This window comes from Cokeromyces recurvatus (genome assembly GCF_025118155.1).
Source record: "Cokeromyces recurvatus strain NRRL 2243 chromosome Unknown BX663scaffold_30, whole genome shotgun sequence".
NCBI lineage: Eukaryota > Fungi > Mucoromycota > Mucoromycetes > Mucorales > Mucoraceae > Cokeromyces > Cokeromyces recurvatus.
The window spans coordinates 1-263,900 of NW_026251416.1; the positions used below are offsets into that span (position 1 = coordinate 1).

Sequence of the window (263,900 nt, forward strand, 5' to 3'; positions counted from 1 at the left end):
CCTGCTTTATCAATATTAATTCGAATATCAAAAAGGTAACTTTTTTGATACATTTGTGTTTAACTTTTATACGATAATATTAAAAATATCCTTCTTTTTTTTTTGTAGCAATCAAAAGAAATACTGAAAAAGAGCCCAGTGCAAATAGCGTATCAAGAGTTCCTCCAACCTGAAGATAATCAAAATGATGACATCAATAAAAATGAAAACTATTCAAATAATAGTAATTCTAATGTTGCAGGATTACCAAAATCAAAGAAAAGAAAACGCATCAGAACTACAGATCTGCGTGCTGCTGGTTGGGAGAACAAAGTTAGGATATTAAATGAATACTTGTAAGTAAAAAAAATAAATAAACAAATAAAAAAAAAATACATATTCATGTTAATCATTATCATGCTAGTGGTACGAAAAGTGTTTTAAATCTAACGAAATCATCAATCATACCCAAACGTCTGAAGTCTTCGGTTGATGACATTTGTAAGCACTATCGCCTAGTATTGCCCACACTGTTGAAGAATAAAGAATATAGAGCTTTAAAATATATTAGTAAATGTCATACAAAAGAAGATCTATACCAATCTGTTAAGGAAATTGATCCTTTTTGTGATGAGTCTGAACTTCCCTTCATAAAATTAGCTATACAAAAGCTGTAGGTATTACGAATGTATTAGTAAAGGTTTAAAAATACTAATGAAGCTTTAATTTTTTTGGATATCAGATGCTACCTATGGCACCATAATATATTAAAAGGTGACCATAACGAAGATTGGTACCGAGTAAATGTTTACGGTGACCTGTTTGATCTTATTTTCTGTGGACAAACAGGCTATGAAACTAAAAGGTATAAAGTAATAACATTAAATAAAGAATAAGCAAATACTTATCATTATTTTTATTAGGGCGGAGTGTCATTCTCATATCGTAAAATCACTAAGGGCAATGGTGTTATAGAACAAGCTCTGGATATAATCATGAGTAATATTATAATAGATGAATTACATAATACAGGATAAAATATAAGCCTGAATATGAAATAAAACTCTGTATATAACATCTTGTAAATAATATAAAACTTATTGACATCCAATTGTCTAGATGTATCAATTATAAGACATCGTATCATTTCTAAATATTTATTTTTATAACCTTGATAAAGGATTCAGGTCGTCTTTGATCCAATAAAATAAAACATAAAAGATATCAGGAACATATACTCAGATTAAACAATAAATTTTTTATTTAAAACTTGATCAGATCATTATAACACCCAATAGATAATCCATAGATCAGTCTCTTGAATCAACAAGACGTATATCCGAATACTAATACTGTTTCATGACTCATGTTCTTTGGCGGTTATTTTTATTTCTTTGATTCAGGATTCATTAATATAAATACAAGCAGTTGTTTAGACACAAAATAATCTTGAACTTCTTTCTTTAGCTTTTCTTTTAACTTTATTTATTGAATAAAAAACAGTCTCAAACTATACTTCCTTTTGTTCCCTTTCTCTCTTTTTATTTTGTCTTTTATCTTTTATTTACCTTCCATCACAAATGGGCTTGCTAGATTCGGACACAAAGAATGTCAGACTAGATTTTATATTTTCGCATAACGGTGGCTTGAACGATGCATTTTACTGTGAGGATAAACCAAACTCAAACACTTCTCAAGATAGAGAAAAGACCAAGAACTTAAGAGAACAAGCATTGACTTTTTGGATGTCTCTCTTACCTTACGAAGAATGCATTAAATATATCACAGCCGTAACCTGCCAATTTAATAAGCTCAAACTGCAAATTATCGGTACAAAGCTTATTGCAGGTGTAATACTTCACTCAGTCTTGAAAGTAGTCAGAATTCCAAATACTGATCAAGAAGGAACTTCAGTTGCTGAATATTTAGCTGCCGTTATATCATTAGTGGTATGAACTTTTATACTGAATCTATTTCTTGAATATAATTTCTCATGTATTATTTGTATTTTAATTATAGAGAATAGTAATTCAAAACTTTGAAATAATTAGGCTAATTACTGACATAGCTAAAGAAGACGATTTAGTCTTCCTTTCTTCTACCCTGACTCCTGATACATGTTATCGAGAAGATTCGCCATACTCACAAAGCTCACAAAGCTCAAGCTCAAGCTCAAGCTTATTATCTCAAGATTGGGAGACCGGGGAGAGGAAAATCCGAATAATGCAAAAAATTGATGCTGCCATTACTGATTTTAATGAAAACAATGAATATTTGACTTATTCCTGGGAAGATATTGTCTATCTTCAGGATAATAATACTTCTGTATAATTGTTCTATTTTTTATTTTTATGTCTATTACCATTGCTTAAATAAATGCTTACATATATTATCAGTAGCTAGTTTTTTTTTCTTTTATTTTTGAATCTACTTTCATCCACGAAAACATTATCATCTACTACTACATTACCAAGAGGAGAATAAGAGCAGGTTAATAATTTAACACCTTTACCCAAAAATTTTTACTAGTCTTTACACCACCACATCCTACATGAATAGTTGATTTCCAAACAACAACACAGTATTTTATGAAATGCCTGGATGTTCAAAAGTTGTAGAAGTAGTCGTTTACTTTATAATACAGTTTGCTTCCATGCATACTAGATAACTAACGATCATAAGGGTCCTAGCTAGATTTGAATTTGAATTTATTACTTTTTATTTTTGAACGTAAAAAGCTAGCTTGAGACTCCATTGTCATGGTGGGGGATCGTAGTATAAGGTTTATTGGATCCTCTCTAAAAATAATTCAAATGATGCTTTTTGAAGAAAGAGCCATAGTTTGTTGCAAAAATGCAACCCAATAAAAGAACTGGACTGATAGAATTAAGAGTTTCTCTAGCATTTTTATTACACGTAAAATATATATATATATATATATCGAACAAGCAGTTATATAATGCACGTTATTTATATATTCGACAGATCAAACTATCTGAATATGAATATATATTTTTGGCAATTTTTTTTTTGGGGGGAAAGGGGAAAGAATTTAAAGACATGCCAAATAAGGTAATTTAGGATGCTTATTTCTTCTTCTTTTGACGTTGTCTGTCAATTTTTTGCTTTAATTGCAGTTTTTTTGTTTGTACGAATAGAGAAACAATTGCTTTCAATATCCACATCTAAGTGATAATAGAATTTTTAATATTTTACAAAATATATGTTTTGTATTAATTTACCAGCGTAATTAAGCTATTAAGGATTATAGGAAACGAATAAACTGAAACAATAAATAATCCAGAAGTATTGAAATAAGGGTCCTTTGAAAACGATTGCCAGTGTTTTATTCCAAAATCATTTAAAGGCTTTGTTAATGTTGCTAATCCCACTACAATGATTTATTATTATGTTAATATAAAATTGAAACATATAAGAAGTGAGATACTTGCATAAAATAAAAAAGTAGATAGATAGAAAGTTATGATTATTTCTTAAAACGATAAGTATAATAAAGCAAAGGATATGAAAGCCTATTAAGCTTAGTATCCAAGGCTGAGTCCAGTCCACCTTTTTAAGTATAAAATCAATATGAAAGTAATATTAGAAAGTATAATCTAATTTTACTGCTTTAACAAATGCAAATGTTTGTTCTAAATCAGATCCTAATAAGTTTTTGTTACGCAATTCAGATTGAATAGCCAGTAAGAGATTACTTAGGTAATCTTCATTATTTGACATGTTGTTTGTGTTTGAAAACAAAAACGAAAAAAAAAAAAAAAAAAAAAAAAAAAAAAAAAAGAGGGGGAGGAAGGAAAGATAAAAGGACAACCACAGAAAATAACAACATTTAAAAAATGGTCACGTGCGTGATCTCGTTTCTTGAAAGCCAATCAAAAAAATCCACATAAAATAAAAAAATAAAATAAAATAAAGAAATTCTTGATAATCCACATGAATATTTTATTTTACTCTATTTATTTATTTTTTTTTTTTGACTTGCAACTATGAAATTAAAACATCATCGTTACCTTATTGCTTGTATCCTTCCATTTTTATTACCTTATTCTGTATTTGCGGATAGTAAAAGTGTTCAACAACATTTAGCTGAAGGCAACAGTTATCTAATAAGTAGACAATTCAATAATGCCTTACTAAGCTTTGATGCAGCCATTCGTAAGTCGGTCATCATCTACCTCATCTTGCTTATTTATTTAATTTTAAATTCTAATAGACAAAGAACCTGATAATTATTTAACTTATTTCAAGAGAGCTACTGCCTATCTTTCTTTGGGACGTTACAATGCTGCGGTGGATGACTTTACAAAAATCTTGGACCTTAAACCTGATTTCCATAAAGCTTTATTAGAAAGAGCTCGTATATATGCCAAAGAAGGAAGTTTTGATTTGGCCATTCAGGATTTGGAAAAATATTTATCTACTTATCCAACTCATACAGACACTGAACAATTGGTAAGTTTGAATATTCAGTATACATTTTTTTTTCTTAAAAAAATATGTATATATACATGTATATAATGACTTATAAATGGATTAGCTTCAATCAGTTAAAGAAGCTCAAAGTTCAATAAAACAAGCTGAAATTGAAAAAGAGAATGGAAAGTTCGAAACATGTATTACTTTAGCAAGCACTGCATCTCGTATTTCACCTTCTTATACTTATGCTCGTTTATTAAGAGCTCAATGTCATATTGCCCGAGGAGAAATTGAAGAAGCTGCAGGTGATTTTGCGTAAAGTATACATAATATATATAGAATTATTTTCCTTTCATCTTATTCAATTATCTTATTTTATCAATAGACGAGCGGCACAATTGAATCCATCTGATCCAACTATTTTAATTTTATTATCTAAAATCAATTTTTATTCTCTGTCAGAAATGCAAGGCGCTTTGACACACATTAAACAATGTTTACATTATGACCCAGAACAAAAGCAATGTAAAAAACTATTTAAAAAAATGAAAAAATTGGAAAAGACAATACAGTCAGTTGAAAAGGACATTGAGTTAAAGAAATATGCAACAGCAGCTAATCGTCTTATCGGTACTATGAATCGTGAAGGTATTTTAAAGGAAGTAGATTCAGACTATGACGAACTTGTAAAGGAATTAAAGACAAATAGCTTACCAAAAAGATTACATTTCAAATGTTATCAGATGGCTTGTAAATTATATGGTCAACAAAAGGACGATGAAAAGATCCATTTATGGTGTTCAAAGACATTAGAGATTCAAGATGATGATGTGGATGCTTTATCATATCGTGGAGAAGTTCTTTTGAAACGAAAAGAATTTGAAGCTGCTGTTCGTGACTTGGAAAAGGCAAATGAGATTTCAGGTGGTCGTGATCATCGTATTCGACAATTATTACAACAAGCTCATCAGAGATTAAAGATGTCAAAGAAGAGAGACTATTATAAAATCTTGGATGTTTCACCTGATGCAGATACTCGAGAGATCAAAAAGGCATATCGTAAAAAGGCACATGAGTGGCATCCTGATAAATATAGCGGTGATCTTGGAAAAGAAGAAGTTGAAAGAAAGATGGCAGAGATTAACCAAGCTTATGAAGTTTTAAGTGATGCTGGTAAAATAATGAATTTGTATAAATGTATACATATATATCATACTGAATGATATGGATATTTATTTTAGATATGAGGCAACAATATGATAATGGATTTGATCCTTATGATCCTGAACAAGGAAGTGCAGGTGGCGGAAGTGGAGGTCATGGACCTATGGGAGGTTTCCCATTCCAATTTACTCAAGGAGGATTTAGCTTCCAAAATGGTTTCCCATTTGGTGGTGGAAGTAATTTCCCTGGTGGAGCTGAGTTCAAGATGCATTTCAACTAGAATTATGATTATAAACATTTTCTTACTAGGAATAAAGTTAGCAAATTAATGATTTATCTTTTAGACATTTTAACAAAGATTCCATTTGTCAAGATGGGAGAATGATGAAAGAAAAAATTTTATATAAAAAGAATGACTTTTATTCTACTAATCCAGTCAATTTTATAGTTAATGTATTTTTCTTTGCAATACAATTTTGTAAATGCTCTTTCATAAAATACATTGAAAGATGCTTCTCAAGTATTGACCTTGAAAATAAATTATATTTTTTTTTTGTATATGTATTTATATAGTGATGAATAGTTATACGTCAATGGAATAATATACTATAAAGTTAATAACGTCTTTGAAAAGTAATTTTTAAATTTTGTGGAGCAATGATAAACATGCCTGCAGTAATAATTTTATCTTTATGGATAGAGTCATCAGGCAAGTTCCAGACATATTTCCGCACTATGATAGGATAAAATAATTCATATTGAATAGTTATAACTTGTTATAAATACTTTTTTTTTTTTTTTTTTTGATTATCATTACTTACATAACATTAATAGCATAACTCGTTGCTCAACTAAACTAAAGTTCATACCAAGACATTGTCTTGCCCCGTTTCCAAAGGGTAAATAAGTCAAGCCTTCGCCTGATTTACGCACATCTTTTCCATAATTTTCATTAAATCTTTCGGGATCAAATTGATCTGGATTGGTCCAGTATTTTTCGCAGTGATGAATATTAAATATATCGACAGTAATGCCTACACCCTTTGGAACAGGTACACCTGATGGTAAAACTATATCTTCTGAAACAATACGAGGAAGCACACCGATAGTGGGTCCATTTAATCGCAAAGTCTATACATCATATTAACAAAAGATGATTTCTACTTTATATGTATATATTATTCCTTAGGTACCTCTTTTATAACTTGATTAATATAGACAATTTGTTTGAGCTGATCAGCAGTAGGTAAAATATCAAACGGTTCATCTCCAAGGATTCGAATTGCTTCATCTCTTGCTTTTTGTTGAATATGCTTATACATATTGAAATAAATAAATGAAACAGCTTTCTACTTTTTAAATAGTCTTACTTACAGGGTATTTTGCTAAATAATAAATAATAAAGGAAAGAGCATTCGTAGTTGTCTCATGTCCGGCTAAAAAGAATAGGCATAGATTACTCTATATATAATATAATACAAGCCCTCTTAGCATAACAAGTAAACAGTAATAACAATATGATTCATATTAGAAAATATACCTTTAATTCACCATTTGTAAGAATGCCTTCACCTCTATTTTCACCTTCTATCATCAAACTTAAAAGATCACGTTCATTTTCCTCAAGGTCTTCATTGGGCTGATTATTTTTCATATCCTCTCTTTTATTTAGAATCACATGATCAATCATTTTTAAGAATTTATCCATTTCAAGATGAATTCGTTTTCGTTTTGGAAAGAGACCTAATAAGGTTGAATCTAATAAAGGAAATAAAAGGTAAAGAGGATCCTGAATTCCTTTATTAATCATATTATAACTATTGACCCATGGGTTGTCTTTTTCCCGGATAGCGTTAAAGTCAAATCCTTTATATATATATTTATAATGTTATCAGTCTGTGCATATTCTATAAAGTTCACACATCTATTCTTCTTACCAAAACCTGCTTTTCCAATAGCATCCAAGGTCCATCTCTCCATCAAATCAGTGACTTCCACAGTTTCTGGCATGTCATCTACTACTTTAAACAAGTCGACAGTTAATTTACCAAATAATTTTACAGGCATTGAACGCCGAAAAGCTGGGTTAGCTATCATTCTTTGTGATTTCCAAATATGTCCATTTGAAAACAAGATATTAGCACTATCCATAAATTTTCCTGTTAATGTTCTTTTCCCAGCTCCAGCCATCATATTTGCCTTTGGAAATAGGTCTACATTTAAATGATTAAATAAAACTGCGTGTATGTACGTAAAAAAATAAAATAAAATAATAGAGATATCATACCATGTTTCAAAAGTATGAATTTAGCATCAGCTGGATTTGCTATGTGAACTTCCCATCCTGTTCTTCCTGGTCTCTATATAAAAAAAAATGCAAGTTTAATTTAAATCTTATAATGGGGGGGAGGAAAGGGAGAAACAACATGCATACCAAGTAAACATTGTTATTTTTCGGGGAATTGATATAAGGAAGAGTTAGCCTATATGATCGATCCCAATAAGACTCTTTATTTTTGATAGATTTGAATAATTCAAAATATCCCTGATAAGGAATGTGCCTAAGCCTTTTTGGAGGTTTTAAAATACGCTCATTTATAACATATATAATGGATAAAATAAATGCAGTTGTACTAAAGAATTTATTTCTTGCAAAAAAGTCAATACATGTTTTCAGTAAAGAAGCCTCTTCTACAATCAACTTTTCAAATAGTATCATAATATAATGGAAAAGAAAAAAAGGAAGAGGAAGAGGAAAAGAGAAAAAAAAATGTAATACTATAATAACGTCATCTTTGTCCTATTAGTAAAGTCCAAAAAAAATGAAAAAAAAAATTTTTTTTCTATGAATCTGTTCATAATAGATTTTTTTTTCTTTTACTTTACTTTACTTTACTTTAATAAAGTTTATCTTCATTTATAGATTATCATATATCTAGATAATAGCTAAATTGTAAAGATAATTTCTGTTTATTTGAGATATTTATTTTATGAATGGTTTAATAAAACCTAAAATGTGGGAGTATAAAATTCAATTCTCTGTCCATTCTGTTGATGACGCGGGGAAGAAAAAAAAAATGAAACTTTGTCTCAAATCTTAAAATACATATCATCGTTTTGATCAGCATTTCTATTTTATTAGCCACCAAGTACGTCAAAAAAAAAGGGACTTAAGGGTAAACTTTAACAACTAACTTTTGTTGGGTTTCTAAATATATTGTCTACTTTTTTTTTATTATGTCTAGAACACATACTATTTTAACAAATACTTTTGATAATATTTTTCTTAAATGAAAACAACGAATTTTAGACCAGAATCTCCTCCCCCCACAATTATTCTTTTCTATTCAGAAAACACATTCTTCTTATAGGTTTATCTGAAGTGAAACATTTATTAGTTCGAATAATAATAATAATAATAATAAATATGTTATAGATTATATATATACATATACATATACGTATTAATATTTATGTGTGTGTGTGTGTACATAAATGTATAACTTGTTCGATGTTATTTTTTTTATTCTTATCATTTAAAATAGTCTATAATAAAGAAATGCATTAGAGGAGATAAGAGTTTATGTACATATTAAAATAAAATGAAGCTATGCATCCTTCTCCCAGGTCTGGGGTTATTACTATTCGGAGAAAATGTTACTCCTTCTAGTTTTTTTTTATTGCTTAAAGGAGGATAGAATGATGATATAAAAATTCGTTGGGTCGGAATGGAAGAAATTTCTTTTCTTAATAATATACCTTTTTTTGTTAATTAAAATGTATTTTAACAACAAGAAGGTATAATGATAATATTTTTTGAAGTGGAGAATTAAATGGTGATACATGCTTAATTTAGTATCCCATTTGAGATATTCATTGTAAAAAGAGAAAAACCAAATGATGTAATTGTATTTTTATTCTATTAATAAATATATCCATATCTTACTGTTGGTAGTAAATAAAAAAATGTGTCCTATCTTTTATTGTTGCCCTGTATCATAGTAACAGAAAAAAAAAACTATAAAAAAAGGTTTCCATGGTTAACTTTACATACGTTGGTATGACGACAATAGCAGTATTTTAATTGGCTATGACGATAGCTGTGTTGTACAATTTCAATTAAATCAAAACGTGGCTAAAAACATCTTCTGGTTATTATTATTTTAAAACTTTGCCTCCATTAAAAAAAAAAAAAAATTTTTCCACATTTTCCCTTCATACAATTTCTCTTCCTCCAACCACCTCCCCTTTTTTTGTTTTTTTTTAATTCTCCGCTGCCTTCCAATGTTAAATAATATAAAAAGAAATGATTTTGATTGTTTTTATTTTTCCCTCTTTATTTCTTACTCTCTTTTTTTTATTTATCTTCCCAAAAGAACACACACATTTATATTTTTTACTTTAATGACTGGATTTATTATAATATCTAATTCTGGAAAGAAGATTTCTTTAGAACATGCCTCACATCCTTGTCCAAGATGTAAAAATCCAACTTCAGTACAATTAACACGTTCAGAGAAGTCATTGATAGTCTTAAATAAACGCATCACAGATAATTCAACTGTGCGGTATGAATGCTCACAATGTAGATGGAAAAACCAAATGTTACCGTATGATGGAAGAGAGTCAGCTGAGTTACATCGTTATTTATCCGAACATTCTGCAGAAGACTTTTTCTTTGGTGAAGCTTCTACTCCTTCTTCTTCTTCGGGAGCGTCTCCTTAAAATTGACCACTATTATTTTAAGAGGAAATTATACATATACCAAAACACTTTTTTTGTATCTCCCTGAAAATCTCTTCTCCGCTTTTTCTTGCTTTCTCCTTATCTACTACTATTACTACTACTACTACTACTATTAATATTAATTCGTATACATATCATCATTGCATATTATCTTCTTCCTTCTTTTAATTATTATAGACTTTTTAGATTATTAATTAAAACTGTATATAATCATATAGTTTAATATACATAAAGAAATAAAAAAAAAATAAAAAATATAAATGCCATTCTATATAATGATCTGATAAATAAAAAACATTGGTTCATTCTAAAAAAAAAAAAGGTTGCACGCTTTTTTTAATTTAGAATTCATACAGCAGAAAAAAAAAAAAATTTGGGCCAATCAAAATAAAATTTGGGACAGCGATATTGAAAATGGGACAACCAATGTAAAAACAGGACCGTCGAAGTTTTCTTGGAAGGTACACTTTTTTTTTTTTTTACTATTATTTTACCGATATAAGATTTTATCAGGCATAGTCTATTACAATAGAGTTTTTGTTTTCAGCAGTTCCTGATTTTATCTCTATTGTATGTATCAAAAAAAAAAAAAAAAAGCGACTCGCCATTCTGTTGCAAGAAACCACCCTGACAAGATTAAAACGAGATGTGAATGGGTTGAAACTTGGCTCAAAACCGATATGGACAATACCAAAAAAAAAAAAAAAAAAAAAATGGGGTTTTTATTAATGAGAGCGCATTCGATATCAACAGCAAGATCAAATCAAGACACTCCTGTTATAAAATACTGCACCTTTAACACGAACAACCAATCATACAATTCTCAGTAAAGCCTGTATGCTTGAAGTGGTTAACACGGAAATTTTTTGTTCCTCTCGTAACCAAAAAAAGTGAATGTCGTATGGGCTTGGAAGAGAAAAGTGACCATGGTGAAAGCAAAAATTTCGGACGAAACTAACACTAACCATTATACCAGTTTCGTTGAGAAAACGATGAGTGATATGGACAAGTATCCTTAGTGTAAAGAAAGTTCCTATATGATTATGGATAATTCACCTATCATGTAAAGAATGGTGAGCACAATTAATATAATGCCTATTCATCATGAGTCTGTTAGTGAATTACTTGCAAACATAGACAGGAGTAAGTATGAGCCTACGCTTCTCTAGAGAAAGAAAGGGCGGTTTAAAAAGAGACGACTTTCTTGTTACTTTGGCAATATCCAAGCATAATATGAGGAATTTGTTCTATGGACGATGTTGTCTCAGAATTCTTTTTTCATTACTATGACCCCCCTCCCTCTTACTTGGAGATCTTCTACTCCTCATTTCGACCTACATCCTATTATAATTAATAATGCTTATAAAGCAGTAGAAGATGTTACTACACTTGCACGCACCTCAGTAACTTTCTGTCATCAATCGAAGCAATGATTTACTGTCTTGGAAGCAAATATTACAAGAGATACTTCAAACTCTTTTTTTCCTAAATAAAATAAAAAGAAGGTTTAGATAATCAGAAATTTCATGTAGCCTCTGGGAAAAAAAAAAAGCGCTTTTGTACACTTAAAAGAAACTAACGTCTGTCCTATGGGCTCATTCTTGCTACCTTGCCACATGGTCAACCAATTCCCTTAGAAGTTGCTCATCAAAGATGGAAAATTTACTATATTTTGCCCAATCGGCTACTCTGAACCTTATTGTTAATTCTTTAAAAAAAACACATCATAACACTTGAAGTTATATGTCAAACAGTTTTTAGGTGTGTCCCTTCTAGGGTATTAAAACGCCTAAACTTATAAAACTGTTCTAATACCCATAATAAAAAGATAGTTAAAAGATATGGCAACTGTTGTAATTGCTGCAACAGCGATTAGATGTTTATTCAGGTACGTTCTTCTCTTTCTCAAGTAGCTTATCGAATCCAGTATTGTTATGTCATCAAATTGTACTGTTGAGAATGACCTATTATTTAAGCGGGGGGGGGTTTTTTTAAGACTTCATAAGAAAAGAATGTAATACGCGACAAATAATATCTTGTACGATAAATGGAGAGAAAGAGTAGTGGGCAATAGAAAAAAGACATGAAAGTAATCAGTAATACTGAGTAGTGAAATTAAAGTTATCTTTATTTGAGGTGACAAGCGTCAGGGTACTTATTTGTTTAGTACTGTTGAGTGTTTTGCCCGTTATTTGAACTGAATGTACTTCAAAAATACGAGATTTTTACTGAATAAATGAAACAGAACAAGCGGATTAGTTCAATGATACAAGTAGTCTAAGGATCAATGGAACTATCTATTAACGAGGTAGATGCGTGGTGTCATTGTCCTGATTAGGAGCACATGGATTTAAACAATGTTTTGTTCATAGACATGGTATTTCAACATAAACTATTACAAATTATCCGACTAGCTCAAAGATGTATAGCTCGTATACATCAATGCATCAAAATTTTGCAAGTTGAGCTTGTATAGTCTGTCACAAGAAAAAAAATAGATACAACGAGATTAGCATGTATAGACTCTATCTCTTTCACACATATGGCTTTGTAAGAGGTCAAATACATACTCATTCTAAGTCATACTTTTGCTATCCAAGATGTACACTATCACCGCATGCTGGCAAAAAAAAAAAAAAAAAAAAAATACTCATGGGGTCAATAAAAAGTAGTAGTAACTTTATTTAATCTTTTTCTGAATCTTCTTTTAGAGAAACAGTACGATTAATAACAATATGTTTCAATCCTTCTTTAACTTTGCCTGACTTGATTAATTCTGCATCTAAATCTGTATCTTTATCTAAACAGAAATAACCTGTACGAGTAAATTGCCAACGCATACTTTCTTTGTTTTTTCCATCTGTCTTCTTCACCCAATCCGCGATATGGTCATACATACCCACTTCGGCAATTGCACCCTTGACAATTTCCAAAGAGAGTGGGTTAAGATCATTCAAATATCCTCCTTCAACTGTTTCAGGATTATCATGTTTAAAGAGTCGTTCATAGATACGAACTTCATCCAACTTGACAGGTGAGTTATGCTTGGCTGATTCAGCTACCCAATGAATATAGGTCTTGGGCTTCTTAAATTCACCTTCATTTTCATAAATACATTCAATTTCAATTACTTTACCATCCGCATCCTTCTTATAGCTTGTACAATGAACAGGATGTTTAGCATACAAAAGACCCACTGATTTACCAGGTGCAAGACGATAGTATCCCTTCGCATCTTCTTCACGGAAATCAGATCGATCAATATAAAATACTTTAGTAAATGGTACCTTATGTTCTCCCATAGATGGATCTCTAGGTTTATTAGGTACAATTACTTCTTCAACATAATCATCAGGAACATTTGTCAAAACTACACGAACAGGATCTAAAATGGTCATTAAACGAGGTGCTGTCTTATCAAGATATTCACGAGTCTTATTATCAAAGCGTGAGACTTCAATCGTTGTTTGACTTGTAGTTACACCAAGTTCAAGTACAAAGCTATTAATAGCTTCAGGGGGGACACCACGTCTACGAATACCCACAAGTGTATAGAGTCTTGGATCATCCCAGTCACTCACGTAATTATTATTAACCATCTTAAGAATCTTACGCTTAGACATGATAGTACCTGTAACATTCAAACGACCATATTCCCATTGGACAGGCTTATAGACTTCAACAGCATCACACAACCAATAATAACTTTCTCGCGATTGTCTAAATTCAGTGGTACAGAGTGAATGAGTAATGTTCTCAAAGGAGTCAACCAAGCAGTGAGTGAAGTCATAAGTAGGATAAATACACCATTGATCATGTGTTCTAAAATGAGGTGTATACATCACACGATAAGCAATTAAATCCCAAAATTGAGGATTACCATTTGTCAAATCCATCTTCATACGAAGTGTAATCTCTCCTTCTTTATAACGGCCTTCTTTCATCTTCATAAATTGATCCAATGTTTCCTCAACCGGTCTTTCACGATGAGCACAAGCCTTACGCTCACCATGATCTTTACCACCTCTATTAGCATTAATTTCTTCAGGTGTACATTGACAAGTATAAGCTAAACCCTTTTTAATCAACTTGACAGCTAAATCAAATAACTCTTGGAAATAGTCACTAGAGTAAGTAATCTTAAAAGGTTCAAATCCAAGCCATCTAACAGTCTCAAGAATGGATGTAAAGTATTTCTCTTCTTCAGCTTCGGGATTAGTATCATCATAACGAAGATAAGTAATACCGTTATGAGCCTTTGCGTAACCAAAATTAACGTTAATAGCCTTTGCATGACCAATATGAAGATAACCATTAGGTTCAGGTGGGAAACGTGTGATGACCTTACTACCTGTTGCCTTGAGGTGCTCCTTCATCAAATCAGGATGAATTTGTGGATTTTCACCGGGCTTATGTAATTTACCAAGTTCACCTTCAAAGAAGACCTTGGAGAGATCAGCCTTCTTCTCAGGTGCGGCGGCTTTCTTGGTGGCTTCAGGAGTCACCTTCTTGGCTTCCTTCTTTTTCTTTTGAGGAGCATCACGTTCATCTTTAGGTCCCAAAAGAGCAAGATATTGAGCTTCAACTTCATTCTTTACTTTACCACCATCAGCCCAACGAAGAGCCTCCACTTTTCTCATATTGGAAAGTGTAGGACCTAATGTCTTGTAACGATTGGCAACAATATTTTCTTTGTTGGCTTCAATATATTCAGCTACTGCTTGACTAATTTGTTCAGAAGTAATGACAATACCTATAAGTCGCAAAAAATAAAAAAAATAAATAAATAAATAAATAAAAATAAAAATAAAAATAAAAATAAAAATAAAAATAAAAATAAAAATAAAAATAAAAATCTATCTATATACTATGGAATTAATCAAAACATACCAACACCACAGGCAGCATCAAATCCTTCTTCCTTGAAATCTACTTCGCAAAACTTGATGGCAGCTAAAAATGGTAAATTTTATTATTAAATCAGTAAATGTCATTTGATGACTAATTTATATTATATTACCAGAAACTTGATCTGTTGTCTTCAAATCGCCGTTCATAATTTTCTTGGTAATAAAAGAAACATGTTCGAGAGCATTCTTGGTGACAGTTGTAGCTAAACTATACAACAAAATACCCTTTTCCTTTTCACAACCTGATTCACGAACACCTGCTTCATTAATGACTGACTCAAGAGTAGGTGCTAATTTCTTATTTTTGGCAGTATCTTTTGCCTTTTGCTCGGAAAGACCGATTTTAACAAAAAGGGGAACTAATTCCTCCATGTTTAATAGAAAAAGAAAAAAAAAGGTATGAGGAAAAAAAAAATTTTAAGTAAAAAAAGATCAAATTACCTTTTTTTTTTTCAAAGATTTTTAAAGATAAAATTTGATTGGCTTATTCAAGCAATACTTTTTTTTTTGACATGTAGTAGATTTAGAAGAAGGGATAATATTGACAACAAATATACATAATGTGATCACCCTATTTGACTTTAAATAAATACCATTGCTTGAGGAGTATGTATCTTTTTATTTATTTTCATCCTTTAGTTCTGAACTATTAATTATTTACTGTGGTGGGTGTGTTTATAGTATTATAATGATTCTCTTAACATCGTTGGATTTAATTTCATCTACTGTAAATCATAGCTTTTAGAGTCCTGTATTCTTCTTTTTTTTTTTCCTTTTTTTTTTTAAGAAAAAAAGAATTCAAATCCTGTATTTTAGATAATAATAATACATTAGATATCATAAAGATGATTTTATTCATAAAACATTGACATCAAAAGTTATGATGAGATAACTGGTAAGGAAGACTATTTCTATTCATTTTGTGTATTATTTCTCTGTAGATTTAAAGATTTACTGGTTACAAGGCTACTTTTATCTTATGATTTCTATAGTGTTATATCACCACAAGCCACAAGGGTTTCATGTAGTGTACAAAGTAACTATCTATAATCACCTTACTTTGAGATCAATAGTAGATGATATATATCTAGAGCTTATTAGACAAGACAAGTCCTATGATGAAGATAAAGTCTAAAACAAATGTTGAATGCTGCTGTATTATTATGTAAATCTATTTATGTCTATTATTATTATAAACACGTGCATATATTTGTACGTGTTTACTAGAATAACAAAGTAGCTATACAGTTGTTAAAAGCTTCATATTCTTTTATTTATTTTAGAGAAAACAAGAAGAGTAAAGTTAAAATCACTAAATTCTGTTATTATATGCTTATAAAACATATCTTCTGGTAATTTTAGTTGCATATCTTTTTTTTTTCTTGCAGTCATTTTAATAATTTTAATACAAATATATTTGGATTTATTAATTTGTTTTTGGTTTTCTTTATATATTTATACATTTGCATGTATATACATATAATTAAGCAGAATTTGAGGGAGGAGGTGGGGGAAGAGATGAATCTGAAGGTGGAGGTGGAGGTGGAGGATAGTTTGCATCAGAAGATGGTGGTGGTGGTGGTGGTGGTGGCGGTGGAAGAGTTGCGCCCTAAATAACAATAATAAAATGATTAGAAAAAAAAAAGATTGTTTACAAAATGATGTTAATACTTTACCCATGGTTCTGTTCCTTGATCTGGTTGCTGTTGTTGTTGTTGCCAAGGAGCAGCAGTAGTAGTAGCAGCAGCAGCAGCAGCAGCAGCAGTATTTCCTGCTGGAGGCTGAGTCTGATCATAATAACCATTATAACTTCCATAAGGATTATAATAATTTGAATATCCACTTGCTTGCCAAGGTGCGTTATTACTAGCTGGTGGTGGACCATAACTATTAGCCCAGGGAGGTGGTGCAGTACTAGTGGCTCCTGTTTTCATTTGTTGCCATGGTGGTGCTGTTCCAGCAGGTCGTCCTTGTTGCCATGGTGCAGTAGTTTGTCCTGGTTTATCACTACTAGGCACCGTTTCACCTAACTCTGCCATCAAATTCATATACTCACTATCTAATTGTGAATCACGTTCACGAGCTTGATTTACCAACTCAGGATTATTTCGTTGAGTACAATCACGAGCAATATGTCCCATACCACCACAAATGTGACAATTTAATATAGATGTAATATTTTGTCTTTCAGGACACTCAAATCTACGATGTCCTGAAGCACCGCAATTCAAACAAGTTTGATTCTCGTCATCACGTAGTGTACCATTCAATGCAGCCAGTTCACGCAATTGGTTTCTTTTAAGTTCATTTTGTCCTTCAGGAACTGAAGCAGATGTTTCAATTACTTTTTCAATCAACTTGACTGCCTTTCTCACTTTTTCTTCACTATCAGCTGTTACCAAACAATGCAAATCCTCTTCTTGGCCTGCATTAGCAGCGGCATCTGTTCTTGTTTTGCCCTCCTTAACTGAGCCACGACCACGAATACTGATTTTAGCACCAGATTCAGCTTCCATACTCTTTAATGTATTTCCACGAGGGCCAATTAATTGACCAATGAAGTTAATTTCAGGGAATTCCTTTGCGGGAATATAGACTTTTTCTTGTGTTTTTGTGGGTCGTTTATAGTCAATAGGAGGTCTAAAGTTTGGAATTGTTCTGATGGCAGTCTCAATCAACTTATGACGTTCATCTTCTAATTTCTTTTTGTATCTTGCTTCTCTTGTATTCACACGTTTACCATCAGCATTATAAATAGGTTCAGGAGAGGGTGATCTAAACAAAATCAATATTACTTTAATAATAAGGCTTATATAAATGTATATAATGAATTTACCTTGCACGTTCATGTGGAAGAAAATCATTAGTACGTAACTTTCTATTTATCTCTTCAAGTCTAATTTGTACTTTCAAAAAAAAAAAGAAGATAATTTAATACATGAATGAATAGATAAATAATAGTTAAGAACCTACATAAATACTTGTCAGACATATCTCTATTTGCTTTAGAAATAGTTGTAGGCAATCCAGGAATGATGACTTTTTGTTGTTCATCACCCCAACGACTCTTACGTTTTCTCTTGGTTGTGGAACCATTTGAAGGTGGTGTACCTACTGGTGATGAAACTATTAAATTAAATATTATTTATTAAAAATGACATGTAATTGTGTGTGTCATGGGTATTTTACATACCAGGTGAAGAAACAGGCTCATCCTTTGTTTGTTTATCTTGACTATGTGGTTCATTAAAACGTCTTTTAGTGCCAAGTGGAGTGACATTAGACCCTATAAATAATATATATTTATATTAGAGTCCCCTTTCTATTCTTCATTTCCTTTTTTTTTTTTTTTTTGTTTTATACCTGTTGGCTTATACATTTCTAAAAATGTGTTTTGAAATGTATATATAAAACAAACCAAATTTTTTTTTTCTTCTCCCTTTTTTGCTTTGCAATTTTTTTTTTTTTTTTTTTTTTTTTTTTTTTTTTGTTATTTTTTTTTTTTCCAAATTATTAGGTTAAATCACAAGTCACGTTTTTCATATAGGACATACAATAGAGCAGTTGTGTATCACTTTGAACAGGGTCAATCAAATTTCTGTCAAAAGAAAGAGGAAGAAGAAAAAGATGAAGCTAAGCTTTATGGTGATACATGTCCTCATGCTTCTTAGATGATATGAACAACCTAATACTTGTTTTGAAATAACAATTACAGAATGTAAGCTATTTTATTACATAAAGATTTAAAATTAAAATTAAAGTCTATTATCAGTTACTAGATTAAACTAGTAACTAGAGCTAAATAGCTTCTGACTAATACATATAATTATTATGTAATGAATGAGTCTATAAAGAAGAGAGGGAGGAAAGGAGGGGGCTTATTATTGTTATCGACTCTTTCTTTCACATGATCATTTTAAATCTTAGAACTCAAGTAGTTTCTCCGTTATTTTCTTTAACAGTTTTACTTTTATAGAAAAAGAAAAAAAAATATGCCATATGGTATCTTTTATCTTTACTTGGTAATCCTTCCCTTTTTTCCGATTAGATCATAATAGAATTTTCAGAAGCAATTAAGTTCTTTAGTGTAAATGTGTGTTAGGACAAAAGCAATTTTATGTCCAATTAGGTTTATTGCTTTAATCAAGCACGTGATTCGTTTCAAATTAGAAATTTATGCTTTCTCAAGTTTCTGTCAAAAATTCTGTAATTTGAAATTGTATATACATCATCGAAATCAGAAAAAAAAAAAGCACACACACACATATGTTTATAAAAAAGATTTAGCAAAATAATTTTATCTTCTTTTTTTTTTTCTTCTTCTTCACATTAGAATATAATATCAAGTTTTTTTTTTCTACACATATATATTTATATTTAATTATTTATTTATTTTTATATTTGTATGATGATTAATAATAATGTAGTAAATCACAATATGAATAGTAATAATGATTTATCATTTGAAACAGAACAAAATGGTGAATATAGTCACCATGATGTAGCACAACAACAACCTCCACAAACCACCATCAAATTTGATGAAGAGAAAAATAGAGAAATGAAAGAATACCAAGTGCAATATAATGAAAAATATTCACAGAAACCGTTAACAAGGCAATCAACAGGCCAAAGCTCAACGGATTTTGATACCAAGTCAGTTCGTAGTGTGTTGATGCACAAAATGAATTTGATAAAGAGAAGAAGAAAGAGTATAGATGAATCAGAAAGAGTAGAGGGTCCTCCATATCATACAATGGATCTTGATACTGTAACTCAGTTATTGAGGTCTGATCTAGAAGATGGTTTATCTGAATCTATGGTTGATGAAAGACGTTCTGAATATGGTTTTAATGAAATGGAAGGTGAAGGTGGTGTAAGTCCCTTGAGGCTTTTGCTTAAACAATTCTTGAATATTATGGTTCTAATTCTTTTGATTGCAATGGTAAGGATATGAATGGATGAATGAATATATGAATAGATAGTTATATATTTATATATATATTTTTTAGATTGTTTCTTTTGTATTTAAAGATTATATTGAAGGTGGTGTCATTTGTGTCATCATGTTCCTTAATGCAGCAGTTGGATTTATTCAAGAATTTAAGGCTGAAAAGACAATGGATTCTCTTCGTCAAATGGCTTCTCCTACAAGTCAAGTTATTCGTGGTGGGCATCAAAAGACAGTTCCTACTCGTGAATTATTACCGGGTGACATCATTATTCTAAAAACTGGAGATGTTGTAGGCGCTGACTGTAGAATTATTGAGTAAGTTAACTATACATATACATACATACATACATACATATATATATATATATGCAAAGTATATCTTACATATAGTATTTAGATCTTTTAATATGGATGTGGATGAAGCTCTGCTAACGGGTGAAAGCATACCTGTCAATAAAATACCTGATGTCATTCAAGGTGATGATGTACCATTGGGTGACCGTGTTAACATGTCTTATTCAAGTACCGTTCTTACAAAAGGTCGTGGTAAAGCCATTGTTACTGCTGTGGGCATGCAAACTGAAATTGGTAAAATTGCTAAACGTCTCTTGGATTCGGGTGATAACTCCAAGACGCCCCTTCAAAAATCTTTAGATCGTATGGCTTTAGTTTTGTTAGCTGTGGCTATTATCTCACTTATTATTGTCTTTGCCGCTGCAAAGTTTCATATCACAAATGAAGTTGTCTTGTATGCTATCTCTACCTCCATCTCTGTGATCCCTGAGGGGCTAGTGGCTGTTGTCACATTAACTCAGGCGTTTGGGGTATATGGCATGGCTAAAAGTAAGGCCCTCGTTCGTCGCTTAGCTGCTTTAGAACTCCTGGGTGCCGTTACAAATGTTTGTTCTGACAAGACAGGTACGCTAACTCAATCGAAAATGGTCATGACACGACTTTGGAGACCAGATACAGGGTTTTATTCTGTCAGTGGTATCGGTTTCGCTCCTGAAGGTGAAGTCAAATCGGAATCAGATAATGCCACGATTATGACAAAGGAGAAGATGGATCATGGATTTCAAATGATGGTCAATGCAGCTGCTCTTTGTAACATGAGTGAAGTACGTAAAGATAAGGCTACTGGCGATTGGTCCGGTATTGGTGATCCCACTGAGGTTGCCCTTCAGGTCTTTGCTCATAAACTACAAAATGGTAAACCTTCGTTAATTAACAAAGATAATCCTACTAGATGGAATTTAATTGCTGAATATCCGTTTGATTCCTCTATTAAACGTATGACCGTCCTTTGTCAATCACCTAATGGTGCAACAATTGCCTTCCTAAAGGGGGCCACTGAACGTGTCCTGAGTTGTTGTGTCGGTATGCAAATGTCAGATACGAATGATGTGCACTCGATGTCGCCTAAGGAAATTGAGGAAATTGTACTCCCCAAAGTCGATTCACTCGCTCGTGGTGGTCTTCGTGTGTTATCATTAGCTATGCGTCGCATGAAACATGAGGATGGATCTAATATTTCATCAGATACCTTTGTACGTGAACAAGTCGAACAGGAGATGATATTCTTGGGACTGGTTGGTATCTATGACCCTCCACGACTTGAATCTAAAATGGCCGTTGAACAATGTCATAAAGCTGGTATCACTGTTCATATGTTGACGGGTGATCATATTGCTACTGCTACTGCTATTGCTCGTGAAGTTAGTATCATTCCTGCTGACTATGGACTCAAGGCAGAAGATGATCAAAATCAATCTTCTAAAGAGATGAATCATCATTCTTATGAGGGTAGTAAAGGCACTACTACTAATCTCGTTATGACCGCTCAACGATTTGATAAATTAACAGAAGAAGAAATTGATGCCCTACCTGAACTCCCCCTCGTTATTGCCCGTTGTAGTCCTGATACAAAAGTGAAAATGATTGAAGCCCTCCATCGTCGCAAGCGTATTGCTGGCATGACAGGTGATGGCGTCAACGATAGTCCCTCCCTCAAGGAAGCTGATATTGGTATTGCTATGGGTGAAAATGGTTCAGATGTAGCAAAGCAAGCTGCTGATATTGTTCTTGTTGATGATAATTTTGCTACCATTGTAAAGGCAATTGAAGAAGGTCGTCGTGTTTTTGGAAACATTGCTCGTTTTGTAGTCCATATGGTCTCTGGAAATGTGGCTGAATTAACGCCGTTATTGATTGGTTTGGCCTTTATCGATAGTTCAGGCAGCTCGGTCTTCCCGATGACACCGATCCAAATTTTATTCAATAATATCTTGACTAGCTCTCCACCTGCCATGAGTCTAGGCCTTGAACCTATTCATAATGATCAAATGCTTCAGCCTCCTCGATCAAAGAAGGAAGGATTATTTAGTCGTTCAAACCTTGCGGATATTATCTTTTATGGTTTCTCCATTGGTATCATTTGCTTGTGTAATTTTATCATTGTCCTGTATGCCTATGGTACGGGTAACCTTGGTGTAGACTGCAATGGTGAATACAATGATACCTGTGATGAAGTCTTCCGTGCACGTGGTGCACTCTTTGCAACTTTAACAGTGATTGTCTTGTTACATGGTTTTACATGTCGTGATCTTCGTAACCCTACTTGGACATGGTCTGCTCTCAAGGGACCCAAAAATATTTATCTTTATTGGTCTACCCTATTTGGTTTCATCTTATTGATCGTTGTCCTTTATGTACCTTTCCTTAATACAAAGGTCTTTAGACATAAGCCTATTACTTGGGAATGGGGTATGACCGTTGCATCTGTCATCCTTTATATTGGTATTGCAGAATCCTACAAGTGGATCAAACGAAGATTTTTCTAGAAAGTTCACAAGATTGGCAGCAAGTATAATAATAATATATACAAGACCGACATACAGAATAACAAAGCATTGCATATAGCCGCATCCTTTTTTATTTATTTATTTATTTATTTTTTTATCTTCATCTTTATTAGTGGAGATTTAGATAAGGTTATTGATTATAATAATCTCCATTCATAATAAATAAAATCGCTATTATGTGCATAATATATTCACCATTTTCTTCTTTTTTTTTTAAAAAAAAAATTAAGGCTTACAATATTGAGAATCATCTCATACTATTGATACACAGACGGCGACTCTTGTAAAAAATACATATACATGTATATCATCTTGACTCAGATCTTAAACTTGTTGCCTTTTTTTTTTTTTGTTTTTCTGTAATGACTTATTACAATACAACAACCTTTTTTGATATTATCCAATAAAAATAATTAAATTTTCCTGAGTCATTTAGTATTGGTATACAAACATGTCAATCAATGGTTATGCAATTTAAAGTTCCGACTTTGTATAAATAATTGATTCCTTTAATCCAAATACTCTAATCCCTCTCCCCCCCTTTTTTTTTAAAAAAAAAGAAAGAACATCTATATACTTTCTTCTTTAGACACATACACATACACACACACACACACACACACACACACACACACACGCATACATACATACATACATACATACATACATACATACATACATATAGATATACATACAGATATACAATCATGAAAGAGAAAACAGAAGATAATAATGAACAACCTGATTACCTTCGTATGGTTTTAACTGCTAGAGTTTATGATATTATTAAAGAGACTCCACTTCAAGAAGCTGTTAACTTGAACTCAAAGCTTGATAGCAAAATCTTTTTAAAACGAGAAGATCTTCATCCAGTCTTTTCATTCAAGATTCGTGGTGCTTATAATAGATTAGCTCATCTAACAGAAGAAGAGAAAAAGAGAGGTGTTATTGCTTGTTCGGCTGGTATGTTATTTTTGAAATATGCATATATATATATATATATATATATATAAATATACGAAAGAAAAAAAAATGAGTCTTACCATTTCTTACCCTCCTTTTTCCTCCACCACCACCACCACCACCACCACCACCCCTTTTTTTTTACGCGTAAATTAGGTAATCATGCACAAGGTGTAGCTATCTCTGCTCAAAAGTTAGGTATTAAAGCTAAAATTGTTATGCCTGTTCCTACTCCTGCCATTAAGGTAACATCTATATTAATTGTAAATAGTCACTTTAAAATCACACACATATTCACTTTTTATATATGTATATAGTGGCGTAATGTTCAACGATTAGGAGCCGAAGTTGTCTTGTTTGGTAATGATTTTGATGAAGCGAAAAAGGAATGTGCACGATTAACTCTTGAAGAAGGACTTAAAGATATTCCACCCTTTGATGATCCTTATGTTATTGCTGGTCAAGGTACGATTGGTATGGAAATCCTTCGACAATATAATGTGAATGAGATCTCTAGCATCTTTATACCTATCGGTGGTGGAGGATTAATCGCTGGTATTGGCTCTTATGTCAAACGTATTGCTCCTCATATTAAAATCATAGGTGTTGAAACATCAGATGCTTGTGCTATGAAGGAAAGTTTGGATGTAAATCATCGAGTTCTTCTAAATGAGGTAGGGTTATTTGCAGATGGTGCAGCCGTACGTATGGTGGGTGAAGAAAATTGGAGACTTGCCAAAGATTTGATTGATGAAGTCATTCTTGTTGATAATGATGAAGTATGTGCAGCTATCAAAGATATATTTGAAGGTACAAATATATATATATATATGTATATGTATAGGCTTTGAAGATACACAGTTCTCTAAAGTATATTACATCTATCTTTTTTTTTTTTGTTTAAAAAAGATACTCGCTCAGTATGTGAACCTACAGGTGCACTTTCTTTAGCAGCTATCAAGAAATATATTCAACTTAATCCTAAAACTAAAAAAGATGTTCATGTGGCTATCGTTTCAGGTGCTAATGTCAACTTTGACCGTCTTCGATTCATTGCTGAAAGAGCTGAACTAGGTGAACAAACAGAGGCGTTTTGTACGGTTGTTATTCCTGAAAGACCAGGCAGTTTTATCCGTATGATCGATCAAGTGAATCCACGGGCTGTCACTGAATTTTCTTATCGATATAATGACCCTGATAAAGCCCACATCTATATCTCTTTCAAGGTCACGAATCGAGAAAGAGAAGTGAGAGAGGTGATAGAAGGATGGCGTAAGGAAGGCATGGAAGGTGTTGATGTAAGTGATAACGAGTTGGCAAAATGTCATGCACGCTATATGGTGGGTGGAAGTCGACCGATGAATGAACGTGTGTTTAGATTTATATTTCCAGAACGACCTGGTGCTTTGACAAAGTTCTTGGTTGAAATGAATTCTTCTTGGAACGTGTCATTATTTCATTATCGTAATCATGGTGATGGTAAGTAACATTCATTATTATAATCATCATAGGCCAATCTATTGATATTTTTTTTTTATTCATTTATTTATTTATTTTAGATATGGGTAAAGTTTTTGTAGGTATTCAAGTTCCTCCTGAAGATACAGACCAATTTAATGAATATTTAACCAAGCTTGGATATCAATATAAAGAAGAAACAGACAACGTTGTTTATAAATCATTCTTATGTTAATTACAGTTAAATAAAAATAAATAAATAAATTATAGAACTATTGTACATAATAATAATTTTAAGAGAAGGTATCACCTTACATGTATTTTTTTTTTTTTTTTGTTAAAAGTATTTATATGAATAAATTTATTTTATTTTATCATTTAATATTCTCTTTTTCCAATAATCAAACACTCTCTTCCCCTCCTCTTCAAAAGTTCTTTTATATATCACTTATTGGGTGTTTATATTCTTAATAAACTACATTAATGTCTTCTTTTTTTTTTTAGCCTATTATACAAGACACGTCTTTTTTTTAATATTTAATTAAAAGAAATAATTGTTTATAATACCACGCGTAACGCGTCTTACTGCTACTTATCCACTGTGGTAATCATCTAAAAGTGGCTTAGCCAATCAATTTTAAGTGGAAATTTCAAAGTGACAGAAAAGTTTTTTTTTTTTAGGGCAATCTGCAGATTTTTTTGTTTTTGTTTTTTTTTTTCTTCCCTTTTAATATTTATCAGTAAAAAAAAAAATGTCTTTCACTCTCGAAGCTCCTTTGGCCTTTAAGATCCTTGATAACTACTTTGAAAACGTTTCTTACGTTAAGGGGTAAACAAAAAAAAAAAAAAAAAAAGACAAAAAATAAAAAGATCATTATTAATGAAGATTTAATTTTAAATAATTTATTATCTAGTGTTGAAGCTTCCGATGCTGATGTCGCTGTCTTCAATGCCTTGCCCGAAGGTCCTTGTGCTAAGACCTACCCTCACTTGGCTAGATGGTATGCTCACATTGCTGCTGTTAAGGGTTTGAACACCAAGTGAGTATTCCTTATGTACCGCATGTTAATGATTCAATATATATATTTGTATATTAATTCATCTAATTTAAAATAAATAGGGATGCCGCTGCTGCTGCTGCTCCTGCTGCTGCTGCTGCCGCTGAAGAAGAGGAAGACATTGACCTCTTTGGTTCTGATGATGAAGAAGTTGATGAAGAAGCTGAAAAGCTCAAGGCCCAACGTCTTGCTGAATACAATGCCAAGAAGGCCGCTAAGCCTAAGCCTATTGCTAAGACCACCGTCACCCTCGAAGTTAAGCCTTGGGATGATGAAACCAACATGGATGAATTGACTGCTGCTGTCAAGGCTATCAACATGGATGGTCTCCTTTGGGGTGGTCACCAACTTGTTGCCATTGGTTATGGTATCAAGAAGCTTCAAATCAACTGTGTTGTTGAAGATGATAAGGTTATGATGGATGACTTGACTGATGCCATTCAAGATTTGGAAGATTACGTTCAATCTGTTGATATTGCTGCTATGCAAAAGATCTAAATAAAAAGTAAAGAAAAAGAAAAAGAAGGAAAACAAAACAAAAAAAAAACGGGAAAAAAAAACTTAATATATAAATTATAATAAAAGCTTCTCTATTTGTATAAATTATAACGAAATATGTATTATTTATAAATTTGCACACATTTATTGGAATGGAATTCACATGTAAATCGATATATGGCTTGCCCTTATTTTTCTTCCTTCCTCCCAACGTCCTTTTTCCCCTTTTATTTTATTTATTTTTTTTTTTTTTTTATTTTTTTTTATTTTTTTGTATTTATTTTACTTTTTTCTACATTTTTTGTCCTTTTTTTTTATTTTATTTTATTTTATTTTATTTATTTTACGTTATACAAGAAAAATGCTTTTTAATAAGAAAAATGCTCAAGAAGATAAGTATTGGATTGTAGATGAAGTATTATCTGCAACGAATTATTATCAAGTACTAGGAGTTCGAAAATATGCATCTTCTAAAGAGATTAGAAAGGCCTATATTAAGGTAAATGATTCTATTCTATAATGTATATATATATATATATAAATAAATAATTATTATTATTTGATAGAAATGTAGAATCTGTCATCCTGATAAATTTGTACCTGCTTATCCTAAAGCAACTGAAAGTTTTCAAAGTAAAATAGTACATAAAATAATGAAGAATGTATACTAAAAAAAAAATATATGTATATTTATATAGTGTTAGCTATTGCTTATGAAACACTTAGTGATTCAAGAGCTAGAATGCGATATGATATATCACCAAAGAAGTTTTCTTATACTACAGTGAAGAATCAAAAGACTGATGCTCATGCTACATTTCAACTTTTATTGCAACAGGTATTTATTTCCTGTAAATACACGCACATAACAAGGAATGTATTGATATATAATATGTATATATAAAACACAGGTCTATGCTGAATTATTAAATGGCGAATTTGAAACTATAAAAGCATTTATACGTTCGTATTTTATTTTATTATCCTTTCTAGCACACACACATATAATGTCTTGATAATTATTATAGGTACCATAAATGGCACATTCTCTGGTATACATATTTCAGAAGAATATATTAATCAAATGGAACGTGGATTTGAAAGATTACGTGAATTTCTTCAATGTATGCATTTATTATGCACATATTTTAAAGATAGCTGTATACACACACAAATAGATTTATATATTAAGCTCACTACTTTTTCTTTTTGTAGCTACACACTATTATTTCAAATTAATTCGATTTGAATTATTAAAGTTATATGAATTACAACTGGAATTTCGATCTCTCTCTTATTTTAGTTTATGGAAACGTATGAAGATAGCCTTGGCTATTTTAAAGATTATAGTACGATTACCTATGATGATCAATGAAGAAGTAAAAATGAGAGAAGGATCTTCAAAGGCATCTTCGAATAATGATACCAACACTGCTACCATGAATAATGATTCTACTTTCAAAACGAACGCTAAGAACCATCCTAACACTACTGATGCTACTTCAAATAGTAGTAACAATAATAATAATAATAATAATAATAATAATAATTCCACTAAGAATCATGATCGTACTTTCTTCAATAATACCACGAATCATGATAAACAAAATGAAGGACAAAAACGAATGAGTAAATCTTTATATAATTACATTAGATATGCTTTACATCTAAGTAATAGCGTATTAGACATTGGTGGAAAAATCATGACTAGATTATTATGGTAACGCAATTCATTATTAATACTTTTAAACTTTTATATACAAATATATATAAAAAGTTTGTTACAATAAATCATTTTATTATTATTATTATTAAATAACAAGATGCGTACATAGAATGATATCCTTTTACCACTAAAAAAAAAAGGACATTATATATACCATCAATCAAAATTGAACTACTAATAAAGATGTATGGGTTTTCATGAAAGAAGAAAAAGTCAGTAATTAAGCATTTAACTTGTCTTCTTTACTTTGCCCAACAAAGATATTGAATGAATTCATAACTTTTTTTTTTCCTGCTATCAATACTACTGTCTTTGATAATAATGGTCTACAAGTCATAACAGTTTGATTTTATACATATTGTATATTTTTTTTCCCCTCTTAAAGACAATCATATACATATCAAGCAATCATTACAGACATTGGTAAAAGCTAGTAAATACACTTTGTATGGGTGCACAGACATTTCATTTTGAAGAATCAATCTTTTTTTTTTTTTTTTTGGCTGATGTTACACTGCATACTTAATTAAAGATATGAGTACAATTTGCTAAAAAAAAAAAGTATCTTGTAGATAAAAAAAAAAAAAAAACTCTTTTCCTTGTCGTAATACACTTTGAATTACGGGATTTAAAATAATCAACTAGTCTGATTTGGACTACAAAAGAAAAATGATTAAATTACATATTTCTAAAGAGTAAATCGCGGTTTTGAAGGTATTTACTTGCGAGTACTATTTTTTTTTTTTTTTTTTTTTTTTTTAAAAAAAAATTAATTAACAGTCTAAAGATGAATGTTATAACCACTACGGGATTTTATATTAATTTAAATATAAAAAAAAAAAAAAAATAACTAATAAAAAAAGAATGACATAAACTTTTTTTTTTCTTTTTTTTTTTTTGGACTAAGAAATTGTAACTAAATACAATGAAGAAAGAGGACTTTTATATAAATACATAGTTCATATAATTTAATACCGAAAATATGCATTTTGATGCTCGACTTGTTTTAGATATATCCGTAGTAATTCATTGTTACAAAGAATATAGATTGAGCTAAACGTACCTGGCGGACCAACAAGAGACGATTTGCACAACTTGAGTCACAAGGACCATGAAAGATTATAAATGAAAATGACTTCTTTAAAATTAAAAGACCTTAAAATTATAGTACTTCCATTCACAAGCAGTTAATAATAATAATAAAGAACACAACAATTATCCTTCTTCACCTTGCTCAGATACATATGTATTTTGATCTGTAATTAAAAACAAACAAATCTACTAAACGTAGTCAGATGGTTGAACACAAAGACTTTCTTTTTTCAAAAAAAAAGTAAATCCTTATCATTGTCATGTTCTAATTCTCTATCTAAGAAAAAAAGGACTTTCAAGTCATGATTTGAATAATAGATATTTCAATAAGGAAGTGCTTATTTCATCCTAAAAGTAAAAGCATAATGAACAAGGGAGATAACATGCCCATTTCTGCAGACTTGGTACTTTTAAACCCGTCATTCACACTCCTGTAACGGAAACTATAGTAGTAAATTTTCATACTTTCTATACCTTTTTTTTTAAAAAAAAAACACGAATGAATATCTCACAACAATCAAATTGTAATAATAATAAATTACCAAGGTAAACTACAATTAAGCTAGATCACTCTTTTTCTCTTCAAAAAAAAAAAAAAAAAAAAAAAAAAAAAGAATAATTAAAAAATGATATATTAAAGTTTGTCTGCCTGTCGTACGTTTTTTTTTTTTAAACGTATAATCATTATTTAAACAAGCTTATATATCATAGAAGGTTACAAAAAAAAAAAAAAAAAAAACGAATGTTACCTGATTCTATTTTTCTTTTTTCTTCTTTAATTATTAAAATAATATCAATATCAAAAGAAGAGACTCATCACCCCTCCCCTCCCCCTCTCACCTATTTATATACATGTGTGTTAGTATGTATCTTAGTTGCCACTCTAGTGTAGAAGATGGGTCAAGTAGGATACGACCAACTCCATTTGCGGGTAAATGCATATTGAATTCAAGGTCCTTTTTGGCTACACAACAGTGGGAGATATGACAATTTTTTTTTAATTAAGATGTATATCATAGATACAGGCATAAAGAAGTTGAATGATAAGAATAGAATTCATGATGAATAGAACATAATTTTGTATAATAAGCTCATACACTTGTCATATTAACAATCCTATTTATTTCTTTCATACTATTCAATCTTCATCATTTTATGGAATCAGTTCCGGTCGGAATACAATTTAAAATTAAGGCATATAAATACATTAAGAAAAAAAAAAAAAGAGACAGAGACAGAGACAGAGAGAGGCAGACAGACAGACAGTCAGACAGACAGAGATAGAGGAAGATCCATTCCTAGCACAAAAAAAAAAAAAAAAAAAAAAAAAAAAAAAAAAGTACAAGTGGGACAGTTATGGTGCATGAGAAAAATGAGAGCTTTTTCAGTGTTCATATTTTGCTAAAGGTGGAAGAACTTTTTTCTTTCTTTCTTTCTTTCTTTTTAATTTAATTTTATTCCTTTCTTTTCTTTATATTTTAGAAAAACTAACCCCTTACACTCACTTGTACACACCCCCATACCAATCCTTTAAATAATACAGTTAAAAAACAAAAATGGATAAACAACTTCAATGGTCTTCTGAATATCTTCATGATCAACATTACATGTCAAAAGAACTTGAACAACAAGCAGGATTAATTTATCCTGGTAAGTCAACTTCCCCCCACAATTTATATAAATATATAGATTCTTTTTATGTGTATTAAATAATAATCATAATGAATTAATTAGTCTCACCTTTCTATGCTACTACTTCACCCTCTGCCTCACCTACCATGATCTATGGTAACGAACCTTTCATGTCGAGTCCTTCTTCATTTAATATGAGCCAGCATGGTCCTGGAAGTCCTGATTCAATGCTATCTAGCTACCCACCTCAGCTTGTAAAATCTTGTTCTAATTCTACAAGCAGTAGTTATTTATCTGAAACAATCGCAAAGGCTTCAGCGTTACCAGAATCCTTTTATCCTGAATTTCTTCAATATTCAAAGGAATCATTTGAACAACGTAATCATAACAATAAAAAACGCACTCGATCAGAACAAGCAGAGCAGAAAAAGATAAAAGATCAGGAACGCCCTACACGTAAACAAAAAGTAGAGTAAGTATCCTATCCTATTCTATTCTATTCTATAGGATGACTGGAAAGGAGAAGTCTAACATGATTAGAATAGACAAGTAGTAGTAGTAGATGAAAATGCTTCTGTAACCGAGTTACGACGCCAAATTCATATCCAGTCGGAACAAAAGCGCCGTGCTCAAATTAAAGATGGCTTTGAAGATTTACGTGCAGAATTACCTGCTTGTCTCAACAAGAAAATGAGTAAAGTGACATTGTTACATAGAAGTAAGTGACCAAACAAAGTAATATACATGTATGTTTTCTTACTCATTTTTTCTTAATCATAATAAGCTGTTCAACATATTCAACATCTAAAATCGACTCAAATGACAATTTTAGCTGAACTTGAACGCCTTGTACAAGAAAATGAGCAGCTCCGAAGGTGAGTAACAAAAAAAAAAAAAAGAAATAGAATAAAATTCAATTCAGCTAAAAAAAAAATTTTTTTTCTTTTTTTAGCTTTCAACAAAGTGTATTACAAAAACAAGCACTTGAAAACATGTATTCTATTGGGAATATGTAGTTAAATTCTTAAAGACCTTTCTATATAACAATACAAATACCCATACACATTAGAAGTTTTTTTTTTGGCATCTCGGGTTATATATTCTTAAAACTGAATTTATACCCACACACACACACACATACACATAAATATATTTGTATATTCATTTATATTTTTATATTTATACACACGTACACACAAATCTATACTACACAATATAATCACAAAAAAAAAAAAAAAAAAAATCGAATTTCTTTTTTAGATTATTATGTAATACTCTTTTTTTTTTTTCATCAAGAAAATAATTATATATATGATGCTTTACCACCCCCCTCCCTCCCCCATTTATGACGTTAATTTTATGCTTAATAAAAATCAAAGTTTTATATATATTTATGGATGTGTGTATAAAAGAATAAAACTATTCTTCTACTGTAAAAAAAAGTACAAAGAAGGATAAGAAAAAGGAGGGACGATGATAAGTATCTTTCTTTCTACCTCCTTTAATAATCATTTCTAATCTTTTATAACAGAAAGAAAATAGACTTCTTTCTTTATGACAATTGAATACTTTTTTTTTTGTCTTGGAAAACTAAAGGTTGATTATCCTTTTCTTCTAATTTATATATACATATTCAAACTCTGTATTTCTTTAATGGCTTACATTAAAAGATTGTCTTATTATAATGGGTTGGCCACAAGTATAAACTCTTTTTATTAAAGAAGAATACCAAACTTTATTTTTCCATGTAAACAATGGATCCAATAATTTCATGTTGAAAATGGTCTACATGTTTATAAGAAAAGAATTTGCCAATCTAAATAAAGAATCCTTTTTATATATATATATATATATGGTGAAATTTATTATAAATGAGTATAATGTACGTGTAAAAAAAAAAAAGAGAGAGAGAGTGTGTGTGTGTGATAGAGATAGAGAGGAAATTATTAAGAAGGGAAAAGAGGTATAAAATGAAAAATAAACAATTTCATTTTAATTTCGTGATTTGGGAATTTCAATAGCCAAAACAATAGCCAAAATAATAATGATGATTACAAAAATACCAAAACAAATCCATTTCTTACGACGAGTAGCCTTTGCAGAAGCCTTTGCCTTTTCAACATACTGAACGCCTTGTTCTAATTGACCTGTTGTCTCATATGCGCTCTGTTCGATTGTATCTAGAATCTTTGATTGAGCCTCTAACATTTGTTGCATTTCCTCAAATAACACTGATAGCTCTTGAACACTCTTGGCCAAACGACGAATGTCTTCATGACGTTCTTGCACGGCATCCAACGTGTTTTGAGCATTATGACGTCTATATTCTGAACCTACTGATTGCATCAATTGTTGAGCGAAAACGGCACCTGATCCTTCCTCAGCTCTCAAGACAGCCTCTTGAATTTCCTGTGGTGTAGCGTTGGGATTGGCAATCTTGATTTGTCGTTCGAGTTGTTGACTTTCAGCTTTCTGAAATTCGACAGCAACTCGACGATGGTTCTCGATAGCCTCCATAAAGGAGCGAGTCACAGCACTAAACGCATTCTTTCGCATAGCTAAATCAGTATGACGAGGCGTAGGCTCAATCTCTTTTAGTTTCTGTTTCACTTGTGACATGATGCTTTGAGTTTCGTTAGTCAGGACATCAAGTGATTGTCGGTTTCGAGCTAATTCTCCAGCATCAGCTGTTTGAAGCATACTGGATTGTAACATCTGAATACGGTTCACATTTTGATTGATATGTGCAATACTTTCTTTTACATTAGAGACTTGGTCAAGAAAACCTTGGACGGATGTGATATCGCCCTTTGTTGATAAAAGGGGTCGCATCTCATAACCACCATTAGGGTCTTGAACAGGACGACCATCTTGTAAATTACGAGAATCACGCTGAAGTTCAGCAAGTCTATTAACACTCATTTTTTATTTTATATAAAAGAGTGAGAAAAAAAAAGGGGGGAAAGAGAGAGAGAGAGAAATAATGATAATAATAATAATAAAAAAAAAAAAAAAAAAAAAGAAAAAAAAAAAGTAATAACGAAATGGCGATTAATAAAAGTCGGGGTTAGATAATCTATAATTAAAGTTGAACCTTTAAATTGGAAATAAATGGGCTTGTTTTTTATTTTGGGCTTTAATAAAATGATGAGAACTGTTATCCAATAAAAATAGAGCCAAGAGATTTACTCCCACCAAGAAAATAAAAAAAAATAAAAATAAAAACAAAAAAAAGAGAGAGAAGATCAAACAAACAAACAAACACACAAAGAATGGCGTTGTTATATGTGACGATTTACCTATTTTTGCAGTTTTATTTATATTCAAATTTACGATACAATTTTTAGTATGAAAAAAGAGTCAAATTCCTTTAAATGGGAAAAGAAAGTAATGCATACAGCAACCAATGAAAGATAATTTTATCATAGACTATGTTGTTGTTGTTGTTTTTATTATAGATTGATTTTGTTCATCAAGAAGAGGTAAAGACCTTCTTCTTTGGAATAAAAGAGATAACGTCAAATTACATATTAAATGTTTGTCACACAATTCTCTTATTTTGTATTCTTCATGGTCATTCATAAAAGAAAAATAGAATGCTTTATTCAATTCTTTAAGAATTGTATTGAACTGTTACCTATTGTTTGACAAAAGAAGCTGATTTATCCTTTAACATTAAGATCAGTAAAAGGCAAGAAAATGGAACTCTCCTAAATTCCTCCCCCTCTTTTTTTTTTGTATGTAGTAAAGCTTAAAATACATGCCTATTCTAACTAATCATGTTGACAATAATTGTACCATTGTCTTTATAGTCTATTTGTAGCCCTGAATATACATATCTAACTTTTTTTTTTTAACTATAAAAATGATTATTTATATGAAATGCACTAAATAGAAGCCTGGGGGGTTATAGATATACTAACTATAGTCTTGTTTTTCAGACTGATTAGAGGATTGAGCATAGAATAAACTATCATTATTTTATATATGCAGATGGTAGTTTTGTTGACTAAGGATATGAAAAGATAGATCATGATGGTTTTGAAGACGTTTTTATGTACATCTTAAGAAAGAAAGAAAAGCATTTTTGTGTTTTAATATAACTTTGCAAAAGTATTTTGTAAGGTGAATCATGGTCAAGTTAACTATATAGATATATAACTTTACGCTTTCTTGATCATACGTTTTTCTTTATGTATAACAAGCTCAACTTTTAGCTTATTATACACTTCCCTTTCCTTTTTATATAGCAATAAAGACTTTAATATCTCTATTATGAATACAAAAAATAAATAAATAAGTAAAGAAGAAATGTGTAGAAGGGGATAGCAGTTGAGTGGATTTTGGACTACAGAGAGTTACTTTGTACAAATTATCTTTTACTTAAAAAACAAAAAAGACGGGGTAAAATCTTTTTAAGGAAATAATAAAAAGTCATTATACTGGATCAGCCACTTTAAAGATAAAGCAAAAATAGTTTAATGATAGTACATATAAGGAAAATTGTATTGATACAAATATAGATAATTGTTGCATATGTAATAGATATAAAAGGAAATAATGATAATAGCTCTTTTATTTTAATTTTCCCTCCCTCCCATTTATTATTATTATTATTATTATGTGTATTTACAAAAAAAAGGGGGAATTAGATAGATATATAGGTAAATAAATAAATAAAATACAAAAATATAATTAACAATAGAAATATACAAATTTTTTTTTTCTTTTCTTTTTTTTTTTTTTATAAATGAACACTGGCAGTACAGCCATTTTCCATACGTAAATGTCTATTTAATGCATCCATTCTAGCAAAAGATTTATGACAATGATGACAAGCATAAGGTCGAATTCCCCAATGTAATTTTTCATGTCTATTACGATCATGTTGTCTAGCAAATCTTCTTCCACAATGAGAACATGCATAAGGTCGTTCTGTTGTATGAGTTTTCATATGAGACGTAAGATTATAAGGACGAGTAAAAGATCGTCCACAGTTATCATGTTGACATACATACAAAGCACCTTCTACAGGTGTCTTTTTATTACGTTCTGTAGATACCACTTCCTTTTTAGAGATCTTATTCTTTATACCCTTACCACGACCACGACCGCGACCACGACGGGGTTTATTCGTTTTAATTATCATCATTTCTTCAGGAGGAGATTCTTCTTGTTTCATAACGTGTTTTAAATTAAAATTATTTAATGCAGCTTCATGTTCAGCAATAAATTGATCTACGAGATCAATACTAGGAATTTCTTCAAAACTAGTTGGAGCCATAAATGAGGGCATATCAAGAGGAGGTACCATCATCATATTCAAAAGACCTTGTTCTTGAAAATTACATTCAGGTGTTAATAGTAACAAATCATTATTAGGTGATTCAATTGGACTAGGATAAAATGGATATCCTTCTATTTTTCTTGCAGTATCAAATAATGAAGTATCAAAAGGATTATAATCTGAAAGAGGAGAAGCAAAGATATTTTGACTATAAAATGCAGTAGTATTATTCATATGTAATAATAATTATATAAATGTATATATTTAATGAAAAGAAGAGAGAGAAAGAAGGAAAAAAAAAAAAGACACAAATACTTGAAAATGAATCTTGTATTTATATACATCAGAGTTTTAAATGTTTTTCTTTTATTCTTTCTTTCATTCTTTCTTGCTTTTTTAGTGTAACAAATCGTAAATGTTTCCGATAAAGTTGTACAGTTTAAAAAAAAAAAAAAAAAAAAAAAAAAAAAAAAAAAAAAAAAAAAAAGAGAGAGAATTATTTTCATATGATCAAAGAAAGAATAAAATGAAATAAAGTAAGTAAAAATAAATAAATAGTTTATATCTAAAAATAAATCAAGCATAACGAGTCATCAACTGTTATAGATGCTCTGTAGACAATTTATAGACTTTACTTTTACATACGTCAAAAGTCATAACTGAGTACAAAAAAAAAAAAAAAAAAAAAGGTACCATTTTTTTTTTAGAATAAAGTTTTTATTTAGCAAAAGTTTGTACTTGTATAAAGAAAACTTACAAATTTATATATATGTTTATGTATACAACAGTAGTAAATAATATTTTACATATTTGTTGTTGTTATTGTTGTTGTTATTGTTATTATCATTCTATCAACTTGTTAAAGTAACACTGTTTTTTTTTATAAATATCTTGTATCTATAGTTACGACTTACTTTGCCTCTTATTATTGTAAGCCACCTCCAGTTTCCTTTTCAAGACTTGTCTCTATATCACGTATCTATGATGATTGTTGTCAAAGCACGTTATGTATACATATATGATTTAACATTCATATTCTCATAGACTATTCATAATCTTATCTCACTCACTCACATACACACATACTCGCATCAGCTTATTAAAGATATTATATATACAATAATTGTCATTTTAGATTATTTATTTATTTAATAAAGAGATAAAATAGTTGAATTTCCCTTGTCATATGTACTACTACAATGTTTGATATTCTATTTATACTATCAAAGTAACTTTTTTTTTGTTTCATGACAGTGATGATTATAGCTTGTTCCGAATATGCATTGTTGATCCTAAACATAAAAAAATAAAAATAAAATAAAATAAAAAAAAAGCTTGTATATTTTTTTTAATAGTGGGTCGATTTGAGTACCTATGCGTATAATAGAATTTAGCAGATACCCTATTTTATTTTATTTTATTTTATTTCTTTCTTTCTTACTTATTTGTGTATCTATTGCACAAAAGAAGAGAAAAGAAAAAAGTCTAAACTTGTTGTATAACGATTATAACGTGGGCATACGTAAAGAAAATAAGCTGGCATAGTTTATTATGAATCGATATATGAAAACTATCCTTTTATATATAAATATATACATTTATATAAATATAATAATAGAAGGAATGTATGTATAGAAAAGAATAAATGAATTAAAAGATAGAACAGAAATAGAATAAAATATTGGTTTATTGATAAATAATAATAAGAAGTTGCATATATATTAATTACATAATATAATTAAATATAAAGCCTCTTTTTTTTTTTTTTTTTTTTTTTTTTTTTTTTTTTTTAGTATTAAGTTTATGGATTATGCGCCTCATTTTTTAAGTTTATTTCAAAAAAAGGAAATCAGATATGGCTGAATTATTTTTGGCTTTTCGTTTTACATAAATAATAAGCCCAGCCAACAATAGATCATATTGTGACTAATTCGTCTAAAGTTTACCAAAAAAAAAATATATTTAAAAAAAAATCCCCATTTCTTTACGTAAGCAAGGCTCGAAAGGGGAAGGTGATTGAGTATTGAATAAAATCGCTTCAATTACTTCTTTAGGTGATTTATTTAAATGCTTCTTGTAATTTTGTTGTTGTTAGCAATACATCGATTCCAGAGGTTTTTTTATTATTTATTTATTTTTGCCCAATACTCTTCAGTTGGATACAGGAACGGGGACTATAGGAAGGTAAAAGTTTAAATCTTTTATTCTCCTCTACAGATGATCTCAGTCATTTCTTTTTATGTTATAAGACGACAGCTATCAAAATATCCTTGTAATTCTATTTATTTTCATTGGAAATCCTTGATGCACTTGTTTAAAGGAAAACGAAACAAGTAAGCACCTTTTACATAATCATCGTTTAAAGTTCTTTAGATCAGAAGAAACTTTTTTTATTTTTGAATACAAGTGCTGCTACAACACCGCATACCTTTCGATCAATTTCTTTTTTTTTTTCAGTCTATAAAGAGTTGTTTATTGCTTGAAGAAAAGAGTTTTTTTTCCCCTTTTATTCATTTGTTTCATGTTTTGGCTACTAATCATCTTTAGATTAGCTCGCTAGATTTGATGTATTGTGGTAAGCTTTGGTTTGTTGGGCTAATTTCTAGAAAAAAAAAAGAGCATCTAAATATTTTATAGATTAAGGACAGAAATATCAAGACATACCTTTAAAGCCAAAAAATATATATATATATATATATATATATCCTAGAGATGAGTTGTTTGTATGGTTTTCCCCCACGAGTATGCTGCCTACTTTTGACTTATATATATATACATATATATTCTCTCCCAATCTTGAAAGCAAGAGGGTTAAATAGACTGTTTTTAATAATCTTGATCGAGTCCCTGAGAAAGAGATTGAACTTATGTAAGCAATATAGACAACAGCAACCATTAGGAAATTTTAAAAGAGCGAATTCCTATTATTAATACGTTTAAAATTGAATTATTATTATTATTATTATTATTTTTTCTTTGATACAATCTGTAACAAATTCAGAATAATGAATCCTGCAATTGTCCATAACAATGTAGGCTCCATGTTTTCCTCGCTTATCTAAAATATTCATAGTTTGTTCGATAAATTTTAATACATGGTAGGCGAGAGAATGATTATGGAAAATTAAAGTCTAGAATACGAGATAGAACAGTACCTTTGTATATACTCTACCACCTTCAAACCATTTTACATATATAGCGACCTTATAATTCGATTATTGCTTCCAAAATGATGGGTGGTATATCTTCAGGTACTGTTTCGTGCCCAGTGCTGTTCTTTTAGATGTTGTCCTCGTCAATTTATCATATTTTATAATCACATATCATGATGAAGTCACTCATGATCGTGTAAATTTATAAACCTTCGATGAAAATGTTGCCTTTCACTTCTTTATTCTTTTTTTATATTTCGCCATTTTCTCCCTAAATGATCTTTATTTTTTTTTATATATTGGCCTTAAATGAATTACTTAAAAGTAATAACTTTAAAAGCATCTGTTTCCGGTATACAATGGAGACGCGAACTCATACCAAGGCCAAAAGATCTTGTATCAACCGTTAACATACTTGTTTCCCGTTTTTTTGCATTGAAAAAATTTATATTCATCAATGAATTGGAAAGAATCGAGTTTTTTTTTTTTTTTTTTTTTTTTGATCTGGAAAAAACACGCTGAAAAGGACTTTTACATTAAAGTGTTCCTGAAGCTCACCAAACAAAATCGTAAACCTTCTAAATCAACGAAAACTAAAGACTATAGAGATTTAATACAAAAGTATAAAAACGAGTATTGTATCTTAACCAAGTACGACCCCATCGAGTTGAAATACGCACAACAAATAGCAGCATATGAGTGCGCGAAGATCGACACAGCGTACAAAAATTCAGTCATATTACAATTTGGAAATCGTTTCCGGATGTTCATTAACCATCTTACACAACAAGAGGCCAAGATAACCAAGAGGAAGCGAGAATTAAAGAAAGCCAAGAAAAGAGAGGATAATATCAAGCAAATCTTTTCTGACGGAATCACGAAGCCCTTAACCCAATTGAAGCTTTCCTTTGCCTCCTGTAATACACAGAGTATGCCAGCAACCCATTTGGACGACAAGGGTCGTCAAACGTATTAAAGAATTCTTTGGTACATATGGATCACGTTGCGAATTTATGAAAGCAAGTATATATTATGACTGTAAGGCACAGCCTTTGAAGCACCTTAAAGCATATTGCAAGATGGCAAAGTACTGTGAAGAATTAGGCTGCAAATCATTCATGTGTTTTCCGCTCCGCCGAATGTATGTGCCATGCTATATAACGGTTGATGCGTTGATCGTGAACAATCATATTCTGCGTAATACAATTAGATTTAATTTAGACAAAGGCTTCATTTGGAGCCAAATAGTCAACCTCTCATCGAAGGGCATGAAGGATCAAGGTGCTTCGAAATCCTTGAAGTCTCGCGGAATGATTCAGTCTGATGGGGGTAGGCGTGTCGATGTTAAAACAAAATAAAGAGAGTACAAAGGGTGGTATGCGTGGTACCAGACTAAAAGAAGATGATAACTTTCGATACATACACCAGTTGTCCAAAACTGAACTCGAGGAAACTACCGGAAGATGTGTCCTTATTGATCCTGGACGGAGAGATATGCTCTATTGCATGCAGGAGAATAGTAAATCTGGAAAAGACAAACACACTTACAGATACACCAGCAGCCAGTGTGCGGTTGAGATGAAAAAAAAAAATTGGGAAACTGCGCGACATGAAAAAAACCTATGTCAGTAAAGGAGTATGAAAACTATCTATCAAGATTTCCAGCATCAGCAATCAAAGTAGACAAGTCCTCTGACTACCTCAAAGCATGTTCTATAGTCGAGGATCCACTTCGAGAGTACTACTCAAACGAAGCTTCATTTCTTTCTTTTTTCTTTAAAAAAAAGAAAAAAAAAACGTATTAATAAGGTCTTCACAGATGCCTCAATCAACAATGTTTGGAGTCCTTTTCGCATCTGGAACCGAGAAGGGCTTGACTGCCCAACTCGGTTCAAGAGACAGTCTTTGAAACGCCCCTTAACCCAACAATCAACAAGTCTCTTCCAGAAAACTTTTTCCGCCATATGCCACCCAATGAAGGCCGCAAATCTCCCTGGGGGATGGATATTGATATAGTAAACCATGATACAGATGAGTTCTTTTTTTGATTCGTCCAGAAAAAAACTAACATTGTCTGAAGTTAGTGTAAAAACTGTAAGGTGTACAAATGAAGAATGAAGAGTAGAGTAAACTAAACTATTATTTATCCCATTGGATAAAAATAAAATCTTTTTTTTTTGTCGTTTTCTTTAACAAATAAAGTAGTAACCTTGTATCAAAGTATATACATAAAAAAAATAATAATAATAATGATTGGGCCTTCTTCTCCTCCTACAGTCAATTAAGAATAAACGTAGGAATCATCAAGATGTGCTTATTTAAACTTTAGTTTGTGTGACGTTTTTGTTGTTTATTAAAAAAATAAAAAAATAAATAATTTGTCCCCCTCAATAATTGTTTATTCATTTTTTTTTTTCTTCTTTTAACGAAATGCTTAGATCCTTTCAACAACTCCGTCAATCATTAATAACATGCCCTAAAAGTGTATATCTTAAAAGATATCAACCCCTTCCTAGAATATTACCGGCATATCATTATGACAAATTATATAAACCCCATACTACAGCCATCTGTCAAAGATTTTCCTTTCATACAATTCAGCCTCAATTTAAAGAACAACCACCATCTCCAGAGGATGAAAATGTATATAAACGTCAAATGCTAATTGGATTTACTTGTACAGTTTGTCATGAACGTTCTCATCATACCATGTCAAAACACGCATATACTAAAGGTGTTGTACTAATTCAATGCCCTGGTTGTAAGAACCGACACCTGATTGCAGATAATCTTGGATGGTTTAAGGACAATAAAACAACAGTAGAAGATTTAGTAAAGGAAAAGGGAGAAGCCATTCGCAAAGTAATTGTAGATGAACAGGGAATTGAGCGTTTAGGTGATTTAATGGAATGGTTACCCGAGATTACTGAAGAAGAAAAAATGAAAAAGGAGCAAGCTAAACTATTAAAGACAGAAACACATAATAATAAAGGAGAATAGAATGGTTTACATGTATTATTATATTCTTATCATTTCATGAAAATCAGAGTTTAGAGTAGAGTAGAGTAGATAGCCTTAAAGGACAAAAAAAAAAAAAAAAGAGGGGATTATATACAAATAACAATAAATATATCAATCAAGTAAATTTGGGGGTAACAGAATAAAGTCAAAAAAGATCATTTATAAGTCAATAACATAAAATAGAGTTGTTGTATTCTTTAAAACGGTCTATATTGATTCAAAGAACCATTATTAACAAGTATACATACATGTGTATTATGTCTATTAAAGCCGTCACTAATAGCTTTTCTTCGATTCAGGTGTGGATTCTTAAAAGCAGTCAGCTTCCCAAGCATTCGTACCATGATAGCACTACACGGTGTAAGAGTGGGGCTTAAAACTCATTTCTTTTTATTATAACATATATCAAACCTTGAGAGCCAAAGAAAAAAAAAAAGGATATGAGATCTCTTTGTCTCTTTAAACTGATAACTTCATATCTGTATTCAGCCAGTCTAAAAGAAACACAAATAAATAGATAGTCTGCGCTTGGATTAAATAACTAATAAGCAAGACATCTTTAGTGAATTAATCTTGTGATGTGATCTTCAATATATAATAACTTAATCCTATTGCATTGGATGTCGGATAGATAATTATGTACTGAATGAACTGATTATAAACCTGATAGATAAGAGCTGTCAGAATGCTCTGTCTGATAAAATAGATGAATTAACTTTATATGATACATTATTAAGATAAGAATTTTCCGAACGAAAGCCTGCATGTAGTATTATGCAATTAATACCAATATACTATTTCTTATAGAACTTAATAGTCGCCAAAAACCACGCCTATTTACCCAGATGTCGAAGCTGTTATACAGCAGAAAAAACAACAAGCAGAAGAAGCAGCAAAAGCAGCTGACGATTTGAATAAGAAATCTAAACAAAGAAGAGGTAATGTAAACTAACTGTTAATAAGAAAAACAGAAAAACTCAAACTGTTACAAGATATCAAACGCAAGGATACGTTTGAAGAAAAAAAAAAGTCGATTTCAAAGAGAGCACGCAGCTCAACACCTTTAGACCCAGACGTTACATGTAAATCTTGTGGTATTAGTGGGCACTCCTCGACTAGAAGCAAACTATATACCAACTATAATTTTACTTTACAAGAGCTAATTCAACAAAAACTTGGTACTCAAAATGAAAGATACACAGTATCATTGCCTCTCAAATCATTCGTACTGGCACCGAGTAATGATATATTTGAGAACGCTCTTGAAAAAAATCCAAAATATGTCTGTTTATCTGCGGAAAGTTATCTTTAGGGCACAATTGTTTGTTGATGATTACATTTTTGAAACGCCCAGAAAGCTTGACTAATGACTTTTTCCGTCAAAACTTCTGGTACTCTGTGTGTCGACTTGTTAATGGAAACATGAATATTAGCGAATTTACTCAAAAATACTCTCCTCAAATTCCTTTCTTTGAAGAAACGTGGACTGAGCTTAATAACATTGAAGGAGTTAGCTTGAGAATAGAAGTTGAAGGTTTAAAAAACTATGGCCAAGTTTTATTCACTGCTTGCGAAACTGTTTCTACATGTTACAATAACTACTACATGGAGAATTTCGAAAATATAGTTTCAAATTATTTTATATACATGCTCCATGGTGCATTTTCTGTAAGTAAAAAAAATTAAACATATGGTTATTTTTGCTACAATGACTAAAACTAACTTTTAATAGGGACATGAGAATGTTTGTGATCAAGTCTATCGTATATGACCATGTTTTAAATGACTTGTTTTCTTCTGTACCAGTACATATAACGGCTGGCAATATCTCAAATTCTTTAAACGAACAGACACAAAAGAGAGTTCGTATTTTTTTGAACCCCCTAATGCTGAAGATCAGGAATAGGCTGCCTTCACTTCCTGTGAGAAAAGAAATGCTGAATAGTGCTCCATTCAACATTATGCCAACTTTAAGGTATATTCGTGAAAAATATTAAATTAGTAATTGCTGAGATTCAGCAGCAAGCATCTTCAGCACAGCCACCAGTAGTTCAACATCAATAGCCTGTTTTACAAGAACCAGAGTCGTCAAATCAGCCATGAAAAAGACCCAAAAAGAAAAAGAAATCAAAAAAGAACAAAGACTCAAAAAAAGACAGAAGCAATAATACACAGTTCCAGCCACCTATAACATTTAGCTTGTTCCCTAATCCTAGTTTAAAATGGTGCTTTTTAAAGATAGATAGTCAAAAACCTGGTTAGTGTATTTAACAGAAGAATTTCACGAAGATAGCCTGAAGAAACGCTTTTTAATTATACCCAAAGAGTTTTCTTTGAACGTTTTGATTTTAAGAAGTTAAAAGTCAACAGGTAATTTTATAATGGGTTATAATTAATATATGTGTATTAATTTTTGTCTCAAATAGTCTCCAAGAATTGCAGAGCTTACCAGAGCAGAAAGGGAAGATATTTCACAATAGTCTGTACACAGATGGCTATACCTGTAGATTATCTTTCTGTCGCAAAAATTATCTTGGCTCAATTACGGATAAGGTTTCGCTTAAGTTGCATAGCTTTACAAACGAAGAGGTTAATCATTATTTTCGCCCTTGCACTGTTGATCCCAACAGAAAGGATGTATTTACGTCATACCATGGTGCTAATGACATAAGGCGCTTATCATCAGCTGAATATTACGATATGAATGGTAATATTAATCATCAAAATCAAGAACAAGAGAACAAGAGAAGATTTGAATATTGAGCAAATTGAAACTAGTATACCTTCTCCAAAAACTGCAAGTCTGGAACGTTACAGTGTATATATATCATACATGTTACAGAATTTTGATACACTTTCAAGTTTTTATAATTTCTACACTGCGAGACTAAGATGGTGTAATCACTTTGGGTCTTAGCGAGCAATAGAAAATGCTGTCAATATTTTGATCAATGGATCAAAAAAATATAATAAAAATAGAAGAACACAAGAAGGAATAGACGGAAGAGAAAAAAGACTTCGACTAGATACCAAAGCAGCCAATCCGATTCCCATCCTACAAAATTGGGAACAAAAAATTAAGGTACAACACACATTCTTTTTATTTTACTTCTGAAGCATTAACCATTTTTATATCTTTTTTGAAAGAAACTATAAAGAGAAATTTGAGAAAGGTGACCGCAAAAAAATGCCTATGGTTGTATTTGGCGAAGGGTTTAAAAAACAAGTCTCAAGTGAAATTCAAAGGTTTAAGACATGGTGTTGTTAAAAAACTATACCGACAGTTAAAGTTGAGAGAAAAGCTCGGTGAGCTATTACTTTTGGGCATTGATGAATATAACACATCAAAGGTAAAACACATATGTGCTTATATTACATGAGCAAGACTAACTTGTTTTATAGACTTGTAACAGTTGCTTACAAAAATCGGTTGAAAAATGCAAGCATGGCGAACGTAAAATCCATCAAGTATTAATATGCAAAAATTGTAATATCTATTGGAACCACGACTTCCTGGCTAGCAAAAATATGTTCACCATTACTCAATCTATTTGGAATGGGAACAATCGCCCGAATATCTTTCAATGACAAAGAACCACCTCCAATGTGGTTGCTGCATCTTCACCGGTGACAGCTTAAAGATACCTGCAGATAAGTCTTTACGAAAAGAAACAGCAATTTTTTTTTTTTTGAATTCTGTCTCCATTTAATTTCTCCTTTGTCCCATTTTTGCATCTGTATTTGAATTTTCTTTTTTATTCATCCAAAAAAGGTAAATAAACTATCTGAAAGTTAATTTTAATTCGTTAAAAAAAAAAAAAAACTAACGTCGTCTGAATTTCAAGTGTAAAACTGTATAGTACAGTCATCAATGCTACTTTATTTTATTGACTCCTCTTTTCCTTATATATCTTTTTTTTTCTTTATCTATTTATCTATCTATCTATCTACAAATATACATATACACATATATAAAATAATAATGACAATGAAAGGCTGTATTCCATGCATAAATGTTAAGCATGCAACCCTTATTAATAATTGTTATCCACCATTAAAAGAAAACAGTACAATACCTCGTTCTTCTGACTTAAGTTATCTTACTTTTTATGCAAGTTCAAGACCTGCAAAATTAACTAAAGTCGGCTCTTTTCTTCAAAAAAAAGTTGAAAAAAGTATTCGAAAGGGAAGAAAAAGGTAAATAATAACAATAACACAAAGAAAAAAAAAAGGGTGTCTTATTGTTATTATAATTGACAATGCATATTTTAGTCAAAATCTTGTTACTTTACACATAATTAAAGCTCTAATTCAAACTTGTCATCGAGACTTGAACATTTTCTCAAAATACATTGTCAAGATTTTAAATCAATTACTTGATACAAGAGATTTAGAAATTATAGATCTTAGTTGTGAAACTGTAAATTGAATGACCATTGTTAAAGAAATAACCTCAAGCTTATACATTATGTATATAGTTTATTATATTTTGTAGTTATCATGATGGTACAACGTTAAGTGTAGATTCAGAGCTGACAACAGATTACGAAAATCTTTTAAGAAAGTTTGCAGTCTTTTGTAATTATATGAATGAAGATTCTGCATTATCATTAAAGTAAATATTATTTGCTTTTTTAATTATTGGTTGATATTGATTCTTATTTTTATTTTATTTTATTTAGAATGCGATATATTGGGCATCGAGCTATTCAAGCAGCTGTAACATCTAGCGCTTTATTAGCTTCTAACTTTAAAATACAATTAGACATTATATTTCCCTCGTTAATTATGACTCTTGCTTCTTCTCGAATATCACTCGAAAAAGTAGAAACAAGGTATGTATGTGTATGTATTTTTTTATAAATGAAACTTTTGTTGACTTCATTATTATAGTGGTTCCATCGATATAAGACATTCAGCAATAAACAACAATAAAATAAATGATCAAGTAAATGAATTATTGGCTACACATACAATAACCCTTTTATTCAGTAAGATAACAGGGCCCTTGATTCGAATTTCATTAACTCCTTTATTTAAGTGAGTAATACGAGCTAAACATGCAATAATTAACTATCTCATCTTTTTTTTTTTTAATAATAGATATTTAAATGAAAATCATAAATGGTGGCCTCCTCATTTAATAGTTAAGATTATAAAAATATCTTTAAATTCAGTACAGGTAATATTTATACATATCAAAGGTTTTATTCGATTATTAACAGCTATCTTGCTAGTCTCAATATCGATATTTATTAGTGTCTGACTTGATGACTCAATTGGAATTAACTGGAGATATGACTTTGAACGATAAACATGCTTCCTTAATTTCAGTTCTAGATATGATTTTGAATGCAGATGTTCCTCTTGTTGGCATATCTGTATTGGAAATCTTAAATTCACTTTTCAACTTTCTCATTAAAACTACTCAAAATCAGTCATTTAATCCATATAAACAAGATGATGACGATAAGACACATGTCGGTTTAATCCAGTATAAAACTGTTTGTTCAATTGCGGGTTTAGCATCTCAGATCTACTATGAAAATCAATTAAACGATATTATCGATTATTTAGTATCCAAGTTAAGGCCTAATACTTCGTTAGAATATGTGGATGATTTGTTACTTTATGATTATCGATTTATTGTTTTCAGTTGTTTGGAACAAACTATAGTCGTTCCAAAGCATCCAGTAGCACTTGTTATGAATAATGGTGATGATGATAATGATAATAATGAACTATCAAGAGCTTCAGTGAATCCCAGTTCTGCATTAGAAGCTTGGAACTCATCTCTTGATTTATTACATGACGAGAATCCAAGAACTCGAATGATGTTTTGTAAATGTTTAAACCAATTTTTACAACACCTTCCTTCTAAAGCAAACCCATCAGATAAACATAAGACACATACAATGATTTTGAAACAGGATGCTTTGTTTATTGATCGACTGTTGAATGCAATGTTAAACTGGGTCTTGATTTCTGACTTTAATACAACTGATTTACGATTCTTTTATATAACTTTATGTATACTTGTTCGTAAATTTGACATAGATGCTATGATCTTGATTGTCCCATTCGTCTTTAAGGTACAGCAATTAATCCAGGAAAATCAAATCACATTCACAGTAAGGCAATACGCTATTGAATCGAGTTTAATAGCATGGTTTATCATGATTGCTCATTTTTATCATGTTGAATCATTGTTGGATTACATGAATAGACTTCAAGAAAAACGTAATTTCGATGCAAACGAAGACTTAATATTAACAGAAACTATAAATGAAGCAGAGTTGGCTAAAAATGAGCTTGAATTATTTTCAATTCATGTCGAGTCCAAGTCAAATAATGTATGGATAGATCGCAATAAAGTTGTAGAATTGCTTTCCAAAGAAGAAACCTTGCGTGATGAAACAGATAGAGATGAATCAGAGATAGAAGCCAAATTATTGACTGAATGGGGTGCACATCATATTATTAGAAATAATCAAAGTGTACGATCAAGGTTATTATATGAAACGAATGAGTCTAAACCAAAGCTGTCAAGTCCATGGGAACATACTAATGATGAGGTGACTAACTTGATTAAAATCATGTTTCATCATAACGGCCTTTTTTTACTTATACAATTTTTTATTATTATTATTATTATAGCTTCATTCACTTAATTTAGAGGATAAAAAACATAATATACGTGTCGCTAATTTGAAAGAAGCCCTTACTGCAGGACAGTCGGTTATAACAGATGATGTAGATACTGATTCTTCGACTCAAAGTAATTCATTCTCATTACACCAATCACCTATTACGACAAAGTCAAAGACAGAAGTGAATGCTTTATTAACAGAATTGAATCTATTTCATATTGAGGCACCGAGTAATATATCTCTAGTTAATCCTCCATATAAATCTACTTGAAGAATGATGACTCTGTATATAACTTCCCTTACTACTACCTATTTAATATAAATTCTTTAAACGTAAGTATCAGATTTAGGTCTATTTTAATGAAAAGGGAAGTGAATTCTCCTAACTCCCCCTCTAAGTCATTGTAAATATCTTTTTTTAAACTTAACAATATATGCATTCTTAATTAATATATATACTCTTTCCGACTTGTGAGTATGAATATATTCTATACATGCATGCTATTATACCGTCCCATTTGTTCTTTATTAAAAGAGAAAGAGAGATTGTATCTATACTAGCAAGATATAAAAGAGGAAGGAGCTATTCGAGAATATTAGTAGTTTAAAATCCCGATGAAGTGGTCGTTTATTATATCCTATTTCCCAAAACAGTCCATCTCTCTCTCTCTCATTTTGTTTAAATTTTACTAAAGATACAATAACATAAGGATGTATTGATTTATAACAAAGAATAAAGTACACAATAGGAAGGAATATATTCTATTTATTACATATTTTGGAAGAAGATTAAGTATTCATCTAAAGTTATATGTAAACAAAGACACATTCTCTTCTCGTCTCTCTCTCTCTCTCTCTCTCTCTCTCTTTTTCTTATTATTATTAACTTGTAATGAAACAATGACTAAAGTAGTAGTTAATGGTAGTACGCGCTTTATATTTCTACCGTCAATTGTAGTTGACTGAGTTATTAATACAGACTTAAATCAGCTAATAATGCAGCAATTGATTATCGTCATCGCTATTATGTAAGGTATTATTGTTATTATTTTTACAATAATAGTAATAATATCAGAACCTTATTCATATATTATAATAGGTAACACATTTTTCACTAGAATAAAAAAAAAAGATAATGCTATTACCAAAGAAAAGAATATGAAAGCATATATGAGGAAGAAAAAAATAAACACGTTCTTAACGGAAATTATAGAAAAGATCTAGTGTTCTGGCTCAAACAATTTTATTAAAATAACCAAGTTTTTTTTTTTTTTTTTTTTTTTTTTGAAATGCCTCCCCATCAGTTATAAATATGGAACTGTAACACAGATAGACTCTAAGCTAAAGCCATTTATACAACAATAACTTACTATAAACTACCTTTTTTTTTTTAAGAAAAGAAAAAGAGGGGGTAAGAGAGGGGAACATGTCTATAATTAGTAGTAACAAGTTTGACAATTGTTCTGCTGGTATGGTAGATGAATAAATACAGGAGAAGAAGAAGAAGAAAAAAAGTATTTATATAAAAAAAAAGAAAAATATTCTCGAAGAAAAAAAAATGCTACGTCAAGATGACAGCTGCCTTGGAAAATACCAGAAGTTTAAAGGGGAAGTAATGTGAATGGACAGGAAGAAGTATTTTTATTTATTTTTTATCCGTACAGGAGATATTCTGTGGCAATGAATAAATAAAGTTATCATTACCTGTACTTAATTCTGGAATATCAAGCACGCTTTAGAATGTACGATCCAATAAAAAAAAACTTCCCCGTGTCAAAATGCTTAGAGTGGCGGATAGAAGCAATTTTTTTTCTCTCTTCTCTTTTTTCTTATAAATAAAGGAAACGTGTGTTCAATATTTTTACTATCATTCTTCTTCTTTTTTTTATTTATTTATTTATTTATTTATTTATTTATTTATTTTTTCTTTTTAGAAATACATAATGAAATTGTTTAGTCTATTTTCTTTACTTATCTTTGGGTATTTTATTCCTACCTCTTTAGCCTCTGATGATATCTCACTTCGAACGATTGGTGCACCAAATACTTTAGATTATAAGGTCTATTTCGGTAATTTGACTATCCATATACATATTTATCTTTATAATGAGTAATAATACAAATGGATATGTTTAGAAAAAAATGGTACTATTATTTCACCATTTCATGATGTGCCCCTATTTGCTGATAAAGAAAAATCCTTATATAATATGATTGTTGAAATGCCTCGATGGACAACTGCTAAAAATGAGGCAAGTATTTGTACATGTCTATGTCTATTTCTATTGTATTCCTTATTAGCTTTCTTCTTCTTCTAGATTAATAAAGAAACACCACTAAATCCAATTATGCAAGACGTATCGGATGGTAAGCTACGATTTGTACATAATTTATTTCCCTTTAAAGGTTATATTTGGAACTATGGCGCTTTTCCTCAAGTAATAAATTACACTTTTTATATATATATATATAAATTGATGATATTCATCTATTGTTGTTTCTTCTTAGACCTGGGAAGATCCTAGATATATCTCACCTTATACAAATTCCAAAGGTGATAATGATCCAATTGATGTGGTCGAGCTTGGCCAAAATGTAGCCACTGTAGGTGAAATCAAACAAGTTAAAATTTTGGGTATTATTGGATTATTGGATCAAAATGAAACTGATTGGAAAGTTGTAGTGATTGATCATGAAGACCCATTAGCAGAAAAGTTGAATGGTATAATACCTGATCAAAGAATAATGATAATATTAATATCTAACGTTTTTTTTTCTTCTTTTTTTTTTAGATATTAATGACGTGGAAACTTATATGCCTGGTTATTTAAACGCAACTAATTTTTTTCTTATAAATTATAAACTTCCAGGAGGAAAGAAAAAGAATGAAATTGCATTTAATAGCACTGCACAGCCCAAGGTATGTTTCTATAAATATGAATAATATCATTTTAAGGAGTAATATCGAATCTAAACAAACAAACAAACAAACAAACAAAAAACGTACATGCAGGAATTCGCTACTCATATTGTATTAGAAACTCATGAGCTTTGGAAGGCTCTTGTTAATGGTACTACAACTGAAGATGAGATTCAAACGTAAGTCACCATTGATAATGATTACTAAAATGATATGAATGAATTTGATGTATATCATTCAATATAGGATAAACACATCTGTTGATGGATCTCCATATAAAACTACCCCAGATAATTATACAATCGCTAGTATTCCTCAAAACAATACACTTCCAGCTGCTCCAATTATGAAAGAAAATGATATTTGGTACTTTATCGATACCTTACAAAACAGAACTGAAGAAAATTAAATAGATAAATAAAAAGAAAAGGTTTTTTTTTATGTCTGTGTATTTCAGTATTTTAAAAATTGTGTAATATACAAAGCTAAAACAAAATAAAATGAAGGCAGTTTTGGATAACAAAGTCTAGGACATTTATTCAATAATTAATTATATCTACCCATAATACATAACATCTTTATATCTACTATAAATTTAACAAAAAAGTATAATACTTTTATAACTATAAATGAAACGATAACATAATGTAATAAAAATAAAAAATGTGGTATTAGTCAGAAGGACTAAACATTCTCTTTTAGTATTTAGTTGAATGTTTAATAATATAAACACATGCTTCTATTTTATTTTATTAATTAAAAACAGTTGATTATCTCGTTGGCGTACTAGAGTAATAATCTTACCATAGATTTGATAGATAAGTTTCTATGTAATTGTATAGATTATTCGTAGATTAAGCCAATTTGTAATTAAATATTTTATGTAAATTTGCATTTGTAAAAAAGGTCAATCGTACCTACTAAAAAAAAATAGATAAATGTATCAAGATAAAACTAGGACTCTATTACCTGATCTCGATGTTAATAATTGATAAAGATATAAATGACCATCTTTAACAGGAAAGCAGCTTTCTAGAAGAATTAGCGCTGTATCTTTCCTTGTTATATAGTTTTATTAATTCAGTTATAGATAATTTGAACAAACATAATATGTATCTCTTGTTATTAGCTTATTTCAGACCCACCCACTCACCCTAAACACACAAAAGAAGAAGAAAAAAAATTAAAAAAAGGAACTGGAATTGTTTATGACTCTTTCTATATTTCCCTGATTGAAATATGGTCGTAATTCTTACAATTAATAATAACATACTTACTTCAAGAATGGATCAAGTAGCTTATAATATAAATGTGGCAATTTGCTAAGAATGTATATAATATGCATAATTGTTTTAATAATAATATGAATTGTAAAAAAGTTCAATATATTAACTTGGCTATATAGAGCCGATAGTATCATAGACATTTATACCTCAAATAGTATTATCAGTAATTATATTTCAAATACATTAGTAGATTACAATAGTTCTGATAATATCAACCTTTTTTTTTCGATCACATTAGTATAGAGATAAAGGAGCTACTTGTACATAATTTGTTAATTAATCTCATTATTTTCCATATTAAATCTCTAAAATATAGGGAAAATTTCAAGCCCTATCCGCTGTCATTTTCTATTATACTTTTATATCGACATTATACCTTTTCATTACGACTGATGAATATATAAATGTGCATTCTTGATATTAGCTAATGTTACATCTAAAGAAGTACGAAGAGAAGAAAATATGGCTAGGCATAATCCAATATATATTTTATCTGATCTAATATTAATTTTTTAGTAATATATTTGTATATGTATATAATCAGTGTTTTAACAATAAATGGTATTATTATTATGAAAGCTTGAAATTTAATTCTAACTTAAAAATAGTTGATTAAACAAACATAACTTTTTTTTTGTCTGTTTCTTCAGATTATGTAGAGTAATGAAATACGAAGACTTTATTATAACGTATAAATGTCTAAAGTCAATTTTAATCAGATTTATATAATTGAGGAATTTTCATATATTGATTATTATAGCTTGTTATTTCAGCATAAATATGAATTTGATTTATCAGATTTACCTAAATTGAAAGTCCGTTCTCATAAGTCCTGAGCCTTGAGCTTTTTTTTTTTTTTTTTTTTTTTTGGAGTCAGAAAAGACTTGTTTCATTTTTTTTTTAATTTTATTTTATTCTCAAGAGCTTTAGTTTTTCTTCTTCTTCTTCTTCTTCTTTCAATATATTTCTTACCTATTGTGTAAACCATCTCTTTCTTCATCTCTAAAAGAATGGATGATCAGTGGGTTATCAAGGGCCACATACTGGGGCAGAAAATGTGCTATAATCCAGAGGGCTGGGTATAATTATTGAATAATAATTTTTATTTATTTTTGTATTAATAATCCAATTTGTTATAGGGACCTTATTCAGCTATTAGAGAGCCTGACTTTACACCATGCTTTGAAGACACGTAAGGATAATAAAAAAAATAGAACTGACTTACTGTACGGGTTTTACTTACTTATTTATATATTAGTGTTATCTTATTAATACCCTCAATTTATGTCTTCATTGCTGGATCTATTCGTATCTGGAATTTATCGAAGAGACCATCATTATCTAAAGATTTTACAAGGAACTGGCTTTACTTTATTAAAATGGTATATTTGCAAGATATTTAGTGTGTAACTTGTGCTCATTTCTCTCTCTCTCTCTCTCTCTTTCTCTCTCTGTTTGTTTGTTTGTTTTGATAGACAACTCTGCTTATCCTCTTGTTCTTGTCGATGGCAAATTTATTATTCTCTATTCAAGAAGCATTTGCTATTATTGATAATGCTCAAATTTTAGCACAAGGATTTAATGTGTTTATTTTGGTAAATCAGTTAACGAAAAAAAAAAAGGGTTAGTATATGTATTTAACCTTAATGTTCTATTTTTATTTTTAGGTATTCGTCATGATACTCCATCATCTGGAATATACACGCAATAAGGTTTCATCTGGCGTTCTATTATTTTATTGGCTTTTTGATATTATTGTGGGATCTATCAAATTAAGAACGATGATTATCAGTCACGGAGAGACAGGCAACCATCCTGACCATTTCGCAATGTACTTGATAAAATATGCTTTGAGTGTTATTATATTTATTTTAGAAAATGTATCAAGACCTAAAAGTCAATATATTATATTAGAGGAAGATGAGGTAGTATATACATATAAGAGCCCCTTCCTCTTGATGTACATGTTCAAGTTTATTTTGTTATTTACTTTTTTTCTTTTTCTTTTTAGATGGTCTGTCCTATAGAAAAGACAAATATTTTTGGTAGACTAACATTCAGCTGGATGACTCCATTAATGCAATTGGGTTATAAAAGTCCTTTAGTCATGGATGACTTATGGTAAGACAAATAAGCTTGTAACAAGGTAGAGGAAGTGGAAAATAACAGTAATCAATAGGAATTTAAGACATGATGATGAAACTGCAGTTATAAGTCAAAAATTCCAAAAGAATTGGAATAAAGAATTACAGAAAGAAAAGTAAGTTAAAAATAATAAAGAAAAAAAAACTTGACTTGATTTCTATGTAGAATTATTATCCATTCATCTAAATATTTAATATAGGCCTTCTCTTTTCCGAGCTTTATTTAAGACTCTAGGTGGTCGATTTATGTTTGCAGCTGTAAGTTCATAAGACATGCATGTTGTTATTATTGTAATAATAGTCTTATATTCGCTTCTTTTCTTTTTTTTTTATTAGCTATTTAAAGCAATTCAAGATATTTTACAATTTCTTCAGCCTATTTTGTTAAAGGAGCTTATGGGTTGGGTTGGAAGCTATTTAACTGATAATCCAGAACCAAGTTACAAAGGTGTTTTTATTGCAGGTAAAGTTTAATGACTGAATTATTATTATTATTATTCTGTATCTAGCTTGTGTCCTCTTCCTATTCTCCCGCCCCCTTTTTTTTTCCACCACTAACTAAACAACTTGTATATAGTTTTTATGTTCATAACTGCATTCACACAAACTATGTTTTTGCATCAATATTTCCATCTTTGTTTTACAACAGGTATGAGAATCCGTGCAGCTTTAGTTACAGCAATTTATCAAAAGACACTTGTATTAAGTAACGCTAGTCGTCAACAATCTACGGTCGGAGAGGTAATAATAATAATAATAGTAATAATAGGGCTTACAACAATAAGATTGATTACTAATATGAATGAAAATAGATTGTCAATCGTATGAGTGTAGATGCTCAACGTTTGATGGATTTGTGCACCAATTTTCATATTAGTTGGAGCGGTCCCTTCCAAATTATAATTGCGCTTTATTTATTAAGAAAGACAATGGGACCTAGTATTTGGGCAGGTGTAACTGTTTTAGTACTCGCTGTACCTATGAATATGCTTATTGCAAAAACTATGCGTAAATATCAAAAGATTCAAATGGGCAATAAAGATGCAAGAGTTAAATTAATGGTAAAAAAAAACCAAAAAAAAAACGGAAGCAAAGTATTAATGCATTCTATTTATTAGAATGAAATTTTAAATGGTATTAAAGTTATAAAGCTTTATGCATGGGAGACACCTTTCATTGAAAAAGTAAGTTATAATATATATATATGCATATATGTATCTCTAATTTATATATAAATAACTGTATTATATAGGTTAATTTTATTCGTAATGATTTGGAATTAACCATGCTTAAGAAGATTGGCTTATTAGCAGCTATGCAGACCTTCACTTGGACCTCAATCCCCTTTTTCGTCTCCATCCTTACATTTGCGGTCTACGTCTTTACGTCTTCCACACCATTAACAAGTCAGATTGCCTTTGTTGCCATCTCCTTATTTGGTTTACTTCAGTTCCCTATGGCCATCTTTCCTAATGTCATTACATCCATTATTGAGGCCTCTGTCTCCCTTTATCGTATTGAAGATTATCTCTCTAGTGAAGAAATCGATCCCTTGGCTATTAAACGAGAAGATTTTAGAAAGATGTCTAACTGGAATCCCAGTATCCCCTTGGTCGAGGTCAGACAAGCTGATTTCAAATGGAATAAGCATGATTCTAAAACGGATCTAACTAATATCAACTTGGATGTTAAGAAGGGCCATCTGACAGCCATTGTCGGTCGTGTCGGTTCTGGTAAATCAACGTTGATAAGTGCTATTTTAGGTGATAATGTCAAAGTGGCTGGTGATGTAACGCTACGTGGATCTATTGCCTATGTTCCACAACAGCCCTGGATCATGAATGCTACCTTGAGAGACAATATTGTTTTTGGACTTCGTTGGGATCCTAACTTTTATGATCAAGTCCTAGAGGCTTGCTCTTTAAAGCCAGATCTTAAAGTCTTGGCGAATGGTGATCTGACAGAGATTGGTGAACGTGGTATTAACCTATCTGGTGGTCAAAAGGCTCGTATCTCCTTGGCTCGTGCATTATATGCTCGTGCGGATATCTATTTATTAGATGATCCCTTGAGTGCCGTTGATGCTCATGTTGGACGTCATTTGTTTGACCATGTCATTGGTCCTAATGGTTTATTAAAGAATAAGGCACGTTTATTAGTTACACATGCAATTGCATACCTTGATAAGGTTGATCAGGTCGTCATGCTGCGTAATGGTAAAATTGAAATGAAGGGTACCTATGACGAACTCATGGAGGAAGAGGGAAGCGAATTGTATAAGCTTGTACGTGAATTTGGTAACCAATTGCCTAAAGAAGAGCTGGGTATCATGGACAATGATGATACAACCGCTACATCCTCTGTTGTTGATGAGGAAGCATTAGAGGCTATGGAAGGTGAACTCTCTGCAAGTCTTGGTCACTGTGAGGAAGAGGCATCTATAAATCGAGATATGATGCGTCGTCATGCAAATGAACGTAGAGTAAGCTTGAGTAGTTTGATTAGTGAAGTATCCACACTCAGACGTGGCTCGATTGCATCCTCTATTTTCAAGAGTCAACGTAACGGGAGAGGAGGTCATGTATCAAGAACTGCTGGCCAATTGATAACAGAAGAAAAGAGCGCTCAAGGGAAGGTATCCTGGAGTGTGTATCAACACTATGCTAAAGCTTGTTCTACGGTTGGAGTCATTGCCGTCTTACTCCTTCAGTGCTCCTCTCAAGGTGCACAGGTTGGATCAAATATATGGCTTAAATATTGGAGTGGCAAGAATTTAGAAGAAGGTACGAATCGTGATATTTGGCTTAACTTGGGTATTTATGCTATTATTGGATGGTCTTCTACGATTTTTGCCTTTTCACAAACGATGATTATGTGGGTCTTCTGTGGTATTCGATCTGCCCGATTTCTTCATAATAGTATGTTGAATACCGTTCTAAGGACACCCATGTCCTTCTTTGACACAACACCTTTAGGCAGAATTTTAAATCGCTTCAGTAAGGATGAACATACGATTGATGAAGTGCTACCTAGAAACTTTAATATGTACGTTCGTGTCCTGGCTCAAGTTCTTGCCACGGTCCTTATCATCACTTTTTCAACGCCTTTCTTCTTAATTTTGGTTATTCCGTTAGCCTTTGTTTATATGGGTGTCCAAAAGTATTACCTTGCTACCTCTCGTGAATTAAAGCGTTTAGATTCAGTTGGTAAAAGCCCTATTTACTCCCATTTCCAAGAAACGATTCAGGGCGTCTCAACAATTCGTGCTTATGAACAACAACGTGTATTTATCTATCAAAATCAACATAAACTAGACACAAATCAGCGTACTTATTTCCCATCCATTTCCTGTAATCGATGGTTGGCTGTTCGTCTCGAGTTCTTGGGTTCAGTCATTATATTTGGCTCATCCTTATTTGCTGTCTTTGGAGTCCTTTATGGTTCTAAATCCTATATTGATCCTGGTCTTGTCGGTTTAAGCGTTTCATATGCACTTAGCGTAACGCAAGCATTGAATTGGGTCATTCGTTCTTACTGTGATATTGAAACAAATATTGTTTCTGTGGAACGAGTCAAGGAATACATTGATTTGCCTCGTGAAAGATACGAGGCTACTCGAACTGTAGATCCTATGTGGCCTACAAAGGGACATATTGAATTTAATGGTTATTCAACACGCTATCGAGAAGGACTCGATTTCTGTCTTCGAGAATTATCATTTACGATTGCACCTAAAGAAAAGATTGGTATCGTTGGTCGTACAGGTGCAGGCAAGAGTTCATTAAGTTTAGCACTTTTCCGTATTATTGAAGCAGCTAAAGGAAATATTCTAATTGATGGTATTGATATTTCTTCACTTCGACTTTTTGATCTTCGATCAAGATTAACCATCATTCCACAAGATCCAGTCCTGTTTGCTGGTACAGTTAGAGAAAATTTAGATCCTTTTGGTACACATGATGATGTTGAAATTTGGCAAGCTTTAGAAAATGCACATTTGAAAGAACATGTTGCAGCCATGGAAGGTCAATTGAATGGTGTTGTAATAGAAGGTGGAGATAACTTTTCAGTTGGTCAAAGACAGGTACAAATATGAAATAAAATGCAAATGTCTTTTTGTTTTAACTTTTTTTTTTCCACCTTTATTAATAGCTTATTTGTCTTGCCCGCGCTTTACTTCGTCATACAACAATTTTAATCTTGGACGAAGCTACAGCAGCAGTAAGTATTTATTCTCATTTGAATTTTAATTATTAATTTTTTTTTTTTTTTGTATTTTTATTTTTCACTAGATTGATGTTGAGACAGATGCTATTATTCAAGAAACTATTCGTAAACAATTTGCAAACTGTACAATTTTAACCATTGCTCACAGAATTAATACTGTCATGGACTCAGATAGGTAAAAATTCCTTTCCTTTATAAATATACTTGATATTAATTCTTATGAAATATATAGAATTCTTGTATTGGATAAGGGAATGATTGCTGAATTTGATTCACCAAAGAATTTATTGACAAACAAAGAATCTCAATTTTATTCACTTTCAAAAGAAGCTGGCTTAGTTGATTGATAATTAGATTTTTTCCTTTTCCTTTCCCGAACCCTTTATTTCTTTTTATGTCATTAAAAATAAAATAAATATTTATCATGATATGAAACAAGCATTTTATGTAAATAAAAAATATAGTCATGCAGCAGCAATAAAAGAAAATGTTACTTTGAGAGTTGAATGTTTCAAAAATAGAAACACTTTTTATCCTACTTTTGCATCTCACGTGAATAATAATAATATAAAAAAAATTAATTTTTTTATATAACTTCTTTTTGGTAAAGAACAAAAGAACTAATGTAGATCCCTTCTTCTTCTTCCTTTTTTTTTAAGAAAATATTTTAACCCTGGAATATACAAAATTAGTTTACTTGGAATAAACAAAAATAGGATTATGATGATGACAAAAAAGAAACAAAATCAGACATGTATAAATATAGTATTGCTCCCATGTTTCGTTCTAATCTGAAGACAGCAATATTAAAGGAGAAGTTACTAAAAATAATTTTAAAAGCACCAATAAGTAGTAATGATGCAGTAGTATTATTCTCATCAAATAATATCGTTCTTTTAAAAATAAAAAAATAAAATAAAATAAAAAAAAAATTTTCTAATATTAAAGCGTCTTTATTACTTGACATGTAGTGTAGCAAATGAACAAAATAACGCAAGTACTATTCATCTTACTTGGTTCAGAGATATTTATTCTTTTTTACTGTATATTTTCTCTTATAGAAAATTGTTGTGCTTAATTAAATATATTCAACTAGAAAAATACAACAAAATATTCTCATATCTAACTCTCTTTTTAAAAAGACTCTCTTATGTAATTAAAACTAAGCTAAGTCGGAGATATTATCTTACCTTCCAAAATAAGTCAATTTGTCTATTCTAAGCTTTTGTTACTTAAAATAAAAGTAAGACATACTATAACAACAACAAAGAAGATAATCAATAATACTTTTTTTTTTTTTTTTGTATATAAATAGAGAGCCATTTTTACTATTGTTTGGTTTTCTTCTTATTATTTAATTAAATAGCATAGCTCTTATAACTTCAACTTATATTTAAATGGCTTTTACTTCTCGTACTTTCTCTCTCTTTATACTCATATTCGCTGCTTTGGTGTGCTTAACTATGGCTAGTCCTACTATAGCTAAATCAAAATCTAAAAAACCATGCACATTTACATTCAATGACAATTATAATACAAGTGGTTTACCTCGTAATATTTTCCCTAACCTTTCTAAACTTAAAGGCAAGTGTACAGACAACCTCCATGATGGTATTCGTTATCTTCGTGAACAAGGTTCTGGTAAAAAGATGCCCAACTAAAAAAAAAACAAAAAAACTCCGGTTCCTATATGCTTCTTGCTTGGTTTTAAATGTAACATTACATATAAATTGTATATAATATAATAAATATAAATTTATATATATTTATTTCTGTATATTCCTGCTTAAATAAATAAATTTTGAATTAAATTTCGAAAGTAAATCAAGTTTTTTTTTTTTTTAAGGTTGTTGGTACTAAATAACTTTATGCAACGTATTAGTGAAATAAACTCAAGTTACAGTAAACAGTGTCTCAAAAGTATGAATGCTAATATGTATAGTGAATATGTATTTATAGTCAACAAATAATCGAATAATTACATTTCTAGAACATAGCTTCATTATTTTATTTTATTTTTTTAAATTCACTGCTACTCAATAAAAAAAAAACAGTTAACTATGTGCCTTCATTACCTGTCAGTTCTAGTCGGTCTTTTAAAAATGCCATGTGACATATTTTTAAGATTTTGTCCATGTAAAAAAATGATATCACAAACTTTATTTTTATAGAATTAATATCGCTACTTGATAATGGATTCTTACCTTGTATTTGTAATATATAGTTTAAATAGTAGCCTATATATATATAATTTATTATTATTATTATTATATGTATACAAACAAATATATATGTGTATATATATTATATTATATATAAGTATATATATTCTATTTATAGGTATATATATTATACAAATAAGTACATATTATATATATAAGTATATATTATATATAAATGTATATATTATATATATAAGTATATATTATGTACATATAAGTATATATTATGTACATATATGTATATATTATATATGTATATGTTTGTATATATCCCTGGTTAAAACCTTTCCAGAGCCTATTGATATGTCTCTTTTGTTAGCCCTTTGTGAATAATGTCAAAGTTTCTTTATTATTATTATTTCTTTTAGTAGACAATGCTTCAATATAAATACAGTAGACTGCTTTTTATCCTTTTGTTGCATGGCTTTGAATTTGAAGCCTACTTTTTTGGTTATCTGTTTATCCTATTGAACATCATGGGCTAGTTGAAGGATATTTAAAATGATCACCTAAAGGTGTATCTCACTCTTGCTCACAGTATTTCATATCTCTAGTCCGTATAAACCCACGAGTATTATTATTGAATATAATATGCTTTCTAATCAACAATCTAAAATCAATTTCTTAACAAGCTTACTATTTGTAGAGTCTTTCCAGTTACTACTTTAGCTAGTAGACATAGTCTATTATTCTTATCTCCAGCAAAAAATATCACTTTCTTACATTAATTCATTTGTTCTAATAATCATTAACCTTCCTCTCTCTCTCTCCCTCTCTTTATTTTTATTTTTATTTATGTATTTTTTTCCCCCTAATAGTGCATAAACGATAGATTTTAAACAAGGTCAATATAACATATAAAATATAGGTCAAGTTTTTAATTTGCGATAAATAGAAACTACATATGTATATGTCTAAGCAGAATAATGATAAATAAAGAAACCTTTCTTTTCTTTTTTTTTTTCTTTTTTATTGATGAGCACATTGCACACCAGGACCTGAACGCATATGTTCCTCATCTTCTTCGTATACATTATTGGCATTAGACTTTCCTTGATAACTATCAGCATCTTCTAAAACTACTTCGTCAATATGCTTATTAGGAGTAGTCTTCTCAATGTCAGGTACAGAATGACGAGGAGGTAAAATATGCTCTAATTGTAATAAATTCTCTGGGTTTGTCCAGTTGGATGAAGGGAATTCGACTGTGAAGTTTAGAATGATATTACCATAATTATCAATACGATAGATAGGCATACCCTGTCCTGTCAAGAGCTTAACACTGTTTGGTGTAATCACCTCACCAGGTAAAATAGTCACTAAAAGAACACGATCATCAAGATGAGGTATTGCAAACTGACCTCCTGCCAAAGCAGATAAAAGATCAATATTAGCCTTATAGACCAAATCATCACCTTGACGAGTAAAATAAGGATGAGGCTTTTCATCCAAAATAATGATAATATCACCAGGAATAATGCCAGGTGCTTGATCTCCTTCACCAGAAAATACAATCTTTTGACCTCCACGCATACCACGCTCTACATTTACCTCCAGAATCTTTCGTTCATTCACTATTTTTTTACCCATACATTGAGTACAGCGGTCTTTTTCATTGATAATTTCACCACTACCTTGACACTCAGGACATGTTTGTTGTATTTGTTGAATCATGGGACCCATCTGACGCATGATAATACGTGTACCTTGACCACGACACCCTTTACAGACCTGTACCGCACCGTTCTTTCCTCCTTTACCTTCACATGTGTTACAAATAATATTCTTTTGAAGGGCTAATTTACTTGTCTTTCCAACGTAGAGGTCTTCAAGAGTGACTTTGAGTTGATGTACCATATCCTTTCCACGACGAGGTCCTGCACGTTGACCACCACCACCACCTACTCCGCCAAACAACCCTCCTCCGCCAAATAATTGAGAAAAGAGATCTTCGGCATTCATTCCACCTTGTTGTTGACTATTCAATCCTTTTTCACCATACGAATCATAAATTCGTCTTTTTTCAACATCAGATAAGACTTCATAAGCATGAGACATTTCCTTAAACTTATCTCCTGCTTGAGGATTCTATAATAAAAGATGAGGGAAGAGGGAGAGGGGGATTAGATGATGCGGAGATCATTAACAACATTTGTCTTACTTTATCCGGATGGTATTTTAACGCAAGCTTTCTATATGCTTTCTTCAAGTCATTTTCAGTTGCATCTGGACTAACACCCAAGACATCATAATATTTTGTCTCAACAACCATTGTTAACTAATGATGGGGTTTAAAAGTTGATTAGTGAGGGGAAAATTAATATTTGAAAAAAAAAAGGGGAACGGGAGCGAATATAAATTAAGTTGTAGCCAATAAACAATTACGTACTCCTTAAAAAAAGAAAAAAGCCAAAGCCAATAAGCTTCAAATATACAGAAAAAAAAGCTTATACTTCTTTTAAATAATGCCACTATCCTTTGCTTGACTAAACTGTTATTAATAAATTCCTCCTTGTTCTTTATATATAAAGAAATAATCTATGATGGAACATCTTTATTCAAAAAAAAAAAAAATTATTTCTTTTCTTGATATGGTTCAACCAACATCTTGGAAAACTCTTTAATTTCTTCAACACCACGTACTTCTCTAGTTAATAAAGGCATACGAACAATATGGAAGTCTTCATAAAGGTCATAAATTTGGTCCAAATACTTTTGTTGCATTTTATGACGAACAGTACAATGCTCACAATTAGAACCTAATTGAATAATTAGTTGGTGAATAAGCATGGAGAAAAACAAGTATATAATTTACCTTCTTTTGGGAATAACAATTGATTAACAACAATATTGTGTGTATCAATATGATAAGAAGTTAATTCTTGAATCATACGTTCAGTTTCGTACAAGGATAAAAATTCAGAAATACAAACACAAACAAAAGTAGTTGTATTCTAATTAATGAGAGTAAATAAATAATTACTTTTCCAATTTGTTCATGTAATAATTGAACTTACTGGATCTTTAAATTGATTATTAACTTCAGTAATAACTGAACGCATTTCTTCAAGTTTAGAAAACATATCTTCTTGATTTGCGTTCATACCCATCATACCAGATACTTGTTGAACCATAGGTCCGAAACGACTACTAAGCCCACTAATCTTGGCTAAAGCCTTTTCAAGTACTGTAGGGAAAGATAAGAAACGAAGTGTATGGCCAGTAGGTGCAGTATCAAAGACAACAACAGAGTATGACATAGTTTTTACTTGCTTCATAACTTCTGCAAAGCCCATTGCTTCATCTACACCGGGAATGGCATAAGCTAAATCTTGCATCATGCTTCCCATTGGATTATTTTGATCAGCTAAAACAAGTTATTTAGCATATTCCTTTTTTATATTCATCAGGTAAAAAAAAAAATAGCTTACATTGTTCAATCATTTCCTGAATACTTGAAGTAGGGTCAATTTCCTATATAATTAAGTTATTAATAATCCGAGCCCTTTTGTTGTTGCTGTTGTTTTGTGTGTGTGTGTGTGCTCATTTTTATAAAAAGAAAATAAAGGATTGGTTTATACCATTGCATAAAGATTATTAAAGCCATTAACAAGTGTAGCTTCCTTGGAAAACTTTTGTCCAAACGCGTCAGACAAGTTATGAGCAGGGTCAGTTGAGATCAACAAAACGGAGTCGCGAACTTTAGACAATTGAACAGCTAAAGAACAAGAAGTTGTGGTTTTACCTACAAGAAAGAAGTCGAGTTGTTATATCTATTTGAACCATCAAATTGAAAAAAATAAAATAAAATAAATAAACAAGTAATTTGACCTTACCTACACCACCTTTACCACCAACGAAAATCCAGTGGAGAGAGTTTTGGTCTAAAATGTTTTGAAGGGTGGGTTCAAGAGGCTGAAACTCATCATCTGACATGTCTGACATTTTTTCTTTTTTTTTTTCTTTTGTATTGCTGGTATGGAAAGAAAAAGAAAGATTGTGTAGTATATTTCAATTGTAATTTATATGAACTGCGCTATGATTGGTCAATATTTGACTGTTAATTTTTATATAATTCATGGCAATTAAAGTATTATGTATTGCATGGTTGATTTGTAAGTTTATAATATCATCAATAATAACGCGAAAAGGATTAGCACATTTCAATTTTATTATGTCTACTCTTAATATGATACATATAGACTTGTATATGCTATCTGTGAATTGATTTTCTTTAGACTAAATATCAGTATTCTTTTTGCACTAAAATCTAGAGTCCAAAAGGCTTCTTTAAACACTAATTATTTGCACATTTCTGACCCCTCCCCTCCTTTTCTTTTTTTTTTTTCTTATTTTACAATTCTGAATCAAACAGAATACTAACATATTCCAATAAGACAAAATATGCTGCTTCAGTAAAGTTCTGAGTAACGAGTAGCAAAAAAAAAAAAAGAATAGATCAAATAACACGAGCAATCGTAAATGGCTTCTTATGCAGATATGTTGTTGACTTAATAGCATTTCTTGTTAAATTGTTATAGGCAGTACAGAGCAGAATACAAATGAGTGTTCATTTGTAAACATTGAATAAAATGGTTTCTAGTAATATGTATGTAGATATAGAAGGAGCAGTTTATTAGACTTGCTTGACGCGTCGCTACTAGAGAACACACCTTTTATTACTTTTGAAATACAAATTGAGTATATAAAAAACAAATAGATTTTTTTAGGTACAATTCTTATAGTATTTATGTTTGCTAAAAGTGCTAAAATTTCTTCTATTCCTTTATCCTACTTATTTTTTTTTTTGAAATGGAAGGTAATAAGCTTGAATTCTCTTCAAAATAGAATTCAAGATTGACTAATTAGTTTGGAGCATTTTATATTCTCTTTCTTCTATAACATATTCCTCCTCATATCATTATCTTCATTATTTGAAAATAATGTTAAAGTCTTGCTTTTTTTCTTAAAGAAAATAAATAAAAAAGAATGACCTATTTTAGCCGCTTATAGTATACTAAATAAAGTTAAACTTGCTTCAGAAAAATGTAAATCATTTTTATACAATTCATCTAAAAATGCTCAAAAAATCCTCAAATTGAAAACGGATCAATGATTTCATTATAGCGCTTTTCCTGAAATAATAACACATTTTTCTTATTTTGAATATTTTATTTAATCAACAAAAAAAAAATCCCCTTTTATTTTGAAAACATTGTTATATAAAAAATGATAACAAGTTGTAATATGCAGCATTTGTATCTATTATTTGGAAAGACATTTGTTTATGAAAATAAGTTTTCACATTAATTATTAATGTGTTAAATATTTCAATTCATTTTCGTAATTTTATCCTTTTCAAAGTTAAAAAAAAAGCAATTCATAATTTATGACAACTGTTGCTAGTTCTTCGAAACATAGCCAATAACCAACTTGGAATTTTTACAAGGGGGTTTCTTTTTTTTTTAAAAAAAAAAAAAATAAAAAAAATAAAATAAAGAAAAATGAAAAATGAATACTCTTCCAAAGTAAAGTCAATAGTCTAGACACTAACTAAAAAAAAATCAAAAGTTTATCAAAATCAGTTTTATAGTTGTAGCAATATGTTTATTCTTTATTAAGAAAAAATTACACTTAAACAGACACGCATTTACTTTATTTATAATTTACTATAAATAATATTTTCAATTATGAAATTATTCACGTCCTCCGGGCTTCTTTTGAATTTTAATTTTTTTTTTCTTGTGTCGTAATACAGTTTTCTTTTCCTTTTTTCCTTTTTTTTTTTTTTTTTTTTTTTTTTTTTTTTTTTTTTTTCAATATATACAATATACTGTAGGGAAATAGAAGAAAAAACAATATACCAAAAAAGCAAAGCAACTTGAAAATATGTCTTTTGTTTTTTCATTTTGTTTTGGACAAGTAGATAAACTACCCACTTCTTTAACCTGTCAAATAATCGTAGAAGGATCAAATCTTACATTAATTGGTCAACAAGACAATGTCATGGCAACAAGAACCGAGATATTAAACTTATATCCTACTAAAGTAAATATCATTCCTTATTTCATCTTTATAAAAAAAAAAAAAAAAAAAAAGAAGGCAGCTTCCCATTTATAGTGATTCATTCGACATTATTCTTTTTAATATTGACTTATAAATATATTTTACTGATCGATATCAATTCTTTTCTATTATTATTATTGAATAATAGATTCATTTAAATTTAAAGATCCCTGATCAAGATTGTAAGAAATTAAGAATTGAATGTGAAAAAATTGCAAATGATACAAATACAACCATATCAATAACAGAACCTGTTCCTCAATCTTCTTTTGCTTCTCAAAATACTGTCAATATTCACATTACTGGTATACCCGACAATGCTGAGCTTGCAAGAGTTAGAACATTAGTCATGTTGGATAGTTTGGTAAGTTTAAATTTAGGTTATTATTATTATTATTATTATTATTATTATTTCGGATACTGAAAATTTTTGTGTGTATTTTTTTTTTTTTTAAAAAAAATAGTCTGAATTAGATGTAGATACTGTCGCTATTCCATACAAGTTACATCACTTATTATGTGGAAGAAAACGTACTGGGATTCAATCTATCATAGAAGAAACAGCTACATCAATCTATTTCCCTTCACTCTTTATATTTGAAGCAAATGACGATTATTCTCCTGTTATTTATATTACAGGTGAATCAAATGAAGTGACGCGCGTGAAAGAAATGCTAAGAAAATTAGCTTCACAAAAGGTTTTCAAAAAAAAAAAATTTTTTTTTGTTAGCTTTGCTTACCTATTATTATTATTATTATTTTAGGCTCAATCTATGTATCATAAGGATGCTGTACTACACCCTAGAAAATTAAATTGGATGCTACTACACCGTAAAGACGATTTAAGAAAGATAATGAGAGATAATGGCTCTTTTATTTCATTTCCAAAAATGGGGACAAGCAATAATGTTGTTACTGTTTATGCAGAGAATAGAGTCAATGCTGAGCGTACACTTCGTTCATTGCATTTTTTGGTAAATATAAACAAACAAATATGTTGTATTGATTTCTAAATTATTATTATTATTTTTAAATTTAATTTAAAGGCTTGTAGCATTTATGAAGCATGCTTCTATTTTAATCGAGATGCTGCTATATATGGTATTGATAGTGCTCATGCCTTCTTTAACTCAGTTGCAAACGTGTCAGCTCTTGTATCTCAATTATCTCAAATTTCAGGAGCTGAAGTCAGTTATAGACCTGATACAAATTGTATAGAAGCGTTTGGTACCGAACGTGCCATTCGTAATGTATACCAGCGTTTACACGATATGACATTCTTAAAAATGCTTCATCAGAGTACAGTATTCAATGTCGAATTATCAAATGATCAACGTGAATTCATTAGTGGTAAAAAGAGTGGAAAGATCAATAAGATCATGAAGACTTCAGGTGCAAAAATTAAGTTTGTCCCCTTTAGTGAATATAACTTTATTATCGAAGTTGAAAGTAATAATTTTAATAAGGCTTTGGATGGATTAACACTCTTACAGGAAGAACTACCTGCCGAAATTTCATTCTACGTACCAGAAGTGTACCACAAGCGTATTATTGGTGTTGGCGGTAAAAATATTCAACGCATCATGAAGAAATATGGGGTCTATGTGAAGTTTTCAAATGCAGAGGAATTTGCTGCCTTGGGTGGCTATTATGATAATGATGATAATGTAGTTGCAAGAACACCCATGAAAAACCAAGTCAATTTGGAAAATTTAAGAAATGCTGTGATGGATTTAATTAATCCAAAGGATAGAGATTGCGTTGAACAAGTACTTTACGATATCCCCTTCTGGCTTCATCGAAAATTAATTAAAGACCAGACTGAGTTCTTAACCGAGATGACCAAAAAGACAAACACGCGTATTATTTGGCCTGATAATGAGCTTGCAAATGATTCTTTAACCCTAGTAGGTCCAGAATCACAAGTTAATTTAGCAGCTCAAATGGTTAGATCCATTATACCTGAAGAATATGATGTTCATTTACCTTATTCAACTCATCTCAAGTCTGTTTTAGAATCAGATTCATATAAGGAAGTAGTTCAAAAGATAGCCAAAGATTATGACGTCAAAGTAGAGTTGAAAAAGAAGAGAAAGAATGAAGATGAAAATGAAGGTGATAAAGTAATTGCTTTTAAGCTAACCAAAGGAAACTTGGATCGTTTAAATGTCTCTCTGGAAACATTAATTGGATATTTGAAAAGTCAACAGGTTAATTTGTATGATGATAGTGCTATTATTCGTCAAGCAGCAAATGTTCCTCGAGTAGCCAATAATGGTCCATTCCCATTATTTGATAATAAAATCATTCCATCTGCTTTACCATCAGGTAATTCTTATACATATGCGTATATATAGGAATAAGGACTTAATTCTTATTTATGATCATTAGATTTGGTTTCTCCTACTCCATCTGCTTCATCTTCTCTCTTGACAGATTTCCCACAACCTTTAGCTTCAGGATTAAATAGCGGCTTAAAAAGTTATTCACTTTTTGATTACCCTAATTCTGCTAGTAGTAATGCATTTGAAGCATCATGGAAGAACTTTAGAGATATCAACTCATCTCGAACTGCTGAAAATATTCGAGCTATTTTTGATTCCCCTGACGCTAATAAACCTGCACCGCCTTCTCTTTCTCTTGTTTCCCCACTTAATTTCCGTACTGGATCACCCGCAGGTCAAGGTGGATTAGATATTTGGTCGAACCCACCTCAACAATTCTCTTTGAATGGCTTTGTTGGAAGCCCACCATTGTCTGGATTAGAGTCTAAACCACACTCTATAGTAAGTATACTAGATCAATTCATCTTTCTCTCTTTTATTTTTGTATTTGTAGTTTTAACTTTTTATTGTTATTATTATTTTAGCTGTATCCAATGGATCAAAGTAATGCCTCTAATAATGGTTTTTACCAGCCATTAGGATCGAAACCTGACTTTAACAATACCTACGTTGTACCTACATCATCTACTTCTACTGGTAGTAATAATAGCTCTATGCATTCAAATCAATCGATTCCAGATATCATGTTGGATTCTTCGCCAAAAAAATCAGGCAATTTACCCTTTCAGATCAATAACTATATTCATACCCAACCTCCATTGATTTATCCATCCTCTACAACAGCACCCAATAAGCATATATCGTCGTCAGCAGTTCAATTTGCATTACCTCCTGCTTCAGCAACTGTAAAGACAAGTACTAAAGAATTAGATTCATCATTCCCTGCTCTTTTTTCATTAAATCATTCATCCACTGATGAAACTGTTCGTAAGTAATAATAGATATACCCTCCTCTTTTATATATTAACTTTTTTTTTATATATATTTATATAGTAGTTCAAAGCTTATTAAATAACATGTCAATAGGTCAATCCAACTTGACACATTAGATTCCTTTTTTTTTATTGAAAAAAAAAAAAGGGCAATAATTTAGAGTACAATCATTTCCTTTTTTTTCTTCCTTTATATATGTATATTTGTATATAAATATATTTATACATATATATACATATATAACATTATTCTATATATTATATCAACTTTTTTTTTTCATTGCTTACAATTATCAAAAAAAAAAAAAAAAAAAAATACCTTTATGTATATGCATGGTGTATATATATTTATAACATCTACAGTTATTATATAGATAATAATGTTTATTTTTTTTTTTTGTCTTTATCATATATCAAGTATAATAATAATAATAAACGAAAAAAAAAAGAGAGAAAGAGGGGAATAGTATGCATGTTATGTTATTTAAATAATCATGTATGATAATTTTATAATTTGGCTTCCTCTGAAGGAAGTAAGGAGATAGGCATCTCAACTTCTAAGCCACTTAATAAGAGTTGAGCAAATGTCTTCCCTTGCCTATCAATAGTTAAAGAACTTAAACCACCACCTCCTAATGAGCGAGTTAAGACGAAATTAAAGGCATGAACGCCAGGTAATTCATATCGTGTTACGCTTCCTTTACAAAGATGCTTCATGTAATTCGCCACCACCTCTTCAGTGATTGAACGTTTGATATATGGCCAATAAGCAGGGTCACGAGCAATAATGCCAATATTACAAACATCACCTTTATCACCGCTTCGACCATAGGCTACGTTAATCAATTGAGTCCCCCTTTTATTTTGTTTCCCTTCTTCATCAAGAGATGAGGAGGATGGTTCATCATCATTATTAGGTGATGGTGGTGGTATGGGTCTTGGTTGACTATACGTTTCATTTCCATCCCAGGAGCCCCAATCAATTGATTTAAGCTTACCATGAGGACCGACAGTATAACTTGTGGTGATCTGAGTTTTAGAAATAAGGAGAGGGAAATGGACCATGTTGGGAACAGCCTTTGGACGTCCAGATCCACCACCCGTAATACCAGGCGCCATGCATGTAGCCGACTTGGAGCGAATAAAGTAAGTAAATAATAATAATAATAATATTAGGTTTTTAGATTAATTAAAATTCGTATTTTCACTTACAGGAATCGTTTCCAGTGCAACAAGACCTAAAGCCTTAGGGTCGTCATGATGAGCTGTTAATCTTAACACAACTTCACGAGTATGACTTGTAGCTGAATATGGACTATATATGATATGTTAACAAATATGATAAAAAAAAAAAAAAAGAGGGGAGGAACAGAAGAAACAAAGTACTCTATTTACCCATACAGGGATTCAGCACCGATAGGCTCAATATTAACATTTCTGAAATCTTGAATACCTAATTCTTGATACATATTACGAACACGTTGAAGAATGGCCTCCCCTACAGCGATTGCCTTCTTTCTCGCATCCACACCACCAATTAATAATTCACCTGTCAATTTCCAACCGTCTAAAAAGATACCTGAACATTTAAGATAAGGTGTAGGTTGTAAACCTTTAGCACCTTTCACTAATACACGATTATGACCCACTTGAGATAATGTGACTTGACGCATATCTAAGATGACATCAGGTAATAAATAGAGAGCGGGATCCAAGATTTCGTATACGAGTTGTTCTGCAACCGTAGCAGGAGATACAAGGCCACCTGTCTTGACAGGCTTTGTTACAATAAAGGAACCTGAACGATCAAATTCAATAATAGGGTAACCCATATTTGAATAACCTCCATAAGGCGATTGTGCCACTAAATGCCAGTCTGTGAAATTACCACCTGTAGCCTGACAGCCACATTCAATGATATGACCCGATAAAGAGGCTGATGCTAATAAATCATAATAATCTGCCGTCTTACCTTCTTCCCAACCATACTCATACATTAAGGGCCCTACTACTAATGCAGAATCAACTACACGACCTGTCACGACGATATGAGCTCCCTCCTTCAAGGCAGCAGCGATAGCATGCGAGCCCAGATAAGCATTGACTGAAAGAATAGGTTCGTCTTTACTAGGCAATCGATCTGCTTCCTTTGTATGATCAACGGTTGAAATAGGGGAAAATGAGTGAATTTGGTTATTAAAGGTAGTAGTCATAGTAGCCAACGAGGTGTGACGATAGCCGCCTTCTTCATTGCTCTTTAGTAAATCATCCCCTACAACAGCTGCTACTGTTACACCTTGTATATTCAACTCTTCTAATAGAGCCTCGATGGCCTCCTTACAACCGATAGGATCTAATCCACCTGCATTTGTCACCACTTTTGTACCGTTCTTGATCAAATCTGGTAAAATTTTACTCAATACAAGTGTTAAAAACTCAGCAATGTAGTCGGTGCCTTTATCTAATTTTCCAGTCATAAGACGACGTTGACGACGAGCAGCAAGAATACCCATTGTAATTTCTGTATAAAAGCATGTTATTATTATTCATTCTTTTTTTTTTTTTTTTTTTTTTTTTTTTTTTTTTTTTTTTTTTTTTTTTTTTTTTACCAGCTAAATAATCTGCTACAAGATAATCCAAGTTCTCTCCTTCATGTTGAACTAATTGAACTGCAGCTGCAGTAGAATCTCCCCAAAATGCTGAATAACAACCAATACGAACTGGACGATCTTGGCGAGCCATATTTATAATAATAAAGAATAAAAGATGAAAAATGAAAAATAGACGCCTTTTTCTTTTTCTTATAGTACTACTTAAACTTTTTTTTTTTTTTTTTTTTTTTTTCGGCATTAAATAAAAATGAAAGTGTAAGTAGTGGGAAAGGCACATGATGTGACTGTATTCATTGAATATCCTTAATTCGGATAATGCATGTTGCATAATAATAAGATTTGCTGATATAGCTTCAGTATAGTACTCCTATTTCAAACTTTTTATACCAAACTGTAATAAGCAATTTGATACATTCAATTTGATAAAAAAGAAAAGAAAAAAAAAAAGGCTAACAAAAAATGTGGAAAATACTAACAAGTTGTTTTATAATTTGTATAGCGACAATCCAAGAAACAATTTTATAAACAGATATTATTGAGCTATCTTTAAATAGTAAAAAATTAGTTACAAGCTATGTATGAAATGAAAGAACTATAATGAAGTGATAGAAAAATTATGTTCAAACTCGAAAAAAGCCTCTCCCCTCCCCTTCCCTTCCTTTTTTTTTTCTCTTAGCAATAATGTAGAATAACGCGCAAGCGTAAAAGTTAACTTTTAGAGGAGCGCACGTAAATCTATATCAATACTGTATTATCAAATTCCATAGCAACGTTTGAGGATCTATCCATTTTTGGAATATAGCTTCATTATTATATGAAGAATTGTATAGCTACATACTCCATCTTTGAGACTATCGCTCATTATTACGTTGAAAAAATATGGAATAAAATTTATAAACAAGTTAAGATATGAAAACCATATTTTTACAAAATAAGTATAGTTTTCATATTAATATGAATGATAGTTAGACTTAATTTAAGAAAGATATGCTGGTAATAGTTAAAACTGAACAATGATACATGTACTTTTTTTTTATTTTTTTTTAGGCGCAGTTTGTACAGTAAGTGTTCTTCACGCCAATTTAAGGAAGTTTCCTCTTCATAATTCTAAAGATAGAGCGAGGAAATAAAAAAAAAAGGATATTAATAAAATGAAAGACTACCATCAAAAGACGATAGGGACACTTATTACATCAATATTTATTAAAAACCTTCTTTGTATTATGGATAAAGTAGATAATAGCATTCTAGTAATAGACCATGCTTCTATTCGTACATCTTCATTTATGGTTACAAAAATAGAAAGCCCTGGTTATAAAGTCATTTGGATCTCTCTCTCTTTACTCCCCCTGATTTAAGTCCTATTAAGCTATTCTGATATTTAGTAAAATAGAAATCGAAAAGAGAAAAGCTTTTAGAAAATACGATTTTAAATTCTAAAGCATGTGATGCATGCAACTAGATCTTCATTAATGACCTAACTAGTTTTATTAGGCATTTTAAATAACAAATATTAACATTCTATAATAAAGTTTTATTTAAACAAATGATAATTTATAAAAAAAATAAAAAATAAAGTGAGCCTGCATATAGGCATATTTTACCCTGCATATGATTATCTAATTGCCCTTTATTGTACAATAGCAAAAAAAAAAAAGGATACTTAACTAAAAGTTTTCCTTCTAACATACAAGCAAAATAATCTTGTTTAAAAGTAATGTTTAAATTTTCCTGAGAGAGCAAAAAGAAGAGTAAATAAACTTTGTTCTTTCAATGACTGCAAGGAGAAAAAAAAATAGGATTTTTTTTTCCAGATTTATGCATTTTTTTTTTTTTTAAAAAAAACAGTATTATAAAATCCCTTTCTTCATTTGTTTCTCTCTCATTCTTTTTCCTCTCTCTCTCTTTTTTTTTTTCTTTTTCTTTTTCTTTTTCTTTTTCTTTTTCTTTTTCTTTTTCTTTTTCTTTTTCTTTTTCTTTTTCTTTTCTTTTTCTTTTTCTTTTTCTTTTTCTTTTCTTTTTCTTTTTTTTTTTACTTCTATTTATCCCTTTTTATATATCATGGATAATACTTCAAAATGGTTTTATATAAAGCATGTTTCTACTCAAAAAGTGATATCAATTTGTTCAAATAATGGTGATTATATTAGATCACAAGTCATTGTTAAAGATCCTAATTATACTGAAGATGAGTTATGGTGTTGGGAAAGCAATTATTTAAAGAACAAAAAGACAGGGCTTGTATTAGATATTCGCAAAGGTAATCATCTTTTATTTTATTGAATTATTTTTCTTTGAATATTGACTTATTTTATTAGGTAAACTTCGTTTAATCGAAGATACCGAAATTTGCTTGTATAATCAAAAGCCTCTCGACAAAGCAAAAAACCAACTATGGGCAGTTCAAACAGATATTACAGTTATAAATGAATACCCTCATCCATTATCTGAAAAAACATCCTTCTTTGAAGTCATTATTTATTCCCTTTACAATAGCGATTGGGTTCTTGATATTAGTCCTGACGACGACACAAAATTGGTTTTATTCCCCTATCATCCAGATCAGCAGCAAAGATGGTACTTTATGCCCGAAAAAGAGACACTACATCCTACAAAGGAACCCCACCTTTTATTTAATAATGAATCAATCTCATCTGATTTACTATTAGTAGAAGAATATTATCATTATCCCCGTAGTTATTCCAATTCCTCTATTTCAACTCTAGAAGATTATAACATTACAAATTTTGCATATGGACTTACACCAGCCAAACGAAGAAATTCTTCATTTTCAAATCGAAAAGGGATTTGAGTAAATTAGAGCTTCTTTGTCAGTTTTGTATTATTTATTCTTTTACAAATCTATATACATACATAGAAATTTATACCATTCCTATGTAAACTAATTTAATAGACACATGTTGTAGTAAACTTTTTTTTTTTTATTATTTAATCTAACTTTAAAAAACAATCTGCCTTTTTGTTTGTGTAAAAAAAATAAAAATAAAATAAAAATTAAACAGCCTATCATGAATTATGCTGTTTCATGCATGCATGCAATAATTGATTGTTTCACTCCCATTGTATTATTTATATTTTCGATATATCTTATCAAATATAAAGTAGTATATTACAAACAAAACAGAAGGGAGTATTAAATACGGGTCTATAAACATATAATAATATTATTTTATATTCATGTATTTTGTTACTAGCTTATTGATTTCTGCCTTATAAAGATATTTTCGCTTAATTGCATTATGTATACATAGATACAAGTATTTTATTATAATTGTAAATGCTTAGTAACAACCTATCTACTTGTAAATATAAGAAAACAAAAAGATATGGTTTTTAAGTGAAACCTTTCTGAAAAAAAAAAGGCTTGACCATATATTATTGACATTAAATAAAGTCATATATAAAATCAATTATTAAGGTTTCTTAATTCAATATTACCGAGCACATAGTCTTGATTATGCATGTATCAATTAAATAAAATAAATATGATTCAACATTTTTTCTACGTCTTCAAGATACATTTTTTTTTGTCTGCGTAATAATTAAGCGAACGCATAACATTAAAAAGGGGGTTTATTCTGTTTTGGCCTTTTTTTTTATCAAGCTAACAAATAGAGTAATCTATGACTTTGCTATTATTATTTTTTTTTGAATTTTCTGCCATCTTTTGGAATTGATAAAAAAAAATACTTTTAATTGATCATGATTTCTAAAAGCTAAAATTCAATTTTTTTTTCTTTAATGGTCTGTACATGGTTTACTAGAGGTGTCTAAATCATTAATTCATTCAAGGGTTTCTTTGGATTCCTTTAATGTGTTTAATGTTTTTTCCATCCAAGGTTTAGGTGCTTGTGGTATTAAATCAGCCTATAATACATGTATATATATTTATATTTATATATGTATGTATGTATAATTAATAAATATTCGATCAACCTTTATATTTGTCATTACCTTGACTAATATTTTCTCAACAGTTTCTGAAGGCTGAGCACCAACAGTTAACCAATACTTAGCACGTTCAAAATTTAAATTGATTAATTTGTTGCCTGATGCATCAGCAATGGGGTTATATGTTCCAATCTTTTCAATGGGTCTACTATTACGAGCTGTACGTGCATTAGCAACTACAATGTGGTAGAATGGTAAATTACGACGACCATAGCGTGCAAGACGAATGCGAACAACCATCTTTTGAGCTTTATTGGAAAAAGAAAAAAAAAAGAGGGGTACAAGTGTCCCTTGTTCGCCGATGAATCCCCAGCTTTTTCGGTGAAAAAACAAAGTCACATAGGAGAAGGAAGCGCAAAAAATAAAAAAAATAAATAAAAAACACTTGCAAAAAAATTAGAAGAGAAAAAACCGTTAGCATTTACTTGAACCAAATTTCCCAAAAAAAAAAAAAAAATTGTTTGATACAGCGAATGAAGCTGGAATTAAAACTAGAAGACGCGATTACCTTCACTAAAGATTAGGGATTTACTCGATCGTATGCCTTCTCTTGGTCCAGGAACAGGTCGACGCTAGAATAGGCATAATAGAAAACTTGTTGTAGAACTAGATGAAGAAGTAAATCATTTTTTTACCAATAAATTTATCTCTCATAAATCCGGTCTGTATAAGATGATTCGCAACCTTGACAAGTCGAGTATTTAGTAGAGTGATATGGATTATATTTAAAGAATAAACAAACTAAAAGATATAAAAAGAAGTGCAGTCTGAAACTGTTCATTCAATGTAAAGAAGATAAAGAATTATTTCGCGTCTACACAACTGCTTGTATTTACATTAATGAATCCTGAATCAAAGAAATAAAAATAAGTAGAAAAGTACAAGAGTCATGAAACAATGTTAATATTCAAATACATGCATCTTGTTGATTCAAGGTGCTGATCTATTAGGCGCTATATAATGGTCTAGTTTAAGTTTTAAATTATTTGATCTGAGTATAAGTTCCTGATGTCTTTTACATCAAAGACGACCTGAATCCTGTATCAAGGTTATAAATAATAATAAATAAATAAATACTTAGAACTGATACGATGTCTTATTTAGTTGACACGTCTAGATGATTGGATGTCAGAAGTTTTATATTTTTTTTTTAAAAAAAAAAAGATTTTATATGCAGTATGATTACGATGATGTTTCACTTTATGTACAAGTTTATAGTTAATCCTGTATAATGTAATTCATCTTTTATCATATTACTTATGCTCATATCCGGAGCTTATTCTATAACAATGAATATGACTTGTAAAAAGCAAGGCCAGTTAAAAGGAATATGTATTTTATAGAAGCAAGTGAATATTCGATGTTGTATTTTAATTAAGATTTTGGCGTACAATGCAGCTGCATCTTGTACTATGCAAGTGGGCTTTGTATGCAATGCGAGATTCTATTATACTCACATTTTATAGAATGATGACCCACAATACGAAATCGCATTACTTCTGCGAAATCAGTGCATGTTGTACAGTTGACAATATGACTTGAACTACTTTATAGCAATAAATTTGTTCTAGTCTATTCATTTTCTTTATAAGTGATGAAACTCATTTGCGAACACGTTATATTAATAAAAGGCGTCAAGAAGACTCATTTCTTATTTTTCGTCCTATTCTAAAAATAAAATAGATGAGAATAATATGAGACGTGTCATGATCTACTATATTATTGATAAGCTGGATAAACCCACACATATAAACATATATGTATACGTTTAAACATATCAATATATTTTATAAGAAGAAGCATAATTTTTTTTTTATATATTATGCCCTTACTCAATGATGGTGTTTATATAATGTACGAGTTAACAGTAGATGCTATACAAAATGGCAATTGAAGATATGTTAAAACTTGGTATAAATTATGAAAAATTACTAAAGGGTTCTTGATACATACGATCATTAATGTGCTCTACTATCAACAACGATAGTAGAAAAAGATACAATCTAATGGCTTTTATTTCATTTATATTTACTTCTATTCCGAAATATTAAAGTGATGCTGCATATCAGTATGCTGATTCGTATATACGAACGTATAAGCATCCTTCAAATTTAACGCATCTACTGCTCTTTGTATCTCCTAAAGGATGCTTTGTTTACTAGGTTATTGCCTCATCTTCAATACTCTACTACTCACTCGCAGTGGTACTGTTTGTCTAAAACTCCTCTTTGGAAAAGATGTTTTCTTTTACTTGGTAATCTTGACCAGCTTCTCTTTAAGTCTACTCAATTCTTCTTCTTTTTTAAACAATTTGGCTAAAAGACGTTCAGATTTGTATTCTAAATATTTTGACAATTAATTATTTACTATGGTTATCTATGACAAACTTTGACGGCGGCCGTTGTATACATTAATGTCTTGACTGGTTAACATATGGCCACCATTAGCTCTATTCTTTTTATCCTGACCATTTGGTCAACTGGTCTCATCCCACTTACTGTTTACATAAGTACCAATGATTGCAAATGCCTTAACCAATTGACGATCCTCTTTCCTTTACTTAACAATTTTTTTTACAAAAAAAAAAAAAAAAAAAAAAAAAAAAAAAAAAAAAAAAGTCCTTTAACTTAGCTTCTTCTTGGCTCATCCATTAAGCATCCATATGTTCCATCTTGCATAGAATACATTATCTGGCTTACTTCTCTCTCCAATGTTAGTTCTCTCTTGATTAAATAAAGTTAGTTCAGCCTTCCTTTTTGTGAAATCATTTCCTTTTATTTTTAACCTTCACTTTTTTTTTTTCGTCTTCCAAAGGATTATCAGTTTCTATCAGTGTTTTCTTTTTGAACTGGCTACTAGGGCAAAATCCGCTTTTATAGCTCCAGGCTCATTGGTTACAGAAAAAATACAACATAATTTTAGTCGTATTACCTATTTATGAAGTAAAAGAATAAAAAACAATAGAGCTATACTACAAATTTCTAGAATAGATTTTAGTCCTATTATATTTACCGGTAAAACTTTCCCCGAATATCATACCATTCTATTTCTTTCCAACGGCAGGGTTTTATCCGTAATATAATACGTTATAGCACTTTACAATAATAGTTTTCTGAACATAAAAATACATAAAATTGTAAAATTCATTTTTTTTTTCTTTTTTTTTTTAAAAAAAAAAGAAAAAAAAAATGTCAAGCACAGAAAATTCTGAAAATAATTCTGCAAATCAATCTTGCCCTGAAAATATGACTTTGCAGAATAAATCAATGACAATTTTTCGACCTATAATTCCTTCCGAAATGAACAATAATCCAACAGTAGAAGATCAAAGGCAAAGAGTCAATCGAGCCTGGTACATTATAGGAGCAATTCATTATTTTGTGTGATAATACTTATCTTATGCTCTTTTATATAAATATATCTTTTGTTGTATGCCAGTGATGAATGTCGACGTAAAAAAGTTAAATGTCAAAGATTAAATACTTTGGAAATATGTAAAAATTGTATAGCTAGCAAAAAAGGATGTACTTATAATACAAGGTTTCTTTTTCTTTTCATTTTTTTTTTTTTTTTTGAAATGTAACTGACCAATAACAAACAAAAACTTATTCTTTTTACTATTATTTTTAATGTTTAGATCTAAAAAAAGAGGACCTAGAAGAGGGTAAATAAAGATGAGTTTCATCAGTAAGAAACAGCCTATAGTTATCAAATTAATTCATTTTGATACGCTTATAGATATATAGGCATTTTAGAGAATAGACTTAAACGTATTGAAAAACTACTTGGCAGTTTGAATACTAACTCAAATAATGAACTGATGAAAACAAAGGAATCAATCAATCGAAAAGATCATAATCATATTGAAACTACTTATGTAGAAAACAAAAAAGTAAAAATCTATAACGATAGGCATCCTAGAGCAAGAGTTGAATGGTTCTTGAATAAGGTTCGACAAAATTATTTATCGAACGAAGGCCATTTCTTGAGTGAATACAGTTTGATTAGCTTTATTGCAGCAAGAAAAATAAATACTCTCAAGACAAAGGAATTGTTATCTCAATATGGTATTGAATTACAATATAATCCAAATGGGGATCATCTTCTTTTAAAGAAAGAAAACTCATTTAACGACCGTCGCAAAGAACAAATTCAAGAATTAATTGAAATTGGTGTCATCCAGCCACATGAAACGATTAAAGATGTAGACGATTGGATATATAGAGTTACAGGAATAAAAAGATATCCAAGTGATCAATTACTTCGAGTGTAATATAGAGATTGTTATCATATTGAACATAATATCCTCTCATATATATTTCTTTTTATTAGTTATTTTGCTTATATTCACCCATTGTTACCTATTGTGAATAAAAAGGAATTTTTAGAAGAATATCGAGGCATTCGAGTTACATTTCCTGCTGGTCCCATATTAAATGCTATTTATGGTGCTTCTATTCGTTACATTGAAAATTGTCAAAAATTTAATGGTACAGAAAGTCTAGATAATGGCTATCCATGGGATTTACCTAAAAATAGTGTAGACAAGCTATTTAAGAATTTATTTTCATTTTTGAAACTAAAATATGTCCCTCGTTTATCCTCCATTCAAGCTGCTATCATTACACATAGTTATTATGCTAATGTTGATAGTTTAACAAAAGGATGGCTTTTTAATTGTATTGTAAGTTTGTTAATATATATATATATAATAAGCCTGCTGATAATTTTTACATTGAATAAATATATCATAGATCGTTAGAATGGTACGTTGTATTCCATATAATGTTAATCATCAAGTTGATTTTTTCTTTGGTTGTTGTTAATATATATTAAACTATAATAATAAGAGCCAAGATTTAGGCTTGCATAGATCTACAAAGGACTGGAATATTTCTCAAGAAGAGAAAGAGACTCGTCGAATGGTTTTTTGGTTTACATACATAATAGATAGATGGTCCTGTGCAGGCACAGGCCGTCCGTTAACTATTTTCGATGAGGTATATAAGGAACAACCATTTACATAATCAATAATGTTTTTTCCCCTTATTCATCTAGGACTGTGATGAAATGTATCCTTCCGAGAATGTTAACTTGGATGAAGTTATGGATAGGATGACTGAAACAGATAGATATTTACCTCGTTTTCCTTCTTTAGATGAGTATATCGCTGAAAAGGCAACTGGAAATGTTATCCCAATGTATCAGCCAATTATTCAACTTTTAAAATTATCTGAGATTCTAGGACGTATTCTACAAGGAATCTACACACCGATGGCTAAAAAGCATAGTGCTAAATATGGTAGTGATGCCATTATAGCCTATCTGGATGATGCATTATCCAAGTGGCGAGCATCTCTCCCTCCTTTACTTGAAATCTCAACTGCTGGAGAAAAGCAAGGCAAAGAACATATACCATTATTGACAATGTCAGGTAAGAAAAGGGTAAGAAAAAAAAAGGGGGGGAAGGGGAATTCTTATAATACTTAATCTTCAGTCTATTTTTTTTTTCTTACCTTCTTATTATAGGACTTATCTGTATTTCTTATTGTACAGTTCTTATTCTCTTACATCGTCCATTTATTGAAAACAATGGAAAATCAAAGTTATCTTCACAAAGCTCACACACAATCTGTACGAGTGCAGCTATTCGTATCATTGAAGTCTTTGAAAAGATGCATTATCAAGACTTTTTCATGATTTCCTGGGGTTTGCATTTTATCCTGTATTTACTGCAACTCTAATCCATATCTATAATTGTTCAAATTCAGATGCTATCATTGCTGATGTTGCCAAGTCGCATCTTATACGCGCTCTAGCTTTAGTCGATAAATTATGTTTGTTATTACCTACCACAAAGAATATGGTCAATATTTTGAGGAAAATGATTATGTTAAGTTCAATTTTTGAGAATGACCCAGAATTTGAAAATATCAATATTGGCTGTTCAAAGGATCAATGCCATACTTCTTCCAATAGTCAAGATAGAAATGATTATGATGACGATGAACATGATTCGAATACCAGAGAAACCCATCAATATTCATTTTTAGAGCAATTCAGCGAGGCCTTTCAAAAATCATGGGTCTCTGGAAACGGACATTTACAAACAAAGGATATGGGATCACCCTTATGGAATGAAGATTGGTTAAGTCAATTGTACACTCCTAGTATTGTTCAACAACAAAGTTTTACTGCTAGTACAGGTAACTCTATTTATTTTATTTTAGATATGCATGAGTAAATGATACAAACTTATGAGCCTATAATGAATAAAAAAAAAAAAAAAAGTAAATCAACAAAATACACCTATCTTAACGCAAACACCTTCAATCATAAATTATACAGCTCAACAGCAATACCAACAAATACCAAATAAAGTAGATGCCTATTCGATTCGTCAATTTGGGTTTAATACACTATTAAATAATGATGAACAACAAGAGATAGATTTTAGTATGCAACCCACTTTTACTACCAGTGGTAATAACTCAGCATATTACCCTACTCTTACTATGACCCCAACAGATAAAGCAGCATTGTTTCCTATGTATTCATTAGGTTTTGAAATTCCTAATTTCTATTTTGAAGGAGCATCTAATATAGAAGAAACTAACTTTTGGAATAATTTTAATCATACTCAGACGGGTAGCATAAATGAGACTCATGCCTATAACAACAATACTGTAAGAAATGATAATAACGATCTTTCTGCAAACTTTCGACTTAATCCAGAGAATCCATTCTGGGGAATACCAAGCAGTATGGAAATGAATGAATGGAATGATTATTTTTTTCCAAGACAGCAGCAATAGTCAGGAGAAAAAGTAAACAATTTAAATATTAAACAGCATACAAAGAATATTAATAAAACAAATGTGTGTGTTATATCTAATTCCTGGTTATATATCAGATTATGTTTCATGTACTTTTTTTATTTACTTTTCTTTCTCATCTTTTAAGAATCAGTGAGCGTATGTAAATGGTTATATGCTGCATATAATAATAATAATAATAATAATAATGCTATCAAATAGGCAAAGTTTAATAATCATTCATAGAATTATGTTTAGCTGCTTTGATAGATTCAGGCATTCTCATTTGGTAATCTAAAAAAAAAAAAAATCAGTTTTGTAAATATTGGTTTTATAAAAGGGGAATCCTAAAGAAGACTTACCTCCATTTTGAGTAATGTATCTAACCCATGGCAAGGCTTGATATCCGCTCTTTTCAACGATCTTTAAATATCGAACTTGAATACCGGATACAGTGAAATATGGGATTTCAAACTTAATATTGATAGGCGGCTTCTTTTCAGTATCCTCAGCTAAATATCATGATGATGAATATTATTTTAATTACTTTATATCAAGTCGTGTTCTTACCTGCTTGAACAGATGGTAAACCAAAATGTGCACGCATAATAAATTCTTTTCCTCCTTGGAATTGTTTAATTTTCCAAACTAAACATGATCTTTCTGGTTTATAGGATACTGAACCATTACTACACTATATTGAGTTATTTAGTCATTTAAATGTACGGATCCATACACACATATAGAAAAAAAATGATTTACCTTGAATTTAGGTGTATCTGCATCATCAGGAACAGGCACTGCTATTTCAACATTATTAGCACTGCTTTTACGTTTAAATTGAGCTTTAGCTTTCACAAGGTATTCAACACGGGATCCTGAATAGGTCTCGACAACTGCCTCTACCCAAATAAGTGGTTTAACCGTTGTCTGGAGACGATAGCTCATCAATTCAAAATCACCATCTGGCGGAATAAAACTAATAGTACGATCATTTTCGAAACGAGATAGACGAACACATTGATGAAACTTAACATCCTCCATCTCAATAGCCTTTGTAGATGAATTACCTAATAAAATCAATATCAATATCATATAAAAATCGTCATCGTCATTCTTATCTACCTCTTCCAGTTGCCTCAAACATAACTTTATCATTAAGACCTAAACGTAATTCAGGCATACCAGATAAATAACATCTCATTTTTATAGCACCCAAAACTTCACTTCTTAATACATTGCCATTGGCATTCACCTTTATAAACATTTGTCAGTTAATTAGTATATATTATATACATATATGTATACATGTTTTTTGTTTATGTTATTTACCAATAGATTAACACTCTCAATAACATCCAAGAAGACTTCATTCTTTTTATATTTAATACCTTCTGAACGCCATGATACAGCATTTGTAACAGCCATAGGTGGGCGTACTTGCACTTCCAGTTTATGCGCATCTTGAGTAATATATCTAACAAAAAAAAAGCAACAACAACAGTTACTATCATTACTTGATGTATATACAAGTCTTACTCTTGTAAAATCTTTGTTTCTGTCGTTTGAGGATAACCGAAATCCATCATTTCATCTAAAAGTTCATAAACAATAACAAAATTATCTCGAATCGATTCCTCCTCTAGCTCTTTAAAATATTCTGTAAAGACTTCTGTCAATTTGTGAAGGTAAAGCATGATGGAGGCCGCATTTGTATTTTTTCGAGTGATAGCCAAGACTAATTTTATGTTAGTTTTAAAGTAGTGGATGGTCATATGTTAACTTACGATAAAGATTGCTATGTTTGAGATATAAATAATTGATGCCTTCATGTGTGAAACAAGGTAATGGAATTTGTTCATCTTCAGCTTCAGAAATCTACAAAACTTGTTTAGAATCTTTCTTTCTTTTTTTTTTTTTCTTTAGTTGTCTAATAATGCTATTTACCAAAGGCATGAATTTCTCTACTGCACTCATAGGAATATCACCTCTATAATTACGAGAAATGAGAACTTTGCCCTTAAGGTCCAAAATGAAGACTATTAGAAGAAGAAAAAAAGCATACGTTTAGTTTTAAAATAGAGCATTATAAATTGACATACTTGCTGAAGCCATGTTTATCTATTTAAAAAGATGAGGAAAGTTAAATTATGAAAAAAAAAAGTATGTAAAAATTCAACCTTGGTAATAAATATCACAATGGGCGTGAATATTAATGAACTTTATTGACGGGTTTTTAAAAAATAAAAATAAAAATAAAAAAAAAATAAAAATAAAAAAAACATAATACAAATTTACAATAAATTGATTGAACTATCTTGTATGTGGATTGGTGGTAAATGATGCTCTCTTCTATAATTCGCCCAACCTTCTAAAATGACGGACTTAAATAACGAATTAATTCCACATCCAGTAATGTCTAACCAAATAAGCTCCGGGCAACTTTGGATGAGATGTCTTACTCCTTCTTCATTTGCTCGACTAAGAAAAGAAACTGAAATATAGACAAGCCGCTTACAATGACTAGCCAAGATGCGTAATGCGGTATTATTAACTTGCCAGCAACGAACTAAATGTATTAATCGTAGATTTGGGCAATGTTTTGCAATATATATTATAGATGTGTCTGTAATTTGATAGATTGAATTCAAACGCACATGTGTTAATGATTTTCCCCAATAAGTTACTATTTCCTTAATGGCATCGTCTGTTAGCAACACTTGAAAGCCCAAATCCAAATATTTTAGTTTTTGAGGTAAACTGTTCTGTTTCTCGGCATGAATTAATCCAGTGATGCCTGCATGTGTTGCACTTCTTAATAGACTCATCCATAACCCAATTATTGGTTTACTTTTTTTTTCTTTTTTGGCTGCGGCTAACGTCAACAAGACTTGATCATCTAAATTTTCACAACCAGAGATATGAAGATACTCTAGTTGTGAACAATATCTTAAAACTGTCATCATTTGTTGGTTTGTCACACTTGCTAACCATTCTGATTCCTTTTGCGTTGTATCCATCTCATTATAATTTTCATGGGTTACATCGTCTAGTGACATATTATCCTCAGTCATAGCTGTATCTATTCCTTCTAACCCAGTTCTGTCATAATCAACACGCTCTATACGTACATAACCTTTTAAAGAAGGTTGAAGGTCATTGTCATTTTCAATGACGTTATAATTTAATAAACTTGTTAACTGAGACGAAATTAAACGTGGTGAGGGCTTTAATACAAGTGAATTCACACAAGGACCAAATTGTGCTGAGAATTCTATTTGACTAAACGTTTTAACTAGCATATTCCAATGAGGTAAAGTTCGAATATAGATATGTCGATATAATACAGGCATGGTGATATTATACCATGCATGATTAATAGAAGCTACAGCAGGTAATGATGATCGAGGAAGATAATCTACAATTTTTTGTATAATTTCCAAAGGAAAATTAAGCGGATGTGATGGTAATGTTTGTTCTGCATCATAAAGCAAAGTTAAAGGGTTGTCTCGTTTGTCTGTATTGAAGAAGAAAATTCGCATTTTTTTTTTATTCCTGATACAAATAAATAATAATAATAATAATAATAAAAAAGGAATGCATAACCTTAAAATTTAAGTTCCTTATTATTAAATTCTATTTTTTTTTTTTTTTTTTTTTTTTTTTTTTTTTTTTATTAAAGTGCTTTTAGGTGAACATTCTATGAACAAGAAACCAGAGTTTAAGGAGAAATTTGTTGAAATTAGTGAAGAAGTATTCAAAGTAAAACTATGCTAGTATTTAGATACACAATAGAATCATTCACTGACTTACTTAAAATATAATAAAAAGGGAGCGACAATTACTATTAATTCATCTACTTCAAGTCTATTTTGGGACGATTACCTCATCTTACCTCCCAATCTTAAATGCATTACTAGAATAATTCAAAGCAAATCAGAAGAAAGTCTATTAGATATTCGACAGAATTTGAAACAGCTTTTTATCGCTTGTTTAAATCAACTCGATCTTTCAGATGAGTGCTCTAAAAATGAGCAAACACGTCAACTAAACGCTATTGCCATCTTAACTGTCCTCATTCGCAACTTGTTTTCAAAAAGACGTTTAACACACTTTAACATTATTTCAATTTTAACTGGTCTTGACGAAGCTGATGTGTTGTTTTCTAAGCTTATTAAAGCAGTCCAAAAACTTATCCAAAATCCCTCAATACGGTCAAGTGCGTTACAGCTTGCTTTAGTACTTTCTGCAGGAAATGATAACATCAATCAAAATGGCTTAAATAGCTATTTTATGATGAATGATATATCTTCCAGTTTATTTAATGTAATGTATGTTGTAGAAAAAATGCACATTATTTCATGACTTATTTTTTTTTTCTATATATGTGTATAAAATCAGGTACTAACAATGAACGAAATAAACGAAAACGATTGTCGTGATGTTATCATGTTAATTGGTATGCTTTCGAATTATAACAAATATGAATTCAAAAACCCTTATTTATCTTATATCAGAAAGTTAAAGCAAGAAAAGGCATTTGAGGTAGTATAATAAATTAAAATATAGAATATATAAGCTTACATTATTTTATTTTATTTTTTAATAGAACATTATTCAAATGTACACAGCGTTGTTTATTAGTCTAAGGAAGTATGTAACATTTACTATGCTCGTTGTGCAATGTACTGATGTTCATTAATAGTCGATATATAGAAATTAATAACGATGAAGACACTTTTTCAAAAACATTGGTTACCTATATGTCGAAATGGTTTTTCTCTTATGCGTCCGCTGTTCCATCTGAGACCGAGAATAGTCAATCATTTTCTACTTTGTAAGTAGTGTGTACAAAAATGTTTGTTTGTTTGTTTGTTTCTTTGTTTGCTTGCTCGCTTGCTCGCTTGCTTGTTTGCTCACTACTTTGTTCTATATATTAGACCCTCCGCACAGATAGCCTTAATTCTGCCTCTCTTCGATTTGATCAATGTGAATAGCTATTTTATAAGCACCCTGACTAAAACGTGTACAAAAATAGACATGGACAGAAATAACCAACAAGAAAATAACCGAGGAGAAGAGTCTTTCACTTTTTTATCTTCTCTCTTATCATTTGCTTCTTATTTGTTTGAAAATAATCGTAATGAAAGAACCCATCTTTATTCAAGACTTCTTTTGACTATCATTTTGAGACTAACTGAAGAAAATACCATCATGGATTACATAGCAAAAGAAAGTACAAATGCAGTTGTTCGATTGTGTCGACAAAGATCGCCACAGCTGCCATTTATCAAAACAAAAAGATCGATGTTTAGTGTTATCTTGGATGACATGTTGATATTTATAAGACATAATATTCGAAAAAAACTCGAATTATCTTCATACAAGTAAGTTCTATTTGACATTACAGAGCCCATTCTGATGAATATCTATTTAGACTTGCTTTGTCCGTCATTCATCGTATACTATGCTTTTTAAATAAGCATAAAATTAGATTAGGTAAAGATGAATATAGAATATAGATTATATATAAATATGTGCATGAATATCTTACTAATGATCATGATAGAATATCATTGGATTGAATTATGGCCAACGTTGGCTTCAACATTACATTTTACTATACTTCATTTAGATATCATTAAAGACAGGGAAGGATTCAACACGTATATCTCAACAGTAAAGAATTATTCTATTTTTTTTTACGCCATTGATGTATATTTATTTGATTTTATTTTTTATTTGTAGCTTATCAGTGTATTTAACATGTGTGTGACCCATGGAGAAAGATTTTTGACAGATACCAAAAGTTATGATAGCTTATATTATGAAATCATTCGAGCGACAGAAGATTTTTTGAAGTTATCTGAATACGGTAAAATATGGGAAACTGTATTTATATGATATGTAACTAACCAAGATAGTAGTGAATGATTCAATAACTATGCCTAATAACGAAAGAGCTACACCATCCATTACATTAAACGAATTTCATAATATTAAATTGATTTGTAAACACTTTAAGCCTGCTTTAGATGAATGGCAAACAATTAAAAATATTAAATTCCCTACACCGGAACAAGTAATGTGTAAGTATTTACATGTCACTTTTTATAACATGAGATACGTATAGACTAATAGAGAATTTGTTTTGAATATATGTACACGTATATATAGCTGTTATCAATGAAAACTATGCTACATTAGAATTAAAGCCAATGGATAAATTAGACTCATATATAGTATTTAATGAAATACCTATGGAAATGGGATTTTTCCGCCAAATAGTACGAATGGCTGTTACTGATTATTTAGAATATTATACGTTAAGTATGTCTTAATAAACAAGTTATATATAAATATAAGTGTATATAAGTGTATATATTTTATTAAATAAGAGGGTATGCATCTATAAATTAGAATTAAGTTTCTTTTCTTTTTCTTTTTTTTTTTTTGTATTATTGAATGATACATGGTTCTGGCTTTAATGGTTCTCCCTGTTTTGCAACTCTACGTGGATTTCTCCATGTAGGCTCACCTTGAACTAGAACTACCTTTTCTTCTGGAGGACTGGTCTCGGCTATAGCTACAGGCATCGGTATAGGACCATATCCAGGAGGTTGACTAAAATTAAATACAAAATTAGGACCCATACCGCCTACATTTGGAGGTCTATTGTTTATTGCACCCATTGGAGCTGCCATCATATGCATTTCAGCACCATGATGATGAGGATGCTGAGGATGAGGATGGTTATTTGGTATACCAAGACGTTGTTTATCAGCTTCTGTCATGGGAAGCATGATAACAGGTGTTGGTGGTGGATTATGATTGTCATGCATTTTTTTTTAAATAATAATTTTAAGAATAGTAGAAAGAAAAAGAAAATGGAAGTGATATCAAATGGCTTATATAACATTTTCTTATTTTATTTTATTTCTCTTTAAGAAAAAAAAAGAAAGCTTTTCCCTATTATGGATGATAAAGTCGAAATAGTCATGATTTGTGTAAGAGTTACACATGTATGTTTTATTACATCACAACTATTAAGGATAATAAAAAAAAAAGTGACTCATATTACAGCTATTCTCTCTAATAAGAAAAGATATCTGACGCGTTTTTTATTGCCCTGGGTTAGAATATGAATTGTCGATCATATTTCTGCTTACACTGATATCTCTACTTTATAGTCGAATTTTTATGCCTTGTAATACTAATGAAAATTCAAACATTCTACAAGTTACGCAATCTATTCAGGAACTTCATTTCATATTTGTTCAATAATTTGATCTACATGATAAAGATCAGAATAGTGATGAATCCAAACAATTGCATAAGGCAAACGTCATGACATATTTCAAGAGAAATCTTATTGTTCTGCAAAAGGATATTTCAAAAGAGATGTAATGATCCATATTATAAATAGCTATAAACTGAATAAAGAGGATATATCACTTGTCAAAAAAAAAAAAAGGATAGAATGAAAGTAGAGTTTTATGCTCTTAATCACATTTGACTTGTATAAATATTGCCACAATTAAGCATAATATACCTTTTCATTAATCGTGTTCATTATCGATTATTAAACCTAGCACTTGAGGAATTTTATTTGAGGCTAAGGAGCATATCCATTGAATGGATCAACCAGTAAACAAATGTATTTTAATTAGATTTTGCTATATAAGAAGAAAAGAAACATTGTAGTATATCGTTTATTATAGTATTCTGTGCCGTCTGTGAACAATGATTACTCCAAGTATGATGTACAAGCTTATATCGATTAAGAAATGTGGGTCCTGTTCACACTATACTATCCATTATCAGTGCTTACATTTAGATTATTGCAGAGAAACATAAATGCATATAATATCGATTTATAACTGGTATATGAATGAAGACCTACAACTGTGATTAATTCATATACGTGGCAAGCTGTTGTATTATGAAATATGTGTTCAGTACAACTATCCATATTAGCATTAATAAATCAAATCCCTAGTCAACTAAAATATATAATAATAATTACTCCTAACTGCACACACACATAAAATATGACTTTTAATCTCGTTTAACATTAAAGTCTATATCTTCAATAAATCAAACTGTCCTTTTTTTTTTCTTTTTAGAATGTGAAGTTAATCATCTGAAAATTTAATAATAATGTCCGAATTCGAACATAAAATAATATATAAAAATCTTCGGTGTTTGAATTTTTTTTATTTTATTTTGTCTACTTATTTGCTGTGTATATTTATGAATTGACTCGTGGTTTACTACTGCCACACGTCCTCTAATAATAAAATTTTCTTTTATTTTATAGATATATAATTTAGCTTCTTCCCTTTTTTTTTTTTTTTTTTAAGCCATGTCAACAATAAACATTAACGTTAGACCGTCTACAGGACAAATATTTAAATTAGATGTTGGAACGGAAGCAACAATTGAGGAGCTTAAACAACTCATTGCCCAAAAGATGGAAAATGTTGAGGCCTCTAATTTAAAACTAGTATTTTCTGGTAGAATTTTAAAAAACGAAGACTTGGTTGGCGACTGCAGTAAAATTTAAAAAGTAATATATAGTAGTAACATATTCACTCATATATATATAATATATAGAAATCGTTTCCGGATGTACGGTTCATGTCGTTCGTACAGGGACTAATAAAGCACCAGCAGCAAAGAATAATAATAGTAACAGCACAGCAACAACAGCAACAAATACTTTGGAAAATACTACTTCGACAAATAGTGCTGCTAATATAACTAGTGGACAACAATCAACTACATCTAACCCTTCTAGTGGTTTGTTGGGTGCATCATCACCTTTTGGCGCTTTAGGTGATATGCAAATGCCAAACATGGATCCAGAACTTATGCGACAAATGATGGATTCACCTTTTATGCAAAATATTTTGAACAATCCTGGTAAGATTATATATTATACATTATATCTATATATCACATTAATATTTTTTTTTTTTTTTTTTTTTTTTTTTTTTTTTTTTACAGAATTTGTTCGTTCTATCATAATGAGTAATCCTCAAATGAAGGCATTAGTCGAACAAAACCCTGAACTTGGTCATGTTATTAGTGATCCAGCCTTTTTAAGACAATCTATGGAAATGATGAGGTATGTGTGCATGTGTTTAATGGGTAACTTTTTTTTTTTCTAAATTGCATTATTAGAAATCCTAATTTGATGAGAGAAATGCAAAGAAATAATGATCGTGCTCTATCGAATATTGAAGCTATTCCAGGAGGATTTAATCATTTACGTCGTATGTATAATACCTTTCAAGGACCACTCGAGTCTGCTATGAGCCCACGTGAGAGCAACACAAATGATGAAGCAATTAATGAGCGTTTGGCTAGAGAATTAAATGTAGAAAGTGTACCAGAGAATTCATTAAATACACAAGCCCTACCTAATCCTTGGGCTGCTCCTTCTAATAGAAGCAATAACGATAGTAGTTCTACTACTACTACTACTACTGCTGCTGCTGCTGCTGCTACAACTAATCCTTTTGGAGCTGCATTTAGTGGTAGTGCTAATAATACAGGAGCAATGGAAAATCCATTTGCAGGTAAATTCAATATAAAGATAATAGTTAAGATGACAATTCATTCATATTTATTTGTAGCTTTATTTGGTGCAGGTAATGCATTCCCACTTAGTCAGCAACAACAGCAGCAACAACAGCAACAAACACCATTTTGGGCAGATCCTAATTTTATTCAAGCGAGTCTTAGATTACAGCAAGCCATGATGTCAGCACAAAATAATAATAATAATAATTCACAGCAACAGCCAAACTTATTTCAACAAATGTTTATGGGAGGATTTCCTTCAAACAATGGTTTTGGGTAAATAAAAAAGAGCCTATATTATTATTATTTGTATTGATTTGATATATCTTTAATAGTTTCCCCACTACACAACCTGCTACATCTACTGAACCTCCCGAAGTTCGTTTTAGAGAACAATTAGCACAATTAGAAGAAATGGGATTTACTGACAAATCAGCTAATATTCGAGCATTATTAGCTACAGGAGGAAATGTTCAAGCAGCCGTTGAATATTTGTTATCCATGTAAAGAAAGAAAGAAAAAAAAAACTTACTATAATTTAATAAATCTTTTCCCTTCTTCATCTCCCTTTTACAATATAATAATAATAATAATAATAATAAAATAAAACATGACTATAATACACATATATAACAGTATAAGAAGAATTTATTTATTATTATTGAAACTACTTGCAAAGCAACAATGTTCAGACGTTAGACACATAATTTTTAACTTTTGAAGAAGAAACTTCTAGTATAGGAACGTTTTCACTACAAACGGGTATTTGATATCATATTTATTCTTGTAAATCAAGAAGAAAAAGTTTGTACTGTCAAAAGCATTGCCTGCTGACTATCTCAAAGACGGAAATAATAGAGGGGGAGGGGAGGGAAAGCACAGTTTAAGTCATTGACCTAGGAATAGTATCATTTTTAAACTGCTGTAAGCCCTAGTTCATATGAGTTTAATAAATATCCCTTTGAGAAATACTATCACATATCAAGAAATAATTATGCCGCAGCTCGTCGAATTAAGCACAGAGACATACACAAAAAAAAAAAAAAAATTACCAGAATGCAAACATGATATAACTGACTTTTCTAAGACTGCAATAGAGAGACTAACAATGTCTGATTAAAATGTATGGCCTCTACTAGACAAACAACTAATATATTTTAAAGATGTCATTAACTAACTAGCAATAGAGCTAATTTTTCTCTATGATGGACTCATTAAATTTGGTTTTTATAAAAATAAATATAGGCAAATAAAAGGAAATATGTAAAATTCTAAAGCAGTTAACTACCAACAGTAACAAGTATAGATAAAGCCGCAAAAACAAGTGTAAAGACGTCAACCAAAACAGACACCCCCCCTCCCAAGTCATCAAAAAAAAAAAAGACAAATAACCAGCAATTGCTTTTGGAGACAGAACTTTTGCAGCTACAATGAGAGGAAAATATTAGCACTAGTAAAAAAAAAAATAATAAGAAGAAAGCTATCGAGTATCTGACCTATGAAGGTAAGATCAAACTTGTTATGATTGATAAATATCTCATAAGTCAGGTATAGAACACCTGTAAGAACAAGAAATGTCAGAAATGGTTTGCTCTCTACGTTAAAGCGGATAATACATACTGTTCTCAAGTGCAAGCATAAAAAATTGCATAACAATATGGAACTATGATGTAGTGTTCGTGAAAATATTTTCGGTGCTTTCATCCACACTGCCTAACATAATATCCAATATCTTCTTATTTTCAAAAGATTATAAAATGAAAGCTCGTAATAAAAAAAAAAATTGTTTGAAAAAAAAAAAATAACATCGCTTAGATTTCAGTCGAAAATACGGTAATAATACTTCTTTACTTTTATATTAAACCAGTTACCTGTTAAACTGCCTCGTCTCTTACATTATGATACCTGGCTAGATTATCCGCTAACCTGAGATATATGCATATTCTTCACAAATTAGCTTATATACCTCATGATTAGCTCCTCTCTTCTATCAAAAATTCTGGTTTGAATTGATGTGATAGTGATTTGACAATCCAAAGCTAATATACCATTCTTTTTCCTTTTTACCTTGCATCTCTTACAAGGGATTTTTAGTTTCTTTTTTTTCACTCGTATTTTATTGAGCTGATCTAGACAATCCAGTATTATTCACACATCATCTGTTGCTTACAAATATCAAAAATTTAAATAGATAATAAATTTTTTTTATAATATTACTACTCATCTTGAATTATTTCTTTTGAAACGGAGTTAAATGATGAGCGTGAAACTACGATAATTATATCTTCCGATAATCATAAAAAAAAATATAAAAGAGCTTAAAATTATTTAGATCTGATAAAATCTTTTTTTTTTTTTTTTATATCTATCAGATAATTTTAATTTTTTTTTTTTTTTAATAATGGCTAGAAAAGGTGTTAATACTAAAGTTGAAGCTGCTAATAATCGTAAAGCACAAGCTAAGGCTGAAAAGGATAAGGCAAAGAGAGCTGAACTAGAAGCTTTAGAGGATGCTAAATGGTCTAAGGGTGCAAAGAAGAACGATAAGAAGGAAGCCGAAGCTGCAAAAAAGGCCGCTGCTTTACAAAGAAAGTTAGAGGCCCAAAAGCAATTGGTAAATATCTATGCGCAAAAAAAAAGAGAGAGAGAGAAAAGCGAATAGTGTAAGTTATCTAACCTTATATATTGTATTAGGCTGAAGAAGAGAAGGCTTTGAATAAGCCCAAGGCGCCTAAGCCAAACTACATGAAAAAGACATCTATCTATACTACGGAGAGAACGACTGCCAAGAAATCCAATATTCCTACTAGCTTGACTAATGAAGAAGAGCAACAATCTCAGGCTACTAAGCCCATCCTTACTGAAAAGGATATTGAGAAGCATCCTGAACGTCGTTTCAAGAATGCTTTAAAGGCATTTGAAGAAAGAGAACTCAAGAACTTTAGAGCCCAATATCCTGGTCTTCGTTTAAGTCAACTTAAAGAAATTATGTACAAGGAGTTCCAAAAGTCTCCTGAAAATCCTTTCAATCAATCTAATGTATATTCTTATAATACTTCTCTTGAGGAAATTAACCGTAAGCTTCGTGGTGAACCTGAACCTGCTGAGGAAGAGGAGGAAAATGATGAAGAAGAAAATGAAGAATCATCTGATAAGAAAACTGAGGAGGAAACCTCTGCTGCTCAAGTGACGGCCAATAAAAAGGCTGGCACTTCTTATTGAAATCAAAATTCTTTATAATCAAAACACTCTCCTCTTCTTCTTCTTCTTTCCATATTTTTGGAGTGAAGAGGAAGGTAAGGCTGAGAAGACAAGCAATGCCTCTGGTGTCTCTTTCCAGTGCAACCTCGATGAAGCCCCTTTTCCAGTACATGGAATCGATCCTTTCCCCCTCGAGGGCAGTACTATACAAATGCATTTTATCAACAAGATTCATTTCGTACAAAGGAGATTCCTGCTTCTAGCCTCGGGGGGTACCATGTATGGTTGGTTGATCTAGTTATTAATGTATTAATTTATTATTTACCATATTTAAAATAAAGTTTGATCTTTTTTTTTTAATTATTATCAAAAGATCTGATAATTTTTTTTTTACTCTAAGTTACGGCTGAATTATTAAGTTCTTATCAGATTATAAAAATTACCGAAGTAGCCCGAAATGAGACAAAAATTATAATAATCTTAATGGGAAAAATGAATATAGATGACATCTTTTGTTAATAAAACCCTATTAATCATACTCCTTATAATCAAACATTTATTAATAATCAAAGATTCTTGAAGATTTCTATAAAAAAAAACACTATATATTTATCAAGTATAAATCTTAAGTATTAATTTGTTGAAATAGGTTGTAGTTGAGAAAGAGTTTGTATATGTGGTCATGTATGTTGTCTTTGTCTAATTTTAATATTTTGAATGTGAGATAGTATATTGATATAATAATAAAGTAAATAACAAAAAATATCGCTATATAGTATTATATGTAATCCATTCTTTTACATAGATACATTATATTTTAGTATTACCATTTATAGACATTAATAATATAGAATCTGGGTGCTTCTGTACATAAAATGTATTTGTCAGCTCATACTGAAATAGTTGTCAGTTTAGGCCAACTTAGTTTCTCAAGAACTGTAAGCTTAATCGTCACTGCAGATTCCTGATGCAGTTGCTATTTTTATTACCTTCATGAGATATACGTTATGGATAAAGATACTTGAAACGAATCAAATTAAATTCTAGCTGTTCTATTGTGGTACATACGCAATAGGATAAAAGCAAGGTTAAAATATGACCTTTGGCTTCTCATGTTATTACAACCTCTTTTAAAATTTATGATAATTGACCCGTTGAGAAGCCTTTTTACTACAAGGAACAATCTTTTAAAGGTTACTTGTATTTATAATATATGAGAGGAGAGAAGGATCATGATCATAAGGTATTCTTATGAAATGCATCTTTCAATGTTAAGGGAGACTTGTAGCGTTCGAACAAATTTTGACTTCTACCTTCTTTGTAACACTCATCCCATGAAAAATTCCCTGGTTCTTCAGACTTGTCTTTTCTATTTTCTCTTTCTTTATCATTTTGCACTTAAAACAAGCCTGAATTCTTTTTTTTTTCTTTTTACTGCCTCACTCGCTTTTTTTTTTTTTTTGAATCCAACAGAAGGATACTGGTCAAAAATTAAAGACGAGGTACGTAATATACCTTTTGGGAAGAACGAAATGATTGCTGACAGAATTGAAGAGGCAGTCAAGAAAGTGACACCTAAAGACTGTCAAGATTAGATCCGTCACTCACGAGAATTGTATAAATATGGAAAGAATATAAGTTTATAGCTAATAAATTTAGTTTTGTTAGAACTACTATAAGTTCCTTTTTCTTCTTCTTCTATTAGTTTTGTGATGTGTCTATTGATGGTCAAACATTTCTACTGACGATCAAGAGTTCCTACTGTTTGCTAAACAAAAAAAAAATCCATTTTCAAACGCAAAATACTGTATTGGATAGACAGCTAAAACATTTAAGAAAGGAAGACATAAGTTTAATACTTAACCGAATGATTTTGATGTAACAGTCATACTTGTGTTAGTTTCTATTTTCATAAACTTTGTTATAAAAGCAACTTGTACTTAAATATAAAGTCTATAAATATACTAAAGAGAACATAAAAAAAGAAAAAAAAAGGGAATATATTTTATATGAAAACATGACTATTGCAAAAAAAAAAAAGATGTTATTCTATAATTCATTATGTTCTGCAGCAACCTTTCCAATAACGTCATTGAAGCCACGAATTCTACCACACTCCTTTTTGAGATTAGTAGCTTTAGAAGTATTCCATTCATTTGCGGCAATCATCGTACGTGCATAACGAAGACATATTTCTTCTCTGTAGTAATCATACAATTTTTTATTGTACGTACGCTAAATAAAAAAAAAATGAATATCAATGGAGTTAATTATTTAAAATATTAGAAATATACAATACCTCTTTTGCTCTTGTATCTTCCGGATAATGATGAGTTTGATGAATCAAGAAATCATTTGGCAAAACCCAATAATCAATGCCAGCCAAATAAATTTCAAATAAACAAGCGGCCTTATTAGCACCATAACCTACAAATCGTTCATCACACCAAGGTGTTCCTTCCTTCTTGAAAATAACATAAGGCTCATAAGAGTAATTATAATCTGTCACTTTGTAAGGCCTTGTTTGTTTATACCATTTTTCATAATTGGTTGAGCCATGACCACGCTTCCATCCTCTGTGGAACATGTCAAGTTTATTTGTATTTACATCTACCAATAAATCCTGTTTGGTCTTTGGGAAATCGTTCCAGTCTTCGCCATCATTCTCATCCACATACTCAAATGCTGGTACCACAATGGCTGCCTTTCCAGCTTTTAACAATTCCATCAATTCAGGTTCCTTTTTAAGAGATTTCCTAAAATCAGTGCAAAGATAAAAATCGACATCGAGCATCATAATATAATCAGTACGTGCAAAGAATTTAGCAACATTACGCCACATGTTGAATTGACGATCAAACTTGTCGATAACTAAATGCAGGTCTACATAACGTCTCATGTTTTCGTTTTCATCATAGAGTTTATGTAAATCATTTATTATGTTTTCTTTAGAGCCATCATCATTGATGTGAATAGCGACAGATATAGGTCCTTTGTAATGGGAAGCAAGTCGACTAAGTACCTTAAATCGGTTATAGGTGACCAGGGTAGCCATCGTAATCTCTTCTTTATCAAAATTTTCTGTTGCTTTGAAATAATATGGAATGACTTTAGAGGGGCCCATTGCTTCAGAAAAGACCTTGTTTAATACAAGATCTTCTGAAGTTAATTCTACAACCTTGCCTAAAATAACAAATATTGTTAGATGAGAAGTTTTTTTTTGTTTTTGTTGTTGTTTTTCCTTCTTTTGGTTTATTTTGTCACTTTACCATCTGAATTAGTCCACTCGACCATCTGTTTACTAAGATAATTTTGTTGTAAGCTAGCAACAGTTGAGCCATATGATAATTCTTTATGCGACACATCTTTTCGAAAGCCTAATAAATATAAGGAAGTATACAAAATAGAGCAAACAAGATAAATGGCAATAACATAATGTACTGCCTTTGGTAATGCCATCTGAAGTAAATATATACGTATAAATATATAAATATGTATCTATATAATGTATCTATATAAAGTAGTTAAAAATAAAGAAAAAGAAAAAAAAAAGAAAAGAAAAAGGTGTCGATCTATAAATTGGGTAACCGATATTAATATATGAAATACTGTTGAACTGTCAGCGGTAATTTAAAGCAATGCAGCATGTACTTGCTTCATGGATAAAAGATAAACTATTTCTGTCAAGGATGATTAGCTTCCTTAGCTTAAAATTAAAAGAAAGCTATAATAGAAAGCTTTTATTTAAGCCATATCCACTTTAATTTTTCTATGAGGAGAGACAAATTTGATCTCATGTGCTAAGTTTAACAGTTTCATCTTCTGTTAACTTGTATAACTTTTAATATAAGACTAAAGCTAGACTTTACTAACTAACAAACAAACTAATTAACTAACTAACTAGGAGGATAAAAGGCTTTGTGTTATAAAATACCTAGAATAGGAAAATGAATCTATCGCATAGTAACACTTATTTAACTAACATAAGCGAAAACCTGCCTTTCATTTTAAATATACACACTATTTGTCAAAACGATATTACATGAAAATACATGCAATTCCCTTCCTCAAAAGGTTAAATTTTCGCTGACTTGTAAATAAAAGAAGGTTAAGCAATCAAATATCGCTATTATGAGGAACAGTGAAGACGTGGATGACTTTGAGTGATAATATTGCAGTCGCTATTAAACCAAAAGAAATGATAATCGCCACTTCCTGTCTTCTTTGTCTTTTCTTTTAGAATAACAAAAACTCCGCGTATTATTATTTGTACTTGGAAAAAAAAAATATATATTATTCTCTTTTATCAGTCTACAAATATTTTAAAATGGCTATTATTGAGGAAATTCCCGAAGAGATCCAATCATCAAAAGGTATAATTATATATACATATAAAGTTTGGGTATGTTTAACCTCTTTTTTCTCTTTTATAGACATTCCAAAAGAAGAGAAACAGATTGAACCCGATCAAGATGGTGACATTTTTTATGATAGTGTAGATTACCAACCTGAAGAACTTCAAGTAAAATATACTCAAAAAGCCAATATTGTAGCCAAATAACTAATTTTCATGTTTAGAGATTAATTAAAGAGGCAACAGAATATAAAACTAGAGGAAATACGTATTTCGGTCAAGAAGAATATAAAAAGGCTATTGAAGAATACGAAAATGCTTTGTTTGTATGTCCTGAATCTTTACAAAAAGATCGAGCCATCTATTTTGCAAATATAGCTGCATGTCATTTAAAACAGGCAAGTTTATAGTCAAACATAGTACACCATCATTCAACTAACGTGTTTTATTTCATTTTAGAACGAATATAAAGAGGCTCGAGATATGTGTGTGCAAGCATTGAAACTTGATCCAACCTATCAAAAAGCATTATTGAGAAAAGCCCAATCCAATGAAAAAATAGATACGTATACTTCACTTAATGAAGCATTAGAAGATTATAAAAAATTACACAAGATTACAAAGGATCCTTATAGTTTGCGTCAATGTCAACGTGCTGAAAAAGAATTGCCGATAAAAGCGAAAATAAAAATGGAAAAAGAGAAAGAAGAAATGTTAGGTAAATTAAAAGATTTAGGTAACACTCTATTGGGTAAATTTGGTCTTTCCACAGACAACTTTCAATTACAACAAGATCCTAATGGTAGTGGCGGCTACTCTGTAAACTTTGTAAATAATAATAATAAACAATAATGTATTTTATGTATTTTTATTTATTTATTTATATATGTGTTTTTTTTTAAAAAAAAAAAGGAAAAGCGAATTTTATGACAATTAAAAAAAAATAGCAAAACAGTTAAATTACTGACGACTTTCTTCATTAATAGGAGAGAACATGCTAGGTGGCCCATTAAATCTCATGTCATTAAGAGGTGGCATATGTGGTGGACCCATCATACCAGGAGGTGGAGGTGGCATACGATTCATCATCTGTGGTTCTCTAAACCCAGGTGGCATAAACGAAGGAGGAAGGGGATTTTGTTGTTGGAAATTAGGTGGAGGAGGTCTCATGAACATATTATTAAAAGGCTCGTTATTTAAATTTCTTTCATGAGTCATCATTCTTTCTTGTTGAAATTCCATCATAAATCTAGGATCCATTGGTCTTTGCATTTGTTGCATCTGCTGTTGATTCATTTGATGTTGCTGCATTTGTTGTTGCATTTGCATTTGCTGCATTTGTTGTTGTTGCATTGGATGCATCTGTTGATTCATTGGATGCATTTGTTGATTCATATGCTGTTGTTGCATTTGCTGTTGTTGTTGCTGCTGCATTTGTTGTTGTTGTTGCTGCATTTGTTGCTGCTGCTGCATTTGTTGCTGCTGTTGCATTTGTTGTTGTTGTTGCATTTGTTGTTGTTGTTGCTGCATTTGCTGTTGGTGTTGTTGCATTTGCTGATCAATTGACATCATGGATGAAGACTGAGATGGATGTCCACCTAGGATTTGAAGTATAGTATTTTGGGAAGAGTTAGAAATATGAGGTGTTTCATTATCAGCGATACGAACAGACATAATGGCTGGATCTTGGAAAGGTAATGAATTAACTATATAAAATAATTAGCAAATTATGTATATGGTTATAAAATAATAACATACCAGCTTGTGGAGATTGATTCTTTGGAGATACTTCTTGTTGATTTGCTGCTTTACGTAGGAACTCACCAAAAAAGTTCTGTGCCTCAACACGAACGTCCGAATGATTGCTTTGATCTACAATGGGAGATTTTAATAGAACTTTTTCTTGCTGAGACGCTTCTGTATAAGCTGGATATTGTTGCTTTAAAGGATGATTATCCATACGAACGGGTATATCTTTCTGTTGTATTTGATGCTGTTGTTGCTGACGTCGCATCATAAGTTGCTGCTGATACATTTCCTCCGCTCTTCTCTTTTCTAGATTATTAAAACTAACATTCATATTAGGTAAAAGGGTTCTAAAATCTTCACGTGCTTGATTGTTAATCATCATAGCATCAAATTCATTTCTCAGATTATCTATTTGCATTGCTGGAGGTGGACCAAAGTGAGATTGCATATTCATCAATTCAGGAGGTGGAGGAGGTGGTGGTGGTCTCATCATGGGTGGTGGGAACATACCCATAGGAGGCTGTTGACGAGGAAGGAAACCATTAGCAGAGAAGCCAAAACGAGGAATTGGTTGTGCAAACCCTAGACTAGCCATTAATCCACTCGCCTCTAACATACGTTGTGAGTGCTGTAAGCGACGAGCTGCAATAACTGAGGGATCCTGTCCATTAAATGGATCAAATCCACGGTTTATCCATTCTGGTCGTGGTGGACCACTAAGTCCTGGTGGAGGTATAGGATGATGGTTTTCAAACTGTTGTGCTTCAGATGGAGGAGGAAGTTGGCTAAGTTCTTCAGAGAGCTGTTCAGGTAATTCAGTCATAATTTCCTGCTGAACGAGAGCGGATAATCGATCCATAGCGGCTAAAGGAGATGAAATAGTTTGAGCCTCTTGAATAGCTTGTTCCTCATTATCATTGTCATTGTCATTGTCTAATACAGGTTCAGGTTCTTCTTGAGTCTCTTCATCTTGTACTTTTTCATGTGTTTTCTTTACAGCAGCTTCATCAAACGCTCTAATTATATTATTATTTAACGAATCTAATTCACCGAGCTTTGTCCCAGTATCTTCTGTAATCTGTTGTTGTTCATTACTGGAATCGACTTCCTCTTCTACCATGTTGTTTTCAGATTCTAATTCTTTAGAAGGAATTGTTTCAACTTCTATAACTTCATTTTTATTATCTTGAACCTTTTCAATAGGTTGAATCTTTTCTTGTTCTTTAGAATCCTCAGCCATTTTGACTTCAACCATTTCTTGTTTTGGTGTTTCTTTCTGTATAGATTCAGTTTTCCCATCTTGAGCTTCTTGTTCTTTAAATTGATTATCCTCTTCCATCATAACCTCTTCCTCCTTATTTTCTTGTTCTTCTTTGATAGATGATTCATCACTTACAGTAGACTGTTCAAGTTCCTTAGCAATATGCTCTTTAGTAACATCATCTTGAGAAACGATATTAGATTCTTCAACTGTATTTTCAGAAACTTTAGTCTCCTCCTCTTTCACAAGTTGTGGAGCTGATTCCTCAGGATGTGTATCGTCAAGTGTTTTTTCTATAGGCTGTACCCATGGTTTTTCTTCAACAGTTAATATGGATTTAACAGAGCTATTAGAAACAGATACAGAAGAGGCATCAATTTTATTATTCACCGCTCTTGCCTTAGCTCTTTCAGCTTCCTCAAACTCTTCCAAACGAATCATTTTTGCCTTACTCTTCTTTTCCTTCTTCACTTTAAGAGAAGGCGAATGTTTAGGCTTTTGAGGGGCATTTAAGGCATCTGTTAAAGAAGGCCCAAAGTTAGCAGGTGTAATGACGCTGTCATGATTAATGATAGGTTGAGAAGTTGCCCATGATGCAGATGCAGGTAATGCAGGTTTTTCGTCTTCTTCAGGCACAATTTTTTTAGTAGATTGTAGTTTTTCTGCACCTGAAGGCTTCTTAACAAGCTTAGGAGCCTTAGAACTAGGTTTTGGAGTTTTAATAGGTGACTGTTTGCTAGTGACCTCCTTGAAAACAGGAGAAGGTGGTGAAGCAGTAGAAGGTTCTTCAACTACAACAGGTGGAACAGGAACAACCTTAGGTATAGGCGCCCAAGTGCGTGGCGTAGTAGTTGGTTTAGGGGGTTCTGAAGAAACTACAGGTGCTGGTTTAACGGTAGTTGCAGGACGCTTGTTGGGATATGTTGATGTAGTTGTAGAAGTTGACGTGGCATGTTTGCTTATGAAAAAGAAAAAAAAAAGAATAAATAAATCACTTTTCTAATTTAATATCAAAACATGTATACTTACCCAATAGTCATGTTGTCCTTATTATAACTATCAACATCATCTCCCGGTTCATGCAAGTACATGCAATTAGGGTTTGGACATGACATGTGCCTCAAATAATAGGTACAGTATTTTGTTGTACCATATGAAGCTCTATATGATAAGTTTGTTAGTTATTTATATAACACACTAGTATTTTTCTTTACCTTATAGTTCTACCATCTATTTCCATTCCATTAATTTCTTCAATGGCTCGACTAGCATCTTCCTTTCGGGCGTATGTAACATAAATTCCTACAGACAAATTAGAACTGGATGAAGGATTAGACCTCTTACTGACGACAACTTTGTCAATACGACCAAATTTCCTAAACAATTCATTCTATAAAACAAAACAAAACAAAAAAAAAACAAAAAAAAAGTTAAAAACTTTAATCTTTTTAAATTATTAAATTATATCTTACGTCTACACTTGCGTATTTTGAGCTTAAACCAAGAATATAGACAAGATTCTTTTGAACAACTCTGACATTTGACAGCTGTCTTCGACTAGGGTCTCGCATTTCTCGTGTTTGACGATCCTTTTCCTTCTTTTCTTTTTTAAGACGCATGATTTCTTCTGCGCTTACAGGAATAAACTCGACAATTTGCTCGCTATATAATCTTCGACAAGCTGGACAACGACCATTTAGATTAGTTTTAATATGATGCCAGCAAAAACGACAGATCTATAGATAAAATGTCAGTAGCAGAATCTAAATCAAACGTACTTTTTGCTAACCTGGTAACCGCAAGGACAAGGTCTGAAATTACGATCAGCAATATCCAATTCCTCCATGCACAAAGGGCAGTCGGAATCCTCTTCATCTGAAGACATTTTATATTTTGAATATAGCTAAGTATTTATAATTTTACACACTCTCTCTGTTTATAAAAAAAATGATAATAGGCTAACAAATTAATAAATATAAATATAGCCTCTTTTTTTAAACAATATTTTTATAAAAAAAAAGAAAGTGCTTTCACCGAGAAAAATTAGCAGCAATTTTTTTTTTAAAAAAAAAAAAAAAAAAAAAAAAAAAAAAAAAAAAAAAAAAAAAAAGGCGAAGGAAAAAACACGTGACCGCAAACGCTTAACGATTATGGTTGGTGGCATTATAGCTGCCTAAGCCAATAGCAGTAATAGATTTTATGATATTTTATACACATAATAAATTGACATCTATTTTGATCTCTTTTAATGTACATATCTGTATAGAATATTATATTGACCTAAAGTTAAAAGCACTATTATAGCATAATTAAGTCTTTAAAAGCATAAGCATTGATTCTTATAGCTAAAAAAAAAAAAAAAAAAAAAAAAAAATCAAGACTTTTATCAAGTTTCATTAAACATGATATTCTGAATTTGATTAATGCTTAAATCTAATAAAAAGTATAGTTTTGCTTCTTTAAGGTTAGGTTAATAATAGGTGTCTGATTTGGTTCTTTATGCATAATGTGTAAGTGATTATATTTCATCTAAATGATATTAACTAATGATAGAATGTTGCTGGGTATTGTATTTTTGGTGTATCTATACATATTTCTATGTGTTTATATTTACGCGTTTTTTTTTTCTTCTTCTTCTTCTCTCTTGGGTTGCAGAAGACTTATGAATGAATTATTCTATATAAAGTCGCCATTTTCTCTTCAATTCACTATACGATGAAGAGAAAAATTCTTTAAGCCAACACTGTATGTGCTTACGAAAAAAAAAAAAAAAAAAAAAAGTTCGCTATTCTGTTCTAGTAAATAAATAAATTTATTTCCTTTGTAATTAACTACAGTCTAAAGATTGATTCATTAAGCAGGAGTATAATATTATTTATTAATCAACTTGCAACAATGAATATATATATTTTTTAAATAAAAAGGGGGTATATTTATTTTATTATTTATACTGTATCTAAGTTGCTCATACTTTCTACAACTTTATCTATTTGAGCTTCTTGACTACTTGGTGATAAAGGATCATCCATTCGTGATTTGATCGTAATTAACGTTTCTTGTAACGTTTTCCCCGTACCTAAGAATTAAAGGATTATTAAAATATACCATGAATATAAAACTATAAAATACTAACTGTCAATTGAACTAAGGAATCGAACAAGTTCTTTACAGAGTTCATAATCATGTTCATCCATAGCCTTTTCTAAAAGACGAACCGTATCTTTTCCTCCAACTTCAAGTGGCTGCAGTGTTTGAAGAATAATAAGATAAGACGTTGCTGTACGTAATCGACCCTCGCTTAAACAAAATTCAAATAGATCCTTCGGCTTCCCCACTACTGAGAACAAATGATCCCATAAAGCTACTTCTGTTTTACGAGCACAGCTCACAATGACATCCAATGCATGAGGAAATTGGTCCAAAAATTTAATTACAAGAGGTAAAATGGCATCTATAAAAAATACATATACATATTTAGAATATCCCTATGTGATTTAGTGTGTATTTTACCTTCTCCCAAATCTTGCCCTGCTTCTTCTTCTAATACAGTATGAAGTAAAATCTCAAGCGCATGACTAAAATATACAAACCGTTCATAAACTTTAGCGAATATAACAGCATCCTCTTCTAATCCTTGTTGTAATAAATATCTAAGAATATGATGTAAAAACAAGTGCATCTAATAAATAAATAAATAAAATTAATACATAAATATAATATTCAAGCTGGTGTTCTTTTTAATTTACCTTTGGACTCATTTTGAATAAAATTAAACCAAGTGAATCTTTATAGGATATATTTTGTTCTATACCAATAATAATACCTTTATCCAATAGGATAGCTAATACTTACTTTAGTATCTATACATGACTAATATCATTACTATAACTTACATATAGGGTAAAAATCAAGTGGGATATAAATAGCTTGATTAAAATTATTTGTATTCCATTTACGACAACTGTTCATATTGATCATAGACTCTGAACCAAGGGAAAAGGGTTTCCCTATCTCATTTTTCATAAAACATGGTGTAATAGGTGTTGTTGGCTCACTTTCAGGTATATCATTGTTGTATGTATTAAAATCAAAGTCAGGTCCCAACAAAACATTTGTAAATACCTGTGCTATTTAGTTTTATCTATATACGCATATATGATGATATATAAAGAAAAAAAAAAGATTTTTTATTACCTTTAGTCCTTTCCCATCTGTAATCCATAAAGACGTAATCATGTTTTCTATACTCTTTTTCCCTATCCAATAATACTCTGTCTTCTCATGAATTATATACATATGAAATGGTGACGTTGTAGTTTCTTCATCCTGTATATAAATGTAAAGTAAAGCGTTATTTTTTGCAGGTTTGTAAATATGAATGAAATATAAGACTTTACAGCAGTTTTTGGACGAAGGAGGATCAATTTGTCTTTCACAAGTAAAATTATATTGGCTGAAATCATGCTTTCATTTGTATTGATGTATTCACCTTGTATTGGGCTGAATAAATTGATGCTTCGAACTTTCAAAACATGACTGACAATACCCATCAAAGAAATTCTTCTCACTAAATCTAATCTCGCCCATTCACCTTTATTAGTAGATAAAGCATTCACATTTACGTTATAAATATTAATGACATTCTCGGATGTATATACTAATAAATAATTCCCGCAAAGTGTTACATAGACTGGAACATTTAATAAAGGTTCTGTATGTAATATAAACGTATTATCAAGATTACTATCACGCGAATACATGCGAATCTAAATTACGCATTAGTTTACTGCCATTGAATTTTATTATATTTGTATATTTTTCGATTACCTGATAACCCTTTTGCTGAATTGATTCACAAGCTACAATTAATATATCTTTGTACCATACCATTCCACCTCTAACCAAAAAGCTTTGTTCCTGTTGTTGATTCCCAAATAATTTCCATCTGTTTGAGACAGCATTATAATGTGCAAATCCTCGTTTACCAGCTATAGCAATATACTTCCCGTCAGTACTAATGGATGTATATCTTATTGGCCAATGATCTGTAATATATAGATTGGGATATTGAATATGTGTCCATGCTACAGCCGCAGGATCAATAGTGGTATTATTCTCTTGGTAATCCCCCCAATTATTATATAGTAAGATTCTATCATCCGTTTGTAGTAAGCCTCTTCTAATATTATCCTTACATATATACATGTTAGTTAGCTTTGCTTTCCTCAACTTTATATTTTCAGGAAAAAAAAAAAAAAAAAAAAAAAAAAAAAAAAAAAAAAACTTACAGAATGTAAATATGAAGTTAACGCAGACTTTACAAAAGGAATACTGAATAATTTTGCAGATTTTTCTTCAGACAAGACAAATAATTGATAATTTCCAGGGCCCCAAAACTAGACAAGTAATAAGTAATCATGATAATATAACTCACCTATTTTTTATAATACTTTACCAATCTACGAATGCCTTTAACGTATGTATCCTTTAATCTACGCATGCGATTAGCATATTCATTTATAATAAAATTAAAAATACTTACCTTTCATTATTAAGATTATCATCCATTTCACTTGAAGAACATAATAAACTTCCATATACACTATAAACTGCTAAGCCATGCTTTTTATATCCAACCGCAATAGCATATCCATCCGATGTCCATTCTATTGATTCAATCGAGTTTTCATCTTCTGGAATTTTAGAAGACCATAATGGTAATTCTAATTTATGTGATAAAACAGGCTTTGTGTCTGTTGAATAAATATATACAATGCCTTTATGCGTGCCTACAGCGATGAATGAAAACTTTGGATTGATATCAATGGCTGTGGCTTTATCGACAGTTGAATGAAAACAGATATCTTGCCAATCTATTTTACTTTCAGTGTTCTGTTCTTCAGCTAGATTACTGTTTTGAAGAGCATACACTCGTCCCTCATTAGATAAACATATAAACATATTCATTGTTTTATCATAAACAATATATGATATTATTTCTTGTATTAGGTAAGTCATTAGTATTAAAGAAAGAAAAGAGTATAAATGTTGGTTTTTACCTGATACTAAATCGTTTAATATAGTAGTTCGCGTTGTATTTATTTGATGAGGGTTCCATGAAACACGCTGAAGGGCTATGGGAGACTTTGTCACTATAATCAACATATCATCTGAACAAGTTTCGCTATAAAATATCAATCAGAAACCAATTAAAAAAAAAGCTTCATATAAATATGTGTATACTGTTTTACCATGCAATACCCGCATCTATCCTAATAGCTACTTTGAACTTTATAAGCATTGTTCGTGGACCCTTTCCTTCACCAGGGCCTGATACTATTGCATGCGTTGAAGAGTTTGGAAAATTGAATTCAAAAGAATGTTGTTCATATGAATTAATAGCATATAAAAGTAAATAATTTTTACTTGTCTACAAATAAGATACATTAATATGCATCTTTTTTAAAATTATATTTATTTTTTTTTCTTTCTTTCTTATTTACTTGGATAGCAAGGGCTGAAGCATCAGGTTTCCATATAATCTCTACATTTTCACCGAATTCTTCTACATGTTTCTCTGAACGCTCCACAAATGAAAGAACAACGTTTGGCTATACAGAAAAAAAAAAGAGTTAATAATTAAAAAAGTGAGTTAATAGTCCTTCATTTACCTTGACTGACCATAAATAAATGGCATTTCGAGTACAAGTAATGTATAGAGACGTGTAATAAGAAGGTCGAATACAAACAATATTTGAAGATTGTGGAAAAGAGTTTGTTTTTTCATCTTGTATATTATTTATAGTACAATTTAATGAAAGCTCATTTGCAATTCCATTCAGCCAATACATTTATTAAAAAAGACAACTCTAACTACAGTAGTATATTATGGGAGGGGGGGGAAGAGGGAGATGTTGTACTGTTTTCACAAAACGAAAAAAAAAAAGGTAAAGTTGAAGAAGTGCTTTAAAGTTTTCGTACTTCAAATTCAGACAATATAGACACAGTCACCTAAAACGTTATTCTTTTTCTTTTTCCCTTTTTTTTTTTTTTTTTTTTATTGTGTAGAATGTCTAGTTTGATTAACGAAAATACACGCATCAAGTAAATGATTAAAGTAGATGTATGCCTGATTCAGTTCTAATATTGTTTTAGAGTTAGCTCTGTGCTTAATCGAGATTCAACAAATTTTGGGAAACAAAATTTAGTTGATGGTCAAGTTGAAACCTGTTGGAATTCAGAACAGGTAAAAAAAAAAAAAAAAAAAAAAAAAAACCATTACAATGGGACACAATACACAAGTATTAAATATATATTTATATATAATAGGGCCTTCCTCAACATATTTTATTAGATTTTTCTTCACCTGCTTCTGTACAAGCCATCGTGTTTCAATTTCAAGGTGGATTTGTAGGAAAAAAATGTGTCGTGGTAGGAAGCATAGTAGAGTCTCCGAACGATTATAACGTACCAGTTGATACATTATATCCTGAAGATGTCAATTCTATTCAAACATTTAGTTTCGAGCCAACTCAACCATTAAAGCGAATTAAGATCATTTTTGAAGAAAGTACAGATTTTTATGGCCGTATTACATTGTATAAATTAGATATTTTGGGTCATTAAGCAATGCCAGCTGCTTTTCTGTTTAAAAATCCATACTTGCCTATCCAAATAACGATAATGATGAGGGCAAGAATACAAGCTCCCAAATAAAATTGAATAACCATACGTCTTCCCATCGTGAATAGTCCACCTTTTGACAAATTTTTTCTATTAAAGAGTATCATTGAGACACATATGAGTCCAATAACAATAGTATAGATTAAGCCAACTAAGGTACCATGAGGAAATTCAATGGCTACAGCAGCTAATAATAAGCCATAAATGATGGATCCTATGCACCACACAATTTTGGTCATTCTAGACAATGGACCATGGATTTGATTTCTGAAAGCAAATAATTGTACCCAACTCATTATCATGGCACCAGCTGCATATAAATAATGAGCAATATAGTGTTCCCATAAATTTTCCATATACAAATATATATCATGCAGTACTGGATACTGAACAACGAGTTCAGGATGTTCCAAGTTAAAGTCTTCAACAGGATGCTATTATATAGGGTGGGTGTATTAGACACAATCCTTAAATTTTATTTATTTATTTACCTTAAATAACGCGGCGGCTGCATGTACGCCATGGAATTGAACATAAATAGCAGCACCAATAGACCATAATAACCATACTACACTTGCTTCACTTAATGCTCCCCCTATATATAAATCAGTTAAAAAAAAAACAATGTGTATCATTATCATTAGAAGAAGGATTGCTTACAGTAATTTGATTTTCCAGTTTTCATAATATCAGCTCTTGTGATGATAAATAAATTAAGCGGTAAAGTAATAGGTGGGTCAAAGAAACGCCATAAAGTATCACCTGTAAACCAAGGTGTTATATTCGGTAAATCACAAACAACTGGTATAAGTGTCATAAAGAGTGTAAAGAAAGAAGCCCCTAACATAAGCCATGCAAGTTGATTATCCTGTGCATGTCCATTCCGATAAACTTCTTGTCTTGAAGGTAGAACGGAAGTTTGGGACACAATGCCGATGCTAACATCATTATTATTATTGCTTAATATTATTTCTTCTTCAGAATCAGATTCATCATAATTGGTACTATTGAGTTCAGTTTTTCTAGAATAAATGGAAGGTAGCTCATAACTGTCATGCGGCATGCTGTTAATTTTGCAATGTTTAGAGAGATTAAAAAAGATTTTCCAAAAAAAAAAAAAAAAAAAAAAAAAAAAAAAAAAAAGTATGTTTCAGGGCAGTCAATGTATCAACGCTATTTTTAGAAATAAATGCTGTTTAATAATAACGAAGCTTACTGCTAGGCATATTGGCTACATATTTATACTTTCATATTTGAATTATGAATATATCTTTTATATGCGTATATTAATTACATTATGTTTTTAGAAATCATTAACCAACAAAAGCAAAAACATTTTGAAGAAAAAAAAAAAAGCCATTTTCTTCTACTTTTTTTTTTTTTTTGTGGTAGAAGGATAATTTCCAAACTTGATGCTAAGACTGCATTCTTTCTTCATGAACTCTTTTTTAATCTTTATTTATTAATTTCTAAAGCATCAATGATTGCTTCATATCCTAAATAAATAAATAAAAAGGTTAACTATATCCACTTTATACTTTTTCGTTTAATTATGCTACATGTTGGTTAGAGATGATGCAGTTAGTTATTCTTTGGAAGGTGTACTCTTTTCTAGATCGTTATCATTATGCCTGTTTCCATCTTTGAATGATATTATCATCACTTTCATAAAGCATATAGATATATGGATATATAGGTATAGATATAGATATACGTAGGTAGCACAATGATATATAAAGTGCTAAAACATAAACATTGAATGAGTAGTTTAAAATGAACACAGTTTATTATAAAAAGTTCAGCAATATGTGTTTGTGTAAATAACATCTGATTTTCTAAATCCATTAAATTGAGAAGCAGCACAAATAGTATAAGCTCCCATATTTTCATAATAAAGCCAATCTCCAGGCTCGAGCATTGGCAAACGGCTAGACTTATTTAAGCAATCAATTGAATCACAAGTAGGTCCCCAAACACTACTTTCAAAATAAGCCTCATCCAGTTCTTTACCATACAAGAATTCTTCTTTCTTGACCAACACCCTTGGGTGTACGACTTGATGGTCAAAGATGATACAGTTAAAAGAACCATAGACACCATCATTCACATAGTACATGAATTCTGGGTTTTGCTCTACATCTTCATCAACAGGCATCGTTGTACGTCTACTGATGATGTTTGTACAGATTGTAAAAGCAGAAGCAACATAATAACGACCAGGTTCTGCAATAACGCGAATTTCGGGGGGGAATAAACGGTCCACAATCGGGCCCAAGATGGCAGCTACCTTTTCAAACGTGATACCATCTTTTACATCGGCACCAGGGAAACCTCCACCAACATCCAAAAGAGAGAAATTGAACCCCATTTCCTTTGCTTGATCAAATACGTTTTTAGCTCGAATGACTGCATCTCCAAATGCACTTTCGTCCAGACATCCGCTACCAACGTGAAAGCTATATGTAGGATAAATAAAAATTGTTTTTTTTTTGATTTTTGATTAAAGTAGATTAGATTAGATTAAATTAAATTATATATATATGTATATCGCCTTATTACCTCACACCAATTACATTCAACTCTAATTCTTTAGCCGTTTGCAACAAGTGTTGAACGGTATGTAAAGGTGCACCAAACTTAAGACCTAATTGACATAATGACATGGAATCGTCTGTCAAAATACGCAAGACAAGTTCAGCGTCAGGATAAAGCTTCTTAATCTTGTGAAGTTCTTCTGCATTATCAAATGTCATACGGCTCACATTATGTTGAGCAGCATAACGAATAAAGGAAGCCTGTTTACATGGATTGGCATAGATGATACGACTAGGATCAACACCAAGATCCAAGACTTGTTGAATTTCTTGCTTTGAGGCACAATCAAATCCACATCCCAAAGATTCCAAGAGTCTTACAACCATTGGGTCAGGATTACATTTAACCGCTAAAAAAAAAATGATACATTAAAAAAAAAAAAGAAATCAATGTTTTATCATTCATTATCGTCGTACTTACCAAAAAAGGGCTCGATTCTTGGAAGTAAAGCTTTCCAACGCAAATGTTGACGGAAAACTTCACCCAAATCACCAACAAAAAAGGCATTTTCTTGTTCATAATCATATTTCTGATTAGAAATCGATTGAAGCTTATTTTGAATTATTTCAGGGATTGTTTTGTTTTGAATCTCCATATCAGGTGAAGGAACACCTGATTTGAAAAGTTCAAGAGTATTAAAAGGAGGGTTAATGGTGAGAGTTTCAAGATCAGTGCGCATAATAATCAATGTAATTGTAGGATATATATATATGTGTGTGTGTATGTATATATATAACAAAAAGAATAATAAATTAGGAGAGTTTATAAAAGAAAAAAAGAGTTAATTCTTTCCTGATTGAAGAAGGTGATGTGTGTAGGGGACGAAGAAGAAAGGTAAAGAAAAAGAAAAGAAAAAGAAAAATATTGAGGATACAAAAGTTTCGCGTTAAAGAGTTCCCTTTCAAAAAATTAATTAATTAAAAAAAATTTCAGGAAAGCCAAGGAGGAAAGCCTCGCCGGTCAAATAAACTGTCTGCTAGTTTGGTTTCTGAGGCCGTGATGGGCAAAGACGGACTGAGCTGTGTTGCAGTCCGAGATATCAAATAAGAGCTTGGAAGTGACAAAAGAATATAAACTGTAAAACTTTTTTTAAAGATAAAGTATTACAGTTAAAGAAGGTATTTTTTTGAAAAAAAAAAATAAAATAATAAAAAAAAAGAATAAAAAATAATTTTTTTTGTGTGTGTTTTTTTTTCGCTTTATAAATATAATAATTTGGAGAAAAGCAGTCTCGATATTTATAAAAATAACTTATCAATTCCCTTAAACGTGATTCTTCATATTCATGATCATTGAATAAAGAACAAAAATTGGTAATTTTTATTAGTATAGCAACCAATTAAATCCTTGTACTTCAAAGTAACTTTTTGATCAACAACAATTGTTGTACATTTTTAAGAAGGCGCGGGTTGAATAGTGAAATAGAAAAAGGGATTGTAACCTGTTGAGGCATTTATTGTATTTTTTTTTTCTTACATAAATACTATTTGTCCAATCAAAAATTTCATTTCAAGTTTGCGTTATTTAAATTTTTTTCACCAATCAATATTCCGTATTTATTTTTATAACTGACATGTTAAATCCTTCAAAATCACTCTTAACGATTAGATTATTATTATTATTTTTATGCAATGTATCTTATTCAAGTAATAACTTAACTTTAAGAGGCAAATAAACATAGTTAGATTCTCACTTTTACTATAAAAGAAAAATAATGCATTTTTAATTATGTTTAAAAAGGTAAATACAAGTTGGTTTATTATTATTATTGGTGTACGAAAATCTATTCTTATACTTAACTCTTGTATTAGCTACTAATTGAAAACAAATCAGTACTTTTTCTCTATTATATGATTTCTAGGAGTGTTACACAAATACATTTTAAAGATAAAATAAGTATTTTAAGCTACTAGATCTTTTTCTTTTTTTTTTTAGTCTACTCAAGCTTCTTCTTATATTAGCAAAGAATTTTAAAGTTTATATATTTTTCCTAAGTTTGAAGGGTTTGCAATCAATATGCAATCTAGGAGAATTTGTATCATAAATCCATAAGAATAAAGCTGCTGTAGTCTAGAACCAGCTATTTATGTGATGGTAGAACAAAGATTAGGAGAAGTAAATAAGGCTCTGAAAAAGAAACAAAAAATAACTTGTTTATTTTCATTGAAGTAACCTCTCTCTTTCTCAAGGAAATCATTTCTATTACTTATATTTTAAGTTAAAATTATGTCCAATATTAAACTAGCATTGATAGTGAAAAGGATGGAGGCTTAATAATCTGTCCATTTATCTTTGCTTTTTTTTTTTTAGACCTTTATTTTATATACCTTTTTTTTTATTATTTATTTTCTTCAAGTAAAATGTTTCTACAAATTCTTCAACGTTTTTATAATGTTAAAGAAAAGACGTGTTTGCTGCATAAAATGGATTCAATACATACTACGTTTAATCTAGATTAAAATTTACCTATTATTAATATGATAAAAGATAAGCAGGCGTTAGCCTGAAACAACGAATGCTATAATATCCTGTCCTCTAGTAGTAATAGGATTGAGCCACAATTCTTAATAATAAATATTGCTAAATGCTTCTAGGGTATAGCAATTATTAAAGAGTTGTTTTTGAACAGAAGTCAAAGGAACAAAGCAAGAATGAAAGATATACAAAATTTAGGGAACACAACGTGCTACCCTTAAATAATCAAAATTTATTTCATTAAGATGCTTAATTCGATCTTCTTCATAGTTGAAGCACTTTATTTATTACCATTTAACATCCAAATTTTTGCTTACAGATGCTGTCATTCATTCGTACTTGTAATAGAGGAAATGGATCAAATATTTGACATCTTGAGTCCTTTTAAATAAATAAATATATTTCATCACCACTGTCATATATAAAGAAGGGGACTATTTTAATAAATAGCTTAAGTCTAATCTTTTTTTAGTTACTATTTTAAATCGCCATTATTACTATTTTCTTTTTTCTTTTTTTTTTTAAGAAAATGACGCTATAAAAGAATATTCGCTTGAATATAAAGAAAAAACTTCTTAGAAATTACTTGTTTAAGCTTAGATCATTTATTTTTGGAAACTACTATCAGTTGGCTGGATATGTACACCAAAAAGCGACTTTAAATGACTGCATATACTATTATTATTATTTTTTTTATGAGGATGGGCAGGGAAGAATTGTTGACGAAGAGGGAGCGCAATACGATGGATTGAAAAGAAGAAATAGACCCATATTATTTATAAACGTTAATCCGTCTTAGGCTCTATTGTGAAAAGCAAGGCTCAGAGGGAAAAATTAACTGATGAAGACTTAGATGTTGAAATACAAGAACTTACACTTAAAACAAAGCAATAAACTAAGCCATATAATTAAGGCTCGCATTCGTTATACAATGCGACTGATAAATATTGTCGGCTTTCAAGTATTTATCGTTTTAAATAGTCGACAACAATAATTGCTGTTTCAATTCAACGTAGAGCAAACAAACTAGGAAAAATAGAATGCATTTTAACACTAAATGATTGTACTGCTGTATTATTCTGGTATCAACTGTTTGATATTTAATGGACTGTGTCAAAGTAAATACAAATAAAACTTTATTATATTTTTACAATGAACAACAATATCTATTTAGAAAGAAAAACTGAACATATGAAATGGCTAACTTTTTGCCCACATTCATAGAAATAGTGGTTGTCCGGATGAGACCACAAGGAGGTAATTAGCTATCCACATCCAAAAAGCCATCCACAAGAGATGACCAAATAATAATAAAAAAAAAATGTCCACCACGAAAGTAGGCCAAATTCCATCCACAAAAAATGACCAAATAAAAAAAATTGCCTACCACTAAAGCAGACCAAATACCATCTACAAGAAATGACCAAAAGAAAAAAAAAATACCAGAAAATAAAAATTTTGTACCTGAAAGCTGACGTATACTGTTAAAATTTCTATGAATTGTAGTCTAGATAACTAATCAGTACGGCCATTTTCTCCCAAAGCAAATATTAAATATTACGATATTATTGGTTGCTTAGCTTTTTATAAAATAATTCAATTTTATTATGTGTTCTACTTGTCCAAACAAACATTGTCATGTCTAATTAGCTGGTAATTCCTTGAAAAGTATGAGTGACGAGGTGTTAAAAAAATATTTAATCAAATGCTCTTTAGTGAAACATTTACATGTTATTAAAAAAGAAGCTAGTTGATAAAAAGCTAAAACTAATTAATATAAAGCCTTTACATAGATCTAGCTTGAAATAGCTTCGCTTTAGTACATTTTGCAACTGAAATTGATGCTGCTAAATTTCATCACATTTATTGCGTACAGAAAAAAGTTGTATGCATACGAATTGAAGACGTGATAGTAAATCCCAGCTTAATTGGGAATCTGTCTATCAATTATGTAAATGTTTTATATCATGACAAAATAATGAAATATAAGCCATAATCTTGTGTTTTTTTCTTAATCTAAATTCCAAATATAGCCAAGAATCATCAGTTCTACAAAAGTGTTATACCGTTACCGTGGCGATCCAAGCGAAATAATCCCCACTAATGCCAATACCGATATTACTATCAATGCCAGTTTCACACAAAATACATCTGATGATGAATTGAATATTAATATTGAGACTGCAAAACTCAAAATAACAAAAAAGTTAAAAAGAAAAATAAAGGAAATCGAAAAATTGAGGAAATTTCAAGATTACAAAAAAAAAAGTTGAGATACCTGGAAGAGTTTCAAAATTAGTAAATGTATTAGCTTCTATACCTATGTTATTTGAACTAATATTGGACTATGTTTAAACTTGTTCTAACGAATAAAAAAAAAAAAAAAAAAAAAAAAAAAAAAAAAAAAGGCAACGATGGTCATGTGAATATTTCATATTAGCTTCTTCCATTTCAATATCTAAGTCTTCACCAGTTAATTTTTCCCTCTGAGCCTTGCTTTTCACAATAGAGCCTAAGACGGATTAACGTTTATAAATAATATGGGTCTATTTCTTCTTCCCAATCCATCGTATCGCGCTCCCTCTTCGTCAACAATTCTTCCCTGCCCATCCTCATAAAAAAAATAAATATTTATTTGTATGCAGTTATTTAAAGCCGCCCTTTGAGATTTGGAAAGTCGCCCCCAAAGGAAATTTTCTAGAGTTGCCTTTTTTTTTTTTAAAAAAAAACCGCCCATTAGTGTTGCACTTACTGTAATTTGTATTATTATTATTATTTTATTTTTTATTTTTACGTACGTCATTATGATTTTAAATTTTAACTCTTTTTATGCAAATTTCTTCTTTACTAGTTTGACGTATAAAACCAGTCATCATACTTTTTTTTTCTTGCTATATGAATTCATATAAAAAGAAGCAAAAAAGTGATATAATTTTTATTTATTTTGTTTATTTTTTTCAAGAAAAAACTTATATATCAATTATCTAAATCAAAATGTCTAACAATACAAACAAAGGAAATATGGCTACTTATGAAACAGGACTTAATAACCCAGGTAATGTAGCTTCCATTGGTGCTGGCAATAACTATCCTTCTAACAATGGCACTGCTCAAAATGATAACAACACTAATTACGATACTGGACTTCATACTTATCGTAATAAGGATAACACTTATACCGATCGTAATACAGATAATTATGGTAATATGGCTACTACTGGTTTGATGGGTAATCAACATAATAATAACTACAATGATCGTGGTCTCTCTAATACTCAACAACGTAATAATGATAACTTTGCCACTTATAATCCTGAACGTCAAAGTGATAACTATGGTAACATGGCTACTACTGGTCTCCAAAATGACAATAATCTTTCTTATAATACTGGACTTGATGCTAACAATCCTCGTAATATTCCTTCTACTGGAGTAACTGATGCCTCTCATCGTCAACCTGGATACAACGAATTAAGAGATACTCAAGGTAACAGAGGTATTGGTCATCCTAATAAGGATAGCTATGGTGGCCCTACAGGTACAATAACTTCCACTGGTCCTACTGATAGTTCTCATGTTCACAATAATAACAACTCTTATAATCCTAATCTTGATACTGGTAATTCTCAAAATATAATTACTGATGGTGCTATGGAAGGACGACACGGTAAAGATCATCGTGGTATGGCTGGTGCAGCTGGCATGGCTGCCGCTACCGGACTTACTGGTCATCATCATCATAAGAATAAGCATGGCATTACCAATGCTCCTGGCACAACTCGTTTGTCTCGCTCTAGTTCTTCTAGTTCCTCTAGCTCTTCTAGTTCTGATAACTCAAGTCATCATCATGGTTTGATGGGTATGGGTAAGAAGAAGCATCACAATAAGGATCACTCAACTGGTATGATGGATATGGGCAAGAAACATCATGATAAGCATAATCTAACTGATATGACTGGTCGTGCTCAACATGATAGAAGTAACATGTCTAACTACAACACTGGAATTGATCCTACTGATCCTCGTAATGCACCCTCTACAGGTGCTCATCATGGACTTCATGATAGAGATAATATGGCTAACTACAACACTGGACTTGATCCTACTGATCCTCGTAATGCACCCTCTACAGGTGCTCATCATGGACTTCATGATAAGATGAATACAACTGGCCATCACAATCCTTCCGATGCTAATCGTGCTACAACATCTGGCATGCATCACGTAGGTGCAACTGCTGCTGGTGCAACTGCCGCTGGTGCAACTGCCGCTTCTAATCATCATCATACTGCTGGTTCTGGCAATACTGCTACACATCCTACAAATACAACTACAGGTATTGGTCATACACCAGACACCACACATCAAAAGGAGCCTTCCCATCTCAATACTGGTGAACGAAAGCATGATCTTCATGGTGCTACTGCTGCTTTAGGTGATCATGGTGCTTCACAACATAACAAAAATAATGGAGGTGCTCCTAATAATGTAACCATTGATCAAGGTCCAGCTGGAGATGCAGCTCATACTGGTTTACACGATGGTCAACGACATGCAGGTGAACCCAAAGTTGCTGGATATAAACATAGTGCCTCTAAGGATACTACTGCTCATAATAAGCCATCATTTGGTGATAAGGTTAAAGGAAATCTCGAAAAAATCGCTGGTAAGGTTACTGGTAATGAAGCCAAGGTTATTGAGGGTGAAAACCTCGCCTCTGGACATAAATAATTTGCTCCCTTTTATTTCACTCGAAAAAAAAAAAAAAATAATCTCAAAGCTACTTGTATAATAAAATAATCTTTTACAATCTATTTTTATTGGAATTTTCCTTTTAAAATTGGGGGGTATTTTTTTTCTTTACTCTTTAAAAATAAATAAACAAGCGTTTAATTACTTGACTATCTTCAATGTTTTGGTCGTTCCAACTTTGTCCATTTTTTCAATCATTTCAACTTTCTCCACCGTTTCAACTTTCTCCACCGTTTCAATCTTCTCCACTGTTTCAATATTTTCTATTGTTTCAACCTTGTCTACTTTTTTAAGTCCTTCAGTAGTAAATTCTTCTTCTGATGTAGACTGAAATTCATCATTAATAGAAAATGCAAGTGGTTCGAATGCGGCTGTATCTTGATTACTTGAATCACTTCCAAATAAATTTTCGGGCGAATTCAATTTAGATTCAATAGAAATAACATCCAATGAATGCTTTCTGGATACAATCTTTACTGGATGGTTTGGTGATGAAGAATACCCCTGGGCTGATGAATCTGAAGAAGAGCCGGATGAAAACTGATACAATAATTTTCGTCTCTGTGCTTTGTATTTTTTTATTTGATCTTGAGTAAAGTGATAGAGTTGGGCTGTATCTTGTTTAGTAACAGCTTTTGTATTTTGTGGCTCATCTTGTATATCAGTATGTGCTCTTCTTAGAGAAGACTTTGTTTGCTCATAAATGTTATTTTCCGATTGAGTACGTTTATTTTGCTGTTGTTTGATCTTCTGGCCTGATCTTAATTCAAAGCAGTCACTAGAAAAACGAAGTCTAGAATAAGTATTATGTGTCGGTATTAGGAATTGCTTAGATGATATAGGATGACTGTTTAAGTTTGGTAACTTGATGTTAACAAGATCCTCATTTTTCCATTTAGGCATCCTTGATCGATTAACCTTGTCAAATTAAAAAAAAAAATAAAAGATTTTTTATTATTTTATTTTATTTTTTTATTTCTCAGCAATTTTATTTTTATTCCTAGTGATTTTTTTTTTTTTTTTACTTTGTAGTACACAACTATTTAAACCATGTGAAGGAAGAAAAAAAAAAGGATCCCTTTTATTATAAATCTTCTCTTTGTAAAAAAATAAAACAAAAATAGAAAAAAAAAAACGTCAGAAATTGCTCATTAAGACTAAATTTCATTTTTTTTTTCTATCAAATATAACAATCAATATCGAAAAAAAAATAATAGTAAGAGATCAAAATGAAAGAATTTAACTCTTTTTGTGAAGAAATAGGGATTTTTGAGAAACCATTATTCATTTCTTAAAAGTAATGATAGAAGCACAAATTCATAAATTGTTATCTATTATCTAATTTTCTTTCTTTTTTTAACAATGTATTAGTAAATTTAGTATCATAATAAGAGTACATTTAAGGTTATAATTACACGAGATTCTATTCTATTACAAATAAAGTCATTTCTTGCATATAAAATCAAATTAGGAATATGTCAAAATAAAGTTAAGATCAAGAAATAAGGGAAAAAGCGCGTGCATCTTTAATTTCAGGTAATGGTTTATCGTTACAACAATATAATGTGCCTGAAATGTTCTCCACGCATCCCTTAATAAAGCACAGATACATAATCTTCTAATTATAAATAGTTTCCCTATTTGGCAATCTTTTATTGCAATGTTTTAGACTAAAATGAGTTTCTTTTTTAAGACTATTTAAAATAATATGGCAGCAAATAGTCAACGATAAAACGATGAATATGGAAGATGTAGTAATAAAAAAGAACCTTCCGAGCCGCGCTTTTTATATTTGGAAAAAAAAATCTATTCTTCTTTATAACTTTCTGAAGAAGTTCTTCAATTTTGATTTCCTTTTTTTTTTTTCTTTAACATTTTTATTTTATTTTATTTTTCATTTTATTTTAATTTAATTTATTTTATTTTTTACTTTTATTTTCAAATATTTTTCTTTACAAGAAAAAATAATGATAATAAAGTTATTCTTAATAACATTACTCTTATCAGTAACGTTTACAAATGCTTATTTTTATGTGCCAAACTTTATGGCAAATCTACCTTTTCAAGGTGGCATGGCATCAGCAACTAGAAATAACTCTTTAATTATATTTGGTGGCGAAAATGCTACTAATACATATACCAATACTCTTTACTCACTCTCTCAGTTACCAGATACATTCAGTTGGCAATCTTTACCACAAAACAATCCGCCTCCAGGCAATATTTATGGACAAGCCGTAATCACAAAAGACAATAATCACTTTTATCTGTTAGGTGGCATGACAAATGCAACAAATAATCAGTTAGTTCCTTTACAATATTACCAATATGCCTTTGATACTAATACATGGACTGCACCTTCAACAAACAAAAATGCTTCTGCACCATTTCCTTATAATAGAAAACTGTTTAGTGCAACTTATGATGAAACCAATAATAAAATTTATGTCTATGGTGGCGCTTTAAATGAAACTGCCATCTTTTCTGATTTATGGGTTATGGATGTCGCTACTCAGCATTTTACTCCTTTACCCTCTGCCTATATACCTCGTTACGGTCATACTGCCTCTCTTTTAAGTAATGGACAGCTGGTGATACTTGGTGGTGTAGCACAAGTAAACAATAGTGGAGTCATTGAAAATATTTTAGCACCCATGAATGAAATTTACGTCTACGATACAACTACAAATAAATGGGAACTTAAAAAGGCTACAGGTGTACACAATATTCTACCTTCAACAAGAACATCGCACACAGCAGTAGTTAGTAAATATCTTTTTTTTTCTTTTTTTTTTTTTTTTTTTTTTTTTTTTTTTTTTTTTGTTTCGTGTGTGCGTGTTATAGGACTGTATGTCATAATTAATCTTTTTTTTTTTTTTTTTATTAGCTTCGGACGATAGAATTATTATTTTTGGTGGTATGTCCTAAATATAGTAAACATATAAAATAAAATAATTATTAATTTATTATATTTAGGTGATAATGGTGCTCCTGAAAGACAAAGAGTTTATTTGAATGCAATTGGTATTTTAGACACAAAGACTTGGACATGGACAGTACCAACTATATCAGGTATTCCACCTTCTAGACGTTCTTACGCTGCTGGTGGTATTCTGTCTCCAAATTATTTTACTGTCGCTTTTGGTCAGTTTATAAAAATAAAATATCATGTGAACATGTAATTAATTATTATTATTATAATAGGTTCTGCACTTAACACTTACTATAATGATATTAATGTATTGGATATCAATTCGCTTTCATGGCTTCAAACTTTTGAACAGAAAAACGAATCTTCAAATTCCAAGCTATCAGGAGGTGCCATTGCTGGTGTAACTATCGCTTGCATTATCATTTTCGTCATTCTCTTATTCTTACTCTGGAGATTTCAAAGTTACTTTCGTTGGCTTATTAAACGTATTCATCGTGACATTTGGAAGCCACGGTAAGTCTCTATAACAAAAAAAAAAAAAAAGTAAAGAATGTTCATTAACTTCGATTGCTTTACACTTAGTACTGGTGAACCTGTTTGGGCAGAAACAGCTCGTATTATTTTTCAAATCTTTTTATTGTTCATCTTTTCTCTATTTCTTGTGTTTGTTATTCGCCAAGCAATTAAAAGCCCGAACGTCACTCAAACAATTGAGGAATCAGCAGCAGAAGTTCAAGTTCCAGGTATGTTCAGAAAATCTATAAATACATATACATATATTTATAGTCATCCATATGTTTATTTTGAACATATATTATTTTTAGATATTCGTTTCTGTTTTGATGGTTTTCCAAATTATCCAGAAACAGATCCTCGATCCTTAGGTATCACCTGTCAAACAGACAATGGCTACTCATGTTCCAAATTCATTCAACCATTAAATATGTCTGTCTTTCAACCTACCTTTGCTGACAATTTAGGTGCTGTCAACTGTTTCTTATTTTTAGCTCCTACCGATTTTGTTCTTACGTCTACATCTGGTGCTAATAATGGCTCAAGACTCTTGTTTTATTTCTGGGGGGATCAAAGTATCAGTTATGGTCGTATTCATACCTCTGTTTATCCTAAATCGATGGATCCTAATGTACTTGTTTATAACCTCAACAGTCCTGTAGATACACTGATGAGAGAATCTGATGTGTTGAATTGGCAAATTAATGAGAGAAATGATATCGAAGTGACAAATGTCTATACCATCGAACCTTATACCTACAGTGCTCTATCCTATAATTTAATTGATCATCGTTATCTACAACACGTTGGCTGGAACTATGTTGGCTTCTTGCCCATTACAAACTCAACCCCTGAGGTCGTTACGAACTTCCGTGAGGAGGCCCCTAATCCCAACTATGTCCGTACACACGCAGACTTGGGCCTCATCACTGTCTTCCCTAGTGCCTTTGTGAATACGATCGAACGTGAAATCAAGGTATACACATTAGTCAATGCGCTTGGCTTTGTGGGTGGTGTCTTTGGTCTACTGGTGGCTATACAGGCTTGGCTCTTTGGTTATCGTCCAAGATCCCCCTGGGGTGTCGTTCATCGATGGTCTGTGGGTGATATGAAGCGTAGTCTGTTACGTAGCCTTCATGCAAAATTCAAAATTACTGATTCAGGTATTCCACTCGTACACCCCGTCCATCATCGATTCAGTATGACCAACTTGAATGATCTCGATTATGATGAGCCTGAGACACAACGTATCACGCGTGTAGAAGAACGTATGCAAATGTTGGAAACTCTTTTCAAGGCCTATTATGTAGATGATGAAGTCTTTAGATCATTAGATGATGCTAATAAAGATATTCATCTTAAGCAGATGAGCCCAAGGCTTGATCACAGTCGATTCCCGCCCTCTCGTTTTCCAACATCAAATCCTAGAACAGAAAAGTTAGACGCATTCGTAAGTAAACCAAATGAAAGTTTTTCTCAATTTTCAAGACTTGATACAGATACAAGTTCTGTGTCTCATATTCCATTAACACAACAACAGCAACAGCAACAACAACAACAACAGCAGCAGCAGCAGCAGCAGCAGCAACAACATACACCCTATAAACCAAATACAACGGTTCAATTGAACGATCTTTAAATATGCATCATATATATCTATCTGATAATCTCCTACAATGCATTTTTTTTTTTAATATTTATTACAATAAAATATTTTTCTTTTCTCAATTATTTGCCTAATAAATTCCCTTTTTTTTTCGAACAACACATAAATTTGAATATAAAGGATAAGATTAAACTGTATGTTATCTATACCCTAAAGAGAAGGTGGGGAGGAAGAAGAAGAGGTGGTGGTGGTGATTACTCTGTATTCATTAGATAAGACAATTTAAATGAGATTATTTGCGTTATATAATAGTCTCTATGAAATAAAAAAAAACTTCAAGATGTATTATATGTATAAATATGTATATACATATATATATATATATATTTTTAATTACAGAACATTCTCAATTCGTAACAAGTTGTATAGAACAGAACCACTTTATAGACGATGAAAAGGAAAAAAAAATTTTTTTTCTGGTAATATTTGTAACAAGTCTAATAATGGATTTAATGGAAGCACTTATAAACAATATAGTGTCTTTCAATTTATTTGATTTATATTTCAGTGACAGTCCTTATATCAATAATATCAGCTTATAAAGTGATTGATATTGTTTCTCCAAGACATTTTAAAGAAGTTTTGGTTGCTTAAAAAAAAATAATAATAGAAAAGAAAAGGCATTGGTCTTGAGTACCTTTCCCTTCCTTGCTTTTCTTTTATATATTACAACATCATAAAAAAAAATCTACCTTATGATAAATATGTGTTATAAAGATCCATCATACTGAAAGACGGAGTTATAAGCACTTTGTTCATATCTTTATATCTTTTCTCTATTCCGATATTAAAATCAAATTTTATAACATACTGTTGTATTATGTAATACAATAATGAATAGAGGTATAATTATGATAAAGAAAGGAATATTGGCTGTTGCTACTTGGCTTTTTTTTTCCTTCTATATAATTTTAAATAAGCAGAAGATGAAAGTTGCTTTCTTTCTTTCTTTCTTTCTTTCTTTCTTTTCTTTTCTTTTTTTTTTATCTGCAGCGGTAAAAATAATTTTTAAATAATAATAAAAAAAAAATTAAACGATTAAACAGCAGTAATTTCCTTCAATTAGGTGACTGGTGACTAGTACAAGATGTGTGTTCTATGAACTTTTGACATCTAAAAAAGCAGACTTAATTTTTGTACAGTATTCTGCTAATTTCTTTTCATAAATATAACATATAAACATGAACATGTTTTACAGAAAAGAAAAAAACTAATACATGTAACTTGATGATAAGCATGTCCTTATTTATTTTCATTGAGGTAAATTATCGTCCTATTTTTTATTTTATTTTTTTTTCCCTTTTTTATATTTCCAGTCGAAATAGATAAGCTTATTAGTAGCGATACTAAGTATTAGACAAGAAGTCGGTTTTTTAAAGTATTAAATAATAATAAAAGTTTTCGGTTAAAATTACCGATAGCATGAAGCAGTTGGTTAAATATATTAAAAAATGGTACAAAGGTTAAAACGTAAATCCGAGGAATCCTTTTTTTTTTTTTTGGAAGAAAAAAAAAATAATTATTAACACGATTTTATTAATACTTTCTAAGTCTACAATATAATAAAAAATAAAGAAGCATCTATTATCTTTTTTTTTTGTTTTGTTTAAATCTTCTTACTCTTCATGGGTTCTTTTTTCTTTTGTTGTGCAGCAAGAGCCTTCTTCTTGTTATAAGTAATTCTATAAAAGTTAATAAACAAGAAAAGATAAGATGTTAAGATAGCACAACCAAAGGCAGCTGCAGTTTCAGTGCCATGACAATCACCAAAGTTTGGCATAGAGCTTGTATAGGTATAAGCATAGTAAGAGTAGGTGCAACTATAGATAACAATAAGATCAATGATAAATTGAATAATTTGCATAGTAGTCAAGTATTGTTTCCACCAGATCTTTGCTCCAGAAGATGTACGGAAGTAGTAGTAATACATAAGCACATGAACAGTCAAATTAAGAACAATAGGAACCCATGACTAATTAAATGATACATTAACTTGCATATTCCTTTCCTTTTTTTCTTATCATACTTTACCACAGTAGTTTTACCAACTAATTGAGTGTAACATAAAGCCATCGTCATGCTATGATGGAAATAGTGCAAAAATTCTAACCCAAAACACAAAAGGACATGAATCAGTTATAATTCTCTCCTCTATCTATCTTTTCCCTCCCCTCCCCCTCTCCCTATAATCCTTACCTAACTTCTTCTTCTTAATAACCAAGAAAACAGTATCCAAAAGCTCATAATACTTAACCAAATAATTAAGGTAATACAATAATTCCAATTCTTGTGTATATGCCTCTTCAGAACAAATTGTATAATACAAACCATGTTTGACCAACTTGGGTAGAAGCTGTTCAACTAATAAGACAAGAAGTACAAAAGAGATAACGGTCAAAAAGGCGTTATGAAGTTGAAAAAGGAATTTGCATTTGACAGGCGACGCGTTCTTAAGTAAATATTGGCCACCAAAAATAACGATAAAATATGTAATGCATCCAATAATAACTATTAAAGTCAACGTTATTTAAACAAAGTACTCATTAAACGAGTTTAGATACTTTACCTTCATTTAAAGTGGAAAGAGGAGTAACACCTTCAACGAAACGAAAGTCTTTGGCTGATTGACCAACAGCTTTAGTATAGAATTGGTTAAAGTAGTCAAATAAATATACACCAAAAGGTCTTTCTATACTAAATTCAAGATTCGACATTTACTTGTCTTCCTGTTTTTTCTTTTAAAAAAAACTAAAAAAAAAAGGGAAAGGAAAGGAAAGAGAATAAAAAAAAAAACAGGGACAAACTTTACCTTTTTTTTTTTATATATTTTATCTAATTTAATGCGGCAATTAAAAAGTATCCCTGGATGCCCAAATATTTAACCGTACATGTATAAATAAATACATATAAAAAAAAAGGGCTATTATTGTATTAATCTCAGCCACATAATCATTGGATTTTATGCCCTTGTTCAACAATTTCCCCAGGAGTACTTGTTTATCTTTTAAATCATGTACAAAATCGTTCGTCATTCAAGACTCATCAATCCTCAGTCTTATGTACTAAACGCTGGTTTACACACAACAAGAAAAGTTTTGGCATCACCAATAAAGGAGGCTACGGATTTATCACCTATAGGGAAGATTGCACATAGTATTGATTCCTTGAAAAGCAGCATTTTAAGTTCTTCACTACTCCGTAATGTTACTAAACCAGCAGATACACCTTTTACAGGATCAGCTTCAAATTGGAATCAAGCACTCAGTGAAGCCCAAAGTCTTGTTAAAGAAAAGGACAATGAACGCATAATTGATCCTGTGCGTTTAGTAGGCGACGATCTAAAAGAATTGAAAGAAAATATTTCAAAGCTGTTATATAGCGGACACCCCTTTTTGAATAGAGTTGCTCGGCATTATTTTCATGGCGAAGGTAAACACGTACGACCTTTACTAGTGCTTTTAATTGCACAAGCAACAAGCATAACTGTGAAAAAACAATCACCAGCACAAATAAATTATGAATCTATTGATACCCCGATTTCACATGGTCTTCAAAATATCACCCAAAGCGGTGTATTTGACCGTAAATTACATTATACACCTTCAATAACTGAGCAGGGCTGTGTTATCTTGCCTACTCAAAGACGCTTAGCAGAGATTTCAGAAATGATCCATACAGCTTCTTTATTGCATGATGATGTGATTGATGCGTCTATGACACGTAGAAATTTGCCTTCAGCAAATGCCTCGTTTGGTAATAAAATGGCTGTCTTGGGTGGCGACTTTTTATTAGCACGAGCATCATTAGCCTTAGCGCGCTTAAGGAATACTGAATGTACAGAACTGATGACGACGTGTATTGCCAATTTGGTAGAAGGAGAATTTATGCAACTCAGAAATACAAACGAAGAATCAAATAATCATGTAAAAAAGTTAAGTACATTTGATCATTATATGGAAAAGACGTATATGAAAACAGGTAGTTTGATTGCTCAGAGTTGTAAAGCATCTGCAGTTCTAGGCGGTGCAACAAAAGAAATTGCATCCATTGTACATGATTTTGGAAGAAATTTAGGTTTGGCTTTTCAGGTATAGCAAAAAAAAAAAAAAAAAAAAAAAAAAAAAAAAAAAAAAAAAAAAACTTTTATATACAGGTATATATCATTAACATTTAATTATAGCTTGTAGATGATATGCTTGACTTTACTGTGACAGCTGCAGAACTTGGAAAACCTGCTGGTGCAGATTTAAAGCTAGGATTAGCAACCGCACCTGTATTATTTGCTTGGGAGGAATATCCAGAGTTGGAACCATTGATCAAAAGAAAGTTTTCGCAAAAGGGAGATGAAGAAAAAGTAAGTTGAAATATAAACACTTATATATAATATATTTTTACTAAAAGATATGTTTGTAGGCAAGAGATCTTGTATATCAAAGTGAGGGATTAAAAAAGACTTTAGAATTGGCAGAACATCATTGTAAATTAGCTAAAGATGCGTTGTATAAACTTCCACCATCTGATGCTCGTGCAGCTTTAGTTCAAATTACAGATAAGCTATTAACTAGACGCTCTTAGACTTATTAGAATTTTTCTTTTAATCTACATATACATACCACTCATATGCTTAAATGCATATTTTATATATGAAATATAAATACATATTCATACAAGTATCTGCATGATCGTATTATTTGTAAATAAGGAGTAATACAAGATAAATAGTTGTACAAAACCCTTTTCTCAGTATGTATTATTATTTGTTTATTTGTGTGTGGATATTTCAAGTATTTCGGTGCTTATAATACTGAACGACGAGCTTTTTTTTTTAAAAAAAATAAAATAGAGAAACTATTAGATATCTTTTCTAAATTTCAAAATAGTAACTTTTTGTTCAAAGTGTTCGATATTTCTACCTTATGCTTCTTGTTAATATAACATTTATTAAGTGCTTTAAATGGTAAGTATTAATTATATTTTCTCTATACTATTATTACTCATTTTTAGTTTAGTTTTAATGATTGATTTGTTACAGTCTGAAGTTTTCATTTTGTACCGTGAATACTATCTAGAGCTCTGTATAAATATATATATATATAAAACAACGTTTTCTAAATAATTTTCGATTACTCAAGTTTATAGTCTCATAGTCATTACACAAGAATATCAACAACATAGACAAATTCAACAACACTGTTTTGTCTAGCCTCCTCTTTTTTTTTTTTTGGATTAATATTTACATTTACTTTCAGGTAAATAGAGTTGCTTTAAAATGCCTTTTTAAGACTGCGATTTGTTCTTCTAAAAATCTGTGTACCCTCAATATTATACTAAAATATATTATTCTTTAACCCTAGTTTTCTTTTTTTTTTTTAAAAAAAAAAAAATAAAATAAAATAAAATAAAAAGAAAAAATAAATCAAAAAAAAATGTCTACAGATCATAATCATCCTTTTCCTACTAGCAAAGGCATCAATGGTTTAAGGCCCTACTATACTCCTGGGCTCAACAATGGCAATTACACTATTGTACCTGATGCATCACAACAAACTACCCCATATTATGCTAATGAATATGACGATTTAATCGACTCCAAAACAGCTGCAAGAGAACTCATCAACTTTACCCTTTTAAAATACCTTACAACTGCTGTTAGTAGTCCATTTGAAGTATCTAAAACACTTTTACAAGTACAATATATGCCTCGTGAAGACGCAGAGGTAACATCTATTACTAGAACTAAAGTAGAAGATGGCTCAGACGATGAACAAGAGGAGGTAAATTTGCAGGTTCTTTTTACGTTTTCATTCATTAATGTTATATAGTATAATGAGTTTACTGAGGAAGAAGAAGAGGAGGAGGAAGAAGACTTTTATGATGAACATAACTCAAGACGCAGAAGACGCCACTCAGTAGATCTTAATTCGGGAACACTAGATGTGAACGATCCAGTATTTAAAAAAAGAGTTCCTGTTGATGCTAGCGGCTACATTGTTCGTCCCAGTGTTTATGATGATCCAACTCGACCACCTCATCAGCTCAAACCTATCGAAGGAGGTGTTTGGAAAGGTATTGGTGAATTATTAAAGCAGCCTCATGAAGGTTGGCGTTCATTATTTAAGGGGCAGTACACAAATTGGCTTTATGAAATTTCACATCTGTTTCTTCAACCTACACTTGAAGGCACATTAAATGACATGTTTGATCTTTATGATGACACTATTCCCCTTGTTCATTTGGATCGTGTTGGTCCTAATTTAGCTACGTTAGTAGCAAGTAATCTAATTGTAGGATTTTTATTAAGTCCTTTAGAGCTTATACGAACAAGGTTAGTAATAAATAAAAAAAAAAAAATCTAATGATGACGTGGGTTATTTATTTTATGGGCTTGAGTCTTTAGATTACAGGTTCAATCAGCTTCACCTTTACGAAGAAAATATAAAGGCCCATTTCATGCACTAAGAACAATTATTCAAGAAGAAGGTGGTATTAAAGGACTTTATTTTTCTCATAACCTTGTGCCTACTCTTCTTTATCACTCTATTACACCTTTACTACAAAACGTAACACCTTTGATTATCGATCGTGTCTTCCGAATCAGTGCAACTGAATCACCCTTTTTATATAGTCTTGCAGAGTTAGGCCTTAATACATTAGAAATTCTTGTTACTTTGCCATTGGATACAATTCGTAAGCGACTTCAGTGTCAGATTAGAACGAGAACTCCTGGCAATAAACGTTTTGAACCTGTTGTCGCACTCAGACCTGTACCTTATACAGGTGTTGCAAATGCTATTTATTGTATAATCAAAGAAGAAGGTGGACGACCAAAGAAGAGCAATAGATTACAGAGAAAAAATATTCTAACAGACTGGAGTTTAAGAGGATTATATCACGGCTTTAATATGCAATGTACATCAAATATTGTATTATTCTTTTTGCATGCTATTAATGGAATTGAAGGTAAAATAAGATATTAAACATTTATTTAATACTTATATATGCTTTGTTATAGATGATTATGAAGATTTTTAAGATAGCTTTCTAATAATAATAATAATAATAATAATAAAATAAAATAAAATAAAAAAAGCTTTGAAAAATGGTTATATAATGATTCTAAAAATCGAAAACATCACTTTGCTTGTCAAATTTCTTTATTAACTGTACTTGTCTCTATCATCATCTTTATAATAAACAAGAGTTTATAGCTAAGAATACATTTTATCAAATACAATCATTCTATCCTATTTTGAATAGTGTTGCAAACTTTCCCTTTCAACGACAAATAGAAAATAATTCAAAAGAAAAGAAAAAAGCAAGTATCCAAAGAGACGCTCTTTAATCATTCTAATTCTTCAGCACTTTACATAATAAAAATTTGTATCGATAATTATCTATCTATCTATTTATATATGTTACAGCTTTTTATTTATTTATTTATAGATATACACAATAATCATATTTAGTGACATTTGCATATCCCTGACTCTAAGTTCTATTTTGCTCATCAGATCCAAGATAAGGGATATGGAAAATCTTTTTATTATGCATTTCTTTTATTTGAATTATGACTTTAAATTATAGGCTTGAGATACTCTTCTTGGATGCTTTCCAAATCCATCGTCTGAAGAAACAGGCGTACTTGAAGCAGCTTTAAGAGAATAAACTAATTGAATCATTTGATCTTCATCTCTTTCAAGTTTCATTCCATGTTGTAAAGCATAACTTTGATCAGCTCTTAGAATTGATTTAATTTGATTCTGGCATTTTTCAAAGACTTGAGCATTGTGGCGCATGTTATCATTGACATATCGGTATTTTTCAATTTCATGACAAAGAGATGCAATATCTTCAAGTCGTGACAGAATATTTTCACTTTCGTGCATATCAGAGGGCTATAACAAAACAGTGTTAATCCTACATTCAATTAACTTATTTTATTCATTCATTCATTCATTTATAACACCTACCAGGTCTTCTTCTTCAATATTCTTTTGGTTAAAAACCATCACTAGATCTTCGTTCGTTGTAACTCCTAGTTCAAGTAATAAAATTTGTGCATCAGGAGAAAGCTTGGTCTTGGGATGAACTGCTTCAATAAAACCAATAGCTAAGAAGTTATCAACCGCATTTTGACTTGCCTCTGTTGATAAGACCTCTCGATAAATGGTGCGTCTACCGGTAATCAAATGAGCAGCTATCCATTGGGAAAGCACAGGAACAATCTTACGTGGCATATAAGGTAGATTACGCAATGCTGATAATGAACAAGACGTGATCCAATAGGCATCTAACGTTGGATATATAAATGAAGCTAACAAACATACACGGGTATACTCGGTCTCGTTATTTTCAATTGTTACTACCTTGGTATAAAGTCCGTTTTCATCCATCAAGAGAAGATCCTTTTTAATAAACCAATCTAAAAGTACATTGAATTTCTCTACCCTACTCCAGGGGTAAATAAACTCATGCTTAAATAACTGAACCAAAAACGTAAATTGTGCAAAAAGATCTGATTTGCTTATTGATTTAGCTGTGTTATTTGAAAGGTAAACTACAGAAAAGAGAGCCTCTGGTAAGAATATTTCGATTAATTGACTAGCCATATAAGAAAGACTCATGACATTGTCAGCATGCTCTACAACGCGTACCAGCGTTTGGTCTGTAATGCGTTTACCACCATCCATTGTAACATTATTGCGTGCGTCTAAAAGGTTCATCGAATAAGCTACAATTGTTGAAACATCCTCATCTGGTTGCCAATCAATTTTGATATGTTTCTCTAATATCTCTTGACGTAACCAAGATACATGTTGATTAATCTTGCCCATCGTAATGCCTCCTGACACACGTCCAAATAATAAAGTAGCAGCTACCAATGTAACTGGACTCACAACAGCTGCCTTATGTTGCCCACGTTGAACCTTACGTATTATATAGTCGGCAATTACATCATTATCATTGACAGCAATTGTACTATTCAAGAATATATATACGTATAAATATATTTAGCTCTATTTCTTTTTTTTTTTGTGTGTGTGTTTGTTATAATGTGTACCTTAATCTCTTTATCTTATTTGCAGGTAATTTAGCTTCTTGTACAGTTTGTCGCACATCAATCACTTGCCCAAATCCAACAAAAACACGTCCATATTTACCCTTTTCAAATGTTCCATTGTCTTTTGTAGCAGCTCGATCGGCATATGTGGCGCTAGGACGAAGAAAAGAGGTGGATACAGTGATGCTTCGAGGCTTTTGATCTAAGACTTGGTCAATCAAAGTGCGCAATTCTGGAATTTTTTCATAAGTAATGTTGATAGGCACCAGCACTGTTTCTTTCTGATTAGATGATATGGAAGAAAATGAATCTGTTGGTGTAGGTGAAAGAGGCTCATTTGTAGAAAATTGCTGATTATGACTCAAAGTACCATCAATAATCATGTTCATTAAACCATCATGGTAGGCAGTCTGTAATCTGCCTGTACGTGAACGAGCACGTTCAACGACTAATGATAATGCGCCATGCTCTCTCAAAAGGACCTCTGTATAAGCAGCAGTTACAGCTGTATTTAATGGTGATCGTGTTGCGAGATCACGTCGAACAAAGTAAGCACCCGTTATACGAAGAATATCTGATATAGGCCCCAATAACGCCAAGGCTAAATAAAAATAAAATAAAATAAAAAGTTTATTAGTTACATTGACAGAAAATAATAATAATTCTACCTTCATCACATGCTATAGCAGGTACAGGTAAATTGTATCGCAAACAAATGTACCAAATTATCAATTGGTCAAGAATAGTTTTTGAAACAGGAACATAAACTACATTTTTGTCCATGATTTGTTCTTTAAGCTGAGCAATATCTAATTCATTGATACGAACACTGGTAAAAAGACGTTTAAATAATGTATTAAGAAAGGCACCTGCAGACCAAATATAGGGGAGTTGAGTTCGTTCCTTCATACGTTGAAGAATCTTTAATGCTTCTCCAACAACAGTATTTTGAGGCACACCTGAGGTTTCAATAATCTTGAGAAAAAAAAAAAAAAAAGGCATTAGTATAGATTACTCATTATTTAATGACACCCTTACCTGGCGTATATTCTGGCCTACTCTATTATCATTTAGTACTTCAATTCGAATATGCTCCTCATAAGACTCAGAAGGATTAAGCCAGTGCCCTAAATGAGTCATATTTTCTTTGTTCTTTAAAAGATTTGAATCATCATGACACCAGTCATCTAAACTAGCATCAAAGTCATTAATCCATTCTTCCATCTTTTTTTTATCTTTAAGTTCCTGTCCTGGCTTTTCAAGTGATGCTACTAATTCAGTCAGCATGCGCTCTGTTCTCTTTTGAATATCAGAAGCACTAAAAACAACAGATTCAATTTGTTGGTCAATAATTGAGTGTTGACCTGCTCCAGGATGCAAATAAAGTGAACAAGCCCAACCTTGTGGGACAGTGATGTTTCTTAATCCTAGAGGGGGTGAAGGTGTAATGTAACTGTGGATACCAAAAGAAAAGTTCACAATATAGGTATACCAATCCATATGTTTAAAACGAGCTAGATTAAATTGTTTATCGTTTGACATATCTTGTTCAATTTGTTTAACATTAGGATGATCAAAGACCCAACGATGTCGTAAAAATGGCTGAACGGCAACAACAACACGAGAAGCCAATTCCAAGACACGATTTAATGAATTAGCATCATTACCTGATTTACCAGTAATAGCTGATGATAAAGACTGTGGTAAACCATATTTCATAAAGAATTTAGCCTTGAAAATGGACCTATTAATGGCAAAGTACTCTTCAGCTGTAGGGAGTCCAAGTTTTATATTACGAAGCCAATAAGAGCGAATAGCATTGTAGATTTGTAGCCAACTTGTTTCATCAAACCCACATGCAGTGACTTGATATATGTAAGGAAAGTAATGCACATGAGGGATATTGACACCATCCGTATCTTGCTCGAGGACTTCATTATAAGGTAATAGGAAACGATAACCGGGTTGTGTCATAAATGCAGCACTACCCAGCACTACTCTAACCAAATAATCGACAGGCACTATATTTGCCAACATACTGGCCATTTCAGGTTGCAATACCTGTGCTCCTTTTCCCATTAAAAATATTAGACCATTTGCTCCGGTAACACCATCTACCTATTAAAAAAAAACAATTAAAATGAGGCTTTGTCTTTTTTTTTTATTTTTATTTTTATTTTTTTTTTTTTGTAACAAATTACCCAGCCAGGTAAAGGTTCAAATGCACCTGCGCCCACTTGTGTTGTTCTAATGATAGCAATAGGCCATTGTTTCTTACCACCTTGAGCTTCTTCAATTCGATTCAAATCAACACGTTTTAAAATTAAATGCTCAGTAAGAGATTTTGTAAATGTATAAGTATTTGGATAATGAGCAAGGATACGCTGTGTCATTTTAGGAATATCTTGAAGTTCAAGGTCTACAATTTCTCTTAAAAGTTCTTCTGGGTCACCTACTTGCATAGGATAAACTCTTTCTTGTATATGGCCATCAGGAAGATTTGGATCTGTGTAAGCTAAAGACATATGAACAAAGGCCTCTAGATCCCAATAAAATATTAGTTAAACATATTATATAACGTATGTTTATCTGCTTTACCCATATGTTTACATTCATCGGCTAAATCCATCATTCTAAGTGTACCTAGTGTGTTTGTCTATTTATTTATTTATTTTATTCATTTAGATCATTACAAATAACGTCTTGTTGAATTTATTTTCCTATTACCTCCAAAGCCAAGTCCAATCTTTCATTATAATTTAATGTGGCTGCGCAGTGTATCACCACATTTACATTTTCAGTAATTTTCTCCCTGTCTGGCTCAGACATAGACAAATCTGGAGAAATAAGATCACCAGCAACAGGGATAATCTTATTTTTAACAATAGTATCAAATATCTCTTTCCCCATCATACGTCTCAAGATTAGAAATGCCTAATAGCATAAAATAAGTAAAACTACTACAAACATTGTGAGTATTTACCTTGTTATTAAATATTTCATTAAGAAGTCTTTCAGATGGTCTACCAATTTTGCTACGTTTAATACTACCACTTCGAATTAAGATATAAATGGTGCCTATATCTTGTTGTAGTGCCTGAATCAATTTCCATAAAATAGCTTTTCCAATAAAACCAGTAACGCCTGTCATTAATATATTTTTATGTTTATAATAATCAATAACAGGACCCTTAAAATCAGTATCAGTATAATTTTGTGGTTTTTCATCAGATGCAATATCATCTAAAGTAGTATTATCTTTCGGTGGTATAGGTGTTTGAGGTTCGTTATCCATGACAGATTCACCGTTGATAGTTAGCTCAGGTATCGCTACTGTCTCAGTTTGTAGTTTATCACTATCGTTCATGATAACTTCAGGGATGTTTTTATCGGATCCTTCCTGTCTGCTTGGCTCCTCTTCTTTAATATCTTCTGAGAGACTATTTTGCTCTTCGTCTTGTATGTTATTAGAATTGAGTAATGAGGTTTGTTCTAATGTTGGCTCAACATCAGTTTGATGATTTATTTCTTCTCTTTGTTCCATCACCCAAGTCTATGTTTTTTTTTTGAAATGAACAAAGTCATTAATTTTCATAATTCCCAATAAATATTTTAGAAGATTTAGTTTACCTAAAGCCAAATATGAGTAAGTTTTCTAAAGAATAAAAAAGGGAAAAGTTAATTTATTGGCTTAATGATTTTGGCGCATCAGAATTTTATTTTGTAGTCCGATTATTATAAAATTAAATATCAATCTTATGATGAGATTGATACGGGTTTTTTTTTAAAAAAAAAAAAAGTAAATTAGACAAATTAGATTTTTCAATGCTCACAGAATCAAATGGTAAAATGTTTAACTTCAATTGGCAAACTTTAAAACCTCAATTAGCAAGTTTGCCTGTGAACCCATCGGTGGCAAATTTCAAATGACTCGAATAGCAATTTTTATACGAATTTGAATAACAACTTTTCAATTTTTATTTATTTAAGAACTAACAGGTAAGCATTAAATAGGTTCATTGATTTTAAAAAAAAAAGTGTAACAAATATGGATAAAGGAAATGAAAGGTCTGGTAAAGCTTTATAGATAAAGACGTAATACAGACTATATTAAAAAGAGGAGAACAGAATATAAGTTTCGCTCACGACTATGCTTATGAAGCGTAATATGTTAGAAACAGGATTATATTATTAATAGCTGCTCTTATTTGTAATTATATGAACTAATAAAGGATTTAATTGGTTTTCTACAAACTATAATATGTATTAAATGCAATGTATCGTTGATAATATATAAAACAATCGAGCTAATCTTCCAGAGTGATTCACATATTTGTGTGCACCTAGGGATTTTCCAAAATTATTGATCACTGAATTTTTTACCTCTTTTTCGACATTGATATTTTTTATTTATTTATTTTATTTTATTTTTTTTTTTGTGAAAACAATGTCAGAAATAGCAAAGGAAAATAACAAAACAAACACCACTAAACAGGAGGTAATATAGTTGAAAGATATAAACATACATACAGTTTAGATTAAGAAGACGCGTAACTAAAAATTTACGTTATAATTTTATGTGATTCAATTATTTAGACAACAACAAACAATAGTAATCAAACATTGACAGCAATAGCAAATAGTCAGTCAACTTCAACAACAAATACACCCGCTGAACCACCGCAAGTAACACGTCAAAAATATGAAGAAACGAAGCAAGAATTACAAGCATTATTAGCCAGAAAAAAGCAAGTCGATACAAATCTGGTAAACATAGTAAATGATGGTTTATTCAATTTAACTTAATTGTTTGATAAAAAAAAACAGATTAATTTAGAAAATGCCATTTATTTATTTGAAGGATCTTATTTAGAAGACACACAACAGAATGGAAATATCATTCGTGGATTTGATGGTTATTTAACAAATAGACCTGATCGTAGAAAACCAAAATTTACAGAGCTAGATCGATTATTTTCATTATCTTCATCTACTTATCAAAAAGTATATAATTATTGTAAATGAAATGGGTCTTAAACTAATGTTTGTTAATAGGCACTTGCACAAAAAGAAGAAAAAGATCAAGATTCCAGTCAAGATGATAGATCATCTTCTGGTTCAATATTACGAAAAGAAAAAAAACGAAAATTTAAACATGATGGTACGATAAAAAAGAAGAAGAGCTCTGCTGGCAGAGAAACTGATGATGATTTGGATGTTTGAAATTAATAATACTTGATAATAAAAAGGATAATTAAACTACTGTAATATATGGAATACATGTATATTTTTTTTATCGATGATCTCACCCGGGCAATTTTGAATAAATAATCCCAGAATTCCTTCATATTTTCTGAGTTAACAACCCCACTTTTTTTTTTGTTTACTTTAATAATGATTCCTTCCATTGCGACAAGATCACCAAAATTTGTACAAAAAGTACTAGATGTAAAGTCAAAATAGAAACAAGATATATATAAATATATACATGTCTACAACATTTGTATACATATAGAGTTTTATGTCTGTAGGCGGATATGACTCTCTTGTATTGTCAGGGGTAACAACTGTTGATAATAACAATATTAAGCATCAAAAATAAAAATTAACAGTAATAAAATATGTAGCTTAAAATATTACATAGTGAAAATGGCAAACTTTCTGCTGAATTTCAAGTAGAAAATAAACACTTGGTATGCATTTGTATGTAATAATAATCATTAATAATAACATTTATATAGAATAGACTTGGAACAGTTCATGGTGGTTTGTTAGCAACTGCTGTAAATTGTATTAAATAATAAGCATAAATAATAGGATAATATTTACTCAAGACTACAACATAGGTTGACGTTGCAGGTTCATTGGCAATTGCAACAAAGGGCTTATATGCTACAGGTATAAGCACTGATATTAATATTAGTTATATACAAAGTGCAAAACGTGGTGAAACAATTACTATTGAAGCTCGTGTTGATAAATTAGGAAAAACTTTAGCATTCACAACTGTAGAAATGTATTGTGAGGGTCGCTTAGGTAACAGTTAATAAGTTGTAGATTTAATATAAACAGTAGTTGATATATTCTATAATAAGTCGCACTAGGCAGGCATAATAAGTTTGTAGCTAAAGCATACCAACATCCTGAAAATATTCTATGAGCATATGCAGGATAAGGACTAACAGCATGAGTTTGTGTCTAATAAAATACTTGTTCTTATATTAATTAATTTTATTCTTTTTTTTTTCTACAGCTTGTTGACTTCTTTACTAGTAGTTTTTAATAATTAAAGCAAAATTGCAATTGACTCGAAATCATATTTATTACATAATGGTTATATCTTAAAAAAAAAAAAAAAAAAGCGCGCTACGTGTATTTAACTTCCGTAATTTGATGCCAGAAACGCGTTTTTTTTTTTTTCTTAAAAAAAAACATGCAGGTTACAGTGATCAGGGGCTCATTTACTCCGCCTTTTTCTTTTTCCTTTATTCTATTTTAACAAAGAAAATGACATATCATAACATACCTCCTATTTCTTTTGTTGGAAATGAAAACAGCAGTAATAAACAAACAAGCTTACCAAATTCATATAGCCCTTTATCATCAATTCCTTATCAAACAAACCTAGCTATTCCATCTGATCAAGAAATTTTTAAAGTAAAGCAGACACTTTTTTTTTTTTCTAGAAAGAGAATTTAAAAAAATCTTATTACTATTAGTACCTAAACTTACTTCGAGCAAGACTTGAATTTGCCCGATTTAAAATGAATCAAGGTTGGGAGAAATCAACTTTAATGGATGTTGAGCAGTTATGGAAACAGAAACAGCAAAAAATGATAAACGATTTACCTAAGCCTCGGTTCACTCAAAGAGATATCATTGACAAACGTTGCTCGCATAAAAAAAAGTCGAAATTAATACGTAGTAGTACGTCTTCTGGTCCTGTTGATTGGCCTCCTCCTCCTCCTCCTCCTCCTCCTACTACTACTACTACTACTACTACAAAGACTATCTTCTTTGATAAGAAGAAGAAAGATGATAGGAAAAAAAATCTTTCTTTTCACTATCATTCTGCTGAAAAGGACAAAGATACTAAAGAGGCATCCATACATCCTCCAGTTCAAAACTCATTAGATTTTCTCTCTTATGCTATTGCTCTGACTGAAAGATTGGAAAATAATAACTGAACAGTATCTTCTTCTTTAAAAACCACTGCTACTTTATGTAAATCAAATGAAATCCAATTCATTCAATAGCAATGATAATTTTCTATAATAAATCCTCCATCTTTGTCTATTTCCTTTGAAAAAAAATCTTCTATTCAAAGCCCACCAGCTACTACTGCTGCGAAAATGATCATGAGGATTTTGACTGATAACAGTGATAATACCATCAAGTATAAATAAATAAAATACCCCCTCCCCTTATATCAGACAAAGAAAGTGGATCTTTTTATATAATAAATATCTTTATTTATAATATTAATAAACAAGGTGCATATTTTATTTTATTTTATTTTATTTTAATAAATTTAGAATGCTCCTTCTGGGAAAGGACCATACTGAGCAATATCATCTTTCTTTTCACCTCCAACTTCATAGGATATACGTAAACGGAGTTTAACAATAGTCTATGTAAAAGTTATATTAGATAAACATTAGAAATAAACACATATCCTTACCTGTTGTGGATTACTAATTCTCAAGAGTTGCTTTTCAGTTGTGTTGGGTTGAACTGTATGGCTACTAGGTGCATTCATCTGTAATTTTTGACTCTTGGGCACAGCAGCTTGGAACTGTAATTGATGAATGACACCAGAGGATCCATTATTGGAAAATAAGGCTTGAATATTGATGATAGAGGAATTATTTCTATCTCTTGAGGGTAAAAGTCGAATGGTGAGTCCATTCTTTGAGTATGCTTCATAACCTGCTGCTGCTGAATTTGTCTTCGCAGTTGTTGTGCTTGCTACTGTAGATGGACTATTTTGTAATACCTGTCCTAATTCAGCAAGTGAATTCAATCCATAATTTGATGTGGTAGGACTTGAAGTTTGTACATTTGATGTAGTAGTAGTAGTAGTATTAATACTGCTACCACCCAAAAGGTCCATTAAATTATTATTATTGGTTACTACTGATGATGCTGGGGTCGTTGATGATATAAGAGGTGCAGCTTGTTGTGAAGGTGGTTGAGAGGAGGGTCCAGTTCCAAACAAATCAGCTAAAAGATCTGCATTAGATGATTTGGATGGTGCAGTAGAAGCAGAAGATGAATTAACAGGACTTTGTGGTATGACATCAACTTGCTCGATAGCACCATTTCCACCACTTGTGCCAACACCCATAAGATCCAATAATAAATCCTGATCACTTGGTCCAGTTCTGGCCTCAGTAGATGAACGATCAATACTATCAGTAGAAGCATTATTTTGAATTATTGTACGAGACTCAGGAATAGGCATACGTTCTAAAACAGCAGGACGAATGGAGTTATAAGAAAAGAGATTAGTGTACTCAACAGCACGTTGTTGGATTTCGACCTCCATACTGATAGTATATTCATTCAGTATTTCTTTAATTTTAGTTTGAGCACTGCTGTCGGTAAGGCGCGAAGAAAGTTTCATAAGAGCTGTGATAACGTACTCGCGGGTGACTTGATTGGCGTAAGGACCTTGTAAAATAGATTCCATCAAGTTGACAACTGAGTAGTCTGATACTTCAATCATAACCCCCTCTTCTTCTTCAAAATTTCCACTACTAACTAATATATCTCCATATTCACCAATAACCCAAACACCTGCTAAAACTAGACCTTCCTATTTAAAACGTATATATATATATATATATATATAAGAACTGTATAGATATGTATAGCTCCTTTTTTTTTTCTTACCTGAGAAATATCCTGTTTTAAAGCAGCATATAATTTTTGTACAGTGTATTGTTGTAAATCTGACGTTTGAGCTACAAGACGAATAAACCCTGCTAATACCTCTTCTCGAACATAATTTCCAGCCAATTTGAGCATACGCAACATGGTGTCAATATGCCATCTTTGATTAGGAGCAAAACGCTCGGCTGCAAGTGAGATCTTTGTCGTCATACCTTGCTTGAATTCTGTATCGGCGATTTCCAAGAAAGCAAGTAACTCACGAGTAAGAACACGAACATTGCCTTCATTGATCAAAGCAAAACTCAATTCTAAAGCACGACGACGGATAGAGATATCACCATCACGAAGACAGTCAAGAATAATATTACGATGTCTTTGAACTGCTTGAGTTTCAATACCTATTGTCTTGTTCAACGTTTCCAATGCAACATATCTATGCTTAGTAGTCAATATAAAGCCAAAAAATAATAAAAATAAAGAAAAAAGCAGTATACCTAATGTTATTATCTCTGTTACTTAAAAATTTACCAAGAATGTTTACAGCTAATACACGTAAACCAGCTTCACTCTGAATATCCATAATAGTTAATACAGTCTCATATAAAATTGAATTTCCAACGTTTTTATTATTCTTGGTATTAGTTGCAACTTGAGCAAGGATATCATTCATAGCTTCAGATGCTTCACGATCATTTTTAGCAAGAATACGCAAAAGACGAAGAATTTTGATTTGAAGGAAAGGATCTGTAACACCTGTAACATCATGCTCTGGAGAAAATCCTGTGCTTGTAAGATTTTTAAGATGTCTAACCAAGAGAGGAACAGCCTTGATAACTCCATTTTAGTATATAAAGATTCATAAACATGGTTATACTATTTACCTTTCTAAATATTTTCACATTTTCGGGATCTTTTTGGCACATTTCGGTCACCAAAGTGATACCGGTGATCAGAACACCATGACTTCGATCATTCAAAAGTGATTTAGCTCTTGAAATGAAATTTTCGTGTAGTTCGGGTACTCGAGATATAATTCTCAAGGCACATAATGCAGCCTAAATTCATACATTTTAGTATTTCAAGATAAAACAAAATTATGCAATTTACCTTTTTGCGAATATATGTATTTGAGCTACCCATTAATTTCTCAACCTCAGAACATAAATCACGAGCCATTTCTGATGAAGAAATATTACCCATTGTACAAAGAGCTAAACCCACAATGTACATGTTGCTATGGTTTAAATCACTTTAAAGTTGTTAGTCATGATAAATTCCAAAACTCAATGTGCATACTTTTTCAAACTGTTGGTAACCAATGTAAGCACTTCGGTTTTTTCGTCAATCAGAAGCATAATACCCAAATATCCTAAACGTTTGTCGGCATATTTAGGGCTAGCGACTAATTTTAAACATTCCATCTGACCAAAATGAGCGGGGTAACCAAGCATGTGAATGTATAACAGTTTTGCAACATTTGTATGACGCGTATCCGCATTTTCATTCTTAAATGCTGTTCTAATGTTAGCACTTTCTTTTTGAATTACAGCTCTTTCTTCTGCTGCTGTTTTACAGGCTCTAACGGCTCTAATAAGGTCTATATTATGAAAAACATGAAAAAGTTAGCTTCAACATGGTACAAAAAAGAAAAAGAAAAGAAAAGAAAAGAAAAAAGAAAGAGGGGATGAAGAAAAAAAAAAGAATAAGTAGACATGGTTCTTTAGATGTTACCTTTTAGTCTGAAAAGAGGTAATTTCGCAAGAATTTCTTGCGAAATTTTATTAATACTGTTCATCATCTTGAAGAGAAAATAAGCTGATGGTCTTTTCTATAAATCAATTTATTGTTAAGGTCTATGAATGTTAAATTTTATTTGTACAAGATTATAAAGTTGCTCTTTTATTTCTTTTAAAAAGGAAAAAATAAAATATATTTATAAAATAATATTTTATTTTTACACAATCAAGGACGGGTAATAAATTTGTTCAAAAGGCGGGTTTTTAAATCTCAAAAGGGCGGTTTCCTATAACCTAAAGGATGATTTAAAAGGACAGTTAGTTTTTCCCAAAGCGCTTCTTATTGTTACTGTTACTAATAAATACACTTAGAAATGAGCACATGTTTTTTTTTCTGCTAAGAGAGACAATAAAAAATTTTTGATGAAGAAGGCAACAGCACAATAAATTGAGACACCGAACTTCAGCTTTTCCATTATGAAGACTTTGACTTGCGTCAAACTCTATTATGAGGCACAGGAAAAACAACAAGACAAAGAGATTGCTGAGCTAGGAACTGCTATAGATGAAATCCAAAAAAAAAAGTTAAAAAGCAAACTAATTTTGTTAGCAAGTAAACTCCTCATTCACCTTTTTGACTTCTAAAACTAGAATCTACAAGCTCGTTTAATTGATGCAGTATATTCTCTTCTTACCAAACAATTTGCAAACTTCACTTTAAAAAAGAGTAGTTTTCATATCTTTTTTTTTGGAAAAAAAAGGGGTGCAGTATTTCCTTCAAGAATATAATTATTTATTCAGTTGTAAAAATAAAATAAAAAACCCAACAATAATTGCTAATCATTTAGCGTCTGTTATGAATTGAGTTATAACAGACATGAATTTTCTCGAGAAGTGTATTTTTGGTATAAAGTCTGCGTTTAACATCAACATGGTCTTTAAAAAAGCACTTCTACCTTTTTAGAAGCTCCTTTCACGTAGGTAATACCGCCACATATAATATTGGATGCCACTTCATCCAACTTTATGGTATCTGCTGGATCTGCGAAGGAAGAAAAAGAAACAATAAAAACAAAAATAAAGGTTCATGAAAATTTGTTATTTAGTTGTTAATAATTCCTTTGTTAGAAATTTTTAACATGTTCTTAGATTAACGTGATCAAAATATTATAATATTGATGATAATGTTATCAGTTAAATGCTATACATAGTTATTCTGATTAGCTATGCTTAAATGTGCTGTATCATTTACTGGTATTAAATTTTGAATATTAGTTTCTCCAAGTATATGAACTATGATAAAAAATAATAATAAATTATATCATTGACACAAAAAATGGTGCATGCTATGTCAACTTTATATTGAATAAGCTTTGTATAACATTTTTATCTTTTCTGCATGATGCAGAAAATATTGAATAAAATGTAAATTATGTCCTCATGATGAATTCTCTTTTCTAATATAAGCGCATATACTAAGTAAAGATCCATATCAATTTTAGATATAAATAAAATGTGATATTTACCCAGTCAAATATACAAAACATCATTTCTACCAAGCAATCAGTTAGTAAATCAAGATTAATTAGCTCTCTTCGTTCCTGAAAGTATCAAGTAGGATTTCCAAAATTTTCATCTTATTCCAAGTTCAATTTTGACACTTTTTTTTTTCTTTTAGATACCATTTAAACTTGAAATAAATTCTTTTATCAATTTCACCTAATATATAAATTCTCGAGGATGTTGAGGCGATATTAGAATGAATGCGTGTTATAATATTATCATGGAATAATAAAAAAAAAATAAGATTTTTTTTATAATCTTTGTTGGGCAAACTTTTATTAGTTAAGTCTGATATAACAGGCATTTTAAAGAATATAATTAATAAATTTCCTAATATGAGTAGTTACGTTTAAAAAAATGATTTTTATTTGATAAACAATGAATAAAAATACTCTTAAGGATCAAAGGTAAAAAAAACTGGTACTCCTTCTTTTTTTTCATCAACTCAATACATCTACACCATTTGTCCATGTATTATTTCCTTCATTTTCGGTTCGACCGGCTATTCGTCTACATACCACTGGGTATTAACATAGGATGAGCCTCTTAGATTTTTATCTTCCAATAGATACCTTTTAACCCAATTTTAGTCATCAAGATCCTTATTTTAAAATCCAAATAATTGTTCGTATTACTTCTGACTACTTACAAATTTCTAGAACTTACTCTCCTTACAAAACAAGAGCTTAAGTTATATTTTACATAAAAAAAATAAAATGTAAAATAAGATATACTTTATTTGGTTATATTGTTTCAACCTCTTAAATATCATTTTGCAAGTACAGTGTTTGCCAAAATGATGTCGCACTAAAAAAAATTTAAGTTGTCGCACATTTCAACGCATCAAAAAAATAAAGAGTGTCGCATAACCATTAGAAAAAGTTGTTGTATTCATATATGTAGTATATTACTTGTTTATTAGAAGGGACAGCTCGCTAAACAGTCAGCAAAACGTTTAACAGAATACCGAGCAAATCCCTCGAAAGAAGAGGCTAAAACTCCATTACAAGCAGTAGTGATCATTTTAGGAAGCGTGTTTTTTTTTGAGAACGAATTCTCTTTTCACTCCACTCTTAACGACCGACCAAAACTGTTCAATGGGGTTTAGTTCAGGAGAATAAGGTGGAAGATAAACACATCTATAACCGCACTCTTCAATTGTAGCTCTGATTATCTTGTTCGTATGTATAAGCGCATTATCCATAATCAAGAAATATCCTTTCATCTCAGGGGGCTTGTTCATCTCCACAAGAATATCGCTGATGAAGTTAACATAATGATTAGTATTTGTACCTTTCGTTTGTTTCCTAGTACTTCCTGCCAGCTTTCGTTTCTTGGAACTTGGAGGAGGAACAGGCTTCCTCAAGCAGACCTTTTGTCATGAGCTGACTTATAATGTCATGTTTCATGATTAAATATGAGGATCATAATTTTATTTAAGAAATTCTATCCTAAATCTCTCTTGATCCGCTCCATCTAATAATATTAAAATCACTAACACTTCATTGTCAACAAAATACCTTATTCGGTCGTAACTAACACTTTTCTAATTCACATCTTATCCTCAGACCTCTTTAACAATTCTTATAAATACCTCTATCAAGTTAAATTCATAAATAAAATAATTGACTTTAGAACTATTGTTCGGTCTCGTTGACTCTTTTTGTCTTAATATTATTTTTTTATTTTCTAATATTTTTATTCGATATTTTAAAAGAAATATCACAAAGACATTCTTGTGATGAGAAAAATAATATTATAATAAATACTAACTGTACGAAATAATGATAAGCAAAACAAAGTGTAAGGGGTTATTAATGATAAAGATATATGAATTATAGATTATACGTATTAGTTATATATATATTATAATAATAATATTATCTAATATACTAATTTATGAATACAATCATATACTATCTATACACTATACACTATAATGAAATTCATTCAAGTAGTACATTGAGGAATGAATATGATACAAAGAAATTGGTTGGAATATAAATCAAAATGTCAAAAATATCTTTCCTGTATCATTCACAAGTATGAACAAACGAGATTTCATTATTTGGTTTCAAGAAAAATGACCGGCTAGATCAAGCACCAATAATTTAATATTTATTAGAGTTAATTGAGATTAATTCTCAGTCAGGGCAAAGACTAGAAAGTTCAAACACAATAACTTTAATTATTCTATGGAAAAATATTCTTCTTTCAAGATATCTTCATTCTGTTCCTGTCGCGAAGTAACCCTGTTCTCCACAAGATCCATTTTGCACTCATTTTTTGAGAAATTCAATTAAATTTATTCTTATTCAACTTCTTCATTTTATAAAGTTTTCACAGATTTATTCTGTCTTATTCTTTTGTTATCTTTATCTTATCAATAGATACTCTTTATTTTTTTGATGCGTCATTATTTTTTCGAACTGTGCGACAACTTAAATTTTTTTTAGTGCGACATCATTTTGGCAAACACTGTATATAATTTTTAGACAATATAACTTTTTTTTCCACTTGAAATTAAAAAATATACCATCCGGAACTGTAGACAATATAACAGTCCGGACAGTAACTTACAAAAAAAATGATAAAAATCCGACATAAAAAAATACAAAAAATATGCCTTCTGCCAGAATCGAACTGGCGACCTTCTGCTTACTAGGCAGACGCTCTGCCAACTGAGCCAAGAAGGCGGAACTTGAAAATTTATAAAAAATTGAAATTATATAGGCTTTACAAAACAAAAAATTCAAAATCAGCACCAATAGAAATCATTACACGTGATAGTTGCTAGCATATTTTGGGAATTTCATTCTTTAATTTTTGAAAAAATTGTAATTTTTTTTTTATAGTACATCTAATAAAAAACAGTCAAATAAGACTATTATATTGAAATGGTACCATGTTCTTTGATCTGTCGTAAATGCATATAATATGTGATATCTGAAGTACTTTAGTTGTAGCCTTTTTTTTTCAATTATTTTCTGTAATCGTAATGGACTGAGGGGGATAAAAATAAATTATAAAATAAAATAACCCTTTTTAAAGACTTACTTATTAAACTAAAGAACATAAGCTCTTAAACAATTTTTAGCAGATGCTTATATATTATTCGTGATATAAAGAATTCCTTTTTCTCTTTGAATCATTTCTTAGTTAACTTAATGCTTTTGAGTTATAACACTACGTTAAGTAAAATTATTGCTAATATTTTATAACTTTATATTATAGTGCGTAGTTTATCTCTTAGCTTTAATATGACTACTTTTTGTCTCACTCTCTCTTTTTGTTTTGTTTATTATAGCATGTTAATTACTCTCAACACATGTGTTAGACGCATTTAAGCTCGTAGTATATTGTTAAGTATATGTATTCTTACAATTACATTTATTAATTATTGTAATATTAGCTGTTGGTGTATCTTTCAATCTATCTATTTCAAATAAGCTTTATTAAAAATCAAGTAGATTAGTCTCATATATAATTTTTTATTACACTATTTAGAGGGTTGCAGCAACAAGCTAATATGTCTTATATATTATACTTTTATATAACAACATTTGATTAAACCTGTCTATTGTAAAATGTTTTGAATACCAAGCGGCTGTTAATATGAATCACAAAAATAAAAAAAAAACTTGAAATCACTATAATATGTCTAAAAACGTTCTTTATTACTTTTGTGATTTTATTATATTTACATTCCTTTTTTTTATGGTATTTCAAAAAAAAAAAAAGATAAAAGCAGATACATTTAGCTATTTTTTTGGCACCTAGTACTTTTTCTTTCTCTCTCTCTCTCTCTCTTTTTTTTTCTTTATTGCCCCTTTTCTTAAAATCCTTTAGCAATTAACCATTCTTTAATTTCGTTAACATGGTTACCCTTAATGAGGACATGTCGTGTTCTATAATTACGGGTAATTTCAGCTTCAGGAAAATCGGCCTGTAAGTCTTCCATCAATGCTAAAGAATCACCTTGAACTTTACGAATAACAGTCAAAAGACGAGTTCCTCCATTTTTGTAGTCAGTATAAACAGGAATACCCTTGTTTACAGTTCGTGATACAAAATAAGCAGGTGCAGAATAGTATCGCTTGATGTTATGGTGAGCTGATTGCACAATAGAACGGGTGGTAAACTTTTAAATGAAGTGAAAAAAGTTAGTATTTCTTTGCATGAATTATTTTTACATCAATTAATACCATTATAAAGCTAATCAACCTATACAGAAAAAAAAAGTGGAGAAACGAAGGCCTGTCATTAAATTATTGCTGCCCTCTTGAAAAAAAAACAAAGTCACGATTATTTTCAAACTAATACAGCCTTCTACTTGTCTTTTTACCAATAAAAAGTGAATGGTACTATTTTGCTCTTAAGAGAAAAGCGAATTTATAATTAATTTTAGTATTTTATTAAATTATGTCTACAATAAACCAAATAAATCAATATCAGCCAAGACAAAAAGAGTCTCTCTCTCTCTCTCTCTCTCTCTTTTTTTTTTTTTTTTTTTTTTTTTTTTTTTTTTTTTTAATGAGGCGGTGAATAATAAAGGGAATAGATTTTCAAATCCTTAAAGGATACAAATCCCCTTTTTGTTTTAGACAGCACATATTTAACTGATGGCCACCAGTTGAACGCAAATCCTCTTTTTTCCTCATGTCAAACTACTAACATATAAACATTCTTCTAAAAAAAAATACCAAGCTAATAGCTTTAATGTATCTCACTGTATTGTTTATATTCTGGAATAATAAGCCATTTCGTTTAATTTCTCTACGCTATGCTTTTGTTCCTGAACTGTAGCACTATTATTTTAATTAAAGCAGAGATGCCATATAACCTCCAAAATAATCTATTTGTAGAATTGATTTCTAAGGTTTGAAATAAAAAAAAAAAAAAATTATCTGAACTTTCATAAGAAAAATAATTTAGTAGTGCTAAGAATTTCTGTTAAAAATCTTACACACATTTGGAAAAAAATGAGATTAAATTATAATTGATTCAAAAAAAAAAAAAAAAAAAAAAAAAAAGGTTTTTAACCTTTCTTTTGAACCTTTAAAATTTAGAATAGATCGAGTAATGACTAATACTACAGAAACATTCATAAGAGACAACTTTGACTCTATATCAGAGGTATTACCTTAAGCATGTCCTAATTATTTGTCCTTAATTCAATAATTTAGGGTTGTTTTTTAATAATACCTGAAAAAAAAAGACAAAGAAAGAATGATCAACCTACGAAAGTGAAAAGATCAAAATTAAGATCGAAAAGTAAATTAAACATTTTAGTCTTTTTTTTTTAACAATATATATATATATAATACATGTATATATTAATTTACTTGCTTGGATTTATGATAGACATTAAAGTTGCTCATCGCACTGAGAGTGATAATCAACCCATTTTACATGAAGGTTTTCAACAATTATTTAACGGAGAAGAGCCTTTAGACGCGATGTTGTATAGAAAAAAGTCATTTAAAGAATGTTGGGATGACACGAATAAAATCATTACTGTAATTTTTTATTTTATTTTCCTTAATGGAATTAACATATAAAATGTTACTTATTTTTTTTTTTTAAAAAAAATGTTAGGATATATTATTGGACATGAACCAGGCAACGATACAAGAAATTTGTGATTTTGTGGATAAGGACCACAATGCCGACAAAAGGTGAGTAAGTTATATATTGTATGCAAAAAGAAAAAGAAAATATTAATTCAAGGTAATACAGCTTAATATCACTACCGTTTCATGAAATTCCTACCGGCCTTGTTTTTGCAGGCATTAATACACCTGATCATGATATGCAATTCGCCCATATTGCAAAAAAATTACAAGAATCACATAAAAAGATAAACTACGTAGCATTATTACAAGCAAAAGAGTGTTTAAATATTAAAAATATGATGAAAGCAATGATTGAAAGGTTTTTAGCTAATGCACCTAGAGATTTTGATCCTGAAGTCCTTGAAGAAGAAGAGAACGAATTTAATGAAGAAGAAGATGAAGATATTATTCGAACAGAGTCTGTAAGTGTTTGACAGTTAATAGTTGGAATATTTATTAAATGCATATATATACATGTATGTATTTTTTTTTTCAAAGCGTCCTAAAACAGGATATTATCTTGGAAAAGTAACAGCGAAGCCTAGTAAATGTTTACCATATGACATGCAGCTATTGGAGGGATGGTACAGACATCAATGTGTTCATAGTCCCTCAAATCCAAATTTAGTCATTATTTTACAAGATTTTGAATCTTTTGAGCCTGCAGTTCTTCAGGATTTCTTTACCATTTGTAGTGAATATAGATCAAGTCTACCTATTGTTTGTATCATGGGTATTGCTACATCTACTGAGATTTTGCATCAATCTCTTAGTAAATCAACCATTGAATTGTTAAGAATTGAAAAGTTTAGATTAGAACAAAGTGAAGTTTGGTTCAATAGAGTGATTGAAAAGGTAATGAGAAAAAGGGAAAAATATATGTTTATACATTTATAATTTGTTTTAATAGATATTTTTGGATTCATTACATACATTAAAATTTGGCGCACGTCCTTATAAGTTCTTACTAGATCATTTTTATTTGTATGATTTCTCTATAAGTAAAGTAACAGCGAGTATCAAGGTAATGGAATGCATGTGATTTAGAGCAGCATCATCTTTTTTTTTTGTTTTTGTTTATATGATATGGATTGTAGCTAATATGATTGTATAGTACGCATTAATGCATCATTTTTATGGCAACCCACTTTCAATCTTCTTACCTTTACTTGGATTTGAAAAAACAAAGACAAAGAGTATTTTAAGTGAATGGTTAGATAATAATATGTTGAATGAACATCATATCACTTTTATACGTATGCTTAATTCTTTTAAAAACTATATTGAAGACCTTGCTTCAACTGATCCAAAAAAGGCCCTACGACTTTTAGAAGATGATCGATATTTAATAACAGAAGTTGCAGCCGACCTTTTAGATGACATCAAGATATATCAGAAAAAATTTAAAATGGGTATACATTTACTAACACTACTTCAGGCTCAATTTCCTTCATTTACCTCCTTTACAAGTCTTAAAAAATCAAAGCGAATATTGTTACTTGAAGCGCTTGAAACACAAAAGGATTTTGCAGAAAAGGGTGAATTAATTAAATCATTGGTCATTTTAACAAGAAAGATTGATGAGGAACATATTGGGAAATTATTGAATGAATTGCGCGATTTCTTTGAGCAAGATGATTATAAGGATATCAGTCAGCCTACGTTAGCACAATTAGATATCTGGGATAGTCGTTACAAACAATTATCAGAGGCAGATGAGACATTTGTAGCAAAGATGTCTCGAAAAGCTAAATTACTAGAAGGTATGGTCTTACCTGAGGCACAGACTGAAAAAGGCAGACATACAGAAACAGCAAGGAAAGTACAAACCGAATCAATTGAGCACTTGAAAAGAAAGGGAACTGAGGCTTCCAAGATTGCCATGAGTATTGCTGAATGGTTTGAAAAAATGCTTACGTAAGGAAATATAATACATGTATATGAATATTTTTTTTTTTTTTCAAACAAGAGCTAAATAATTTAACTATAGAGATTGTTTAAAAACATTCAACAAAGTTCCTTTACATGAATTAGTTTATTATACAAATATAACATTACATGAAAAGGTAAAGTGCCTTTTATTGTTGTATACATAAAATTGAATCCTTTACATTTTTTAGTCATTTGCATCACAACCACGAGCTTCAATTCAAACTGCTCTAACCCAACCACAACACTATATCAACTGCTCATGTTGTGATACAGAAAAGAGTGACGAAATTATTCCTTCAGAACATGATACCTGCATTCTATATAAACTTTACCTTGAATGTGGTCGAATGATTAATCTTTATGACTGGTTTGTAGCCTTTGGCTGTGTAATTGAAAGAGAGAAAAGAGCGGCGAATCAAAAATTAGAAGAAAATGAAGTTCAGTAAGTTTATTATCTGAAACAAAGTAATACCACGTATAGATTTGTTTAACTTTTTTTTTTTTTTATTTCTTTTTCTTTTTCTCTCTTTTTTTTTTACAGGGCAAGATTTATTCGATCTGTTGCAGAACTTCAGTTTTTAGGATTTATTAAACCTACTCAAAGAAAGACAGATCATGTTATTAGGTTAACCTGGTCAAATATTTAAGTCATTATTAGACAATAGAAACCCAATAAATAAACAAATGAACAAATGCAGTATTATGTATTTCAAAAAAAAAAAAGATCTACATTAAAGCTTTCCAAATTCTAACCCAGTCTGAAATTAAATAATAACAGTGAACAAGTACTACTACCCCTTTCATTTTGTTGTTACGTTAACCGTGTCACTCTATTCCTTGGAAACAAGTCATATATTGACAACAATACAAAAAAAAAAAGGAGGGGAAAAGGGGAAATCCTTAATGTTGTCATAATTCATCACTTGTAAAATAAATAAACAAATAAATAGAGCGAATCAAAGCTAATAAACCAAAAAAAAAAACTCTATATCTAATTTATTTATATTTTATGTGATGAAATAAATAAATTAAATAGTGACATTTAAGATGATGAGATGATAAAAAAGCAATCACACGGTTAAAGCCGTAATAGAGCCATATACTCCGAAATAATGATTTTTTTTAGGCAAAATTAACTCAAATAAAAGTCCTTTATAATATATACTTTTTTGGAAAATAATTCAATATGACATCATCTTTATTGAATTCAAAGATTTTTTTTTTTCAATAATAGTAGAAAGTCCATAATAAAGCAGATCTTTGAAAAAAAAAAAAAATAAAAAGAACAAGGATCAAGGTACACCATGATTATTAATAAAAACAACTTCTTGTACAGTGAGTTGGTACAGTCATTTGATCTTGAATTTCTTTTGCCATATCCCAAATATAAAAATCAATTAAAATGGCATTTATATGAAGAGTGGGTTCAATTTGGTTAATTCTTTCGCGAACTAATTCTACTGCCCAAATCGAATTTCCACGTATCTCCACTTCGTCCTCACTACCTGAGGGGAAATATTCTCTGTTATGTAATTTATCGATTAATGCTGGGGAATAAGATAATAAACCAAGTTGATATAATGCCTATTACATGATACTAAATATAAATAATTTGAGGGGAGAAGAAAATATGTGTTTTTAGAATTTTAAAATACAGAATGTAAAATACCTGAGGGACTCTTTTAATAATACATTAAAAAATTATGTTAATAAATAAATATATGCATGCAAAATAAAATAAAATAAAATAAAATTAATTACCTATAATCTGCAAACATAGTAATAGAGTCTATATCATCAAATTGACCATAACTTTGTCCATCGAAGCAAGCCCTAACAAAAAAAAAAGGTGAGATATATATTTTTATACATCCATATAAATATAATATCATGTGAATTTTGCCATGTGCGTATATGTATGGCTTATTGCATGTATCTTGTTTACCATAAATCGGCAATTAAAATTTGAGCTCTCTTCAAAATGTAAACTAATAAAAAAAGAAAAAATAAGCATGGTCTGATTTGTTGGCTAAAAAAAAAAAAATGTTACCTTTTTTACCATGAAAATCGTGAACATCGTTAAAAGAAGAAAAATTGTCAACAATGATATCTAACAATTTCGAAGCTGAATGATTGGCTTGAATTATACAATTTACAAACGAACCATCAAATTTCTAAAAAAAGTAAATAAAGAAAAAAAAAAGAGTTATTATAATTGCAACAACAAAAGGAGCATATTATCAAACCTCACATAAGACTTTGCCTGCTTCTCTCATTACTCTTATTCTTTCGTTAAGCATCGGAGCTTCTTCTTTCGTATCAGAGTTAAAAATATCGGCAAGTTCTCTATCAGTAGCCTCATTACCATAAAAAGCAGGATTTGTTATTGGGATTTGGTTATCAAGTGCTTTTTACGCGTTGATAATTATAGAAGATGAATTAAAATTCTATTTGTAATCATGCTCCTCCTCCTTTTTTTTTTTAATCCTTACCACGATTGATAGCAGCACATAATGACCAATAACCTGTGTATTTTTTACCTCCATAATAAATAGCATAGCGGTCTGGGTGAGGAGTTTTTTTATCAGATACGTCTAAATCACTCCAAAATGAAAAGTTAAGCAGATCAACAAGAAATATCCTAAATTACAAATGGAGATGATCCATTAATATTATTATATAAAAAAAGATTCAAGAAACTCGATGATTACCAATCGACAGTATTACGATTTGCTATTTTAGGATGCAATGGATGTTCATTCCAAGTTTTAGTGCTATAATGCTTTTTCTTAATGTTATCCAAAATCTAAGATTATAAACATGATATTGTTTAAAAACTTTTTTTTTTTGATTTTTTTTTTCAGGAACATTACTGTTTTAGCTGCTTTCTCCAAGTTTTCTTTAGGAATAGACACGTTTTTACTATGCTATTTTTTTTTTCATATATATACATAATGTGGAGGAACACGACATTAAAGAATTTAGTTTTATTTTATTGAATCATTTTAAAATTCTTAAATCAGAACTGAGCAAGTATCTCAATGTTATTACCTCTGCAATAAACTTTGCACTTGATAATACTTTATTTTCAACTAGTGTCATTTTCTGTAATGAACAAAATTTTACAAAAAAAAAGAAGAAAAAAAGAAGAAAAAAAGAGAGAGAAAGAAACGATGTAGAAGAAAAATAAGCTCCACACTATTTTTTTTTTTTAAAAAAAAGATAATGATTGATAGTCTTTGACAACAATGATTTCTTAATAAATCAAAAGAATAAAGTCTTGTAGTAAAAGAAGATATACAAGATCAAGATCAACATGACTATCCCTTTTTCGTTAAATGAAACCGTATCTAATAACTTCGCTTTACTACAAGAAAAAATTTTTTTTTCTTTAATAGTAAACGGAGAGTTAATTTTATTAAATTAACAAAGATAGAGTGATAACAACAACAGCGTATAATAACTGAAAATCATTCTTTCTTGTTATTCATTATTTTATACTTGAAAATAAATAAGTAATGTATTATTATGTAATTTCTGTTCGATTGATTAATTGAAACATCTGATAATGATTGAAAAATAGGCAATCTCCTTTTTCTCTACTCTTTTTTTTTGTTTTGTTTTGTTAATTATTAGCAATTGAATATAATAGCTAGCAAATAACAATTATTAGCGTCTTTACTATCATCATCCGTTATCAGCCAAGCTTATAGTTTACTACATTATGTTATATTTCGTAAACATTATTATCAATCAGGGCCCAAATATAGGAATAAGATCATGAAATCTATTTGCCCGATTGGATAAAATTATAGTTTGATCAAAACGACCACATATTCATTCGAGGGCGGATAATCAAAAAACCGGAGATTCGATTTTCTTTTTTATACAGAAAATAAAATACTACTGTCAAGAGGCTTGTCCATCTATGTACATTTAATATCAATAAAGCTTTTTTTACATTTTATAGACAGATATCAAATAATAGAGTAGTAAAAAAAAAAAGATATAAATTTATATATGTATATATGTATTAGGTAATATTATGGAAGAGGAACCCTTGTTTTTGTTACTAATATCACTACTACTACGACTATCATTACTTCTACAACAACAACAACAATAACAACAACAACAACAACAACAAATACTACTACTACGACTATTACTACTACTACTATTAAAAAACAACGATTGGTACAAAATGAGGTAAAACATCTTATTTCCTAATTTAGCCTACAATGTACCATGGATAATACTTTTGTCATTTTTTTTTTTTTGAATAAAGTATCACGAGTTCAATTCTTACTCAAAAAAAATAGGCTTGTGTTATTTATATAATCTGTTGTCACAATTTTTCTTTTTCCTTAAAGGGATAATAAAAGCCCTTATTTACCTTTTTAAAAGCACAGACCACTAACGACATTACGTGGTACAACTTGTTTACTTTTCATGTATGACAAGTAAAGAACAAAAAGTCAACTTCTATTATTCATTTATTATAAAGAACAAGAGGGGTGAACGAAGCAAAATCGGAGAGGGGGAAAACCTATAAACGTTCATTTGTTGGCAATGTATGTAACGGACTCACAAATCGAATGTCGCAGTTGTGCGGGGAGGAATTTTTATTTTTTAAATGTCACTTATCATTTGCATGTTATCTTTCGGCGATTAAAAATCTTTTTTTTTTTTGTATATTTTCATTCATTATAGTAAGAAATGAAACCTGTTTCTTCATAAAAGATCTTACCATTTTTAGGGGACACAATATACTCATTTATAGGCAAATGATAGATAAAACATTTCTCCCTTGCTCGGGTGCTCTCTAAGACAAAAAAAAAATCTAACCAAAGATTTTGTTCTTCTTTATAGACACACTTTTTTTTTTTTTTTTTTTTTTTTTTGAGAAAGAATATATAAATAAAAGAAGATTTCATTCATTTCTGAAACTTTTCTCTTTTTTTATTTTTTTTTTTTAACTTTGTTATATAAAAAATATATCCTTTTGTTGTATACAATCATTTTATAATAGCCGATATTATTTTAATATTAGACTTCGTATAAACTAAACTTTTGTAGTTTCATACATTTTTTTTTATTTTAATTTATTTATAAATACCTTTTATTATTATTTAATTACTTTTTTTTTATATTAATCTTAATTGATCATGGCTGACGAACATCCTCGCGCCAAGGTCACTGGTGATATCAACACAATCACTGTAGAAGACCTCTATGATAAAGACAAATATGATCTCTCTACTATGGAGCATCAAGATGTTATGCAACTTTTACAGTACGTATTCCTATTGAAATTGTTTTGTACATTTTTTTTTTGTTTAGATTAAATTAATTTTTAAATTATGTAGAACACAACCTGAAGGTTTAACATCATCTGAAGCCCAAAAGCGTCATGAAAAGTTTGGTTATAACAAACTCGAGACAAAGGAAGTTAACCCTTTCCTTCAATTCTTGGGCTTTATGTGGAATCCCCTTTCTTGGGTTATGGAAGCTGCTGCTCTTGTCGCTATTGCTGTGTCTAACGGTGGCGGTCAACCACCAGATTACCCAGATTTTATTGGTATTATTATTTTGTTGTTTGCTAACGCTACTATTGGTTTCTTGGAAGAACGTCAAGCTGGTAATGCTGTCAAGGCTCTTATGGATTCTCTTGCTCCTGAATGTAAAGTAAAGCGTGATGGTGAATGGAAGACTCTTGAAGCTTCTGAACTTGTTCCCGGTGATATCATTAGTATTAAGCTTGGTGATGTCGTTCCTGCTGATGGTCGTTTACTTTCTGTAAGTTTTTTTTTTCTAAATCAGAAATTAAATGATGCGGACTATTTTTTTTTTAAAAAAAAAAGACCGCAAAAAAAAATCTTATTTTTGCTATTCAAAACCCATGTTCTAATTATTATTTTTTTTATAATTTGTTTCATATATGTAATAGGCTCATGGTGATGTATCTATTGATCAAGCTGCTCTTACTGGTGAATCCTTACCTGTTGGTAAAGATGTTGGTGACGAAATTTTCTCAGGTTCTACTGTAAAGCAAGGTGAAGCCGAAGCTGTCATTATTGGTACTGGTACTAATACTTTCTTCGGTCGTGCTGCTAAACTTGTTGGTGAAGCTGGTGATGATACTGGTCACTTGCAAACCATTTTGGCCAAGATTGGTAACTTCTGTCTTTGTGTTATTGGTCTTTTCATGGTTATTGTCATTATTGTTCAATATGCTGGTTTCCACTATGCTTACAGACGTGGTATTAACAACGTTCTTGTCTTGCTCATTGGTGGTATTCCAATTGCTATGCCTACTGTACTTTCCGTTACTTTGGCTATTGGTGCTAAGCAACTTGCTGAACACATGGCTATCGTCACTCGTATTACAGCTATTGAAGAAATGGCCGCTGTCACAATTTTGTGTTCTGATAAGACAGGTACTCTTACATTGAACAAGCTTATTGTTGATAAGCCTACCATCAAGACTTATTCTCCTGAATACGACGGTGATTATGTCATTCGTTTGTCTGCTTATGCCTCTCGTACTGAAAACCAAGATGCTATCGATTTCTGTATTGTCAATTCCTTACCTGATCCCTCTAAGGCTCGTGATGGTATCACTGAATTGCAATTCAAGCCCTTCAATCCTGTCATTAAGCGTACTGAAATTACTTATAAGCAAAATGCAGATGGTAAGGTGATCCGTGTCACAAAGGGTATGTCACACAAGATTTTGGATCTCTGTACTCGTGATAAGACCGAAGCCGTTATTCAAGCTCTTAACGATGATGTCGATGAATTCGCTCGTCGTGGTCTTCGTGCTCTTGCTGTCGCTATTGAAGAGGTACCCTCCGGTAACTTTGAAGATGAAGGTAATGGTTTCAAGCTTGTCGGTCTTTTGCCCATTTATGATCCTCCTCGTTCTGATACTAAGGAAACAATTGATCGTGCTATCGCTCTTGGTGTCTCTGTTAAGATGATCACTGGTGATCAACTTGCTATCGCTAAGGAAACAGGTCGTCGTCTTGGTATGGGTGATAACATGTTCTTGTCAAAGACCTTGAAGGATGGTCCCCCTGCTGGATCTGGTTATACTGATACTGATCAAATGGTTCTTCATGCTGATGGTTTCGCTGGTGTCTATCCTGAACACAAGTATGAAATTGTCGAACGTCTTCAAAATATGGGACACATGGTTGCCATGACTGGTGATGGTGTTAATGATGCCCCCGCTCTTTCAAAGGCTAATGTCGGTGTCGCTGTTGCTGATGCCTCTGATGCTGCTCGTTCTGCTGCTGATATCGTCTTGACTGCCCCCGGTCTCTCCACTATTGTCGAAGCCATCATTGGTTCACGTCAAATTTTCCAACGTATGCGTAACTATTCTATTTATACATGTTCTGTTACCATTCGTATCGTCGTTGGTTTCTCTATCCTTATCTGGGCTTTCGAATTCGATTTCCCTCCCTTCATGGTTTTGATTATTGCTATGCTTAATGATGGTACTATCATGACTATCTCTAAGGATCGTGTCCGGCCTTCACCTTTCCCTAACTCTTGGAATTTACGTGAAATTTTCTCCTATGCCATCGTCTATGGTCTTTACCTTACTGCCTCTACTGTTGTCTTTGTTGCAGTTGCTCTCAAGTCCACTTGGTTCCATCGTAAGTTTGGTGTTGAAGTCATTCATAACCCCAACCATTTCGTTCTTCACTCTGCTGTTTACCTTCAAGTCTCTACCATCTCTCAAGGTTTGATTTTCATTACTCGTTCTCGTACTTGGTTCTTCCTTGAACGTCCTTCTCTCTTCCTTATTTGTGCTTTCATTGTTGCTCAATTGGTTGCTACCTTTATTGCTGTTTACGCCAACTGGGGCTTTACTGACATTCAAGGTTGTGGTTGGAGCTGGGCTGGTATTGCTTGGATTTGGTAAGTTTTCTTATTCATATTTTTTTTTTTCCATTCATCATCAAACAAAACAACAACTCACTCTTATTTTTTATTTATTTCATTTTAAATAGGAACTTTGTTTGGTTCGCTCCTATGGATCTTATCAAATTCGCTATGCAAAGATTATTCGAACCCAAGACAGGAGGTGACCTCGAAGCTAATAAGGCTGCTGCCACTCGTCGTGCCTCAGCTGTCTCTTCTTCCTCTGGTCGTTACTATGCTAACCGTACTAAATCTCTCAAGTCTCTTGAACGTCCTCAAAACCTTGTTCAAAAGGTCATGGGTCAATCCGGAAAGAAACTTGATCCCAAGGAAATGCGTCGTCTTTCCTCTGTACAAACCTCTCATGCTGCTCGTGTCCTCTCTGGCGGTAATAATAACTAAAATAATTAATCTCTCCCTTCCCTCTTCTTTTTATTTTCTTTTTTTATAATATTACATTTTATAATACACATTTAGAATTTTTCTTTTTCTCTCTCTTTTTTTTTTTTTTTAATAACTTTTTTTATTATTATTAATAAGTTTAATTTTAAAAAAATGCAATAAATTACACATATATTTAAAAAATAGAATAAAATATAGAATATCCTAATAAAACAAGCTATAGATACTTTTTTTTTTTTTTTTTTTTTTAATAAAGATATTATAAAATGAAAAAAGGAAATATTATGTAACGACTTTTTATTTTTTTTTCTTTTTTTTGACATGAACGATTTTTCCCACGAAAATAAAAAATAAAAGAGGAAATCAAAGTTATTTTTCACACGGCTTCCAAACGATCTATTTATTTATTTATTTTATCTTTTTTTTTTATCTTTTTTTTTATCTATTTATTTATCCATTCATAAAAAGTATGCTTAATAGAACTAAATCATTGCTTCTAAAAAGCCCAATTTTACTACAACAACAACAACCAAAAAGATGGCTTACGGTTACTTCAAAGGTATGTCATAGTAAATTAGACTTTTTTTTTTTTTTGGTTCTGTCATAATCATAATAGCTTCTTTCTTCTTCCCCGAATTTTATTGAATAGTTATTGAATGTAACGAATGTGGCAGAGTCTAGAAGGCTATCGGATAATGAGAATAATAGCAGAGAGCATATCATTCAATCGTCTGCTAGTATATGGTCTTCTGCTGATAGATTTACAAACGAGTTGACATTCTTTAAAAATCAAGATGTTCTTAAAGCATATCGTGTGATGGATCATACAGGAACTGTGTTGATACCTGAACATGATCCTAATCTGTCCAAGGATCAAGTCATTCAATGTTATAAAAACATGTTATTCTTACATACAATGGATGGTATTCTTTATGATGCTCAACGTCAGGGTCGTATTAGTTTCTATATGACGCATTATGGTGAAGAAGCTATGATTGGCAGTGCAGCTGCTTTATCACCTGAAGATGTTGTTTTTGGACAAGTAAGAATTTTTATTATTATAATAGACAGATGTATATATGTAGATATATATGCATATTTATATACTTGTATATCTACATATATATATATATATCTACATACATACTTATATATCTACATATACATATATACTTATTTATATACTTATTTATTTAAATCATTTATATACACTCAAGTATCGTGAGGCTTTTATGCTGGTTCATCGTGGTTTTACTTTGGATGAATTTCTTAGTCAATGCTTTTCAAATGAATTAGATCTTGGTAAAGGCAGACAAATGCCTGTTCATTATGGCTCAAAACGTTTAAACTTTCAGACCATTTCATCTCCTTTGGGAACTCAAATCCCTCAAGCTGCTGGTGCTGCTTATGCATTAAAAATGTCTGGTACAAATGCATGCACACTTTGTTTCTTTGGAGAAGGTGCTGCTTCAGAAGGTGATTTCCATGCAGGCCTTAATATGGCTGCTACCTTGAAATGTCCTGTTGTTTTCTTTTGGTAAAAAAATGATTGAATGAATTGAATTCAACTCTTTCTATATATATGTTCATATTTATTTATTTTATGTCTATTCTAGTCGTAATAATGGGTATGCTATCTCTACACCTTCTTCTGAACAATATAAAGGGGATGGCATTGCTAGTCGTGGTATTGGCTATGGTATGGATACCATTCGAGTAGATGGTAATGATATCTGGGCTATTTATAATGCTACAAAGACAGCTAGAGAAATGGCTATCAAGGAACAAAGACCTGTCCTGATTGAAGCCATGACCTATCGTATTGGTCATCATAGTACCTCAGATGATTCTACAAAATATCGTGATCGAAAGGAAGTTGAAGAAAGAGCTAAATTTGATAATCCAATCACTCGTCTAAGACGTTACATGGAATTGAAGGATTGGTGGACTCAAGAAGAAGAAGATGATTATCGTAAACAAATTAAAAAGGATATTTTAAAAAGCTTCAGTGCCGCTGAAAAGAGAAAGAAGCCTGCTATCAAACATCTCTTTACAGATGTTTATGATGAATTAACTCCAAATCTTATTCAACAGCAAAAGGAACTTGAAGAATTGATAAAGAAATACCCCGAATATTACAATTTAGATGAATTTGCTTCAAATTAGATCGTTGCTATAATCAAAAAAAGAAAAGGTTTCTTCTAAGCCCGTCTTTTCTTTTTTAAATAAACTCCTCTCTTAAACAACATTTATGGATGGACATGTTTCTTTGTTGTTCATTTAAATACTATGCTAACTAAAAAAAAAGGACCTGCCATTCTTCATTTAGATAAAGTACGGGCCATATTGGAATTAAAGCCTTCTTTTTTTTAACCAAGTTTACAGTGTCATTAAATATCTTTCTGTAGTATATAAATCATATATTTACAATCTTTCTGCAGTATATAAATCATATCTTTACACTCTTTTTCTCCTTTTTCCTTTTTAGAGAGAGAAAAAAAAGGAGTTTTCGAAAACGAACTGTCTCTGATTGATCATTACAAACAAATTTGGAAAGCGAACATAATAAAAAAAAATAAAAAAAAAAAAATAATCTCCTCCTCTTTTTTATTATTATTTAAATAGAATTAATATTATGCCAACACTTGATATAAGAGGATGCTTAGAAGATTCTCCTATATTCAGAAAACGCATCCATTCTCATGAAGATTCCATTCATAGTTTTGAGCAATCCTTGAAAACTTTAATTAAACTCGCTCGTTCACAAGTTGAAATATCCACTGGTAAATCTTCTTCATCATCTCTTCTTTGCTTTTCTTTAATCCTTTCTTTTTTTTTTTTTTTCATCTAGCTTATAGTCAACAACAAAACGATTTAGCTCGTGAATTTTTATCTTTTGCACAAGCTCAAGATGATCCTATCGTTGGTAAAAACACAATTGTAACTCTTGGGGAAAAAAAGAAAAAAAGAAAAAAGACTCATCTACTTGTTATTAGCTCAAGCTTTAGATAAGTTTGGTAAATCAATTTTTGAAGTAGAAAAGAGCCGACATATGCATGTAAGACGATGATGTGTGTTTTTTTTTTATATTTGTATGATTAGTAGTATTCATTTGCAGGGTTTTTTTCTTTCTTTATCTCTTTCTCTCTCTCTATTACCGGTTTTAAGAATACACATATAGTTGACACTTTTATCGAGCCACTTAATGAGTTTGTGAAGAGCACCATTGGACCTTTAAAAGTAAAGTACCCACACACACACATATATATATATATACAATTATACAGAGAGAGAGAGAGAGAGAGAGGCAAATATTTACAGAATCTCTCATGTTCAATAATTGTTAGGAATTAAGAAAGAGATTTGAAAAGTCAAGTGATGATGTTGACTTGGCTTTATCGAGATATATGAGTAAGAAACCCAAAGATCCGACTTTACAGGAGGTAAAATAGATATATGGATATGACATGTATTATATATAACTAAAGAAGATAATAATACCGTTATCCATATAGTCTGCAATTGAATTAGCCGATAGTAGAAAAGCGTTTCATAAAGTATATATGGATTATGTATTAAAATTAAATGATATAGAAGCAAAGAAAAAAATTGATTATATGGAAAATGTAATAAGTTAAATTTTTCTTTACAAATATAGCAAAAAAAAAAAAAAAAAAAACTCATATACTTCTTGTAATTAAAGGTACTTGCATACATGTATACTGAATCAGCATTTCATCATCAATGCTATGAAGTTTTAAAAGATCTAGAACCTTATATGCGTGATTTGACAGGTGAGCTATATCCTATATTTATACATTTAACGTATTTTATTCCTCTCTACTAATATGAATTTATTTATTTACTTTTTAGGATTGTTACATGATGTATGATTTATTTTATAAATTATATAATATTTATATGCATATTATTAACATGTGCCTCTTTAGTCAAGGGAAAGATATGAGGAAGATTCTCGAGAATGTCTTGTTTATCAACAAATTTGTGAACAGGTACAAAAAAGAATTAAAGAAGAATAGATGATGATATGTATGTTTACTTTTTTTTTTTTTTTTTTTTTTTTTTTAAGAATACAATTGAAGAATATAACCCAATGCAAGTGAATGGAAGTATGGCAACTGAAGAAACACCTAATGCTCATAAATCAGGTTATCTTTTTGAAAGAAAGCATGGACGCGTGTATCAAAGTTGGTCCAGAAAATATTATAGTATTGTTGATGGTGAATTAATGTGTACAACCCGTAATTCAAAGGTACAAAAAAAAATTGTATATATACAAATATATGCTTATTATGTTTCCTTTTTTTTTTGTAGTCTTCGTCTAAAGAAGATGATGGATGTCAAGTCTATAATTTGCGTGTATGTAGTGTAAAGTTGGCAGATAGTTATGATAGAAGATTTTGTTTTGAACTTATTTCCCCAAACAAGTAATACACTGCATGGAAATGTAGAGGAAGATCCAAACTAATACAATTTTATATATGTAAGAGTTTTAGTATTACAAGCTGAAAATGAACAAGACATGAATGAATGGATTACCAGTATACGTACTGCAAGTCAAATGGCATTAAATTCTGATAAAGCACCAAGATATGCTCAACAAGCACCTAATCTTCGAAAAGTAATTCCTTATTGCATAACGCATGTACACATAACTGACTTTTTATTTTATTTTTTTTTACAGAGTATTTTAGAAATATCTTTGAATAAATCACATGTAGAAGAGGACAAAGATGAAGAACAAAGTAATAAAGAATCTCTCAAGATGATTCGAAAAGTAGAAGGAAATGATGTATGTGCTGATTGTGGTGCCAAGGATCCAGAGTGGGCATGTACAAATCTAGGTATCATTGTATGTATTGAATGCTCAGGTATTCATAGAAGCTTGGGTGTTCATGTCAGTAAGGTTCGATCTATTGTTTTAGATAAATGGGATTCAAATTCAATCGAGGTAATACATAGTGTCGAAAATCAAATTATTTATATTTATTGATCTATTTTATATATAAATATATTATATATAAAAAAAAAGGTAATGTTAAAGTTGGGTAACAAGATAGGGAATAGTATTTATGAAGCTTTAGTTCCTGAAAATATGGAATCTCTTCGAATTCAGACTAATTCAAATAGGTATTTTTTTTTTTTTTTTTTTTTTTGTAAAATAATATATAGTTTGTATTCATGTATCTTATAGAATGGATCGCGATTTATGGATTACTGAAAAATATGTCAAGAAAACATTTGTAACACCTAGTATTTTGGATCAAGAATCTTTAGATAAGGTAAACCGTTATACAATAGATAAAGATATATATATATATATAATACCTATGTAGGAGTTTTGGAATGCAGTGATTGAGGGAAGACTAGATAGATCACTCAAATGTCTTGCTCAGGGTGCTCATGTTGATTACAAAAATCCAGATGATGGTCTCAAGACAGCTTTACATAAAATAGTAGATAAAGATGACCAAGTCCTTGTTGAATTTCTATTACAACGTCTAAGCGATATAAATCAGCAAGATGCTCGAGGTTGGACTGCACTTCATTATGCTGCTGTTAATAATAATGTTCAACTTGTCTTGGCCTTATTAAAGAGACATGCAAAAGCAGATATAAAAGATAATTCAAACATGGTAAATGTATAAATGTATTGAAATATTTATTCTATATTAATTTTTTTTTTAATAAAGTCACCATTGGATTTAGCGGTTGATAGACAAAGTGTGCAGGCAGTAACAGCATTACGTCTTTTTGTATTCGATAAACAACATAATGCTTCCCCTTCAAGCTCATTAGATTTTGGATTTCGAGAAGCCATGTCATCTTTTAAATACACAAATAATGATCGAGCATCTCATTCAGCAGTTGATTTACGAAAAACGACTTCAATGGTACCCAAATCGAACGGCATACTTCATGATGATCAAAATAGTCAATTATTACACGCAGAAAAGTAATATACATATAACCACCCTCTTATTTTATATTTATAAATGTATATGTATAATTCATTTTATAAAGTCCCTTTCTTTTCTAAAATAAATAAATAAATAAAAGAAAAGCGTATATGTATGTATCTTCTTTTAATAATTGACAGCATGTTATTATATGAGGGGAGGAAGAATAACATTTAAACTTTCAATAATACGTTATGACTGTATTTTGATGCAACAAGAATAATAATAATAACAACAACTTTCTTCCTTATTATTATTATTAACAAACAAACAAACAATAAATAAGAAATAGGCAAAGACAATAATAGCCCAAACTCCTCTGTTTTTTTTTTTTTTTTTTTTTTTTGGCTTTTGTAGTATAGTGATTGCTTCAAGTCAAGATGTTACTTTCCCTTCGCATCCTCTTTTTATCGTCATATACGAATGATTATATTATATTCGAGCAAAGTAATAATATAAGCCCTATGCTATATTTCAAAGTGTTAAAGCAACATAAGATGCAAGTACACTTCCAAACGCGAGGTTCTTATTATGTCCGAAAAAAGAAAGAATATATGGGGTTTCAAAAAAGTAGTATGTACGGTAACAAGTGCAGATATGTATATATAAAAATATATCTATCTATCTATCTACATCCATGACACCCATCGTTGTAAGGAGAACTGTCTCAATAACAAAAGGAAATAGATTACTTTTTTTTTTCTTTAAATAATAATAATAATAATAATAATAATAATATACACTATTTATTGACAATAAAAATACAGATAAAAGAGAAGATAGATTAAACAAAGCTTACTTCATACATAAAAATAAAAAATAAAAATAAAAAGATGGCAAGCAGGAGATATAAAGAAATCTTATTTGAAACCTTCTCCCCAAATAAGACCAATAGTAGCAATACCAAGACAATAAAAGATAGTTGTATATAAGATACGGATATATCTGCTGTCTGTAACAAGCTCAGCAACGAAAAAGAAAATAGATAAAGCAGTAACACACCAATTGATAATCATCGCACCACGAACTGAGCCGCGACCAAATGTATTTATGACATCCAAACTAATAAGAGCGAATAAATTATTTGAAATGATCTGATGGCCCTTCTCTAAACGAGGGGCCAATGTACCATTAAGAGAGGGGGCGGCAATGAATTTTCTCCCTTGTGATTTTTCAGCATTTGACTCGTTATCTGATGGCCCAGTACCATTCGACATCGTTTCTTCAGAGAAGAATGCACGAACAACTGAAATAAGACCCCAAAAGACCCATAAGAGAGTGACAGCAATCCACATGACACGACCATCATGTTGATCAAGGAATTCATCTTCAATAGGAATGAAAGCATTCTTGATGGGGAAATTATTGACTTCAGACATTCTTTAATGATTGAAGGAAGAAGATATTAATGTAAGAGAGGTGTTAATAGTAAAGAAGATATAAATAAGTAGAGACTTGATCAGAAGAAAGGAACAAGGGGGAAAAAAAAACTAATTTATATTTATATGTTTTCGCTCAATTGTTCATGTTTGTTGTTGTTGTTGTTGTTGCTATTGTTCACCCTGAAGCTGAACTTTAACAAAGTTACTATTATTGTCTGTCATATATTAAAAATGCATAAATAGAAAATTAAACGACCGAAGGATTATTATTATTATTACAATTATAATAATACGAAACAAACAAAAAAAAAAAAAAAAAAAAAAAAGTAACAAAGTCGTTATTAGAATAGCCCTTATTTTAATATATAGACAATAATTAGTTTAAAGAGAAAATAAAGACCTTTTTGTGATTGACATGTGTGTGTGTGTGTTTGTTTCCTTTTATAAATTATTATGGACAAGTAGTAGATAATTGCAGTATAGAAAGATCAACGCAAGACTGTAATAGAAGACCATTATGGCAACCAGCAAAAAAAAAAAAATCTTCAAGTCAATTAAGTTTAAGAACTTTAACAATTAAAATAGGACAATAATAGATATGTGCTGACCAAAGTAAATTATATTCAAAGCTTTAATAAGAAGGAAAGACCGAAAAGGGATTCAACATGATATATGACATAGAAGTTTTTTTTTCTTTTCTTTAACTTATTGCTTAAAAGGAAGAAGAAGTTTTTTTTTCCTATGATAATTTGTGTATTTACTTGTCATAAAGAAGAAGATAGATAGCGTGAATAGGGTCCTAGTAAAGATAAATCGCATGAATCAAAGAATATATTAAATTGATAAATTTAGCAAATATAAAAAGTTTAATTCGTGTAAAAGTTTCAATTGATACAAAACAGGTTTTTTTCTCCATTCATTATGAACAATAATATACAACTTAATTATTAAGAATTCATAGTGATAATAGCAAAGCTTATTTATTTTCTTTTATTTTATTTTCTCTTTAATCAAAACGTCTCACTATAAAATTGCTTGGATGAATACATTTATTAAGTACGTGCTTTTTTTTTATTGTTATTTTTATTGTTATTTTATCTTTTAAAAAGTCAAATTTGTATATTTGAATATTCAAAACTGCAAGTCCACAGAGAATTTCTAAATATACACGTTTGGACATTTATCAGGTCATTATTCAGAAGCTTAATCTATTATAAAATTATGATTTCATTATTTATATTTTGAAACATAATAATATTTACCATTAATCCTACCGTTTATTCTATGAGAATCATGTTTATTTTATTTTATTTTTTTATTTTGATTATATTTATCAATTTTAAAATGTAATGAAATATTTATCAATTCATTTTTTTTTTTTGAAAAAAATATTCTAATACATTTTCTATTCTTCTGTAACACAAAGAATGGCGCTGTTAATATTTATTAAAAAAAAAAACCAGAAAAAAGTGGCGTGCCTGACAGCATTTTTTAAACACCGCAAGCAGAACATAACGTGATTATTGTATTAAGACGGCGTCTTTATTTAATAGATCAAAATAGCAGTTAACAGACTCCCTTTATTTTCATCATAGTAAGCATACAGCATTATTAAGATTAAATGATGCTTTTGTTATTCATAACTTAATTTAGTTTGATCTTTTTGTTTTTTCTTCTTAAACAGAAAAGCTTGTCAATTGGTTACAAAATAGTATATACATGAAAATTGCCCGGATTAGATCACCAAAGAAAAAAAAAAAAAAAGACCCTTTAAGATCAAGGGTAGCAAAAATAAAAAAGACAGGCAAAATGAGAAAAAAAAGTGTAGCTATGACATAATTATTAAGGGAGTTGAGAGAGGAGTCAATTAAGGGTTCCTTGTCTAGACTATGACGGTACAGAAGGCAGATTTTTATTATATTATTTGAAAGAACCAAAAAAAAAAGGTAATTGACTTTATACAGATAATTGACAGAGTAAAAGAAAAGAGATTAATATATGCTGTGCAAGAAACTGATTGAAAAGAAAGAATGAGGAATTTCATGACTGGCTTCAAGTGCCATCTAAAGTCAATGACAGCAAATATCATATCATTCTGTCAACAATTATGTGGGGAGCTGTTTGAATAAAATAATATTGTATTAATTGATTTTGTTTATTGTAAACAAATTTAATAAAAAAAAGGCGACGTCATTAACTACCATATATGTATAAATTGTTATTATTTGATCTTTTTTAATACAAAAATGATGGGGGGCCTTTTTTTTAATTTTCTAATTTGGGATAAAATATACAACTTTCTTTGAACAATTACTATTAGTTTTTATTATAATCAATATTTGAAGTAGTTTATTACAATAAATAAATAGAAGAAATTCCTTTTCAGCTGTTCTTTTTTTTTTTTCTTTTCTTTTAAATAATTATAAACATCTTTTCATGTATTATATAATCATTCCCAAGTTCTTTTTGAAAAATAAAAATAAAAATAAAAAAAAAACTAAGAAACATAATCATCATCGATAATGTTCAAGTTACTGTAACTTCTTTTTCATGCTTGAATCATAATAAAAAAGAATAGACCTCCTCCCCCAAAAAAAAAACAATAAGTAAATGCTGCCAGATTTAACAGATTGGATACTGAAAGTGTGTTTTCCAATAAAGGATTATAAGCTGAGTTTAAAATAATAAGTAACTAGTATAGTCATTTTGTGGCGTAGTGGCGCATTAACTATGCAGCAATAGCTATTATTATTAAATAGTAGTTTATACAAATAAGAAAATACAACCTTTTTATTTGCAAGAAAATATGAATCAATACAAAGATATATATTAGTTATACATAATCCTGTAGAAGCAATGACTATAATATTATACTTTAAACATACTCAAGCCTTACAAATAAGAAACATAATAGATTTTATTAGAACGGTGGGTCATAGTATGCCTTTTGATTATATGCCATTGTACCCTTTTATAAAATAGTAGTAGTTTTTTTTTATAGAGAAAAATTGTTATACTAAATTAGAAACTTTTTTTTTCCTTTTTTCTTTTGTACTAGCAATTTAATATAAAATTAAGCTTCTCTGATTCTTAAATGAATGTCTCAGATCTAATCACATAAATACATATCGTAGATCTAGTAATTATCCTGTTTTTCCTTTTCTTTTGTTGATGAGCTTATACTTTATTAATAATAGCATGAATGTTACAATAAATAAGATATAGAGATTTAGTTATACTTATTGCTATTAAAAATTTGATTTTTCCTACTTTCAAGTTAATAATAGCTGTCTATTTTTAGTAAAAATATAAAATGTGGGAAATGTTACTGCTAACATTATATGAGCATATTATATATCTCTTATCAGATTAATAATAATATTCAAATTTAAGTGTATACATTTATTTATAGCTTTTTTTTCCCGAACAAACATAAATAGATTTAAAGTTATTTTATCTGCTAGTTCTTAGATAAATCTCTTTATATGTTGTTTGTTAAACAAACAAACCGACTTTCCTTTTTTTTTTTTCTTATCTTTTTATCAAATCAAGCATAATTATATTTTATATACAGATATTTTTTTTTTTATTTGTGTCTAAATAATGATATTATTGTTATTGTTTGTTGATATAATCTTACTGTCATTTTATATCTCGGCGGATTAAAAAATGAAAATAAAAAGATAATAACTGGTAATGATGTGACTCTTAACGTCATCTTTATTTTATAATATATATTTTTTTTTTAGACTTACCAGGAAATGAGTTCGAATTGTAACTGATGATCTTTTTTATTCATTTATCTTTATTTTCACTGCATACTTAACGCAGTTATTTATGAGTATTTATGTAATATATGAGTCTTTTTTTTTTTTTTTTTTTTTTTTTTTTAAGAAAAAAGAAAAGCTATTATGTTAATGATGCTAATGCTTGTTCTTTTTTAAGGTTTATTATTTGCAAACTTTAATTTAGATGATAGTTTAACTAAATAAGAGAGATAAATCTGTTACATGTGGTATTATATGAGAATTTTTTTTTTTTTTTACACTACTTAATGCAATAAGCTTATGAAACATATCAATTATATACTTCAGCACAGAATCATGCTTGTTCTTCTACTACAACTATAGATTTTGACGAGAAACCGTTTATTTGTCAATTAAATTCAAAAAACTAAATAATGATTAGGCGTTAGTCCCTCACGATAGAAATCAAATTCCATATAAAGATTAGTGAACATATACTAGGGAGGAAAAAAAAGAAAAAAAAAAGCTCATTGCTTTTGTTTAGCATGGGGTTTACAATCTTTTTTTTTTTTTTTTTTTTTTTCATAATTATATAAAGACTTATTAGGTTGTTTTTATATAAATATAAGTAAATATATATTTTTTGCATAATTTTTTTTCTTATTTCTTTTCTTTATATATAAATATTTTTATTTTTTATTTTTTAAAGAAATAATAATGGTTGCTGTCAAAGTTGGTCAATACCTTATTCAACGCCTCAAGGAGGTTGGCATTGAAACTATTTTTGGTGTTCCTGGTGATTATAATATGGTAAGTATAAATAAATAAAAAAAAAGAGAGAGGGAGGGAGATTTTAATAATAGACAAGATAATTAAATCTTTTGTTTGAAAAAAAAAAGCCATTATTAGATATGATTGAAGATGATAAACAACTTATTTGGGGTAATAACGCAAATGAATTAAATGCTTCATATGCAGCAGATGGTTATGCTCGTATTAGAGGTGTCGGTGCCGTTGTTACTACCTTTGGTGTTGGTGAGCTTTCTGCTGCTGCTGGTATTGCTGGTTCTTATTCTGAAATGCTTCCTGTCATTCATATTGTGGGTACACCCAATACTAAGTCTCAAGCTGAAGGAGCTATCCTTCATCATACTCTTGGTAATGGTAACTTCCAAGTCTTTGTTGACATGTTTGCCAAGATTTGTTGTGCATCTACTCATTTAACTCGTGATACGGCCATTAAGGAAATTGATCGTGTCATTCAAGAATCTATTGTTCGTAAGCGTACTGGTTATATTGGTATTCCAATTGATTTAATCAACTATGAAGTCAACATTCCCGATATCAGACCTCTTGATCTTAGTCTTCCCAAGAACCCTGCCAAGACTCAAGATGTCTGTCTTAAGGTCGTTTTAGAGGCCATTAACAGAGCCCAGCATCCTATTATTATCGTAGATGCTTGTATTCAACGTCATAACCTTCAAAAGGAAGCTGCCGCCTTTATCAAGCGTTCTGGTTTCCCTACTTATGTTGCCCCCATGGGTAAAGGTCTCGTTCCAGAGGAATACGCAAACTATCGTGGCTGTTATGCAGGCACTATTACTCTTGAAGGTATCGCTAAGGAAGTTCAGTTGGCTGACTTGATTATTGAACTTGGTTCAATCAAGTCTGATTTCAACACAGGTGGATTTACATATGGCTTAGATCGTGACAAGACCATCTCCCTTCACTCATTTGCTACTAATGTATTCTATGCTGATTATGATAAGGTTAACATGACCGAATTCCTTCCTCTCCTCACCAGTCATCTTCCTCAACAACCTCGTCATTTTGAACTTGGTCCTCGTTGTGAGCCCGCTCCTATTAGTGAGGGCACTGAGATCACTCATAACTATTTCTGGAATAAAGTTCCCGACTATATTGATGATAACTCAATCATCGTTGCTGAAACCGGTACCTCTGAGTTTGCTTCCTTTAATATGAGGGCCTCAAAGAATGCCTTCTTTATTGCTCAAGTCCTTTGGGGCTCCATTGGTTACTCTGTCGGTGCTGCTCTTGGTGCTGCTATGGCTGCTCGCCAACGTCGTGTCTATCTCTTCTGCGGTGATGGCTCCTTCCAATTAACTTGTCAAGAGGTCTCTGTCATGCTTCGTCATGGTCTCACTCCCGTTCTCTTTATCTTGAACAATGATGGCTATCTGATTGAAAAGTTGATCCATGGTCCTCATCGGGATTATAATAACTTCCAGATGTGGCAATATGGTAAATCTCTTGACTATTTCGGAGCTCCTCTTGAACGTAACATCAAATTGGGCTCCTCTAACGTTGGTTATCAAGGTAAAGTTACAAATCGTTCTGAATTTGAAGCTGCCATGAAGGAGGTTCACTCTCAACGTGATAGAATTCATCTTATCGAAGTCGTCATGCCTCGTTTCGATGCCCCTCGTGAATTAATTCTTCAAGTTGAAACTTCTGAAAACCGTTAATTTTTATTTTATTTTTTAATTTTAATTTTACTTTATTTTGCATTATTCTTCTGTCAATCATAAATAACCATAATAAAAAAATTTTTTTTTTCTCTTTGTTCATGTATGTACAATAAGAATTAAAAAAAATATTATTACATAGTTTAATAGGTCAAGATTGAGAGGTCTTCCATGCATGTTTTTTTTTTCAAGTTAAGAAATAATTCTGATTTATATAATATCTTAGTCAATGAACGAATTTTTATTCAATAATAATAGATAGAAAACCTATAAATAGTAAAAAAAAAAAAAAAAAAAAAAAAAAAAAAAAAAAATTGTTAGTTTTAACATGTACATGTTGCACAGCTATAATAAGTGATGAAATAACTAGGGGTTTAAGAAAAACAAGCTATATACTTGTTTATCCTACTATATAAAGTGTTATTTGTTACAGCTATTCTCAATATTACATTTGTGAAGTATCTTTCCTAAAAAAAAGAAAAAAAAATCCATTTGAAGCTCCAATCTGTGTTCTTGATTTTTTCGATTTAATATTTTCACTACCACTTTATGTGACTTTATTATATTTTGCTCTTTCATATCATCCATAAAATGAACAGAATAAACGTAATAGATAAAAAAAAATTAATCAAAAAGAGGAATATTAATGCCATATGTGAAGAGAGAATTAAAGCGAAGATTTTGGTCAAGTTTCTTAATTGCTTGAAGATCCTTTTCATCAAGCTTAAAGGAGAAAACATCAAAGTTGGACTTGATACGTTCCTCATTCATACTCTTGGGAAGAACAGCCACTTTTCTTTCAATAGACCAACGCAAGAGAACTTGTGCAGGTGTTTTATTATGTTTGGCAGCAATAGACTTGATAACATCGTGATCAAATAATGTAGGAACAGACTTGACATCTTCAGAAAAGACAAAGTAAGAATTAGGACCAAATGAAGAATAGGCTGTTACTTGGATTCCTTGTTCTTGAGCCCACTTGACAAGTGCTTCTTGTTGTAAGTAAGGATGAAGTTCAACTATTTTTTTTTTTGTTAATAACTATATATATGCATATACATATATATATATCTTAATTGTTATTTACTTTGTAAAGTAGCAGGCTTATATTTAGCATATGTTAATAAATCCATAATAAGTTGACAGTTAAAGTTAGAAATACCAATGTTACGAGTTAAACCAGCATCAACTAATTTTTCCATCTCGGGCCAGAGTTCATGCATAGGTGATTTCTCAAGAGCAACCTCACCGTTAATTTTCCAAGGGCCGGGATATTGAACTGCAGGATCTACATATTGAAGAGGAACAGGGACTGCGCATAACAGATGAACTTAGCTTATAAACCTATATATAAGTCTTAATATTATCGATATCACTTACAATGAACGATATAGAGATCAATATAATCCAAATTCATATCTTCGAGTGTTTTTTCGATAGCTGGACGGACATGAGCCTTGTTGTGATAGTTATTCCATAACTTGGATACAACTATACATATATTTTCGTAAGTATTATTCTTCCAAGTCTTGAAGCCTTTCCTCTTTTTTTACTTTTATATACATATATATTTATTTATTTATTTATTTACCAAACAAATCTTCACGTCTAACAATACCTTCCTTGATAGCTCTGTTAATACCACGACCAACACCAACTTCATTATCATAAACAGCAGCACCATCAATAAGACGATAACCATTCTTAATAGCAGTATAAACAATTTCTTCAGTATTTTCTTCAACCTTCCAACAACCAAAACCAACAATAGGCATCTTATCATTGGTACGGTTTAAAGTAAGATATTGGTCGCTCATGTTGTCTTATGCAAATTTATCCCAAGGAAATAATAATAATAATAAAAAAAGAACAGAAAAATTTTTTATATTTTTATTTTGACAGAATTTTTATGTATTGCGGCTATGTTATTAAAATAAGTCTGAAACCACTATTACGATGAGAATAAAAAAAGTAGTATGAAAGAATGTTTTGTTTCATTATCTGAGATCATTCTTCCGGAATTCATCGACACTATTTTTATATAAATGTATATACATGTATTATATAAATATATAACTATTCATGGTAGAGAAAAGACTTTATAATTCTAGATATAATAAGCTATCATATAAAAATGCACTTGGTTACAATTTTGTATATTTCATAAACATTTCTTCCCATTTAATAACTTTTTGTTTTGAGGAAAGGTCTCATTACGAATATTTTAATATTCTCAGTAATAACTTCATGTTAGCTACTGGAGCTTATTGGATTCAAATCTTATCTAATAAGCATAAAGACTATTCGGAATCAATATTATTATTAACATTTATATGACTCTGATTATACAGTAAAATAACGTTTGTTCATCATTTATGAATGTGTTACCAGAAGAAAGAGCCGATCATTTTTTATTGTACAAGGTTACCAAGGCTAATAGATATGAAGAGCTTTTTATGCGCTTTTTTTTTTTTCATTATTCGTATGGAAAAGCAGGGTCAAAAATTATAATTTATTTCTTATTCTCTTGAATAATATTAACAAGCCTAAAACAAAAAACAAAAAAGAAAAAAAATAAGCATTAAGTTTTATAGTTATCATTTTTTCTTTTTTTATATATCTGAATTGCCTACCAATCTAAACCTTCCGTTAAACCTTCTCCCTTTAATGCACTTGTTTTGTAGATAGAATATTGTCTATTTTTTAAAGTTGATAAACCAAGAGCATCAGCAACTTCTGCAGCAGATAAAGCGCCTTCCATATCTTGTTTATTTGCAAACACAAGAAGGGCTGCATCTTTTAATTCTTCTTCCTCTAACATGGCATGTAATTCTTCCCTTGATGTCTGCATACGATCCTTATCCACACTATCAACTACATAAATTACTGCATCTGTATTAGAATAATAACATCTCCAATAAGGTCTAATTTGTATTTAATCTTTGTTAGTCCAGAACGTGCGCATAAAACGTAATCTTTATGTTATTATTATTCACCTTATACTAGTCTGCCCGCCTAAATCCCATACTTGAAATTTAATATTTTTATATGTGACAGTTTCGACATTAAATCCAATGGCTAATCATCATAAAAAAAAAGTACATGAGTATTAAGTATTTCTATTTTAAGTGTTCAACTCTATATATATATATATATATATATATGAAAAAAAATGGGAATTTACTTGGAATAGTAGAAACAACTTCACCAATCTATAAGATTGAAAATTAAATTAGAAAATTCTATCATCTGATGTACATCTATCTTCTTACTTGAAGTCTATATAGAATGGTAGTTTTACCGGCACCGTCGAGACCAAGAATTAAAATACGAACTTCCTTTTCTCCCCAAAGTTTACTGAAAAGGCTACTAAAAAGTGCACCTAAATTAATTTGAAATTAACAATAGTTTATAAGTTAATGTTTTTTTTTAATTACCCATTTTACAATACACTAAAAAAAAAGTAAACAAATGCCTTTTTTTTTTTTTTACAGCATTTTCTGCTGAAATCCAGACAGCGTCCAATTTTTTTTTTTTTTTTTTTATGAAAATTTAAGACGACACAAAATTGATTTTTAGATAACTGAAGTAAAATATTCAACGATTTTATCACTTGAATGAATTTATAATGCTCTTTCTATATGACACAAAATAATATCCTTTACTAAACTGATTGAATCAGAAGCAACCTCATCAAAAAAGAAATAGGGCCAACCAGGTAATAAATGACTAAGCTTATTAGGTATCTTATAGATTTATGCTCTCTACTGTTTCTTCAATAGGATAAAAAGAAAGTATTCCTAGTCAATGGCTACAGGCAGGCATATGGATATACTCTTTTACTACACTTAATTTAGTAGATAATAAAGTAGAGGCTGTTAATTCATAAGATATTTAAAGTGCAAAGAAAAAAAGGAAAATAGATAATGAACAAAGAGTGTATATAAGCAATACATTATGTCTTTTGATTAAATACACAATTGACTTATTTAAAGAAAATACAGTTCTCGAATGTTTGCTTTGATAATATGCTTCTTCCTTCTTCTACATAGCAGACAATACTAACCATGCTACAACACAACAGAACAAGTACAAAAACAGTCATTCCAACATATACAAAAAAAAAACACACTTCTACTATAATGTCAGCTTTTCTATAGTCTTCTATATGTTCTATGTTATATGAGATGGATTGTCTAGTTTACAACTTCATTTCTCCGCCTCTTCCCAATTCTGGCTTATTCTTGATAGACTGGCTTACTCAAACTTCCTCCTTCCAAACACTTCATTTCTTTCTAATACTTGAGTTGATCATTTATTTTTTTTTTTTTTTAAAAACTGACTGAGATAGTTTAGTAATTTTATAAGTTATGTTCTCTGTATTCTTATAAAATAATATGTGGAGCTTAAAATATGTATCATAAATTACCACCACCAGAATTAGCTTTATTTGCCCATTATAGATTTTCATGTGCAATTAATTCAATAAGAAGAGAAAATGAAACATACATAAAAAGTATTATGTACAATCAATATTTAATTACGATTGCACTTTATTACCATTATTTTGTGTCTATTAATTATAAATAACATCTAGACGATAAACGTTATAAACATTGATTACTATTGCTTTTATATATTATTATTATTATTTAACAAACTTGAACGCTATATGTGTAAGAAGAGCAAAGACTTTGAAACAAATAATGCCATTTCTTTTCTTATAAATAAATGTCAAAATGACTGACATATTTTTATGTGTAAATAACAGCTTGTTTAATATCTCTGATAATGCAAATATATTTGATGCTTTAAAAAATAAATTACAGATAAAAGAGAAATAGGATTCAACTATTATTAACTTCTCCTAAATTTAGTAATAATAGTCTAAATTTGATTCAGGTACACAGACAATAATAATACTTTATTCTTGTCCTACTGCTTGTTCATATATGTGCCTATTTATCTACATATATTTTTTTTTAATTATTGTATAAAACACTGCTTTTTCGTGCTCCTTTCTTTCTCCCTTTCTATTTATTTATTTATTTATTTATTATTTCATTAGTATCCTTTCCTTCTTCTCCTCCTCCTCCTCCTCCTTTTTTCTTTTCTTTTCAACAAAATAAAACAGCATTTTATTCATATTTTATTTTCTTTTTCATCTATACAACAGAAAAAGGGAAAAGCACACACACACACACACGCATACACACACACACTAGTAATAATAAAACAAATGTATTCATATGACAATGAACAAAACAAAAACTATAGTCCAATCCCTTCTACAAAAATGCCCTTAAGACCAAGGTTTAATCAAGGTGAAGAATATGTAATGCAACAGAATTCTTTTAAAAGTAATCAGTATAGTCCTGGTTATATACCCCAAAATGATCCATTTGGTTATTATGAGTCTAGTATACCAGGCTCAAATACAATGAAGCAGCCATTCTTAGGAACTCCAGATAGCAATCATCCTCCTTCCTTTCACTATGAAAATACACATTCACAACAACGATTTGGATTATCCAACATGATTGGGGGTGGTCCAGAAGATTTTGGTATTGCTCCAAGAAGACAACAGAGACGATATAAAACAAGTAATGTATATAATTAGGATATGGAGGCTTTATTTTATTTTATTTATTTTTTGACATATATTAATACGTATTTTTATTTATTCATCTATTTACTAGTACGAAAGGTTAAATTGACAGGTGGTAATTTAGTATTAGATAATCCAGTTCCAAACAAGTATCTTCAACGAGTAAAACGTCGTGATGAAATGGAATTTACGCACATGAGATATACTGCCGCTACTTGTGATCCTGCTGATTTTAAAAAGGATGATTACAAACTAAGACAAAATATAATGCATAGAGAGACTGAACTGTTTATTGTATTAACCATGTACAACGTAAGATGATATGATAATATATATTTTTATATACATATAGACTATTATATATACTTATATACATACATAATTAGGAAGATGAAGTTTTGTTTTGCAGAACGATGAATGGTGTAATGAAGAATATATCTCATCTTTGCTCTCGGGATAGATCAAAGATTTGGGGTGCTTCAGGATGGAAAAAAGTAGTTGTATGTATTGTGTCAGATGGTCGTACCAAGATTCACCCTCGTACATTATCAGTGTTAGCAGCGATGGGTGTATACCAAGATGGTTTAGCGAAAAATATTGTAAATGGTAAACCAGTAACCGCGCATATTTATGAGGTAGATATACAATGAATTACCCAAAGCCATCTATATCTATATATACGTATGTCATGATACTAATATGAATAACGATAGCATACAACTCAATTAGCTATTGATTCAGATATGAATTTTAGAGGATCGGAAAAGGGGGTTGTTCCTGTTCAAATATTATTTTGTCTCAAGGAAAAGAATCAAAAGAAAATCAATTCTCATCGTTGGTTCTTTCAAGCATTTGGTCCACTTTTACGGCCCAATGTATGTGTACTATTAGATGTAGGAACAAAGCCAGGTAGCAGGTCTATCTATCATCTTTGGAAATCATTTGATATCAATCGTAATGTAGCAGGTGCCTGTGGTGAGATTAAGGCTATGTTGGGTACTGCCGGTGTACAGCTTTTAAACCCTTTAGTGGCTTCACAAAACTTTGAATACAAGATGTCGAATATCCTTGATAAGCCACTTGAATCTGTCTTTGGTCATATCTCTGTTTTACCTGGTGCCTTCTCCGCTTATCGTTATTCTGCATTACAGAATGATGTACATGGACAGGGACCACTTGAAAAGTATTTTTTAGGTGAAAAAATGCATGGAAGTGATGCTGATATCTTTACAGCCAATATGTATCTCGCTGAGGATCGTATCTTATGTTATGAGCTTGTTGCCAAGAAGAATGCTGCTTGGGTGCTCCACTATTGTTCAAATGCTTCAGGGGAGACGGATGTACCTGACACGATCTCAGAATTTATATCACAACGTCGTCGATGGCTTAATGGCTCCTTCTTTGCTGGTATTTACTCCATCGTGCATTGGCGTAAGGTCTGGGGCTCTAATCACAATATCTTCCGTAAACTCCTTTTCATGATCAATGATCTTTATCAACTCTATAATCTTATTTTCTCCTGGTTTGCGATTGGTAATTTTTATTTAGTCTTCTATATCATGACCACCTCTATCACAACCGTACCTGATCCCCCCTTTAGCGTCAATATAGGAAACATAACCCATACTGTGCTTAATTATGTCTATATCTTATTACTTCTTATTCAGTTCATTATTGCCATGGGCAATCGCCCTCAAGGTCTCAAGTGGGCTTATACACTTATCATCATCTTCTTCGCACTCATGATGGGTTATATTCTGTTTTGTACCTGTTGGATTACTGTCAGGGGTGTACAGGGGGCATTCGAGGCAGCTGCACTGGCAAAAGGTGAAAGCCTGAGTGAGCAAGTCCTTGCCCTCATTCGACAGAGTACGTTTCGAAACGTGATCATCTCTGTATGTTCAACTTATGTTATGTATTTTGTAGCCAGTATCCTATTCTTGGATCCTTGGCATATGTTTACAAGTTTAATCCCTTATATCTTTATGTCACCTAGTTATATCAACGTACTTAATATCTACGCATTCTGTAATACACATGATGTGTCATGGGGTACAAAAGGAGATAATGGTGTCTCAACCGATTTAGGTGTTGTTAAAGGAATAAAGAGCAAAGATGGTGAACATGAAGTAGAGATCTCTGCTCCTACTGAACAAAAGGATCTTAATGAGCAATATGATGAGGCATGTCTAGAATTGAAAACAACAGCTACACCTGAAGTGAATAAGAGAGATGCGAAAACAAAACAGGAAGATTACTACCGTTCTTTTAGAACTAGATTAGTCATATTTTGGATTATCTCTAATTTAATTCTTGTTGTTATTATTACAAAAGGTCAGGAGGTATTGAAATGGTTTGGAAACTATAATGATAGAGCAACTGCTTATCTTGGATTCATTCTTTGGTCTGTTGCTGGCTTATCAGCTATTCGTTTTATAGGTGCCATTTTATATTTAATTTTAAGAATCTTTATAGGATAAAATAAATAAATAATTAAATAAATAAAGCGCGGTCACAAGCCTTGTGACGGCCTTTATAAAATAAGCCATTCAATTGTTTTTTTTTTCATATAAACTTTTTTTTTTTATTTTTTATTTTTTTTTATTTTTTATCTTTAAAAAATCTTATTGTACATATACATTAGATCATGGCTGCTATCAAATCAAAAAAGGATACCAAAACTGCAGTTAAAAAAGCACCTGTAAAGAAAGCACCTGTAAAGAAAGCACCTGTTAAGAAAGCACCTGTTAAGGAAGAAAAACCTGTTAAAGAAGAAAAGCCTGTCATGGAGAAAAAGATGACTAAAGAAGTACCTGCAAAGAAACCAAATAATAAAAAGGCAACACCTTCTACAGAAACTTCAGTTAAAGTAGCAACTACAGAGAAAAACGTTGATAAAAAACAAAAGAATAATGATGCTGGATCTAAGAGAAAACGCGTTTCATTTACTGAATCAGAAAGATCAGAAAGCAATGCTGTTGAGGAAGCACCTAAAAAGGATGCTGTAGAAGAACCAGCTACTAAAAAGAAAGCAAAGAAAGAAAATAATAAAAAGGCTGTAACAAAAGAAGACGATAGCAGTGATGAAGAAATGATTGTAAAGGATGACGATGAAGAAGAAGTTGAGCAAGCTGATGAAGAAGAACTCACTGAAGAGCAAGAAGAGGCTCTTAGAAAAGAGATTTTGGGCGATTTAGTTAGTAGTAGTGAGGGTGAGGATTCTTCTGACGATGATAGTGATGATATTGATGCAAATGAAGATATTGTTAAATTGGATGGTAAAAAATTAGAAGAAAGTAAGGCTGAAACAAAGAAAACTTTTGACAAGAAAGCTTCCCAATCCAAGGTAATTTCACATAAATAAATAAAAGAAATTAAAATAAGATATGCTAATCTATATGTATACGTCATTAGGCAACAAAGTCAGAAGAAAAGGGTGTTATTTATCTTGGTCGTATTCCTCATGGTTTCTATGAAAAAGAAATGAATGGATATTTCAGACAATTTGGTGACATTACTAGACTTCGTCTTTCTCGTAATAAGAAAACCGGTAAATCAAAGCATTATGCCTTTATTGAATTTGCATCTAAGGACGTTGCTGAAATTGTTGCTGAAACTATGCATAACTATCTTTTAATGGGTCATTTGCTTCAATGTAAATTGATACCTTCTGAGAATGTTCATGAAAATTTGTTTAAGGGTGCTGATAAGGTATATAAGCCTTTTAACTATGAACTTCGTAACCGTCGAATCCATAATAAAAAGAGAACTCCTGATGAATTTGAAGCAAAGAAAAACAAACTTATCCAAGCTGAAAAGAGATTACGTCAACGAATTGCTGATGCTGGTATCGAATATGATTTCCCTTCTTTCTCATAAATTAAATTATAAATACGCTTATTATATATAAATGTTTTTTTTATTATTTTAGAATATATCTTTTTTTTTTTTCTTAATAAATTTATATCATTTCCAAAAGGGAAGAAAAACAATTAAATATAACGAGCTTTAATTTTCTGTTTATTATACAGTCAAGTATCTCTGTAAATACACAATGAGCTTTCTATTCTATGCCAGAATTTATTAACGTTATCTTGGATTTACTAGATGGGATTATTTGAATCTCTTGTTTTCTTTCCTTTCCTTTTTTTTTCGCCATTATGTAATAAAGTAATACTATGTAAATGTAGATTGTATAGCTAAATATCTTTATAACATTTGCAAAGTTTACTAAATTACAAGGACTTCTTAGTAGTATCACGCTATGCGATTCACTTTTATATACATGTTGTTTTCTGTCATAGATTCAAATAAGTCAATGAAACAAAAAAAAAGGGGGGGAAGTATACTACGTGCACTACGATGTCAACGACAAATATGTCCTTTGGTGTGACGTTACATTCACTCTATTCCTTATTATTAATAATGAAGAATCTAGAGTAATACAAATATCTAAATTGATATAAATGAATGCTCTTAGGTAAAAGGCTTGTGACTTTGACCAGATGATGAATAATCCTTATTGTAGAACTGTACATAATTAAACCCTATTGTATAAGTGTGTAATTATCTTCTCTTAAACCTTGAGATTGAGGATCATCTATGCATACAATTTGGCATTGGATACTGATATTTCCTCTTGCTTCTGATTTTTAAGCTTAATCATCGTGGTATATATAATTATAATATAGTCAATAAAGAAAAGGCCTCGTCTCCATCAAACAAAATACTTTTCTAATATTGATCACCACTATCTCCGTCTATCAAGTTTTAAATATCAATCCCGTTATTCTAAAAGAGGGAAGTAAAACAAAAAAAGTATATTATCAAAAGACAAGCTTAAGAATTTGATACTATTTTACATTTTAAAATGCTCAAAAAAATATAATAAGCTGTAGTTTAAGACAAGATGGAAATACAAGATATAAAAGAGGATTATGGAATCCTTTTGAAGTTGGTTATAATATATTTGTGATATTAAGGATGAAACAGTTACTTGCTAATCTATCTAAAAAAAAAAAGTACGAGTCAAGCAAAGTATAATTTTTAACGAGTTGTTATAATTCTAACACGTTATTATCTTCTAAAGGCCATCATTTTGTTTTCTATTCTCTATAAGAATCAGTATAAACTTCAATGAAGTAAGGCATTTTTAATATCTATGAAGCTTGTATAAGGGAAATTACTCAAGTCTATATAAATTCTTTTTATTTATTTATTTATTTTTTTATTTTTACTCAAGCTTAGTTGTTTATCGGAATAAAAAATAGCTGATACGAAATATACAAATCTATAATAAAGTAGTTCTATATAATGAATCCTAGTAAGATTGCATCAAATGACCAAGACTTTTACTTTTCGTAAAGAGAGTTGCTTAATCTTCCTCCTGGCTGAACCGAGTCAATAATAAGCAGGTAGTCGTAGTAGTTTGAATTGCTAATTTCCGTCAACAGACTGGATACTTTTGTCGTCTTTTTTTTTTTTTTTTTTTTCATTGACAAGTTTCATTATTTAACGCATACTTACATACCAAAATGAAAAAATATGTATTATTTTATTACGTCATGAATAGAGTAAAATCATTCTTGTAATTTGCACTGTAAAAAGGACAAAGAAGCCATTTCAACTTGCCATTTCTTCATAATTTCTGAGCTTCAATTTCTCGTTTATTAACTTGATTCCCAAATAAGCAAGAAATTTTTTCAATTTTTTTTTTTTTTTTTTTTTTTTTTTTTTTTTTTTTTTTTTTTTTTTTGCAGTCTATATTCATCTTTATTACCTCTAAATAACTTTTAATAAATGAGTACAACTGCTAATTTGGAGGTGAGATCAGTCATAAATAACGTTGCAATTAAAAATCAGTATTCAACTTTTTTTCTTTTTCTTTTTTTTTAATTCTACTATAAAAAAAAATAGACTGTGCAAAATAGCCTGAAAATTGCAACCGTAAAGGAGATCAATGATTGTATAAAAGAATTGAACAAGTCACTTAACACACGATCAAAACTGTCAATGTCTGGTAGAAAAGAAGAAAAAATTAATAGAGTTTCCAATTTTATCACGGCTTTAATAAATAATAAGAATAGAACTGCACTTGCCAATCTTGTGTCTATTGTTAATAAGTCAGCTCCAAACAAGTAATTATTATTATTTATTTTTGTTTAAATTATATACATGTACATCTGCTTATATAATTTATCAAAAAAACGTATTAGATTTCATTGGCAACTTAATGGAGATGAAGTCATTATAAATAATGTTTTTGCAAAACCTACAGCAGAAATAAATAAAAAGTTAGCACTCTCAGAAGATCTAAGCTTTCATCCAAGTCCCTTTTTGAAACCTATAGAAAGATTAACTAGTGTTAAAATATGTCCAGGTAGATATTAAAGAAAAAGGGGAGGGAAAAAAAAAAGTCTATTTTGATCCTATTAACATATATACATGTGTAGCTTCAGTTGACGAACGCAAGTCGAAATTGTTTCAATTTGTACTTACTGACGTGAATAGACAATTATTATCTACACCTAATACAGTTGATAATCGACCACCCATTCAAATAAGATTTTACTGCTCTAAATATACAGGCAGTTATTCTAATTTATTAGTTGAATTTCCGCCAGTTTGTGAATTGAGGGTGAATGATGGTGTTATTCAAGGCAATGTAAGTAAGAATATATATGTATATAGTATTGTGTTGTACTTAGCATGACTATTAGCATTTACGTTGCTTGAAAGGAAAACCAGGCACGGTGAATCCACCTGATCTTTCAGTTATGATGAGAAAACAAGCGATAAATAATGTGGAATTAGTGTATATTAATAGTGATACTCCATATATTGCTAGTATATATATCGTAGAAAGAACACCTGTTCCTACTTTGATTGATATCATGAAAGAAAAAAGATTTGTCACTAAGGAAAAAATATTAGAAAAACGTAAGTTAGTAAAAGAATTCTATATAATAAACTTTGTTGGCTTATTTTGTGTGATTTATAGTACAACAAACACAAGAAGATGCTGAAATTATTATGGAATCAGAAACATTATCGACAAAAGACCCTGTAAGTTTATAAATAATATATTATCGTATAAATAGTACATAATACACTAAGTCTTTTTTTTTTTCTATAGCTTGCATTTTCACGCATTGTTACACCTATTCGATCTAATAAATGTCAGCATCTTCAATGCTTTGATGCATCCATTTATCTTATAATGAATGAACAGACACCTACCTGGACTTGTCCAGTTTGTTATCGACGGATAGAAAGCTGGGAAGATTTATTTGTGGATGGATATTTTACAGAAATGTTAAAGAATACACCTAAACATGTTGATAGTGTACGAGTTGAACCTAATGGTCATATTACAATCATTGATGAAGATCCAGCTTTGGCTAATGATTCAGATGATGATAATGATGAAGAAGAATCACGATTGTTAAGGAATGTCAAAAACGAAGAGAAAGAGGTGACAACTATCTTATTAGACGATGATGATGAAGAAGAAGGAGAAGAAGAAAACGTACAGCAACTGAATAATGATAATAATACAACAAATGCTAATGGTACAACTGCTGTCGAAAAGAGAATAGAAAGAGAGCAGAGTAGTAGTAATAGTAGTAGTAATGATGATCAGCATATATCATCAGTAAATCATAATACTATTACAGAAACAACACCTAAATATGGTGATAATATACCCATTTCAATATCATCATATAAACCTAATACAACAACGAATAATAGTAACAATTCAAAAGAAGGAGAACCAATACGAAAGAAGCAAAAAACAACAGAAGTTATCGATTTAACTCTTGATAGTGATGATGATATTGTGGAAGAAGTGCAGCAAAGCAACATAAGGTAAAATATTACATAAAGTAAATACAATAGTTATATAAATATGTACACACACACACACACACATATACATATATAACTACTACTCTTGTACATATAATGATACTTAACATAAAAGTGAGACTGTTTTTAATTAATAATAATTATAGCAAATCTAACAATACAAACACTGCTTTTGGTACAGAATCAGATTCCTTTGTAAATAATAATAATGAAGCACTCATATTACCGCATTTTGGGACTTTATATTATAATAGTAATAATAACAACGACAGTACCGATAATAGCGATAATAACACTAATAATACTCTTCATTGCTTACCGCAAACAAATTTTAAAGATTTTGTAACTTATAAATATTTCTAATTAAAGGATGTAAATTCATATCATATATAAATTTATTCAGATGCTCGTAAAACCTTTTGTACTTCTAATCTTCTTTCCTCTAATAATCCTTCCAGTTCTCTCTTCTTTCCTCTAACATCATCCAAAATACGATTTAAGCGACGAATGGCATCACGAGCAGCTTCAATATCTCTTTCTTGTTTACGAACTTTATCCTCAATATCATTCTGATCAGTTAATTGACGTAATTTATAGTCATAAAGTGCTTGGAATTGATCACGTAAAGGACGAGAGGCGAAGGAAGTATGACGATCACTTTCTTTAGCTTCAGCTGCCTTCTGTTCTGCTTCCTTAACCCGCTCCTTTAACTCTGCAAGCTCTCTTCTAAGCATATCCTCTTCATCATATTTATTATTAGAAGTCGTTGATCCTTTACTACTTAATGAAGTATTAGCTGCACCTAAACGATTAACATAACTATCCGCTAATTTGGCGCTGCTTGACATGGATTGATTTGTTCCTTTACGTGCACCTGTACCAGATCCAGGACGCTCCCCAAAATCAGCGGCATATTCGCCTGCAAAGGCAGCATGAAGATCAGGTGGAAGCTCTTTAGGGATACGAATACCACGCGTGCGTTGGTTAAGGATATGATAAAACATTAAGCATTGATCTTGTGTAAGAGCATTCGTATGATTCACATCAATAAGGGTCCTATTAAACAAATCAATAAAACAAAACAAAAAAAAAAAAAAGAAAGAAACTTTCTCGCTTTATAAAATATTTACCATGCGTTTGTTAAATCAGTGCGTGAAAGTCCTAAAGTATTATAAAAATCGTCCATTTGACTAACTATATATATATATAAGAGTGAGTGGTTAGGGTATTGTCATAATTATCCTTCACTATTAACCTACATTTGACTTTTCCAGTATCATTAGCGTACTTGGAATATATATTTTGATAAGATGTCATTTCATCTGGTGTCATATCCCAACTGAATTCAAGTTCTGTTTGTTGTTGTTGTTGTTGTTGACCAAAATAGCCAGTAGGTTGGGGTTGCTGATAACCTGTAGGCTGAAACTGTTGATACCCAGTAGGCTGAGGCTGTTGATAATTTGTAAGTTGAGATTGCTGATAACCCGTCGGTTGAGGCTGCTGGTAGCCAGTGGGCTGAGGTTGCTGATAGCCTTGATAACCCGTAGGTTGAGGTTGTTGATAACCACCTGTTAAATAGTGTTGAGGTTGAGAAGGAAGGAGATGTGCCTTCATTGGAGGAATTAAAGAAGGAGGAAGCGAGATGGGTATTTCTGCACCATTAATACAGTCAAAAGTTAAATGCATTGCAATACAAAACTCTTCAAAGTCAAGATTGCCATCTTTATCGATATCAGAAAGATCCCTTATTAATATATACATATAAATATATACGTCAATTAAAACATAGATAACTTTTGGTATAATATAGATAATAATTACCAAATGCGCTCTAAACGGTTAGGTGGTAAGTTTGATTTTAAAAGTACATCACGAGCAATGGCGCCTAAAGTACTGTTTAGAAATCTTTTCTCATTCTTAATGTCAATTATTTACCACTCATGTAGCCATTCACTTGTCCTCTTGCTTGAAAAATTTCGGCATATTTTTGTCTTTCAGCTGGAGTAATTGCATTCATTTCAAATAATTAAAAAAAAAAAAAAAAAAAAAAAAAAAACAAAGTGAATGTTTTAAAATAGAAAGATGGAAATTAAGTTATTTCGTATCACGGTCACGATTTCCTTTAAGAGATACCACTAAATAAATTATGTAATGATTCAAAATTAACAATTTTATAACAAAGATGCAGATAATCTCCACATTAACAAAATTTAGCTTTAAAAAAAAGAGCTGTGTTTATGTATATTTTATATTTCTTTTATTACAAAGAAATTCACACAATGGTTACAAAAAAAGAAAATCTATATTTTTCTTGTCATTACTGAAGTGAAACAAGTACTTAATGACGACGAGTAGAAGCAATGACAGCTTGAAGTTCTTCAATCTTCTTCTTAGCACGGAGGAAAGAACCGAGCTATCACAAAAAATATATTTGTATGTTAATAACTTTATAATTGATAGTTTATGAACTATCGAAATTTTACCTTGTTCTTGCAAAGCTTCTTGGCACGCTTATCCTTGGAGTTCTTGATCAATTCCATAAGACGACGTTCGTAAGGAGCGAAACCGGCAACTTCACGGATAATGCTCTTAACGAAAACGGTACGCTTGGAAGCAGCCTAACAAATACAAAAATAATAAAGTTATTAACTCTGGGACTTTATAATCTTCAACAATGGACTGGATCGATGAGGACGATTTTGACGGATCAAGAAATAACTACAAGCAGTAAAATACAATGCATGTCGAGCATAATTTAAAAAATAAAATAAAGCTAATTCAAAATTATCGCTTCAACTTTCAAGAGCAAAAAGAAATCATTTTGTAAGTGAAATGTTGATTTCAATCATTGACATTTTTTTTTTCTCCCTTATTGTTATTATATCCTTAATCCATCTTTTTCGTCCTTTTCTCCTATCCATCCATAAATACATACACCAATCTTGTTAGAAGGCTTAGGCTTGAGCTCACGACGAGTGGTGATGTGACCCTTGTTGAGACCAACAGCGATACCAGACTTGGATGCAACCATTGTATATATGATGAAAGAGGGGGGGAACAAGACTTCAGCTGTTCTTCCTTGCTATCTTTCAATCTATTCCCATCCATCCAAACTTCAGCAATGAAGAAGTGAATTGTCCGGTGATTATAGTCACGTGACTATGTAGCCGGACTATATGTGTGTGTGTGTTTTTTATAAATTCTTCATTATCATAAAAAAAAAGACCATTAAATATTATTTTTAGGCATTTATGTTATTCATTTGTTTTATTAAGCTTTATAGAATGCCTAAACCATTAATTTTCAAAATTCGAAATATTAATTGTAAAATAAAGCTTGAAAGATCTTATTTTTCTTAAGAAGATTTTTTTTAATAATAGTGAAGTAATACTTACTATAAATAACACTAACATAAATGAAGATATTTTGAATATATTTTGAAAAAAATGAAGAAAAAAAAAGCCATTATGATTTAGAGAATAAAAATTCATTTATATTTATCGTTATCTTTAATTCAAGCAACAAGTATGCAAAAGGAATAAAAGGAAAATTTTAACTATTAGTAAATGGAATAAAATTAAGAGCTCTGATGCCAAAGCTATTTCTTGTGTTGCTAACTTTATTTTAATAATGGACATACAGCATGAAATAGTTGTTCTTATAAAATTTACAAACTAAACAACAAATTGCTAAATCAACTAAACTTATAGAGTTAAGATTACAAGCGAAGCCATTTTTATAAACTCTGCATGAATAAAACAGAGTATTAAAGACTTGCATAATAAAAATTCACGTTTATAAGAAAAAGTTTAAGAAATTTGACTAATGATTGTTGTTTGCTATTTCAAAAGTTATTGATTCTTTTTGTCCCTTAACTTCTTTCTAAGGAATCATAATAATGTATGTCCTACGATATCCTTACTACATGCATAATACTATCTAATCGACCCGTATGTCAAACAAATAATTTCATTTCAGAATATTACATATCATGGTTACAAACGATGTTATATATAAAAATATCGAAATATTGATTTGTAAATATAAATAAGATAACATTAATGTTTATTATTTTTATTATTTCTTAAATACTATAGCAATAGTAGCTTATACTAATAGCAATTTTATTATCTATTTTTTTTTAAAAAAAAAAAAAAAAAAAAAGTTTAAATAGTTGCTGTGATAAAAAAGATAAGCAGGTGGATATTAAACTAAGACATTGGTTTAAATACCGATGTTTGTTTAGATACTATATAAATATTTTATTGCTACGAAATAAATTAAAAATTAAAAGTAATAAAAATATACAGATTTGAAAATAAAAGAAGGAGGATACGCGCTTACTTGATTTAGTGTATTATCAATCGTCATAGTAACAACATAGTGATAAATATATAGTTACCAGTAATAGATGAACAATTGCATTTTTATTAAACCTTAAACGCGTAAAGTTTATACAATTTCGACACTAAATTAGGAAAAGTCGAATTATATTTTTGTGGCCACGCTATCGGATTTGTCAAAAAAAAAAGTATGTTTTATCAGACATAATCGTTTTGCTTTTTTTTTTTTTAGTGCGGACCTTCTGAGTTTTTTTATTTATTTTTCTTTTTTACAATTATGAATGTACATCTCTTAATATACACGTAAAGGCTTTTCATAAAAAAAAAAAAAATGTAAAACCCAACTTTTAGCCTAAATTTTCTATAGACTTCATTTTAGGTATGGCGATAATTTTTTTTTTCTTGTTTCGGGACTGTCAATATTTAAAATTAATTGTTATGTAACTTTTTTGAAGTAAAAGTAAAATTAATTCATATTTTACCCAATTTTATTTAATATTTTCCCAGCATTTATGTGGTACAAGTGATAAAATGATAAATAGAAAAAAGAAAATCAAATATCAGCAACCCTTTTTATTTTAATAATACAACGCGCTTCCCTTTCTTTTAATTCCATCGTATGATCAATTGGAGATTGAAATAGCCATTTGATGTAAAACCCCTGTGTTAAGATAAGATGGTTTTACATGCGGAATTTTTAAAATTAATTTTTTTTTTGTTATAATTTTATTGTTGAACAATTGAAAATTCTTTTTCTTTTTTTTTTTTTTTTTTCCTTTTCTTCTTCTGCTTATCATAATCAAACAAAATGTTCACCGACAAGAAGCAAAGTCAAGCTACTGTTCAATTCCCCATGCAATGGATTGCCAACATGGATGTTGATATCGAGCCCAAGGCCACTCGTAAGACCTCCATCATCTGTACCATTGGTCCCAAGACCAACAACGTCGAAAAGCTCACTGAATTGATCGATGCTGGTATGAACATTGTTCGTATGAACTTCTCTCACGGTGACTACAGCTACCACAAGTCTGTCCTTGACAACGCTCGTGCTGCTGCTGCTGGTAAGTTATATCTAGAATTAAAACAAGAATAAACTTTGGAGTAGAGGAAGATCTTTTTTTTTTCCTTTGAAAAAAAAAATAGATAATGATAATAAGAAGAAAAATGCTAATATAATGTTTATTAAAAAATAAATAGCTCGTCCTGACAAGGTCATTGCCATCGCTCTTGATACTAAGGGTCCTGAGATCCGTACTGGTATGATGGCTAATGATGTTGAAGTCCCCATCCAAAAGGGTCATGAAATGAACATTACCACCAACGAAAAGTATGCTACTGCTTGTGACGGTGAAAACATGTATGTTGATTACAAGAACTTGCCTAAGGTTATTGAAATCGGTAAGAACATCTATGTTGATGATGGTGTCCTTACCTTCAAGGTCATTGCCAAGGGTGAAGACTATGTTCGTGTTGTTGCCCAAAACAATGGTAAGCTCTGCTCCAAGAAGGGTGTCAACCTCCCCAAGACCCCCGTCGATCTCCCTGCTCTCTCTGAAAAGGATAAGAACGATCTTAAGTTCGGTGTTGAAAATGGTGTTGACATGATCTTCGCCTCCTTCATCCGTCGTGCTCAAGATGTTAAGGATATTCGTCGTGTCCTCGGTGAAAAGGGTAAGAACATCAAGATCATCTGTAAGATCGAAAACGACCAAGGTATTCAAAACTTCGATGAAATCCTTGCCGAAACTGATGGTGTTATGATTGCTCGTGGTGATATGGGTATTGAAATTCCTTGTGAACGTGTCTTCATTGCCCAAAAGATGATGATCGCCAAGTGTAACTTGGTCGGTAAGCCTGTTGCTTGTGCCACTCAAATGCTCGAATCCATGACCTACAACCCTCGTCCCACTCGTGCTGAAGTCTCTGATGTTGCCAACGCTGTCCTCGATGGTGCTGATCTTGTCATGCTTTCTGGTGAAACCGCCAAGGGTGCTTACCCCGTTGAAGCTGTCAAGACCATGGCTGCCACTTGTGAACTTGCCGAATCTGTCATCTGCTACAACCCTCTCTTCAACCAAATCCGTGGTTTGACTCCCTTCCCCACTGACACCACCGAAACCGTTGCCTGTGCTGCTGTCACCGCTGCCGCTGAACAATCCGCTGGTGCCATCCTTGTCCTCTCCAAGTCTGGTCACTCTGCTCGTCTCGCCTCCAAGTACAGACCCTCTCAACCCATTATCCTCGTTACCCGTGAAGAACAAACTGCTCGTCAAGCTCACCTCCACCGTGGTGTCTTCCCCTTCGTCTACACTGGTGATGTTGCTGCCAAGTGGGATGAAGATGTTGAACAACGTATCAAGTGGGGTATTCAACAAGGTAAGAACGCTGGTCTCATCAAGTCTAACGAACCCGTTGTCATTGTCCAAGGCTGGAAGGGTGGTCTTGGTAACACCAACACTGTCCGTGTTTTGATTGCTCCTTAAATTTCATCTCATTGTTCATAAATTATTTTTTTTGCATTCTAAATTATTTCATATAAAATAAATAAAAAAATGTCATGTGTATAGCATCTTGTTTTTTAAAAAAAAAATTACTATTATGTGAAAACTTTCCATTTCTAGTCATCAGAAAAAAAAAAGCCATGTTTTTTTTTGTATATTGATAAATATCCTCTTGCATCGATCATTTTAAGGGTTGAAATAAGTCAAATTTTGATGAGAAGATGAACTAATATGTTTAAGAGAAAAGAAGCTTAATTTTCAATTTATCATACAATACTAATACCTTATTATCCTCATTTACATTATTAGTGAAACGGGAAACAAGACGCAACAAGCAGTACTCTTATAGAAAAAAGACATCTAATAATAACAAAGCTTTACATATTCTGTTATTATTATTATTATTATTATTATTATTATTATTATTATTATTATTATTATTATTTGTTAGCACTACTCTCTAACAAATGTGAATTCAGTAGTTAACCGTACAGCTTTAACCTTCGTTAGAATTAGACGAATAGACTACTAGTAGCATAATCAATATTACTATATCAAAATACTAATAGTCATTTAAAGACTTTATTAATCCAAGAAGCTAATCGACTATTTATTCTGAGGGAGGGGGGGGGAGCGGGTTATATGAATATATAAAATGCCATATATTCAAATCAAAATTTAACGGATAATAATTAATACACGACTTTAAACTTGAATTATAACTATCATTCTTTATTTATCCTACAACGCTTTCAAAATAATATATTATTTCTCATGTTGACCTATTGTATAATAATAATTACAAAAGGCTATGAAGAGACTGTGTCAAATTTAAAGAAACACAAGTGAAATTGAAAGGTTTTTTATGCAAGTATTAGAATGGATCACATAATACAAAAAAAAAAAAAAAAAAAAAAAAAAAAAAAAAAAAAAGCCCAGTAATAATAGCGAAATGTCTTTTGTGAACATATCATATTTAATATTAATAATGCTTACTAAAAAAAATATATATTTATTTAATGTTTAATCAAATAAATTTACTAAAGCTAAAAGTGATTTATTATTTTTAATATAAGATCGATATAGAAGAACAAGATTATTAGATACATTGAATCCTAATGTGTACATATTAGCTGTAGTCATTGTATTCTAGCTGGCATTCTTTTTGATAGATTATTATTAACATTTAAAGAAACAAAAATACGATCGGAAACTTTTTTATTTTTATTTTTAGAAAACATATTTTTTTTCGAAATCAAACTTTGTTAAATAGTAGATGTATTTCTTTAATGCTGCAAGTAATTATGAACTCAATATTTTATAACTTGAATGAATTATCCAAAATACTAGAATTTATATATGTATTTCCTTTATTTTGTTTCAACGCAATAAATCCATCTATCTTTCAGTTGTTATTAAAAGTCAGTTTATAAGTATGAATTGAAGTATACGAATATAACATTCCTCTTTGTCTTTAATAACCTTAAAAAAAAAGGACCGTATATAGTAGAAGAGTAATTGGCGAATGATTCTTCTATACATTGTCAAGATGAATATTACCTGACATATATATCATGAAATTAGAAATACTAAAATCAGAGTCTAATCAACTCTGTGCATGATTATCATTAAATAGCTAGATTATTTGTATACCTTGATTTGATTATATTATATATACATGACTCAGGGCTCTCTTTAGTTTTAATATCTTCATATACAACAACTGTTCATATCACTGATAAGTGATTTTAAGAATTGAGTTCTCTATCATTCAAATTTTGATACAAAAAAATAGTTATGCTAGCTTACTTGACTTTTTTTTTAAAAGATATGCTATTCATTGTAATTTTACTTTATTATAATAGAGTATTTTTCTGTGAACAAGAGGCAATCTAAAGTTAGCCCTTGTTTTTTTTTAGGGCATCACACTGTCATTACTAAAAAAAAAAAAAAAAAAAAAAAAAAAAAAAAAAAAAAAAAAAAAAAAGAAAAGAAAAAAAAGTCGGACCTGCATTATTATTCCTTTTCTTTTTTTTCATTTTATTTTTTTCCCTTTTCTTTTTCTCCTTTTCCTTTTCTTACTTATTGTTTATTACAAGTAGTAGTAGAGATATAGAATGGGTATAAAGACAAGTAGAGAACACTCTACTCGTCATAATTTTCAGAGAAAAAAATCAGATATATTTATAAAAAAAGTCAAAGAGATTGACGATAAAATATCAAACATGAGTTCAATCGACACACATGTTTCACATTCTTCTCGTCAGTCCTCATTCGTTAAGCTTGTAAAACATCAAGTCGTCCTTTCTAATCATGCACCCCCTATATCCTCTCTTTCAGCTGTTATATCTGCTCCTATACGTAGATTATCATGGAAAAAGAGCTTTACTGCAATATTAACTCGAACATCGAACGATGATGACAATAGCAGCTCTTCTACTTCTTATTTCGAAGATAATGATGACATTGATGACGATAACAACGACGACGACGACGACGATGATGATGATGATATATCACCTCGAACTTCAATAGGTTCTAATGAAGATTATTCAATCCTAAGAGTCACTGGATATATTCATAAAAGGAAAAAAAAGCCTTCATTTTCTTCATTACCAAAAGATATTGAATTTGCATATAATATAAACTCTTCACAGATTTCTTCAATTACATCAAACGAAGAATTCTCTTCTTCGAATAATCAACATCCTCGAAGACTATTTCATGCTTATAATAATGGAGATGAAAGAGAATACGATAGGTAATATATATGAATATATATAAATAGACATGTATTATCCCAAATAGGATGCTAAACATAATATTTTAATAATTAGACAATTAAGACAAGTAATATTTTCTTGAATTTACAAAGAATATACATATATAAATATACCCATATTAAACTCATATTTTATGATAGCATTATGTATTGAAACATGTATTACAGGGGAATGTTCACGTACCAATAGCAACTGATAAGCCTATTACTATATTGGATTCGGCTTGTGGAGCAGGATTTTGGACTTTAGATATGGCTCAAAGTTTTCCAAATGCAAAAGTCATCGGATTAGATGCTGCTTTCTCTTCAACAACAGCAGCCATTAATAATAATAACAAACAAATAAAAAGATACACTACAAACACAGCTACTACTACTACTACTACTACTATTACTGCTACTATGTGTGCCCCGAATATTGTATATAAATACGGTGATCCTACTACCCATTTATCACTACCAGATAATTATTTAGATATCATTTTTCAACGTGATACATTATCTAGTATACCGCATGAATGCTGGCCGTTCCTTCTCAATGAATTAATGAGAGTTGCAAAACCTGGAGGTTCTATTGAACTAGTTGAATACGGTAATCATTCATTCTCTCTTATATATATATATAATTATTAAATAATATACATATCTATTTAGATTTTCATATAAAGAATCCTGGACCTATTTTAACATTAATTAATGAATGGTATAAACTCGTTTCTACTTCAGTGGGAATTAATTCTAAAAAAACAATAATGCATTTAAAAAGTATGCTAGTTTCGGCTGGGTTTCAAAATATTGAACAAAAGATTATCTCTATTCCAATTGGTGAATGGCCAACAGAAGAAGGTTTGTATTTATTATTATTTTCCCAAATATATACTTGTATATGAATTATTCTCTATACATAGATGAAAAAGAAAAGGGATTCCTTTATAAGCATGTTATTAAAGCCCTGTTTAAATCAATGAAGCCTTGGTGGATATCAGAGTTAGCTATATCAGAAGAAGAATATGATAAAGTGATACATGCTGCTATGGATGAATTTGACAAACAACGTTGTTCTATTGATTGGGTTATCTATACGGCACAGAAGCCAAAAGAAAAAAGGCACAAGAAGTGACATTTTTTTTTCTCTCCCTCCTCAGATATATAACAGTTTCATATTTTACACATTTTCGCAGGATCGAATTTATATGTAATTATAGCTTATCAAAAGTGTATCATTAGAATAATACCCTATATATAACTTACATACACATATTTATCTGTATATATATATATGTATATACAGATATGAATAAATATATATGCTACATTCTATCTTCAATGCATACACAATACAAGTAATTATAATTTAATACTACACTATTTTTAAGAAATAAGAAGGTGTAGAAGGATTATCTCTGTAAAAGGACAGGAGGCATAAATACATTCACTTTTTCATCCCAAGCACAAGTAGCTACTTGCCCTTCAATATAAAGATTGAAATCAAGACCGAGAACAAACTCTGTATGTGCATCATGTACATGGATCAAATTCTGTCCTGCCGGTGCAGCTGTGTCCCAGAATCGAACACTCATATCATAAGCTGTACTACCTAAAACATTAGGTCTATGCGGAGACCATTTAACACGACGTACCGCATATTCATGTCCAGGAAGACAGACTACTTCTCTATCAGGACGACGCAAATCCCATACCTTGATTGTCTTATCAACAGAACCTGTTGCTAGCATATGATCTTGATACTTGTTCCAATCAACTGAAAGTATTTCATTATTGTGGGCTCGAAGAGTTTGAATAGACCGAGGACTATTTGTATCCCAAATCTTGACTGTTTGATCTCCAGATGCTGAGGCAAGCTTTGTAGGATGATAAGGAGACCATGCTGTACTATAAACACAATGTGTATGTTCTGTATATGTTTGCAATGATCTTGGTGCTTGTGGATTCCACTAGTTAAGTCTATTTTAAACATCCTACTACTATTATAGGTTTTATCTTATATAAAAGAAAAAAAGCTGGACTTACAATTTTAACTGTGTGATCCCATGAACTGCTTGAAAATACATCCTTTGTAATTAAATTCCAATCTACCGAGAATACTTCTCTTTGATGTTCATGCCAGTTTTGAATTGGATAATCCTAAATATTTATCATTATTTTCCCTATATTATCTAAATTATTACGTAATGAACCTACTGCAAGTGTTGTATCCCACATTTTAATAGTTCCATCACCACTTGATGCAATAAGTTGATTTTCGTTAAGTTCACTCCAAGCGACGTCATATAATCCATCTTGTGTGTCATAACTGGTTAAAAAAAAAAGAAAAAGAAATCATTTCCTTAAACGCCCTCTATTTTATTTTATTTTATTTTTTTTCGTTTTCAAAACATTCCAACTTACGCTCTTTCGATCATCATCCCTTCACCTGCAATACCCATAATAAATAGTCTACCATTACCAACTAAACCAAAGTTGGATGCAGTTGCAACTGCAAGCTTTTGTTCAAAGAATGGGCTCCATTTCGTCTATATAATGTCCAATTTTTTTTTTAAAAAAAAAAAAAGAAAGAAAGGAAGAAAAAACTTTAGTTTTATTTTTAAGAAAACTTTATACATGTGTTTATAAAAGTTACCGAATAACCATTAAATGCTTCTGTGCGGAATTGAATAAACATGTCTAAATAGTATTGTTGAATTAAGAAAAGTGTTTTCTCAAAGATACCTATTATTTTAAGCTGACTACTTTTTTTTAATTTACGCTGACAAAAGTGAATATGCACACACCCCGCCCTTTATTCTTATTTGTCACTTGCCACCATAGTTGTAGATATATATGTTACACAAGACAGAATAGAAGAATCATTTACTCGATAGAAAAAAAAAAAACACGCACACACACAATTTACTATTATTATTATTTTGTAAATTAAAATAAAAAGATGGCAACAACCAACATTCCTGTAGAACAACCGGATAATTATATTCGTGGTGTTTCATTTGATACAATGACAGATCAAGATCAACCTGACTTTTCATTTACATTGAGAGGAAAGACTCAAGGTTATCAACGTACAAGACGAAGCCGAACTTTTATGGTGGCTACTGATTTAGAAAACTATAGTGATTATGCTTTAGATTGGGCTATTGAAGTGTGTTTCTACATATAATAATCATAATAATAATAATCATAATAACTTAATAGTGTCTTTTTATATATATATATATATAAATATGTAATTAGAATGTCATGGATCATGGAGATGAAATTATTGTTTTGAGAGTGCTTACTATAGATATGAGTGGTACATGGACTGAAAAAAATATATATATATATATATTTGATTTATAACTTACGTCTCTCTTTATAGATAATCGACCTAATGTAAAAGCTATGCTTAGACATGAAGAATTACAATCAAAAGAAATAGCAAATACAGTTATGAAAAGAATTATGGCGGCAGGTAATGAAGATATGAAGGTATGGATACACATACATAGAGATAGATACTATACTAAAAATAACTCATATCGCTCCACTCTTTTTTTTTTTTTTATTTATTTATTTTAGATTAGTGCTGTTATTGAATTCGTTATTGGTAAAGTTCAAGAGACAATTCAGAATATGGTAAGGAAAGAAGAAGAAGAAAGAAAGAAAGAAAGAAAGAAAAAAAAAGCTCAATGACTGTAAATGACTAGATTTCAATATATCAACCTTCTATGCTTATTGTGGGTACTAGAGGCATGTCTGAATTAAAAGGTATGTTTATCAATAGTATATCCAGGTATTGTTTGCAACATTCTCCTGTACCTGTCGTTATTGTTCAACCTGAAGAGAGAGTAAAGAAACAACATCAAAAGAAGACGACCAAGAATCGACTTAGTGGTATGTTTCGTAGTATTAGTAACCATTCAGGTTCTTCTGATTCTTCTTCGACTGAGAGTAGCAGTAGTTCATCAGATGATGACGATGAAGTATCAAAGCTTCAGAAAAAGGTACATAACAAGCTATCTGTATTCGAAAAGATGGGTCGTCGTTCAAGATCACTTTCTCCTGCTAAACCGTCATCTACTACGAAAACTATGACTACTACTACTAGTGGTACATCTTCTATTCCTAGTAGAAGATAACATTTTTATTTGTTATTTGCTAGAAAGCATCGTATAATATTTATTATAAAAATATTTATAAATATATATATATAAAAAGGGAATTAGAATATGAAATAAATGATCATATATATATGTATATACATGTGTATATAAATCTAGGGGTATTATCTAGGAAAGACGCTCAACTTCATTGATTTGAAATGTCTTTTTAAAAGTATGATAGCTATTACAAGTTTGGCTTTGATTAAGGGTTTCAAAATTCTTTTTGTTTAAATCTACCGTAGTAGTAGTAGTAGCAGCAGTAGTAGTCTCTATAGAGAAATGATCTGATCGAGAATGATCATGATGATGATGATGATATGCTTCCCCTACGATGCCCCTTTTACCAGGTCCATGGAACCATTCACGAGCCTTGAAATAGTAGTAAAGAACAGATGCACCTATCACACCTACAAAGACAACAATAGCATAATTCATGTTATCAGGTGTAACAGGATATTCCGTAGGACAAACAAATAAAATGGAGGTCAACAAGATCCAACACAAACTAATTACATTAATCACGTCTGAGAAGGGGCCTAGATGAAAGGGACCTGGAATAAAGGATTTTCGGGCGACTGTCAATCTAAGAGCGATTGGAATAAAATAAGCCATAGAGGAAGCAATGGTATTGACGGAGACGATGGCATTAAAGGCAGTTTCATTGATAATATAGAGTAGACCGACGAGGATAGCAAAGATAATATTAAACCAGACTGCATAGATAGGTGTCATCGTCTTGGGGTTAATTCTTGAAAGATACTTGGAAAAGGGTACAGCTCCATCTCTAGCAAAGGCATAGACCATTCTTGAACTACCTAACGTTAAAGCAGAGCCGGAGAAAAACATGGCCCCCATGATGATGGTCGTAAAGACAACTGTCCATCGGTATCCAACACCATCTAAAAAGATCTTGGTCATAGTGGGACTAATGGTGGTATCGATAATTTGTGATTGATAGTCCTGTACACAAAAATTAACAGACAATAAAAAAATGAATCCTACAACAGCTGCAGCTCCAATAGCATAAAGTATACCACGAGGCGCACTACGTCCTGCATCACGAGTTTCGTCCGACATATGAGCAGCACTATCAAAACCAGAAAGTGTATATTGAGATTGTAAAAGACCAATTAAAAAAGCATAGACCCCTGAGGAGAAACCAGTCTCATTATGAAAGTAGGTAAACTAATTATTATTATCATGTGTCATTATGAAGTTTTTTTTTATATATACTATATGACATATATAACATTACCACCCATTTTCCACTTGCTTTGTTGGGAGTTAAAACGAGTCCAACGATAACAATGATAAGAGTGCCAATAAGATGCCAATAAAGAGAAGTCTGATTAAAGAATCCATTATATTTAACACTGACTGAATTGATAATACCATGAACTATAGCAATAACAATAAAAATACTATATTGCCAATAGATACTTGGATCATTATTTGAATCACTGATATGAATGATAGACGCAATAAATTGTGAAAGACCAAGATCAGCAGAAGTTATAGCAACTATATACAAATTATGATGATAATAGTAATAAAAAAAAAGAATAACTCGTCAATCTTTTATCTTTCCTAATGTTATTATTGACAAATAAATAAAGTATTCGAAATAAATCAAAATAATAATAATAAAAAAAAACCTACCAGTCTATATCAAAAAAAAAAAGTTTAGAATACAATTATATATTATATACGATGAAGCCTTTCCTTTTTTCCTTTTTCCCTTTTTTCCTTTTTCCCTTTTTTCCTTTTATTTTTTACTTACTAATCCTAGCCAATTGCACCAACCAGTTAACCAACACATTAGAGGAACCCATTCAGAAGGAGCAAGCTTAGAAACCCAAATATAAAGACCACCTGTAATAGGATAAGCAGAACAAATTTCTGCTAAAGAAAGACCAACAATAAAGGTAAAGACAGATACAAGGATCCAGCCCCAAATAACAGCAATTGATCCAGCAGCAAGCATAGCATCACCCCATAACTAATTTTTTTTAAAGAACCCCGTTAATAAAGCTTCTCTTAAGAGAAAGAAGAAGGGGAAAAAAAAAGGAGAAGGGGAGAGAGGGGGGGAGAGAAAGGGGAGAGGGTTTAAGAAGTAGAGCTTACAGGCGTGAGACCAGAAAGAATTGAGCAACAACCAAATGCAATTGCAAAGTTAGAGATAGTAGACATAGTTTTATTCATTTCCTAGATATATACATATAAATTTAATGGAAAACAAAATACTGTGCTTTTTTTTTTCCTTCTTTACTTGTTTATAGCCCATTGATTCTAAAAGCTCTGTCTCATTTTGATATTGAGCTTTATTTACACCGGTTTCATTGGCTGTGTTGATACTTGGGTTATGGCCCATACCACTCATTTAACTATTAAATTTGAGACTGACAGAATTTTCGTTTAAAAGAAAAAAAGAAAAGAAAAAGAAAGCAATAAAGTAAGGATATACACACAATTTAACCTTCTTTGGTAATGATGAAAGAAGATATAAATCCTTAGTTGTTAATGATTTAAAGAATATATATTTATATATTTATACGTAAAAAGAGAGAGGGAAAAAAAAAAAAGGGAAAATAAGAAATATGATTGTTCATTTTTAACAAAAAAGATCTTCATTTTTTTTTTCTTAAAAAAGATGATTGCCTTCTTGTCATTTGTTCTCATGACTCCGCATTATAAAAAAAAAAATTAGATTAAAAGGACGATGTTCACACAATATATACAAAAAGAGTATTTCTTCCCTTGTGACGGTAGTAAGTAGCAACCTATAACAATGCTACTCCTACACACACACACACACACACAAATAAATATATTTCTTAGTTTTAAATTAATCAATTATTGATACGTGCTTCCTCTTTATCATAGTATCTACTATTTTAGTAGACAATAAAAGTGCTTAATTAGAATATGTATTACAATAACATCATCTATACATACTACATATATACATATTGAGCAGGAAAAAAAAGAATAATACTAATAAAAAAAGGTATTTTTATTTATTTATTTAAATATAAGCTTTTTTTTTTAGGGCAATTATACACAAGTCTATCTTCTATCAATAGTTAATAATTGACTCGTAAAAAAAAAGGGGGGGGGAAAGTTGCTGTTATTTTTTATGTGAAGTTTCTTCTTTTTCAGTCAATACATCTTTCCACACATTTTCGGCTTCTTCTTTTTTAACATCTTTAAAGACAGCATTATAAACGTCCTTATAGGTATCGCAAGGAATACCTGTTAATCCTTCTTTAATGTATTCAGGTAATTCATCCCAATCAGCTTGGTTATCTTTGGGGAAAAGAATCGTAGTCACCTTGGATCGTTTGGCTGCGATTGTTTTTTCTTTTAATCCACCAATTTTCAATACTTTACCTGTTACTGTTAATTCACCTGTCATGGCAATATTGCTACTAACTGGTTTATTAAGAGCTAATGAAATTAATGCAGTTGCCATAGTCACGCCAGCAGAGGGACCTATCACAAAAGAAACAGCATAAATAAAAGAAAAAAAAACAGGACTTTTTTTTTCTTTTTCTTTTTTTCACTTACCATCCTTTGGCACTGCACCAGCTGGGCAATGTAAATGAACTTTAGCTTTATCAAAGAATTTATTCTTAGGAAATTCAGTTGCTAATAATGATTTGGCATAGGTATAGGCAATACTAGTAGATTCCTTCATTACATCACCTAATTGACCTGTCTTTGAAAGATGAGGAGTCGATTTAGGATTAAGAGAAGATTCAAGTACAGATTCAATATAAAGAGAGCAACCGCCTAATTTATATATAAATAAGCCAAATAAATAAATAAATAAATAAAAATCATTATTACAATTTAGAATGAATAAACACTTACCCATACTAGTCCAAGCTAAACCCATAACAACACCAGGTGGTGTTTGTTCATAAAGACGTTCAGATTGATAGACTTGAGGACCAACATATTCTTTCAAATTTTCACTTGTAATATCTACATGCACATCCTTGGGTACAACTAAAGGATTTATCACTTGCTCACTTGTCATCGTTTCCTTTGTCATCTCTTCATTCTCTTTCTTTTCTTCTTTTTCTATCACTTTGTCCTCTCCAAGTTCTTGTACAACCTTAAAGGCAGCCTTTCTAAACACTTTATCAATATGTTTTTTCAAATTACGAACACCACTTTCACGACAATAGTTCTTGATTAAAGAATCGATGGCCTCTTGCGTTAAATGAACATTGACGTTTTCAAGACCTGCAGCTACCTTGGCAGCGGGGGCTAGATATTTCTCAGCAATAGCCGCTTTCTCCTCTGCGATATAACCAGAGAGTTGAATGACCTCCATACGGTCTAATAAGGGACCAGGAATGGTATCCAAGACATTAGCAGTACAAACAAAGAGTACCTTGGATAAATCAACAGGGACATCCATATAATGATCCAAGAAACTACTGTTTTGTTCAGGATCTAATAATTCCAAGAGAGCAGATGAGGGATCCCCTTGGTGTCCTCTTCCAAGTTTGTCAATTTCATCAATCAAGATCAATGGGTTCTCTGTTTGCACCTTTTTAAGGGCTTGAATCACTTTACCGGGCATGGCACCCACATAGGTACGTCGATGACCTTTAATCTCTGCTACATCAGTTAATCCACCTACTGAGAATCTAAAGAATTCACGATCAAGGGCACGTGCGATACTCTTACCGATCGACGTTTTACCTACACCTGGAGGACCAGCCAAACAAAGAATCTTGCCTTCTACTGTTCCTCTTAATTTACCAACGGCAATAAACTCTAAAATTCGATCCTTTACATCCTTCAAGCCATAATGATCTTCATCCAATACCTGAGTGGCATGAAGGATATTATAATTTTCTCGTGAACGTCGACCCCATGGAATTTGAGTGATCCAATCAAGGTAATTCCGTGTTACATTAAACTCAGATGCAGCAGGCTCTAGATGAGCTAATTTATTAATTTCTTCTTCAAATACTTTCTTGACAGTAGCGGGCATGGCAAGTTGATTTGCTTTTTCCTTAAAGCCTTCTACCAACTTGTCTTTACCATCACTTTCTAAACCAAGTTCCTTTTTGATCCCCTTTAATTGTTCCATTAAATAATAATCACGTTGACGTTTAGCTATCTTACTCTCAACATCTTTAGAAATTTTATTTTGAAGTTGAGCATTCATAAGTTCCTTCTTGAGGACAACGAGTGATTTTTGCAATCTTTCTTCTACTGGTAACGTTTCAAGTACCTCTTGTAATTCGAGTGCCTCACCAGCAGAGACAGCAGCAGCAAAATCAGCCAACTTGGAAGGTTCATCAAAGACGTTACCAGCCGATTGAGACATGGAAAAGCTTGCAATTTGATCTCTAAACAAAGGATTTAATGAGGCTATTTCCTTAAAGACAGATACAATTTCAGATGTGACAGCACGAATGTAGGGACTCTTTTTAGAATATTCGGGTTCGACAAAATTCTCAACATTAACAAGGGATACATCATAATGATCAGTCAAAAATGAAGTAGCATATTGTGAATTATTTTGATGCCCTTCATCTGACGATGCATATTCATCTAGTTTCGATTCTAAAACGCATGCCAAAGAGTTAGATGATGATGATAGAAAAAAAAAAAAAGATTTGTTTTTTATGTTTTTTTTTTTTTTTTTTTTTTTTTTTTTTTTTTTTTTTACTTTTTCTTAGATACAATCATGCTATGATTGATCTTACCTACCTAAATTATTATGTTGTTTATCTTCATGCTCTCCCAATACTTCTTCTGTAGTGATTACCTCCTTAACAGCCGCCACACTAGGGTCACTTTTTTGATGAGCGGGTAATAATTCATTAATTTTAATTCGTCTATGAGGATACAAGACAGCCGTCAGGCCTGAATCTTCTTTTCCCGCCGATGCGGGGAAAACACTTGTAATCTGAGCAAAGACACCAACCTTATGAACCTGGTCTAGTGTCGTGATCGTATCCACATCCAATGCCTCATCTTTTAATAGAAATGCGCCAACATAAGGTTGACCTCGTTTCATTAATTCCTTGATAGCAGCTGTCACTGTAGGCTCCTTGATCACGACCGCCTTATAAAATCCAGGGAATAAAGGACGACCCGCGATAGGTAATGCTAAAACCTGAGGATATACCTCGGGTACAGTAGGTTTTTGAAGTTGATTATCTACTACATCCCAAGAATGATTCTTTGAAGACTTTCCATCACCGTTATTATTATTATTACTACTACTTCCGCCACCATTTGCTGAATTAGAAGAATGACCTCCATTGTTAGCAGGAGGGGGTGTTTGATCTGAAGGGTTATTTTTAGGATCGCGATCTTTCAACTCAAATGCTGAAACAGAAGAAGCTTCACGTTTCAAAACGGCTGCATGTCGAATAGGTGATAATCCAATACAAAATGAATTGGCATTATCTCCAAGAAGAGCTCTTTTTACGTTTTGTCCACCCCAAATAGAAATAGGGTGTTGACTGCGACATGTCGAAAAATGACGTAAATTTAAAGGTTTCGTTGTCACAGGTGATTGTAACTGTGACCAAATAGCTTGATTGACTTTTGATCGAGGGATTGTTTTTGATACATGAATTAGAAACGAATGACTCATGGAACTAAAAGAAAAAAAAAAAGGAAAAAAAAAAAGATAGACTTGTTCTTGATACAAAAAAAAGAAAAGAAAAGAAAATGTGGATAAGCAATAATAATTCACTTTCAGCCCAGCTGTTGACGAAGACGAGGTAGAAATTACTACATCACTTGCTGATTGGTTCGGTTCTTTAATAAGGCATGCTTCAATCCCCTTCAAAATGTGGAGGAGATGAAATAATAATACGTGAGAATATAATGGGGGAGGTTATATAAATAAACTATGAGGATAAAAATGACTATTAAAAAGGGAAAAAGAAATAACCGTGATAAAAAGCCTTTTTCTTCCTTAAATGACTACCAAATTAAACTTTATTACTCAACAATTTCTCTTTTTAATGTGTGAAATGGCAGAATAACTTGTCTTTGAATAACAAAAAAAAAAAAAAGGTTTATTATTTTATAAATAAGTGTTGAACGGTATAAAAAGAAGAAAAAAAAATAAAGTGTAACGTATATAAAAAAAAACAAATTATATAAAAAATATTAAAGTTATTACAAATAACTATAATTTTATGTGTTGAACATATACAAAAAGGTTTATCCAAAGGGTTAAACCTTAAAAAGTAAAAAATATAAGGGGAAGGAAATAAATGTACATAAAAAATCATTCCTGTTGAGAAAGAAGAATGGAACGTAAAATAGCACAACGGCGTTCAAGCATGTCTAAAAATCCATGCATTTGTTGCGTATTCATACGACTGAGCAATGATTTAAAACGACTGTCATCAATTTCGGTCCATTCCTTAGGTTGTTGCGCAACAGGTGGAAACAAAGCTACTTTCTTGTTTACTTGCTTATTTACATCTTCTTCTTCTTCTTCACGACTACGCTTCTTGTTATTTGAAGTGGCTACATCAATAGGTAAGGCTGTTTGTTTACTTTGTTCTAACTTGATAGTAATATCACAAGCAGGACAAACGAATTCACCTTGATCGTTCTTTTGAGCGTTCAATTGATGGCAACGATTGCATTCTTGTTGATTAAGGATAGAAAGTAAATGAGTAGCCATCAAGTCACTGTTAGTAGTAGTAGCAGTAGCAGCAGAAGCAGAAGCAGAAGCAACAACAGTAGTAGCAGCATTTACAATAGAGTTAGGACTCGTAGCATTAACAGTTGCTTGATGCTTATTGGATTGTTGTTGCTTTTGACGAACATGAAGAGGACGATGAGTACCATATTGCTTGTAATAAAGACCACAAGCATTACAAAGAGAGTGAGCTCTATCAGGAGTACGTCGCCAAAGTGGAGTCTTGGTAACATGGCAATTGTAACACTCTAATTGTCGAGGAGGTCGATATGCTTTCGACTTATGCTGAGGTAACTTTTGATGGACAGAAGAAGGAGTAATAGGCGGTGTTGTTATAACATCCATAGTAGAAGAAATTGTATTCTTCTTTTCTTCATCAAACTTTACAAATTGATCTAAATTCTCTAGAGTATTATTATTACTATTACTATTCTGGTCATAAATGGCAGCAAGTGACTGAAGAAGAGAAATAGGAATATTTTGCAAGACAGTTGGGTCAATCACAGAGAAGTTAGAATGGATCGTCTCTGGACTGTCAAGAGAATCAGTAGATGAAGCAGGAGAAGGAAAAGTTGTATCGATGACAGACGATGGTGAAAACTGTTGCTGACAATGATTATCTTGAAGGAAGCTAGCAAGTAAATGATCCTTTCCAAAAATACTGGGAGAATCAGATAAAAGCAAATAATCGTCAGATTCAGTCATAATTAAATTCAAATTGTTCAGTGTGCGTGTAAATAAAAAAGTGGTAAAAAAAATATAAAATAAAAACGTTACAAAGAGTAAACGTTTATATAAAAACAAAAAAATCGATTTTTTAGTTTTTAAAAGAAAAAGGAGGAGGTTTGTAAAGAAGAAGCGACTAACTAAACTTCAATTACTACAATAAAAAATTCGATTCTGGTTTTTTTAAGAAAAAAAAAGAAAAAGGAAAAAGAATTTAAAACAAAAAAAATAAATAAAACATAATCAATTTATACCAGTAAAGTGGTTGCATCAGCAGCAGTAGTAGTTATAGTTGAAAGTAATACAGATATTTTCCAGCTCCGATTTGTTTTAGAATTTGATTTATATCATGAGTCATAATTTTCTTAGGGGAATGATTTATGGTTGAAGTAAATGATTGGAAGCGAGTTTTAATTCCTTAGGCTTGTATGCGTATACATGAAAAAAAGCGGCCGTGATCATTAGGTACAAATCTTATCTTAACCATCCAATCATAACAGTAATGTTAATCAATCAAAATAAGTTTCATTAACTATCTTTATAAACTGTACTTTACCCCCCCAAAAAAAAATAAATAAATAAATAAATATAAACCCAATTATAGACAATAAGAGTTTAAAGAAATATAAACTTTTGATCTACAACTTTAAAAGCAAGAAATAACTATAGTTTATTAATAAATAACGCGAAAAAAATAGATATTTTGTGTAGCAGCAGTCACCTATTAAATCTACTGGTTTTTGTATAAATATTTAGACATACTTTTTTTTTTCTACCGAGATGAATAAAACTTGGCTGGACAGATATTAGTAAAATATCAAGATTATTTTAAACTCATTTATTATGATCATGCTCAGTATAGTGCAATGAACGTCGCTGCTAAAGATAGCATGGCTGACAATGAGTTGGAAGAAACAGAAGACAACCTTGTCAACTTGATACTTGAAAAGGGAAGACTTTTAGCTAGTTCAAATAAAGTACGACTGTTACTCTCACGTTCAAATTACTGGCTTCATTCACAGTTTATAGGTGGAGGGTTGCCTTGTACCTGAAGCTGCAAAGAAGGCAAATATTCCTCGTATCACAGCCTATAGAACGAGGAATGAATTTAACGAAAGTGGTGGTAAAGAACTTCCTGGATTAAAAAAAAACCAAAAAAAAAAAAAAAAAAAAAAACGGGAAAAGGAACTAATACAGATCATATTCTTATCTTCTTTTGAAAAAGATGTTGGATGTAATGGTTATAAAGAAGGAATGAAAAAGATATTATGTTGTGATGGACAACATAAGGATCCATGACAATAGTCGAGTACCTGTTTGCATTGAAGTAAGAGGTCATAAACCTTGGTTTTTTGCCCCCCTTCACTCACCATTACTCAATCCAATTAAAGAGTTTGAGTCTAAAGTAAAACAGTATATCAAAAGACATCCTTTAGACTCTCATAATACCTTGACCTCTTGAATAATGGCTGCTTGTCAGACAGTCTCTTGCAAAGACTGTATTAGGTGGATAAGACACGCAAAATACTTCTGGGATCGATGTTTGAACGAAAGAAACATTGTCTTTAATAAATATATAAACTATTTTTTAATCATCTCATACTTTTTATTTTCTGGGAGATCGATTCCAGCAGCTTTCCATTCTGTTATTATTTTGTAATGAAGGCCAATGGTTCTTATGGAATCTCTACTCATTGTGCATATACTTGAATTTTTCAAGGACAGCCTGATTCTCTTTCACGTACTTTTACAGTCCCACTTTCAAATATACAATGTTCTGGAAACATTGTACAAAGCTCTTCTCATTTCATATTAACTGTCATTCATGGATTTTTATCAACCAAATCAATAAAGGAAATACATATGTTCCTATGTAATATTGATATTGTTTGCCTTAGGAAACCTAATATTCTTCTCAGATGACCTTTTTGCATAAGCAACAGGTATGACAGCTCCATTGCTTTTATTCCATTGCTTAAATATTTCATATGCAGTAGACCAAGGAATAAAACAGGCTCTTATGTACTTAGCAACAGAACTACCCTGTTCCTGCATAAGATGAATGAATTGCTTGATATTTACAGAACCATGATATTTGCAGGAAAATTTCTGCTGGTATCATTATATTATGTTTAATCATAAATTATATTTCCTCTGCCTCAACTTCGTCTTTAGGCACAAGGACAACATCGTCCTTTACTTCCATGTTTCGAGGCACATTTTACTCATCAGCTAATAACAGTAATTTGCCATAAGTAATTTGCAGGATTCTTATCAAGATCTATTGCATCAACAATTCCCTCAACTTGGAGTCCATCCATTACTATTTCATCTGCCACTTTATAATGTTCCTCCATGTTAATGTCAAAAAAGAAAGTTAACATCTTTGAAATAATTTTTTTTACAGATGTTTGAAAATAAATTCTTATTTGTTTACACAATTATTAAGAAATGATAACATGTCTTTTATTCTTCAAAACTTTCCAATATGTGGTAATAGCGGTTATTAAGAAGAAATGAAGTTATGTAATAAGACAAGTTAAGAAATGGGACTTTATTAAACTCTTTTTATTAGAAATAAGGAAGAAGAAAAGTATGTTTATAGAAAACGGGGTTACAAATTAATGTAATATATAACTCGACTGAGTATTAAATTAAATATTACGTCATATTAATTCGTCATCAAGTTTTTAACTGATCAGGCTTTGCAAAAAAACAAATTTTTTTTATTTTTTTTATTTTACCTCTTCATCTACAATACACTTTTAGGAAAGTATCAACATTATTATTTGCATCTATTGTAAGACTGTAGCTTGATTGAAAGATGACCAATGCCCTCGTTTGTTGAAGGACTTGAAATTCAAACGACCGGCTAGCTCAGATTGGTGGTGAGAGGCTTGATCGCTATCCTTGCGTTGACCGAGCCCTCATATTGTAGTGGTATTTATACCGTTGCCTTATGACATGCGGCCTCTCCTACCAATATTGCTTACAATGTTAAAGATGCTAAGATGGACTGTGGCTTGATTGAAAGATGACCAATGCCCTCGTTTGTTGAAGGACTTTGAAATTCAAACGACCGGCTAGCTCAGATTGGTGGTGAGAGGCTTGATCGCTATCCTTGCGTTGACCGAGCCCTCATATTGTGGTGGTATTTATACCGTTGCCTTATGACATGCAGCCTCTCCTGCCAATATTGCCATCTTTTTTATTTATTCATTTTTTTATTTTATTTTTTTTTTCTTTTAAATCGCGATTGCTAACACTATTTCTCTTAAAATATACGCGTAGGAAATATCTATCAAAATTTTATTGGTGTGATAATCACGTATAATATTACTTTACTAAAGTCTGTCTAACTGAATAAACGCGGTGTCAAGACTGCTTATAGTACGGTAGCCGACAATCCTTAATGAGCTACATTCACATTTGTGCTTTACACTACTTGTCAATCTTATGTGGTCTCGCAACTCATCTCTACTGATTATTCATGAATCATATACTTAACAATATAGTTCCTTTCGATCTAAATGACTTTAAATCATCAAGTGTTTGACATCTTTTTAAATAAAATTCAATGGCTATTGACAAACAGAGCTCCTGCTTTTGTATTTGAAGCTTATGAAAAGTCATATCAGTTGAACAGTTTGAAGAGAGCTTGTTCAGTGTAACTTGAAGACTAGTATCAATCAAAAATCTTGATCTTAAAATTAGTTCCTTATCTGCTTTCTAAAACTGCTTTGATAATCATGGAAAATCAGACTACATAGACATACGTCTTTTAAACAATTAATATTATTCGATTTTCCGATGTTAATGGCTTCTCTAATTGCTAAATAACTCCCTAATCAGAAGTTACACTGCAAGCAATGAGTATATCTTGTAAAAAATATAATACAGGATATAATCCAATTTTAGCAGTGATTTTTAAATGTTATTATTTTAATCACTTTTTATTATAAAATGTTTAAATAAAAATAATATTATATCTTGGAGGTTATAATAGTATTCATGTATCCAAAAAAAAGTGTATCTCTACTGCCATTTTCTATCATTTTATTTAATTTTTAATTTTACAGCTATTTTGGCTGTAGACCAGGAATTTCCTTTATCCGGCATTTTCGCCAATAAAATTACATAAAATGAAAAAAAAGATAAAAATTGCGGATTCTGAAAAAGTACTTTAACATTTTTTTTATTTTATTTTTTATTTTTTTTTTTTATTCCCCACAAATTTTATATGCGTAACTTTAATTATAGGCTTATAAAATGTAAATTACATTTCAATAATGTAAAATACATTGCAATTGTTTCAAATCATACTTGATGTTTTTTTTTCTCACCAAAAAAAAAAAAAATAGTACACGTAATATAATAAAAATATGTATTATAATTATATAAATAAAATAAAGAATTTTTATTATATGTATATAAAAAAAGATGTTTAATTAAATTGCATTCAATCTAATCTATTTTGCATTTCAATTAGATCATGTAATGTGTTGATTTATTAATTAACTTTAATTTTGAAATGAAGAAAAAAAAAAACTATTCGCGAATGTTAATTAAAGCAATTCCATTATTAGTGATTATATACATTTGTTAACAATTAGTGAATTTAGAGAAAAATAAAAACAAGATTTAGCAATTATACAATTAATGTAGTTGTGTTCATTTCAATTAAATTCCTTTTTTTTTCTTTTTTTTTAAAAAAAAAAATTCAAATTTAATACCCCCTAGTAAAATTATTTTATATTTTACTTTTTTTATTCTTTATTTAACAATGACCAACATTACCGACATTGACAAATGCAAATGTTCTGCAATCAGCTCAAAAAAAAAGCCTTAAAGACTTTACTATATATTTTCAAGAGGTAATTACTACAATTACAAGAGTAATGACATCTCCATTGTTTAATGAAGATGACATTGGTAAATGAATTAACACATGTAATTAACAATTCTCAAATATTTTTAGTAAAGGATATTATTGTTCAAAGTAACAGACATTTTGAAAGGTAAAAGATAATAAGTTAGTGCAAAAAAATATAAATGTATTGCTAAGACTTTTTACATTGTATATATAAAGTTTGCTGCTATTCAATAATTTAGTTCGTTTCATTTCAAAAGCGGACCGAAAAAAAACTTTAAATAAAAAAAAAGAGGTAATCACATCCTTTTTTCCTTTTTTTTCATTTTTTAATACATTCGTTAAACTACTAATTTTATTTTATTGTAATAGATGTTCATTTTAATATTAATAGCTATTACTCTTTTTTATATATGTATTTAAATTATAGGTCTTTGTTGATTATTTCAAATGGTAAGTATTTACATTATTTTGAAAATATATGTATCTTTTTTTTTAATTTTTCTCTTTTCTTAAATCAAAAACAACTAAAATGAAACAATTAAATAGGTATGTGTTGGTCTTTATTATGCAGTAGCAATATTTGATTCAGATCCACAACAAAGACTTGTATTATTTATCTATTGAAAAAAGGTATATAAAATAACACCTTTATCTTTAACTATTTCAATATGTGTATTAACAATTCTTTATATAACAGGGAGGTCAAGTACAAGTGTACATCATTCTAATGTAACATTGAAAGGTATAGTGTGGAAAAAAAAATAATAATACCCGAGATTTAACTAATATTCTTTTCTCTGCAGCACAAACATAGATCTAGCCTTTTGTATTTTTTTTTTTTTTTTTTGGTAAATATGATATTTCTATACTTTATCATATGTTAGCTTTTATTAATTATTTATTCTATTAATAGTGTATGCTTCTTTTGTAAATGGAATACTTTTCTGTTGATCACTTCAATTGCTACTATTTTTTGTTTTTGTTCTGTATGATAATCCTTGCAATCTCTGGGCTCTTTTTCTTTTTTTTTCTTTTCCCAAAGGGTTCTTTAATCAATGACCATGTTATCAATAGAATACGTATTCAAGGTAAGTGTAATATTTTACATGTAATGCTTATAGCATACTCTTTTATTATTATATTATTATTTTATTGTTATTATTATTATTTGATATGTACCAATTTTTTATGTAATAAATAAATAAAAAAAAAGTAAATAAAAAGCCACATTTTTTGTAAACAATGTATTTAATAATGTCCAATAAAGAAAGGCAATAAAGAAGCCTATTTAATATAAATAAAGCCTGAAAGGGAATAAAATACCATCTATATAACCCAATAATGTATAACCATGTTTTGATGAGTCATGAAGCATAAAGCCAATGATAAACAACATGGTATGTAAAATATTAGCAAATGAAAAGCAATTATAAAGTACAGGATTTAATCAAAACTTGTAAAAAACAGTACATGAAATATGTAAACCCTGTGTGTATCTTGTAGAAAAAAGTACAAGAAATGTTCAAAACTTGTATATATCCTGTAGAAAAAGTGCAAGATTTGTTTATATCTTGGTTATATCTTGTATGATTTTGAGGCAGGATTTATACATATCTTGTACATATATCTTACAAGATATAAACAAATCCTTTGTTATATCTTGTAAAAAATATACTCAGATGATTGCAGTGTTAAAATTGTAATCCAATTTTATATAAATAGCACACATCATTTCTAAATTTTTGTGTGAACCTTCGCAAAATTAGTATGAAACCCTTCTCAAGAGACCATTACATAAACTTAACATACTATGGAGTTGGAAATAAACTGCACTAACTATCGACCTTTAATGGAGTATTATTCTGGAATTGAAACCGAAGCCATAAACTAAGTCTATAAATACGGTGAAATCATCGCTTACTAAGTGCATCTCTCCCTTTGGTATTATTAATCTCTCTAAGGTCAAAACTCTTCAACAAAGTGATGTTGATTAACTCGAAAAAGAATTCTTTAAATCCAAATTGAAAAAAAAAAAGGCCGGAGTTGAGACAAAGAAAAAGCTTTTGAAGAAGGGTAAATCAATTTCCCATGTTATTAAATTCGTTCAAGTCGTTATGGATATGCTTGATAAACATGATAAGAATGGGCTTTATATTGTCATGGATAACTACAATATACATCACACTACTTTTGTAGTTGAGGTCATAACTAATAGAGGATACAAATCTTTGTTTATGCCTCCCTATTTACCCTATTGAAGAATGTTGGTCAAAATTTCTTCGTTAGTTACAACATGGATAGATTTTTTGACCTAAACAACTTGAAAAACTGCACCTTTGAAAAGTATCTTGAAGTCCTTAACCCTGAAACTCTTGGTGACTTCAATGACGCCAAGGTGCAATTCGACAACGAATTAGAGAAACTTATCTCCTCGGGTATTTGGGGAATCAGAGTTAAAAGTGATTGGCCGTCTGAGGAAAGAAGCAAAGGTAATATATCTGTATGTGTTGACTATTACCCAGATACTAATTTTATTTTGTAGAAAACCATGTTTTCAGAGCAAAAGAAAAATGATAATATTATTGTTAAAAATTCATTTAATAATATCATCGACAGTCCCTCTTCCAACATTGTTCTAGGATCTGCTCATGTAAGCTAACTTACTAGATTATATAATCAATATATTAATTAATTTTTTACATTTTAGCAAAAGAGAGTATGATTTTAAAAATGTTGAAGGTCATTTCAGATTTACTAATATGGCTTTATAATAGAGAAAAATTAAAATCTCTCCCTCTGCTGCACCCATAGTAAGTCTTAAACTAAAATCATGTATCTGTAGCAAGATAATCTATGATATCTTGGTGCAATTCATGATAATTGTTATATATAACCTACATATACTGACTGTACTTTTAGGTAACTCGTACCAACGATGAACCGCTTTACCATGTGGAGTCTGAGCAGCATATCTGGAATTTATGGTATAAATTTTTCAGCGGCTGCAAAAGCAATAGCAAGATGCATAACTTCAGGTATTTTTGAATTAACACTTATACTATATTATAAATGATTTTAATCACCAAATATAGTCTAGAAAAGATTGGCATTATTCAATGCGGATATACCGTGAAAATGAGGTCCTGCCTTATTCCCGAGCTATATCCATTACTCGTGATAAAGCCAAATATCGTCGATCCCTGTGAGGGTTTGAATGACAAATTGGTTGACCTATTTGAATCTGAATCTGTGAAGGATTTCAAGTCTTGTTTAAAGACATTTAAAAAGGAAAATGCCGGAAGTGAAGAAGCAGCTTTCATTTGCAAAATTTTAAAATTAGTCATGAAAGTAGCAATGGATGAAAAAAAGTTGAAGCTAATAAGCAAGAGGGAATCAAATCTTTGCTTTTATCTGATTTGGCCCTTGATGAACTATATTAGTAGTCTTGTCTCGTTTGAGGTCGGTGAATACAAGTTAATGGCTATTCATAACGAAATCGTTAGAAGAAACGAAGACACTTTAAAGGACCTCAGCTATAATGCAGATGGTTGCCATACTGTCACTATTGGTAATAATTCCGTTGAAATATCGCTTCTTGAGATTTCTGGAGGATTTTTCGAGAAAAGTCAAGCTAGATTTACAAAGGACCACATCAAAGCTGGTTTTGGTGCTTTGGCCCTGTTACAAGAGATTGGCCATCTCTTTTCTTATGGTTCATTGGAGACTTTCTCCTCAATATTGGTTTACTTCGTTCACGTAATAGGTGAGTAATACTAGCTATATTTTTAGATATCTTTTTTAAAGTTATACCAATTATGTAGGTAACAAGATCCGTCTTTGGTCTCTTGAGCATGTTTCACCTGGTGTCTGTATTATGGATTTGATCCATACGGCAACAATTCCAACCGTAGTTGAGGATGCCGAGGCTGATTTACGTGAACTTGTCAAATTGTTATGGACATTTAGGGTAATATAAAACATTTCTTGCGTTTGCTATCTACTAATTCTATTTTATTTAGTGCGGTCTTCATTTGACTATTAAAAAAATAAAAAAATTGTACAAAGAGCATAAATTTCCTTCCGCTTTCCAACACTATTACTAAACTTGGAAAGTCATTTACAACACTATATACACATTCAAAACTCTTAACACCTTGAAAAACATCGCAATAACTAGGTAAATGCCGCCTAATCGACATAAATATAATAAGACTCCTAGTCGAGTTTTATCTGAAGAAGAACTGGCAGCCCTTGCAAAAGGCTTCCTTGAATATCGCAAAGCGATACCATGTCCTGAATGCAAAAAAGTCACTACCTATCACAGTAAGGGTGATTCTCCTTCTAAAACGCACCACTACCAACCCTGTTACAAGTGTACCTTATGCTCTCATACTATGCATGCACCTGAAATGCTTGATATCATCACTGCTCCCTCAAGGATGGTAGAAGATATATCTAACAATGTACCCCCAACAGCAACTCCAACCCCTACCATTGTCGTCCCCGTAACCCAATTCGACAATAGGGCTACACCAGACGTACAAGCACTTTTTAAAATGATTACCCAACTAACCACCCAGCTTGCAGAACAACAAAAAGTAATTGTGCAACTTACTGAAGAAATCCGTCTCTCTAGATCAGTTCCACTACAACTACCTCCTGCCGCCATCCAACCTAGCACTGACGAGGATGACTTTCCTACTCTTCCAGATACACAATTTTCCTCAGCTCCCTGTCACCAACCCGAAAGAGTCTTAGCTCTCAAAAAGAATCTAGTCCAACACCATGCGAAACGCGAAGCTGCTGCTGCTCGTTTCTTTCAAGCCCCTTCAGCTACTCAAGGTTTCCAATACTTATATATACCTACCAAGGCACGCGTTCCCCTCGGTAAGTTAAGAACTACTTTCAAGAAACTAGGATTCAACAATGGTCGTCTCCTAGATTTACACTACCCTGACCGCAACATTGTTGCAGTGCTCGTCCATAATGACTATGCTCCTGAACTTCAAGAACTGTTAACTAAACGAGGCATCAAACTCCATACTAATTTTGATCCCTGTAATGGAAGTGTACTCAAAGATCCCAAATATGCCAATGAATCAACTGAACAACGTCAACAGGTTGCTCGTGATCTTCATAATCAACGTCTCCAAAAAGCTCTTATTCATATCCGTGGTCCGGCTAAATATGCTGTGGCACGTTTCTTTGCCCATAAAACCTGGATTACCAAAGACCAACTTGCTGACATACTGACTACTGATCCCTACTCCAGTCGCCCCCAAGAGGACATCTTCGAGCTTGACGTTACTGCTTCTGAATCTTCTAAATTTCACGCAAGTGCGATGGATGAAGATGATGTGAACTCAACCCATACTAATTTGAACCAATAAGTGGTCTTCCATTGAGAATATCACTTTTTAATGCTACTGGTCTCCCTAAACAATCTATTTATCCTGTATTAAATACTGCTAAAAATTCATCTCTACTCTTTATTACTGAAACATGGCTACTATCTCCCAACAAATATCCAATTCCCACTTGGAAACAATTCCATACCTACGGTATTCCGGTAAACTCCTATAACCAACATCGTGGTCAACTTGGTTTAGCTCTTCTTGTTAATCCGGACTTCAAACTTCCAATTCATCATATCAACCATGTCAATCCATTATTGGCCAAGTTTACATTATCAATCATTATAAATTCTAAATTATTAATTCATTGCTTATATCTTCCCCCCTCTTTAAAATCAGATCAAATATCAGAAATTCTCTCACTATTACCTATGGATTACCCTTCCACAACCAAGACTATTATATGTGGTGACCTCAATTCTCGTATTGGCGAGTTGGTTGGTGACAGTCGGTGGAACACAAGCGGACGTCTCTTTTACAATTGGATGGAAGCACACGGTTTGATTCTATGGAACCAACGGCTGGCTTTTGGACAACCGACTAGTTATACTTATCATGGTACAAGTATCATTGATTATTTCCTTAGCAATACTGACTTGGAGACACCTGACCTTAATATCCGCGACGATCTATCATTAAATTCTAACCACACTTTTATGACTTTCTCTTTTCATCTACCCCAAGTCCATTCCTCTCACAACCTTTCCGTTGAGGTCCATCGTCCACACTGGCGATTGAAAAAGCTGAAAAAATTAGATCACTATGAAAGGTACCAAGCTAAGTATGCAAATGATAGTGCTAAAAAGATGCGTATAGTCGACTCTTCAGCCCCAACGTTTCAAGATACAGATGCTGCTCGTACTTACATCGACCAATTCTCAACTTCACTATGCCAAACTATCTACGAATCGTTGGATCAAATCTGTGGAAAAAAGGATACTACTGCTGATGTATTTTTAAAACAGTTCTGGACCGCTGAAATGACATCTGCTTTCGAGCTTAAACAATTCTATTACAAGAAATGGCGAAAAGCAAATGGACTGAATTGCTTAACTTATTGGTTAAAACATCAAGAAACTACTGCTTTACTAAAACGACTAATCCAACAACGGCGTAGAGAAACTTGGAGACAATTTTGCGACAAGATGTCTAAAGGCGAGTATACTAAAGCAATTGCACGATTCAGCAGAATTCGTAAAAACAGATCGGTGAAGCCTTCCTTCTCACCAGATCCAGATATTAACCGTGCTCCGGCTGACGTTATGGCCGACCATCTTCAAAGTATCTATGCCGGGCAATTCCTCACTTCACCATCTAATTTGGGTTCATCTTCTCCTATAACTAGTGGTCTTCCTTTTAATTTAAATCTTTGTCCCTTCTCATCTGAACAAATTCATGAGACTCTAAAACAACTGCCTCGTAAAAAAGCTCCTGGTGTTGATCACATACAGACGGAAATGTTATTACCCCTAATTCACACTTTGGTTCCCCAGCTTCTACATCTCTTTCGTACCTGCTGACAATGGTCCTATACTCCACTATCATGGCGAGTTGCGCAGGTAGTACCGATACACAAGAAAGGCTCCAAAAGTGACCCAGGGAACTTTAGACCAATTAGCTTGACATCTATTTTTCGTAAATTATTTGAAAAATGCTTGTACCCTAGCCTATTAGATCAATCCCCTACTCTTGATATTGCTCAAGGCGGATTTCGTGAATCTCGTAGCTCTCTTGATCAAGTTCATTGTCTTGTCGAGATCTGCTCTATTCTTTGGCGTAACCACAATTGTTTTCCTACCCTTGCTTTTTTAGATATCAAATCAGCGAATGATACTGTTGATCGTGTTATAGAACAAGCTCTGGATATAATCATAAGTAATATTATAATAGATGAATTACATAATACAGGATAAAATATAAGCCTGAATATGAAATAAAACTCTGTATATAACATCTTGTAAATAATATAAAACTTATTGACATCCAATTGTTTAGATGTATCAATTATAAGACATCGTATCATTTCTAAATATTTATTTTTATAACCTTGATAAAGGATTCAGGTCGTCTTTGATCCAATAAAATAAAACATAAAAGATATCAGGAACATATACTCAGATTAAACAATAATTTTTTATTTAAAACTTGATCAGATCATTATAACACCCAATAGATAATCCATAGATCAGTCTCTTGAATCAACAAGACGTATATCCGAATACTAACACTGTTTCATGACTCATGTTCTTTGACGGTTATTTTTATTTCTTTGATTCAGGATTCATTAATATAAATACAAGCATTTGTGTAGACACAAAATAATCTTGAACTTCTTTCTTTAACTTTCTTTTAACCTTCTTTATTTTTATTGAATAAAAACAGTCTCAAACTATACTTCCTTTTGTTCTCTTTTTCTCTTTTTATTTTATCTTTTATCTTTATTTACATTCCATCACATCCATCACAGATCGCTCCTATATTTGGGAAGTGCTTCAACCTCATCTCTGCCCGGCTTTGCTTGGAGTTCTCAAAAATCTCTTTGATCAGGTTCAAATTGAAGTTCTTCTTGATAATCATATATCGTATCGTTTCTCTCCTGTCACTGGCGTCTTACAAGGGTCTATTCTCTCTCCGTTCCTATACTCAATCTATATCAACCAACTTCCAGCTCGTTTGAGGTTACCACACCAACTCAATGACTCCTCCACTACTGATGTAGTTACTACATTTGTACCGTCCCTTAATTGTCTACTCTATGCTGATGATGTCGTCCTTATTGCCTCCCCCGAGAAACTCGCTTCTTTACTACACCAATGCGAAGTTCATAGTTACTCCTTAGGTTATCGGTGGAACCCATTAAAATGTGTCATAGTCGCTCCTACCAATGATCCTCAACCATATCAATTATATGGTACTGCTATTCCCAAAGAATCCTCCTTTTCTTATCTTGGTGTTCCTCTAAAACCTGGTGGTCTAATTGATTATGCTGCTCTAATCCAACATAATATCAATAAAGCCTCTCTCACTATGAATCAACTTGCTGCTATTGGTCTCAACTCCAAAGGTCTTCCACCTCTGCTTGCATGTCGTTTTTATAGTCAAATGGTTCGTTCTCAGTTAGATTATGGTCTTGCAATTAGTCCTCTCTCTGCTAAACTTACCAAAGCACTGGATACCTTTCAAAATTCATGTATTCGACGTATCTTTGGTGGTCACTCACGGTCTTCGGCGAAAGTCATGCTTCACCTTGTCAACCTACCATCCATGAAGACCCGTATTGCAGTCCTCCAAGCGCAATACCTCTTTCGAACTTCCCAATTACCAGCAGATACTCTTCTTGCCCATCTTTTGCCTCATGTTCAGCTCTCAAATAGTCATTCCCACTGGTATAAATTGACTCAAACTACAATGTGGGAACACCTATGCTCACCAAATATCTCAACGCTCGACGGAAAACAATTCTACACTCTTCGTGCTAAGTTTCTAGATGATCAATTTCAAAATCTTCGTCAAGATACTAACACCCTCCTATTGTCTTCCTCACGCCCCACTCTTGAATTGGATCCCATCCTTTACTTACCAATGACTACCTCAGAACGTAGCCGAGTGCTTCGTTGGCGACTTGGCTGGCTACCGGGTGGTAAACCTAAAGAATGTATCTTTCATCCGTCCCATAATTGGAGCCGGCAACATGCTATTGAGTGCCTACATGTACATCATCGTCTCTACATGCCTACTTCAGTCGAAGATCCCATCTCGTTCCTCCTCAACTTGCTTCCACTACATAAACCTCGTCGTCCTTCTGATTGTACGAGCTGGTATACTTTATGGCCTATTCTTTGTACAATTCTACATGAACTTGATTACTACTTCCATGATGAATTTCCTCCTGATCCTGTTGATCCTGGTCTCAAGCTGTTGAATTGGTTATCCAAGTAATAGTGTGTGTCTTCCTGGTCACTTTGGTCTTATTTGTTTTTTAAATTGTTTCTTCTCACTTTTTCGCTTTTTCCCCCTTATATTTTCTCTTAATTCCAAAATACTGCTCTTTTCTTTTTCCTTCTCGTTTTCCTTTTTCCCTTCTTGTCCTTTAGGAAGGTTTTTATTCTTATTTCCCCTCTATAACTGGCTCGGGCAATATTGCGCATTTATTTCGTCGCTACATGCTCATTGCCAAAAAATTTAAAAAAATAATAATAATAATAATAATAATAAAACTCAGAATTTAATCGTACAAAGAGCATAAAGCTGTTGAAGTTTCTATTGCCAGGGGAACTGTGGATGCCAAAGAAACAGCAGCAAACACCATCCCCTCTTTATTTGAAAAGGGATGTCTTCTGAAGATAAAAGGGGATTATATCGCTGGTTATGAAGAGTTGCAAGTACACTCCACAGTCTAATTCTTAGTTTTATTTATTTTTTTAACATCAAAAATCTTTTTAACAAATAATAAATATATTACCAGTAAGTTTTTTTTTTTTTTTTTTTTTTTTTTTTTTTTTTTTTTTTTTTTTTTTGATAACTACGAAGTAGGGACTAGCGCCAATTATTTGCGCAGTACTATTGGTATACAAGGCTACTTTTTTTTTTTGGACAAGCGCGTTAAGTAAGTCTTCAAGGAATGTCTATCAAAATCACAACCTCCTTTTCTACTGCTGTATCACATAAATTACTTAAAGCGCAGTCTGATTCTGCATGATTATCAAAGCAGTTTTAGAAAGCAGATAAGGAACTAATTTTAAGATCAAGATTTTTGATTGATACTAGTCTTCAAGTTACACTGAACAAGCTCTCTTCAAACTGTTCAACTGATATGACTTTTCATAAGCTTCAAATACAAAAGCAGGAGCTCTGTTTGTCAATAGCCATTGAATTTTATTTAAAAAGATGTCAAACACTTGATGATTTAAAGTCATTTAGATCGAAAGGAACTATATTGTTAAGTATATGATTCATGAATAATCAGTAGAGATGAGTTGCGAGACCACATAAGATTGACAAGTAGTGTAAAGCACAAATGTGAATGTAGCTCATTAAGGATTGTCGGCTACCGTACTATAAGCAGTCTTGACACCGCGTTTATTCAGTTAGACAGACTTTAGTAAAGTAATATTATACGTGATTATCACACCAATAAAATTTTGATAGATATTTCCTACGCGTATATTTTAAGAGAAATAGTGTTAGCAATCGCGATTTAAAAGAAAAAAAAAATAAAATAAAAAAATGAATAAATAAAAAAGATGGCAATATTGGCAGGAGAGGCTGCATGTCATAAGGCAACGGTATAAATACCACCACAATATGAGGGCTCGGTCAACGCAAGGATAGCGATCAAGCCTCTCACCACCAATCTGAGCTAGCCGGTCGTTTGAATTTCAAAGTCCTTCAACAAACGAGGGCATTGGTCATCTTTCAATCAAGCCACAGTCCATCTTAGCATCTTTAACATTGTAAGCAATATTGGTAGGAGAGGCCGCATGTCATAAGGCAACGGTATAAATACCACTACAATATGAGGGCTCGGTCAACGCAAGGATAGCGATCAAGCCTCTCACCACCAATCTGAGCTAGCCGGTCGTTTGAATTTCAAGTCCTTCAACAAACGAGGGCATTGGTCATCTTTCAATCAAGCTACAGTCTTACAATAGATGCAAATAATAATGTTGATACTTTCCTAAAAGTGTATTGTAGATGAAGAGGTAAAATAAAAAAAATAAAAAAAATTTGTTTTTTTGCAAAGCCTGATCAGTTAAAAACTTGATGACGAATTAATATGACGTAATATTTAATTTAATACTCAGTCGAGTTATATATTACATTAATTTGTAACCCCGTTTTCTATAAACATACTTTTCTTCTTCCTTATTTCTAATAAAAAGAGTTTAATAAAGTCCCATTTCTTAACTTGTCTTATTACATAACTTCATTTCTTCTTAATAACCGCTATTACCACATATTGGAAAGTTTTGAAGAATAAAAGACATGTTATCATTTCTTAATAATTGTGTAAACAAATAAGAATTTATTTTCAAACATCTGTAAAAAAAATTATTTCAAAGATGTTAACTTTCTTTTTTGACATTAACATGGAGGAACATTATAAAGTGGCAGATGAAATAGTAATGGATGGACTCCAAGTTGAGGGAATTGTTGATGCAATAGATCTTGATAAGAATCCTGCAAATTACTTATGGCAAATTACTGTTATTAGCTGATGAGTAAAATGTGCCTCGAAACATGGAAGTAAAGGACGATGTTGTCCTTGTGCCTAAAGACGAAGTTGAGGCAGAGGAAATATAATTTATGATTAAACATAATATAATGATACCAGCAGAAATTTTCCTGCAAATATCATGGTTCTGTAAATATCAAGCAATTCATTCATCTTATGCAGGAACAGGGTAGTTCTGTTGCTAAGTACATAAGAGCCTGTTTTATTCCTTGGTCTACTGCATATGAAATATTTAAGCAATGGAATAAAAGCAATGGAGCTGTCATACCTGTTGCTTATGCAAAAAGGTCATCTGAGAAGAATATTAGGTTTCCTAAGGCAAACAATATCAATATTACATAGGAACATATGTATTTCCTTTATTGATTTGGTTGATAAAAATCCATGAATGACAGTTAATATGAAATGAGAAGAGCTTTGTACAATGTTTCCAGAACATTGTATATTTGAAAGTGGGACTGTAAAAGTACGTGAAAGAGAATCAGGCTGTCCTTGAAAAATTCAAGTATATGCACAATGAGTAGAGATTCCATAAGAACCATTGGCCTTCATTACAAAATAATAACAGAATGGAAAGCTGCTGGAATCGATCTCCCAGAAAATAAAAAGTATGAGATGATTAAAAAATAGTTTATATATTTATTAAAGACAATGTTTCTTTCGTTCAAACATCGATCCCAGAAGTATTTTGCGTGTCTTATCCACCTAATACAGTCTTTGCAAGAGACTGTCTGACAAGCAGCCATTATTCAAGAGGTCAAGGTATTATGAGAGTCTAAAGGATGTCTTTTGATATACTGTTTTACTTTAGACTCAAACTCTTTAATTGGATTGAGTAATGGTGAGTGAAGGGGGGCAAAAAACCAAGGTTTATGACCTCTTACTTCAATGCAAACAGGTACTCGACTATTGTCATGGATCCTTATGTTGTCCATCACAACATAATATCTTTTTCATTCCTTCTTTATAACCATTACATCCAACATCTTTTTCAAAAGAAGATAAGAATATGATCTGTATTAGTTCCTTTTCCCGTTTTTTTTTTTTTTTTTTTTTTTGGTTTTTTTTTAATCCAGGAAGTTCTTTACCACCACTTTCGTTAAATTCATTCCTCGTTCTATAGGCTGTGATACGAGGAATATTTGCCTTCTTTGCAGCTTCAGGTACAAGGCAACCCTCCACCTATAAACTGTGAATGAAGCCAGTAATTTGAACGTGAGAGTAACAGTCGTACTTTATTTGAACTAGCTAAAAGTCTTCCCTTTTCAAGTATCAAGTTGACAAGGTTGTCTTCTGTTTCTTCCAACTCATTGTCAGCCATGCTATCTTTAGCAGCGACGTTCATTGCACTATACTGAGCATGATCATAATAAATGAGTTTAAAATAATCTTGATATTTTACTAATATCTGTCTTCTGTCTGTTCCTGAAGTGTATAGTCGACGAAAAAAAGGTTGGCCCAATAAAAACAATAATTGCTCAGCTTGAAATGAAAATGGGCCACCGATTTTGAAAATCGGTCTGCCAATGAAAGTGGGTCGCTAAGACAAAAATGGGTCACTGTTTTGAAAAGGGATCACTTAATATGAAAATGGGCCACCAATAAAGAAATTTAATGCATGCTTTTTATTTTGCCTCTTATAATCTTTTTTCACAATTCAAGCATCTTTGCCAGAACGTCAAAGAATGCTTTCTCCAATTCTCGTAGTCTTCTCTGCTGCTGTAAAATGATACGTTGCGAATACAATCAGAGATTTTTTCATTCTGCCTGACAGAAGAGGGATCGTTATTTACAACAGTCTTCAGCTTGGACCAAAACTCTTCGATTGGATTCAAAAAAGGAGAATAAGGTGGGGTAAAAAGAGAAGTTTATAGCCACATTGACCAATAAAATCTTCAATAAGTGCAGCCTTGTGAATGAATGCATTGTCCAGAACTAGATATTTGTAGCCCATGTTGTGGTTTAGGTAAGTTTAAGGATTAAATATAAACAAAAGAAATAAAATAAAAAGAAGACAGAAGAAGAAGTGCGTTGAGACTTGTCAATAAGTTTATTAAGAATTAAGTTCAATACAGGTATTGTTATTATTGTGTTATGAGTTATACAAAATAAGGATGAATAATGTAAGAGTATTTATATATTTTGTGAATAAGGATGATGAATAATAAGAAGGTAAAAATATAACAAATTGTATCTGATGATATAATTATCGATATAAGTATATATTCATTTCTCTTATATATATTTTTATAACTAACATGTATCTTCTGAGTAGAATCAATTATTACGCGTATTTGTATTATTCTTAGTTTACCCCAGTTTAACTTGTATAAAGTTATTTTTATAAATTTGTATTCAGCAGAACAATAATAGAAGAAAGTATATTTTTAGATGTAGGACTTTTTATTAATTAATTATTTTTCTATACAAGGGTAAATATACTAAATATGTTTATAGACAGAATTATTGTACAAATGCACTATATATTCTATTATGACTATTTATCTTATTGAATTCAGTTATAAACCTTACTGTGATGGAATGTAAATAAAAGAGAAAATAGAAAAGGGAGAAAAGGAACAAAAGGAAGTATAGTTTGAGACTGTTTTTATTCAATAAAAAAATAAAGAAGGTTAAAAGAAAGTTAAGGAAAGAAGTTCAAGATTATTTTGTGTCTACACAAATGCTTGTATTTATATTAATGAATCCTGAATCAAAGAAATAAAAATAACCGTCAAAGAACATGAGTCATGAAACAGTGTTAGTATTCGGATATACATCTTGTTGATTCAAGAGACTGATCTATGGATTATCTATTGGGTGTTATAATGATCTGATTAAGTTTTAAATAAAAAATTTATTGTTTGATCTGAGTATATGTTCCTGATATTTTTTATATATTTTATTTTATTTCATCAAAGACGACCTGAATCCTTTGTCAAGGTTATAAAAATAAATATTTAGAAATGATACAATGTCTTCTAATTGATACATCTAGACGATTGGATGTCAGTAAGTTTTATATTATTTACAATATGTTATATACAGAGTTTTATTTTATATTCAGGCTTATAGTTTATTCTTTATTATGTAATTTATCTATTATAATTATATCCAGAGCTTGTTCTATAACACACCGTCCCTGATCCAAGCCCAAACACGCCCGTCTGAGTTGTATCTCATCGGACCAAATAACTCGTTTCCAGTCGGCTATAGTCCGATCTTTATGAGCCATGCACCATGCTAATCTCTTCTTTGCGTTAGCTTTGTTGTGATTGTAGTAGCCTTTATAATTAAGTTAATAGAAATAAACCATCATTTATTATATAATAAAGAGGTTATTCAAATAAAACTAATATATCGCGCTTCACAGCATAATATTCATTCTACTCTCAGTTTTGATAATAGTCATTGTTTGAGTATTCGAGCATTAAAAATAATTATATACATTATATTATGTAATAATAATAATTCAATAGGATTATGACTGTTATATTCAATTACATAATTATTTATAAGTCATACATATTATATATAGATAGCTATAAAGATAAATATTGTTATGTAATAATATCTTATAGGATAATAATAATAGTAGCATATAAATAATTGGTATTGCTATAGCTGACATATTCACTGTGAATTAATATTGACGCGTCGCTTACCCCAGAAACAATAATTTAATATTTTTAGTAACTGCGACAGCTCAGGCAGAAAAGAATAAAAATAGATCTTATTGTAGGCAGAATTATTCGGAGAAAATATTTATGACTAATGCTTTATTATAGCAATATTTGCTTATCCAAATCATAGTTCTATTAATATCACTTACCTTGCAAAAACATATAAATAACCCTTTACTTTTTCACATAATTTTTCCTTGTACAATTTTTGTATTTTTTTTCTTAATAAAAAAACTACGCGAAGTTTTCACAGACTTGTCTTTTGTTTTTTCTCTTTCTTTAACTTTTTGCTGTCAAAACAAGCTTGACTAATAGCCGGCTTTTTAGGCTTTTTTATAGATCCCAATCCACCCTCTTGAAATGTACGACGAATTGTCTGAGCACTAACCATGACACCAAGATCCTTCTATAATTGCTTTTGAACCTTAACGGCATTTTCTATACGGCCTTTTGTAACCTGACGTATACAATATCTCTTATCAGCTTCAGACAACTTTTTAGGACGGCCACCTTTTCCAGCATTTCTGTCGGAGCAATGAATCCTTCCGTATTTGGCAACTGTACTGTAACTGACCTTAGTCTGTTCTGCAACACTTCGAATACTTTGACCGGATTGCAAGAGAGAAACTATACGGTTAAGTTGTTCAACGGTCATTAAGTGCATTACGTAATAACAATTGCTCGTATTATGTAATATACGATATTTATTTAAGCGCAAATATTATGTAAGCAGAGTGTGCCGCTAGGTAGGTTGATGGTGTCAGTTTAGGCTTTCGGAGTTTAAATACTAACTTGTGGTATTGCCCAAAAGTGAAAACTAGACATGGTCACAAAACTGAGCGAATGCATAGTCTGATGTTAAAGTCGTTTTTCTCCATATAAAATAAAGTTATGTCATTATTAAAGGTATTATCAAATTCCCTAGAAAACAGGCATTTTAATGATATATTACATGTTAGATCTTCAAGTAATTTTTGTCTTATAAATCGAACGCTTTGTAAAATTAATCAAACATTCGCACAGTTTTGTGAGTCACTGTATTAACAGGGATGATAGTATTTATAAATTAAAATAAAAAAATGAAAAATAAAAATAAAGACTTTAAAAAAAACAATTATATAACCAGGTTAAATTGTCATGTAAAAGTGTTTTCTAAAGTAAAACTAAAGAGAATAAAAGAGAAATCTTTATTTACAATATTAAGACACTGATTGAGACTTGAGTTTCTATTAATGGTAAAGATGTTAAACTTGACTACTCAGATAACGTCTGTTATAATAGTTATTATATATGTAAAAGACCTCTGTATCAACGATGCTAAAATGAAGTTATTATAGATGTGTTGATAATGACACTAAATATAGATCATGAATCAGATCTATAATCTAGCTATCTAAGCATTGTGTATACAACATCCCTTCATTAACTGCAACTTATTTTAACGAATATGGTAACAATAATTTTTATCTTTTCTTTTCAATTGAAGGAACTTATTTGAAAATAAAAGCACAATCAAAGAATTCACTTTTGACTCTAAAGTTTGGTGAAAACCATTCATAGTAGCAGATAATTTTAATGTTTCTTACAGTTCACATTCCAGGTACGAAATATGAACAAATAATACAAGTAAAGAACAAAAGGATTTTTTTATGTGAGTTTTGTTAAATGATGTATACGGTATTATAAATAAGGAATTGCTATAGGTATCAAGTTTATGACAAACATATTCATAATTATGGTGGATACGATGGTTAAAAAAAGACACATTTTAACTTCTTGTCTTGAATCTGTTATATACTGTGCGCAACACTTCTGAGGTTTTTTAACGGATAACGTTGGTTTGTTTCTTTAGCATATCATGACAACCACGCCAGTTCATTCGATTTCTAGTTTCCTTGTACCGCTGAACAAAATCCGTAGTGTTTTCAAATTTTTCTTCATCTTGGCTAACCAGTTGAGTATTTTCTGGCTCCTCCTCATCAATATTCGCATCGTCAGCTGATCGTTTTACTTGCTTTAACTTTGATATTCCAAGTAGAGCTTCATTTTGAATACAGGGGGAATCATATTGTAAACCTTCCGCTATCTCTGGGATTTGTTGGTAATGTTTAACTCCCACATACATCACAAGCACAGTTGATAGCATTAAGTAATTGTTGCTCTCGATCAATATTTTCTCGTAAGACTTCTGTTGCAATTGAAAATAATTGTCTAATAGTCAGATTTTCCAACGAGTTATTTTCCAATAAACTAGTCTGTTGTTGAAGTATAAAATTTAAAACTGCAGCAAATGGATCAGTTGAGCTGGTAAGCATAGAAACATTTTTAAGTCTAATCAAATATCCTTTTCTGGCCCAATATTCACAGTTAAGTGATAAAGCACCATTAACATTTGATGGGCGCATATTTTCAGTAGGTATTGATACATGTTCGGGAGCGAATACCAGTAGTACAGGGAAGACTTGATAACGACGATAAGCCATTACACAATAATGAACAACTCTTGCCATGAAATTGACATCAACTGTTCTCTGAACTTCAACAATTATAGGTGATTGCTTCAAGGATCTATCTAATGGTTCATATAAAACGTCTGATCTTGATCCGTTAGGCCATTCTGAATCTCCAACTCTGTAATTATCACCATTAACATCCAAAATGGCAACCGTGATGATGTTTTTTACGAAAGGATGTTTTAAAATAATTTTACTGGTCTTGTCAGTACCAGGGCGCTCGATAAATGGAATTTTTGAAGTTAACAGGGATTCTATTTAACAGTAAATTAATAACTTTTCTAGTTGAAAAGAACTAAAAGGTTATATAGACTTACGTTTATCAGTAACCTAACTGTAACGTAACTGTAACAAAACCGTAACTTCTAAGTTCCGCTGTAACGTAGCAAAACCATATCTTGACGCTGTAAATTTGCAATGAGATCGTGACGTTGAATTTGACTACGGTTTAATCGAAAGCACAAGTTAGTCTTATTCTATCGATACTTCGAAGTAAATGAAAATAAACTAAAGGGAACGATAAGCTACCAAATTCGTACTATATCAAAAGGATTCGAGATTTAGTTTCTACAGTCGACGAAAAAAGGTTGGCCCAATAAAAAAAAATAATTGATCAGCTTGAAATGAAAATGGGTCGGCCAATGAAAAGGGGTCACCAATAAAGAAATTTAATGCATGCTTTTTATTTTGCCTCTTATAATCTTTTTTCACAATTCAAGCATCTTTGCCAGAACGTCAAAGAATGCTTTCTCCAATTCTCGCAGTCTTCTCTGCTGCTGTAAAATGATGCGTTGCGAATACAATCAGAGATTTTTTCATTCTGCCTGACAGAAGAGGGATCGTTATTTACAACAGTCTTCAGCTTGGACCAAAACTCTTCGATTGGATTCAAAAAAGGAGAATAAGGGGGGTAAAAAGAGAAGTTTATATCCACATTGACCAACCCAATCTTCAATAAGTGCAGCCTTGTGAATGAATGCGTTGTCCAGAACTAGATATTTGTAGCTCATGTTAGCCGTATCAAGTGTCGTGAAGACTTGCTCTATGTATTCAAGGAAGTCGCTGCTGGTAGTACCCTTTTTCTTGAGGGCCTGAGATTTCTCACCAGTTCAAGTTCGTTTTCCACTCCTAGCACCAAGCATAACTTCTTTTCTGGATAATGTGATTAAGTCAATTTTACAAATAGCACCCAAGATGCTGACATTTGCTCCCTTCGTTTGAACATCAATTTTGCAAGGTGTTCCAGCCTCAGACCATCCATATGAGCGATGCATACCCCTATTAAATCCAGTTTCATCTAAGAACACGCATTCATTCATAAGATCTATGTTCTAGCTAACCCAGTATGCTACCGCATCTCGTCTTTTGGCAACAGTCTCATCCATATTCCTGCCATAATATCTAGAGGAATGATACGCTTGTAGGTTAGGCGACACTTCTTCTTTATATGATCTTCCACTGATCTAAGGGTGATCTGTATATCTCTAAATTCTTTTGACAGGTTGTCTGTAACAGCTTTGACTGTCAATGTTGGCTCATTAGCCAGCAGCTCAAAGATGATAAATACAGTATGTTCGTCTTTGAGTATTGCTGGTCGTCCCTTTCCTACTTTGGTTGCGATATAATCAGGGAATCCCTTTTCAACTATTTCGCTTGTCATTTGACTCCACTGCTTGAATTTACGAATAGCTGTTGACTTGGAGAGCCCTACATTTCTACCCGCTTCACTGATAGACATATTCTCAAATTCTTGCAATAAATTGATCAAATTAACTACCTTTGCTTCGTTCTTGGTGATGTATGATCCCCTTTCCTTTTTTACTACATCAGGGGGTGGGGTCTCTTCAAAGTGAGGTTTGGTCTTCCTCTTAGCTTCTTTTTGTGCTGCATTTACTGCTGCAGTCTCTTCCCAGTCCATATATGATTGTATCATCACAGGTACTGTCTCACTGTCAAAATTGTATTCTTCGTTCATGTTAAGCAATATAAAAGATTCAAGAAGAGAAAAAAGAAGAGAGAATTTGGCTAGTCCTCATATTGCGTTTCTTTATTGGTGACCCATTTTCGTATTAAATGATCCCTTTTCAAAACAATGACCCATTTTTGTCTTAGCGACCCATTTTCATTGGCCGACCTATTTTCATTTCAAGCTGATCAATTATTTTTTTTTATTGGGCCAACCTTTTTTCGTCAACTGTACCCAAATTTTCTTAAATTGTCCCAGCCAAGTTTTATTCATCTTAAATCAATTCAAAATCGTCTCACTATAAAAAAAAAGTATACTCAACTATTTATTCAAAACCTAGTAGACTTAGTATTGCTAGTAGTTCTTATAGCTCCTCTATTAGCAGGATAATAATACGTGAATAAAAAATTGAATTAAACTTTATGATCATGACTAATGATTAATTAATATGATAAACCTCTTTTATATCCTCTAATAACATGCAGTAGTAGAATATATCAAATCAGCTTACCTTATTATAACGACTCTTATTAGGAAGACGAATCATATGATTTGTTTCAGTTTATGTTCGTATACCAGAAATGTTATCTATCTTATCTTTTCTTTTTAATAGAGCGTTCGTTAGACAAATATCTTGTGTATACTCTACTACATAGCAGCATTAGTATTTTATTTTAAAGACCGTTCCCCGTATTATTTTCGTTCATTTTGAAAGAGATGGCTTGTGCTCAAATAAGAAGAAAAAAGGAGTGTGATTAGGGTGAATGATAACTGCTGTCAATTATCATTGATCCTATTTCCTTTATAGATAAAAGCCCTTTATATGAAAATCCAAGGGGTTTCTTCTTTATGGTATCTAAACTAACTATAATAAATACTGCCTTATAGGCTACATTCAAGAAATAGTTGTAATAAATAGGAAAAGCCTATCCTTTATCATAAATATATTTCTGTCTAACAAAAAAGGAAATCATTATAATATAAAAGATACTTTTGACCTTTTAATAACTCCTTTACTATCTATAAAATAAATAAGAATCTTCTTTATGTCTTAGAAAAAAAAATTGAAAAGTTTCTCTTTAGAGTGTTTCGCAGAGCTTTTTCTAATTTTATTTGATTTTCAAAGTCATTTTTTTTTTTATTGCATAATGTCTTTTTTTTTTTATCATGTTTGATATAGAAATCATTTTATACAAGGAGCACTGATAACCATTTACTTTACATGTATATGTATATAAAGTAATAGCATTTGTAGATGCATTCTCATTAACTTTCAAAGCAAGCATCGTCTTTATAATCTTTGTTGATCTATATGATTATGTACTTGAGAAAGTTTATTTTACTTTTCATCTCTTTCTTTCTCTCTCTCTATATGTATACATATATATACATATACGCATATATTTATATCTCCATTGTATTTCATTTGTCATAGTATGAAAGGTAAAGTATTAATGTCCTTTATTAATTTTTATAATGTTAATTAACATTTAAAATCTAATTTAAAGATTGTTAAAAAAAAACGGCATTGTAAGTAAAACCTATTATTGTGTAACTCCACGACTACAACTGATTTAATAAGGAGGTCTCAACTTTTTAAGCCACAGCAGCACACAATTCATCTCTTTTCTTCGCTTTCCTCTCCCCCTTTTTTTTCTTTTCCGTCTCTAGCCTATCAGCTTCTTATACAAGCCACATAATAATTTTGTGCATTTTTTTTTTTTTTTCTTCGAGTTTAAGCAATTCAGTTTTAACAATCGATCCAACAAAAAGCTTTTTTTTTTATTTTTTATTTTTTAATATATTTATATATTTATTTATATACATACACATATAGTTTCTTGATTACAACAACAACAACATATGAACCATGTCTGAACCAGTTCGTGAAGACCATGTACATGACAATGTCATTGAAGAGCCTACTACCATGGAGGTTCCTGCCTTCTTGGGCATGACAGAACAACAATCCCGTATTTTGGTAGCTTTGTATAACGAAACAGATCCCGAATTTGCAAAGCAAATGCCAACTGCCTTACCCATTGCTGCTCAACAACTTGCAACTGAATATGAAAAACGCAATAGCGTTGGTAAAAAGGTAAAATCCCTTTTTTTTTTTTAATAGTTAAAGACAATACTATGTTTGCTAAAAAATTTTTTTTCTTTTCTTTCTTTCTCTCTCTCTCTCTTTTGTTCTAGCTTGAACGTGCTAATGTTAAATGGTCTGATGAATTCAAAATATTTGATGATTGTCAACATGAAGCTGTAGAAAGATTATCCACAACTGACATGAATATTGATAAAGCAGCTGCTGATTTACAATTAGAAGAAGATCAAGACAGTAGCATTCATGATCTTATCTTGGGTAGTTTATTATATGGTGGTATTCGTCGTGAACCCTCAGGTCCCAATGATCGTGCCTCCATGAGCCCCGTTGCTAGCCCTAATTTCGAAGGCGCTAAACGATTATTAGAACGTGCATTTGAAAAGGGCTATTCAATGGCAGCTGTTCAGATTGGTTCAATTTATATGCAAGAAGAGAAAATTGCAGGCGGTAGTAATATGAAGAATGGTGAAAATGCAAAGCTTTTATCTTTTAATTGGTATAAGAAAGCTGCCGATGTATCAAATCCTGTAAAGTCAATTTTATTAGCATTATTTTTTTTTTTGATTATTTCGTTATTTACCTATTTTATTCTTGTTATCTTATAGATGGCTTGTCATAAGGTTGGTTTCTTTTTAGAGAATGGTATTGGTTGCGAGAAAAATATTAAAAAAGCAATTGACTATTATGAAAAAGCCTTTGAACAAGGTAAAAGAAGAAGAAAAAGAAAAAAGAAAAGAAAAGAAAAAAGAAGAGATAATGATAACATTTTTTTTTTTTTTTTACTAAATTTTAGGTTATCCCGACTCTGCTCATAATTTGGGTCTTATTTATCAAGGATTTACACAAGATACTTCATCTTTTAGAGATATTAAGAAATCCATTGATTATTTCGAAAGAGCTAAACAATGGGGTTTCTCTGCGTCATGCAATGCTCGTAAGTGACAATAATAGCCGTAATTATTTTTTGTTCTGGTTTAACAAAGCTTATTTTATGACTATAGTGGGTAGAATGTATTTGTTAATGTCTAAAAATTCCGATTTGGCTAAAGAAGCAGGTAATCCTGGTAGTGAACCAGAAGACTATATTGTTACTGGTATCGAGCTTATGGAGGTTAGTTTAGAATATAGATAAAGAGATTAAAAATTAAAATGTATGTCTCTATATGTATTTAGGATGCAGCTAATAATGGTGATGCAGATGCAATGATGATGCTTGGTTTAATCTTTGGATCAAAGGATTATGGACTTTATGATATGGATAAAGCACAAAACTATATGGAATTAGCACTTGTTCGTGGTGACCTCGAAGCCTATAATTATTTAGTTCGTATTTTAAGAGCTAAAATGGCGGCACGTGCTGCACTTGAAAAGGAAAACTTTGAAAATTTTGAAAAATTAAGTCAAGCAGATCAAGAGAAATTGATTCGTCAGTTGGCAAAGGAAGCTAGTCCAGAGAGCACACTTCATCGTCAATGTGCTAATATGTCATGTGATAAAAAAGAGCAAACCCCTAATACATTTAAACGTTGTGGTCGATGTCAACGTGTAGCCTATTGTTCCCGTGAATGTCAAAAGGAACATTGGAAGGCTGGTCATAAAGTTGTATGTAAAAGTCCCGAAGAAAAATAATATATACATATAATGTAATTTATATACATATTCTTACTTACTTACTTACGTACATACATACATACATACATACATATATATAAATATATATAAAATCTTTTATTTTTATACCAAATATTATACAAACATGTATAAAGAGAGAATAAGGGAACTCTACTCTACTTTATATAATACGAGACAAATGAATAGGATACATGGTATCTATGACAGAAAAAGAAAAAATGAGTCATAATTCTATTTTAATTACTGAAAGAGAAACATGACATTGCAACAGGTCATTCTTAATGAACAATGTCAAGAAGATGCTTCCTTTTTTTTTTCATGAGGCATTTATAATAAAGTCACTTTTATTATCCTATTATACAGCAGTTTATTACAAGTTGGAAGGTTAACAAAAACATGGAGTTATTTTTTTGTTTTTAGGGAAAAAAAAACGTATATCTGTATGTATATATAACTTCTATATAATATTTACACGTATAAAATAAAACGAAAGAGAAATACTACTACTACTACTACTATTGTTGCTGTTGTTGTTGTTGACCTCCTACTTGTTGCATCTTTTCACCAACCTTTGCATTAACTTCAATAAACTTTGCAACACAACGATCTATACAGACAGCTTCTCCTTGACTTAAATCGTTTTGATTATATTCTTTAGAGATACATTTCTTATGACAAGAGTCAACAATTCTAACATTAAATATACATGATTATTACAGGCTTTTTTTTTTCTTCTAGCTGACCCTTTTATTTATTTATTTATTTTTTACCTATTAAACAAGTCTGTTACCATCTCAAGCTCTTGCTCTGCTAAAGCAATATTCTGAGGATTGATTTGTTGTTGTTGTTGTTGATAACCACTTCCACCAAAGAATGACATTATTAATTAGTGAATAAAATAAAATAAATAAAAACAATTATAAGCAAGGGGCTATATTTTAATTTTTTTTTTTATTTTTTTTTTATTTTTTTTATTTTTTTCAAACTACTACTATTACTACCACTACAGCTACTACAATTTCTCCTCTTTTCCTTTTTGTTATTCATTTATTTACAAGTCACGCACGTTATTTTTGAATCATCATTAAATGTAAATTCATAAATGCACGATTTGTTTCTAATTCATTATCCATTAATTCCAATTTCTTTTCAAGTTGTTCTTCTGTTTGATATGAGTTTTTATTTAATTCAGCCATGTCCATTTGATATAGTTCAATAAGAGTATGAATATCATCACGAAACATGACACCTAACCTTCCACCCCAGACACCTAAAGGCAAAGAAATATATTTGACCTCTATTGTTGTTAATAATGGTAATACATTATCCCTGATGAGATCAGGTAATCGACGTGCTAATCTTGGATCTAATAATTTCGATTCAATGATGCTGATAACTTGTAAGAGAGATGATGAGTATATAAGCAAATGATAGATAGATAGATAGATAGATAGATACCTTCATTATTTAGTTGCTGAGTAATTGAAGCAGATAGTAATCTTTGATAATAAATTCTCATATCTATTTCCATGACTTCAATATAACCACCTGGTTTACATATCCTTAAACATTCAGTTATTAACGCTTGGTAATGTTCAAATGAGTGACAGAGGATTGAAAAACGACTTGTAATAAAATCAAAGGTCATATCTGGTATCTTTTTTAATCCTTGTAAAAGTGAATGTGAATAATGAATCCACTTGAAATTTCTTGGTAATATAGGAGGATGTTGTTGTTTATTATAGAATAATAAATGACTACTATTTTCTTCATGACTTTGATGATCTAAGCCTATCACAGTCCATTTTGAATAGTGAGAAGCCAATTCAAGACCCCAAGCTGCATCACCACAACTAAAAATAAATAAATAACAGATGAGTATGTGTGAATATAAAGATAAAGATATAATTACCCGATTTGTAGCACATGCTTTTCAATAGAGGAAGAGAGTGTAACCATTTCAGGAATAGAAAATAGCCTAAAAAATAAGAATTATTATTTAAATGCATAAATATAAAATCATAAAAATACCCGTCAACAGCAAGCTTTGTTAATTCATGCTGTATTATCCAACGCTGCCTTTCTTCTTCTTCCTTCTCTTCTTCCTCTTCTTTCTTATTACTACAACAACAACAACAATAGTCTTCTTGATTAGTGTTAAAAAAGGATAGCCAATCTTGTTGGTTTATATTAACGGAAGGTGAATCAGGTCGAGAATGATTAAGAAGAGAACTGGGTGGAGTAGTGTCGGTCGATGATGGATGTTGCATAAAGGAACTCACTGAATGACGTTTTAAATGTCTTCTTGGGAAATAATTGGTTGAATCATCCAAGTGAGAGACGGTTAAGAGTTGTTGTTGAGAAGAGGGTGTTAGTAGTGTAGTTTGACTACTACGACGATGATGATGTGGCCAATGAAATCTTGGATAATTTGGATGTCTTTTCTTTGCTTTAGACCAAAGTTCAGATAACAGAGATCTTTCAGAACTATCACGTCTTTGATAATAGGATGTAGCCTTAGTTGAATATTGATCATCCACGATAGATGAACAGTGACTGTTACTACTTTGTTGTGAATTCCTTCTTTCTGAAGAAATGAGATTATTTATACTAGAGGGTCGATTATCTAAAGTAGTAGTGACGATAGATGATGGCTTTGACATTAATATAGAAGAAGTCTTTATATTATTTTCTTTTTTCCATGGTAAAATAACTGATTTTGCTGACTCTTCAGGTGACTTTGTTAAATGTGAAAACCAGTTTATTAACCATGTAGAAGATGAGTTCTTTTTATGATGATTACTATTTGCAGTAGTATAATTCATTTAATAAATTAAAAGAAGAAAGGAGAAAAGAAAAGAAAAATAAAAGAAAAAACTACTTTTTTGTATTATTATTATTAGTGTGTATCATCGTCATTGTTTCATGAGTTATATGTACTACTTTATGCATTTATCAATTGATTGACCAAGTTCTTTTGAAAATTTTTGGTGGTGCAACCCAAAACTTGCTAATTATAAAACTGAATCTGCAGCGAGTTATCAGCCATAGTTTACTTTTATTTTTTTTTTTTTTGTTATATTACATATACATCTATATATCGCATAATTCGAATTCAAGTGTCGAAAATAATTCTACTAGAATTGACGATTTAAACATAATTATAGATGATTGCAGTTATAACTTGGTGTAGTTTCTTGTCGTTTCATAGTGTCCATACGACTAGAGCAGTTGTTAATCTTCACACAGTGAGCTTCCAACTAGTGTTGCTTATTGACCAGATCACTGTCTGGTAATGAGAGTACTATATAGCTGATTCATAAAGGAGTAAAGGTAGATGGGAGACCATGTCGCAGTCATCTATCAGGGCATTACCATTATTAATTGCCTTTGAATAATCACTACTCCTAATACCAAATTATTGAATATGCGTGTCGTCCTAATCTAGGTATAGACCCTTAATCCTTTAGTTATCTATGTCATCTGTTAAATAAAGTCGTATCTTCCATTGACGTCTAGGATTAGGCTACGAGGCAGGTGAGTAGCCTCGGTCAAGTATTTACCCATTCTTATTCGAACTGTTTACTAAATCTCATTCAATTTCATTGTATACACAAAGTATCGTCATTTATAAACTTCCTCCTCTTTCTCAATCACTTTTTTCTATTGAGAGCCAGTTGCCCTGTCCCTCACATGATCGTTCCTGTCTACATGCATTATCCTCTGGCCATAAACAGGCACTCATTTGATCCATGATGAATTAAATTATCTATCTTATTGATAAGCAATCCTCTTCTTATTAACAATTACCGGCTCTAAGTTGTTGTAATGTTTATTTTAACAGCTGAGGGGCTAATGTATCACTCTTCACTTTCTTGTTTTTATTTTTCCTTCACCTCTTCTTGCTCTTTTGTTTTTTTTTCTTTCTTTCTTTCTTTCTTTTTATCTTGTGTCTCTTACAGTGGCTTTTAGTGTATATTTTATTTTATTAAAGTGAAATGGGTTAAGCTAGTAGTAGATGATAACGTGCTCGTAAAAGATTAAAAATATACATACAAATATAGTTCATATCAGGGACACACTTTTTACCTAATATCATGTGCTATTTATAAATAAATAAATAAACGAAATCATTGGATAAATAATAAAAATTAAAAGGGAGAAAAGACGCTATTTTTTTTTTTTATAAACATGTAATGTTCCTTATTATTGATTTATAACAAAGTATAAAACTACAACTCTATGCAAACAAATTTTAAAATTCCGTAAGTTGAAAGAAATGATCAAGTCACAACAACAGAAAATGGTACACAGTAAATAATGATAATAAAAATAAATAAGTCAAATCGTGGAGATGGAAAAAATAAAAAATGAAAAAAAAAAAAAAAAATAAAAGGCGGGGTAAATTATCATATGAAATTTTTTCTTTTTCTTTTAACTTGTCGAGTTGGGCCTTTCTTGTTTAGCAGCTTCAGCCATCACAACGAATTTTTCTAATACATTTAAAAAGCCTTCTCGACCAGATTGAGCGTTTTGTTGAAATCGTTTGAGAGAGAAATCTTCAATCACATTTTCCCATCTTTTAAGAAAGCTTCCAACTGTCAAAGTGGCTTGTTGAGTAAATTGTGTCCTGTAGAGTCAGTCATAAAAATATTAGCCATCTTTTTTTTTCCCCCTTTTCTTTTTTTTTAAAAAAAAAAACTTACTTTTCAGAATCCTCGGGAGAGACGGTATATGAGATTTCTTCATTACACTTCATGATATTACGTAAGGAAAGGTTTTGACTTGTTAATCTGAATGTTTTAGCTTTAGGATCAATAGTTGAAACTTCGCGAACAAACTGAGTTTCATTAGCACCCATAATCTTTGAAAAATTAAAAATGTTTGCTTATTATTATTAACTTACACCAACCAACAAAAAAATACTATCTTTTTTTATTTTTTATTTTTTTTACCTTTAAAATAAATTTAGGCACATTTTGTTTGACTGTAATAAGTCTTTCTGTTGTAAGAATGCCTGTTTTAGGATCTACAGTTCTATTTAAAACATCAACATGTTGAACATGAGGACAAAGATCGTTAGGATATTTTTGCCATTGTGCAGCAGACACTAGACTCCATTCATAATCAAATGTATGTACAGTTTTAAAAAATTTCATTCTATTGATTCCTTCTATTAACTATTTACAATAATAAAGAGAGAGAGAGGAAAAAAAAAGGTGATAGATGATAAAAAAAAAAAATACTGTTTAAATAATAATACATTTATTATGATTAGTCAAAAACTTTCATCCAATGAAATAATTAAATTGAACTTAAAAAATAGTCAATTTTTTTGAGTTTACCTCTCACACCCCCGGGAAGAGCTAATCAAATTCTCTAGCAGGGGCTGTGTTACCTTCTAAAAGTAATATAGAGTCTTTTTTTTTTTCTTTTCTTTTTTTTTTTTTTTTTTACGTTTGGAACGTATTATATATTCATTAAATCATGGCTAAGTAATTAACCTTCTTTTATTATTATTTAATAATAACGACAAGCTGTACTTCTTTCCTTGAATAAGAATTGATTTCCTTTAAAGTCACGTTGAATAGAATCATAAAAGGTGTCATTTAAAAGTACTTCAATCCCTGTTAAAGCCATGCATTTAGAAGCAACCAATGTATCTTGATGTGCTTCCATTGTCTTGGCTGCCTTTGTAAATTCAACAGTATGGTTTGAAGCAGTAGTATGGATACCATAAGTAGGGTGAATGCAAGGTATTTCATAACTCACATTTCCCATATCAGTTGAACCTCCTCCTGCACTAAACTGGTCTTCTTCAGAGGGGAACTTGATACCATATTGGCTCATGTGTTGAGCATAAAAATCAGCAAGAGGTCGATTTTGAATGACATCCTTTGTTAAGCCAATCTCACGCCATGTGTATTTCACTTTACAACCTGTTGCTAATGCAGCAGCCTCAAAACAGGCTTCTAACTTCTTCATTAAACGCTCGATTTGATTGGCTTTGGTAGTACGAACAAAGAAGAAAGCAGATGTGTATTCAGGAATGACGTTAGGCTAAAGAAAGAAAGAAAGAAAAAAAGAAATAGATATATGTTATATACATATATATTTCAATATTTTTAAAATCCTTACTGCTTGTCCACCATTAGTAACAATACCATGTACTCTATCAGTAGGTAATAATTGTTGTCGCATCATACTGATACCATTCCATACTTGAACAAGAGCATCCAACGCATTTATACCTGCCCAAGGAGAACCTGTAGATAATCATGAATAAGTGACTCAAATAACAGGAATATAAATCTATTCCTATCACATTACCTGAAGCATGACTAGCTTTACCAAAGAATTCAACTTTAACATCATGAATAGCGATAAAGTTAGCATATTGATGATCAACAGCACTATTTTTGTATAGGAAAAGTGAGTATATAATATCATTCAAAAGTATAACATTTATGTATATATATATATATATTTGTATATGTATATGTATATTTGTATATGTATATATATCTTACGCAGGATGTAACATTAAGCAAACATCTACATTTTCTTGAAATGCGCCTTTATTGATTAATACAATCTTACCAATAGATAATTCTAAATAAATAGTGTATTCATATTATTTAAAAAAAGAGAAAAAAAAAAAAAAAAAAAAGGCTATCTATTTTTAATTACATACCTTCTGCTGGAGTACCAAATAAAACAACTTTACCAGAAGCTTTCCCACTATCTAAAGCAGCTTTGATTCCAAGAGCGATAGCAAGACCACTTATAGCAATCAAATTATGACCACAACCTTGTCCAAGACTATATGAAAGCTTGTTAATAATAATAACGAGTGATAATGATATAAGATAGATATATACCCGGGAAGAGCATCATATTCTGAACAAATACCAACCCTTCTGCCATCACCACGATCATACTCAGCCATAAATGCAGTTTGTAAACCATAAGCATGACGAGTCACTTTGAAACCCTTTTTTTCGAGATAAGCAGTCAAAATATCATGAGCATGAAATTCCTTCATACTTGTCTCTGCATGTTTATGAATCTATGTGTATATAGATAGGTAAATAGATAAAGAAAGAAAATTGAGTAAGATAAGGATAGATAACGATATTTAAACCTCCCCCCCATGTCTATTATTACGTCTAAACTAATATCTCGAAGTTCGGAACTTATAGAATCGATTTCTTTATTGACAATCGATTCAATTTCATTGTCACATTTGACATTAAGTTTTTTCATGTTCTATAATTGAAGAAAGAAAATAAATAAATACAGTGCATAAATAAAATAAAATCATTTACTTTGATAATATCTTCATAAGGTGGCAGTAAATCGTCTTTTATAGGATCAACTGCAGAGTAAATATATTTCTCATTAAATTTATCTTGCTTATTTAAGGTATTCGAACTTTTAAACCGAGAAAAAATAGAAGACAGACAACCTGTTTCTTTTTGTTGTTCATCGCTATCCATTGGAAGTTGAATAGGTGCCATTTTATTATAAAAAAAAAAAAATAAAATAAAATAAAATAAAATAAAATAAAAAAGAGATGCTCATGAATAAAATCTAAAATAGTAGTAAATTATAATAATTCCGAACAACGCTACCATTGTTTGCTGGTAATACAACAGTTGATGATGACCGAATAATCGGCAGCCTAGTCGTCCCCGTCGTATTCATAATTTTTATAGGAAGGGGGTTTGTTGCCCGTTTCTTTTTTTTTTTCCTTATAATAATGATACTTTATTTCATTTTTGTTGATTAGAAGAAGAATATTGATTTAATATTAATTTGGCTGTATAATCTATACGTAGTTCCTTTTTTTAAAAAAAAAAAAAAAAAAAAAAAAATGACTTTTTTTATATATTTGAGGCTTTAGTTGTATACATTTTTTTTTTTTTTTTTTTTTTTTTTTTTACCTCGAAACTTTTGATATGTACACAGCATATTGGACAATACCAAAGTTTAACATGGGCATGTTTATCAAAGAAAATAGTAGCATCAAAGGACATATCATGTTGACAATGAACACTTTTGATCGGATGTCGTATTCTTTGACCTATGACTGAAAGGTCAACAAGAGAGATGGTCCTTATTTGATCTTCTTTTTTATTTGATGAAGAAAATAGAGTATGATTTTGAAATGACAAGAATAATGCTTCTGCATTTTTTAATTTTTCTGATATTGTACAATATTGTCTTAGGAGATGAATTGCAGTTCTTTGAGTCACTAAAGGTGATAAACTATTCTTTATAGCTTTAGCTATATTTTCTGTTGTTGCTTGAAGATAAAGTTCAGAGACCAACTAAAAAAAAAAAAAAAAAAAAAAAAATAGAATATAGCAAGGCATCATTATGATTATTATACTTTATGTCTCTATTTATATATGAACATACCTTGTCTGTTGATTTTTTGATAACTGCAGAAATTGATATATGATTAATATTATATTCTTCATTATCATGTAATTCAATTTCAAGTTGAATCTTCTTTTCGTTCTGACTATTATTATTTACTCCTTTGATAGAAGAAGATTGTTCTTCTTTAACTACCATAGAAGAGGAGGATAATAAATTATTATGATTTGTTTTTTTAAATATAGGTACAGCAATTACTCGAGCAGATGAAAGTGTCGTTGATTTGTTTGAATCTTCTTTAGAGTGATTTAATAAAGAATCAACAAGACATTCTTTAAGACTCTTTGTTATATTAACATGCATAAATCCTTCAACCACTATCTTTTCCTTTTTATTTGACCAAATTTCCTTTGAATTTAGTTTTAAAGACTTGCAAAGAGGCTTCAATAAGGTACGAGTTGAATTCCAAAAATATAAATGATATTCTATAATCTCACTTGATTTATCATTAAAAGAGAACTGTATTCTTTCTATAGACCTTTTTAATTCAGTTGAAGATAAATCAATAGATAAGCTTCCAGTATAATTACTATTCCAATCAATGTCTATTCTATAGATTTCATCTAAATGTTCATACATTTCCGTTGTTGGTACATAATCATAAGCTAATGGATTTATATGTCCTATTTCTTTCTCTCTACTAAAAAAATAAAATAGATGATAAGAAGAAGAAGAAGTAGAAGGAAATTTAGAATGAAAATAATAGACAAATATTATATATATATATACATATATACCATTCTCTATAGTCTGTATAAGCTATGTTTTTAGCTTTACAGGTAGGATATCCAGGATAGATAGTATTCAATAAGTATTCAGCCAATTGATGTGTTTGCAACGATTCTATTATAGGCTCTTTATTATGTGTTAATTCATGATGATATAAATAATAGTAAATAGCTTCGAGTTTTCGTTTTCTTAACCGAAATAAATTATTAGGAATCTAGAATAGCCATCATAATGATAATTGATAATGATTCAATAAATATAACATAATAATAATAATCAAAAAGTACTTTTTTTTTTACTAGTCCTTGTTGAATATTTAAATTCTTTTTAATTCCTACTAATTGTCCTAACTCTAAGCATTGTTTGATTGTTAAAATATTTGGTTTTTGTCGTAATTTTCTTTTTCTATTGTATACGATTGGATTCATTCTTTTGAAGAAAGAAGAAAAAGTAAAAGGAAAAGGAAAAATACGTGCAAGCATAAAATGTGTTTATGCATGATTTATACTAAGAATGTTATATATTTATTTATGTGTGTGTGCGTGTGTGTGCGTATAAATATGTGGATATTATGTAATGACACTTTTTCTTTTATTTTACAAGTCAGCTTAGCAATAAAATAATTATTTTTTTTTTATTTTTTTATTTTTTATTCTTATTTCTATTTTATTTTATTTTATTTTTTTCTTTGTTTTTCTTTGTGTTCCATTCATTCATTCTCTCTCTCTCTCTCCCTATGTCAGGTACAAATAGTCAAAAAGATGATATTATGAATTATGCCGCAATCATCAATGAAACATTATTACCCCACAATAATCACCATCCTGAGCTTCAACTTAGTATTCAAGATCTTCTATGTCCAACAGAGATAGCGGAAAATCTACTAGAAACATTATCGAATGAACAGTTAAATCTTATAGAACAAGCTCTTCATAAAATAAAGGAACGAAAAAAGAATAACTTGAAATTAGTTTATCAAAAAGATGAAATACAACAGGGTAATGGACTAGAGGACTCATTTGTTGCTACCCATTCTCAAGGGACTCGAGATAACAATAACAACAACAACAACAAGCGGCAACAACAAGCACTTATGACTACTGCTATCAATAGGACTTCGAAATTATCACAGCAACGAAAAACTAAGCAACAGCAACAACAACAGCAACAACAACAACAGCCTCTTCTTACTGCTAATACATCTCCATTCTTGACAAATCATGAGACAACAACTGAAATAAAAGAAGGCGTTGAATGGGTTAGCTTTATATACTCTCATCATCGTGTGTTACGTAGATATTGTATCAGAACAGACATTGAAAAAGTTGATACAAGTATCTTGGATGACAAATTTAAGCAAGAAAATTGTGTAAGATTACTATGATAATAATAAACAAAAGAAAGAGGGAAAGGAGGTAGATAGATAAAGGAACGAATAGATTCATTTTTACATATAGGTTTATCCGAGAGCTAATTTGCCTAAAGAAGCTTATCAAGGGAATCGATGGACATATGAAACTGAATGTAATGTCTTGGGTTGGAAATTAGCTTATTTAAATCCTGAAGAAATTGCAGGAAAGAGAGGTTTGATTCAAAGAGCTGTCGACTCATATCGGAATCGTTATCCTAGTATGCGATCGAGACGAGTAGCAAGACAAGAAAAGTTATTAAAGGGCACATTACGTAAACGTAAACATCGTGAAATGAATGAAGACAGTCATAAAGAACAGTTAGAGAAGGCTCTTCCAAAGACCATCTTGATTGAGGATCCTATTGGATCCATTAATTCTAAATGTCGAATTCGAATTAATATTGATTCTGTTGTCTTGGATTCAGTTGACATGACCTTTCGTAAAAATAATTGCGTATTCCCTAGAGCCATACATATTACATCGGATACGCCTTCTGTCTCTCAACGTAGACGTGAAGAAGCAAAATGTAATGAGATTGGTTGGAAATTAGCTTGGTTAAATCCACGTCAATTAGCCAATAAAAAGAATTTACTACAGCGTGTCTTAGATATCTATCGAGCTCAGTTTGCATCAACTGAATTAAAACCACGTAAATATGCGTCACGTATACCTTTAATACCCACATTACTAAAGAAAGAAGAGACAATACAAGTAAAAGAAGAAAATACGCGTTATAATATTCCTTTAACAGAAAGGGCGTTAGCAGATCAACAGCGACTACTATCTTCCGAGTCATCTATTCCCATTAATAAACATCGTCGAAGAAACTCTTCATCAACAGATCCATCATGTTATTCAGGTACAACTGTAACACTTGATTTTCATGATTATTGCTTTTCACCTCCACCAAGTGAAGAAGATACAATACAGGATTTATCTACCACTACAGTTAATAATAACCATTTATTTCCTACTGCTACAACATCGTCAACAACATCCATGCTGGATAATTTGATTTTTAACATGACATGCAAACCAATTAATCATCATGATGAAACCAATAATGGTACAACAGCAGAGTCACAACAAGATAATTTAAATGACATTTATCAGACATCTTTATTAATCGATTCTACTACTAGAGAACTGAACACGCCATCCATGTCCGTTATTGATGTTTTACTTGAAAATAATAGTAGTAAAGGGAATGAGTTAAGTTTAGTGAATAATAATGAAAATCAACAACAAATATTAATAGATTTAATAACAAAGTATGGGAAATGCTGAGCATTTATAAGACTATTACAACGCGTAATCCATTTTTTTTTTTTTTTTTTTTTTTTTGAAGAGAATAGAATTTTGTGTATACATGTATATATGTGTATTTATATAAATATGTATAAAAAAAAATAGGCCTTTATTTTATTTATTCTCCTTCCCCCTTTAAGATTCTGCTCCAGTTCCATTGTTTACGAACAAAAGGATGAGCTTCAGTATTAAAAATGAATTTATCCAAAGAAACGATTTCTGGTGGACTAAAGAGTAAATATAAATATTTAAAGGTTTCTGCAAAAAGAAAGCTTTCCATTGAATCGATTTGATTAAATTCAATATTTGTATTATTGGCTGTCAAATTCACATCTACGTTACGAATAGCAGCATAAGCACTTTTTGTCTTGCACCATTTCTCAATCGCTTTATAAATCTCCCAACCATATTCCTAATAAAATCAGATTAGTCTAATCACTTTACTATACTATGTACACCTTTTTTTTTTTTTTTTTTTTGTTTGCTTTACTTGATATTTTTGATCTCCTGTCATTCGATACAAGATAAATAGACTTTCAATAGTCTCTGGACGTAACATGTATCGTTTATCACCGAAATATAAAGATCTTGGTCTTTCTCTGACTAAAGGTAATTCATAGTCAATAACGTAACCTGATTTATTTTCTTCTTGACTTGTGTATGTTTGATTTATCACTGTCTTATTATCCTCATACCACCAATCACGAAGCTTAGCAAGATCATTTTTAGTCTTGTTGAATGTAAGTGGATTGTATGATTCAGTATTAGATATAACCCAACTCTCTGGGCTTAAACCTGTACTTGTAATACGATACATATAGACACAAGTCTCTAAAAGTCCTTTAGCGATTTCCATATCTTCTGGCTCATTAAATGTTTTTGACCCCATTGCAAGCATTCCTGGTACAAAGCATGTCTATAAAATAATAAATAGTCAATATACTGAGTCCCTCTTCTTACTCTATTGTATTCTTACTAAATGATCCATAGCATCTCTATGTGTTTTATATTGTGTATCAAAAGGAGGCAACATCAATAAGTCATAGCCTGGTACTTGTCGAAGCATATACTTTTTCATATTTTTAATAGATCGAATATCTAAGTAAACATGATTAAACATTTACGACTATTATTATTATTTGATGTTGCTATCATTACACATTTGACCATATTGTGGAACTGCTCCATTCATCAATAAATATTCTTTAAGGAAATACTATTAAATAAACTAATTTAGACTTTTTCCCTTTTTCCTTTTTTTTTTTTTTCTTTATTGTGATAATAAACCTCAAATGCACTATCGCCCATTGCACCAAATGTAGATATTGCTATTGATAATAAAAGTAAGATATATATATATATATATATATATATATATGTGAGGACTATGTGGTATATATCATTATTTTACCATCTTTAAAATGACCCCTTTGAACATTAATTACGGTAGGAAATAAACCTTGAATATAAAGTCCATGTTCATACCCCATGTTGTCTAAGTAATCAGTAATTGCTTGTGCCTACAATTCTTTACTATGAGTCTTTCTTATTATAAGTATATTTTAAATCACCTTTTGTCCATAGATAGGATTTCCTGTAAGTTGAGAAAGCATCATGAATTCTAATTGAATTGTACCCACTTCTGCAATCAACGTTTCATCATTGTTCGGCTTATTTCTATATAATAACAGTGTTATTATTATTATTATTATTATTATTATTATTTTTTTTTTTGCAAATCTCTGTACAAATTTCGATTCTATTTTACTTTAAGGGGTTCCAAAGATGATGTGGTAATCCTGAAGGTGTATCAAAGGCTGGTAAAAGTTCTTGTGCTAATTTATTGGCCTTTTGTAATAGAATATCATGTTTTCTATCTGATAATTCATAAGCACTTAAAAAACCACCCAAGTATCGGATGGTAGATTCAAAAACACTAATCTCTTCATCGACTTTGAAATTGATTTTATGTAAACGTGGTATAACGCTAAGGAATTCATCTGTTAATTCCATGATCAACATGGTACTAAGTGAATCAATCATAGTTGCACCCCAGCCACCAAATGGATTCTTTGGTTTGTTACTTAAAGGTCTTAATTCATCATGACCTAGAGCATAGGTTTCTAAATATAAACTATATCATTTAATAAAACTATATACATTCATACATACATACTATTCATATTTACTATATCCTTTCCAGCCATGAATAAATGATTTTTTGATGGCTTCTCTTCTTTTCTCTCTAAATTCAGTAAATTCTATCGGTTCTGGGCCAAAATCATATTGAAGTTTAGGTAATTTAGATAAAAATCCACCAAATCCAAATAAAATCGATTTCTTTTCAGGCGTTGGTAATTCTTCTTCAATTTGAGTTATAACATTTTCTTCTTTATTCACCTTATCCATTGGTGGTAGTGAATTAGGATTATGATTAGATATCAGGGATGGTCTTGGATAGGCTAATATCCATAAGTGACCAAGTAATATTAGGGCACATAAGGTAAATAGAATAATTTTCCATCTTTTTGATAATTTTATTGCATAAGATAGAAACATTTGATAAATAGGAAAAGAAGGAGAGAATATCTAAATCTTACAGAAATGTCTATTTATGGATACTATTATTCTTCTTAAATTTTGTGGGAATGAGCAACAAAATATATTTTTATTGATGTGTAACATTTGATTAAATATAGTTTTCTTGTTGTACTGACTAGAAAAAGGAAGAAAGAAAGAAAAACTGTCAATAGTTATCTCTCTCTCTCTCCCCCCCCTTTTTTTTTTCTTCAAAGCAATATTTTTTTTTCCATTAGAAGAATCCTTTATAACTACTACTTGTTGAATTTCATCATATTTATTATAACTTGATGACTATTCTAGAGTTAAAATTAAACTTTATTTTGCTATTCAAATTGACTGGACTGACTAAAACATTTGTTATTCAATATATAAGCCCAAGGTTTGAAATATAAAATAAAATAAAAAAAGGGGGGAAAAAGGGGAAAAGAGGGGGGGAGAGAAAGGGATATCCCTTTTTTATTTTTATTTTTTTTTTTGCTTCCAGATTAAATCCATTTCTTTCATTCTGTCGAGTTATTTTATTTATATACAAGAAAAATATTGCTAATCAGTTTATTAAATTATACAAGTAGAGGCAGTGAAAACGTTAAATAGAAAAATATTTATCAGTTTGTACATCGAAGGACTTGTCTTTATTTTCATATGATATACATATACATCTATTTTTTCTTTCTTCTAATGATCCTACAATTGCATATCTTCTCGATTTATGTTTCTGTGTAGCATCAAATACTTATTACAGAATTTCTTTTTTTTTTCAAGTTCTTGTACCTCTAGCATTTCGTAAAATAAAATAAAGTGTACGTACTAGATTAGGTAAGAATAATGTGTTTCAAGCCTACTAGCAGGTATTGACTGAATAAGCAGTCATCAACAATCTAGAAGTATATATTGTTGTACGTTCGACGCTTTTGCAAGCTATATTTTAATAAGACATTACAAAAGCTTTGAGAAATAGACTATGTAGAATCAAACAGTATGGGGGGAAAATGATAATGTCTTATGCATACTAAACACTTTTTAGTAGTTACAGATAAAATTGAAAAAGGCTTCTTTTTTTTTTTTTTGTTGTGTAAGTCACAAATTTCTCGGCCTTAGAATATTAACGAGGTTACAGTGGTAACTTGTACAACAACCAAGTAGAAATTACTAATTATTATAAAGAAATATACAAATACAGAATACTTCTTCTTATTTTAATGAACAATGATCATATGTATAAAATTATATATCTTTGTTAAATAAAACTCTTCTTCAAGCTACTAGTCTCATTTTGAATCTCTTGCCCAGTTAGGCTACTTATAAACCCCTATAAACTACTGCTTATTTTGATAACACTACTACTACTGCCCTTTTTTTTTTGCCAGTATAACTTCTATTTAATTATATATATTTGTATATGAATATAAATTATATTTGAAAATGAAATTCAAAACTGGCAAAAATTAATTCTCGACTATTATTATATTTATTTAAAAATCTAGTATAACTGCTTCTATACGTTTTAACATGTTTTTTTTATATGTGTTTTGATTAGCAAAAGATAATGGAAAAAGAATGAACAGAAGACAAGTCTGTGAAAACTTTGTATAGTTTATTAAAGATAATACAAAAATTGTACCACGAAAAATTATATGGAAAAATTGAGGGTTATTTATATGTTTTTACAAGGTAAGTGTTATCAATGGAAATATGATTCAGATAAGCAAGTTTTACTATAATAAAGTGTTTTACATAAAACATCGTCTCCGAATAATTCTGCGATCAATAAGATATTTCTTTATTCTTTTTTCTTTCTTTCTGAGTTGTTGCTGTTCCTAGAAACACAATGAATCATTATTATTGCACTGCGACATATCAATATTAGTTCTCAGTGAATATGTCTAGCTGCAACAATACCAATTATTTATGAGCTACTATCATTATCATTGTATAAGATTTCATTACTTAACAATATTCGATATTATCAATGTGTATCTGATATGTATCACTCAAGAACAATTATGTAACTGAATACACCAGCCATAATCCTGTTTGAATTATGTATATAATTATTATTATTGCTCGAGCATTCTAACAATGACTATTATTAAAACTGAGTGTAGAATGAATATTATGCTGTGAAGTTCAATATACTAGTTTTATATGAATAATTTCTTTATTATGTAATAACTGATGGTTCATTTCTATTAACTTAGTTATAAGGACGACTACAATCATAACACATTCAATGTAAAAAAGGTAATAAAAAGAGAATTAAAGATAAAGAATTATTTCGCGTCTACACAACTACCTGTATTTATACTAATGAATCCTAAATCAAAGAAATAAAAATAGCTGTCAAAGAACATGAGTCATGAAACGTTGTTAGTATTCAAATATACATTTTGTTGACTCAAGAGACTGATTTATATGGATTATCTATTGGGTGTTATAATAATCTGATTTAAGATTTAAATTGCTTGATCTGAGTATAGGTTCCTGATATCTTTTATGTTTTATTTTATTGGATCAAAGACGACCTGAATCCTTTGTCAAGGTTATAAAAATAAATATTTAGAAATGATACGATGTCTTATAATTGATACATCTAGACAATTGGATGTCAATAAGTTTTATATTATTTATAAGATGTTATATACAGAGTTTTATTTCATATTCAGGCTTATATTTTATCCTGTATTATGTAATTCATCTATTATAATATTACTTATGATTATATCCAGAGCTTGTTCTATAACAGTCAATAAGTTTTATATTATTTACAAGATGTTATCTACAGAGTTTTATTTTATATTCAGGCTTATAATTTATCCTGTCTTATGTAATTCATCTACTATAATATTACTTATAATTATATCCAGAGCTTGTTCTATAACATTGGTGTCCCAATTTTACAACCTTGTCCCAATTTATTTTGGAAGTGTACTGAAAAAAAAAGAAGAACAAATTGCGGTATTCACATATTAGATATTCGCCAAATATGATTGGCTAACATTTATCGGCGATTGAATTTTTATTCGATTATCTCTATATTTTATTTCAATAAATTTTAATCAACCAAAGGAGCTATGGCCCAATGGATAAGGCGTCTGACTACGAATCAGGAGATTCCAGGTTCGACCCCTGGTAGCTTCGAATTTCTTTTTAATTTTTGTTATTTTTTTTCTCTAGATATTTGTCATATTTTTAGGCTAAATAGTGGCAGTAATAACAGTTTTTTTTTTTTTTTTTTTTTTTTTTAGCTAACTAATAGTAGGGAAAACAAACAGAAATAAAAGTGAAGGCTTCAGACAATATAATAACCAGGTACTAGAGGTATTAAGAACAGCACAAGTGAAGTTAGAATTAAAGTCGAGAATAATGTCAACATCAAGCATAATTTATAAAGTAATAGATCAGCTGACAGACCTAAAGAAAGGACTGGATATAAAGATAACACTATTGCCAATATATCATAAAAAGAATTTTTATATAATTTTTAAACAAGGTGACATCTCTTTCTAGTGAATAAAAAAAATATTTATTATTATTTGAAGCTATCATCGATTACACAGGCACATATTATCCAACAAATTTACTTCATTACTTTCTGATCAGATACGATTATCGTTACAAAAAGATATCATTTTTTATTTAGTATATTCATAATATAAAAATAAAGTATTATAGTATTTTCTGTAAATAGCAACAAATTAGAAATGAACAACAATATTTAAATATGTACTAAAAGTCCATAAAACTAAGGACATAATGATTTATATGGATTGAATGTATAATACTATGTAAAAAAAATAATATTAAGATTAAATTACTTGCCAATGACCTGAATATGTATATATATTTATTTATTTAAAGGTATGATGCACAGTATTTGTTATACCACTAGCTTACTTTGATGAAATCAATACTACAAATTTTGTAGAAAAGATATAATAATAAAGATAATGTAGTAAATGAAAGTATAGACGATATAAGTCTACTAAACTTAATAGGAAGAATTCTATTAATAAAGAAACTAATATAATATATTGCCTGTATATAAACTGAATAGTTCAACATTAAAAATGGAGAAAAAAAAATAGCATAGAAAAATATACATCATTTGTGCAAAGATAATGTCTTAATAGAGTAATAAAACCCCTTTTGTTTTCATCATTTTTATATTACATTCTAATTATTTATGAAACACTAGTATACATGCATTTTTTATTAATAAGATTCTATATTTTTGATGCTCTCTATTCTCTAAATAGATGGATCATATTTATTTCTTTTTCTTTTAGGTGCAGTAAAAATTTTATAACACTACTTTTTACAATTGATTTTGATCTTTAAAAGAGTCCCAAGCCTCATTTAGAGTTGCAAAAATACCACTTGCAAGCATTCTTTGTTCGACTGTAACATTAGATGGGAGCTATATATTTATAAATATAATGGTAAGTGTTTTTAAGTATTATTGAGCAAAAAGAAAAAAAAATACCTTATCCGGATGAACTTTACTAATGGCCTTCATATATATTATTTTGCATTTTTTAGGATTGATCAATTCACTCATCTGTGCCCCTTTCCATTGTGCGCCCGGCCACAATAATGTATCTAAGGTAGCCAGTAGAGCTCGTAAGTTTTGCTCTTTACCTGCTTTCCAAGCTAATAAACGAGCATTAACTTCATCTGTCTTTTTCAGTTTTTCAGCATCTTCGGCTTCTTGCTGGGCTGCCCTAGCTCTCATGGCAGCTACTGCTTTACTCTTGCCTAATTCTTCGGACGAGACTGTAGATGATGACGAAATTACTGTAGCTTTATCTGAAGGCACAAACATAGACATATAATCATCCTTTTTCTGCAGCATTGGTGATGGTTGAGTCCTCTTTTTGGGGTTTAGTGCTTGTCTGCATCTCGACATAGCTTGATTAATTTTCAAGTTATTTGTACCCTCATATTTCACAAGGAGATCATAAGTTGCCAAGGCCTCCCTATATTTCTCAATATTCTCTAATGCTTCTGCTTTACGGTACAATGATTTAAGAATCTGATCACGCCATTGAATTACAATACCTTCTGAAACAGTTTGCTCATCTCTATTATCCTTTGCTAAAGAGATAGCCTTATCACAATCTTCAATACATTGTTTATAATGACCCGTTTTTAAGCGTGTTACAGCTCGATTATTGCAGAGTAAGACAAGATGATCGTGGCCATCAGGAAGTAAACTAATGGCATGACTATAAGCCTCTTCAGCTTCTCCAAATTGTCCCAGTTTAAATTTTTCATTGCCCAAATTACGAGCTTCGTTAACTTGAGCCATAATATTAGGAGATACATTAATAACAGATTTTGTTCGAACATTAACTGATGTTAATGCTGGCGAAGGTTGCTGAGATATATTAGTAGTTTGTGATAATTGAGTTGTAACAGGTGATTGAGATATTGATTTGATATTATGAGGATTTCTTCGACGTGACGGAGACACATAAACTTCTTGCTCATCGTCGTCTAACAACAATCTTTCCTTTTTTAGCTGCTGCTTTTGTTGTTGTTGTTGCTTTCTTCTTAACTCTTCCATTCTTTTTCTTTCTGTTTCAAGGTCATCATCATCATCATCAACAAATCTTTCAACCTTAGTATTAGTAGACATATCCAACTTAATGTCATCATTGTTCATCATCCACTTTGGTTTCGTGGACCGCTTTTGTTCCTCTTGCATCTGCTGCAAACGATGCGTACGTTGTTGCTCCTGCCAATCTTCCACTGCCTTTGTAACTTTATCACGACCTGCTTTCAAGTAGGATGCAGCATTCTTGTACAAAATTCCACCTAGCTCTTGTGCCTGTATTACAATCTTTTCTGGCTGGAAAACGTCACTATTCAACTCATGTTGCTTTACTGAACTAGATTTATTATTAGTTTCAAATAAGGCCCGACGAGTTCGTTCTGTTTGATTTGAAGAGGTTTGTTGTTTTGAAGAACACTGTTGTCTTTGAACAGTGTTAGTCGAATTTTGAACCAGCAAATCAATTGCAGACTGTAGGTCTTGACCAAGTGTAGCTTCAATGGCAAATTTAGATTCTTGGAGACTGAATCCCATATCAATTAATTGAGCAAGCATGGCATCTTCTTCATCCTCATCCAATTGAACTTGGTCAAATAACTGATTCTGTTGTAGTGAGGGCGATGTGGGCAATGATTTTGTTTCTTCTTCTTTAGGAAATAACTTTGTGGCAGGCTCAGCCAAGATACCTAAAGGATTATCTTCTGGATAATTTTCATTAACGATAGACTGAGATAATGGAGAATTACTTGATTGTTGAATAAGCGAGTCTACATCAAAAGGGTCAATAGATGAGACACTAGCTGTTGTACCATTAGTTAATTTTGTGTCTAATAAATCAAAATCCCATTGCTGTTCATTTGGTGTATCTGCTTGTTGAGTACGTCTAATAAAATTAAACTAAATTTAGTTTTTAACAAAACAAAATTGATTATTATTATTTTTTTTTCTTCTTCATGCATATTTACAGTTGATTTAAAGGTGTATTTTTACTTTGATCTTGTTTCTTTACATTATTACCAAAAGGATCTAGCAAGTTATCAAAGGACAGATTAGGTTGCTTCGGTTTATGTGTTTCTGAAAATGAAGAAGTAGGAGAAGATGTATATGTAGAAGTACTTTTAGG

The 263,900-nt window shown here is 30.9% G+C and overlaps 95 protein-coding genes and 2 non-coding genes across 97 annotated transcripts in view; 52 read left to right on the forward strand and 45 right to left on the reverse strand.

The window, feature by feature from the left end:
- Nucleotides 1-108: 108 nt before the first annotated feature.
- BX663DRAFT_554847 (uncharacterized protein) lies at nt 109-954 on the forward strand (the record flags this gene model as incomplete). The annotated part of the gene is made up of 4 exons (XM_051531569.1): nt 109-335; nt 404-652; nt 722-844; nt 903-954. Coding segments are annotated over 4 exons (651 nt in total), but the record flags the coding sequence as incomplete, so codon positions are not given.
- A 519-nt stretch (nt 955-1,473) lies between these two features.
- BX663DRAFT_520932 (uncharacterized protein) lies at nt 1,474-2,324 on the forward strand. Its single transcript, XM_051529168.1, has one exon. It carries the CDS (start codon nt 1,560-1,562, stop codon nt 1,932-1,934), a length of 375 nt encoding a protein of 124 aa, XP_051379423.1. The 5' UTR covers nt 1,474-1,559; the 3' UTR covers nt 1,935-2,324.
- Nucleotides 2,035-2,310, forward strand: BX663DRAFT_441279 (uncharacterized protein; the record flags this gene model as incomplete). Its single annotated transcript, XM_051523447.1, has 1 exon — nt 2,035-2,310. A coding segment is annotated over one exon (276 nt), but the record flags the coding sequence as incomplete, so codon positions are not given.
- A 741-nt stretch (nt 2,325-3,065) lies between the features above and the next one.
- BX663DRAFT_489111 (transmembrane protein 18-domain-containing protein) lies at nt 3,066-3,720 on the reverse strand (the record flags this gene model as incomplete). The annotated part of the gene is made up of 3 exons (XM_051524866.1): nt 3,066-3,164; nt 3,222-3,370; nt 3,663-3,720. The coding sequence occupies 3 exons, from the start codon at nt 3,718-3,720 to the stop codon at nt 3,066-3,068; spliced, it is 306 nt and encodes a 101-aa protein (XP_051379425.1).
- A 243-nt stretch (nt 3,721-3,963) lies between these two features.
- Nucleotides 3,964-6,059, forward strand: BX663DRAFT_520936 (uncharacterized protein). Its single transcript, XM_051529169.1, has 5 exons — nt 3,964-4,155; nt 4,214-4,452; nt 4,538-4,731; nt 4,802-5,589; nt 5,658-6,059. Exons 1-5 carry the CDS (start codon nt 3,987-3,989, stop codon nt 5,858-5,860), a joined length of 1,593 nt encoding a protein of 530 aa, XP_051379426.1. The 5' UTR covers nt 3,964-3,986; the 3' UTR covers nt 5,861-6,059.
- Nucleotides 6,060-6,194: 135 nt separating this feature from the next.
- BX663DRAFT_489113 (cytochrome P450) lies at nt 6,195-8,299 on the reverse strand (the record flags this gene model as incomplete). Its single annotated transcript, XM_051524867.1, has 8 exons — nt 6,195-6,313; nt 6,402-6,711; nt 6,774-6,893; nt 6,955-7,041; nt 7,121-7,446; nt 7,518-7,793; nt 7,868-7,940; nt 8,015-8,299. 8 exons carry the CDS (start codon nt 8,297-8,299, stop codon nt 6,195-6,197), a joined length of 1,596 nt encoding a protein of 531 aa, XP_051379427.1.
- A 1,550-nt stretch (nt 8,300-9,849) lies between these two features.
- On the forward strand, nt 9,850-10,599 carry BX663DRAFT_520941 (uncharacterized protein). The gene has a single exon (XM_051529170.1). It carries the CDS (start codon nt 9,865-9,867, stop codon nt 10,303-10,305), a length of 441 nt encoding a protein of 146 aa, XP_051379428.1. The 5' UTR covers nt 9,850-9,864; the 3' UTR covers nt 10,306-10,599.
- A 2,378-nt stretch (nt 10,600-12,977) lies between these two features.
- On the reverse strand, nt 12,978-15,666 carry BX663DRAFT_478309 (tRNA synthetases class I, catalytic domain-containing protein). The gene is made up of 3 exons (XM_051524299.1): nt 15,347-15,666; nt 15,217-15,279; nt 12,978-15,079 (listed from the first exon to the last, which is right to left on the reverse strand). The coding sequence occupies exons 1-3, from the start codon at nt 15,606-15,608 to the stop codon at nt 13,011-13,013; spliced, it is 2,394 nt and encodes a 797-aa protein (XP_051379429.1). The 5' UTR covers nt 15,609-15,666; the 3' UTR covers nt 12,978-13,010.
- A 1,504-nt stretch (nt 15,667-17,170) lies between these two features.
- BX663DRAFT_403982 (uncharacterized protein) lies at nt 17,171-18,315 on the reverse strand (the record flags this gene model as incomplete). The annotated part of the gene is made up of 3 exons (XM_051522239.1): nt 17,171-18,011; nt 18,073-18,142; nt 18,210-18,315. Coding segments are annotated over 3 exons (1,017 nt in total), but the record flags the coding sequence as incomplete, so codon positions are not given.
- A 1,229-nt stretch (nt 18,316-19,544) lies between these two features.
- On the forward strand, nt 19,545-23,120 carry BX663DRAFT_520952 (potassium/sodium efflux P-type ATPase). Its single transcript, XM_051529171.1, has 3 exons — nt 19,545-20,181; nt 20,249-20,505; nt 20,588-23,120. Exons 1-3 carry the CDS (start codon nt 19,642-19,644, stop codon nt 23,028-23,030), a joined length of 3,240 nt encoding a protein of 1,079 aa, XP_051379431.1. The 5' UTR covers nt 19,545-19,641; the 3' UTR covers nt 23,031-23,120.
- Nucleotides 23,121-23,613: 493 nt separating this feature from the next.
- On the forward strand, nt 23,614-25,762 carry BX663DRAFT_520954 (threonine ammonia-lyase, biosynthetic). Its single transcript, XM_051529172.1, has 4 exons — nt 23,614-24,014; nt 24,171-24,259; nt 24,332-24,824; nt 24,924-25,762. The coding sequence occupies exons 1-4, from the start codon at nt 23,759-23,761 to the stop codon at nt 25,499-25,501; spliced, it is 1,416 nt and encodes a 471-aa protein (XP_051379432.1). The 5' UTR covers nt 23,614-23,758; the 3' UTR covers nt 25,502-25,762.
- A 411-nt stretch (nt 25,763-26,173) lies between these two features.
- BX663DRAFT_520957 (uncharacterized protein) lies at nt 26,174-27,114 on the forward strand. Its single transcript, XM_051529173.1, has 3 exons — nt 26,174-26,301; nt 26,387-26,512; nt 26,593-27,114. The coding sequence occupies exons 1-3, from the start codon at nt 26,225-26,227 to the stop codon at nt 27,026-27,028; spliced, it is 639 nt and encodes a 212-aa protein (XP_051379433.1). The 5' UTR covers nt 26,174-26,224; the 3' UTR covers nt 27,029-27,114.
- A 198-nt stretch (nt 27,115-27,312) lies between these two features.
- BX663DRAFT_206796 (uncharacterized protein) lies at nt 27,313-28,845 on the forward strand. Its single transcript, XM_051521764.1, has 6 exons — nt 27,313-27,527; nt 27,595-27,661; nt 27,727-27,866; nt 27,940-27,991; nt 28,057-28,152; nt 28,244-28,845. The coding sequence occupies exons 1-6, from the start codon at nt 27,390-27,392 to the stop codon at nt 28,750-28,752; spliced, it is 1,002 nt and encodes a 333-aa protein (XP_051379434.1). The 5' UTR covers nt 27,313-27,389; the 3' UTR covers nt 28,753-28,845.
- Nucleotides 28,846-31,187: 2,342 nt separating this feature from the next.
- BX663DRAFT_545584 (uncharacterized protein) lies at nt 31,188-32,867 on the forward strand. Its single transcript, XM_051530933.1, has 5 exons — nt 31,188-31,496; nt 31,581-31,950; nt 32,024-32,196; nt 32,263-32,353; nt 32,431-32,867. The coding sequence occupies exons 1-5, from the start codon at nt 31,403-31,405 to the stop codon at nt 32,492-32,494; spliced, it is 792 nt and encodes a 263-aa protein (XP_051379435.1). The 5' UTR covers nt 31,188-31,402; the 3' UTR covers nt 32,495-32,867.
- A 466-nt stretch (nt 32,868-33,333) lies between these two features.
- Nucleotides 33,334-34,488, reverse strand: BX663DRAFT_520965 (t-SNARE). The gene has a single exon (XM_051529174.1). The coding sequence runs from the start codon at nt 34,398-34,400 to the stop codon at nt 33,471-33,473; it is 930 nt and encodes a 309-aa protein (XP_051379436.1). The 5' UTR covers nt 34,401-34,488; the 3' UTR covers nt 33,334-33,470.
- Nucleotides 34,489-36,201: 1,713 nt separating this feature from the next.
- Nucleotides 36,202-37,069, reverse strand: BX663DRAFT_520966 (uncharacterized protein). The gene has a single exon (XM_051529175.1). The coding sequence runs from the start codon at nt 36,997-36,999 to the stop codon at nt 36,223-36,225; it is 777 nt and encodes a 258-aa protein (XP_051379437.1). The 5' UTR covers nt 37,000-37,069; the 3' UTR covers nt 36,202-36,222.
- Nucleotides 37,070-39,994: 2,925 nt separating this feature from the next.
- On the forward strand, nt 39,995-41,826 carry BX663DRAFT_489123 (uncharacterized protein; the record flags this gene model as incomplete). The annotated part of the gene is made up of 7 exons (XM_051524868.1): nt 39,995-40,016; nt 40,243-40,313; nt 40,444-40,886; nt 41,128-41,246; nt 41,278-41,436; nt 41,547-41,655; nt 41,727-41,826. The coding sequence occupies 7 exons, from the start codon at nt 39,995-39,997 to the stop codon at nt 41,824-41,826; spliced, it is 1,023 nt and encodes a 340-aa protein (XP_051379438.1).
- A 491-nt stretch (nt 41,827-42,317) lies between these two features.
- Nucleotides 42,318-43,017, forward strand: BX663DRAFT_520971 (DNL zinc finger-domain-containing protein). The gene has a single exon (XM_051529176.1). It carries the CDS (start codon nt 42,348-42,350, stop codon nt 42,915-42,917), a length of 570 nt encoding a protein of 189 aa, XP_051379439.1. The 5' UTR covers nt 42,318-42,347; the 3' UTR covers nt 42,918-43,017.
- A 1,343-nt stretch (nt 43,018-44,360) lies between these two features.
- Nucleotides 44,361-44,935, forward strand: BX663DRAFT_441175 (uncharacterized protein; the record flags this gene model as incomplete). The annotated part of the gene is made up of 2 exons (XM_051523441.1): nt 44,361-44,606; nt 44,696-44,935. The coding sequence occupies 2 exons, from the start codon at nt 44,361-44,363 to the stop codon at nt 44,933-44,935; spliced, it is 486 nt and encodes a 161-aa protein (XP_051379440.1).
- Nucleotides 44,936-45,148: 213 nt separating this feature from the next.
- On the forward strand, nt 45,149-46,270 carry BX663DRAFT_207031 (uncharacterized protein). The gene is made up of 2 exons (XM_051521765.1): nt 45,149-45,308; nt 45,365-46,270. Exon 2 carries the CDS (start codon nt 45,643-45,645, stop codon nt 45,853-45,855), a length of 213 nt encoding a protein of 70 aa, XP_051379441.1. The 5' UTR covers nt 45,149-45,308; nt 45,365-45,642; the 3' UTR covers nt 45,856-46,270.
- Nucleotides 46,271-46,850: 580 nt separating this feature from the next.
- On the forward strand, nt 46,851-50,340 carry BX663DRAFT_520974 (uncharacterized protein). Its single transcript, XM_051529177.1, has 8 exons — nt 46,851-47,135; nt 47,211-47,358; nt 47,417-47,553; nt 47,621-47,773; nt 47,832-47,978; nt 48,042-48,120; nt 48,176-49,513; nt 49,596-50,340. Exons 1-8 carry the CDS (start codon nt 46,921-46,923, stop codon nt 49,857-49,859), a joined length of 2,481 nt encoding a protein of 826 aa, XP_051379442.1. The 5' UTR covers nt 46,851-46,920; the 3' UTR covers nt 49,860-50,340.
- A 1,132-nt stretch (nt 50,341-51,472) lies between these two features.
- Nucleotides 51,473-53,069, forward strand: BX663DRAFT_520976 (inorganic pyrophosphatase). The gene is made up of 7 exons (XM_051529178.1): nt 51,473-51,658; nt 51,725-51,840; nt 51,907-52,026; nt 52,097-52,310; nt 52,381-52,508; nt 52,602-52,687; nt 52,755-53,069. Exons 1-7 carry the CDS (start codon nt 51,532-51,534, stop codon nt 52,915-52,917), a joined length of 954 nt encoding a protein of 317 aa, XP_051379443.1. The 5' UTR covers nt 51,473-51,531; the 3' UTR covers nt 52,918-53,069.
- A 1,657-nt stretch (nt 53,070-54,726) lies between these two features.
- Nucleotides 54,727-60,633, forward strand: BX663DRAFT_520979 (multi drug resistance-associated protein MRP). The gene is made up of 16 exons (XM_051529179.1): nt 54,727-54,873; nt 54,934-54,986; nt 55,053-55,176; nt 55,270-55,389; nt 55,462-55,719; nt 55,806-55,915; nt 55,974-56,054; nt 56,139-56,196; nt 56,275-56,401; nt 56,516-56,679; nt 56,751-56,999; nt 57,057-57,122; nt 57,191-60,022; nt 60,091-60,159; nt 60,231-60,340; nt 60,398-60,633. The coding sequence occupies exons 1-16, from the start codon at nt 54,805-54,807 to the stop codon at nt 60,510-60,512; spliced, it is 4,605 nt and encodes a 1,534-aa protein (XP_051379444.1). The 5' UTR covers nt 54,727-54,804; the 3' UTR covers nt 60,513-60,633.
- Nucleotides 60,634-61,523: 890 nt separating this feature from the next.
- BX663DRAFT_520983 (uncharacterized protein) lies at nt 61,524-61,952 on the forward strand. The gene has a single exon (XM_051529180.1). It carries the CDS (start codon nt 61,563-61,565, stop codon nt 61,824-61,826), a length of 264 nt encoding a protein of 87 aa, XP_051379445.1. The 5' UTR covers nt 61,524-61,562; the 3' UTR covers nt 61,827-61,952.
- Nucleotides 61,953-63,356: 1,404 nt separating this feature from the next.
- BX663DRAFT_441044 (ATPase GET3) lies at nt 63,357-66,332 on the reverse strand (the record flags this gene model as incomplete). Its single annotated transcript, XM_051523431.1, has 7 exons — nt 63,357-64,475; nt 65,058-65,146; nt 65,203-65,341; nt 65,405-65,754; nt 65,819-65,861; nt 65,969-66,132; nt 66,224-66,332. The coding sequence occupies 7 exons, from the start codon at nt 66,330-66,332 to the stop codon at nt 63,357-63,359; spliced, it is 2,013 nt and encodes a 670-aa protein (XP_051379446.1).
- Nucleotides 66,333-68,393: 2,061 nt separating this feature from the next.
- On the forward strand, nt 68,394-71,847 carry BX663DRAFT_441211 (uncharacterized protein; the record flags this gene model as incomplete). Its single annotated transcript, XM_051523443.1, has 8 exons — nt 68,394-68,435; nt 68,602-68,817; nt 68,918-69,151; nt 69,218-69,427; nt 69,500-70,781; nt 70,845-71,239; nt 71,323-71,725; nt 71,792-71,847. The coding sequence occupies 8 exons, from the start codon at nt 68,394-68,396 to the stop codon at nt 71,845-71,847; spliced, it is 2,838 nt and encodes a 945-aa protein (XP_051379447.1).
- Nucleotides 71,848-72,435: 588 nt separating this feature from the next.
- Nucleotides 72,436-74,451, reverse strand: BX663DRAFT_418818 (uncharacterized protein; the record flags this gene model as incomplete). The annotated part of the gene is made up of 4 exons (XM_051522377.1): nt 72,436-72,861; nt 72,943-73,045; nt 73,126-74,251; nt 74,340-74,451. Coding segments are annotated over 4 exons (1,767 nt in total), but the record flags the coding sequence as incomplete, so codon positions are not given.
- Nucleotides 74,452-76,365: 1,914 nt separating this feature from the next.
- On the forward strand, nt 76,366-77,341 carry BX663DRAFT_520994 (uncharacterized protein). Its single transcript, XM_051529181.1, has 2 exons — nt 76,366-76,602; nt 76,661-77,341. The coding sequence occupies exons 1-2, from the start codon at nt 76,404-76,406 to the stop codon at nt 77,152-77,154; spliced, it is 693 nt and encodes a 230-aa protein (XP_051379449.1). The 5' UTR covers nt 76,366-76,403; the 3' UTR covers nt 77,155-77,341.
- A 415-nt stretch (nt 77,342-77,756) lies between these two features.
- On the reverse strand, nt 77,757-78,779 carry BX663DRAFT_460095 (30S ribosomal protein S16). Its single transcript, XM_051523932.1, has 2 exons — nt 78,318-78,779; nt 77,757-78,230 (listed from the first exon to the last, which is right to left on the reverse strand). The coding sequence occupies exons 1-2, from the start codon at nt 78,552-78,554 to the stop codon at nt 78,147-78,149; spliced, it is 321 nt and encodes a 106-aa protein (XP_051379450.1). The 5' UTR covers nt 78,555-78,779; the 3' UTR covers nt 77,757-78,146.
- A 1,366-nt stretch (nt 78,780-80,145) lies between these two features.
- Nucleotides 80,146-80,899, forward strand: BX663DRAFT_520998 (uncharacterized protein). The gene is made up of 3 exons (XM_051529182.1): nt 80,146-80,188; nt 80,268-80,653; nt 80,783-80,899. Exons 2-3 carry the CDS (start codon nt 80,461-80,463, stop codon nt 80,821-80,823), a joined length of 234 nt encoding a protein of 77 aa, XP_051379451.1. The 5' UTR covers nt 80,146-80,188; nt 80,268-80,460; the 3' UTR covers nt 80,824-80,899.
- A 598-nt stretch (nt 80,900-81,497) lies between these two features.
- BX663DRAFT_545598 (fungal-specific transcription factor domain-containing protein) lies at nt 81,498-85,195 on the forward strand. The gene is made up of 11 exons (XM_051530934.1): nt 81,498-81,666; nt 81,753-81,854; nt 81,952-81,978; nt 82,053-82,583; nt 82,647-82,998; nt 83,069-83,080; nt 83,165-83,314; nt 83,373-83,748; nt 83,844-84,023; nt 84,086-84,520; nt 84,606-85,195. Exons 1-11 carry the CDS (start codon nt 81,503-81,505, stop codon nt 85,127-85,129), a joined length of 2,853 nt encoding a protein of 950 aa, XP_051379452.1. The 5' UTR covers nt 81,498-81,502; the 3' UTR covers nt 85,130-85,195.
- A 20-nt stretch (nt 85,196-85,215) lies between these two features.
- On the reverse strand, nt 85,216-87,475 carry BX663DRAFT_521011 (AP-1 complex subunit MU-1). Its single transcript, XM_051529183.1, has 11 exons — nt 87,428-87,475; nt 87,232-87,309; nt 87,077-87,168; nt 86,917-87,007; nt 86,669-86,867; nt 86,462-86,606; nt 86,255-86,384; nt 85,892-86,199; nt 85,700-85,823; nt 85,492-85,641; nt 85,216-85,423 (listed from the first exon to the last, which is right to left on the reverse strand). Exons 2-11 carry the CDS (start codon nt 87,242-87,244, stop codon nt 85,359-85,361), a joined length of 1,317 nt encoding a protein of 438 aa, XP_051379453.1. The 5' UTR covers nt 87,245-87,309; nt 87,428-87,475; the 3' UTR covers nt 85,216-85,358.
- On the reverse strand, nt 87,369-88,705 carry BX663DRAFT_521014 (uncharacterized protein). Its single transcript, XM_051529184.1, has one exon. The coding sequence runs from the start codon at nt 88,669-88,671 to the stop codon at nt 87,424-87,426; it is 1,248 nt and encodes a 415-aa protein (XP_051379454.1). The 5' UTR covers nt 88,672-88,705; the 3' UTR covers nt 87,369-87,423.
- Nucleotides 88,706-88,809: 104 nt separating this feature from the next.
- BX663DRAFT_521020 (uncharacterized protein) lies at nt 88,810-91,584 on the forward strand. The gene is made up of 11 exons (XM_051529185.1): nt 88,810-88,891; nt 88,961-89,455; nt 89,531-89,674; nt 89,739-89,782; nt 89,835-89,966; nt 90,070-90,516; nt 90,567-90,628; nt 90,699-90,808; nt 90,878-91,004; nt 91,057-91,218; nt 91,307-91,584. Exons 1-11 carry the CDS (start codon nt 88,832-88,834, stop codon nt 91,468-91,470), a joined length of 1,947 nt encoding a protein of 648 aa, XP_051379455.1. The 5' UTR covers nt 88,810-88,831; the 3' UTR covers nt 91,471-91,584.
- Nucleotides 91,533-92,053, reverse strand: BX663DRAFT_521022 (uncharacterized protein). Its single transcript, XM_051529186.1, has one exon. The coding sequence runs from the start codon at nt 91,969-91,971 to the stop codon at nt 91,588-91,590; it is 384 nt and encodes a 127-aa protein (XP_051379456.1). The 5' UTR covers nt 91,972-92,053; the 3' UTR covers nt 91,533-91,587.
- A 1,436-nt stretch (nt 92,054-93,489) lies between these two features.
- BX663DRAFT_537990 (uncharacterized protein) lies at nt 93,490-95,313 on the forward strand. Its single transcript, XM_051530670.1, has 6 exons — nt 93,490-93,684; nt 93,746-94,054; nt 94,139-94,259; nt 94,316-94,713; nt 94,771-94,993; nt 95,053-95,313. Exons 1-6 carry the CDS (start codon nt 93,495-93,497, stop codon nt 95,222-95,224), a joined length of 1,413 nt encoding a protein of 470 aa, XP_051379457.1. The 5' UTR covers nt 93,490-93,494; the 3' UTR covers nt 95,225-95,313.
- Nucleotides 95,314-97,078: 1,765 nt separating this feature from the next.
- Nucleotides 97,079-98,361, forward strand: BX663DRAFT_460101 (uncharacterized protein). Its single transcript, XM_051523933.1, has 2 exons — nt 97,079-97,331; nt 97,412-98,361. The coding sequence occupies exons 1-2, from the start codon at nt 97,119-97,121 to the stop codon at nt 97,937-97,939; spliced, it is 741 nt and encodes a 246-aa protein (XP_051379458.1). The 5' UTR covers nt 97,079-97,118; the 3' UTR covers nt 97,940-98,361.
- A 1,606-nt stretch (nt 98,362-99,967) lies between these two features.
- BX663DRAFT_441079 (glycosyl-transferase for dystroglycan-domain-containing protein) lies at nt 99,968-101,042 on the reverse strand (the record flags this gene model as incomplete). Its single annotated transcript, XM_051523437.1, has 2 exons — nt 99,968-100,153; nt 100,218-101,042. 2 exons carry the CDS (start codon nt 101,040-101,042, stop codon nt 99,968-99,970), a joined length of 1,011 nt encoding a protein of 336 aa, XP_051379459.1.
- Nucleotides 101,043-102,111: 1,069 nt separating this feature from the next.
- On the forward strand, nt 102,112-103,184 carry BX663DRAFT_521029 (uncharacterized protein). Its single transcript, XM_051529187.1, has 4 exons — nt 102,112-102,291; nt 102,352-102,440; nt 102,497-102,670; nt 102,732-103,184. Exons 1-4 carry the CDS (start codon nt 102,246-102,248, stop codon nt 103,122-103,124), a joined length of 702 nt encoding a protein of 233 aa, XP_051379460.1. The 5' UTR covers nt 102,112-102,245; the 3' UTR covers nt 103,125-103,184.
- Nucleotides 103,152-107,316, reverse strand: BX663DRAFT_563852 (uncharacterized protein). The gene is made up of 6 exons (XM_051532029.1): nt 107,072-107,316; nt 106,755-107,018; nt 106,497-106,672; nt 106,312-106,443; nt 104,031-106,240; nt 103,152-103,978 (listed from the first exon to the last, which is right to left on the reverse strand). Exons 1-6 carry the CDS (start codon nt 107,165-107,167, stop codon nt 103,233-103,235), a joined length of 3,624 nt encoding a protein of 1,207 aa, XP_051379461.1. The 5' UTR covers nt 107,168-107,316; the 3' UTR covers nt 103,152-103,232.
- Nucleotides 107,317-108,104: 788 nt separating this feature from the next.
- Nucleotides 108,105-112,458, reverse strand: BX663DRAFT_521036 (RIC1-domain-containing protein). Its single transcript, XM_051529188.1, has 17 exons — nt 112,438-112,458; nt 112,349-112,386; nt 111,954-112,228; nt 111,786-111,893; nt 111,534-111,712; nt 111,342-111,466; nt 110,825-111,281; nt 110,738-110,774; nt 110,571-110,678; nt 110,110-110,472; nt 109,680-110,048; nt 109,477-109,608; nt 109,176-109,404; nt 109,029-109,123; nt 108,793-108,961; nt 108,416-108,733; nt 108,105-108,358 (listed from the first exon to the last, which is right to left on the reverse strand). The coding sequence occupies exons 3-17, from the start codon at nt 112,131-112,133 to the stop codon at nt 108,228-108,230; spliced, it is 3,000 nt and encodes a 999-aa protein (XP_051379462.1). The 5' UTR covers nt 112,134-112,228; nt 112,349-112,386; nt 112,438-112,458; the 3' UTR covers nt 108,105-108,227.
- Nucleotides 112,352-112,908, forward strand: BX663DRAFT_532797 (galactose-binding domain-like protein; the record flags this gene model as incomplete). Its single annotated transcript, XM_051530485.1, has 3 exons — nt 112,352-112,386; nt 112,438-112,528; nt 112,612-112,908. The coding sequence occupies 3 exons, from the start codon at nt 112,352-112,354 to the stop codon at nt 112,906-112,908; spliced, it is 423 nt and encodes a 140-aa protein (XP_051379463.1).
- Nucleotides 112,905-113,782, reverse strand: BX663DRAFT_441203 (uncharacterized protein; the record flags this gene model as incomplete). The annotated part of the gene is made up of 3 exons (XM_051523442.1): nt 112,905-113,386; nt 113,513-113,560; nt 113,626-113,782. 3 exons carry the CDS (start codon nt 113,780-113,782, stop codon nt 112,905-112,907), a joined length of 687 nt encoding a protein of 228 aa, XP_051379464.1.
- A 947-nt stretch (nt 113,783-114,729) lies between these two features.
- Nucleotides 114,730-116,718, reverse strand: BX663DRAFT_521048 (ornithine decarboxylase). Its single transcript, XM_051529189.1, has 3 exons — nt 115,981-116,718; nt 115,525-115,909; nt 114,730-115,421 (listed from the first exon to the last, which is right to left on the reverse strand). Exons 1-3 carry the CDS (start codon nt 116,237-116,239, stop codon nt 114,764-114,766), a joined length of 1,302 nt encoding a protein of 433 aa, XP_051379465.1. The 5' UTR covers nt 116,240-116,718; the 3' UTR covers nt 114,730-114,763.
- A 2,513-nt stretch (nt 116,719-119,231) lies between these two features.
- On the forward strand, nt 119,232-120,308 carry BX663DRAFT_489148 (uncharacterized protein; the record flags this gene model as incomplete). The annotated part of the gene is made up of 3 exons (XM_051524869.1): nt 119,232-119,292; nt 119,856-119,947; nt 120,069-120,308. 3 exons carry the CDS (start codon nt 119,232-119,234, stop codon nt 120,306-120,308), a joined length of 393 nt encoding a protein of 130 aa, XP_051379466.1.
- Nucleotides 120,309-121,029: 721 nt separating this feature from the next.
- On the forward strand, nt 121,030-122,766 carry BX663DRAFT_489149 (uncharacterized protein; the record flags this gene model as incomplete). The annotated part of the gene is made up of 1 exon (XM_051524870.1): nt 121,030-122,766. The coding sequence occupies one exon, from the start codon at nt 121,030-121,032 to the stop codon at nt 122,764-122,766; it is 1,737 nt and encodes a 578-aa protein (XP_051379467.1).
- A 162-nt stretch (nt 122,767-122,928) lies between these two features.
- Nucleotides 122,929-123,690, reverse strand: BX663DRAFT_554890 (uncharacterized protein; the record flags this gene model as incomplete). Its single annotated transcript, XM_051531570.1, has 1 exon — nt 122,929-123,690. One exon carries the CDS (start codon nt 123,688-123,690, stop codon nt 122,929-122,931), a length of 762 nt encoding a protein of 253 aa, XP_051379468.1.
- Nucleotides 123,691-125,066: 1,376 nt separating this feature from the next.
- Nucleotides 125,067-127,871, forward strand: BX663DRAFT_441128 (uncharacterized protein; the record flags this gene model as incomplete). The annotated part of the gene is made up of 6 exons (XM_051523439.1): nt 125,067-125,553; nt 125,675-125,704; nt 125,764-125,931; nt 125,992-126,232; nt 126,302-126,462; nt 126,544-127,871. 6 exons carry the CDS (start codon nt 125,067-125,069, stop codon nt 127,869-127,871), a joined length of 2,415 nt encoding a protein of 804 aa, XP_051379469.1.
- Nucleotides 127,872-129,423: 1,552 nt separating this feature from the next.
- On the reverse strand, nt 129,424-130,657 carry BX663DRAFT_521053 (GNS1/SUR4 family-domain-containing protein). Its single transcript, XM_051529190.1, has 4 exons — nt 130,465-130,657; nt 130,095-130,406; nt 129,930-130,003; nt 129,424-129,870 (listed from the first exon to the last, which is right to left on the reverse strand). The coding sequence occupies exons 1-4, from the start codon at nt 130,610-130,612 to the stop codon at nt 129,505-129,507; spliced, it is 900 nt and encodes a 299-aa protein (XP_051379470.1). The 5' UTR covers nt 130,613-130,657; the 3' UTR covers nt 129,424-129,504.
- A 166-nt stretch (nt 130,658-130,823) lies between these two features.
- BX663DRAFT_460122 (solanesyl pyrophosphate synthase) lies at nt 130,824-132,739 on the forward strand. Its single transcript, XM_051523934.1, has 3 exons — nt 130,824-131,986; nt 132,079-132,252; nt 132,312-132,739. The coding sequence occupies exons 1-3, from the start codon at nt 130,910-130,912 to the stop codon at nt 132,471-132,473; spliced, it is 1,413 nt and encodes a 470-aa protein (XP_051379471.1). The 5' UTR covers nt 130,824-130,909; the 3' UTR covers nt 132,474-132,739.
- A 522-nt stretch (nt 132,740-133,261) lies between these two features.
- Nucleotides 133,262-134,936, forward strand: BX663DRAFT_521056 (mitochondrial carrier domain-containing protein). Its single transcript, XM_051529191.1, has 4 exons — nt 133,262-133,672; nt 133,721-134,223; nt 134,296-134,858; nt 134,911-134,936. The coding sequence occupies exons 1-4, from the start codon at nt 133,325-133,327 to the stop codon at nt 134,928-134,930; spliced, it is 1,434 nt and encodes a 477-aa protein (XP_051379472.1). The 5' UTR covers nt 133,262-133,324; the 3' UTR covers nt 134,931-134,936.
- Nucleotides 134,937-135,463: 527 nt separating this feature from the next.
- Nucleotides 135,464-140,254, reverse strand: BX663DRAFT_441053 (male sterility protein-domain-containing protein; the record flags this gene model as incomplete). The annotated part of the gene is made up of 9 exons (XM_051523434.1): nt 135,464-135,793; nt 135,869-136,877; nt 136,960-137,560; nt 137,628-137,934; nt 137,998-139,077; nt 139,161-139,498; nt 139,558-139,615; nt 139,687-139,893; nt 139,943-140,254. The coding sequence occupies 9 exons, from the start codon at nt 140,252-140,254 to the stop codon at nt 135,464-135,466; spliced, it is 4,242 nt and encodes a 1,413-aa protein (XP_051379473.1).
- A 1,132-nt stretch (nt 140,255-141,386) lies between these two features.
- On the forward strand, nt 141,387-142,268 carry BX663DRAFT_521060 (histone acetyltransferase subunit NuA4-domain-containing protein). The gene is made up of 4 exons (XM_051529192.1): nt 141,387-141,457; nt 141,556-141,726; nt 141,787-141,963; nt 142,015-142,268. The coding sequence occupies exons 1-4, from the start codon at nt 141,407-141,409 to the stop codon at nt 142,180-142,182; spliced, it is 567 nt and encodes a 188-aa protein (XP_051379474.1). The 5' UTR covers nt 141,387-141,406; the 3' UTR covers nt 142,183-142,268.
- A 68-nt stretch (nt 142,269-142,336) lies between these two features.
- BX663DRAFT_521070 (HotDog domain-containing protein) lies at nt 142,337-143,379 on the forward strand. The gene is made up of 7 exons (XM_051529193.1): nt 142,337-142,407; nt 142,475-142,519; nt 142,587-142,652; nt 142,701-142,742; nt 142,806-142,995; nt 143,055-143,149; nt 143,213-143,379. Exons 1-6 carry the CDS (start codon nt 142,354-142,356, stop codon nt 143,117-143,119), a joined length of 462 nt encoding a protein of 153 aa, XP_051379475.1. The 5' UTR covers nt 142,337-142,353; the 3' UTR covers nt 143,120-143,149; nt 143,213-143,379.
- Nucleotides 143,380-143,678: 299 nt separating this feature from the next.
- On the forward strand, nt 143,679-143,873 carry BX663DRAFT_412600 (uncharacterized protein; the record flags this gene model as incomplete). The annotated part of the gene is made up of 1 exon (XM_051522310.1): nt 143,679-143,873. A coding segment is annotated over one exon (195 nt), but the record flags the coding sequence as incomplete, so codon positions are not given.
- A 535-nt stretch (nt 143,874-144,408) lies between these two features.
- On the reverse strand, nt 144,409-147,779 carry BX663DRAFT_521076 (adaptin N terminal region-domain-containing protein). The gene is made up of 7 exons (XM_051529194.1): nt 147,586-147,779; nt 147,151-147,451; nt 146,962-147,103; nt 146,736-146,909; nt 146,349-146,680; nt 145,855-146,287; nt 144,409-145,777 (listed from the first exon to the last, which is right to left on the reverse strand). Exons 1-7 carry the CDS (start codon nt 147,650-147,652, stop codon nt 144,617-144,619), a joined length of 2,610 nt encoding a protein of 869 aa, XP_051379477.1. The 5' UTR covers nt 147,653-147,779; the 3' UTR covers nt 144,409-144,616.
- Nucleotides 147,780-151,776: 3,997 nt separating this feature from the next.
- BX663DRAFT_t120 lies at nt 151,777-151,849 on the reverse strand. Its single transcript has one exon. It is a non-coding gene; the product is annotated as a tRNA-Thr (tRNA).
- A 1,046-nt stretch (nt 151,850-152,895) lies between these two features.
- BX663DRAFT_521078 (mitochondrial large subunit ribosomal protein-domain-containing protein) lies at nt 152,896-153,395 on the reverse strand. The gene is made up of 2 exons (XM_051529195.1): nt 153,359-153,395; nt 152,896-153,294 (listed from the first exon to the last, which is right to left on the reverse strand). Exons 1-2 carry the CDS (start codon nt 153,359-153,361, stop codon nt 152,989-152,991), a joined length of 309 nt encoding a protein of 102 aa, XP_051379478.1. The 5' UTR covers nt 153,362-153,395; the 3' UTR covers nt 152,896-152,988.
- Nucleotides 153,396-155,076: 1,681 nt separating this feature from the next.
- BX663DRAFT_532805 (origin recognition complex subunit 3 N-terminus-domain-containing protein) lies at nt 155,077-157,347 on the forward strand (the record flags this gene model as incomplete). The annotated part of the gene is made up of 7 exons (XM_051530486.1): nt 155,077-155,190; nt 155,339-155,623; nt 155,679-155,792; nt 155,883-156,685; nt 156,759-156,834; nt 156,889-157,142; nt 157,242-157,347. The coding sequence occupies 7 exons, from the start codon at nt 155,077-155,079 to the stop codon at nt 157,345-157,347; spliced, it is 1,752 nt and encodes a 583-aa protein (XP_051379479.1).
- A 569-nt stretch (nt 157,348-157,916) lies between these two features.
- Nucleotides 157,917-159,921, reverse strand: BX663DRAFT_521094 (uncharacterized protein). Its single transcript, XM_051529196.1, has 10 exons — nt 159,752-159,921; nt 159,574-159,627; nt 159,412-159,506; nt 159,193-159,341; nt 158,947-159,107; nt 158,751-158,874; nt 158,646-158,688; nt 158,462-158,533; nt 158,370-158,379; nt 157,917-158,284 (listed from the first exon to the last, which is right to left on the reverse strand). Exons 1-10 carry the CDS (start codon nt 159,800-159,802, stop codon nt 158,012-158,014), a joined length of 1,032 nt encoding a protein of 343 aa, XP_051379480.1. The 5' UTR covers nt 159,803-159,921; the 3' UTR covers nt 157,917-158,011.
- Nucleotides 159,922-161,657: 1,736 nt separating this feature from the next.
- BX663DRAFT_521095 (plasma-membrane proton-efflux P-type ATPase) lies at nt 161,658-165,155 on the forward strand (the record flags this gene model as incomplete). The annotated part of the gene is made up of 6 exons (XM_051529197.1): nt 161,658-161,996; nt 162,070-162,499; nt 162,651-164,332; nt 164,735-164,792; nt 164,831-165,008; nt 165,133-165,155. Coding segments are annotated over exons 1-5 (2,476 nt in total), but the record flags the coding sequence as incomplete, so codon positions are not given.
- A 301-nt stretch (nt 165,156-165,456) lies between these two features.
- Nucleotides 165,457-167,203, forward strand: BX663DRAFT_478403 (thiamine diphosphate-binding protein; the record flags this gene model as incomplete). Its single annotated transcript, XM_051524300.1, has 3 exons — nt 165,457-166,079; nt 166,255-166,574; nt 166,654-167,203. Exons 1-3 carry the CDS (start codon nt 165,855-165,857, stop codon nt 167,201-167,203), a joined length of 1,095 nt encoding a protein of 364 aa, XP_051379482.1. The 5' UTR covers nt 165,457-165,854.
- Nucleotides 167,204-167,561: 358 nt separating this feature from the next.
- Nucleotides 167,562-171,123, forward strand: BX663DRAFT_521103 (uncharacterized protein). The gene is made up of 16 exons (XM_051529198.1): nt 167,562-167,820; nt 167,889-167,963; nt 168,034-168,095; nt 168,206-168,277; nt 168,385-168,480; nt 168,553-168,663; nt 168,741-168,831; nt 168,911-168,924; nt 168,988-169,050; nt 169,128-169,310; nt 169,373-169,485; nt 169,547-169,679; nt 169,743-170,009; nt 170,091-170,188; nt 170,253-170,340; nt 170,395-171,123. Exons 1-16 carry the CDS (start codon nt 167,673-167,675, stop codon nt 170,704-170,706), a joined length of 1,926 nt encoding a protein of 641 aa, XP_051379483.1. The 5' UTR covers nt 167,562-167,672; the 3' UTR covers nt 170,707-171,123.
- Nucleotides 171,124-171,878: 755 nt separating this feature from the next.
- Nucleotides 171,879-172,397, reverse strand: BX663DRAFT_441162 (uncharacterized protein; the record flags this gene model as incomplete). Its single annotated transcript, XM_051523440.1, has 1 exon — nt 171,879-172,397. The coding sequence occupies one exon, from the start codon at nt 172,395-172,397 to the stop codon at nt 171,879-171,881; it is 519 nt and encodes a 172-aa protein (XP_051379484.1).
- Nucleotides 172,398-173,838: 1,441 nt separating this feature from the next.
- On the reverse strand, nt 173,839-174,605 carry BX663DRAFT_521114 (uncharacterized protein; the record flags this gene model as incomplete). The annotated part of the gene is made up of 1 exon (XM_051529199.1): nt 173,839-174,605. A coding segment is annotated over exon 1 (169 nt), but the record flags the coding sequence as incomplete, so codon positions are not given.
- A 2,192-nt stretch (nt 174,606-176,797) lies between these two features.
- Nucleotides 176,798-178,726, forward strand: BX663DRAFT_521115 (thiamine diphosphate-binding protein). Its single transcript, XM_051529200.1, has 2 exons — nt 176,798-176,956; nt 177,046-178,726. Exons 1-2 carry the CDS (start codon nt 176,864-176,866, stop codon nt 178,630-178,632), a joined length of 1,680 nt encoding a protein of 559 aa, XP_051379486.1. The 5' UTR covers nt 176,798-176,863; the 3' UTR covers nt 178,633-178,726.
- A 530-nt stretch (nt 178,727-179,256) lies between these two features.
- BX663DRAFT_441046 (4-dihydromethyltrisporate dehydrogenase) lies at nt 179,257-180,449 on the reverse strand (the record flags this gene model as incomplete). Its single annotated transcript, XM_051523432.1, has 4 exons — nt 179,257-179,651; nt 179,720-179,944; nt 180,013-180,123; nt 180,224-180,449. 4 exons carry the CDS (start codon nt 180,447-180,449, stop codon nt 179,257-179,259), a joined length of 957 nt encoding a protein of 318 aa, XP_051379487.1.
- Nucleotides 180,450-180,771: 322 nt separating this feature from the next.
- On the reverse strand, nt 180,772-182,101 carry BX663DRAFT_521118 (ADP-ribosylation factor family-domain-containing protein). Its single transcript, XM_051529201.1, has 6 exons — nt 182,070-182,101; nt 181,905-182,014; nt 181,817-181,844; nt 181,629-181,710; nt 181,266-181,556; nt 180,772-181,178 (listed from the first exon to the last, which is right to left on the reverse strand). The coding sequence occupies exons 1-6, from the start codon at nt 182,071-182,073 to the stop codon at nt 181,145-181,147; spliced, it is 549 nt and encodes a 182-aa protein (XP_051379488.1). The 5' UTR covers nt 182,074-182,101; the 3' UTR covers nt 180,772-181,144.
- A 1,661-nt stretch (nt 182,102-183,762) lies between these two features.
- On the forward strand, nt 183,763-186,793 carry BX663DRAFT_521121 (chitin synthase 1). Its single transcript, XM_051529202.1, has 4 exons — nt 183,763-184,235; nt 184,332-184,552; nt 184,627-184,875; nt 184,954-186,793. The coding sequence occupies exons 1-4, from the start codon at nt 183,872-183,874 to the stop codon at nt 186,718-186,720; spliced, it is 2,601 nt and encodes an 866-aa protein (XP_051379489.1). The 5' UTR covers nt 183,763-183,871; the 3' UTR covers nt 186,721-186,793.
- A 156-nt stretch (nt 186,794-186,949) lies between these two features.
- Nucleotides 186,950-188,290, forward strand: BX663DRAFT_521123 (uncharacterized protein). Its single transcript, XM_051529203.1, has 2 exons — nt 186,950-187,586; nt 187,655-188,290. Exons 1-2 carry the CDS (start codon nt 187,026-187,028, stop codon nt 188,117-188,119), a joined length of 1,026 nt encoding a protein of 341 aa, XP_051379490.1. The 5' UTR covers nt 186,950-187,025; the 3' UTR covers nt 188,120-188,290.
- Nucleotides 188,291-190,039: 1,749 nt separating this feature from the next.
- BX663DRAFT_489171 (PINIT domain-containing protein) lies at nt 190,040-192,113 on the forward strand (the record flags this gene model as incomplete). Its single annotated transcript, XM_051524871.1, has 7 exons — nt 190,040-190,063; nt 190,157-190,377; nt 190,456-190,619; nt 190,693-190,904; nt 190,960-191,179; nt 191,241-191,305; nt 191,376-192,113. The coding sequence occupies 7 exons, from the start codon at nt 190,040-190,042 to the stop codon at nt 192,111-192,113; spliced, it is 1,644 nt and encodes a 547-aa protein (XP_051379491.1).
- A 391-nt stretch (nt 192,114-192,504) lies between these two features.
- BX663DRAFT_441240 (cytoskeletal-regulatory complex EF hand-domain-containing protein) lies at nt 192,505-194,126 on the reverse strand (the record flags this gene model as incomplete). Its single annotated transcript, XM_051523445.1, has 5 exons — nt 192,505-193,165; nt 193,240-193,303; nt 193,369-193,853; nt 193,931-193,994; nt 194,045-194,126. The coding sequence occupies 5 exons, from the start codon at nt 194,124-194,126 to the stop codon at nt 192,505-192,507; spliced, it is 1,356 nt and encodes a 451-aa protein (XP_051379492.1).
- A 321-nt stretch (nt 194,127-194,447) lies between these two features.
- On the reverse strand, nt 194,448-195,444 carry BX663DRAFT_521129 (50S ribosomal protein L36e; the record flags this gene model as incomplete). The annotated part of the gene is made up of 3 exons (XM_051529204.1): nt 195,045-195,444; nt 194,593-194,727; nt 194,448-194,522 (listed from the first exon to the last, which is right to left on the reverse strand). Exons 1-3 carry the CDS (start codon nt 195,138-195,140, stop codon nt 194,448-194,450), a joined length of 306 nt encoding a protein of 101 aa, XP_051379493.1. The 5' UTR covers nt 195,141-195,444.
- A 1,771-nt stretch (nt 195,445-197,215) lies between these two features.
- BX663DRAFT_521131 (pyruvate kinase) lies at nt 197,216-199,045 on the forward strand. Its single transcript, XM_051529205.1, has 2 exons — nt 197,216-197,516; nt 197,653-199,045. Exons 1-2 carry the CDS (start codon nt 197,261-197,263, stop codon nt 198,936-198,938), a joined length of 1,542 nt encoding a protein of 513 aa, XP_051379494.1. The 5' UTR covers nt 197,216-197,260; the 3' UTR covers nt 198,939-199,045.
- A 2,136-nt stretch (nt 199,046-201,181) lies between these two features.
- Nucleotides 201,182-202,858, forward strand: BX663DRAFT_554916 (S-adenosyl-L-methionine-dependent methyltransferase; the record flags this gene model as incomplete). Its single annotated transcript, XM_051531571.1, has 5 exons — nt 201,182-201,717; nt 201,794-201,806; nt 201,880-202,330; nt 202,393-202,584; nt 202,647-202,858. 5 exons carry the CDS (start codon nt 201,182-201,184, stop codon nt 202,856-202,858), a joined length of 1,404 nt encoding a protein of 467 aa, XP_051379495.1.
- A 23-nt stretch (nt 202,859-202,881) lies between these two features.
- BX663DRAFT_208807 (WD40-repeat-containing domain protein) lies at nt 202,882-204,462 on the reverse strand. Its single transcript, XM_051521766.1, has 5 exons — nt 204,380-204,462; nt 204,148-204,272; nt 203,941-204,052; nt 203,770-203,883; nt 202,882-203,693 (listed from the first exon to the last, which is right to left on the reverse strand). Exons 1-5 carry the CDS (start codon nt 204,419-204,421, stop codon nt 203,136-203,138), a joined length of 951 nt encoding a protein of 316 aa, XP_051379496.1. The 5' UTR covers nt 204,422-204,462; the 3' UTR covers nt 202,882-203,135.
- A 223-nt stretch (nt 204,463-204,685) lies between these two features.
- BX663DRAFT_554918 (uncharacterized protein) lies at nt 204,686-205,874 on the forward strand (the record flags this gene model as incomplete). The annotated part of the gene is made up of 5 exons (XM_051531572.1): nt 204,686-204,895; nt 204,988-205,048; nt 205,115-205,224; nt 205,315-205,371; nt 205,443-205,874. The coding sequence occupies 5 exons, from the start codon at nt 204,686-204,688 to the stop codon at nt 205,872-205,874; spliced, it is 870 nt and encodes a 289-aa protein (XP_051379497.1).
- Nucleotides 205,875-206,024: 150 nt separating this feature from the next.
- Nucleotides 206,025-208,269, reverse strand: BX663DRAFT_441117 (amino acid permease-domain-containing protein; the record flags this gene model as incomplete). The annotated part of the gene is made up of 4 exons (XM_051523438.1): nt 206,025-207,083; nt 207,154-207,419; nt 207,675-207,897; nt 208,168-208,269. The coding sequence occupies 4 exons, from the start codon at nt 208,267-208,269 to the stop codon at nt 206,025-206,027; spliced, it is 1,650 nt and encodes a 549-aa protein (XP_051379498.1).
- A 676-nt stretch (nt 208,270-208,945) lies between these two features.
- On the reverse strand, nt 208,946-212,560 carry BX663DRAFT_521152 (ATP-dependent protease La). The gene is made up of 4 exons (XM_051529206.1): nt 211,635-212,560; nt 209,772-211,487; nt 209,466-209,690; nt 208,946-209,390 (listed from the first exon to the last, which is right to left on the reverse strand). The coding sequence occupies exons 1-4, from the start codon at nt 212,527-212,529 to the stop codon at nt 209,026-209,028; spliced, it is 3,201 nt and encodes a 1,066-aa protein (XP_051379499.1). The 5' UTR covers nt 212,530-212,560; the 3' UTR covers nt 208,946-209,025.
- A 294-nt stretch (nt 212,561-212,854) lies between these two features.
- BX663DRAFT_521153 (uncharacterized protein) lies at nt 212,855-214,533 on the reverse strand. The gene has a single exon (XM_051529207.1). It carries the CDS (start codon nt 214,300-214,302, stop codon nt 213,175-213,177), a length of 1,128 nt encoding a protein of 375 aa, XP_051379500.1. The 5' UTR covers nt 214,303-214,533; the 3' UTR covers nt 212,855-213,174.
- Nucleotides 214,534-215,110: 577 nt separating this feature from the next.
- Nucleotides 215,111-215,498, forward strand: BX663DRAFT_521154 (uncharacterized protein). The gene has a single exon (XM_051529208.1). The coding sequence runs from the start codon at nt 215,190-215,192 to the stop codon at nt 215,373-215,375; it is 186 nt and encodes a 61-aa protein (XP_051379501.1). The 5' UTR covers nt 215,111-215,189; the 3' UTR covers nt 215,376-215,498.
- Nucleotides 215,499-219,106: 3,608 nt separating this feature from the next.
- Nucleotides 219,107-220,461, forward strand: BX663DRAFT_545645 (uncharacterized protein; the record flags this gene model as incomplete). The annotated part of the gene is made up of 8 exons (XM_051530935.1): nt 219,107-219,197; nt 219,218-219,255; nt 219,302-219,341; nt 219,624-219,646; nt 219,894-219,938; nt 220,110-220,123; nt 220,239-220,284; nt 220,421-220,461. Exons 1-8 carry the CDS (start codon nt 219,133-219,135, stop codon nt 220,459-220,461), a joined length of 312 nt encoding a protein of 103 aa, XP_051379502.1. The 5' UTR covers nt 219,107-219,132.
- A 1,028-nt stretch (nt 220,462-221,489) lies between these two features.
- On the forward strand, nt 221,490-224,586 carry BX663DRAFT_554923 (uncharacterized protein; the record flags this gene model as incomplete). Its single annotated transcript, XM_051531573.1, has 7 exons — nt 221,490-221,648; nt 221,739-221,846; nt 221,971-222,006; nt 222,116-222,180; nt 222,289-222,908; nt 223,018-223,163; nt 223,408-224,586. The coding sequence occupies 7 exons, from the start codon at nt 221,490-221,492 to the stop codon at nt 224,584-224,586; spliced, it is 2,313 nt and encodes a 770-aa protein (XP_051379503.1).
- A 7,171-nt stretch (nt 224,587-231,757) lies between these two features.
- On the reverse strand, nt 231,758-232,190 carry BX663DRAFT_554925 (uncharacterized protein; the record flags this gene model as incomplete). Its single annotated transcript, XM_051531574.1, has 3 exons — nt 231,758-231,831; nt 231,934-232,027; nt 232,080-232,190. The coding sequence occupies 3 exons, from the start codon at nt 232,188-232,190 to the stop codon at nt 231,758-231,760; spliced, it is 279 nt and encodes a 92-aa protein (XP_051379504.1).
- A 292-nt stretch (nt 232,191-232,482) lies between these two features.
- On the reverse strand, nt 232,483-232,698 carry BX663DRAFT_441302 (uncharacterized protein; the record flags this gene model as incomplete). Its single annotated transcript, XM_051523448.1, has 1 exon — nt 232,483-232,698. A coding segment is annotated over one exon (216 nt), but the record flags the coding sequence as incomplete, so codon positions are not given.
- A 3,938-nt stretch (nt 232,699-236,636) lies between these two features.
- Nucleotides 236,637-237,296, reverse strand: BX663DRAFT_441078 (uncharacterized protein; the record flags this gene model as incomplete). The annotated part of the gene is made up of 1 exon (XM_051523436.1): nt 236,637-237,296. A coding segment is annotated over one exon (660 nt), but the record flags the coding sequence as incomplete, so codon positions are not given.
- Nucleotides 237,297-238,476: 1,180 nt separating this feature from the next.
- Nucleotides 238,477-238,797, reverse strand: BX663DRAFT_422361 (uncharacterized protein; the record flags this gene model as incomplete). Its single annotated transcript, XM_051522416.1, has 1 exon — nt 238,477-238,797. A coding segment is annotated over one exon (321 nt), but the record flags the coding sequence as incomplete, so codon positions are not given.
- A 1,930-nt stretch (nt 238,798-240,727) lies between these two features.
- On the forward strand, nt 240,728-242,858 carry BX663DRAFT_521184 (uncharacterized protein). The gene is made up of 6 exons (XM_051529209.1): nt 240,728-241,105; nt 241,207-241,641; nt 241,720-241,819; nt 241,908-242,048; nt 242,116-242,225; nt 242,288-242,858. The coding sequence occupies exons 1-6, from the start codon at nt 240,878-240,880 to the stop codon at nt 242,741-242,743; spliced, it is 1,470 nt and encodes a 489-aa protein (XP_051379508.1). The 5' UTR covers nt 240,728-240,877; the 3' UTR covers nt 242,744-242,858.
- A 388-nt stretch (nt 242,859-243,246) lies between these two features.
- BX663DRAFT_521187 (Tim10/DDP family zinc finger-domain-containing protein) lies at nt 243,247-243,727 on the reverse strand. Its single transcript, XM_051529210.1, has 2 exons — nt 243,517-243,727; nt 243,247-243,436 (listed from the first exon to the last, which is right to left on the reverse strand). Exons 1-2 carry the CDS (start codon nt 243,624-243,626, stop codon nt 243,262-243,264), a joined length of 285 nt encoding a protein of 94 aa, XP_051379509.1. The 5' UTR covers nt 243,627-243,727; the 3' UTR covers nt 243,247-243,261.
- Nucleotides 243,728-243,813: 86 nt separating this feature from the next.
- Nucleotides 243,814-245,571, reverse strand: BX663DRAFT_554930 (uncharacterized protein; the record flags this gene model as incomplete). The annotated part of the gene is made up of 4 exons (XM_051531575.1): nt 243,814-244,142; nt 244,205-244,599; nt 244,659-244,724; nt 244,778-245,571. The coding sequence occupies 4 exons, from the start codon at nt 245,569-245,571 to the stop codon at nt 243,814-243,816; spliced, it is 1,584 nt and encodes a 527-aa protein (XP_051379510.1).
- A 1,326-nt stretch (nt 245,572-246,897) lies between these two features.
- On the reverse strand, nt 246,898-247,965 carry BX663DRAFT_521191 (PRELI-like family-domain-containing protein). Its single transcript, XM_051529211.1, has 3 exons — nt 247,702-247,965; nt 247,453-247,610; nt 246,898-247,376 (listed from the first exon to the last, which is right to left on the reverse strand). Exons 1-3 carry the CDS (start codon nt 247,903-247,905, stop codon nt 247,181-247,183), a joined length of 558 nt encoding a protein of 185 aa, XP_051379511.1. The 5' UTR covers nt 247,906-247,965; the 3' UTR covers nt 246,898-247,180.
- Nucleotides 247,966-248,207: 242 nt separating this feature from the next.
- BX663DRAFT_521192 (uncharacterized protein) lies at nt 248,208-250,453 on the reverse strand (the record flags this gene model as incomplete). The annotated part of the gene is made up of 9 exons (XM_051529212.1): nt 248,208-248,806; nt 248,885-249,012; nt 249,077-249,159; nt 249,277-249,358; nt 249,441-249,568; nt 249,628-249,815; nt 249,914-250,015; nt 250,075-250,325; nt 250,381-250,453. The coding sequence occupies 9 exons, from the start codon at nt 250,451-250,453 to the stop codon at nt 248,267-248,269; spliced, it is 1,575 nt and encodes a 524-aa protein (XP_051379512.1). The 3' UTR covers nt 248,208-248,266.
- Nucleotides 250,454-250,521: 68 nt separating this feature from the next.
- On the reverse strand, nt 250,522-252,134 carry BX663DRAFT_441075 (uncharacterized protein; the record flags this gene model as incomplete). The annotated part of the gene is made up of 6 exons (XM_051523435.1): nt 250,522-250,590; nt 250,693-251,079; nt 251,171-251,260; nt 251,390-251,508; nt 251,629-251,831; nt 251,929-252,134. Coding segments are annotated over 6 exons (1,074 nt in total), but the record flags the coding sequence as incomplete, so codon positions are not given.
- A 450-nt stretch (nt 252,135-252,584) lies between these two features.
- On the forward strand, nt 252,585-254,647 carry BX663DRAFT_521201 (uncharacterized protein). The gene is made up of 2 exons (XM_051529213.1): nt 252,585-253,289; nt 253,378-254,647. The coding sequence occupies exons 1-2, from the start codon at nt 252,657-252,659 to the stop codon at nt 254,617-254,619; spliced, it is 1,875 nt and encodes a 624-aa protein (XP_051379514.1). The 5' UTR covers nt 252,585-252,656; the 3' UTR covers nt 254,620-254,647.
- A 46-nt stretch (nt 254,648-254,693) lies between these two features.
- Nucleotides 254,694-257,220, reverse strand: BX663DRAFT_521210 (glycosyl hydrolase family 47-domain-containing protein). Its single transcript, XM_051529214.1, has 9 exons — nt 256,830-257,220; nt 256,409-256,763; nt 256,212-256,317; nt 256,052-256,160; nt 255,928-255,968; nt 255,799-255,856; nt 255,617-255,738; nt 255,131-255,556; nt 254,694-255,052 (listed from the first exon to the last, which is right to left on the reverse strand). Exons 1-9 carry the CDS (start codon nt 257,197-257,199, stop codon nt 254,759-254,761), a joined length of 1,881 nt encoding a protein of 626 aa, XP_051379515.1. The 5' UTR covers nt 257,200-257,220; the 3' UTR covers nt 254,694-254,758.
- A 3,068-nt stretch (nt 257,221-260,288) lies between these two features.
- BX663DRAFT_t119 lies at nt 260,289-260,361 on the forward strand. Its single transcript has one exon. It is a non-coding gene; the product is annotated as a tRNA-Arg (tRNA).
- A 1,043-nt stretch (nt 260,362-261,404) lies between these two features.
- BX663DRAFT_478483 (uncharacterized protein) overlaps nt 261,405-263,900 on the reverse strand; it is a gene marked incomplete at its 5' end in the record, with an annotated part of 2,730 nt that continues 234 nt past the window's right edge. The window contains 3 exons of the mRNA XM_051524301.1: nt 261,405-261,640; nt 261,707-263,660; nt 263,743-263,900. The exon at nt 263,743-263,900 is cut by the window's right edge and continues 234 nt beyond it. Of these exons, the coding sequence (XP_051379516.1) occupies nt 261,539-261,640; nt 261,707-263,660; nt 263,743-263,900 (2,214 nt within the window). The 3' untranslated portion in view covers nt 261,405-261,538. The remainder of the gene's footprint in view (nt 261,641-261,706; nt 263,661-263,742) is intronic.

Bases quoted from the DNA above. Each gene is read 5' to 3' on its own strand.
- BX663DRAFT_520971 (XM_051529176.1), top strand. From the start codon at position 42,348: ATGCTTAGATCCTTTCAACAACTCCGTCAATCATTAATAACATGCCCT.
- BX663DRAFT_478309 (XM_051524299.1), bottom strand. From the start codon at position 15,608: ATGGAGGAATTAGTTCCCCTTTTTGTTAAAATCGGTCTTTCCGAGCAA. The intron at 15,280-15,346 runs GTAATATAATAT...TACCATTTTTAG, and splicing joins GACAACAGATCAAGTTTCTG to CTGCCATCAAGTTTTGCGAA. The intron at 15,080-15,216 runs GTATGTTTTGAT...TGCGACTTATAG, and splicing joins TGATGCTGCCTGTGGTGTTG to GTATTGTCATTACTTCTGAA.
- BX663DRAFT_521103 (XM_051529198.1), top strand. From the start codon at position 167,673: ATGCCAACACTTGATATAAGAGGATGCTTAGAAGATTCTCCTATATTC. The intron at 169,486-169,546 runs GTAATACACTGC...TATATATGTAAG, and splicing joins GAACTTATTTCCCCAAACAA to AGTTTTAGTATTACAAGCTG. The intron at 170,341-170,394 runs GTAAACCGTTAT...ATACCTATGTAG, and splicing joins ATCAAGAATCTTTAGATAAG to GAGTTTTGGAATGCAGTGAT.
- BX663DRAFT_521011 (XM_051529183.1), bottom strand. The intron at 86,200-86,254 runs GTAGATAAGAAT...TGATTTTATTAG, and splicing joins GTTTGAGGCAACTGGAAGAG to GTAATTCATCTACAAAGGCT. The intron at 85,642-85,699 runs GTAAGAACACGA...CATGATATTTAG, and splicing joins TTTACCATCTGTTCAAGCAG to CTGAGGATACTGAAAAGAAG.
- BX663DRAFT_521123 (XM_051529203.1), top strand. From the start codon at position 187,026: ATGGAGAAAAAGATGACTAAAGAAGTACCTGCAAAGAAACCAAATAAT. The intron at 187,587-187,654 runs GTAATTTCACAT...ATACGTCATTAG, and splicing joins AGAAAGCTTCCCAATCCAAG to GCAACAAAGTCAGAAGAAAA.
- BX663DRAFT_520932 (XM_051529168.1), top strand. From the start codon at position 1,560: ATGGGCTTGCTAGATTCGGACACAAAGAATGTCAGACTAGATTTTATA.
- BX663DRAFT_521153 (XM_051529207.1), bottom strand. From the start codon at position 214,302: ATGACTGAATCTGACGATTATTTGCTTTTATCTGATTCTCCCAGTATT.
- BX663DRAFT_520983 (XM_051529180.1), top strand. From the start codon at position 61,563: ATGGCTTTTACTTCTCGTACTTTCTCTCTCTTTATACTCATATTCGCT.
- BX663DRAFT_520976 (XM_051529178.1), top strand. From the start codon at position 51,532: ATGAAATTGTTTAGTCTATTTTCTTTACTTATCTTTGGGTATTTTATT. The intron at 51,659-51,724 runs GTAATTTGACTA...GGATATGTTTAG, and splicing joins AGATTATAAGGTCTATTTCG to AAAAAAATGGTACTATTATT. The intron at 52,311-52,380 runs GTATAATACCTG...TTTTTTTTTTAG, and splicing joins ATTAGCAGAAAAGTTGAATG to ATATTAATGACGTGGAAACT.
- BX663DRAFT_521056 (XM_051529191.1), top strand. From the start codon at position 133,325: ATGTCTACAGATCATAATCATCCTTTTCCTACTAGCAAAGGCATCAAT. The intron at 134,224-134,295 runs GTTAGTAATAAA...TTGAGTCTTTAG, and splicing joins TTAGAGCTTATACGAACAAG to ATTACAGGTTCAATCAGCTT. The intron at 134,859-134,910 runs GTAAAATAAGAT...GCTTTGTTATAG, and splicing joins TGCTATTAATGGAATTGAAG to ATGATTATGAAGATTTTTAA.
- BX663DRAFT_520954 (XM_051529172.1), top strand. From the start codon at position 23,759: ATGAAAGAGAAAACAGAAGATAATAATGAACAACCTGATTACCTTCGT. The intron at 24,260-24,331 runs GTAACATCTATA...ATATGTATATAG, and splicing joins TTCCTACTCCTGCCATTAAG to TGGCGTAATGTTCAACGATT. The intron at 24,825-24,923 runs GTACAAATATAT...TGTTTAAAAAAG, and splicing joins TATCAAAGATATATTTGAAG to ATACTCGCTCAGTATGTGAA.
- BX663DRAFT_521121 (XM_051529202.1), top strand. From the start codon at position 183,872: ATGTATTCATATGACAATGAACAAAACAAAAACTATAGTCCAATCCCT. The intron at 184,553-184,626 runs GTAAGATGATAT...ATACATAATTAG, and splicing joins TTGTATTAACCATGTACAAC to GAAGATGAAGTTTTGTTTTG. The intron at 184,876-184,953 runs GTAGATATACAA...GAATAACGATAG, and splicing joins TAACCGCGCATATTTATGAG to CATACAACTCAATTAGCTAT.
- BX663DRAFT_521014 (XM_051529184.1), bottom strand. From the start codon at position 88,671: ATGCGAATTTTCTTCTTCAATACAGACAAACGAGACAACCCTTTAACT.
- BX663DRAFT_521022 (XM_051529186.1), bottom strand. From the start codon at position 91,971: ATGCATGACAATCATAATCCACCACCAACACCTGTTATCATGCTTCCC.
- BX663DRAFT_520965 (XM_051529174.1), bottom strand. From the start codon at position 34,400: ATGAGTGTTAATAGACTTGCTGAACTTCAGCGTGATTCTCGTAATTTA.
- BX663DRAFT_521184 (XM_051529209.1), top strand. From the start codon at position 240,878: ATGTCTGAACCAGTTCGTGAAGACCATGTACATGACAATGTCATTGAA. The intron at 241,106-241,206 runs GTAAAATCCCTT...CTTTTGTTCTAG, and splicing joins GCAATAGCGTTGGTAAAAAG to CTTGAACGTGCTAATGTTAA. The intron at 242,226-242,287 runs GTTAGTTTAGAA...ATATGTATTTAG, and splicing joins CTGGTATCGAGCTTATGGAG to GATGCAGCTAATAATGGTGA.
- BX663DRAFT_537990 (XM_051530670.1), top strand. From the start codon at position 93,495: ATGTCAACAATAAACATTAACGTTAGACCGTCTACAGGACAAATATTT. The intron at 94,055-94,138 runs GTAAGATTATAT...TTTTTTTTACAG, and splicing joins AAATATTTTGAACAATCCTG to AATTTGTTCGTTCTATCATA. The intron at 94,260-94,315 runs GTATGTGTGCAT...TTGCATTATTAG, and splicing joins CAATCTATGGAAATGATGAG to AAATCCTAATTTGATGAGAG.
- BX663DRAFT_521053 (XM_051529190.1), bottom strand. From the start codon at position 130,612: ATGTCGAATCTTGAATTTAGTATAGAAAGACCTTTTGGTGTATATTTA. The intron at 130,407-130,464 runs GTAAAGTATCTA...TGACTTTAATAG, and splicing joins TCTTTCCACTTTAAATGAAG to TTATTATTGGATGCATTACA. The intron at 129,871-129,929 runs GTAAAGTATGAT...TCATTTAATTAG, and splicing joins TAGTTGGTAAAACTACTGTG to TCATGGGTTCCTATTGTTCT.
- BX663DRAFT_460122 (XM_051523934.1), top strand. From the start codon at position 130,910: ATGTACAAAATCGTTCGTCATTCAAGACTCATCAATCCTCAGTCTTAT. The intron at 131,987-132,078 runs GTATAGCAAAAA...ATTTAATTATAG, and splicing joins ATTTAGGTTTGGCTTTTCAG to CTTGTAGATGATATGCTTGA. The intron at 132,253-132,311 runs GTAAGTTGAAAT...ATATGTTTGTAG, and splicing joins AAAAGGGAGATGAAGAAAAA to GCAAGAGATCTTGTATATCA.
- BX663DRAFT_521191 (XM_051529211.1), bottom strand. From the start codon at position 247,905: ATGAAATTTTTTAAAACTGTACATACATTTGATTATGAATGGAGTCTA. The intron at 247,611-247,701 runs GTAAAAAAAATA...AATTTTTCAAAG, and splicing joins TGCCTAAATTTATTTTAAAG to ATTATGGGTGCTAATGAAAC. The intron at 247,377-247,452 runs GTAAGTTTTTTT...CTGACTCTACAG, and splicing joins TCTCCCGAGGATTCTGAAAA to GACACAATTTACTCAACAAG.
- BX663DRAFT_520957 (XM_051529173.1), top strand. From the start codon at position 26,225: ATGTCTTTCACTCTCGAAGCTCCTTTGGCCTTTAAGATCCTTGATAAC. The intron at 26,302-26,386 runs GTAAACAAAAAA...TTTATTATCTAG, and splicing joins AACGTTTCTTACGTTAAGGG to TGTTGAAGCTTCCGATGCTG. The intron at 26,513-26,592 runs GTGAGTATTCCT...TAAAATAAATAG, and splicing joins GTTAAGGGTTTGAACACCAA to GGATGCCGCTGCTGCTGCTG.
- BX663DRAFT_520998 (XM_051529182.1), top strand. From the start codon at position 80,461: ATGCTTTGTTTACTAGGTTATTGCCTCATCTTCAATACTCTACTACTC. The intron at 80,654-80,782 runs CTAAATATTTTG...TTTTATCCTGAC, and splicing joins AAGACGTTCAGATTTGTATT to CATTTGGTCAACTGGTCTCA.
- BX663DRAFT_521036 (XM_051529188.1), bottom strand. From the start codon at position 112,133: ATGTATTGGCTGAATGGAATTGCAAATGAGCTTTCATTAAATTGTACT. The intron at 110,775-110,824 runs GTAAGTATTTTT...TCGCATGCGTAG, and splicing joins GATAATCTTAATAATGAAAG to ATTAAAGGATACATACGTTA. The intron at 109,124-109,175 runs GTAAGTTATAGT...AGTAAGTATTAG, and splicing joins ACTTGATTTTTACCCTATAT to CTATCCTATTGGATAAAGGT.
- BX663DRAFT_521201 (XM_051529213.1), top strand. From the start codon at position 252,657: ATGTCAGGTACAAATAGTCAAAAAGATGATATTATGAATTATGCCGCA. The intron at 253,290-253,377 runs GTAAGATTACTA...TTTTACATATAG, and splicing joins AATTTAAGCAAGAAAATTGT to GTTTATCCGAGAGCTAATTT.
- BX663DRAFT_207031 (XM_051521765.1), top strand. From the start codon at position 45,643: ATGGTAATATTAATCATCAAAATCAAGAACAAGAGAACAAGAGAAGAT.
- BX663DRAFT_521029 (XM_051529187.1), top strand. From the start codon at position 102,246: ATGGCTATTATTGAGGAAATTCCCGAAGAGATCCAATCATCAAAAG. The intron at 102,292-102,351 runs GTATAATTATAT...TCTCTTTTATAG, and splicing joins AGAGATCCAATCATCAAAAG to ACATTCCAAAAGAAGAGAAA. The intron at 102,671-102,731 runs GCAAGTTTATAG...ATTTCATTTTAG, and splicing joins CTGCATGTCATTTAAAACAG to AACGAATATAAAGAGGCTCG.
- BX663DRAFT_521118 (XM_051529201.1), bottom strand. The intron at 181,845-181,904 runs GTAAGAAGATAG...TCAATCTTATAG, and splicing joins CCATTCTATATAGACTTCAA to ATTGGTGAAGTTGTTTCTAC. The intron at 181,557-181,628 runs GTGAATAATAAT...AATACAAATTAG, and splicing joins GGCGGGCAGACTAGTATAAG to ACCTTATTGGAGATGTTATT.
- BX663DRAFT_545598 (XM_051530934.1), top strand. From the start codon at position 81,503: ATGTCAAGCACAGAAAATTCTGAAAATAATTCTGCAAATCAATCTTGC. The intron at 81,979-82,052 runs GTAAATAAAGAT...ATACGCTTATAG, and splicing joins AAAAGAGGACCTAGAAGAGG to ATATATAGGCATTTTAGAGA. The intron at 83,749-83,843 runs GTAAGAAAAGGG...TTCTTATTATAG, and splicing joins ACCATTATTGACAATGTCAG to GACTTATCTGTATTTCTTAT.
- BX663DRAFT_520974 (XM_051529177.1), top strand. From the start codon at position 46,921: ATGACAATGAAAGGCTGTATTCCATGCATAAATGTTAAGCATGCAACC. The intron at 47,136-47,210 runs GTAAATAATAAC...TGCATATTTTAG, and splicing joins ATTCGAAAGGGAAGAAAAAG to TCAAAATCTTGTTACTTTAC. The intron at 48,121-48,175 runs GTAATATTTATA...CTATCTTGCTAG, and splicing joins TATCTTTAAATTCAGTACAG to TCTCAATATCGATATTTATT.
- BX663DRAFT_460095 (XM_051523932.1), bottom strand. From the start codon at position 78,554: ATGGTTGTTCGCATTCGTCTTGCACGCTATGGTCGTCGTAATTTACCA. The intron at 78,231-78,317 runs GTAATGACAAAT...CATGTATTATAG, and splicing joins TTGAGAAAATATTAGTCAAG to GCTGATTTAATACCACAAGC.
- BX663DRAFT_520936 (XM_051529169.1), top strand. From the start codon at position 3,987: ATGAAATTAAAACATCATCGTTACCTTATTGCTTGTATCCTTCCATTT. The intron at 4,156-4,213 runs GTAAGTCGGTCA...AAATTCTAATAG, and splicing joins AAGCTTTGATGCAGCCATTC to ACAAAGAACCTGATAATTAT. The intron at 4,732-4,801 runs GTAAAGTATACA...TTTTATCAATAG, and splicing joins GAAGCTGCAGGTGATTTTGC to ACGAGCGGCACAATTGAATC.
- BX663DRAFT_521210 (XM_051529214.1), bottom strand. From the start codon at position 257,199: ATGTTTCTATCTTATGCAATAAAATTATCAAAAAGATGGAAAATTATT. The intron at 256,764-256,829 runs GTAAATATGAAT...GTTTATATTTAG, and splicing joins TCATGGCTGGAAAGGATATA to AAACCTATGCTCTAGGTCAT. The intron at 255,969-256,051 runs GTAAAATAATGA...TATTATCAATAG, and splicing joins AAGGGGTCATTTTAAAGATG to CAATATCTACATTTGGTGCA.
- BX663DRAFT_521115 (XM_051529200.1), top strand. From the start codon at position 176,864: ATGGTTGCTGTCAAAGTTGGTCAATACCTTATTCAACGCCTCAAGGAG. The intron at 176,957-177,045 runs GTAAGTATAAAT...GAAAAAAAAAAG, and splicing joins TTCCTGGTGATTATAATATG to CCATTATTAGATATGATTGA.
- BX663DRAFT_521154 (XM_051529208.1), top strand. From the start codon at position 215,190: ATGAACGTCGCTGCTAAAGATAGCATGGCTGACAATGAGTTGGAAGAA.
- BX663DRAFT_521048 (XM_051529189.1), bottom strand. From the start codon at position 116,239: ATGCGCACTGATCTTGAAACTCTCACCATTAACCCTCCTTTTAATACT. The intron at 115,910-115,980 runs GTAAGTACGACG...TTTTTTTTTTAG, and splicing joins AAGAATCGAGCCCTTTTTTG to CGGTTAAATGTAATCCTGAC. The intron at 115,422-115,524 runs GTAATAAGGCGA...TCCTACATATAG, and splicing joins TTGAATGTAATTGGTGTGAG to CTTTCACGTTGGTAGCGGAT.
- BX663DRAFT_521187 (XM_051529210.1), bottom strand. From the start codon at position 243,626: ATGTCATTCTTTGGTGGAAGTGGTTATCAACAACAACAACAACAAATC. The intron at 243,437-243,516 runs GTAAAAAATAAA...ATTTAATGTTAG, and splicing joins GTAACAGACTTGTTTAATAG to AATTGTTGACTCTTGTCATA.
- BX663DRAFT_521152 (XM_051529206.1), bottom strand. From the start codon at position 212,529: ATGAGTCATTCGTTTCTAATTCATGTATCAAAAACAATCCCTCGATCA. The intron at 209,691-209,771 runs GTAAGTGTTTAT...TATATAAATTAG, and splicing joins TTTAGCTTGGACTAGTATGG to GCGGTTGCTCTCTTTATATT. The intron at 209,391-209,465 runs GTAAGTGAAAAA...CTTTTGTGATAG, and splicing joins TGGTGCAGTGCCAAAGGATG to GTCCCTCTGCTGGCGTGACT.
- BX663DRAFT_520994 (XM_051529181.1), top strand. From the start codon at position 76,404: ATGGATAATACTTCAAAATGGTTTTATATAAAGCATGTTTCTACTCAA. The intron at 76,603-76,660 runs GTAATCATCTTT...TTATTTTATTAG, and splicing joins TGTATTAGATATTCGCAAAG to GTAAACTTCGTTTAATCGAA.
- BX663DRAFT_206796 (XM_051521764.1), top strand. From the start codon at position 27,390: ATGCTTTTTAATAAGAAAAATGCTCAAGAAGATAAGTATTGGATTGTA. The intron at 27,528-27,594 runs GTAAATGATTCT...ATTATTTGATAG, and splicing joins TTAGAAAGGCCTATATTAAG to AAATGTAGAATCTGTCATCC. The intron at 27,992-28,056 runs GTTCGTATTTTA...TAATTATTATAG, and splicing joins AACTATAAAAGCATTTATAC to GTACCATAAATGGCACATTC.
- BX663DRAFT_520966 (XM_051529175.1), bottom strand. From the start codon at position 36,999: ATGAATAATACTACTGCATTTTATAGTCAAAATATCTTTGCTTCTCCT.
- BX663DRAFT_545584 (XM_051530933.1), top strand. From the start codon at position 31,403: ATGGATAAACAACTTCAATGGTCTTCTGAATATCTTCATGATCAACAT. The intron at 32,197-32,262 runs GTAAGTGACCAA...AATCATAATAAG, and splicing joins AGTGACATTGTTACATAGAA to CTGTTCAACATATTCAACAT. The intron at 32,354-32,430 runs GTGAGTAACAAA...TTCTTTTTTTAG, and splicing joins GAAAATGAGCAGCTCCGAAG to CTTTCAACAAAGTGTATTAC.
- BX663DRAFT_460101 (XM_051523933.1), top strand. From the start codon at position 97,119: ATGGCTAGAAAAGGTGTTAATACTAAAGTTGAAGCTGCTAATAATCGT. The intron at 97,332-97,411 runs GTAAATATCTAT...ATATTGTATTAG, and splicing joins TAGAGGCCCAAAAGCAATTG to GCTGAAGAAGAGAAGGCTTT.
- BX663DRAFT_521070 (XM_051529193.1), top strand. From the start codon at position 142,354: ATGATTCCTTCCATTGCGACAAGATCACCAAAATTTGTACAAAAAGTA. The intron at 142,520-142,586 runs GTAACAACTGTT...TAAAATATGTAG, and splicing joins ACTCTCTTGTATTGTCAGGG to CTTAAAATATTACATAGTGA. The intron at 142,653-142,700 runs GTATGCATTTGT...ACATTTATATAG, and splicing joins AAGTAGAAAATAAACACTTG to AATAGACTTGGAACAGTTCA.
- BX663DRAFT_521076 (XM_051529194.1), bottom strand. From the start codon at position 147,652: ATGATGAACAGTATTAATAAAATTTCGCAAGAAATTCTTGCGAAATTA. The intron at 147,452-147,585 runs GTAACATCTAAA...TTCATAATATAG, and splicing joins ACCTCTTTTCAGACTAAAAG to ACCTTATTAGAGCCGTTAGA. The intron at 146,681-146,735 runs GTAAATAGTATA...GGAGTTATCAAG, and splicing joins ATGTGAAAATATTTAGAAAG to GCTGTTCCTCTCTTGGTTAG.
- BX663DRAFT_520952 (XM_051529171.1), top strand. From the start codon at position 19,642: ATGATGATTAATAATAATGTAGTAAATCACAATATGAATAGTAATAAT. The intron at 20,182-20,248 runs GTAAGGATATGA...TATATTTTTTAG, and splicing joins TAATTCTTTTGATTGCAATG to ATTGTTTCTTTTGTATTTAA. The intron at 20,506-20,587 runs GTAAGTTAACTA...TATAGTATTTAG, and splicing joins GCTGACTGTAGAATTATTGA to ATCTTTTAATATGGATGTGG.
- BX663DRAFT_521020 (XM_051529185.1), top strand. From the start codon at position 88,832: ATGAACAAGAAACCAGAGTTTAAGGAGAAATTTGTTGAAATTAGTGAA. The intron at 89,456-89,530 runs GTAATGTATGTT...GTATAAAATCAG, and splicing joins TATCTTCCAGTTTATTTAAT to GTACTAACAATGAACGAAAT. The intron at 89,675-89,738 runs GTAGTATAATAA...ATTTTTTAATAG, and splicing joins AGCAAGAAAAGGCATTTGAG to AACATTATTCAAATGTACAC.
- BX663DRAFT_520941 (XM_051529170.1), top strand. From the start codon at position 9,865: ATGTTAAATAATATAAAAAGAAATGATTTTGATTGTTTTTATTTTTCC.
- BX663DRAFT_521131 (XM_051529205.1), top strand. From the start codon at position 197,261: ATGTTCACCGACAAGAAGCAAAGTCAAGCTACTGTTCAATTCCCCATG. The intron at 197,517-197,652 runs GTAAGTTATATC...AAAAATAAATAG, and splicing joins CGCTCGTGCTGCTGCTGCTG to CTCGTCCTGACAAGGTCATT.
- BX663DRAFT_208807 (XM_051521766.1), bottom strand. From the start codon at position 204,421: ATGTTTATTCAATTCCGCACAGAAGCATTTAATGGTTATTCG. The intron at 204,273-204,379 runs GTAACTTTTATA...GACATTATATAG, and splicing joins AAGCATTTAATGGTTATTCG to ACGAAATGGAGCCCATTCTT. The intron at 203,884-203,940 runs GTAGGTTCATTA...ATAAATATTTAG, and splicing joins TGTGGGATACAACACTTGCA to GATTATCCAATTCAAAACTG.
- BX663DRAFT_520979 (XM_051529179.1), top strand. From the start codon at position 54,805: ATGGATGATCAGTGGGTTATCAAGGGCCACATACTGGGGCAGAAAATG. The intron at 55,177-55,269 runs GTATATTTGCAA...TTGTTTTGATAG, and splicing joins GGCTTTACTTTATTAAAATG to ACAACTCTGCTTATCCTCTT. The intron at 56,055-56,138 runs GTAAGTTAAAAA...TATTTAATATAG, and splicing joins AAAGAATTACAGAAAGAAAA to GCCTTCTCTTTTCCGAGCTT.
- BX663DRAFT_521060 (XM_051529192.1), top strand. From the start codon at position 141,407: ATGTCAGAAATAGCAAAGGAAAATAACAAAACAAACACCACTAAACAG. The intron at 141,458-141,555 runs GTAATATAGTTG...TCAATTATTTAG, and splicing joins CAAACACCACTAAACAGGAG to ACAACAACAAACAATAGTAA. The intron at 141,727-141,786 runs GTAAACATAGTA...AAAAAAAAACAG, and splicing joins AGCAAGTCGATACAAATCTG to ATTAATTTAGAAAATGCCAT.
- BX663DRAFT_521094 (XM_051529196.1), bottom strand. From the start codon at position 159,802: ATGACACTAGTTGAAAATAAAGTATTATCAAGTGCAAAGTTTATTGCA. The intron at 159,342-159,411 runs GTAATCATCGAG...TTTGTAATTTAG, and splicing joins AATCGTAATACTGTCGATTG to GATATTTCTTGTTGATCTGC. The intron at 158,875-158,946 runs GTTTGATAATAT...TACTTTTTTTAG, and splicing joins CAGGCAAAGTCTTATGTGAG to AAATTTGATGGTTCGTTTGT.
- BX663DRAFT_563852 (XM_051532029.1), bottom strand. From the start codon at position 107,167: ATGTCTTCAGATGAAGAGGATTCCGACTGCCCTTTGTGCATGGAGGAA. The intron at 106,673-106,754 runs GTAAGATATAAT...TTTGTTTTATAG, and splicing joins CAAAATACGCAAGTGTAGAC to AATGAATTGTTTAGGAAATT. The intron at 103,979-104,030 runs GTATGTTATTAT...TATTTTATATAG, and splicing joins GAATCAATCTCCACAAGCTG to TTAATTCATTACCTTTCCAA.